This window comes from Cervus canadensis, chromosome 5 (assembly GCF_019320065.1).
Source record: "Cervus canadensis isolate Bull #8, Minnesota chromosome 5, ASM1932006v1, whole genome shotgun sequence".
Classification (NCBI taxonomy): domain Eukaryota; kingdom Metazoa; phylum Chordata; class Mammalia; order Artiodactyla; family Cervidae; genus Cervus; species Cervus canadensis.
The window spans coordinates 98133693-98411074 of NC_057390.1; the positions used below are offsets into that span (position 1 = coordinate 98133693).

General features: G+C 57.8%; 9 protein-coding genes across 26 annotated transcripts; 5 read left to right on the top strand and 4 right to left on the bottom strand.

The window, feature by feature from the left end:
- Nucleotides 1-6346: 6346 nt before the first annotated feature.
- On the top strand, nucleotides 6347-10054 carry LOC122442697 (odorant-binding protein 2b-like). 2 transcript variants are annotated; one of them, XM_043470544.1, is made up of 7 exons: nucleotides 6347-6900; nucleotides 7329-7462; nucleotides 7757-7827; nucleotides 8381-8491; nucleotides 9113-9214; nucleotides 9490-9516; nucleotides 9858-10054. In XM_043470544.1, exons 1-6 carry the CDS (start codon nucleotides 6667-6669, stop codon nucleotides 9513-9515), a joined length of 678 nt encoding a protein of 225 aa, XP_043326479.1. In that variant the 5' UTR covers nucleotides 6347-6666; the 3' UTR covers nucleotide 9516; nucleotides 9858-10054. The 2 variants fall into 2 exon arrangements, with proteins under 2 accessions (XP_043326479.1, XP_043326478.1); XM_043470543.1 differs by having other exon boundaries at nucleotides 6367-6900; nucleotides 9853-10054.
- A 22949-nt stretch (nucleotides 10055-33003) lies between these two features.
- On the top strand, nucleotides 33004-49062 carry LOC122442533 (beta-lactoglobulin-1/B-like). Its single transcript, XM_043470385.1, is given in 8 exon segments — nucleotides 33004-33099; nucleotides 33598-33737; nucleotides 34278-34351; nucleotides 36004-36069; nucleotides 36072-36116; nucleotides 36913-37011; nucleotides 38107-38324; nucleotides 48835-49062. Coding segments are annotated over 8 exon segments (966 nt in total).
- LOC122442311 (beta-lactoglobulin) lies at nucleotides 49056-53877 on the top strand. Its single transcript, XM_043469980.1, has 7 exons — nucleotides 49056-49314; nucleotides 50005-50144; nucleotides 50996-51069; nucleotides 52173-52283; nucleotides 52949-53053; nucleotides 53270-53311; nucleotides 53696-53877. Exons 1-6 carry the CDS (start codon nucleotides 49219-49221, stop codon nucleotides 53284-53286), a joined length of 543 nt encoding a protein of 180 aa, XP_043325915.1. The 5' UTR covers nucleotides 49056-49218; the 3' UTR covers nucleotides 53287-53311; nucleotides 53696-53877.
- Nucleotides 53878-64629: 10752 nt separating this feature from the next.
- On the bottom strand, nucleotides 64630-74908 carry GLT6D1 (glycosyltransferase 6 domain containing 1). Its single transcript, XM_043470545.1, has 5 exons — nucleotides 74815-74908; nucleotides 73193-73272; nucleotides 66996-67043; nucleotides 66155-66292; nucleotides 64630-65486 (listed from the first exon to the last, which is right to left on the bottom strand). Exons 2-5 carry the CDS (start codon nucleotides 73264-73266, stop codon nucleotides 64817-64819), a joined length of 930 nt encoding a protein of 309 aa, XP_043326480.1. The 5' UTR covers nucleotides 73267-73272; nucleotides 74815-74908; the 3' UTR covers nucleotides 64630-64816.
- A 1913-nt stretch (nucleotides 74909-76821) lies between these two features.
- On the top strand, nucleotides 76822-80028 carry LCN9 (lipocalin 9). The gene is made up of 7 exons (XM_043470546.1): nucleotides 76822-77053; nucleotides 77282-77418; nucleotides 77685-77758; nucleotides 78007-78117; nucleotides 78309-78410; nucleotides 78552-78593; nucleotides 78827-80028. The coding sequence occupies exons 1-6, from the start codon at nucleotides 76958-76960 to the stop codon at nucleotides 78569-78571; spliced, it is 540 nt and encodes a 179-aa protein (XP_043326481.1). The 5' UTR covers nucleotides 76822-76957; the 3' UTR covers nucleotides 78572-78593; nucleotides 78827-80028.
- Nucleotides 80029-90629: 10601 nt separating this feature from the next.
- On the bottom strand, nucleotides 90630-94989 carry SOHLH1 (spermatogenesis and oogenesis specific basic helix-loop-helix 1). Of its 3 annotated transcripts, none has more exons than XM_043469994.1 (8): nucleotides 94835-94989; nucleotides 94351-94488; nucleotides 93785-93932; nucleotides 93197-93297; nucleotides 93013-93110; nucleotides 92135-92321; nucleotides 91592-91662; nucleotides 90630-90997 (listed from the first exon to the last, which is right to left on the bottom strand). In XM_043469994.1, exons 1-8 carry the CDS (start codon nucleotides 94891-94893, stop codon nucleotides 90777-90779), a joined length of 1023 nt encoding a protein of 340 aa, XP_043325929.1. In that variant the 5' UTR covers nucleotides 94894-94989; the 3' UTR covers nucleotides 90630-90776. The 3 variants fall into 3 exon arrangements, with proteins under 3 accessions (XP_043325929.1, XP_043325928.1, XP_043325930.1); XM_043469993.1 differs by having other exon boundaries at nucleotides 93197-93315; XM_043469995.1 differs by lacking the exon at nucleotides 93785-93932 and having other exon boundaries at nucleotides 93197-93315; nucleotides 94835-94974.
- A 3496-nt stretch (nucleotides 94990-98485) lies between these two features.
- KCNT1 (potassium sodium-activated channel subfamily T member 1) lies at nucleotides 98486-166830 on the top strand. Of its 12 annotated transcripts, XR_006269632.1 has the most exons (33): nucleotides 98488-98672; nucleotides 109538-109696; nucleotides 136366-136445; nucleotides 137000-137099; nucleotides 140671-140727; nucleotides 142063-142111; nucleotides 142204-142263; nucleotides 142478-142552; nucleotides 142620-142703; nucleotides 143314-143408; nucleotides 144407-144587; nucleotides 147128-147292; nucleotides 147794-147930; nucleotides 148842-148905; nucleotides 149013-149121; nucleotides 149496-149604; nucleotides 150376-150525; nucleotides 150800-151038; nucleotides 151282-151516; nucleotides 152693-152798; nucleotides 154532-154704; nucleotides 155085-155156; nucleotides 155265-155399; nucleotides 155506-155617; nucleotides 159022-159123; nucleotides 159493-159576; nucleotides 159811-159936; nucleotides 160171-160191; nucleotides 160910-161234; nucleotides 162584-162646; nucleotides 165653-165737; nucleotides 165871-166260; nucleotides 166355-166830. XR_006269632.1 is itself a non-coding variant. In XM_043469982.1 (32 exons), the coding sequence occupies exons 1-32, from the start codon at nucleotides 98563-98565 to the stop codon at nucleotides 165989-165991; spliced, it is 3783 nt and encodes a 1260-aa protein (XP_043325917.1). In that variant the 5' UTR covers nucleotides 98488-98562; the 3' UTR covers nucleotides 165992-166830. The 12 variants fall into 12 exon arrangements, 11 of the variants coding, with proteins under 11 accessions (XP_043325927.1, XP_043325917.1, XP_043325918.1 ...); XM_043469982.1 differs by having other exon boundaries at nucleotides 165871-166830; XM_043469983.1 differs by having other exon boundaries at nucleotides 151288-151516; nucleotides 165871-166830.
- A 12499-nt stretch (nucleotides 166831-179329) lies between these two features.
- On the bottom strand, nucleotides 179330-221395 carry CAMSAP1 (calmodulin regulated spectrin associated protein 1). Of its 4 annotated transcripts, none has more exons than XM_043469998.1 (19): nucleotides 221198-221395; nucleotides 220871-221030; nucleotides 206027-206289; nucleotides 205119-205280; nucleotides 201458-201538; nucleotides 200542-200574; nucleotides 198252-198393; nucleotides 192843-192982; nucleotides 192656-192752; nucleotides 191855-192011; nucleotides 191349-191440; nucleotides 190409-190493; nucleotides 187491-189840; nucleotides 186446-186582; nucleotides 186130-186338; nucleotides 185811-185913; nucleotides 184329-184444; nucleotides 183777-183895; nucleotides 179330-181214 (listed from the first exon to the last, which is right to left on the bottom strand). In XM_043469998.1, exons 2-19 carry the CDS (start codon nucleotides 221028-221030, stop codon nucleotides 180912-180914), a joined length of 4749 nt encoding a protein of 1582 aa, XP_043325933.1. In that variant the 5' UTR covers nucleotides 221198-221395; the 3' UTR covers nucleotides 179330-180911. The 4 variants fall into 4 exon arrangements, with proteins under 4 accessions (XP_043325933.1, XP_043325932.1, XP_043325934.1 ...); XM_043469997.1 differs by having other exon boundaries at nucleotides 184329-184447; XM_043469999.1 differs by lacking the exon at nucleotides 200542-200574 and having other exon boundaries at nucleotides 184329-184447.
- A 22196-nt stretch (nucleotides 221396-243591) lies between these two features.
- Nucleotides 243592-263105, bottom strand: UBAC1 (UBA domain containing 1). Its single transcript, XM_043470001.1, has 10 exons — nucleotides 262751-263105; nucleotides 258465-258585; nucleotides 257626-257699; nucleotides 254306-254413; nucleotides 253247-253349; nucleotides 252859-252967; nucleotides 251910-252120; nucleotides 248818-248904; nucleotides 248110-248248; nucleotides 243592-244136 (listed from the first exon to the last, which is right to left on the bottom strand). Exons 1-10 carry the CDS (start codon nucleotides 262886-262888, stop codon nucleotides 244021-244023), a joined length of 1206 nt encoding a protein of 401 aa, XP_043325936.1. The 5' UTR covers nucleotides 262889-263105; the 3' UTR covers nucleotides 243592-244020.
- Nucleotides 263106-277382: the final 14277 nt, after the last annotated feature.

Consider the following 277382-nt stretch of genomic DNA (forward strand, 5'->3'; position numbering starts at 1 on the left):
CTAAGCATCTTAGCACAGCACAACACATATGTGTATGTGTAACTGATACACCTTGCTGAGCAGTAGAAACTGACGCAATATTATAAATCAACTATACTCTAAAAAATTAAAAAACACTAAGCACTTTCTAGAACAACCATATGCTCCATATCCTATGTCAGCAGGAAAATGCAAATTAAAGCAACAATAAGATACCACTACACCACTACTGGGGAAGCACAGGTGGCTTAGTGGTAAAGAATCAGCCTACCAATGCAGGAACCACAGGAGACTTGGGTTCAATCCCTGGGTTGGGAAGATCCCCTGGAGGAGGGCATGGCACCCCACTCCAGCATTCTTGCCTGGGAAACCCCATGGACAGAGGAGCCTGGCGGCTACAGTCCACGGGGTCGCAAAGACTTGGACACAACTTAACATCTGAACAACAGCAACGCCCCTATTGGGATGGACAAAATCGGGAACACAGACATCACAGACTCCGGCGAGGATGTGGACCAACAGGAACTCTCACCACTGCTGGTGGGAACGCAATGTGGTGCAGCCACTTTGGAAGATGGTTTGGTGGTTTCTTGCAAAAGCTGACAAATTCATACCACGGTGTGATCCAGCAGTTGTACTCCTTGGTATTTATCCAAAGGAACTGAAAACTTATGTCCCCGGAAAAACCAGCACACGGATGTTTATAGAAGCTTTATTCAAAATTGCCAACACTTGGAAGCAGCCAAGATGTCCTTCAGTAGGTGGATGGATTGTTAAATTGTGGTCCATCCAGACAATGGGATATTATTCAACATTAAGCTGCGGTACAAACAGACAAGGAGGATTGTTCAACACTGGAAAGAAATGAGCCATGAAGCTATGAAGAATCTTAAATGCATATGACTAAGTGACACAAACCTCTCTGAAAGGGTACACACTGTTTGATTCCATCGATATGACATTCTGGAAAAGGTAAAATCAGGGAGATGGTAAAATGATTAGTGATTGCCAAAGACTGGTAGGAGCAGGAGCTGGGAGGATGTTGAGGGTGTTGAAAATAGGCTGCATGATACCTTAGTGATGGATATACACTGTACGTTTGTCCAAACATCTGTCCAAACATCAAGAGTGAACCTGAAGGCAAGCTATAGACTTCAGGTGATTATGACATGTTAATGTAGGCTTCAGTTCAGTTCAGTCACTCAGTCGTGTTCAACTCTTTTTGACCCCATGGACCGCAGCACGCCAGGCTTCCCTGTCTATCACCAACTCAAGGAGTTTACCCAAACTCATGTCCATCCAGTCGGTGATGCAATCCAGCCATCTCATCCTCTGTCGTCCCCTTCTCCTCCTGCCCCTAGTCCCACCCAGCATCAGGGTCTTTTCCAATGAATCAACTCTTCACATGAGGTGGCCAAAGTACTGGAGTTTCAGCTTCAGCATCAGTCCTTCCAATGAACACCCAGGACTGATCTCGACTGATCTCCTTTAGGATGGACTGGTTGGATCTCCTTGCAGTCCAAGGGACTCTCAAGAGTCTTCTCCAACACCACACTTCAATGTAGGCTTATCAGTCATGAAATATTACCACTCTGAGTAAATACTGAGGACGGGGGATACTGAGGACAGGGGGCTATATCTATGTGGGGTAGAGTGTCTATGAGAAAGCTCTGTACCTTCCCCGCGATTTTGCTGTTAATCTAAAACTGCATTATAAAAAAAAACTCTTCCATTTTTAAAAGTGTACAATTTGGTGGATTTTAATACCTTCCCAAGGTTGTGTAACCATCAACATGATCTCACTTCAGAAATCTTTTCTAATTATTGTGCTTAGTCACCCAGTCATGTCTAACTCTCTGCGACCCTTTGGATGGTAGCCCGCCAGACTCCTCCGTCCATGGGATTTTTCAGGCAAGAATACTGGAGAGGATTGCCATTTCCTTCTCCAGGGGATCTTCCCGATTCAGGGATCAAACCCCTATCTCCTGCATCTCTTGCATTGCGGGCGGGTTCTTTACCCGCTGAGCCATCAGAGAAGCTGAGAAATGCAAGTCAAAACGACAGTAAGATTTCAGCTCATACCGATCAGAGTATAGACTGGCCTTCAGTGAGATCCTCTGCAGGCTTCTGGACTCTTCCTCTGCACGGCTTTCTCTGCTCCAGCGCTTTGTCATCTCCCTCTAGACGTCTCAGATGCCCCAGACCCTGGTCTGTGCTGTGCTCCGCCTCCATCCCCTCCCCCGGCTGCAGTGTTGGATCTCCCTTCTGACTCAGAGCTGCAGGGACAATGGCACACCTCACTTGTTTCCCTCCCGGGGATCGCAGCCTTGCATTGCCTGTGGGCCAACATCTAAAAACAGACTCTCACACATTTGACCGGTCTTCTATTCATTCACGGTGGGTGTGTAAGCGCACACCCTGTGAGTCCCTGATGGCTGGGTGGGTAGACCTCAGTGCGTTTCCCTTCTGGCCTGGATTACAAGCAGCATCTTTCTGACTGATTTCTCTGCCTTTATGCCTGTGTTCTCTGCCAGCCCCCTTCACAAATTCTACCCTCAAGGTGGCAATTGGAGTGACCCTTTGAATCGAAAAGTCACTCTCTGACTTTGTAAAATGTCTCCGTAGGATCTCTGCTCCTCAGAGTAAATGATAAGGTCCGAGTGGTGGCCGGCACACCCGACGCCATCAGGCCAAGCCCTTCCCCGCTCCGACTCACACGTCATCCAGGTGTCGTTTGCTCCAGCCCTCTGCCCTCCTGTGTGTCTCTGACACATGCCCAATCCTCTCCCACTGAACACGGGCCCTGGGTGATCTTTCCACCTGGAAGCGTCTCCACCTGATGATTTCATGGCTCGCTTCCTCCAATATCTTTATTCTGTGTGCAAAGGTCACTCTGCTGTCTCGGACCTGCCACTTAAAGTATAAACTACCCTCTTGTCCCCACACTTCCAGCTCCACTTGTTCCCCTTAGCGCTTATCACCGCTTAAAATAATATATAATTATATGAATCAGCCTTCAATCAGGATACAGAAGCCATACAATAGACTGAGAAGAGATGGTCTGTAGAATGAACAATTAACTATAAAGAACCATGAAGCGTAGCCTGGATGGGAGCAGAGTTTGGGGGACATTGGATGCTTGTATAGGTATGGCTGAGTCCCTCCACAGTTCACCTGAAAATCTCACAACATTGTTAATTTGCTATACCCCGATACAAAACGCTTTTGGTGTTAAATAAAGTAAATAAATAAAAAAGAACCATGAAGCATAGCCCGGCATTGAAGTAGACTAGCTAAAGAAGAACCAAATCTTGGGGAGCCCTCTCCACAGGGCTGGGGTCCGACCTTGTGGGAGAAGGGAGCATGCAACCCAAAGGATGGAGAAGTTGCTGGGTTGCCCTGGACCAGAGCTGGCTCACGGTCTGGGCGGAGGCCAGCAGGCAGGGAAATGCAGGCTGAGACCAGCAAGCAGGAGGGCCCTCTCCCCTCCCAGGGGATAGGCTGGAGCGCCTAAAGGACTCACTGGGAGCCCACTGGTGGGGGTGCCACTGAATACAGGGGGGGCATTCCCCCGTATTCAGTGTGGTGAGTGGCTGTGGGCATCCCCTCCAGATGCCACCGTTAGCCGTAGAGCAGGAGAAAGAAAAAGGATCAGATGGAAGCACCCTGGAACCAGGAAGGAAGCCCCTTCATCCTCAGCCTCCTACCAACAGAGCTTATTAACTCAGGGCAGAAACAAAGGAGGAATGCCCACTGGCCCAGCCCCGTCACTGCAGAGCCCGCAGTGGGGGACAGTAGGCTGATGCTGGGTGACAGAGGCAGTCCACTCCCAGCTGGCACTGGAGTCAGTTAGCTATCCTAATCATTTTACTCTTTTCTGCATTTTCACTTCCAACTGCTTTACATTTGAAGTAGGTTTTGGAAAACAGCATGTAGCTGTATCATGACTTTTACTCCACCCTGGTAATCTCTGTCTTTTACTTTGCATATTTAGTCCACATATATTTTAACAGAACATTTAATGGTAGAGCTTGTGTCAGTTTCCTAGAGTTTCTGTAACAAAGTGCCACAAACTCTGCAGCATAAACAGAGAAATTCCATTCTCTCACAGTTCTAGAAGCCAGATATCTGAGGTCAGGTGAAACGGGGAGGTGAAAGTGAAAGTGAAACTCGCTCGGTTGTATCCGACTCTTTGCAACTCCATAGACTTTATGTCCATGGAGTTCTCCAGGCTGGAATACTGGAGTGGTTAGCCTTTCCCTTCTCCAGAAGATCTTCCCAACCCAGGGATCGAACCCAGGTCTCCCGAATTGCAGATGGATTCTTTACCGGCTGAGCCACCAGGGAAGCCCAGGAATACTGGAGTGGGTAGCCCGTCCTTTTTCCAGCGGATCTTCCCGTCCTAGAAATTGAACCGGGGTCTCCTGTATTGCAGGCGGATTCTTTATCAGCTGAGCTATGAGGGGAGCCCAGATGGGGAGGTAGAAAACGCAAGAAAGGGAGTTTTGATGAGAGGGTCCTCACTGTGGGCACCTGGGACTCAGCCTTCCTGAGGACCTCTGAGAAATGGGTGGGATCGCGCCAGATTGTCCCACTGGGAAGCGAGGAGCCCAGGGTATGCAGCCTGAGTTCCACTCCATGCGGACTGCACGTCATTCACCTGCACGTCGGCTATGACCCATGTGTATCGGGGAGGCCCAGAGGGAGGGGTGCGGGCAGTGGAGGCGGGAAGCCAGGGTCCGGTCTGCGTGCAGGAGCCATGCACTCCGGCTGCAGGGTGGCCATCAGCTCCGTCCCACAGTCCACCGCACGCCCTGCTCCGACATGCTCAGGTTTCCCATTACATCCACTCTGGTCAGTTCTGGAACCGAAGCTTCGGGGCGGCGCTGACCACAGTCCCTGAGACGCTGTCAAGAGGTGGTGAGCGGAGCCGGCCGCGGCCCCTCGGCCAGCCTCCTCTCCCACCCCCGCGCACGCCCCTCCAGGATCCAGGAAGAACACAGCTGGACCCCTGGGCAGGGTTCTGCCGCCGGGGCATAGGGCCGTGGTGGAGGACCGGAGGGCCTGGAGGGCTTGGATCGCACCCCGCAGAGGGCGGGGGCAGGCACCCCGTTCTCCCTGGGAGACCTGCCTGTGTCCAGAGTTTTCCTCAAGGCCTGAATGAAGTCTCACCGTCATAAACGCTCAGATCAGGGACTCCCAGGTTATAACCCAGATCCAGGTTCTCTGGGGAACGTCCAGGAGAACAGGGAACAGGCCCTTAGTAAGGACCCCGCCCTTTCCCGCTCCCAGGGAGGGTGGGCTTCCTGCTCAGCAGTTCCTTCCCAGATACGGTAATTATAGGTCCTGCCAGCACCTTCAGTGCGGCCCCCGGGGTTTATGGAGAGGCCCATTATTATTATTGAGCTGGTACTTGGGGAGGACCATCTACAGCCGTGTCCAACCTCGGGCCAATAAGGCACAAAGACACCATTGTGTGTCCCCAGCACCTGCGTGCGGGGCCCTGCGTCAGCGTGGGTCTCAGAGAGGGTGACTCAGACCCAGGACCCACACGGTCAGGGAGCAGGGAGGCCAGGATCTTGTTAGGGGGCAGCCGGTGCTGAGGCTAACAGAGCCAGGTGCAGGGAGGCTCAGCTTGGGCCTCTGAGCACCAGCCCGAGTGTGGTCAGTCTGTGCCTCACTCAGCCAGTTTATCCAAATGGAATCGGCTACGAGGCCTGTCCTGGGGGGACACGGGGGTCAAAGCTGAAGGGAGAGGGGAAGTTCCGGGGTGGTTGGGGTTCTGGAAGAATGAAAGAAGTCAGGGAATGTGGGTCCCACTCCAGGCAGGAGGAGGCAAGGCAGAGCCCAGGTTTGCTGAGCCTCCTACGTGCCCAGGGGCCGGCACTCATGGGTCCTCCCAAGGCTCACGGGACCCAGAGCCACAGAAGTGTGGGTTCCCCTCGGAGAGGGATCCTCTGAGGCCCCAGAGACCCAGTCACTAGTTTATTCTTTTAGCCACAAACACCCAGTGACCGCCCACCATGTGGCCGGAGCCCCTGCTCTGGGGAGCTGCAGCTGCAGCAGGGCAGACGGGCGGTGAACCCACATGCGCAGAAACGGGCGGCCCCACTGGGAGGACACCACGAGTCTGCCTGGAAACCCAGCCCCGCCTCGGGGTCCAGAGTGAGGGGCTGGGAGGCCGGGTTCCTCCTCCGGGGCCCCTGGGGGACACTCTCTGAAGAGGAGATATCCAGACAGACCCCAGGTCATAAGCCAGTGCCCCCAGCCCCACGAGGACCCGGGGTTTGCTTCCCGGGCCTGGGATCAGCCACGGCAGGGGTGCCAGGCGGGTGAGAATTCGCCTCTGGGGGCCCTGGGACTCCGCCAATCACACCCCGCTCATCCCTTCTGAAACTCAGTCCCTTTGGCGGGCTCCCAGAGAACTCGCCTAAGATCCCAGCCCAGGGCTCTGGGAGGGGCGCGGTGGAGGAGGGGAGGAAGCCTTGACCTTCCGTCTGGGTTCAGGGCAGAGACATGCACGGCCCCCTCACCCCCACCCCCAGCTGCCTCTGTCCTCCGGGCGGCTGTCTGTGAGCCAGCACTCTCGGGAGGCGGACCCGGGACAGCACTGCATGTCCTTTGCTCTGAGGCATCTGACAGCCGCTCCTCAGACTCCAGCGCTGAGCACACACCCCCCCGCCCCCCATGAGGACTGGGCCGCAGTGCTGGGTGGGCGGGGTGGGGTCCATGCCAGGAGCTCCGGGTATAAACAGCCGCCACGTATGGAGCCGGCACAACCTCCCTCGGACCCCTGGACCCGCCGGCAGCTGGGAGCCCAAAGCCCCGGAGATGAAGGCCCTGTTCCTGCCCATCGCCCTCAGCCTGCTCGCCGCCCTGCGGGCCCAGGACCCCCCATCCTGCCCTCTGGAGCCCCAGCAGGTGAGCCTGGTGGAGGGGAAGGCAGTGATCCGTGGGGGCCGCGTGACCAGGCCCGTCTCAGGAGGTGGGCTCTGGCCCTGGGCTCCCCGCAGGAAGGGGTCGGGGAGCAGGGGCCTCTCTGTTCGACTCTCAGTCAGGCCCCTGCTCAGCCCAGGGCTGCCGGGGGAGCAGCTCCAGCTCAGGGCCCAGGGAAGCGACTCCTGGGACCCCCGACGGCTGGCTGCGCCCTCTGCAGAGAAGACGTGTTGGGTGTGGAACCTGCTCCCCAAAGACGATGGGCATCCTGCCTCTGTCTAGCACCGGGAGCCCTGTACACCGGGCTCTTCTGGCCGACGCCCGGGGTGCAGATGTGCTGGAGCCCAGCCTGCCCTGGGGGAGGCGGGTGGTGGGTGCCCCCTGCTGGGGGCTCACGGCCCCGCCTTGCTCAGATTGCAGGGACTTGGTATGTGAAGGCCGTGGTGAACGACAAGAACATGCCTAAAGAGATTAGGCTCAGGAAGGCATCCCCTTTGACCTTGACGGCCCTGGGCAGCGGGGACCTGGAAGTCAGGTTCACCTTCATGTGCGTGCTGCCACCCCCCACATCCCCCCACCATCGTCCTGCTGTCCCCTCCCCTCCCCCTAAATGGGCCGAGGGTGGCCTGGGGCCAGCCCCTCAGGACACCTCTTCCCACCCCAGGTCAGGGTGCTTGCTAAGATGCACACCCCCTGGACCTCGAGGGGAAAGAGTCCTGGGTGGTGGGGGTTGACGGTGCCATCTGGGGGACGCTGGGCGAGAGGCCCACGTGCCAGGCGAGCTCGGGTGGGCCCAGGCGTGGTTGCGGAGCGTGGCTCCCTTGCTCCTTGTGTGTCCCAGGAAGGAGGACCAGTGCCATGAGAAGATAAAAAGGATGCAGCCGACTGGGGAGCCCGGCAAATACAGCTCCAGTAAGTCCCTGTCCAGCCAAGCCACACAAGCAGGGCCCCGGCCTCACCCTCCCCGTGGGCGGCCTCACTGCCCGGGGTCCCCGCCCTGTCCCCACTCAGAGAGTCTCACCCCTCCCTTCCCAGGGGTCTTGTCCTGACACCAGACACCAGACGGGACAGGTCTGTCCACAAGAGGATGAAGGAACCGCCCCCGCTTCCTCCGGGTGGTCCTGGCTGTCCACCCCATGGGGAAGCAGGGTTCGGGATGGGGAAGCAGGCGGGGAAGCTGCTGGAGCCTGCAGGGTCCGGCCCAGCCTCCAAGCCCTCCATCCTCTCTGACTCCACACCTCTGGTTGAGACTTTCCTAGGAGGCGGCTCCTCCCCAGGGTTAGGGCCTTGGTTGGGACAGCAGCATGTCCTGGACACAGGCCCATGGGGTCCCTGGATGAGGGGGAGCTGAGTACGGCTAGGGTGTCGAGAAGTCCGAATGTTCCAGAATGTTCCTTATTGTGGTCTCCAGTATGTTCTCTAGGAACTGAGACAGTCAAGACGCGTTTTCTCTGTCCATCCACAGATGGCGGCAAGAAGTACATGTCCATCCTGGAACTGCCCGTCGAGGGCCACTACATCCTTTTCTGCCAAGGCCAGATCCAGGGGAAATCGGTCAGCGCGGGGAAGCTCATAGGTGAGGCTCCGCCCTCCTGCCCTCGGATCCCCGTGCCCTGAGCCGCCCCATGGCCTCTGCCTCCAGAAGCCAGAGGACCCGCGTCAGCCACTCCTGGTTCCACAATACAGACCACGTGGTCCGTGTGCGCCCAGCACAGTTTACGGCCCAGGAAGCCAGTCCAGGCTTCTTCTGGGACTTGACCACCCCCAAGGGGTCACTGCACATGCAGAGTCCTGCTTCCTGGGGTCTTGGACCAGGGCTTGGTCAGTGTGGGGGAGGCAGGAGGCGCTGATGGAGGAATTCTAGGGGCAGGGACACTCACGGGGGGTGAAGTGCAGGAGTCTCTGGTCAGAGGGTTCCTCTGGGAGGGAAGCCCTTCCAGGTCAGGGGCCTGACCCTCCAGGGAGCTCTGGGATCCGGCCCAAGTCCCCCCAGAGACTCCAGGGACTTGGGTGTCCCCTGGGGTCTCCCACGCTCCTTCCCCAGGACCTGTTGGCTGGGAGGGGCCCGTCTCCTCCGCACCTGCTCGGCGCCCACCCCAGATGGACCCCTCCTACCCTGCGCCCTCCCCGGGTGCTGGGAAGTACCCTGCTCCCAGGTGTTTCCCAAGGCATGACTCACCGGGCACCTGGCCTGCAGGTAGAAATCCCGACGTGAGCCCAGAGGCCCTGGAGGCCTTTAAGATATTCGCACAGCGCAAGGGCTTTTCCCCGGAGGACATCTTCACACCTGAGCAGACGGGTGAGGGGCCAGCCCGCGTCAGCCCTGGGTCCTCTCTGCGTCCTCTTCACATCCCGGGTCCCTCCCTCCATCCTCTCCTGCCCCTCTCCGGCCCCCGGCCACTCCTGCCCCTCCCCAGCCCCTCGGTGGGGAGACGTCAGCACTGTGACGGGTCACAGGGAGCCCGGGAGTCCCGCTCTGGGTCTCCGTGACCCATGTCCCGGCTCGGGCGGTGAGGGGTCTGGGCCACTGTGCGGGGCGTCTTCTTACTCGTGGGCTTGTCTTGGTCTCTACAGAAAGCTGCGAGCCTGCAAGTGACTAGGGTGAGTGGTCCTTGAAGCAGTCAAGGGTCCTGGTTCAGTGGGGCGTCAGGGTCCACCGGGCTCCCCAGGGCAGGCAGGGGGGACCCTGTGTGGCCAGGAGGGTCTCTGCTCTGGGGGCCCCCCTGGCCGGCCCCACCCTGCAGGGTCTGTTCCTGGGCTTCACTCCGCACGTCAGGCGCCCTCTGCACCCAGGGCTCACTGTTGTGTAACTCGGGACGTCTGTGCCCGCCCAGCTGTGCCCCCAGGAAGGTGCATTCCGCCCCCCACGCTGCAGCCCTGGGGGCAGGGAGAGCCCCGTCTGCCCCCTTCCTTCATGACCTCTCCCCTCCTCTCCAGGGCAGGGGGCACCGAGGCTCCACGGCAGGACCCGCCATCCTGCAGGATGTGGGGGTAGCCCCTGGGACCTGGGCCTCCCCACGCCCATGCTCCCCATTCCCTTCTCTCCCAGTCCTCCCTCCCCACCCCCCTGCTCCCTGCCCCACTTTCTCCCTCAGCCCTCTCTCCCCTCTTCTGGCTTCAAATAAAAAGCTTCAGCGTCCCCAGTGGCTCGGCCTGTCTGTGGGGCCCCTCGGGGGTGAGGGGGGAGGACGAGGAGGTGGAAGCTTTGCAGGAAGGATCAGAGGACCAGATCGTGTCCTGGGTCCCCGTGGTGTGTGTCTCTGTCTGATGGGCCTGGGGGTCCGGGGACAGGTGGGTGCTGGCAGTTCTGCCCGAGGTCCTGGGGGGGGTCTCTGCAGGTCTGATGCCCACGAGCACAGGTTTGGGTGGTTGTGTGGCTAGGGGAGGAGGCTGATGCCCACAAGTGGAGAATTGGGTGGTCCTGTGGTTGGGGGAGGGTGTGAGGGTGGCGGGGTCAACCCCAGGTCCAGGTGGGGACACATGTGCAGGTGGGGATTGCCTGGCCCCCTGGACCCTCACAGGCTGGAGGCTGAGGTGGGAGTGAGGGGGGCCACTAGGACAGGGACGGCCTGACACTGGGCCCCGGACCCGGACCACTCTGCTGGTTCCCCCCCACCACCCCGCCCAGGCCTGGCTGCACACAGGCGCTGCCCCTGGGGAGGGGACCGTGTCAGCAGTGACCTACTGGCTTCTTCTGACGCCCACCTGCCATCTCCCCAGATCCCCCTGGGGCCTGGCATCATGCCGCCTGACAGCCCGCTGATGGTGACCATGGTTTCCTTTCTCGTGGTGGGAGGAGGATCCCAGCCCAGCCTCTCTGGAGACTGGGGACAAGGGGTCCCTCCACACAGGGTCGGTGCGACTCCCCAGTGGGGGCGGCCAGCTCTCCCGGGCCCTCCTGGACACAGCAGGTCCCGCACGGAGATACCAGGTTCCGGGCACTCATTGTGTTCCTTCCTCACAAGGAGACACTGGGCAGGGATCCCCCCGCTGTGTGAGCCTCTCACCAGTGTGGGGGCTCCCGGGGCCCAGATCATCGCAGGCCCTGGTGGCATATGTCCACTTCCTGTCATGACAACTCTCCTGGTCCCACTGTCCCTGCAATGGTGCAAGACCATCATGCTAGGAGCCTGACCGGGGGTCACGGTGAAGGCTGCCTGGTCCTTCGGCTCCTGTCTTGGGATCTGGGCCCGGCACCATCTGTCAACTTGGTGCTGACCTGTCCCTAAGCGATGGGTCCCCTCTGATCTGGTTGTCCCCTGGGAGGCAGAGAAGCGGCTGGGGGCTGGCAGGGCGAGGGCTGAGTCCTGATATTCACGGGTAAGACTCGCGGTGGGGGTGCGAGGACCTGCCCGGTGACGGCCCTCCTCAGACCTGCCCAGAAGGCCTCCCTCCACCTCATCGGAAGAAACCTGGGCCGAGCTGGGGAGCCCTGCGTCCAGCTCCGGCTTCTATGGAGACTGTTTTCAGGGTCCGTCTTCCTGGGGAGAGGCCACAGGGCCCACACGGAGACGCTCTCCTCTGTCTGGGAACCAAGCCCAGCTCTGCCCCAGCGCCGTCCACTCCTCAACCACCCTGGGCCTGCCTGGAGGGGTCCAGCTTTGCCCTGTCCCGGGGGCTGCAGGGAAGAAGGTCAGGGCAAAATGAGCTGGGGGCAGCAGGATCTGAACAGAACCCTGTAAGCGCACGTCCCGCGGGAGGGGCCAGGAGGGCCTCAGGCGGCTGTCTCCCGGGGCTGTGTCCCGCATCAGCCACTGGGCTCATCCCCAGCTGGACCTGGCACTGGTGTGGAGGCTGAGGAGTGGCACCAAAATAAAACCAGCCCCATGGGCTGGACTGACCCTCACAGTCCCCCGGCCACTGCCCTTCCCCACTGAGGCCCCCCCGGGGGTGGGGAGACCCAGCCCTTCCTTCCCACCCACACGCCTCGTGCGGCGGCCAGCCTGCGTCCACTCCCGGCCACCTACACAGCCGCACTTCATCCGTGCGAGGAGCAACCCGACCTGCATGTCTAGTTCAAAGGTGTAGGGGAGAATCCTCTGGATCTCGCTGCTCTCCTCCATGGAAACCGGGGTCAGCGTCCATGGCACGTCCAAGGCCCCGCCGTCCACTCAGCAGGCGGAGAAGACCCACACCCAGGGGGCTGGCCCCGCGGGGTTTGCCCACCTCCACCCTCTCTTCTTCTTGGGTCAGCCCATAGGTAGGGGGCTGCCCAGGCCACTGTGGCTGGCGAAGAGCACGGGTCATGGCACCTCTGCTCCCCGTCAAGCTCAGACACTCCAGGTGGCCCCTCCCCTGCTTCTGGGAGGCACAGCCTCCCCGCCTCGCCCCCTCCACCACCTCATTCCAGAACACTTTCATCACCCTGAAAATGCTCCTCACCCTGTGAGCAATCACCCCTTCCTCCTCCCACCCCCCGAATCCTGGAAACCAGCCCTGGAGATACCTGGATGTCCCCCATGGAGATACGCTCTCTCTCCATGCACTTGCCTCCTCTGTATGTTTCTTATCAGAGAAGTCATATCATACGTGGCTGCCGGGGTCCAGCCCCAGCAGGATCCAGGGGAACCCTCGGGATGAACGGCGTCGGCGAGAGAGACACGTAGGACCGGCCTTGATAGGGCCAAGTCTGCGAGGGAGAGAGAGAGAGAGAGAAAGAAAGAGACCAGACCAGGAATGTGCGGCAGAGTCTGGCAGTTGCTTTATTTTTCACCGTAGCCTTTATACCCTAAGTTGGTACATTTCCAAGGGGCAGATAAGCACACAGACTTAGGTTAACATTATATCAGCTTGTCCTTCACGAAACCAGGTGTGCTCTGTGTATTTTTGTTTATGAGAGTCTTTTCCCATAGATTGTACATTATCTTCTGGCCTTGAGCTTAGCAGAAAACAGAAAAGTGGCAGTCTCATGATACAGCAAGTTGTAACATAATAGAAATACAATCCTGTTAACATAAAAATCAGTCTTTTTGCAGAAATTCTCAGCTAAATTTATCTAAAAAGTTTAACACACAAAGATTCTGCGGCTCTGGTGAGGCAGCCCCTGTTTAGCACTCTTGGTTAAAATTAACAATTATCTTATTGTTTTTACACTAGGGCTAAACTCTTATTTTACTATATCTTTAACTATATTAACAATAGTTTCCACTGCACAACCTCAGCACATTAACATCAATCAAACGTTGATCTAATAACCACTTTTAAAACAATACTTTTTGTATTTTCTAATAGGGCTTCCTCACCCCCCAAAGGGCTCTGTGCCTATTAGGGCCTTTTTAATGGTTAATCTCTAGGTATAATATCTTTCGGCTTTCAGGCCTGTTGACAATTTATGGTTTGCACCTGGTGCAACTTTAAGCAACTTCAGTAGCCGCCCCTGTCTTTTTTGTGGTTAATCTATTTTCTTTCTATTAGGTGTCATCTCCAAGGGAACTAGATAGGATTACATTTTTTACAGAACAGAAATGCAAAGGATTGCAAAAACAGCAGATATGGCACAAAACAGGCTCTTAGTCCAAAAGTTAATTACCTGCAAGAAGTCGCCAGTTTATCTCTATCTAAACTATTTTCTATTAGGCACATTTGTGGCTATTTTATTTGTGGAGCTTTTCTCACCCCGCGAAGGGGCCTATGCTTAATAGTTTCTTTTGTTAGCGTACTGTACTTAGGATGTTTAGAACAATCATGAGCATTTTGTGCAATGAGAGCACACATTTATCAAACAAGCCAGAATGCCAGGAAAAGGGTCTGAACTGAAGCATTTCCTTCATCCCTGGCCCCTTCATAGGGTACCAGCGTCCAGGAGATTTATTAATTAGGGTTTTAAGTTGGTCTTCATTCAGTGAAAGAGGAGCAGGAGAGCTCTCGGCAGGCAACACAAGAATCTGCAACAGGGCAAATAAGAACAACAGCAGAAAAGGGGGGAGGATACAGGGTAGGGTAGAGGCCGAGGCCAACCTGGAGGGTCCCTTATCCTAGACGGCCTTGCCTGTCAGGTATTTTCCTCGTCACCTCGTCATGGATGGGGTCCCGGACGGCCTTGCCTGCCCGGTATTTTCTTCATGACCTCGTCACGGGCGGGACCTCCCATATGGCTCCCGACACGTGGCCTCTCGTGCGCCTCTTTCACCCAGCGTGAAGTTTCAGGCTCATCCGTGTGGCAGGTGTGGCAGGACCACACTCCTTTTATGGACGATGTTACACTGCTGTGGCTGGACCACGTATGGCTATCCATTCTTCAGGGTGGGTTGCTCTCATCTTTTGGCTGCAGGGAATAAAGCTGGAGAACAGGCTTGGTCATGGACCCGAGTCCCAGTCTGCACTTCTTTTGGGTCAGGTAAGCCAGGTAAGCGCTGTAGGCTCTCAGCACACCCTCCTGGGGTTTCCTATTCCCCTTCACAAGCGTGATGTCTCTCGGTCCTTCTGTCTGATGACCCAGCCCGAGGACACGGGGGGCACTGGTTCTGCCACAGACTTCTGGGTACAGAAGCCACAGTGGTTATTTATTTATATATATATATTTTTAACAACTAAACAACACCTTCCCAGGTGGCGCTGGGGGTAAAGAACCCGCCTGCCAATGCAGGAGATGCAGGAGACGCGGGTTCAACCCCTGGGTTGGGAAGACCCCCTGGAGGAGGGCATGGCAACCCACTCCAGTATTCTTGCCTGGAGAATCCCCATGGACGGAGGAGCCTGGCGAGGTACAGTTCGTGGGGTCACAAAGAGTCAGACGCGACTGAGGCGACTTAGCACAAACAACAGCAACGCTCATCATTTATTTGGCTCTGATGGGTCTTAGTTGCAGCATGTGGGATCTAGTTCTGTGACCAGGGATTGAACCCAGGCCCCCTGCATTGGGAGGGCAGAGTCTTAGCCACTGGACCACAGTCAGGATTTGTAACTACAAATACTGGACAGACTCTAGCTGATTTAAACAGAAAAATAGTTCAGTGAGATTCACGGGAATCTGGACATCCTGACTGGGTCCATGCACATGAACCAGGGGGCAGTGGTCAGCCAGGGACACCCCCATCCCCGCTTTAGGAAGAGCCTGGTCCGCTGGCCATGCTGGGCCTTCAGACCCTGGGCTGTGCCCACGGGCATCACTGATTCCAGACCTGTACTTCGTTATCTTGACGATAGCTTCGTTTCAGACGCCTGGCCTCCAAGCTGTGCCAGGACACTTTTCTGTTACTTAAACCATCAACACTGTGTGATAGGCACACACTCACTGACACACAGACACACTCACACAGGCCACTGTCGTGCCCACAGGCGAGCTTCTCATCTCAGGCTGAATTACCCCCTCTGAAAGCCTGCCTGGAGCTCCAGCCTTCAGTCCTGCGAGGCCTGGACCAGCTCCTCCCAGAGACCACCCCCGACAGCCTGTCCTGAGTCCTGGCCCTCGTGAGTGGCCAGCTGACACCCTCCTGAAGGAGCTGACGTGCTCCCACTCACACTATCTGCCCGCAGACCGGCGCGGCTCTCTCTGTCCACACCGGGTCCTCCTGGGGCTCCAGGCAGAGCCCGTCTGCTCTCCTTCCGCCTCTAGAGCCGCTGGCCCCACGGCCCGCGGCCCCTCCATCCTCCTTCAGGCCCCACAGCATCCCATGGAGCCCCCGCGTTGGGTCCTCTGACAGCCCCACCCCCACGTCCTCCCTGCCCGGCCCCTCCCGCCCCCTCCCCATATCAGGGGTGATGACACGGGCCCCAGGATCACCAGGATCGTCTCCGTCTCACACTGAGTTGGCTGGCCCCTCCCGCTCCCTCCCCATATCAGGGATGATGACACGGGCCCCAGGATCACCAGGATCATCTCCGTCTCACGCTGAGCTGACCAGCCCCTCCCGCCCTCTCCCCATATCAGGGGTGATGACACTGCCCCCAGGATCACCAGGATTGTCTCCGTTTCACGTCCTCCCTGTCCAGCCCCTCCCGCCCCCCTCCCCATATCAGGGGTGATGACTCTGCCCCCTGGGATCACCAGGATCGTCTCCGTCTCATGCTGACCTGACCGGCCCCCTGGTCCAACTGCACCTTCAGGTCTTTGCCCCGAGCCTCACCTGGTCCTCGACTGGCCGGGAAGGGCACGCAGGCGGCGCTGCCAGGACCAGCAAGAGGGACGGTTCCGGGGCCTCTCGGGAGCAGGGCCCACGCCAGGCTGACTGCACGGAGCAGACGTTCCTTCCTGCCACCGAACAGTGAGGAGGGGGCCACTGCGTGTGAGGAGCCACAGTGGGGGGGGACTCACAGAAGGGCCGAGCCCCTCTGGAGCAGCGGGGGGACCTCCCAGGAGGGGGGCCGTGGCCTCGTGACCTCAGGGTGACGCGCCCCCAGCAGAGGGCTGCACGGCCAGGGGGAGGGGTCACAGAAAGTTCTGGGGTCTGGGGGGGATGGGACCCCCACCACTGGAGTCAGACTGTGCAGTGTGGGATCGGTCTGGAGACTTCCCCCACCTGCGCACGGGCAGACACACTCACTCACACTCACTCACAGACACACTCACACTCACACACACTCACACAGACACACTCACACACACACTCACTCACAGACACACACTCACACACGCACTCACACACACACGCACATGGACAGACGTACGCACACATGTGCACATGCACAGGAGACACACGGACACACACAGACACACATGCACACAAACTCACACACACTCAGACACGCACATCACACGGATGCACATGCAGTACACATATACACACACTCTTGTGCAGACAAGACACCATATGCACACGTGTACATCCGTACACACAGACAGGCACGCATGCACGGACACATGTGTGCACAGGCAAACCCAGATGCACACACGTCACACACACACATGCACAATCACCTGCACAGGGGCCATTTGCACGTGGGTGGAAAGTTCTGGGCGCAGAAAGGCAGAGGAATGGGGGCTGGGGAAGCGAGACCTCTGAGTTTCTGTCGGTGGAGTCGCCCCAGCACCTCAGAGCTGGAACCAGGGAGGAGCGGCCGCGATGGGGGAGGAGGTGGATTTGGGAGGAGGGCAGATGGCTCGGGCTGCGTGGGGAGCAGAGAAGGTCCCAGAGGGTCAGCAAGGCCTCTTGGGTCCTCACTGGGGTACTGACCAGAGCCCAGGAAGATCGATTCAGGCTGCGGGGGGTAAGGGGACTGCAGCAGGCCTGGTGGGCTGCCTGGAGGAGGTGCTCAGAGCTGACCTGAGGCTGCACCTGGGGCTCAGAAGGTCTGGGGATATTGGGACATCAGCTCCAAGGCGGGAGCTGGAGCCTGGACGGGGACTGGCTCTCCAGGGTCCTCAAGGGACCAGGGTGGGTCCAGGCTTCCCAGAACTGGTACAGTGAAGGCCGCGGGGCGGGAGTGGGGGGGCACAAGGAAGCCACTGCCTCATCTCCTGTCTCTGAACCCAGAGGCACCGCTTCCCGTTCTGACAACATTCTCCTCTCAGACAAGGCTTCTCCGGACTTGTCCGACCCGAGAGTCGTGGGAGTCAATGACACACGATTGAGAACTTCCATTCACGGGATCCAAAGAAAACGATGCCTCCCCACCCACCCCGCTGGACTGAGGGGTCTCTGTGAAGGCGAGGGGGCGGGGCCTGCCAGTCCGGGGGTAAATGGGTGACCCGGAGGCCAGGCGCCTCCGGAACGGACATGGGGACCCCGGCTGGGCAGCTGCTCCTCCTGACGGCCGGGCTGGGTCTGCTCTCCATGCTGGGGGCCCAGGGGTCCCCGCTGATCCCCACCAGCATTCAGGAGGTGAGGGGCTCTGAGAGAGTGGGGTGGGGGGACGAATGTGGCCCAGGTCAGGCGCCTGCGCTGGGCCAGGGTCCCAGTCCTGTGGCTCCCACCCCGGGAGGACTTGGCCACAGTCCCCTGTTTGTGTCTTTGGGGACGTCACCAGGCAAAGGAGAGGGCTTCCTCCAGGGCCTGAGGCAGCGGGGCTCAGTGAGGCCTCAGACAGATGGTTCCTGATGCGGGGTCTTGCCCAGCCCCCGGACCTGTTTCCTTCTCAGGCTGTGGTTCCCAGAAACTTCTCTCTGTTCATCCGAGAGGACTCTAGTCTGACCGTCCACTTTGCAGTGAGAGGATAGTGTGTGAAGGTCTTTGTGGAAACCATGCATTTGTGCCAATAACTTGTGACTCTTAAAAGCTCAGTTATGATTCACGGTGAGACTCAGGGCCCTGTGAATACCCTCCATGCCAGGGTCCTGTCACCGGGGTTGGGGAATCCGTTGCAGCCTCCTCATCTTTGCTGCCCTCACCCCATCCCTGGTGCCTCTGGGCATCCAGGCAGCTGGTCCAGTGCCCCCACGCCCCCTAGTGACCAATCAGGCACTCGCATCCCCTCCTGACCAGGGGCATCCGTCCCCCCACTGCCCACTGCGCCCCCCCCCGTGCCTCTGCTCTCCGGGAGCATCCCGTGTGGGTGCCCCGCCAGGCCCGCAGGCAAACGCCCACGGGGCCGCATCTGCTTGTGCAGCTGCCTGTGTTGGAGGAGCGCTTAGTGCCGGGGCCCACAGGACGTCATCGAGCGCCGCCCGCTCCGGCCGGGGGAGCCACCCTGTCCTCCTGCCGGCAACGCCGCCCGCAGCAGCGGTGGACGCACCCGTTTCTAACCGACGGGCAGGGGATCAGTGACACCGTGATCTTTCCCCTGGAAACCCCAGGGCCCCTCACCCCCCGACCCCAGTTCCCACAGGACAGATCTTGTGTCATTCCACTCACATGGGGCCCCGTGGAGACTGGACTAGACGGCGGGGCCAGGGACTGGCACGGGGGTGAGTGTCTCATGGGGACTGAGGGTCAGTTTGGGAAGATGAGAAAGTTCTGGAGACACAGTGGTAGCCGCTGCCCAGCAATGGGAACCTGTTGATACCCCTGAGCTGTGTACTGAAGCATGGTTAGGATGGCAACATTTATGTTACTTATGTTTTCCCATAAAAAATTTTTTAATATTCCATTGATAATTGCTCTCGAGAAAACTGACATTCTTACACCGGGTTTCCTTACGTAAAGTCTTAGGCTCTATCTTCCTTTCAAGTTGCCGCACACATGCTCAGTCGCGCCTAACTCTTTACGACCGCATGGACTGTAGCCCAGCAGGCTCCTCTGTCCGTGGAATTTTCCATGACTGGAGTGAGATGCCGTTTCCTACTCCAGGGAATCTCCCCAACCCAGGGATCAAACCCATGTCTCTTGTGTCTCCTGCCTTGGCAAGCAGGTTCTTTACTCCTAGCGCCACCTGGGAAGCCAAGGGTGGCTCTCTGTGACCCTGGGAAGTCAAGTTGCTTGGGGTTCCCTGAAAGTTTTGAAAGCTTTCCTAGAAAAGTCCCTGCACTTGTCTGTTAGGCATGACAAGTGTTCTATTATTTTGTTCATATTTCAAATGACTCTTTACCTGCTTTAGAACTTATAACTGCTTGTTGTTTATGTATGAAGAGACTGTTTCCTAAGCTACTTCTGTTTGTGTTCTTTCTTTACTCTAGAAATGTATTTATTTTTTCTCAACAACTCAGTGTTTGTCTTCTTATGAGTCACTGAGTGTCTATCATGCATAGTTGACCCCTAGCTGATTTTCTTGGGCTTTCTAGATACACAAGCACATCACGTGTCTGTGGCGGTCGGTTTACTTTCCTCTTCCCAGTTTTTATACTTCTGTTTTTCCCGCTTATCTAATTGCATTAACAAATAGGCTGGTATGATGTTAGGTAGTAATGGTTTCCATGATATACTCTTGATGTTCCTGAAATTCAGAAAATATGTCTGTATAGGTCAGCAAATGCACATGAAAGAAAACTCTATGACTATTTCATTAGATGCTGAAAAGCATTTGATAAAAAACGCCACACAATAAAAAAAAAAAAAAAAAAAAACGCCACACAACCAGAGTACCAAACCCTCCCGGCAAACTGCAAACAGAACGTCTCCTCAACCTCACGAAGTCTGTTTCTCAGAAACCTGAGTTCACACCACACTCAACTCTGAAACAGTAGATGTGTTCCCACAATTTGGCAATGAGTCTAGAATACCCATTTCATCCCTGTGGGTGCCATCTTGCTAGTGATTGCTGCCAATGCAATAAGACAAGAAAAAAAGATTTATAGAGACTAGATCAGGTGAACACAAAGGGGTAACTACCACTTCTGTGATTTTCTACACAGAGACAAAAAGTCAGCTGGGAATCACTGGACCTAGTGCAAAGTATTACCCAGATGGTGGTTGTCAATGGAAAGATATTGCTGCCTTGTCACTAAACAAGAATGTTGCAGCCATTGAGCCATCACATTACAGCTGCTGAAGGGTGAGCGCTGAGGGAACTCAGGACGGAGGCAGGATGCCCCCCATCTAGCAGTCAGCCACCCTCCCATGGGGCACCCCGAGGAGACTCAGGATGAAAAGCCCAGGACAGGGGCCCCAGATAGCTAAGGTACACATCAAAGGAATGATTTCAGTGAGCCCAGACTTTGCATCTTCCCATACATAAAAATGCACTAAATTCCTTAACTTGATATATCTGGTTTCACTTAATTTACAGTAATTGTTTGATGTTCCCACTATCTGGTATTCATTGCAAAAACTCCTAAATATCCCTTCTTGCTTCTTTGGAATATTTTCTCAGGGTTATCTGAGATGTTGTGTCCTGGGACTAAGTCCTCAGTTTTGCCTGTGAAATAAAATGTAACTCAGCCTCTTAGTTGTGCTTTTGTTTTTGTTTTTGTTTTTTTTAGTTGACATAGTATAGGGGGTTTCTTTTCCAAAATGCCAAAATCCAGCTGGATATTTGACAGAAGAATGATGTGAAGTCTACATTAGCAGAAGTAGCAAAGCACCAAGGAGTAAGCCTTAGGGCAAACGTGCAAGACTATGCACATTCTTCACCGCTCTGAAGAAATCTGTACAACCTGAGCTGCAGGACCCTGGCTGTCACCACAGCAACACCGGTCCCCAAATGAATATATAAGTATACCCCAAACACAGTAAAAGTCCATGGTTTCTTAATGAAAAGTAATAAGGCATTTTAATATTTGTATGGAAGGATAAATGCATAAGAATGACCAATCTCTTCTAATAAAGGGAACAGTGAGGGAAACTTGACCAACTAGGTACCAACCCGATGCAGATCTGGTGATGGCAGGTGACGCTACTGGGCATGCTGGGCACGGAGGAGTCCAGGGACAGACTGGTGTGCAGGTGGGGGTTTGCTCTGTGATTATGTTGATAAATTAAGTCAGAGAGGGAAATGTTTTTCAGTGAACACACACACACACACACACACACATACACTGGCACACACAACAAAACACCAGTATTTAGAAGGCATGCATCTGAAATACACATAAATCACTCTGCCTGGACAGGCTAGCTTGCTGTGGGGAACCGTCCTCAGATCTCAGAGGCTCATGACAACACGGGTTACACTTCTCAATTATAAGATGGAGAAAAAGCAGGAAAACATGGTCTCCTGGTTAGGACACAGTGGGTCATGATGGGCTAGTGCTCACAGGACAAATGGGGTACAAGACCGAGGAATATCTGGGGAGACAGGAGAGTTCACAGAGGCTTTGGGTGGTGGGAAGGGGCACTGCACAAGAGGATCATGGATGGATGGGACCCAGGCCCTGGTGAGGACACAAACACGTTAAAAATAAGAATAAATTTGCATTTCTGGTTGAAAATAAGGGAGGAGATTTCCCTCCCCTCCCTGATCTTTGGGCATTTATCCCCATCTGTCTCTGGGGGCAGTGGGCATCTCGTTCCAACCTGAAAACCATCTCCCATCCTTGATGTGAGACGCTCAATCGTCCTCCATGAAGCCAGTTTGCTAACACGGTCATTCCCAGGTGAATTGTGATGGGAGCTGTCTGGCCCTCTTGCAGGGGACTTGTACCAGGGTGCTTCCCATGGGGGTGAGAGGACGTGGCTGCAGGGATGCGCTCTGCAGCCGTGGTTTGGCCAGAAGCGGGAACAGTGTGGGAGCTTGGAAAACACAAGGTAAGAAGTTTCTGGGCCCTGTGACTGCAGCCTCTCAGCCAATACTTCCCAGAGGTCACACATGGATGATTCAAGGGTTTTTCACTTTGCAAAAACCATGGAAACTCTCAGGCATGCAGGGAGAGGATGGTGGGATGAGCCCTTTGGACCCAGCACTCAACTTCAACAGTGACCAGCACCCCACAACCCTTCCCAAGGTGTCAGACCCAGCAAACCCTCCCTATCCGATAGTTACAGGAAAACACATCTCTCTATGTGGCATCTTAAAAAATGATGCAAATGAACTTATCGAAAAAACAGAAACAGAGTCACACACTTTGAATACAAACTACGGTTACCAAAGAGGAAAAGGGGGAGATAAATTAGGAGTTTGGGGTTAACATATACATGCTATCATAGATAACATAGGTAGACAACAAGGACCTACTGCATAGCACAGGGAAATATATACACTCAATATTCTGTGACAACCTATATGGGAAAAGAATTTGAAAAAGAATGACTATACGTATAACTGGATCACTTTGCTATACACCTGAAACTAACACATGTTGTAAATCAAATAAAAGTGAAAGGGTTAGTCACTCAGTTGTGTCTGACTCTTTGCGATCCCATGGACTGTAGCCCACCAGGCTCCTCTGTCCATGGAATTCTCCAGGGAAGAATACTGGAGTGGGTAGCCATCCCTTTCTCCAGGGGATCTTCCCCACCCAGGGAACCAACCCAGGTCTCCTGCATTGGCAGGTGGATTCTTTACCACCAGGGAAGTCCCCCCAAAACTATATTTCAACTATACTCCAATAAAATAAAAAATTAAATTAGGAAAAGTATAAGATGCATCTTTCCTGGATGTCACCCCAAGCAGAGCTGTGTGCCATGATCACACTTAGCTGACAGTCCCAACAATTTCTTTCCATTCTGATGATTTCTTTTTATTCTTACATTAAACCCATGAGATAAATGGTTTTATTATCCCCAACTGTTATATACATGAGAAAATCAAGATGCAGAAATATATATATATATAATCTTGAGGACTTTCCTGCTGGCCCAGTGGCTAAGACTCTCCCTTCTAATGCAGAAGACAGGGGTTCAATCCCTTGTCAGGGAACTAGATTCCATATGCCATATATTTTAAATTATAATAACAATTTTTTAAAATTTTTAAGCAAAAAGGAAATATGTATATAATAGTCTCAAGATCACAGAGATGCTAAGTGATGTAGCTATGAAGTTGACATGAGGCTGCGTGACAGTTCTTCATAACCTCTCTCCAGTCCACATTCTTGCCTTGCACTCAAATGTGTCAGGCCAGTCCCTGCCCCATGGATCTGGGTGGACCCCGGGGGAAAACCATCCTTGAGGGATTCTCCAGGTGATTCTGCGGAGCCCTAAGGGGCAAGAACCACTCCCTAAATAATGGGGACGGCCAAGATGGACTCACGTTTGTTTCAAAGAAAAGAAGAATTGGGTCACATTTGCACTGGAGACTTCCCTCTGGCAGCTGAACGTGCGACAGGGAAGGGCAGGGTGTTTCAGTCATCTTGCCCATAAACACTTATTTGTGGGTCTAGAATGAGGGAAATGCTATGGGACGCATAACAGAAAAGGTAGGTTTAAGAGATTATTTTGGGGGTGAAGATGTCAAGACCGTGTGGACACAACACACTGACCTCAGGTTTTCCTGCTGCCAAACAGACAGAGCTCTGGGACACAGAGGTGATGGGATTGGGGGAGAGGACCCAGTCCAGGCTGTCGTGTCCAGCAGGCTGACCCCGGAAGTGCTCCTGGCACTGGTGACCAGCTTGGACCCACAGCCCAGACAACCCCGCCCCCCATCTGGGGCCTAACAGGAACCGTCCAGCTCCGGGACACAAGGGGCCTTCCTGCTTGGCCTCAGAGGGAAGAAGGCCTCCTATTGTCCTGGTCAAGGAAGCTGCCTGAGGGCCCGAGGATGGGCCAGGGGGGGATTCGGGGAACCGCGTGGTGGGGGCCCGGCCCGGGGCTGACTGGCCGGCCCTCCTCCTGTATAAGGCCCCGAGCCCGCTGTCTCAGGCCTCCACTCCCTGCAGAGCTCAGAAGCGCCACCCCAGCTGCAGCCATGAAGCGCCCCTGCTCGCCCTGCGCCTGGCCTGGCATGTGGCACCCAGACCCTCGTCATCACCCAGACCATGAAGGGCCTGAGGCTGAGGGTGACCAGGGGGCAGGGGGCGGCGAGGTGCAGGGGAGCTGGGCCGCAGAGGCCTGAAGGCACAGCCATGGAAGACATGGTGTTAGGAAACCCTCTTCAGGGCGCACACGGCTTGTTCCCCAAGGCCCAGACGGTCCTAAGCGAGGCTCATGATGTGGACTTTAAATCCACCTGGGTTAACAGAGAAGCGTTACTGCAGGGGCAGGAAATTCTACAGCTCAGCGTCCTCTAGAGAGCAGAGGGTCATCCTATGTCCCCGCCCCCTCTTCATTAGACCCAGCCTGGCCTGGCGGGGTGGGACAGAGAGCCCACTGTTGGGTGGGACCTCCTTTCTGCCCCCTCCAGCCCAGGTGGCAGGGACGTGGCACTCCGAGGCCGTGGCAGCCAGCGACATCTCCCTCCTGGACGCTGAGGGCACGCCTGCGCCCCCGAGAGTGTACATGGACGAGCTGAGGCCCATCCCGAGGGACTGGAGACCCTGGAGATCCCTGGAGATCTTGGAGATCCTGGAGATCCCTGGAGATCCTCCTGCAGAAACAATGGGTACCCCCCCACAGTAGATCAGCCCCTCCCCGGACTGTGGGCCTGCAAGGGCAGGGCTCCTGGCTGGACCCAGTTCCATTGTGGGCAGGACCAGGGCTCCAGGGAGCTCACAGCACCCCGTGCCCTTGGAGCCCTTCCCAGGGCTTCAGGCCTTACAAGACGGCCCTGGGGTCGGTGCGGAGAGATGCTCATGTGAAGGCCGCTGCTGGGCAGCTGCTGGCCTGGGTCCTCAGGGCCTGGGCAGTTCCAAGCAGGAGTCCCAAATGGGCTGAGGGATTGTAGTGAGTGAGGGCAGCTCAAGTTCAAGCGTCACCATGTGAGGCTGGCATCGCAGGGCAGGGAGGAGGGCAGGCGTCAGCAGGAAGTGCTCTGCGGGGAAGACGAGAGCCGCAACGCTCAATATCAACTGACCACGCCTAGCCCATGAGCTGCTCAGAGTTCAGACCAGGGAGAGGCCGGGCCGCCTGACTCTGACCCGCCAGCAGCGCTTTGTCTGGGTGGGGGGCACTGCCTGGACATGGGGGCTCCCGGGCCTGGACACGAGCCTTTCATACGCGGTTCCCTCCAGCCTCACCCTGGAGCTGGTGCAGCATGAACTCCTCCAAGACCATTCTCGTGGGTCGGTTCTGGCTCACAAAGACCGGGCCTGCCCCTGCTCACACATCTCTCTGAGCCCCAGGGCCCTTTGCTGGCGATACAGGGACCAGGGCATCGCCTGAGAGAGCACACACAGCATCTTCTCGTTCTACTGAATTTTCCATGACCGCTTGCAACATGTGGGGCTTTCTGGTGAAATATTAAAAAAAAAAAAAAGAAAAGGTGGAGACTAAGTGTCCAGGGTCAGAGCCTCTTGTCTGCTTGTGGACAACTGTCTTAAAACAGAAACAAAAGGATGCAAGAGAAATTGCTGGTGGCTCTTCCCCTGAAACGGTCTTGTTTCTCACACTTAGACTCACTGTGGGCCATCCTGACCCTCTTCCGAGTCCAGTCACTCCCCGTGGCCTGCGTCCTCGGTCTCTACCCTCTCAGCTCCTCCTTCCCACATGCAAACCCCTCTCCCGCCTTCCTTCAGCTCTTTCCGCCCTGACCCCGAGTGCTCAGCGTGTTGCTCTGCTGTCCAGAGCCCAGGGTCCAGCCCCAGCTCCTCGCGTGCCATCTGCAGCATCTGCCTCTGCCCTGCCCCCCTGGCCGCCTGCCCCCCTGGCCTCTCCCGGTCAGCAGGGGCTTCGGCGTTGCATGACTTCACCTCTCCTTTCCCGCTGCCTCTGGTGCTGCCCCCTGGTGGCTGCGGGATGAAGGATCCAGTCTCCTGCAGGGTACCGCCGGCAGCATGGCTGTCACCTTCAACAAGGATGAAAACAAAACAAAAAACACAGAAGAGAAACTCAACAAGTCCAGGCACCTGTGTCCCAGGTGTGGGGGTGGGATGAGGCGTGGAGGGCTTAGCTCACCTGCCAGAAACACCTGGGAGACACACACGTCAAACATTACCAGGAACCATCAGTGGCCACAGATGGAGGGGAAGTTATTTAAAAGAATGGTAAGGGACTGATTATGTTGTTCAACGGTAACCTAATGTGCTTAAAGCACAGATGGGTGATTTTCAAGGCAAATATAACCTGATGCAAAGAGATGACTCTTTTGAAAAGACCCTGATGCTGGGAAAGATTGAGGGCAGGATGAGAAAAGGGTGACAGAGGATGAGATGGTTGGATGCACTCATTGACTCAATGGACATGAGTTTGAGCAAACTCTGGGAGATGGTGGAGGACAGGGAAGCCTGGAGTGCTGTGGCCATGGGGTCATCAACAACAGCAACAATAAGTGCTCCAGACAAGAGCAACTAGAGGAAAAGGAGACAAGTCCCTCATCAAGACAGACGGAGCTCCCACCCCAGCACCCCACCCCAGCACCCCCACCCCAGCACCCAGAAGGCAGCTTTCTGGGAATCCCTGCTCCTTTAGGGAGTAAGCAGCTCCTGGGATGGGGGGGGCAGAGGCAGAGCTTCACATTCTCCTACAGCCCTGGGAAAAGGTCTCCATCCAAGCCTGATGAGAAGGCATGGTGAAGGAAGCTGTAACTCTAATAGTTAGTGCTTGCATAGCACGGAGGAGAGTTCTGTGTGCCCTGCACACAACTGGTCATGTCACCTACCTCATTTGCTCGCTGAGATCCAACAGTGGGCTCTGCCTGGGTCGGCAGCTGACCCGACGTCCGTGTACCGCCCACCCCGCCTCCTGCTTTTATGGTCAAGGCATTCTGTGCATCTGCACAAAACCCTAAATGCCTAGCTGTTAACAGAAGTGGGGTCTGACTGCTCACCACTTCAAAGCCAGTAAAGAGGCCAAGGTGGTGGAAAGGAAGACTTGCTTTACTTTGGAGGCTGGCAACCAGGGGAGCGGGGATCAGGGCAGGGGAGGGCAGACTCGTGCCCTAAAGCTGACTCCACCCCCACCCCCACCCCCCCGACGACCAGAGGGCTAGAGCTTTTATAGCTGGAAGGAGGGGGCTACATGCAGAAACAGCAGTCAGCTCTGACAGTCACCTTGAAATTGCTCATGCGTTGATCTCACCAGCGTCATCTTGCTTGTTTTAACTATAATTAACCTTCAATTCCAGGGTCAGTTGGTTCCCATTTCCTCGAGGCCAGTTCTTGGAATTGGGGCAGTTTATGCTGTGATTCATGGGGTCGCAAAGAGTCGGACAGCGACTGAACTGAACTGGACTGATGTCAAGTCTGGTTATCATGTAGTTACTGCTTCCACCTGGTGGAGTTTTCAGTATCTACAAGACAGCTCCCAGGATATGGCTCAGAATATCATCTACAGCCCTTGAAGAGGAACCAAAGGTCCTTGACTTTGCTTAATGACTGAACTATTATTATTTTATCCTGATGAAACATTCTTGGCTGAAGTTTTCTACAGACAAAAGGCAGGTGGAGGAGATGGCAGGGAGGACCATAGGTTCTGCTCCGTTTCATAGTTGTCACTAGAATCCAACAGCCCAGCGAGCCTCTGGGCTAACATCGGGCCCAGAAGACGTCTCCAATAATAAAGATCAAGAGCAACAATGATTTCTGTGTACACGATGAGGCCTGTTAAAAGCTCTTTCCTTCAGTTCTCTAGAGGGATATGGAGCGATTTCCAGGATCACTGTTCATGAAGAAAAGGGAAAGCAGAAGGTCAAGTGCCCTGCGTGCTGACTTTCTTGGGAGAGAGAACAGAAGAACACACAGGTGTGTTTGGAGAGAGAAGTTCTCCAGGAATGCCTGGACACTACCGAACCTGGGTCCTGGCGGGGAAGAAGTGGGTGGAGAGGTAGGGAGAGAACTGAGCCTTTTGTGAGTGAACTTTTCATGTGACTCAACTTTTGAATCAGTTAATGGCTTAAGACCAGGGGCTTCCCTGGTGGTTCAGATGGTAAAGAATCCGCCTGCAATGCAGGAGACGAAGGTTCAATCCCTGGGTCGGGAAGATCCCCTGGAGGAGGAAATGGCAACCCACTCCAGTATTCTGGCCTGGAGAATCCCATGGACAGAGGAGCCAGGCGGGCTACAGTCCAGGGGGTCACAAAGAGTCGGACACAACTGAGCGACTAACGCTTTCACTTTCAGGGACTTCCCTGGTGGTCCAGTGGTTAAAACTCCATGCTTCCAAGGCAGGGGATGTGGATTTATTCATTGGTCAGGGAACTAAGATCCCACATGTTGTGCAGCAAAAATAAAATAATAAAATAAAATGTGAGACTACAATAGAAAATAGAAGGCAGCAAGCCACAGGGTCGCAAAGAGCTGGATACGACTGAAACGTCTTAGCACGCACACACATCACACTGTTTTAGTTAACTTTAACATCTGTTCAGGTAGTTCATGCTAATTAGTCTTCTTTTATCAGAATGTTACTGGTTATCCTTATTCATATCGTCAAATATACTTTAGACTCAAATGGTCTGGTAAGAAATATGGTTGATAGTTTGATGTAATTACATTTACAGCTTGGCTTAGGGAGAACTGAAATCTTTTTGGAATGCTTTATCCACAGTTATATCTTTCCTTTGCTATGTTTTTTGTTGAGTTCTCAAGAGTGTAAATATTCTTCACTTTGAGTTTTCATAATAATTATTAAATTTATTATAGGGCTTTCCAAGTGGCCCAGTGGTAAAGAAGCTGCTTGCCAGTACAAGAGGTACAAGAGATGTGGGTTCAATCCCTGGATCGAGATTTCCGGGAGTAGGAAATGGCAACCCACTCCAATATTCTTGCCTGGAGAATCCCATGGAAAGGGGATCCTGGCGGGCTACAGTCCACGGGCCACAAAGAGGTGGACATGACTGAGCAAATGAGAACACACACATTAGATTTTGAGGGGACACATGTATACCTGTGGCTGATTCTTGTTGATATATGGCAAAAACCATCACAATATTGTAAAGCAATTATCCTCTAATTAAAACTAATATAATACATAATAAATAAATAATAAATTTATTATTAAAATAATTTTGAAGTGATCAATCTTGATAGTATCGATATGATTTTACAATTTTTCTCATAATCTATTCATATTGCTATGATGATTTTTATCAGTAGATTTACAAATATGAAAACTTCTTACCATCCTAAAATGAATCTCTGTGTATCACCCTTTAAAAGTGTTGCTTTGTTCTGTTTGATAATACTTTAGTTAGTATTTTTAGATACTAAAAAAGAGACATCTGTAAATTTCTTGTTAGGTTTTGAAAGTCTTACCTTCATAAAAATGATGAAAACTTCCCCTAATTTTCTAGCATTCTAACTAACTGCTCCTTAAAGTTGTGCTAAATTTTCCCTGTAAAACTGTCCAGAACTGGTGGGTTTTTTTTGGGGGGGGGAATAACTCTTTAATAACTTATTTTCTAGATTTTCTAGAAAATTCTTCCATTAGCATAGCTTTTTCACTGTCAGGTAGAGTAATTTGCATTTTTCTAGAAAATTGCCTGCTTCATGGACGTTTTCATTATTTCCCCATGGAGTTAAGCAAACCTTTTCTTTCTAATGGTTTTCCAGTTTCTTCCCCTTTGGCGGTTACTTTCACAATGGCATTTATTATTTTACGTGTTTTTCTCCTCTTTTAAGATTGCTGCCTAAAGGTACATCTGTTTCAAGCGTAGTTCTGAAGAATCACTGCTTGGTCAGGCACCGCACACTTCCGTCTGGTTTACCTGTTTGTTTCCGGCTCTGCTGGGCCTCCGTTGCTGCACAATGGCTTTCTCTAGCAGTGGGGTGTGGGGGCTACTCTTGGTTGCGGTGTGTGGGCTCTCGGCTCGTGGGGTTCAGTAGTTGTGGCCCACAGGCTTAGCTACCCCTTGACCCGTGGACTCTTCCCAGACCAGGGATGGAGCCCGTGTCCCCTGCACTGGCAGGCGGATGCTTAACCACTGGACCACCAGGGAAGTCCTCATCCTTCGATTTTCTAATCCCGTAGTTCCTGCTTTTACATGCGCCTCTCCTTCCTTACTGTCTGTTGTGTTTACCCCCTAATTTTTCAGCAGTATGGCTAATTAATTCCTTTTCATTCTTCTTGTCTATTAAGATTATTTTTAGGACAACAGGTTCTCCTGGGAGCACTGCTTTAAAGGGGTCCCTCAGGTTCTGATGGGCTGGGCTCTCCTTTTGATTTTCTCATATTCTTCCATTTTCTCTTTAACTTAAGAGTTGCGCTGCAATCTTCATCTTCTTGTAGTAAAAGGAATAGCCTGACTCGTGAAGGAGGAGGCTCTGATTTTGTTCACCCTAAAACATGAGTTGCAGGAGCAGAAAACGTCCCTTTGCCAGGCTCATCGTGTGTATTGAGTCCATCTGGTGGGGTAGGGAGGCTGGGGGACCATAGAGCGTGTCTTCAGGACTCCAAGTCCCACTTTTTGACTCTGTGTGTGAATATACACTGGCACCACCTCAAAGCCGTAACCACCGCCCGCAGCCCGGGGAGCTGGGGCTCTCTCTCCTGCTTCCCTCCGTTGACTAGGAGACTCAGCTGCCACTCTGCCTTCACTCGAGGCTTTTGGCAAGTTCCAGATGGAGCCAAAAATCGAGCCAGAGAGACACAAGGCCCCATTGTGAGGAATGGCCTGGGGATCTGCAGAATCTGGCAGGCCTGGGGCCCACCCTGGGCTCAGGAGGATGGCCCCGCTCCAGGCCTTGGGGGGCCCTGAAGGAGGAAGCGATGCCGTGCCCCGGAGCCAGCTTCTGGTTGAGCTGGCTCAAGGCCAATCTTGCCACTAACGATGGTGTATCCAGGTCAGGTCCTTGGCCCTGTGCGTCTCATTCTTGCCACTGGTGTGGGAGGCAAGAGTGAAAATGGACATGAAAGCACCTTGAAAGGCAGAGGGATCATGAGAAAGAGAAGCCAAATGGCCCGTCCGATATGAGTTAAGCAAGCCATCCACACACCCATACATCTATCCATCCCCCTACCTCCTGTCCAATCATCCACTCACACTATCCCTCCCTCCCTCCACCCATCCATCTACAAACTCATCCATCCACTAATCCATCCATCCATCTACACACCCATCCAACCATGCATCCTCCAATCACTCATCTCTCCCTCTATCCCTCTGTCTATCCACCTATCCCTCCATCAGTCCCGCTATCCGTCCATCCATCCACCCACGCATCCACTCATCCTCCATTCATTCATCCATACATCCAACCATCCAACCATCCCTCTGTCAGTCCATCTATCCATCCATCCACCCACCCACGCATCCACTCATCCCCCATTCATTCATCCATCCACCCATCCCCCCACTCATCCATTCATCCATCCAGACTGTAAGAACGTGTGTGTTGCTTTAACCCACCACCAGGAAGCTCCCAGGGCTGCAGGAGCAGACTGCCTTAGACCAGTGCCTCAGACAGCACACTCTGCCTCTTGGTCCGGGAGTTGGGAGTCTGATGACCACGTGTGGGCCGTGCAGGACCCTCGGAGGCTCTGGTGGAGAATCTGTGCCTGGCCTCTCAGCTCCTGGAGGCACCTGTAGGGCGGAGGCCCCTGGTCTGTTTCCACCCTCACGCCCCCGTCTCTTGCGTTTGGACTGTGGTCCCAAAGGCCCCTCCTCGCATGACTCCATGGAGCCCAGGTGTGGGGGTTCAGGGGGGCAGCTTTCAGCCTCAGCGAGCTGCTCACTGCCCACCAGGCTCCCAGGGCCTGGAGGGAGCTCCACCTGGGGACTTGGACTCCTGGGTCCTCAACCCCTTCCCCTGCACTTCTGCAGGTCTGCCCCACGCTCCCTTCTGTGCCCATGGAGCCCAGCCTGTTTGCATCCCCTGGGTGCCAGCCCCCTTCAGTCACTTCTCCTGCCCCCACATGTCCCCCAGGGCTGCTCCCCTGCATAAATCTTCTGGCAGCCTCGCCTGCCTCAGTCTCTACTTCTCGTCTCTGGGACATGCTCTCATTTTAGGGGCAGTGGACCCCCGCTCTAGTGCTTCCCGTAGCAGGCCCCTCTTCCCGAAGAGGGGGCTCGAGACTCTGCAAGGTGCCACCATTGCGGAAGAGATGGAAGCAGGCCTAGGTTCCAGATGGGCTGGGCATGGGGGTGCAGGAGGCGGCTGCCCACGCTGGGGTCACTTAGAGCCAGCCTGAGAGGGTGGCACCGGAAGGGGGCAAGGTTCCAGTGCGGGGGTTTGGCCAGAGCCATCTGGGCACCCTGTGTGTTCTGACCACGGGAGCTGGTGCTGCCCCCTGGATGTGCTCCTGGACCACTCAAACCCTGACTGAGATGTTGGCCTTTCCCATGGATGGTGACAATGGGAGCAAGACGGTGTGTGTGGGGGGGTCACTCGGGCCACCCAGTCACGGAGCGCATGCGGCCCAGGCGCGCTCATGCAGGTAGCTGGGCAAACCAGGTACACACACACGGGGACGCTCACGCAGGGGACCCATCAGGAGTGCGGTGATGCGAGCCCTTTGTGCGGGCAGACGCCCACCCCTGGCCATGTCCCTGGGTCCTGGCGTGCACGGGGCTCTCTGGTCGCCGGCTGACCCACGGACCCGCCCTTCTGGACACCCAGTCCTCAGCGCTGGCTCTCACTTGCCCGTCACAGTCCAAGAACCTGACCCAGGAAGTGTTTCTGATGCTGGCAGCCAGCCTGGACCTGAAGCCCAGACCCTCCCCAATTAGGGCCCATCAGGAACCATCAGGACCCAGGACACGGGGGGCCTTCCTGCTCGGCCTCGGACAGAAGGCAGTGACATCGGTCCAGAGGGAGGGCCTTGTGCTGTCCTGGAAGATAGTGCCCTTGTGGCCCCAAGGATGAGTCATGGGTGATTTGGGGAACGGGGAGGTGGGGGTTGGGGGGGCCCGACCCTGGCTGCAGCCATGAGGTGCCTCCTGCTCGCCCTGGGCCTGGCCCTCGCCTGTGGTGTCCAGGCTGCCCACATCCCCCAGACAGCGGAGGGTCTGGACGTTAGAAAGGTATGGGGTCTGGGGTGGAGTGTGGGCTCCGGGGGCTGGGGTCCCGGGCTGAGAGGGGGCAGGAAAGCCTGGACCGCAGGAGTCTAACGCGGGACGAGAGCAGGCGACCCCCTGGGGGCACCGCCTGGTCCCGCAGACTTTGGAGGGACTTGTCTCCAGACACCTCGTCCCCAGACTCTCCCGTTTCCCCCTCCGTCCCAGAGCAGACTTGTCCTCAGAGGGTCCACACCCTGAATGGGGGCTGACTTAGGACAGTGAGGGGCCGGGGGGCAGGCAGAGACAAGGGTTGTTGCAAATATTCAAGGACCTGCCCCCTCCCACCCACATGTCCGTGCACAGTAGGTGGTGCCCAAGTGCACCCGGAACCCGCGTGTATCACACTTCCTGAGAGCCCTGGCCGTGTAGGAGACAGCCTGACCTGGCCAGGGTGGGACAGAGGGCCCACTGTGGGGCTGGCCCCCTCCCGCTCCCGGGGTACAGCGCAAGGTCCCTCCCCAGGTGGCTGGGACGTGGCACGTGGTGGCCATGGCGGCCAGCGACGTGTCCCTTCTGGACGCCGAGAGTGGCCTGCTGAGTGTGTACGTGGAGGAGCTGAAACCCACCCCCCAGGGTGACCTGGAGGTCCTGCTGCAGAAACGGTGGGTGTTCCCCACCACCAATGTGTAACTGCTCATCCCCAGGGCTGGGGTGTAGGGGGGACCAGGGCCCCAGGGATGGGGAATGGGGCTCAGAGGTCCCTGTCCCCTCGGAGCCCGGCCCAGAGCCGTGGGGCAAAAAGGCCATCACACAGAGCGGCCCTGGGGTCGGTGTGGGGAGAGGCCCGTGTGCAGGATGCTGGGCATCGGGGCCTGGGGGTTGCTGCCAGGAGTCCTGTCTGCCCCAGAGAGAGGGAGCTGGAGACTTGAGGAATTCTGAGCCGTCGTGAACCCCTCATCCTTGGAAGCGCTGTGTCCAAGCCCCACGTGGACGGGGTTAGTGATGCCCTGTGCCCTTGGCCTCCGGCCACTGGCCTGCTGAGTGCCGACCATCTCTGCCTGTCCCTCTGGGTCGCCTGCTGGGGTCCATGGAGGGCCAGCCGAGGCGCCCGCCTGCCCCGTGGACACTTCCCGGAGCCCAGCCCCTGTCTCGCTGCAGGGCTCATGAATGACCCCTTCCCCCGCAACCACCTGGCTTTTCAGGGAAAACCACGAGTGTGTGGAGAAGACCCTCATGGCCCAGAAGACCGAGGACCCTGCTGTCTTCACGGTTGACTGTGAGTGCCCCCAACCCGGGCCCCGTGTGCCCCCGGGGCAGCCCCAGCCCACACAGGGCCCCGCCCGATGCCCTGAGATGCTCACCATCCTGGCAGCAGGAGTCACCTTGAGTCTGCGGCCTAGAGCTGCACGCCAGCCCTGCCTCCTGCCCGCCTCAGAGGTCATTCTTGGGGTGACAAGGCCTGAGGCCCCCACGCCCTCCCGCCCTGTGGAGGGCAGGGGGCAGGCGTCCTGTGCACCGTGGGGGTGGGTTGGATGGGTTAGGTGGGCAGACACGTGGCCACCTCCCTGTTCACTGACTGGCCTGTGGCTCCTTAAAAATCTCCAAAACAAACCAGACCTGTGGGCAGGGGCACTGTGCATTTGCTTCTCTGATCTGGAACCTGCTTCTGGAACATTCCAGGCCTCACCCTCTGACCCCAGCCCTGGCAGCCTCCCTGGGACACACCCCTGGGCCCCCAGATCCAGCCCACCCCCTGCCCCTGCCCAGGGCCCAGCTACCCTCTCTCCAATCCACAGGGCCTCTCACCTCTGCTATTTGTCACAGTCTCTTTTCCGTATATATTTAACTTCATTTATTTATTTATTTTTGGATGCGCCGGGTCTTCCTTGTTGCATGGGCTTTTCTCTAGTTGCGGTGCAGAGGCTTTTCTTGTTGTAGAGCATGGGCTCTAAGGCACACGGCTTTAGTCTTTGCAGAGCGCGGGCTCTAGGGCACACGGCCTCGGTTGTTGCAGCATGTGGGCTGGTAGTCGTGGCTCTTGGGCTCTAGAGAGCAGCTTAATAGTTGTAGAGCCGGCTTAGTTGCTCCGCAGCCTGTGGGATCTTCATGGACCAGGGAGCGAACCCGTGTCTCCTGCGTTGGCAGGTGGATTCTTTGCCACTGAGCCACCAGGGAAGACCCCCCCATCCTCTTTCTGAAAGGCAGTGGGTGTGGCGGAGACCCCCTGCTCCTCACCTGCAGAACCTCGGGTCTGCCTGGGAAGGTGGCTGGACTCACCATCTTCCTGCTTCCAATCAAGCCGGGATGAGGACTCCAAGGATTCAGGGTCTCCCCACGCTCCCCCAGGTCCCCCCCACCTCTGAAAGACAGAGCCATCACCACCCTTCCTCTGGAAATACTCCCCCTTCTGTCTTCCACTCTTTGCAGTCCATGTATCACCCCAGACTCAAGTTCCATTCTGAATTATTTGTTGATTGCTCACAGACCTAGGCACCTATGCCCAGGGAGGGGGCCCACCTGGGATTTAGTGCCTGCGGGTGTGAACGAACGGATGGACTGACTGAATGGACGCCACTTGCAGGACACGGGAAGCGGAGTCTGCCCAAGCGAGCGGTAGGCACACAGCGGCTTTGCCGTAGCCTCAGCGTGTCAGAGCTGTCTCCATCTTGGCCCGAGTGCGGGAGGGGCCGGTCTCAGCTGGATGATGCTGTCGGAAGTGTCCTGGCTGGGGGCCCATCAGACTAGTGCTGCCAGCAGTGGGCTTTCTGCACCCGATAGAGAGGGCACCCCTGGGCGTCCGGAGAGGGTACTGCCTGTCCAGTGGCCGCCATGGGAAACAGCGCTCCCAGGCGATGCTCTGGGCCCCCCGACGGCTGTGGCGGAGGGGGTCAGCAGAGATTTCAGGCTCCGTTCCGGCCCCTTTTCTAGGTCACGGGGAAAGGAAGATTTCCGTGCTGGACACAGACTACAGCAGCTACATGATCTTCTGCATGGAGGGCCCACACCCACCAACGAGGGCAGCGTGATGTGCCAGTGTCTGGGTACGTGGGGACCTTGCAGCGCGTGTCCGGAAGGGCTGCGCCTCACCGAGACGTGACCCTTGGTGGAGCTGGGAATAAGGGGAATAAGGAGCACTCAAGATCCCCGACCTTCATGGCCTGGCAGCAGGAAGGGGAGGGGTCTTCCTCGCTGGCCCCCCCAGGACACGGGAGCCAAGGTCCCAGCCTCGGCCCCAGACCCTGGTGGTCAGATGTAGCTGACACGCAGGGGGCGGAGTGCTTGGGACAAGGTCTGGGACGGGTGAGCGGGCCGAGGCAGAAGGCTCAGTGGTCTCTCCCCAGGAGGAGGGGCTTTGCCTCCCAGTGGGCAGAACTGGCTAATATTAATCCAGCAGTCCTCTAGGAGGAGATTTTTAACTTCAGAACACTTTCAGATATGAAAGCAACTTTAAAGGGCAACCTTCTGACCGAAGTGAATACAGTGGCGAGGCTGCCCTTGCTCCCAAGGGGGCCGTGGTCACCGGGCAGTCGAGGCTCCTGGTCCTAAGTCAGCCCACTAGGGGTCGGGGGGAGACCAGGCTAGTGGGGCGGGGAGAGCCTTTCCTCCCGTGATGGTACAGACACCGCTGTACCGCCCCGGGGAGGAAGCGGAGAGGGACGGGGCTGAGGGGGCCGGGCAGGGGTCCGAGCCTTGCAGACCACCCTGGGAGGCGGGGCAGGACCAAGCTCCTCGAGCTTGTGATGCCTCCTTCCCGGGCTCACGCCCGGGTGGAGCCCTCGGGGTCTCTGGGCTCTCAGGGCTGGGGCTGCCTCGGGGCCTGACGCCCTGCCCCCACAGCCAGGACCCCAGAGGTGGACGACGAGGTCATGGAGAAATTCGACGGGGCCCTGGCCTCGCTGCATATACAGATGGTCCTGGACCTGCGCCAGGGGGCGGGTGAGCTCGGCCGCCCGTCTTCCCTCCCTAGGCCTCCCGGGAGGAGGGGATGGGGTGCAGCACCCCGTGGGGGGCCCCCTCTCCACCCGCTCCCCAGCTCCCTCTTCCCGGGGCGTCCAGTCCCTTCCTGACCCCCCCACGACTCCCCCTCCCCCACAGAGCAGTGCCACGTCTAGCTGAGCCCCTGCCGGCACCTCTGGGGTAAGCTGCCCACCCTGCCCCACGTCCTGGGCACGCACATGAGGTAGGGGGTCTTGGTGGGGCCTGGGATCCCCCATCAGGCCCTGGGGTCCCCCCTTGGGAATGGCTGGAAGCTGGGGTCCCTCCTGGTGACTGCAGAGCCAGCTGGCCATGTGCCCACTCTTGTGGGGTGACTCGTGTCCTGACCTCACTCACACACTGACCTCCTCCAGCTCCTTCTGGGCCGAGCTAAGGGCCAAGGTGGGGGCGCAGGAAGTGGGCACCTAGGGGGGTCCTTCTCCTGAGGAGGGGCCATCCTGCGCCCCCAGCCATGGAGAGGCTGGCAAAGGTCTGGCAGGTGCCCCAGGAATCACAGCGGAGCCCCATGTCCATTTTAGGGCCCGGGAGCCTTGGCCCCTCTGGGGACAGATGACGTCACCCCCGCCTCCCCCATCGGGGGACCAGGAGGGACTGGGACTGCGGTCACCCCTCCCGGGACCCAGGCCTCTCCAGGCCCCTCCTGGGGCCTCCTGCTCGGGGCTGCTCCTCCTTCAGCAATAAAGGCGTAAACCTCTGCACTCCCTCCTGAGTCTTTCCTGGACGATGGGCAGGGGGCGGAGGCTGGGGATGGCTCAGAGGGTGACGGCAGGGCCGCCGGGAAGGGTGGTGTCTGCCCCCCGCCGCAGCCTCCTCCGTGCCAGGGGCTGTCAGACGCAACCTCCCTTTACTGTTCACCCACCTCCGCCCTTGCAGGGCTGTGGAAACCTTATTTGCTGGTAGGGCTGGAAATCATACATTTTCATTTACGTTTCTTAACAAAATAGATTCCTTGGCCCCTCCTGCCCTCCCCGGAGGTGGGGGTGTCGGAGCTCCAGGGTGGAGGGGCCGCGGCCTGCTCTGCGGGCACATCCACAGGGAGAGCATCAGAGGCAGGACCACTGCCCCCGCCCTCTGAGAGCTCAGGGCCCCCTCCCCACGGGAGCCACGGCCAGGCTGATCCTCACCCACCAAGAGAGAAACGGGAGCAAGAAGCGTTCGGCCGTTTTGGCGTCCTAAGCCCCTGCACGGTGCTGACGACGCTTCTTTATCTCTGCAAGAGGCAGGAGGACGGGGCTGGTGGGACATCTAGCCACGTAACCCCCAGCCCTGACGCCCGCTCAGGGCTGGACTGGGCTCTAGGCCATTCGGCTCCACACCCTGGCTCTCAGCTGACACCAAACCCCTCCAGAGGGAAAGCTCCCGGGTGAAAATGATGAAGAGCAGGCGGGCCAAGACCTGGGCCCCGGGCGGTGGGAAGGACGGGAGCTCATTTCTCTGACTGCCCAGGGCAGAGGTCATCCTGGCCAAGTGCTGGAGGGGGCTGCAGGCCAGTCTGCTCAATGTCCTGCCATCACTGCCCCTTGTCTGTCCCCTACCTGTAAAGTGGGGTGCACAGAAGGGGCGACCCCGAGGGGCCTGGGTGAGGATGGAGGGAGAAATCAACCATCCTGCTCCCGGAGCAGCGTCCACACAGGAAGTGCTCCCTGACCACCAGCGGCCAGCGTGGTTGCCCCTCCACTCCTGTCCTGCTACCCAACCTTCTCCACCATCACCACCACCCAGCGGGGCCTCCGTCTCCCCAGACATCTGGGCCAGCCCAAGATGGTGTGACGTCTCCCCAGTGGGTACCTCCCGTCGGCAACACAGTAGTCCCAGTGACCATCAACCGCCGAATGGATAAAGAAGCTGTGGTCCGCACACTGCTGTATTTAAAACGCATAACCAACAAGGACCTACTGTAGCACAGGGAACCCCACTCATGTTACGTGGCAGCCTGGATGGGAGGGGAGTGTGGGGGAGAACGGATACTTGTGTATGTGCGGCTGATTCCCTTCGCTGTTCGCCTGAGACTATCACAACGCTGTTAATCGGCTATCCCCCAATACAAAATAAAAAGCTTTGTTTAAATAGAAGATGTGGTACATACATACAACGGGATGTTATTCAGCCATAAAAAATAATGAATTAATGCCACTTACAGCAACATGGATAGACCTAGAGATGATCATACTAAGTGAAGTCAGACAGCAAAAGACAAATATCATATGATATCACTTATTTGTGGAATCTAAAAAATACTGTACAAATGAACTTATTTACAAGATAGGAGTAGAGTCACAGATGTTAAAAAACAAACATAGTTAGCAGGGGGAGAGGGAAGGGATAAATTGGGAGATTGGGATTGACATACACATGCTACTATATATAAAATAGTTAACTAATAAGACATATTGTGCAGGACAGGGAACGCTACTCAATACAATTGCCTTATGGGAAAAGAATATTAAAAAGAGTGGATATATGCACGTGTATAGCTGATTCACTTTGCTGTACCGCAGAAACTAACCCAACAGTGTAAATCAACTAAAAATTACTGAAAACAACAAGAAAAACATAGTCGGTTGAAAGCAAGCAGAGCCCACTCTGGCAGAGTTTAATAGGAAACTTACCCAAAAGACCACGGGTGGCCAGACTCTCAATCTGGACAAGATGGTGTGAGCCCATCTGTCCCTGGTATTCCTCAGGGTAGTATCAGTGTTAGTCGCCCAGTCATGTCCAACTCTTGGCCACCCCCCAGGCTCCTCTGTCCATGGGGTCCTTCAGACAAGCATGCTGGAGTGGGTTGCCCTTCCCTTCTCCAGGGGATCTTCCCAGCCCAGGGTTCGAACCTGGGTCTCCCATGTTGCAGGCAGAGTGTTGACTGTCTGAGCCACCGGGGAAGCCCTCATCTCTCCCTGCTTCTCCCTAAATGCGTGTACACCCAACAGCAGAGCTTCAAATAGCAAGAAGCAAAGCCGATGGGCTGAGAGGAGAGAGAACAGACCCACGATTCGAAGTGGGGCTGACATCCCAGCCCCTTCGGGCAAGTGACCGAGGGGACAGAGTAAAACCAAATAATCAGTGATGATCTGCACCGTGCAACCAACCAGCAGGGCTTGACTGGCTCACACAGAACACTCCACCCAACACAGGACACGCTTCTGCCCCTCGCCGTGGACCGGTCACCAAGATAGCCCGTGCTCCAGACCCCACAGGTGAAGGCTGCCCCGGGACCCCACTTCAGATGCCAGTCGGAGCTGTTACCGGCACTCCGGGCTGAAGGGGAAGGTTCCAGTGACCCCCTCCTCGGGTTTGATGAATCTGCTAGAGCAGCTCACGGAGCTCTGAGAAACATTTTACTGACTTGGTCACGGGTGATTGATAAAGATTATACCTAAGGAAGAGCCGGGTGGGAGAGATGTGTGGGGCAAGGAAACGGAAGGGTTAGGAAACATCCGTGCCGGGGTACCACTCTCCCCGAGTCCCCACATATTCACCAGCCTTGTGAATGCAAGACACCTTGACAACCTTGACAGCACACCTTGTCCTCTGGAGTTTTAATATTTGTGTGTGCGAAAGTGCTCACTTGTGTCCGACTCTTTGCGACCCCAAGGACTGTAGCACACCAGGCTCCTCTGTCCATGGGATTCTCCAGGCAAGAACACTGGAGTGGGTTGCCACGCCCTTCTCCAGGGGATCTTCCCAAACCAAGGATCAAACCCGCATCTCTTGCATCTCCTACATTGGTAGGCAGATTCTTTAGCACTGAGCCACCTGGGAAGCTAAAGAAAATGAGGCCAGGACACAAATAGCAAATTATTCAAAACCAGCAACAGAGAAAAAATTCAGGGGAGAAAAAGGAACAAAGTTAAGGATGGCAGCACTTTTAAGAATGATTTTTGCTGGAAATTTTGGTTTTATACATTCCATGAGGTTAAAGAAAGTCCCTTCTATTTCCATTTAAATAAAAGGTTTTGTTTTGGCTGGCTTGTAACCAAAAATTGCTGTTAAACTCTAACAAACATGTTTTCTGCTTTGAGATAACCAAATCATTTTTCTTTAACGTACTGAGGTCGCAAATTGCATTAATACGTTTTATGAGATCAGATGATCCTTGCATTGCTGGGGAAAACAGTTAGTCACGATGGATTGTTATCCAGTGCTGATTTGATTTTCTACTCAAGCCCTGGGGTACATTTTCCACTTATATTCCAGGCAAGCTTTCTTATGCTGTTCTGTCTTTTCTTTTTAAACACCAGCTGATCAAACTCAAATGAGATGTATTTATCTTCCAAGTGACAGAGCTCAAGTCAAACATATTAGAAATAATATCATATGGATGTCAATTTAAAGAAGTGCTATATTCTTTATTACCAGCCTCTGGTTCTTTCCACAGAAGGAATTACTGCAGGAGCTATTAAACTAAAGACACCTCCACTGCTATATAAACGTTCCATGGTTATTAAAATAATTATACTTTTAATAATTGCATTATTCAGTTCAGTTCAGTTCAGTTGCTCAGTCATATCCGACTCTTTGTGACCCCATGGACTGCAGCATGCCAGGCCTCTCTGTCCATCACCAACTCCCAGAGTTTACCCTAGCTCATGTCCATTGAGTCGGACGGTGATGCCATCCAACCATCTCATCCTCTGTCATCCCCTTCTCCTCCTGCCTTCAATCTTTCCGAGCATCAGGGTCTTTTCAAATGAGTCTCTTCACATCAGGTGGCGAAAGTATTGGAGTTTCAGCTTCAACATCAGTCCTTCCAATGAATATTCAGGACTGATCTCCTTTAGGATGAACTGGTTGGATCTCCTTGCAGTCCAAGGGACTCTCAAGAGTCTTCTCCAACACTACAGTTCAAAAGCATCAATTCTTCTGTGCTCAGCTTTCTTTATAGTACAACTCTCACATCCATACATGACTACTGGAAAAACCATAGCCTTGATGAGACGGACCTTTGTTGACAAAGTAATATCTCTGCTTTTTATTTATTTATTTATGTCTCTGTTTTTTAATATGCTGTCTAGGTTGGTCATAACTTTGTTTCCAAGGAGTAAGAGTCTTTTAATTTCATGGCTGCAATCACCATTTGCAGTGATTTTGGAGCACTCAAGACTTTCCATGAAGTGGGTGTATTTGTAAATTCTGGTCACACAGAGTTGATTCACAACCACATTTCTTGCTCTGTGGCACCAATTTTTTCCCCAAGTCTCTCTTCTGAGCTCCGTGTTATCTGTTGCTGAATTTTCCAAGGAGAAGGCGGAGAATCTGGTTTCAGAATGTGCGTTTCCCTCAAACAGACACCGAACAGACCTTGCATTAGGACTGTCTCATCTGAAATACCCGTCCTGCTGTTGGCCGTGTTTCTGGGGTTAGAGCTATAGACCCCGCAGGGCAGACTCAAGGGTTTTGGCCCTGGGTGCACCTTTGTTCCCTGTAGGGGTAGAAAAGTCAGAGAAATATATTTTGTAGTCTTTAAAAAAGAATCTTTATTATTAGTGTTACTAAACCAAACTTGGATCCTCTCACCCACACTCAGTAAAGCCAGTCTCCTGACGCCAGGGTCATGGTGAAGAAAAGGGCAGCGTTTCCAAGCAAGGGGTCCTAGCCGCTAGTGCTCAGAAGACCTGAACTCCCCAAAGGCTTTCAGAGAAGGGTTTTTCAAAGGCAGGAGTGGGCTACAGGTATCTGATCAGCTTTTGGACGTTCTTCTTATCAGTTAATGCGGAGGTCATCGGGAGTCACCATGGTCAACCTTCTAGTTCCACCTGATCTGGGTCCCCCTGGCCTGTGGGCGGCATACAGTTACCTTCTTCCACCTGGTGGTGGGGGGTCTCAGTATCTGCAGAAAAACTCACAGGACTTGGCTCAGGATATTCTCCATGGCCCTTGTTTAGTTGCTAAGTCGTGTCTGACTCTTCTGTGACCCCGTGGACTGTAGCCCACCAGGCTCCTCTGTCCATGGGATTCTCTAGGCAAGAATACTGGAGTGGGTTGCCATAGCCCTTGAGGAGGAATTAAATATCCTGGACTTTGCTTAATGGCTAAACTATTACTTTATTTTCTTGTTTGACTATTTTCCTTTCTTCTGTATTTTCTCACTTCTCGGATTAAATGTACTCTTTGGAAGTGCGGGAAAGCTTAGAAGGCTGAAGCTTTTTTACAGACAAGAGGCAGGCATGTTTTACAGACATGGGGGTGGGGGGGAAGCCTGTTTTGGGGAGGCCCCATAGGGTCTTGCTCAGTTTCATTAGGACATTGGCAGGGTGCGGGGGCGGGGTGGACTCCTACCTGCCCCAGGACATCATTGACCATATTTTTCCTGATTTATTTGAACTACAGTCCTGTAAACAAACCTTCATCAAAACTCAATCACGCTCCCTCCTAACTCACCCACTCATGTGTCTATTCCTTCCACAAACACGGACCCTGCTGGGAGATGAATGAGCTCACACCCCTGACCTGGAGCAACTCTATCTCATCTCTCTTTTTTTGTGTGTTTTCTCTCAGCAGCTCCACCGTGCTTTTAAGAAATTAGGAGATGAAGAAGGAGTGATGACTAAGTCGCTCGGTCTAGTCTCAACTCGTTAGATCCAATCCAAACCACGTGTGTTGAGGCACGTATGTTTTGGTGACCTTCAGGAGGCTGTTGTGAGGATTAGCACAGTTGCCCAGGAAACAGTCACTGTTTTGGATGCTTCCATTAAGCAAGGCTCAGAACCGAGTCATCTGTAAGCACTCAGGTTTTGCAGTCCGGGTACCACACCTGTCTCATCTGTGCCCTCTTAGCCACTTCTTCTGCCACACTCAGGACCAGGATCTCACCTGCCCCTTAGATGCTTAGGCTTCAGCATGCGCAGAACTGCCTGGGGCTTTGTCATCAACAAGGATCCTGAGCCCCAACACTTGTGAGCTGAATCTCAGTCTTGGTGTGGGCCTGGTCACGGCTCGTTAGCTCCAAACTCCCCTCATACACACTGCTGCCGGAAGTCAGATCTAGAGAGACAAGGGCTGTTGCTGCTGCTGCTGCTAAGTCGCTTCAGTCCTGTCCGACTCTGTGCGACCCCATAGACGGCAGCCCACCAGGCTCCCCCGTCCCTGGGATTCTCCAGGCAAGAACCCTGGAGTGGGTTGCCATGTCCTTCAATGACCTCTTAATTCGTGATTGTGCTTTTAATAGTTCATCTAATGTGTATCTTAAATATCTTTACCAAGATAATCTTCTCAAAAATCTCCAACAGCTCCTTATTGTCTAGTGAATTAAGTAAAATGATTATCTGACTTTTTGGGCTTTCCAAAAATGTAAACCTAGTTAAAATTTTAATTTGTTCACTCCTAACCTACACAAAACGTATACAGAGTTATTTCATGTTTCTTAAATACGCATTATCCTTTTTGCCTCTAGCTTTGTTCATTCTGTTCCCTCTCCTTAAAATTCTTGTCAGTGCTGCAAGTCTATCTCAAATGTTTCCTCTTCCTTAAAAGGAGTATACTGCCTACATTTTCTTCTAGAAGTTTTAGTTTCAGGTTTTACATTTAAGTCTTTAATCCATTTTGAGTTTGTTTTTGTATGTAGTGTTATAAAGTAGTCTGGTTGGATTCTTTTGCATGCAGCTGAAGAGTTTTCCCGGCACCATTTATTGAAGAGACTGTCTTTTCCTTGTTGTGTATTCTTGCCCTCTTTGTGGTAGATTAATCAACCATTGTAATTGAGTTCATTTTTGGACTCTTTTCTGTTCCATTGATCTCTGTGTCTGTTTTCATGTCAGTACCATACTGTTTTGAGGACAGTAGCTTTGAGCTATAGTCTGAAATCATAGAGCCTGATACCTCCGGCTGTGTTCTTCTTTCTCAAGATTATGTTTGGCTGTTTGGATCTTTAGTATCTCCACATAATTCTTAGAATTATTTGTTCTAGTTCTGTGAAAAATGCTGCTGGTATTTTGATAAGGATTGCATTGAATCTGTAAAGCTACAGATATAGCCATTGGGCAGTATAGCCCCTTTAACAATATTAACTCTTCCAAACTGTGAGCATGATATATTTTCCCCTCTATATCATCTTCAATTTCTTCTATCAGTTTCTTTCATTGCACTTTTCTGAGTACAGGTCTTATACCTCCTTGGTTAGTCATTCCTCATTATTTTATTCCTTCTGATACAATTGTGAATGAGATAATTTTCTTAGTTTCTCTTTCTGATAGCTCATTGTTAGTGTATAGAAAAGCAACAGATTTCTGTGTATTAGTTTTGTATCCTGTCACTTTAGTGAATTCACTTGTTAGCTTTTTGGTGACATCTTAAGGAATTTCTTAAGAAAATGGCATGGTATGGCATGACAAGATGTCACATCATCTGCAAACAGTGATGGTTTTACTTCTTCCTTTCCAATCTGGATATCTTTTATTTCTTTCTGTCTGAGTACTGTGGCTAGGATTTCCAATACTATATTGAATAAAAGTGGCAAGAGTGGACATCCTTGTCTATTTTTCTGATCTTAGAGGAAATGCTTTCAGTTTTTCACCATTATTTATGATGTTTACTGTGGGCTTGTCATATGTGGCCTTTATTATATGGAGGTTTATTCCCTCTATACCCACTTTGTTGAGAGTTTTTATCATAAAAGTATGTTGAATTTTGTCAAAAGATTTTTCTGCATCTATTGAGATGTTTTTATTCTTCAATTCATTAATGATTTTTATTCTTCAATTTGTTAATGACTTCTATTCTTCAACTTGTTAATGTGGTATATCACATTGATTGATTTGCAGATACCTTTGTATCCCTGGGATAAATCTCACTTGATCATGAGCTTTCAATGTATTTTTGCATTCACTTCACTAATATTCTGTTGGGTATTTTTGCATCTATATTCATCAATGATATTGACCTAAAATTTTCTTTTATTTTGTAAAGTTTTTGTCTGGTTTTTGTATCAGGGTGATGCTGGCCTCTTAGAGAGAGTTTAGAAGCATTTCCTCCTCTTTGATTTTTTGGAATAGTTTGAGTAGGATAGGTATTAACTCTTCTTTAAGTATTTGGGGACTTCCCTGGTGAGCCAGTGGTTGAGAATCCGCCTTCCAATGCAGGGCACATGGGTTTGATCCCTGGTTGGGGAACTATTAATAACATCCCACGTGCTGCAGGGCAACAAGCCCCCAAGCTGCAACCACTGCAGCGCCCACGGGCCACACCCAGGGAAAGCCCGCACACAGCGTGAAGACCCAGCACAACCAAAACACGAAGTCTGGTAGGACACAGCTGTGAAGCCATCTGGTCCTGGACTTCCGCTTGTGGGAATTTTTCAAAAATTGTTGATTCAAAAAAAAAAAGAAATGGTCGATTCAATTTCATTACTGGTAACTGGTCTGTTCATGTTTTCTATTTCTTCCTGGCTCAGTCTTGGGAGATTGTACATGTCTAGGAATGTGTCCGTTTCTTCCAGGTTGTCCATTTTATTGGACATGCGTGGGGGCACATAGCGCCGACCAGTGAGACTCATACCGGCTTCCTGGGGCCAGGGTTGGACCCCCAAACAGCACGGCATCCTGGCCTGTGTGAAAGCCCGCTGACCCTGCCCAGCCCCACAATTTCACTCTGAGAGAAGTGATTTCTGGCTTCTGCAGTTACAGGCCCAGGACCTGACCTGCTCCTGAAGAGCAGGGGCTTTGGTGGGAGGGGGAGATGCTGAGAGCCGACGGGGGTCCAGGTCTCCTCCCAGGCCCCCCTCTCTGGGGCAGCTCCTGGAGAAGATTGTCCCCGTCTCCCTCCCATGTGTTCAGTGCCAGCTGCCCCGGGCCAGAGGTGCTTTATTTCCGTCTCTCTCTCTCTGGATGGTATTCTATGGAAGCTGAAGTTTCCTGGAAGTTATGAATAGCTTCGCCCTGAAGGGCACAGTTTGCAGTCACGGTTCACAGGAACTTGGGAGGCCCTGCAGCTCAGACGTCCCGAGGTTGGTGGCACCCTGATTTCCTAAGCTCGCTGGGAAACGGGGCGCTTGTTTCTCCCTGGCTGACCTCCCTCCGCCCTGCATCACCCAGTTCTGAGAGCAGAGCGGTGCTGGAGGGCACGGCCTCGCATCTGACCCCTGGGTCCAAACCACCCGTGCTGATGTTTGGGGGGCCACCTATGGGGAAGGGCTCCTCACTGCAGGGGTGCCCCCTGTCCCATCTGAGATCAGAGGTCCCAGTCCAGGCGTCGAAGGGCTGAGCTCCCTCCAGAGGCTCCAGGGAGGGATCCTTGCCCCCCCCGCCCCCCATCTCCCCCCCGCCGCCTCCAGCTCCTGGTGCCGCATTCTTGAGCCCTGTCTCATAGAAGCCTCACTCCAGTCTCTGCCTCTGTGTTCACACGCCTTCTCCCAGTGTCCCCTCCGTGTCCCCGTTTTCTCTCACAAGCACACCGGACATTAGATTAGCCCCCGTTCCAGCCTCACCTGAACGGCTCACATCTGTAAAGACCTAGATTCCAGACAAGATTCCATCCTGAGGTTCCCGGTGGACGTGAGTTATGGGGCCACACCCTTCAACCCCATCACAGCTTGCGGTTCGTCACAAAACACGGAACCTGGGGTTTATTGTAAAACCCCGGTTCATCATGAAACACTGAGCTTCGAGGCTTGTTGCAAGAATTAAAGGTGCTAATACAGGTCAGGGCAAGGACTGGAGCTGTCCAGGCCTCCTCTTTCCATCACAGCACCCCCGCCCCTGGAGAGGGAGGTCTGGGGGCGGCCGGGGGTCTGCTCCTGTGGGTGGGCTCTTTCCTGGTACAGTCACCAACAGTCTCTCCTCTGGGAAGGAAACCAGAGGCCAGATAGCAAGCTAGAGCTAATCTAGGAGACCCCTGGGCCTCCACCCAAGATGCTGACCAGGCCAGTGGGCCCCCTGGAAAGGCCCTATAGTCCAGGGGGGAAACAGGGGCTGACCAGCCAGGCCCCCACTATCAGGAGACACCCCAACCTTGCTCCCGTTCCCCTACCCCAATACGCCCGCCGCACCCCTGAGATGAGCAGTTTAGTCACTTAGAATGTCGATTGATGGATTTTGCACCCCTTTGCTAGAGGCACAGGGCACCCACAGCCCGCCGGGTACCGATGCCCATGTGGACTCAGCCAGGAGGACTGTCCTGCGCCCTCCCTGCTCGGGCCCCCTCTGTACTCAGCCACTCACCCAGCACCGACATTCCCATCGCTCAGCTCGCTGTAGCCTGAGGGTGTGGAGGGAAGTGCCCTGGGAGATTTAAAATGTGGGAGGTGGGAGGTTGGGTCCTGTAGGCCTTCCCACCCCACTGCCTGCATGGAGCCCCAGTGCCGCTTGGCCTGGCCCCACCCCAGGGGTCAGGTCACTTTCCCGTCCTGGGGGTTATCACGACTGTTGTCACTGTCGTTGCCGTTTTTGCTACCCTAAATGGGCAGCAGGTGCTTGCAGAACCCTCAATACTGACCAGGTTCCCCCTCGGAGCTCTACCTGAACCCCGAGTCACCCTTGCCCCAGCCTGCAGAGGGTGGGGTGACTGCAGAGATCCCGTCACCCAAGGCTACGGTCACATGGTTTGGAGGAGCTGGTGGAACCAGGCGGGACCACAGCCTGCCGGGAAGCCTTGCCCAGCAGAGTGGGGTGAGCAGAGCAGGGGTCGACGGGGAGCTGCCAGGAAGAGCTGCCCGCAGGACAGGGGAGAGGGGAACAGGTGACGCGGGCAGACGGCCACTCCCTGGCCATGTCCCTGGGTTCTGGCAGGGGTGGGGCTCTCTGGCCACTGGCTGACCCACGGCCCACCCTCTAGGACACGGCCGTCCCCAGTGCTGGCTCTGACCTGTCCTTGTCTAAGAGGCTGACCCCGGAAGTGTTCCTGGTGCTGGCAGCCAGCCTGGACCCAGAGCCCAGACACCCCCCTGCACCGCCCCCCGCCTTCTGGGGCCTACCAGGAACCGTCCAGGCCCAGAGGGGGCCTTCCTGCTTGGCCCCGGATGGAAGAAGGCCTTCTATTGTTCTCGTAGCGGAAGCCCCCTGAGGGCCCGAGGATGAGCCAAGGGGGATTCTGGGAACCGCGTGGCTGGGGGCCCGGCCCGGGCTGGTTGGCCGGCCCTCCTCCTGTATAAGGCCCCGAGCCCGCTGTCTCAGCCCTCCACTCCCTGCAGAGCTCAGAAGCGCGACCCCAGCTGCAGCCATGAAGTGCCTCCTGCTCGCCCTGGGCCTGGCCCTCGCCTGTGGCGCCCAGGCCATCATCGTCACCCAGACCATGAAGGACCTGGACATCCAGAAGGTTCGAGGGTGGCTGGGTGGGTGGTGAGTTGCAGGGCGGGCAGGGGAGCTGGGCCTCAGAGACCAAGGGAGGACAGAGCAGGCTGTGACGTCTGGGGTTCACATCAGCCAGCTAGAGCCACCTGACAAATCCCCCGCCAGGGCGGCTTCAGTGAGGCGTTTACTGTCTCGCATTCTGGAGGCTGGAAGCCTGAGATCCAGGCGTCGGCCGGATTGGCTTCTCCTGAGGCCGCTCTCCGGGGAGCAGACAGCCGTCTTCTCCCTGTGTCCTCTGTGCGCCCTGATTTCCTCTTACTGTGAGGTCACCAGGCCTGCTGGATCCGGGCCCGCCTGCACAGCCTCGTGTGACCTTGGTCATCTTTTTAAAGGCCGTGTCTCCAGAGTCATGTGTTGAGGTTCTGGGGGTTAACGGGACACAGTTCAGCCCCTAAAAGGGTCGCTCTGCCCCTCAAATTTTCCCCACCTCCAGCCATGTCTCCCCAAGATCCAAACGTTGCCACACGTGCAGGGGCTCATCTGGGTCCCTCTCTGAGCTCAGAGTGACTCTGGGGAGAGCATTCCTCAGGGTGCAGAGTTGGGGAGGTTGTCTCAGGGCTGCTCAGGCTGGGGTGGGACAGAGGGCCCACTGTGGGGCTGGGGGGCCTGGGGGCCTCTTCCTGCCCCTGGAGTGCAGCTCAAGGTCCCTCCCTAGGTGGCGGGGACCTGGTACTCCTTGGCCATGGCGGCCAGCGACATCTCCCTGCTGGACGCCCAGAGTGCCCCCCTGAGAGTGTACGTGGAGGAGCTGAAGCCCACCCCCAAGGGCGACCTGGAGATTCTGCTGCAGAAATGGTGGGCGTCCCCCCCAGGCATGGAACCCCCACTCCCCAGGACTGTGGGCCCTCCCGGGGGTGGCGTGCAGGCAGGACCAGGGCCCCAGGGCTGGGGAAGGGGGCTCGGAGTTTCCTGGAACCCCTGGAGTCCACCCAAGGCTGCCCACCCAGGGCTCTTTTTTTTTTAAGCTTTTATTAATTTGATGCTTCAGAACCTCATCAAACAAATGAACATAAAACATCATTTTCGTTAACTTGGAAGGGGAGATAAAATCCACTGAAGTGGAAATGCATAGGAAACATACATACAGTAGGGCAGGTATTCTGAATTTCCTCTTAGGTTGAGGATTACAAATGCACTTGAGCAACAGAGAGGCATTCTCATCCTTTCTAGTCTGAACACCTCAGTATCTAAAATGAACAAGATGTCATGGAAACAAAGCAGCGTGCGGAGAGGCCCATGTGAAGGCCGCTGGGCGGCTGCAGGCCTGGGTCCTCGGGGCCCAGGCAGTTCCCATTACCAGCCCTGTCCACCCTCAGACGGCGGTCAGAGTGCAGGAGAGAGCTGGATGGGTGTGGGGGGCAGAGATGGGGGCCTGAACCCCAGGACTGCCTTTTAGGGGTGCCTGTGGTCAAGGCACTCCCCGACCTTTTCTCCCTGGCTCCATCTGACTTCTCCTGGCTCATCCACCCAGTCACCTGTGGCCCAAGAAGTGACAGTGGGTGTAGCCAAGGCTGGTTGGCCAGCCGGCCCCTATGCCCACGCCACCCCGCTCCAGCCCCTCCTGGGGCCGGCTTCTGCCCCTGGCCCTCAGTTCATCCTGATGAAAATGGTCCATGCCCAAGTCTCAGAAAGCAGCTGTCTTTCAGGGAGAATGGCGAGTGTGCTCAGAAGAAGATCATTGCAGAAAAAACCGAGATCCCTGCAGTGTTCAAGATCGACGGTGAGTGTCGGGTCCCTGGGGGACGCCTACCACCTCCCGGGGGCTATGGGCAGGTGCAGGGGGCTGGCGTCGGGCCCCGGGATGCTAAGGGGCTGGTGGTGATGAAGACACTGCCGGGACACCCGCTTCACTGGCCTCCCCGCCGCCTGCCCGGGGCCTTGGGGCAGGTGGCTGTGGGCAGGTCCCAGCTAGGCAGGTCTGACTCCCCAGGGTGACACCCGAGCTCTCTTTGCGGTGCTCGGGGCCCTCAGGCTGAGCTCAGAGGCACCTGTGCCCTCCCAGGGGGAACCGAGAGCCACTGCCCTCTCCAGGGGTCCAGGTGCCCCGTGGCCCCCAGCCCACCCCACGGGCTCCTTCATCTCCTGGAGAAGAACTCTGTCCGCCCTCGCTCGTTCACTTGTTCCTCCTAAATCAGAGATGAGAAAGCTTCGAGGGGGGTCGGGGCTCCATCAGGGCCTGCCCTTCCACCGGGCAGCCTGGGCCACGTCTGCCCTTGGCCCCTCAGGGCTCACTCTGACCGGAGGCCCACACGCTGACTGATGCCAGGGTGCCCGGTCCATGGTCTCCAGTGCCATCCGGCTGCACTGGGTTTGGACGCTGTTCCTGCCCCCAAGCTGCCCAGAGACCGCAGGGCAGCTGGGGCCACCTGCTGGCCTCCATCAGGGCGAGCCCCAGCTCCCCCCGCTCAGGGCTGCCCCCCCACAATGCCCCCGTCCTTAGGACGCACCCCTCCTCCCTCGCTGGGCGGTGTCCAGCCCCACCCGAGATCAGGGGGAAACCCTATTTCTTGAGCACTCCGGTCCCTGGGGGAGGGGGGCCTCAGACTGAGTGGTGAGTGTTCCCAAGTCCAGGAGGAGGTGGACGGTCCCTGGCGGATCCAGAGTTGACAGCGGGGGCTTCCCGGGCCCCATGCGCCTGGCAGTGGCGGCAGGGAAGGGGCCGCACCATTTCAGGGGTAGAGGATGCCAGAGGCACTCCCCACCCTGTCCTCGCCGGGTGGTGACCCCAGCGGAGCCCTGCTGGTTGTGGAGGCGGGGCTGGGGGCTGACCAGCAACCCCTCTCCTGCTGGAACTCACTTCCCTCCCGTCCTGGTCTCTTCCAGCCTTGAACGAGAACAAAGTCCTTGTGCTGGACACTGACTACAAAAAGTATCTGCTCTTCTGCATGGATAACAGTGCTGAGCCCGAGCAAAGCCTGGCCTGCCAGTGCCTGGGTGGGTGCCGACTGTGCCCGCCCGGGGAGACCAGCTGTGTGGTCCTCGCTGCAACGGGGGGCGGGTGGGAGCGGGGAGCTCGATCCCCAGGAGGAGGAGGGGGGTTCCCAAGTCCCGTCAGGAGGGAGTGGCCACTTACCGGGACCTGGTCTCCTTGGGCCTGTGGGTGACTGGGGACGGGGGACAGACACACGGGCTGGGAGACAGGTGGGCTGCGGGGCTGTGACCGGTGCGACCATCTCGATGGAGCCAGCGGTCGCTATGAATCTAACAGCCTTTGTTACCGGGGAGTTTCAATTATTTCACCGAATAAGAACTCAGGCACAAAGCCATCTTTCAACTATCACGTCCTGAAAACAAATGGCAGGTGACATTTTCCATGCCGTAGCAGTGCCACGGGGCGCTTTCAGGGCCCCTGTGCCGGGCGGGCTTGGGCACTGGGGAATGGAGGCTCCTGGCCTGTCAGCCAACCCGGGGGAGGAGGGGACCCAGACAGCCAGAGGTGGGGGGCGGGCTTTCCCCCTGTGACCCTGCAGACCCACTGCACTGCCCTGGGAGGAAGAGGGGGGACTGGCCAAGGGGGAAGGGCAGGTGCCCTGGAGAGCAAAGGCAGACCTGCAGACCACCCTGGGGAGCAGGGGCTGACCCCCGTCCCGGCCCCACAGTCAGGACCCCGGAGGTGGACAACGAGGCCATGGAGAAATTCGACAAAGCCCTCAAGGCCCTGCCCATGCACATCCGGCTCTCCTTCAACCCGACCCAGCTGGAGGGTGAGCACCCAGGCCCCGCCCTGCACCCGGGGGCAGGAGGCCACCCAGCCCAGGACGACCTCCTCCCATGGTGACCCCCAGCTCCCCAGGCCTCCCGGGAGGATGGAGAGGGTGTGCAGGGCCCTGAGATGGGCCCCTCTCCACCCCATGCCAGGGCCCTCTTCCCGGGGCGTCCAGTCCCTTCCTGACCCCTCCTCGACTCTCCCTCCCCTACAGAGCAGTGCCACGTCTAGCTGAGCCCCTGCCGGCCCCTCTGGGGTAAGCTGCCCGCCCTGCCCATGTCCTGGGCACGCACATGGGGTAGGGGGCCTTGGTGGGGCCTGGGATCCCCCATTAGGCCCTGGGGTTGCCCAGTGGGAATGGCTGGAAGCTGGGGTCCCTCCTGGCGACTGCAGAGCCGGCTGGCCGCATGCCCACTCTTGTGGGGTGACCTGTGTCCTGGCCACACTCACACACTGACCTCCTCCAACTTCTGGGCAGAGCTAAGGGCCAAGGTGGAGGTCCAGGAAGTGGACACCTCAGGGGGAGGCTGGGGGGTCCTTCTCCCAAGAAGTGGCCATCCTGCACCCCCAGCCGTGGAGAGGCTGGCAAGGGTCTGGCAGGTGCCCCAGGAATCACAGGGGAGCCCCATGTCCATTTCAGGGCCTGGGAGCCTTGGCCCCTCTGGGGACAGACGACGTCACCCCCGCCTCTCCCATCAGGGGGACCAGGAGGGACTGGGACCGCGGTCAGCCCTCCCGGGACCCAGGCCCGTCCAGGCCCCTCCTGGGGCCTCCTGCTCGGGGCCACTCCTCCTTCAGCAATAAAGGCGTAAACCTGTGCTCTCCCTCATGAGTCCTTCCTGGACGACGGGCAGGGGGCGGAGGCCGGGGACGGGGTGGGGAGTGGTCTGGCTCAGAGGGTGACGGCAGGGCTGGGAGCCAGGGCATCTGCATCACAGCCTTGTGACATCCGGGGGCCCACACACATCACTTTGAAACTTTCAGGAACCAGGTAGGGACTCGGCAGAGACACCTGCCAGTTAGCTTGGAGTGTTCAGCCAACACCCAAACTCCACAAAGGACAGGAAGCAGAAAATGGCTGTCTCTTAGTCTAATAAATATTAATACGAAAACTCAAGTTGCTCATGGATCAAATTCTGCCCTTTTACAAATCCAGCTGCTACTGTCGTCAAACTTCATGTACCCAAAACTCACTGGTCTTTTCCGTGCTAAAATGAAATAGAGAGATTTCCCCAGGATAGAGGAGCTGAACAAAGGAAGTCACGGTTAGAAGGAAACTTGTTCTGCACACACACATCTGAGCATCACAAATGGAAAAGAGGTATATAGCAACAGACGCGGGGATTTTTTAAATGATAAGAATAATTTACACATAACATAGTATGCACTCATATTTATATATATACGTGAATGCTCACTCAGTCGTATCCGACTCTGGGACCTGTGGACTGTAGCCCTCCAGGCTCCTTCTGTCCCCAGAGTTCTCCAGGCAAGAATACTGGAGTGGTGGACCATTTCCTCCTCCAGGGAATCCTCCCGACCCAGGGATCGAACCTGCGTCTCCTGCATTGGCAGGCGGTTTCTTTACCACTGAGCTGCTAGAGAAGCCTGTGTTACTGTCTGTGTCCCACTTAATTACCAAAGCTGCTCCAAGAAAAACCCCCTATGCCTCTGAGCTTCCCGGCCTGCAGGGGGTGGTGGGGGGAGACTGTGACCGGGGAACACTCCTTCCGCTTCAGAACTCCAGGGCCTCGTGACCCATACTCCTGCAGACAGCCCAGTAGTACTGCTTTTCATGGCTCACTATCTTAAAAAAAACTGAAGTCTATTTTGTGACTTCACTGCTGTAACTTCTGAACACCCAGAGCGATGGACGGCCTCCTCCCCAGGCCTCAGGTGCTTCGGGGCGCCGGCCTTCACCCACGAGTCCCCAGACACATGGGGGTGGCCCCGCCTCCAGGGAGCTCATAGTCTTCCCATCGTCCTGATCAAAGAGAGAGAGATCAATGACTTCTTAGGAGCAGCAGACACCTGCAGGACACAGGTTCACCAGACCAAGCTGATCCTTTTGAAGCTAAAGACACACGGCTCTCAAAGGTTTTCTCACTTTGAATCTGGGTTTAACGCCTATTTGCCCCTTGAGAGGGAAGGCACTCATGCATGTCCCCAGGACAGCCGCTCGGTGGCATTCGAGACCACTTAGTCTTATCTGACCTCACCCTGGGATTAATTGGTCCAAACTGTACAAAAACCTTGGTGGGAAATTTCATCCCAGAGGCTCAACCATCCTGCTTTTACTACCCTGATCTTTTTTTCTTTTATGTGTATATATATATTTTTTCATTTTTTGGCTGTGCTGGCTCTTCGCTGCAGTTCAGAGCACAGGCTTTCTCTCTAGTTGCAGTTTGAGACCTTCTCTCGCACAGTCTCTAGAATGCATGGGCTCAGTAGCTGCGTCGGGCAGGCTTAGACGCCCCTTGGCATGTGGGGTCTTTGTTTCCTGACCAGGGATCAAACCCGCCTCCCCTAGACTGGAAGGCAGATTCTTAACCACTGGACCACCAGGGAAGTCCCCTACCTGCCTGCATCTTAACCTAGAAAACTGCAAACGCAGGAAGATTCAGAGCCTCTATAACTGTTACAGGTGAATCTGGTTAGCATCCTCTGCCAGTCACCTGCAGTGGGGCAAGCCCGCTCTCCACGATGTGCCAGCCCCACGTTAACCAGATGCGTCGACTATAATCCTTTCTGACTTAGGCTCTGATGCCTTAGCCTCGTGACTGTCCTGGGTCTGCTAAGCCTGGGCAAGCCCAGTGACCGCCACATGAGAGCCATGTGGGTGGGGCACCCAGCTCAGAACCTCACGGGTGTCTCTGACTTGTATGAGCAGGGACAGACTGAGGAGGGAGGAGGGGCAAGGAGAAAGGAAGGGAGGGGTCTGGGGAGCACCCCTGCTCATCCACGCCTGGATGAAAGCCCCTATTCCCCCCACTTTCCAGATCTAGCTGTTTCCGGCCCGGGGCCCCTCCCTATGCCCTTCAGAGAGGCCGTTCTTTAGCGATGTATTCGCTGTTTCAGCAGAGTTCTTTACATTTTCAGCTTGTGCATCTTTTTCAGAAAGGATTTAAGTCTTGGGTGCTGCTTCCTATTAAAGAGGCCAGCAGATCATGAGCAAGGCTGAGCTGGATCTTCGGCTGTACTCACAGGGGCAGGCCCATAGAACGCACCTGACCGCAAGAGGAGGCCGAGGAGGGCGGGGGAGAGATGCCGGGGAAAACAGGCACCAGCAGGGGCCCCCAGGGCAGCGGCGGGGGCGAGGTATCTTTGCCCTTCTGGTCTGGCGGATGGATGGACAGATGCCCCAGAAGGCAGGCCGGGAGGGAACAGCTGGGCCCCAAGGGTGAGCAGACCCGCCTCCCACGGCTCCCAGGACAGAGCAGCAGGGTGAAACGGCCCCGACAGCCTCAGTGCCAGGCCGAACAACACCCCTAAACATAAGGCAGGTAGCAAAGTGGCTGCCATCCCTGGGGAGTGATTCTGGAACTTTCCGGGAGTCCAGCTGGGACAGCTGGGTGGGCAGCAAGTGGCAGCTGGAGGACGGACACAGAGAAAGGACCCCGGGAGCCCAGCCTCTCCCCTCTGCAGCCGCGTGGTCAGGGCCCTGCGGAGAGGGCCCCTCCTGCTGCCGACCCTCAGTCTGAGCCTGGCTGGGCCTGGCTGGACCCGGAAGACTCTAGAAGTGCCTGGGCAGTCAGGCTTTGACTCCCAAACGGTGACCACAAGGCGCAGCCCTGGGCCAAGGGCATGGGTGCTTGTGCCAAGCTGAGGCAGCGCTCAGGGTCGGCAGGAGAGGGCCGGACAGGAAGAGCCGCGGGCGAGGATGGGGCGTCTGTCCCCCGAGACCGGAGCCAGGGTCTCTGCACTCCTGTGCTGCCAGACGAGCTACAGCTGCTGGGACCAGCAATCAGGCAGTGGGGAGAGGGGACCCAGGGCCTGGCTGAGCACCGGCCGGATCACTGCTGGGACCCCAAGAGGGGCCAGCCCTGGGGGTGAGGAGGGGTCACTCCTGCCCCATCTGACCCCACCTGCCCCGCCCCCTCACTGCTGATCTGAGGTCGGTTTCAGGACGCCCCTCTCCCTCCCTGGACCCGGCCATCGTGTGTGGAGCCCTCAGTGGACACTGCCTGGACAGGAGGTGCTGAAGGCAGTCGGGGAGAGGGTGGTCAGGAGGTGGATGCTCCCCCTGCCCAAGCCTGTGGGCCCCCTGACCACCCAGGCAGCATTCGGCCCTCAGACTGGACCCCAAGAGCCAAGACCGGGGGTTCCGGGAGCCACGTGGTCAAGGAGCCTCACCCACCCTGTGCCCGCACCCCTGCAGGTGGGAGGTCGCTGTCTGACCAACCAGCTGGCCGCCAGCCACACACACCTGGTCTCCCCAGCTGACCCCCAAGACTCGCTCTCGCTCTCCACGCCATCTGGACCCGAGATGAGGACGCAGAGCTTATCTTGCCCTGGACATGAGCATGTTCCCTGAAGCTCTCGGGGCCTCCCAAGGGACAGGCCGGTGGTCAGAACCAGAGGGACACGTGGTTCAAAGTCGAAGGCCGAACTTCAGAACCTCGGAAGCTTTTTGAGGAGGGGCCGGCGGGAAACGCACACACAGCCCCCTCCTGCGGGGCGGCCCACAACCCCCACCCCTGCCCTGTGTCCCTGTGGCCGGGGAACCCAGTGGGGGGCTGTGCTTCCACCCCCGGCGGGTCAGTCAGGGAGACTGATCGCAGGGGCCAGGATCTGTGCTGACCGCAAGGATGTACCATAGCCTGGACGGTCACGGCCAGACACCATGCGGCGGCCCTGCAGTCCGCGAGTCTGTTGGCACACAGCCCCTCCCCCCGTGAGAAACTGAAGCTCCCTGGGTGGGGGGCACAGAGCGGGCAGCCTAAGGTCAGCTCAAAGCCCAGGTGGCTGGGCACAGCCAGGCCCCAGCCCCCACCCCGAGGCCTGGAACTGCCAGCCAAGGACGGAGTGGGGGCCAAAGCCCCTCCTGCCCCATGCCGGCACCCCGTGGGCCAGCCCCCTTCTCTGGCTGGGAGACCTCCAAAGCCCGGGGGTCCGAGAACCTGGGGGATGGAGGAACCCCAGAACCTAGCACGTCACCGGGCCGGGAGGGTGGCCCCAGGTAAGGTCTCCTGTCTTTCCCAGAGGAGAAGGGGTGAGCAAAGGACTGAAGGTCACCGTCCACCCCACGGGGCCCCGAGGCCAGCCCCAAGGCCCCGGTGAGTAGCCCACCCCTCCAGCCTGGGTCCTGCATGGGGGCAGGGTGGGGAGCAGGGGCCGCCATGCCCTCGGCTGGCCCTGGGGGCAGAAAGAGATGTCCTCCTGGTCCACGGGGCAGGGCCAGAGGAGCGAGCCGGCTGGGCACCTGCTGAGGGTCCCTGCAGTCCAGGGAGGTGGCCCTGGGCTCCTGCACTCCGTCAGCCCCCCTCTACGGCAGCCTCATCAACGTCCGCGGCCAGGACATGGCAGGACCACCAGCCTGGGGGTGCTCCTGGGTAGGTGCCGGCTGCCCCGGGTGGGGCTGAAGGACAGCATCTTGCAGCCCGCTGCCCTGCTCAGGACAGAGCAGCACGCACGTGGACGCCGCGGAGTCACGTCGGGCTTAGAAGGTGGAAGCGCCTCGGAGGGAAGACCGGGCCCTGGGGATGGAGCGGGGTGTGGGCTGTGCTGAGCAGGGGGCTGGGCTGAGCTGGGCAGGGGGCTGAGCTGTGCTGGGCAGGGGGCCAGGCTGTGTTGAAGACTGGCCAGGTGGGGGGGACCCTCTGGGGTCCTCCCCAGAGGGGCCCAGGCCTGACGTAACCTTCCAAGGAGGCCTGATGTACTCCGGGGTGGCTTGGAGGGGCCAGCCCTGACAGACCCTATGCCGGCCATGCAGAGAGAAGTCCTGCTTTAGAGGCGACGCTCAGGCAAGGGGACAGGGCCGCGGCCACGGCAGCAACCGCAGGGCCTGACAGGGAGCTGGGAGGAGGACTCTCATCTGAGAAAAGTCCCTGGTTCTCCACTTCCAAGCCCTGGCCCCTCCGAATTCAGCCAGAAGAATGCCCAGGACCCCCAGTGGCCAGGGTGGTATCTTGAGTACATCTCCAGGTTCCAGCTGCAGGAAGCCCCCACCTTAACCTGGACGGTGAGTGCTGCCCTCGCCACCTCCACTCCGCCCCCAAGAGCAGGGAGAAGAAGAGGGGATCCCCTCCCTCTGGCAATAACCACCGCAGGCCCAGAGCAGCTGGAAACATGGCCTGCCTCTGCTGGGCACCGATACGGATCTCTCCTCTGCCAGACCTCACGAAGCCCCTGCAACATGGTGGGTGGGCGGATATCCATGTCCATCCTGCAAGTTTGGACTCCAAGGCTCAGAGAGGTTCAGAAATAAGGCCAAGGTCGGACAGCATGGAGGAGGCAGTGGAAGACAGCCTCACCCTTGCACCCCTCCCCTGCACATCATTTAGTCGATCAACAAGCAGGAGGGCCAGGCCCTGCTCTGGGAGTTCAGGATGCAGGTAGAGCAAGATAGACATTCCTCGGCCCTTGTGTGGGTTACCCGGGGCCACTGAGGCCAGTCTCTTAATTTATTGGAGACAAGGCTTCAGGGAAGGGAAGACTCCAGAGCAGGGGCACTCGGCCAGGGAGGCTGCCTGGAGGAGGGAGCGTGGAGGCGCAGATGGGAAGGGGAAGGAGAGCCAAGGAGTAGGTGGGGTCGTGGAGTCTTGTGGGTCATCTCGGGGCAGGGGGCCATGGCCGGAAGTGGAGCTGGACAGCAGAAGACGAGATGGTCGCGGTGGTTCCGTGCCCTGTGCTTGACTGACGGGTGGTCCTCAGAACGAACGGACGGAGGCCGTAGAGTCTGACCTCGTTCTTGACCCTCCACAGCCCCGTGCTCCCCACAGGAAGCCTAGCTTGGCCCCCACACTCCAGGTCTTCCTGCCAGGCCCCTCCTGCCCACTGTCCTCGCCCCCCTCACCCACACCCGGCTGGCCCAGGGGCTTTCTGAACCCCTCTGCCCCCCCAGGAAGCCCCCCTCGACCCCGAGCTCACCCTCCCTTGCTGTGGGCCACCAGGTCCTGCCAACCAACAGCTCAGAGGCCGCAGCCTCTCCCAGCCTGGCCCACAAGCTTGAAAACACTCTGGGTGTTGGGAGGGGTGGCAGGTGGCCCCCGAGTCCCCACTGAAGCGGACACAGCATTGCTGTCCGGCGGACGGAGCCACCGTGCGGTCCTTCAGGGACGGTGACCCTGGGCGGGGCGGGGCTGGCACTGGCCGTCAGGCCTACACTTCCTTCAGTCTCCGGACTGCAGGAGCACGCGCCCCCGTCCCTGCCCAGCCCAGAGGGGTGCTGAGTGACCGCAGTGCCAGCCCTGGCTCCCAGAAGAGTCAGGTGAACCCAGTCCCGTGCATCTGCCGGAGAAGGGAGCCGAGACCGCCTCGCCCTCCCCTCTCCAAGTACCTGGACAGAACACCCCCTCCTCACCCCAGGGGAGCCAGTGGCCACCTGCCGGCAAGGCCGGCTCCTAGGAAACCGGGTCAGGGCCTCAGTACTAACTGCCTGGAAATGCCAGAGGCAGGTGTGACCAGAACCAGCCTCAGAAACACCCTTAGCAACAGCAAGGCCTCCCGGGAGGCCACACCGCTGGAGGGCGGCTCCCGCCACGGTCACTGCGCTAAGACGGCACCGTGGCAGGAGCTACGCCGGCCGCCTGTGTGGACCCTACCCGCCGTTCATGCAGGGGTGGGGCGGAGAACAGGTGCTCAGAGCGCGGTAGCTTTCTTACGGACCAGCAACCCGCTAAGAAAAGGACAGGCGGCACGTTAAAATCATGTTAAAATCGTTCTCATGCTGGGACATTGAGAAAAATGACCTGAATAAATACAAGCATGATATTCTTGCAAAGTCTTAGGTGTCATAAATATTTAATAAGTTTAAGCTAACCTATACAGTTCAATTTAATCAATATTTCAGCGGGATATTTCCCTCAAATTGCATACCTGAATCTAAAAGCCACATGAAGAAATAAACATTTTGAAATATTTTAGAGAGAAGACTAATGCAAGTTGGTCTACCATTCTTCCACAATGACTGAAAATGCGTGGCTTCAGCTGGGAGACAGGAAGAAGACTCAGTAAAACCGGATATAAAGTCAATAAATGAACGCAAGTCAGTACAGTAACTTAATATGTGATACAAATGGCCCATCTTGAAATGTATTATTTGTTCAACACGTGTGTGTGCGTGTGTGTGTGTGTGTGTGTGTGTGTGTGTACGCACACTTCACTCAGTCACTCAGTGGTGTCTGACTCTGCCGCCCCGTGGACTGCTGCAGCCCGCCAGGCTCCTCTGGGATTTTCCAGGCAAAACTACTGGAGCACGTTGCCGTTTCCTGCTCCGGGAGATCTTCCTGACCTAGGGATCCAACCCTTGGCTCCCGCTTCTCCTGCACTGGCAGGCAGACTCCATGCAACAAGAAGTGTGGGAGAAACGACCAGGACATTTTGAGGGACAAAAATAGCACTATATATCTAACTCTGCACATTATCTTAAATTTCCTGGTTAATTCTTAATGAAATCTTGAAAGTTCTATAATATCTATAACTAAAGGATGAGATACCTACCCTCTGGATAGAAAGTGAGTGAAGTCGCTCAGTCGTGTCCGACTCTTTGCGACCCCATGGACTGTAGCCTACCAGGCTCCTCCCTCCATGAGATTCTCCAGGCAAGAGCACTGGAGTGGGTTGCTATTTCCTTCTCCAAATATCAATATAATTATGAAAACAAACTTTGGGATTGCAAAAGCACTATTGACAAAGTGAAACAGGAGTGGCAACTTGAAACGAGTCTTTTCAGCGCGTTTGACAAAGGGTTTACGTCACATAACAAACTCACTGAGAGAGAAGGAACGCCATGTCAGAAAGCGAGCCAAAGACAGAAATCGGCCATCTGTACACGCGTGACTCAAATGACTGATGTGTGCTAAGTCGCCTCGGTCGTGTCTGACTCTTTGAGACCCCATGGTTTCCAGCCCACCAGGCTCCTCTGTCCACAGGATTCTCCAGGTAAGCATACTGGAGTGGGTTGCCATTTCCTCCTCCAGGTCAAATGGCTCATAACTATAGTTTAAAATAAGGTTTGACAGTGGTCCCTAGTGGTCCAGTGGCTAAGGCACCAAGCTTCTTTCAGGGGGCTTGGGTTCAATCCCTGGTTGGGGAAATGAGACCCCAACATGCCTTGTGGTATGACAAAAAAAAATTTTTTTTTAATTTTTAAAATAAAGTGTCTATAGCTTAAAAACTTAAAAAAAAAAAAGGATTTGACGTCCCAAGCCATCCAAGAAAAAGATTCTCTGTTTGCTTATCAAATTAGCAAAATTTTTTAAAAATTTAACTCAGCACCCACCATGTGGGGAAGCATACTTTTGCTAGGGGGATGGAAATGCAAAATGTCATTCAGGGGTGACCTGTTTGCATGAGTCCTTTAAACAAGGTTGTTCTTGGACCTGGAAATTCTAGGCATTGAAAATCTTTCATTACCAGGGAATTTACAGTGCTTTCATATTGATCCCACAATATCTTTCAAGGTAGAAGTTTAGAACCCTTCTCAGTAAGTCCCCTAGCCTTCTCCATAAATTGTCAGGGGGAAGAAAAGTTAGTTTTTGTCTGTCTGTTGGTTTCAGTGCAGTAGCTAAATCACACCCTCCCCTCTCTAGGTATGACCTAGGAGAAGTGATAGTGATCTTTGTGCGGTAGGGCTTGTGGCTAATGGAATATCATACTCTGTTTTGAAATAATTTTATAGATTTCTTAAATAAAATCAAGAGGTGCTCTGTGATATAAGAAAGGATGAATCACTGAAAACAGCACCGTGGTTTAGCCAAAGGTGACAACTGAGAGAGAAAAAGTAGAAGGAGCTTGTTGTCGTTGTTGTTGTTGAGTTGCTAAGTCGTGTCTGAGTCTTTGCGAACCGTGGACGGTAGCCTGCCAGGCTCCTCTGTCCGTGGGATTCTCCAGGCAAGAACACAGAGTGGGTTACCATGCTCTCCTTCAGGGGGTCTTCCCCACCCAGGGATCGAACTTGCGTCTCCTGCACCGGCAGGACTCTTCACCACTGCACCACCAGGGAAGCCCTATAGGATGAGCTGCACCTTGACCAGTGTGTTCTTTAGGGAAACCGTCCTGGTGAGAGGCATCCCGGGATGGGTGGTGGACATGACACGATCGCAGACAGGGCTTCTCACTCCAGGGCGGAACATCATCGAGTCTGTTCCTCACGCCACCTACCTTTCCATGGCCTCTGGCTTCCACTCCAGGAAGTGAGTGTCAATCTTATGGTTTTAGTGCACTGTATTACTTTGCCACAGACCAGGGTCTTAAAGAACAGAAGAGCCCTTCTCCCAGCTCGAGGGCCGGACGTCCGCGGTGGAGGGGGCCTCTCTCCTGGGCGTGTCCTCGCTTCACCTTCCCTCTGTCCTGGGCGCGTCAGGGCCCCAGTCCCCTCTCCGGTAGGGTCACTGGTCCTGCTGGACGAGGACCCTCCCTGGTGACCTCATTTTGCCTCGGTCATCTCTGTAAAGGCCTTTTCTCCGTATCGGTCATGGTCTGAGGTCCTGGGGACTAGGACTCCACGTAAGAACTGGGGGGAGGACAATACTGGCCTTCACATTTACATGGCCTGCTTCCTCTCCCAGGAAAGAGGGTTCATTAAGAAGAATGCCTGTGGGGACTCCCCTGGCCATCTGGAGGTCCAGACTCCGCACTTCCCGTGCAGAAGATACAAGTTCAATCCCTGGTCGGGGGCCTAAAATCCCACGTGCCTCGCAGTGCAGCCAAGAGGAGGAGGAGGAGGAAGACGGCTGCCTCCTTATGACATGGGATTCTCCGGGCCTCACACTCACTGCCAAGACCAAACCTCGGCTAGCCACGGCAGCCCCCTCCCCGCCACCCGTGGGGGCTGCTTTCCCATCCTGAGCCTCACGGCGCTCCGAGCTGCCCGCGTCAAGCCCTTTCGGACGTGCAAAGGGAGCACCGCGGAGTCGCATCTGCCCTCTGCCCTGCAGCTGCCCAAGGACTCGGGCCAGCGGGACCCTCCCTGCACCTGGCTGACATCTGCCTCCACCTCTGCGCTCGGCCCCTGTCTTCTCAGAAATGAATAAAATGCCGAGAGATTTCAGAAATGAACTTGACACTTCTCTGTGTAAACAATAAAAGAAAGACATGTATTTGGTAGGAAGTCTCTAGTTCACACACGTCCAGTCACAAGCTGGACAGGGTGAGACGGTTCCAGGTGTTTAAACACAGCAATGTGCCTCCCCAGCCTGAGAAGCACCCCCCACCCACGGACTTGGGAGCCATGAATGTTTCATTTTCTCCTCCACACGTCATCCTTTGCCCTTCTGTGTCCATGCATATATATATATATATATGTTTTTTTTTTTCTGAACTAGAGTTTTTCTCCATTAAAAAAAATTTCATTTTGTGCCTCCAATTATGTCCGGGTTATCTACAACATATAGATATTAACATCACCATGTGTTAAACATTCAATAAGCACCCTTTTATTCTTTATCCTGCAGTGGCCAAATTGGATGGCTCACAATTGCAGGGAGAAAAATGCCTTGTGGGTGAGTATAACCATCTGTGTCTCTCAAACCTGGGACATACGAAGACATCCCACCTTCCAGGGGGAACCATTGCTGGCGGGGCCTGTGGTCCCAGGGAGTCAATGTCTCCTTTTGGACTGCTGGGCCACCTTGACGTACTGCACCTGGGGCGGCGGGTAGAAGTCGGCGTCCCAGTTGTACTCTGGGGATAAGAGCTTGGCAGGCTTCCGGAGGAAGAAGTATTTGTTGAGGTGTTTTTCGTAGGTGCTGTTCAACCTGAGTCTGAGGTCGTGGATGATGCCGTTCAGGTACTCCTCCACGAGGTTCAGGACCTCCAGGGGCGTGCCCCCCACGAATGCACCATCATAGTAGAAATCTCCCTGGCCAAACGGGATGCAAGCTGCCGACTTGGGCCTCCTCTCGTAGGGGAAACTTGCACGGTTCTTGAAGTACCACCAGGCGTGGAGCTGAGCCACCGACTCGCCCAGGACCTCCACGCCCACGTTCTTCTGGAAGATCTGGGTGACGGTCATGCTGAAGAGGAAGTCGACCTCGCCCTGGATGTCCCAGATGATGTGCTTGGCCAAGCTCTTCATGCGCACAAGGTCGGCGTTGGCCCACCAGCTGTCCTCGGTGACGATGAACACTTTGAACTGTCGGAGGGGCCCCCACCTGATCTGGGGCAGCCTGACTAAGGTGTCCACCATGAGGTAGAAGATCACTCTGTAGCTGGTCAGGAAGTACTTATTCGCCGAGCGCAAGAACAGCTCCAGGTACTGGTCTGCAAGCCTGCGAAACACACAGCGCAGAGGAGGACGCTCGCCTCCCTAAACGTTTTCGGACGGGCATCACCAAACACTATCCATGTGGGAGGCGTCGAGTCGACGCTGCAGCATTCCCAGAGAGGAGGGCAGGAGGTCAGGTCTGCATTTCAGCTGCAGTGGTTATGGAAGGGGGAGGTAGTGGGCTGGGGAGTCTGAGAAAAGCCTCTGAAATTTTGGAACGACTGTTGGAAAAAGAGAGTGTGAGAGCTAACTGGATATTAGTGGAAAGACAGCCAAGTGGTATTAATGACCCAGCTAAGGGAGCAGAAGGACTTCACAGGGGGCTCCCGTGGTAAAGAATCTGCCTGCGATGCAGGAGACTCAGGTTCGATCCCTAGTCAGGAAGATTTCCTGGAGAAGGAAATGGCAACCCACTCCAGTATTCTTGCCTGGGAAATCCCATGGACAGAGGAGCCGGGCGGGCTACAGTCCACGGGGTTGCAAAGAGTAAGGAGGGACTTGGCAACTGAACAAGAACAAGGAAGGAGAGAAAAACCACGTCCTGTTTTGCACAGGCGGTCCACAGACAGTGGTTACAGAGGTCGATGCGTGGCCCTTGGGAGGTGGGAGGTCTACGGATAGTGGCGTGCATTTTTCCAAAACAAAGGACGGCATGGGCTTGGCGATCCCTACCTGCCAGTAGCAAAGACGGCCAAGCCCGTTGTGAGATTCTGCTTTCTGTAGTGTTTTTCCAGCGCCTCTCTGCTGAAAGTGCCTTCCCAGAGGATGGGAGCAAGCCAGCTCGTGGTGGTGATCACATCGGGGCGTTTTCTGTTGAACAAAAGAGAAACCAGTGGAACAGCAGCAAGCAGAGTGATAACAGGTAAGGCTTATAGAGTCCCTTTCTGCGTGCCGGACACTGTGGGTCCTGTGGTCTGGGCCGTGAGCATGTCATGGAAAAAATTTTTTTCAATTTTTAAAGAGGCATAATGTAAACAAAAATTTAAATATCTGTCTTGTTTGACTTAATGATTCTGTTTTGGGAATTTACCCCACAGATGAACTCACAAGACAATGTCAGAATGTATATTAACATGTACAAAGTTAGTCACTGGAGCGTTCCTGGCAAGAGCCACAAGCTAAACAATCTAAAACCAGAAGGGAATTGGCTAATTGATGATGACAGGTAATCAGGAAGCAAGACACCCAGAACCACAACAGGGGACAGGGCTCTTCCCCGAGAGCTGAGGCCAAAATCAGGAGAAGCTGTTCATAGAATTTTCAATAAATCAGGAAGCTTCCAACAAGTGGAGCGGGTCAGCATGAGCTCCAGCGACTGGGAACCTCCCAGGATGGCAGTGATTTGGTGACTGGGGAAAAAGAAAAAACCTAATCACTGCAGATTGGATTCCTGTGTGTCTGTGTACATGTGTGCAAGTGTGTGTGCCTGTGCCGTGCATGTGTGCATGGGTGTGTGTGTGTGTGTGTGTGTGTGTGTGTGTGTGTGTTCACATGCAGACATTTTCATCCTTACCTGGGGTCAAACCAGTCTGAGAGCTGAAGTTCTTCTTCTTGATTTTTCCTGGATGCGAAGGGAAAACCAAGTTATTATGAGTCAAGCGTTCATTCAACACGTATCTGCGGAGCCCTTGAAGTGTGGCAGGTGCTGTTAGGCGCTGGTCCAACAGCAGTGGACCCACAGCCCTGGCCCCCACCCACCGGGCACCTGGGGCAGAGGGATGGCTCTAAAGAAGCCCCAGGGGTCGGTGCCAAGGGGAGCCACAGAGCTTGGAGTGTAGTGCTGAACGCGGCACGTCCAGCCCAGGTTTGGGACCAGGGACAGCCACCTGGGGAGGAGACATCTTCCTAGGTTTGGAAGGGAGAGATGTGCGGGGGAAGGAGATGACGGCCAGGGAGGAAGGCAAGGAAGAGCGTGTGGTTGGGGAAAGGATTGAGGAAAGCTAGCAGCAGGCTAGAGCTGTGTCCAGACAAAAGGCAGCCCCTCCCCTGCTGTCTACTGGAGGCGCCCCACCCCACCGTCTCAGGTCTGCTGCCCAGTGAAGCAAGTGGTGCAGGGCCACCATCCGACATCCTGCCTCTTCCTTGATCAACACCAGGGTCCTTGAACTTACACATGTGATACACACCAGCTAAAGCACTGACACGGGGCAAAAAAGAAAAGTTGCAAGTGTCCAACTCTTGCGACCCCATGGACTACAGCACGCCAGGCTTCCCTGTCCCATCACCAACTCCCAAAGCTTGCTCAAATTCATGTTCATTGAGTTGGTGATGCCATCTAATCATCTCATCTTCTGTCGTCCCCTTCTCCCCCTGTCTTTAATCTTTCCCAGTATCAGGGTCTTTTCCAATGAGTCAGCTCTTCGCATCAGGTGGCCAAAGTATTAGAGCTTCAGCTTCAGCATCAGTCCTTCCAGTGAATATTCAGGGTTGATTTCCTTTAGAATGGACTGGTTGGATCTCCTTGCAGTCCAAGGGACTCTCAAGAGTCTTCTCCAGCACCACAGTTGGAAGATATAAATTCTTCGACGTGAGCACCAAAAAATTGATGCTTTTGAAACACACGGCACACACAAGCTAGTCGACACGTAGATGTGCATGTGTTCAAAACACTTCAGAGCCAATGAGCAGAGAAATCAATAGCAGTTGATAGCAGTTGCCTCCAAGAAGGTCCATGTTTGGCTTCCTCTTCCTCCTGGTTCTTCCATCATAGGAACATCCTGGCTCCTGCCCACTCTGCCCTCCAGTCTGTAGAATCTTCACACAATGAAGATTCTTGCTGGCAGACAAGCCTTTTCCCAACGAGGGTCTGCCTGGCAACTGCAGGACCCCCATTCACTGTGAGCTTAAGAGAAGAAGCACATGTTTTCGTGTAACTGTGTCCCACGTACCGTGTGGGGAAATCACAGCTAAAAATGATTCACTATTAAAAATTTGAATGCAACTGAGCATTCTGTGTTATTTGCTAAATTTGTCAGCCCCCCAGTAAATGATTGATCCTTCAGATCAACGGGAAAAATCATTTATGTTTTGAATTTGAACACAGACCTATTGTGAAATTTAAATGACAAAACTTTTAAGAATTCAGATCCATCTATGTGCTCTTTTTAGCCATATGATGACCGCGCACCTACTACATGCCAGGCATCATTTTACAGTTGTGGGAACGTGACAAAATTCACACTGTGGACAGGTGTGCATTCCTTTCTGCACAGAAGGGCCCATCACTATGGCTCCAAAGGAATGGTCTCAACACCCAGTCCTCTCCTGGAGGTAAAATGCCACTGAAAGACGGACAAGGCGTGATACCAAAGCACTGGGGTTAATTTTTTCTGCCTTGATTTTACATTATTCATTTATTTTTCTCTATTTCCCCTTCTTTTATTCATTTTCATGTTGGAGTAGAATTGATTAGCAATGTGTGTTAGTTTCAGGCACACAGCAAAGTGATTCAATTAGACACATACTTGTATCTATTCTTTTTCAAATTCTTCTCCATTCTGGATTATTACAGAATATTGAGCAGAGTTCCCTGCACTCTACAGTAGGCCTTTGTTGGTTGCAGATTTTGTATATAGCACTGTGTCCATGTCAGTCCCAGTCTCCCAATCCATCTCTCCTTCCCGACCCTTTCTCCCTGGTAACCATAAATTTGTTTTCTAAGTCTGAGAATCTGTTTCTGTTTTGCAAGTAAGTTCATTTGTATTTTTATTTTTTAGATTCACCATACAAGTGACATCACATGATATTTGTCATTTTATATCTGACTTACTTCACTCAGTATGATAATCCCCAGGTCCATCCAATTGCTGAAAATGACATTATTTTGTTTTCTTTTTCACAGCTGAGTAATATTCCTTTGGAGAAGGAAATGGCAGACCACTCCATTTTCCTGCCTGAAAAATCCCACGGACAGAGGAGCCTTGCAGGCTGCAGTCCAAGGTGTTGCAGAGAGTCAGACAAGACGGAACAACTAAACACTCTCTAATTCCTTTGTATACATGCACCATACCTTCTTGATCCATTCATCTGTTGATGGACATTGAGTCCCCTCCTTTTAAAATGAACTTTATTTTTAGAGCAATTTCATAGCAAACATTGTGGAGATGGTCCCTGGGCGCCCCTGCACCCGGCCCCCGCAACATCGATAGCTTGGATTTGTACCGGGTGTCCGTTGCTGCTGGTGAAGCCAGGGGGACCCCATTATGAACTCAACTCCTTGCTTCCATCAGATTTCCTCAGCTTGTCCCCAGAGCCCTTCTTCTGTCCCCAGGATCCTCTCCAGGACCCACCTGATGCACGTCTGCCTGGGGTCCTCCTGGCTGCGTTTCTCAGACCACAGCGCACCCTGTCCCGCCTCAGGGACCTCGACCACCCAGCCGAGGTCGTGTTTTCAGGCTCCTCCGCTGTCAAGTGACTCACTCCCCTGTCAGGTGCCTTCCCTGGGGGCTCAGCTGGTAACGCATCTGCCCGCAATGTGGGAGACCCAGGTTCGATCCCTGGGTTGGGAAGATCCTGTGGAGAAGGAAATGGCAACCCACTCCAGTCCTCTTGCCTAGAAAATTCCATGGGCGGAGGAGCCCGGTCCATGGGCTTGCAAAGAGTTGGACACGACTGAGCGACTTCACTTAAAATCCATACTGTAATCTCTGTAGGCAAGCGCTATGGCAGCCCACGAATTCCGCCTCCTGGAGGTCAATGTCTCCATCTATTACTCGGGATTCTTATGAACGGTATTGTCTCTCCCGTCATCTATGTACTTGTTGATTTATTTTTATCAGTATGCACTCAGGAAGATCTGCTTTGTGCTTTGGGATGTAACCCAATACAACTTCCTTTTCTTGCTCAGATTCCTCCAGCTTTATCCACCGGAAGCTCTTTCACTGGCTCCTGTGTTCCTCTGCTCCAGGCTCATCCTGTACACGTTCTGTCCCCGGGCCTAGAAACAGCCACATCTCCAAGGGAGCTTGGCCTGGCGTTCTGCTTTGTTTCCTAGAATCACATTAGAAACCAAGGCCCGGGGCTGGGTGTGCTGGCTGCTCCCGCGGGCTCCTTGCTTCTAGGTCCTCGCAGCTGGGCAAGCAGGGAAGGCACGTGTGTGGTTGTACCAGCTGGCACAGAGGCATGTATCTGGAAATACTTCCCCAGGTAACTCTCCCCTGCTCCACGAAGCTACCCGTGAGTAGCTTGACCAGCTTTAATGCGTCACCTCAGGGATCACCTAACTGTCCCCCGATTACCCAGGCGCTGTCACTCACCACCCACTCACTCAACTCTTCCGTCCCCGGACGCACGCACGCTGGCATCAGAGCTGCTGTCCTGCCCTCCTCTGGGGAAATGATGTTATCCACTAGAGACAGTCCCCTGCGTGGCTGGTCTTCCCCTTACGTTTACAGACTCTGAAGAGCTGAGCCGACTCATTGGGAAAGATCCTGATGCTGGGAAAGATTGAAGGCAGGAGGAGGAGACGACAGAGGATGAGGTGGTTGGATGGCATCACCGACTCAATGGACATGAATTTAAGCAGATTCCAGGAGTTGGTGAGGGACAGGGAAGCCTGGCGTGCTGCAGTCCATGGGGTCGCAAAGAGTCAGACACACCTGAGCAACTGAGCAACAACAAATTGCAGACTCCACTGGTTTCCCAGGCGACTTCTCTCGGCACCTTCCTCAGCCCTCGGGGAGCTTGCTTCTGGCGTGTTTGGTACAGTTCGATGATCCGGGTCACATACAGCAATACTTCCTGGGATTCCCTCAACTTCCTAAATGAGGTTGAATTTGTCTAGGTTAAGATTCACTCTTTGTGCTAGAAAATTCTTCAGGGTTTGGAAAAGGTATAGTGCACAGGTCCACCATAAGCAGTTCCACTGCCCCCACATCTTCGGCGCTTGTCCACCCACTGCTCCCCAAACCCCCAGACCCCTTTACTGTCTCTGCAGTTTCGCCTTTTCCAGAATTCCATGTGGTTGGAATCATACAGTAGGTAGTCTTTTCAGACTGGCTTCTGGCTTCTTTCCCTTACCAATGTGTACTGACATTTCCTCTGTATCTTTTCCTGGCTTGATAGCTTGTTTCTTTTTATCGTTGAATCACATTCATTTATCTGAATGCACCGCAGTTTATTTACCCATTCATCTACTGTAGGACATCTTGAGCACTTCCAGATTTTAGAGATTGTGAATAAAGCTGCTATGAAACCTTATGTGGGCTGTTTGTGAACATACGCTTTCAAATTACTTGGATTAATGATACTTAAGAACACCAAAGCTGGATCACCGGAAAGACCATATTTAGCTTTGTAAGACGCCATCACACTGTCTTCAACGTGGCTATACCACACAGCTGTGTGGTGCCTGGTTGTTGTCTTAATTTACAATTGAAAGTGAAAGTTGTTCCGTTGTGTCCAACTCTGTGTGACCCCATGGACTAAACAGTCCACGGAATTCTCCAGGCCAGAATACTGGAGTGGGTAGCCGTTCCCTTCTCCAGGGTATCTTCCCAACCCAAGGATCGAACTCAGGTCTCCCACATTGCAGGCAGCTTCTTTACCAGCTGAGCCACTGGGGAAGCCCAAGAATACTGGAGTGGGTAGCCTATCCCTTCTCCAGGGGAGCTGCCCGACCCAGGAATCGAACCAGGGTCTCCTGCATTGCAGGAGGATTCTTCACCAGGTGAGCTGCCAGGGAAGCCCAATTATCTAATGACAAATGATGTCCAGCATCTTTTTAGATGCCTGCTTGCTATCTTTATGTCTTCTTGGGTGAGATGTCTGTCCAGATTTTGCCCATTTTAATGAAGTTTTTCTTTTCCTTGTTGCTGAGTTTTAAGAGTTCTTTGCATATTTTGGATACAAGCCTTTTTGTCAGATCTGCATTTTGCAAAGGTTTTGTTTTTAAAGACATTGTCTCTCATGATAAGACTGCTTTTCAAATGGCATCTGGGAAGTTTGCACTGCTCATGAAGGAGCCCACGAGGCATGGGCACAGAGGAAGGAAGAATTCGCATTTTTATCCATGAGAAAGTGCGCTGGGCCCAGATGCATCCGTGGCCCACACAGGCTGCCAGGGCAGGTCACTGCTGTCTTGTTTATGTCAGAACAAGACAGAACTTTGGGACCATTTATAGTTTGTCTGAAATAGCAACTCGGTGCTATGACTTCATTTTAGTTTTTCTTGGTGACCTTAATCATGTGAAATAGGCTATGCCAGGGACTTCCTTGGTGGTCCAGTGGCTAAGACACTGCAGTTCCAGTTCAGGGGGCCTGGGTTTGATCCCAGGTCAGGGAACTAGATCCCACTTGCCACAACTAAGGGTTTGCATGTCGCAACTAAAGATCCCGCATGCCACAGTGAAGATCGAAGATCCTGAGTGCTGCAACTAAGACCCAGTGTGACCAAATAAATAAATAGTTTCTAAAGTTATCCCCGACACTCTGTTCCATTTGCTCTGCCTTCTCCCCCTGGGACCTTCTCCCCCTATTACCATGGCTCCTTGAGCACATAGGACAGAACCTGGGGCCCAGATAGGGCTTGATCACTACGTGTTGAATGTTTAAAAATGAAACAATGAAAGTATACTTTGCTTGGTCCCACAGAGAGGGGAGGTAACAGCTGATTCATTTCAAAAGTGTTATTAACAGCTTTGAACAAAACTCGGGAGGTTTCGAGCTCTGCCAAGCACTGCAGGTGTCGATTCACTGAGATTTTCTATTTACCTGGAATAATGATCAAACAACAGGAACAATGAAAGACCCAGAATCAACAGCAGCATTTTCCTTTTACGGTCCATTGTCTCCTAGAGGAGAAGGAGAGAGAAGTCAGTTTTAAACAGAGTTGAAACCTTCTGCCGCCTCCCGATGGCAGACTCATGGACTCATTCAGACACACTGGGGTACCAACCTAGGCATCTGGTCCCAGGATGCTCAGCCCTGGGGAGAGAGCGGGGAAACGGGGACATCCCTGCTCCAGTAGGGTCTCCTGGGGGTGCTGGCCACTCCTTTGGGGACTGAGTGCTGTGTCAGATACCCCTGGGCCTTATCAATGTCCACCTTGGCTTCATAAAAGATGTGTGACGGAGTCTCCACTGGAAAGCAGTAACAGCAAAGTGAGGTTGTGGCGAGGATGCAGTCTGCCCCCAAAGTCGACCTCTCCCTCCTTCTGCCCCAGAGATAGTAAGATGCACCATTTGCCCCAAGACTACAGCAGGCTAAGAACACGTGAGCCTTCAGGCAGACGTTGGAGCGGGGATTACAACCTGAACGAGAGGCGCCAGGTGCTAACATGGAATCTTTGGCTCTAGCCGGGGTTTATGTCACGTGTTCTACGCGGGGTCACTGTGCGCATGTCTGCAGGGCTATGCGCTATGCACTGAGCAGAATGGAGACGCTGATATTTCATTGCCAGCACCCGGTTAGCCAGCATGCAGCCTTAGCTTGCACGGACCAGGAGAGGGGCCACGTGTGGCTGTCAAGCACGTGAAATGTGTCTGGTCTGACTTGAGATGTGCTCAGTTCAGTTCAATCACTCTGTCATGTCCTACTCTTTGCGACCCCATGAACCGCAGCACGCCAGGCCCCCCTGTCCATTACCAACTCCCGGAGTCCACCCAAACCCATGTCCATCGAGTCGGTGATGCCATCCAACCATCTCATCCTCTGTTGTCCCCTTTTCCTCCTGCCCTCAATCTTTCCCAGCATCAGGATCTTTTCAAATGAGTCAGCTCTTTGCATCAGGTGTCCAAAGTATTGGAGTTTCAACTTCAGCATCAGTCCTTCTAATGAACACCCAGGACTGATCTCCTTTAGGATGGACTGGTTGGATCTCCTTGCAGTCCAAGGAACTCTCAAGAGTCTTCTCCAACACCACAGTTCAAAAGCATCCATTCTTCTGCGCTCAGCTTTCTTTATAGTCCAACTCTCACATCCATACATGACCACTGGAAAAACCATAGCCTTGACTAGACGGACCTTTGTTGAGATGTGCTACGAGCGCACAAAAGAGACTAGGCTTTAAAGACAAAGGAAAGAACTTTATCTCACCAGGAAATTCATAACGATTACACGGGTTTACTGAGCTAAGCACAAATGTATGACAAAACGTACTCTATCTATTTCTTTTGATCTCCTACTTTGAAAACCAGCCAAGGCTGGTCACGTTGTAGCCCAGCTGGACAGCGGCCAGGCTTCCACTGCCCCACAATGTGGCACTGCCTCTCCCACCCCCACCCCCGTGAACCCAAGCGTATTAGCCACGCTACATGGGCAGGGTACCACGGGGGGGCTCTCCAGCACAGCGTCTCAGCGACAACACTCCCGAGGCAGGTGCCAAGGCAGCTCACCAGGTTGGATGCTCTTCAAGCGTCTCTCTTTAGGTCTCTCTTTGTAGAGTCCCAGGCTAGACACCGAGGTAGGCTCGAGGGGTGTTGAGCCTTCCGTGGGCGGTGATGTCAGCACCCCCTTTGATGATGTAAGCCCCAGAAAGTCGGGGTCACAATGATGCCTCTGCCGCCTGGGGCTCCTCAGGGTTGCCGGACGACAGGACTTTGTCCTGTTTGAAAAACTGAAGGGTATTTTTTTTTAATATATTTATTTAGTTCCGTCAGGTCTTACTTGTGGCATGCTGGATCTTCGTTGCATGGTGCGAAATCTTTCACTGCGGTGCGTCATACGGGCTCAGGAGTTGAGGGGCACAAGCTTAGTTGCTCCAGGGCAGGTGGGATCTTAGTTTCCCAGCCAGGGATCAAACCCACCTCTCCTGCCTCGCAAGGCAGATTCTGAACCATGGGACCAACCGGGGAGTTTCTTATTTTACATTCTCTTTTGCATCTCACTTCCTCTGTCATCCCTCCCTGCTTCCTAGAGCCTGACTTTTCAGGGAGGAGTTTTAAGTAGTTTTTTCATGACTGTGTTAGAGAAGAGTGGCCCTCTCCTCCCTCATCTCCAGGCTGTGGACTCCCCTGGGGAGAGCAAACCCTTTGCTCCTCAGCATATTTTTTAAGTACACCTTTCTGATTATAGAAATAACACACTTCAGGTTATAAGATCTGTCAGATGCGTTAAAGCCTCTGGGGTGTGGGATGGGGCCGTGTGTGCACACACACGTGAGTGTGCATGTGTATGCTTTGACACATGTGCATGTGTGCGTGTAGGTACTTGCGTGTCCATGTCTGTCATCGTTCCTGGAGCCGAACGTCCATGGCCGCGTCTCGATGGGAAGGTGACCCCGGCAGGCACGGGGGCAAGGGTGGTGGAGACAGGCCGTGGACGCTCCTCTCCCAGGCTCAAGAATCCAGCCCCTTCCAGCAGCCCTGGAGGGCCCTTCAAGCAGGCATCACCCTAGACAGAGTCACGGGGCCCCTGCACTGAAGCATCAAGCCCCCCGCTTGTCCCGTGGGGTCATAGATGCCCTGACCCCAGGAGGCATGTCAGAACCGTGTTGTGGTCACAGCCGTCCTCGGTGACAGAGCTTGTGACCTTCCAACCAGATCCTGGGGGCTGTCGGTATGCAGAGAGCACTTCTGTGAAGCAGTGCCTCCCTCCCGGCCTCCAGGAATCTGGCTCGTGGACCAGCTCTGTCCCTGCCGTCCCCTGTCCTCATGAGGATGGGGAGCAGCTGCCGGAGGCTGGAAGTCCGGCCAGGGCAGGTCAGGCAAGCCCAGAAAACAGGAATGAGTCACAGGTGGCTGATGCAGTAACTCCGCTGAGCAGGAAGGTTTCCATGTAGGGATTGGGCTCGGCGTGTCCAGAGAGGCAGGTAAGGCCAGTGACTGCAGGGTTAGGAAGTGGGCCAAGGGGGGCTGGTGAGACCCCTGCTTGTCATTTGCTGTTTGTCTAGTGTTAGCACGCCCCCTTGGAGCACGGCCCTCCTGAGAATCGGTGCTTCACTCTAATCCTAGAGCCTGGACATAGGAGGTGTTCAATTAAAAAAAAAAATTATATCAACCCATAAACTGTGTCTGTTCTCTAAAATAGGACTTAGCGTCTGATGCCCCAGTTGGTCCAGCTCAGCCTGCACCCTGACCACCAGCCCACCTTGTGCCTGGATGTACCAGGGCAGTGAGGACCTGTCCATCGAAGCTTAGGACCCTGACCTGCACACGTGGTTGCCAGGACCCCTCAGAGCTCTGAAATTAGAGCGCCCAGGCCAGGCTGGGCTGGAAGGGGTGCCGTCCTCTGCCACTTGCATCCAATGGCTCAGAGAGGCCCCAGCGCCACCCACCTCTGTGGCCGGCGGGGCTTTAGGCCAAGACACCAGCCTGTCCCCACTTCCCTTTGCGACTTCAGACCCAGCTGGGCCCCCATCTGGGCGGCAGTCAGAGCCAGCCGTCGCCTGCGGAGGACCGGGGAGGCTTTTGGCAGAGCTCCCAGTAAGCGGAGGCCCGTGTGGAGGACGCAGAAGAGCTGGAGCCGGAAACCACAGCGCAGGGAGGGGGATAAAGGCGGCGGGCAGCAGGCAGGCTGGGCGCCCACCCACTGGAGGGCATGGCGCTGCTCCTGCTGAGCCTGGGGCTGGGCCTGGTCTGCTCCCAGGATTTCAACCCCCAGCGCATCGTGCAGACGAACTATGACATTTCCAAGGTGGGGCTGCAGTCCGGGCCCTCCCCGGGGGTCTGGATGCAGGGTGCCTGCACCTGGGGACCCCCGCCTGTGACAGGCTGCTGTCCCTCAGGGTCTGCCTCTCTCCCCCAGCTGTGACGGCAGAGAGGGCTGGCTGGGTGGGAGCCGCATGCCCAGGGCCTGGCCCCGGGAGGGAGCAGGCACCCAGAAGTGAGGACGCCCGCACCCACCGCGGCCTCTGCCCTCCAGGTCTCTGGGACCTGGTACTCCATCTCCATGGCCGCAGACAACAGGCAGCGGATAGAGGAAGGCGGAGACCTGAGGATCTTCATAAAGAGCATCCGGGTCGTCGAGGACGGTGGGCTCAAGCTCAGTTTCCACTTCATGTGAGTGATGTCCCCATCCTCGGGCACTGGGGAGCACGGAGGCCCCGCCCACCCCGCCCCCACCCATGTGGATGGGAGTCTGGCCCAGCTGGGGGCGGGGGGGGCCTGTATGTGGGGCAGGGGGCCACCAGGTGGGGGGCAGCAGAGTGCTGAGGCTGGGGCAGGGGTTCAGGGGACGTGGTGATGGGGCGGGGAGGAGTGGGGGGGGCGCTGGTCACATGCAGTCGGGTGAGGTCGCGCTGTGAGCATCACCCGCTGGGCTCCAGGTTGCATGCAGAGTGCACGGACGTGGCCGTGGTCTGCAGCAAAACCGGCAAGAGCGGGGAATACACCATCAACTGTGAGTGGACCCTTGTCTGACAGCCCCACTCCCGGTGAGCCCCAATATAGGGGTTTATGGGACCCCCTGACAGCCGACCCCAAAGCGAGAGGGGTGGGCCTGGCCTGTAGAGGGCGGCGGGAGGGCCAGCCAGGGGCGGGCGCGTGGGGAGCTCTAGAGCATCAGGGGTCCCCGCCGGCCCCTGCACCCCCGAGAGTCTGTGCCGCGGGCCCCAGGGGCTGCAGGCTCTGAGCAGAGCTTCTGCGCAGACCTGGGAGAGAACAGCCTGCGGATCCTGGAGGCCGACTACCAGCGTTACGTCATCTTGCACATGCGGAACTTCAGGAATGGGACGGCCACGCAAGTGCTGGCGCTCTACGGTACCGCGTCCCCGGGGCCCCTCATCCCTGCCCGCGGCCCCTTCCCCGGGGAGGTGCGGGTCTGGCCACTCCCTGAGGTGCCCGCAGCCCGTGGCATCGGGGGGTGGATGCCAACTCATCCAGGTGCCCCACCCTGCCACTCCTTCCCCTCGCCTCCCCTCCCCACATGGCCCAAACTGTTCTGTCCACAGGACGGTTCCCAGAGCTGAAATACAGCTTCCTGGATAGATTCAACAAAGCCTGCAAATCACACGGACTTGGCCCAGAAAAGATCATCCCCTTCAGCAACCAGAGTAGGCGTCACTGCCTTCCATGCCAGCATCCCGGGCCAGCGAGGCACTGAAGGGGATGGGGGGTGGGGACGGGGGCCCAGGGCCTGGGGTGGGGCGGGGACCCCAGGCAGTCCCTGTCTGAGAACCTGACTGTCTTCCCAGATCCCTGTTACACGAGGTAGAGGCGCCCATCCAGGCCTTCTGGTACGTGAGCTCGGCTGGGGGCTGGCCGGGTGGCAGAAGAAGCAAGAGGGACGGTGGGGGCCCCCTCTCCAAGCCCATCCCTCACCCTGCATGCGGGGCTCATCCTGCCCCCAAAACAGCGAGCCTCCTGGGGTGGTGGAGGCTTGGCAAACATGCCTGCCTCCGGGTCTGGGGTGGCTGTAATGTCCGACCGCAAACCGGGCCCCAGAGAGCAGCAGTTCATCTTCTTGCAGCTCTGGAGCCCAGAGTCTGAGATCCACGCGTGAACAGGCTGAGCTCCGTCTGGAGGCTCCAAGGGAGGGTCCCTCCTGCCTCTCCCAGCTCCCCCGGCCCGTGGCCGCGTCACGCAGTCCCAGCTCCTGGTCGCACTGCTCCTCCTCTGGGTCCGCGTCTCTCTCCTTCGGTTTCTTTTGAGGACATGTTGTTGGAGTGAGGACCACCGGCCTTCTCCAAGACAACCTCATCTCAAGATCCTCACCCTCATTCCCTCTGCAGAGAGCTCTTCCCTAAACGAGATCCCGTTCCCAGGTTCTGGACGCTGAGATCTGCGGGCAGACGTACTGTTGTCGGGGGGGGGGGGGGGGGGGGGCGGTGCGGGAACTGTCCACCACACACAGGCTCCTTCTCCAGCTGACCTCCCCTCTCAGGAAACGGCCTGGCCTCTGTAAGCTCACCCCCTCCTCCTGCAGGGACTGACCCACCAGAGCGTCTCTTCTGAGAAGCAGGAGCCTGCAGGCCCCTCTGATGGGGGTCTGTGAAGTTTGGGGGGAGGGGTCCCCAAGGTCATCAACCAGGCCATGCGCCTCTCCACTCCCTTCCTTCTGATACCAGTGACCTCTGCCTTCACCCCAACTCTTGGTGAGTTCACTGGGAGTTCCTGAGCAGCCCACAGTTGCTTCATGGGTTAAAAGCTGACTGTCCACTGGGCATCCACCCGAGAGACGTGAGATCATGTCCACACCACGACCTCTGGGCAGCTCTGCCCAGCGTCCCCCAACTGTGACAGCCCGGGGCTCCCTGCAGGCCAGCAGCCGAACAAAGTGTGGTCGAGCCTCACACCAGACACCGCACAGATGATGGGGCTCCAGGGAGTCAGGCTGAGTGAAAGCAGCCAACCTCCAAGGCTCGGTCTCCCAGTGACAAAACCGCAGCCATCTCAGGGGGCAGCGGCGGGAGGGGCCCTGGAGGAGGGCAGGGCTCTCAGGGGCCGGAGGCTCTGGGCAGCGGCGGACACGGGTGCCTGGCAGGAAGGACAGAGAATATGCAACGGTGGGAGGTACCCACTGCAGCATGGGTGAGGGCAGCATGCTGCCCCATGGCCCTGCAGGAAGTCGGCATCAGGAGAGCGGACGAGGGGGACCGGGAGCTCTCTGCATTCATTCTCACACCTGCCTGTGAATCCCCAGTGCTCGCAAAATAAAAGGTTAAAAAGAGAGAGTTGGTCCTTCCTTCCCAGAAAAAGTTACTAGGCTCCTCCCCTCCCCAGGGCCTGGGGTGCTTCCCACCAGCCCTGGGCTCAGGGGGGCCCAGCCCCCGCCACCCCCCAGGCCCCTGTCCCCACCCCAGGGTTCCCTCGGCCTCCCCAGACTGCCCTCTGAATAGGGACCAGACTACCCCCGTGTGCTTGTTCAACACCTACCCACCTGCAGGGCAGCTCAAGGGAGAGCTGCAAGGCCGGGTGGGGGGGCACCCCCCAGGGTGAGGAGGAGTCGGCCCCATCCCTCCCTTTGCAGCAGTGCACAGCCTGAAACCCTCCCCAGAGCCTGCTGCCCAGGAAACCTCCCAGATGGGGGCCAGGGCTGCGTGGAGAACCAGGAAACGCACCCCGCCCAGCACCAGTGTCTGTTCATAGTCGCTGAGTCAGCTGCCCTGGGAACGGGCCCCAGGCGGTGGGAATGGAAAGCTTTGGCCCCAGGCGGTGGGAATGGAAAGCTTTGAGTCCCTTCTTAAGGAGCCAAATGCAGGGACAGGGAGACTCATCTGGATGGCCTGGAGGCCGGGGCAGCCCACACTCTCAGGAGCCCAGCCTTCAGCTCCCTATCTGGAGCCCCACTCCAGCCTGCTGGGCCATGGCAGGGGACATGTAGGAAGCTGCCCACGCGGCGGGGGCCTGCTGGTGTGGAGAGCTGGTGTCCGGGGAGAACTGGGGCTGCTCAGAAGGACGCTGGGATGGTGGCTCACGACTCCGGACCTCAGGGAAGCAGCACCTGCTCCAGAAGGAGGCTCAGAGGGGAGCTGGGTCCAGAGCAGGGTGTCCCCAAGCTGCTGGCTGTCTGAGCCGGGCTCTGGAGCTCTGTGTGGGACTGGGGCTGCCCACCGCCCAACCAAACCCAGAGACCCCCAGGTGGAAGGAAACAGGTGCAGTGGGCAGGGACGTTGGGGCCCACGGCCCACGGTCAGAGCACAGGGGTGTATATCCGGAGGAAACTCTAACTTGAAAAGATACACGCAGCCCAATGGTCACTGCCTCACTATTTACGGTAGCCAACACACGGAGGCAATCTAAGTGTCCATCCACAGATGAGTGGATAAACAAGATGTACACACATATAGTGGAATATTTATTTAGCCATTAAAAAGAACGACATAATGTCATTTGCAGCAAGATGGATGGACCTAGAGATCATCATACTAAGTGAAGTAAGAAAAAGATAAATATCAGATGATATCTCTTATGGAATCTAAAAAAATAAATGAAGTTATTTACAAAAAAGAAACAGACTCACAGGCATAGAAAAGAAACTTGTGTTAACCGAAGTGGGAAGCAGAGTACAGAATTGAGCAGTTTGGGATTAAAACATACACTCAGTGATACATGCTGCTGCTCAGAGGCTAAGTCGTGTCCAGTTCTTTGTGACTCCATGGTCTGTAGTCCGCCAGTCTCCTGTGTCCATGGGGAATTCTGGGCAAGAACACTGGATTGGGTTGCCATTTCCTTCTCCAACAACTGTATATTAGAGACATGGGTTTGATCCCTGGGTTGGGAAGATTCCCCTGGAGGAGGGCAAGGCAATCCACTCCAGTATTCTTGCCTGGAGAATCTCATGGACAGAGGAGTCTGGTGGGCTACAGTCCATGAGGTCAGAAAGAGTCAGACACGACTGAAGCGACTTAGCTGCATATATTAGACAGATAATAACTAGGACCTACGGTATAGCACAGGAAACTATATTCAATATCTTATAATAACCTACAATAAAAAAACTGAAAACATAAATATATAACTGGATCATGTTGCTGTCCGCCTCAAACACTCTAAATACACTATACTGCAATTTTTTAAAAACTAAGTAAGCTGCTTGAGGACGGTTCAGTTCAGTTACTCAGTCGTGTCTGACTCTTTGAGACCCCATGAACTGCATCACATCAGGCCTCTCTGTCCATCACCAACTCCCAGAGCTTACTCAAACTCATGTCCATGGTATCAGTGATGCCATCCAGCCATCTCATCCTCTGCCATCCCCTTGAACAGTAAGAAGCAGCTTGAGGACAGTAGGTAGAAAAGACATCCGGTTGCCCCAGAGTGTCAGTGGGGTCTTAAACAGGAATGTTCTTCTCAGCATCTATATTCGTTCTACCTGTTATGATTTTGAAAGATTTTGTTTTCAGGAGAGGACACTGGGAGCCCTGACAACCCCCCACCCTGCCCCACGTGGCCCCACCTGAAGGTGCCCGTCGCCAAGGGGGCTGGGCCAGAGTCAAGCACCCAGAGCGTTGGAGGGGATGCTGATGGCAGTTTTGGAGGCTGGGTCTGGCAGGGGCAGGGGGCATTGACATCCTGAGCTTCCTGGACTTGTGAGCAGGGGTCCCCGGGACCCACGCCCACTGAGCTGCGTGAATCACTCCTGGACGGGACTCTCCAGTGCAGGTGTGGGAAGACTCCAGGGCAGGGGCAGCCTCGGGGGCCTATGGAGTGCGGCGGGTCAGACCACAGGGCCAGCCGGGGGAGGGCAGGAAGGAAGGACGGCTGAGCCCTCCCGCCCAGCCGGGCAAGAGGCATCCAGGCATGCGGCTCTTTCATCCCCGAACCCCCACACCTTTCCTCTCCGGAAGGGAGCAGCCTTCTCTCTTGGCCTCGGCAGGCAGAGGGCTGGAGGAAGGACCCTCCGGTGGGCCTTGTCCCGACACGGAGCCGGCCCGATGGAGCCTCCTGGCAGGGCAGGAGCGGGACAGGAGAGCCGGGCCCTGCTTGGGCGGGTCTAAGGGCACAGAAGGTGCCACAAAGCCCTGTGTAGGGGGAGAGACCAGGAAATAGAGGCCAGCAGCCCCGGGGTCACGCCTGAGCTCCGGACACCTCCCTGGAGACACGGCTGCTAGAAAGAGGGCTGAGGTGGAAAGGCCTGGGTTTGATCCCTGGTCAGGGATCTAGACGCCCCATGCCACAACCAAGAGTTCACATGCCCATAACTGAAGATTCCACATGCTGCATCTAAGAGCCAGCACAGCCAAACAGATAGATCTGTTTTTAAAAGATGAAGAGCATGTCAGCAACCACAATCAGGATCCAAAGGCCTGATAGGCACTGAACTGGAGTTTTGTGGGGAGCAGGGAGTGACCCAGGCCAACACATGCACACCCCAAACAACCAGAACATTTTAAGAAATAACGGGGGAAAAAAACCCAAACTTGATAAAAAATAATGTTTGGATTCGAGACACTCGACAAACTCCAAGCAATGCAAACCACTGTCAGGCCCGCTGAAACTCAAACTCACGGAGGAAACCCTGGCTTTGCTTCTCCTCCAAAATGACGGAGGACGGAGGATGAGAGACTCTCCCTGGAAAGTACCCACAGGGTAAACAGACCTCGAGCCCGAGTTCTAACCCAGGAAGCGTCCTCCAAGGAACGGGGCCCCATGATGGAGGCAGTCGGTTCTGGCCCCTGCCCCAGGGCCACAAGCTGGAATCCAGGAGTGAGGCTCCAGAGGCCTCTCTGAAGGCCTTGCTACCAACCAACCCAGTTTAAAAACGGGCAGCAAGTGGGAACAGACACTTCACAATAGGAGGCAGATGAATGGCCAACGAGCCCGCGCAAAGGTACCTACCATCATTAGTCACCAGAGAGGTTAATCCAAGCCAAGGTGTCCTCCAACGTCACACCCACTGCAACAGCTAAAATTAAGGGCTGACTCACCCAGTCTCGGCAAGGATGCAAAATGAGCATTCTGGAGTGTCGTCGGTGGGGATACCAAATGGTACAGCCACTCTGGGAAAAGTTTTCATAGTTTTTAATAGAAGCACACTTGCTCGGGATCCAGAGATTCTACTCTTTAAATATTTAATTAACTATCTATTCATTCCTTTAGTATTATTTGTTTAGCATGCAGTACTAAATATTCAGTATTGGGTCCCCAAATAAATGGAACTGTAAGTCACTAAAGGACTTCCCTTGGACTGCAAGGAGATCCAACCAGTCCATCCTAAAGGAGATCAGTCCTGGGTGTTCACTGGAAGGACTGATGCTGAAGCTGAAGCTCCAATACTTTGGCCACCTCATGCAAAGAGTTGACTATTTGGAAAAGACCCTGATGCTGGGAGGGATTGGGGGCAGGAGGAGAAGGGGACGACAGAGGATGAGATGGTTGGATGGCATCACCGACTTAATGGACATGAGTTTGAGCGAACTCCGGGAGTTGGTGATGGACAGGGAAGCCTGGTGTGCTGCGATTCATGGGGTCACAAAGACTCGGACACGACTGAGCAACTGAACTGAACTGAAAGGACTTCCAAATTGAGGGCAGGAGGAGAAGGCAGTGACAGAGGATGAGGTGGTTGGATGGCATCACTGACTCAATGGACATTAATTTGAGCAAACTGTGGAAGATGGTGAAGGACAGGGAAGCCTGGCGTGCTGCAGTCCATCGGGCTGCAAAGAGCTGGACATGACTGAATGACTGAACAACCACCACAACAGAGGACTTCTACGGGCAAGAGTCAAAAGCCACAAGGAACCCAAATGTCCACTGACAGCAGGATGATCTGAGGAACAGCACAGAAGAGGTCTGCCCAGCAGTGAGGAAGGGCCGACCACAGCTCCGTGTGATGAAGGGTAACGTGGGTGCACGCATGAACGCCATCCACACTGGAAAGGAAGACGTAAAACTACCTGTTTGCAGGTAACGTAATCTTATAAGTAGGAAAGCCTTAAAGATCCTACCAAAAAAAGTGTTAGCACTAAGAAAAGAATTCAGCAAACTTGCAGGACACAAAGTCAGCACATAAAAATCCACTGTTTCTGTACACTGACAATAAACAAAATCTGCAAAGGAAATTGTGAAGACAATTCCATTTACAATAGCATCAAGAAGAATGAAATACCTAGAAATAAACTTAACCAAGGAGACAAAGACTAGGACACTGAGAACCACTGCTGAAAGAAATTAAAGATGCAAATAGATGGAAACACATTCTAGGTTTGTCGACTGGAAGACTTAACATGGTGAAGATGTCAGTACCACCCAAGCCAGCAGCAGTTCATTGCAATCCCTATTAAAATCCTAGTTTCTTTTTTTTCAGAAATAGAAAAACCCATTTTAAACCTCATATGGCTCCGAGGAAATAGAAAAGCCCTCTTAAAAATTCTTATGGGATCTCCAGGGATGCCAAGTAGCCAAAACCACCTTGGAAAGCAGGGCAGAGTGGAAGACTCACACACCCTGATTTCAAAACCTACTACAAAGTTACAGTAATCAAAACAGTGTGGTACTGGCATAAAGACAGATTACAGAACAATGCAGCACAACAGGGGGATCAGAATTAAACCTTCACTTTTATGGTCAGATGATTCTTGACCAGGGTGCCAAGACCACTCAACAGGGAAAGAACAGTCATTTCAATAAATAGTGTTGGGAAAACTGGATCTCCACACACAAGAGGATAAAGGTGGACCCTTAACCTTACGTACATACAAAAGTTAACTCAAAATGGCTCAAATATAAGAGCTAAGCTGTAAAACTCTTACCATCTCAACCACTTGTAACTGGACGGCCCAGAGGCATCAAGCACTTTCGCGCTGTTGTACACTGCGTGCTAACCCGTAAGGGAGAGCTTCCTAACTCGGTCACGCCAGGATTTCTTGAATATGATACCAAAAGCACAGATAATAGGAAAAAACTGAACTATGTTAAATTAAAAAGGCAACACAGAACAGGAGACAATTTTCGCAAATTCTGTATCTGATAAGAGACTAATATCCAGCACACACAAAGATCTTTTACAACTCAATAACAGCAACAGCAAAATTTAAAAATGGGCAAAGGACTTGAATAGACATTTTCCCCAAGAAGACATACAAATGGCCAATAAGTACTTAAAAAGAGGGTCAAGATAAATAATTATTATGGAAATTGAAATCAAAACTACAACGCGCTATCACCTCATACCCTCTAGGACGGCTATTAAAAAAACAAACACAAGCGTTGATGACAACGTGGAGAAAACTAGGACCCGCAGTCATCAGTGGGGATGAAAAACAGTGCAGCCACTGCAGGACGCAGTGTGGCAGTTTCACAAAAATTAAACAGTTTTTGTTTGATCCTGTTATTACATATCTGAGTACACACCCAAAATAATGGAAAGCAGGAACCCAAAAACATATTTGCACACCCAGGTTCATAGCAGCACTAGTCACGACAACCAAAAGGTTGAAACAACTCAGATGTCCATAGACAGACAAACAGGTGAACCAATGTTGCATATAACAATATTCGTTCATAAAATATTCACAATGGAATATCATTCAGACATAAAAAGTGAGAAATTCTGACACAGGCTTCTTTACCGTCTGAGCCACCAGGGCCTGTAAGAGGTCCCTCAGTTCAGTTCAGTCGCTCAGTTGTGTCCGACTCTCTGCAACCCCATGGACTGCCGCATGCCAGGCTTCCCTGTCCATCACCAACTCCCCGAGTTCACCTAAACTCATGTCCATTGAGTCAGTAATGCTATCCAACCACCTCATCCTGTGTCATCCTCTTCTCCTCCTGCCTTTAATCTTTCCCAGCATCAGGGTCATTTCAAATGAGTCAGTTCTTCTCATCAGGTGGCCAAAGTATTGGAGTTTCAGCTTCAGCATCAGTCCTTCCAATGAACATTCAGGACTGACTTTCTTTCGGATGGACTGACTGGAATTCCTTGCAGGCCAAGAGGTCCCTAGAAGAGTCAAATCCATAGAGACAAAGTGTAGATGGTGGGGCCCAGCGGCTGGGGGAAGAGAGAAGAGACAGGTTTTTGTGGGGACAGAGGGTCAGTCTGGGGAGATGAGAAAGTTCTGGAGACAGATGTGGTGATGGTTATACAATGATGTGAGTGTGCTTGATAGCCTAGAACTGCAACTTTCATTGTAAAGCAATTATCCTCCAATTTAAAAATACATATACATATGTAAAAAGTGGTTGAGACAATAAACTGTACGTTAGGTATGTCATATCATAATAAAAATTAATTTAAAAATAATGTGGATGAATCTCACAAACATTCCACACAGAATAACTAGACACAAAAAGATATGCCCTGTGATACTGCTTTTGTGAATTTCAAATACATCTAAAATGAAAGTATGAGACTCCACCACGTGTGAGAGCGATTTCAACAGCCGCGCTGGGGACCCCAGGAAGCCGTATGCATGTTGGTGGCAGGTGTCTCTATGCAGAAGCCAGCTCTTCACGTGCTGGTCTGAGGTCCACCGGGTCAGTGGCTCGGCCACCTGCAGGGCTGCCACGCTCACACACACACCACTGGAGGAGAGAGCAAGGTCCGAGCCAACCAAAGGCTTCTTTCTGGGAGGACGTGAGCAACGCGGGCTGACCAGCCCCTCAGGAAACCACCCACTAGAGGGGGAGCCACCTGTAGATACAAGACCAGCCTCACGCACGGGCCGGGGGTGAGAGTGGGCAGCCTGGGGTCAGCAGGAAGGGCCAGATGAGATGCACGTGGGACACCTGAGTCTCCATCCTGCCAACCTGCAAGGTGGAGGGCTGAGGGAGCCCCAGCGATGGACCTGAGGGGCGCCGGGCTGGGGGGCCTGCAGGGTCACTTGGACAAACACCCGTGGAAGGCCCGCGGCCAGCCCCCGGACAGGCTGGCCTCCTTCTGACCACCTACCCCGGTGCAGCTCCCGCGCTGCTGCAGAGCTGGCTGTGCTGTTAAACAGCTACCCACGGGCTGGCATTTTCAGGGCTGCCCTGGCTTCTGCGGGGTCTGCGGCAGCTGAGCAAGTTGGGCACTCTTGACATGAATGCTCGCAGGTGGCTGAGGTCACCTTGGCCCCAGGACAAAGGTGAAGCTGTCTGCCATGTAGGCAAGGACACAGGGCTGCCGGGGCCTCAGACAGGTCTGTTTCAGGAGGCGGCCCCTCCAGCCCCTGGAAGAGCTTTTGTTCCTGCAGAAAATTCGCATCTCGGGAAGCTCGAGCCAAGGGGCCTGCCCAGGGCCCTGGGCGATGTGACTGTTGTGGAGCTCCTGGCTAAGGAGGGACCTCTTCTGGGGGCGGGGGTGGGGGTGCTCTCACCATGGGGCCCCCATGCAGGAGGCCGCCAAGTACAGACCCGGGCGATCGGGTGTAAAACCCCAGGCCCAGAAGTCAGCCGTGCCCTAAGTCTGATGCTGTGACATGGAGCCGTCAGGAAATGACGTCTGGAAGCATGGTGGCCTCATCAGGAGACCCGCCTGGACTGGAAACAGGAGCAGAGGCGGCCAGCTGAGCCCTGGCCACCTGCTGAGAGCACCCTGGGGCCTGGGGAGGACAGGGAGGGCAGTGCCGCAGGAGGGAACCGGGACCCGACCCACCGCCAGCACTCCGGGCGCGACCTTGCGTGACCCGCCAAGCCTCGCCCCACGTCTGGGAAAACAAGCAGGGATGCGGTGAGCCCAGCACACGGCACGCCCGCCCCTCCACGGATGCCAGCCTGCTGGCTCGGGCCCCCCTCACGGGACTGCACTCCGTAGGCCCGAGCGGGCTCAGCCCCGACGCCCCACACGTGGACCATGACTCGGGCTCCCAGGACAGTCATTGACCGCTCCCAGCTTCCCCCATCAGAGACCTCTTTAAGCCTCCCTCACGCACGCTGGTCCCCACCTAAGAGCGCGCCCCAACAGGAGGGCTGCTGGGCTCCCCATGTTCGCTGGAGCGTGAGTTTGAGGGGTCCCTCCTCACGGATGGGTGTGTCCTTGCCAAGAGGAGGTCACAGCCTGGTGGTGGGCGAGGGACCCTGGGACTACAGCCCCCTCCCCAACAGTGGAGCCTTCCAGCCTCTGGAGGGGCAGCAGAACCCGCCCCCTCCTAGCTCTGCGGGGAGGCCCCAGGCAGGCCAGGCTCCAGGGCAGGACCAGAGACAGCCTGAGTGGCACCAGGCACCTCGACCACGACATCAGTGAGTACGGATCCGCAGCGGCCACCAAGTTCAACGAGCAGGGTGGGCAGCACAGAGGGGCGGGGGAGGCTAGCCAGGCTCAGGGGAGGGTAGACCAAGGGTGCTGGCCAGCGGCTGGTCAGCTCCTAGGACAGCCAGCTGCCTGCCACCGAGGCCTGGCCACACTGGCCCGAGCTGAGGGGTGGGTGGACCTGGGAGATGGTGCAGCCCCAGGGTGCCGGGGTCCTGCTGGGCCTGGCAGAACCTGCTGTGTCCTGGGGCCAGGCAAGCAGGAGCCCCTGGTGTGGCGGGACAGAGAGCAAGTCACCTTGAGAGGTGGGGGGGAGGGGGTTGTGCTGAGGCCTCCCCAACTCCCAGAATTAGCCAGGAATCACTGGCATGCTGGTTTTCTAAACTCACTCCCGGACACACAATTACAGCCAACAAGAGCTGTGATTTGGTTCAGCGACGGCCAGAGGAACGGAGGAGGCAGAAAGTGAGCCGTTTCATGGACCCCAGCTCCTCGGGTGCTGCAGTCTTGACCAGGCCAGGTGATGGCCGGGGTTCTCCCCGGGGCTTTCTTGCCACTCCCCCCAGGCAGCTGCAGCGAGGGAGGCCAGGCCCCAGCCACCAGCCCGGGGTGGGGTGAGAGCTTGTCTTAAGTGCTCAATGCAGCAGCTGTGTGTGTGCGGCCCCAGGGCCCACAGAACGGGCCCCGGAGCCCGGGGCGGGCGAAGGTCTGACGGCTGCCCTTCCTGCCACGCTCCTCCCATAACAGCGCGGGCACCGCTGTCAAGCCTGACCCAGGACCATTCCTGGCACCCGGTCCACTGGAGCCCCCTGCCCCCAGCCCTGGGATCGAGGCAGCACAGGTGAGCCCTGCCTGCCACCTGGGGCGGGTCCTACCCCTCACCTTCTAAGCATCTAAGTAGGACTTCTAAGCGTCAGGGTGGCTCTACCTGTCCCCCTGGGGCCTCAGTCAGGCTTCTGAAAGAGCTGAGCCCCCGCCCCCCTCCTGGGGTGCTAGGTTAAGGCTGCCCAAGGCTCAGATGGGGTTCCTCGAGACGGGCCCAGAACCCCATGTCTCTGGAAAGGGACACGCTGGGGCCAGGGAGGAGTGAGCCCCTGACCAGCCTGACTCAGAGGCTGGCAACACCTTCACGGTGGCCGAGAGGGAGTGGGATTTGTACAGGGTCACCCCGCCATACTAGGGGCCAGGGGGGTCAGACCACTCCTCCCAGGAACCCAGCGCTGCCCAGATCCTGGGGCGGACGGGAACAGCCAGGAGTCCAGACATTAAAGCCAGGCAGCCTCTGCCCCGGGCCCCCAACAGGCCCTGTGAGGGGACCACCGAGGCCCCCACCTCGAAGACAAAGGTCCATCCTGCCCTGGCACCTCCTGGCCCGGAGAGAGGCCTCCCCAGCAGACGTCTCTGGAGCTCCTGGGACCAGCATCACAGGGGCAGGGAGTCCCACACCTACCTCTCAGGGAGCAGGCCCAGGACACAGGAGTCTTAGTCCACAGGCTCCCTGCCCCGCTGCCAGCCCCAGGGCCGTGTTATTTAGAGATCCCACAGGCCGGGAACCTCACAGAAACAAAACCCAGGCAGGCGCCTGCGCCATGAACGGAAGTGGTGCCATCTGCCCAGTGAATCGCGGTAATTGCACAAAAGCCACACGAGCTTTGCTTCCTCCAGGAAAATCGCTCTCCTCTTTAATACTCAGCCTCCGCTCCCCGCGGCCCCAGCAGCCTTTGCTGGAATTAGACCACAGCTGCAGCCCAAACCCAGAATAAAACACCCAAGTGTGTGGCACGCGCTGCCGAAAAGGCCCCCGGTCTCAGCAGGCGAAGAAGTCAGGAAAGATGCTGTCCACCTCGTCCCGCAGGACCGGGCTAGGGCAGCTCCCATCAGAGCCCCACGGCCCCAGGGGCCCGTCCAGGGGCTCCTCCTGGGGGCCAGACTCGGGGTCTCCCAGGAAGCCCGGCTCGAGCCTGTCCAGCGGGCTGCTCCTGGCGGCCACCCGGGAAGGGGCGCCGCTGCCTCTGCCCTCCAGGGAGCCTGGAAGCAGATGGGACGTTGTCAGCAGAGCAGACAGGGACCCCAGGACCCAGGGCGGGCAGGGCAGGGTCAGCGTACAGATGACGACCCCCCTCCCTCACGCCCATCTATCCCACCCCACCAGGAAGCCCCCTGCTCATCTTGAGAAGGGCCCCTGACCAGGTGGGCTCCTGCGGCCCCGACCCCCGGAAGCGCCAGAACTAGGGAGGTGCGCGCCCCCTTCAGGCCCGATTCTGCACACGCTCGACTCACCCCGCATCCATGTGCCTCTGTGGGCACAAGTTCTCAGGGGAAAGCTCCGAAGCCGACTCGCAGCCACCGACACCCAGCACTTGCACACTCTCACCCACAGATACCCACCCGTCGACAAGCACGCACCTCACCTGCCAATCCCCCCCGCCCCCCGCAGTGGTCCCCAAAAACACGGGCAGAGAAGGGAGTGAGAACTCAGACACAGACACTGGAACTCTGGCATCACTCAGCAAGCTGGAGCCCATCTCCCCACAGTCCCAGCCGCCTGTCCCCAGCCCTGCCTGAGGACCAACCCAGGCCCCAGGTCGGGGAAGGCGGCCCAGGCCAAGCGTCCCCACTCACCCAGCCACCAGTCGGGACCAGGGGTCAGCAGAAAGGACGCACCATCTGCCACATCACATCCTGACACAGACCTGGACGGGACGAGAAGCCCCACCCCGATCACCCCAGGTGGAGCCTGGGCCTTGCACCTCGAGAGAAGGGCGTGGGCCCCGAGAGGCAGCTTACTGACGGGCTGCTCCGTCCTGCCGGACACTGAGCCCGCCCTCTCACCCACCCAGCCTAGCCCAGCCTAGCCCAGCCCAGCCCGCTGCCAGTTCCTCTCCAGCCCCCCGAGAGCTCTCGGCCCACGCCCCAGCTGGTGGAGCTCAGAAAACACAAACTCATTTACCATCAGCCAAAACAGACGACAATTAGGGAGACAGGAGTGTTTCCCGACACACACACACACACACACCACAAAGCCACATGGCAGAGTCTGGCCATCCGGGCAGACAACGAGGACGGGATGGGCAGAGACTTCCTGGGCAGTGGGGTCCGGGGCTGGGGGGCTGGGGGGCTGGGAGGAGGCCTTGGCAGCTTGTGTACACGCGGCCGGGCACCCACCTGGAGTCCAGCGTCAGGGCCTTGTCGGCCCCCTGAGCGGGGGGCCCAGCCTGGCCCTGGCAGCTCCGGGGCTCCTCACTCACCAGCGGGGAGGGGGGCTGCTGCGAGCGGACCGGCCACAGAGGGGACGGCCTCAGGACCTTGGGGGGTCTCGGGCCTGGGGACCGGGGGACGAGGCCGGGTGACTCTACAAGGGAAGCAAGGAGTGGGTCAGGGAGAGTGAACCGCCCCCCCCCCCCCCGAAGACCACCGCCCCTGCCCACTGCATCCTGCAAGGGGAACGCGTGAGGCTCGGGAACAAGAAGCCACAGGCAACCAGGAGACGTTAAGAGTCCAGAGGTGAAGCACCCGACACCTGGGGCCAGGCAGGCCGCCTGCAGGATGTGGCCGCTCAGCCTCTGATCCAACAGGTGGGCTCAGACCCTCACGCCCCACCGCCTTCTCTATCTCCAGGCTCCCATCCACCCTGCCATGTGACCCCTCCACCCCCATGCCCCTCGTGCAGCTCTGGACTTTCCCCGGAGGCATAGCTCTGCTTGGAGAAGGAAACGGCAACCCACTCCAGTGTTCTCGCCTGGAGAATCCTACGGACAAAGGAGCCTGGAGGGCTACAGTCCAGGGGGTCACGAGAGTCGGACACGACTCAGCGGCTAAACCACCACCAGCTCTCCTGCCGGCCCTGCCGACAGCAGGATCCCTCCCCACCTAGGTGGGCACACACAGCCTCACTTCCCACGGCGCTCAGGGACCAGCAATCACGGTCCGGGGAGCCACCCACAGCCGGGCGTCCAGCATGAGGGGGACACGGTCATCGTGGCAGCCTCGTGGGCCTGGCTGGGGACGGCACGCGGGGAGGATGGGGACCCACTCATGCTCACCAGGCGGGGCCAGCGGCCTGTCCAGCACGTCGGCCACCCCCGACAGGGCCTCATCTTCATCCACACCCGTGGCCGCGCAGCTCGGGGGGGTCTGATGCCTGCACAGTGTGCAAAGACAAAAGGAGAGCCTCTGAGTGGTCCACACACACACCCTCACGGCCCCAGGCCCCACGGGGACACTGACATCACACTGGATGTTCCCGCGCCGGCGTCCGGGGCACCTGCTGGGGCCTGACTCGCCAGGGCCAGCTGCAGGACATCCGTCTGCCACGCGAGCCACGGCTCCTTGGAGGAAGCGAGAAGCTGAAGCGGAGACAAACAGGAGAAACGCCACCGAGACAGTCAACCGGAAAACCCACACGAAAGGCAGGCTGTGGTCGGTCCCTGGCCACCCCGCCTGGGGTCTCAGAGATCCACCCTGAGCGCAGACCCCCGTCCTCCGGACTGGGAGGAGAGAGGCTGAAGTTGGTGCCCCACCCTGGAGCGGCGGTGGGGGGTGGGGGGTGGACTTTTACCGATGCCAGCTTTGGCACCATGGGCAAGGGATCTAAGTGGAGACTGCAGCTCATCCCCAGGGCTCCCAGAGGAGGTGTGATACGCAAATGGAGGACTGTCTACTAAAAACAGCAGAGCTGGGTGTGCGGGGCGGGGACACAGGGAAGCCAGGCTGCCCGGTGGTCGGAGCTGCCGGGGGACAGAGGGGGACTGGGAGCAGGGAGATACCCATGGCTCCTCCCCAGAGGGCTGGCCCGGCGGTCACAGGACGACTCACAGCCTGCTGCTCCCAGCCAGGCACCAGGGTGCCTGCTAGCTGGAGGAACTGCACTGCCATCTCCAGGACCGAGGCCATGTCCTCCCGCCGGCCATCAAACCGGGGCAGCAGAGCCCGCAAGCGCTCACAGCTCAAGGAGATCCGCCTCCTGCCCGCAGAGAAGGGACCCCCAACTGTAGGGCTGTCTGGCTTGGCCAGGAGAAGAGACAGCAGCCCCAGGAAGCCGTGAGCCCTTCAGGACTCGGGTCAGAGCACTGCACTGGCCCCGGGGAGCCTGGACCCCAGCTGCAGGCTTAGCAGGGCATCTGCCATGGGCCACCACCACTGCCTGGAGCAGGGACCGCTCCCAGATGGACAGCCTCGAGCTGTTCCGGACTTCACGTCAAGGAAAGGGCTGCATTGGTGGCCCCTGGGAACCCTCCCCCAGCATGTGGGCTATATTTATCTTGAAAACACGATACAGCGTCCCCTTACCAAACAGCTGTCTGAAACGAGGCGGTGGGCGCAGGCCTGCCCTCCTCCTCGGACCCCCGCCCCCACCGCACGGTCCCCACGACGGGCCCCACCTGCGCTCCCTCTCGCTGAGCACGTTTCGTGGCAGGTGGGAGCCAGAACCCTCCACCACTGGAGGCCCCTTGGTCTGGCCCGAACCCTGGCTGGGGTGGTCCTCGCAGCAGAACTGGGTGCTCGATGGGAAAGGGCCACTGCCACGAGAAAAAGACAGGAGCGCGGGGCTGTGACCCCAGAAAACGCCCCTAGTGCCCAGAGGCGGTGATAAATGTCGTAGAGGGGGTGGGCGCAGGACAGGGGCCTGGAACACGGCCCAGTAGGTCCTGCCTCTTGGCACCCCTCCCTCTTCCCCTCCCAACCCCCAAGGACCAGCGGGTCGGGGTGGGCCCCAAGCGGACCCTGCTGGGTGGGGCTCGGACTCCGTCTCATTTGAATTAGAAAAAAGAGTCGGCCCGGACCACCGCTCGCACCCCACCCCGAGCATCCCTGGGCAAGGGCGTCTCAGCTGACCCCCTCCAGCAACCGCTCCCCAATTCTCACCTGCATCCCCGGGAAACTCGCGGAACCCCAGCGCGGGGCTCACGAGCCCCGGACGCCATGAGCACGCGCGCAGCTACGGAAGAGAAGCGCAAGGTCCCGGACCTTGCCACGTGCGCCCCGCCCCACGCACGCGTCCTCCCAGCCCCGCCCCCTCACGTGCGTTCTACGCGCCCCCACGTGCTTCCCGCCCGGAAGGAGCCTGCCCCGCCCCCACACGCGTGCTCTGTGCCCGCCCCCCTCGCCCCCCAGCTGCCCCGCTTCTGCGCCCATTCCTGCGGTGAGGTCCGTCTGTTGGAGAAATTGCCAGAAAGGCGCACCTGGGTTGGTGCCCAAGGTGGACAGTCGTCCCCCACCGCTTCCGGCCGGGCAGCCCAGCTTCCCACTGGAGCTGGGGTCTCCTCGTACCCGCCCTCCGCGGGCACCCAGAGGTGCCAGTCCTGAGCTGGGGCGCTCCCCTGAAGGATCCAACAACTGAGGGTGGGGCGGCGGGGGGGGGGCAAGAACAGGGTGGGGGGGGCCGGACGGGGGTCCATCATGGTCAGGACCGAACTGGGCAAAGCTCCCCAGAGAAGGAGCCCAGGTGGGTTCCTGGGCTGGCACGTGGGCCTGGTGGGCAGGGAGGACCTGCCCCTGTGGCAGGAAGCGTTGGTCTTATGTGAGAGCGCAGGAGGGAACTACAGGACCGGCGGGATTAGAGGAAGATTTTAGGATCCTTGTGGGCCCCCCTGGGGCAGGGTTGAGAGGCTGGGGGAGCTACATGCAACAGGAGCCGGGAGGCTGGTCAGCAGAGATCTCCAGGACTTCGGCTGGTTAAGGATGGGCAGAGAGCTTTCACCTGCCTCTGAGGGCCTGCAGGTCCAAGGTTCACATGCCCCTACCCCAAGTCTCATCCGTGTCCAGGGGGGTTCCGCCTAAGCCAGTGCCGCCACTGACCTAGGAGCCGGGGGCATCCCCACTCCTCCCAGGCGTGCCTCTGATTCCACCCACCTTCTCTGTGCCCTCCCTAGCTTCCGGCTTACTGGAAGGCTGGCTGGCCTTCCTGCCCCTTCCACCCAGCCCTGCCCTCCTCCATCTGCCTCCACCTGCCCTCCGGCCCTCCTGCCCTGACAGGGGCCTTGGCTCCTGCTCTTCACCCCCCAGCTCAGACCTCGCTGCAGGGAGCCGCCGTCTCCAGCAGGTTGGTGCGGGCAAACCTCCCTTTGCCCACTCCTGACACTCAAGTGTGAGTGACTGGGTTTCTAGGCCTGTGCTTCTCCCGCTGGATCTCCGGGGGCCGGCCCAGTGCTGGGCGTACAGCCCACCGAGTCTGGTGGAGCAATGATGGAAGAAAGGAGGGAGGTAGGGGAAAGTGGAGATGCCGCCTCTTTCAAGGAAGTGGGCTTGTGACGGGAGAAGAGGGTACTACGTCCTTATTTCAGTTGGGAGGATGTCAGACCTCATGCTGAAGGGGGCTGCTGGGGGTGTGCGGGGCCATTCCTGTGGGAGGTCATGGGCTGGGGGAGACCTCATCTCCCAGGAGGGGAAGCAGAAGGGAGCTGGGGCAGGTGTCCCTGCGGTGGGTGGAGTCCACCCCAGGTGCTCCTCCTGGGACAGGGCCAGGGGCCAGAGCAGAGCCTCTGTCCCAGGAAAGCGAGAAACCTGTCTGCAACTGAGGAGGGGCTGGGGGCTGCAGGAGGGCGTCCTCGGGCGGGACTTTGGACAGTGGGGCCTGGGATTAAGGGGGCGCTGGGCAGGGGACCGAAGTCACAGCCGAGGGCGATGCTAAGAGGGTGGATGGACCTGAGAGCAGGGAGACCCGGGCCCGGGAGCCAGGCCAGCTCTCCCGACAGAAGAAGGGGCTCGGGGGCCCCTGCTGCCTGGTCACGCTCAGCCCACAGCCCGGCTTCTGGGCTGAACCCAAGAAAGGCTGGGGACAGTCGGTTCTGCTAGCACCTAGGGCCTGGCGTTCACGGGATGTGTGAGGAGAAGCCAGGCTCCGTGCCCTGGGAGGGTTCCCGGTGCCCAAGGGAGGGCGGTGCTGGAGTAGACCCCACAGAGAACGTTGGCTGCGAGTGTGCAGGGGCCCATGGAGGGGGAGGTTGGGGCAGGTGGGCTGCCTGCTCCCGGCTGGGGAGGGATGGACGGGCCGGTGTTCTGGGGCTTGGCTCCTCCGTGGCAGAGAGAAGCCCTGTTTTGTTTTCCTTGACGATGTCAGGAATGTTACCAGGCTTGTCTGTTTCCCATCAGTGACACAGCAGGCCAGTCATCTCATTGACCAACCAGCAGGGCCCCTCCAAGGGGTCTGTAAGAGGGACACACTGGCTGGAGTCCTACTGAGGGGGGCGGGGCAGGGGGGTGGGACCACTCAGGAGGGAGCAGGGGAAGGCCCCAGGGTGCAAGACTGCTGGTGAGCCGCTTGGGGGTGCACGCTGCCCTCCGGAGAACTTTGGGGCGATCCATGCCTTCACCGAGTGCTCCCTCTGGGAAAAGCACGGTGTTGAGCTTGCCGTCTCCCGGGAGTAAACAGAGATGAGACCTCAGGAGCGACGCAGGCGTCAGGACCACAGAGTACCCGCATGCGCCCTCCCAATCAGCGGGCCCAGCTCTGCCCTGGCAGCCCCTGCCCTGACTGCACCAGGGTGGGGGCGGGTTGGTGCCCGGGGCCTTGAGAAGAGCTGCCCGGGTGGTGCTGGCTCAGTGGCCCTGCCCCATCTGATGCCCCAGCCCCTCACCCTTTTTTCAGAGACTGCTCTCTTGCCCCTCTGTCTGTTTTTCTGTCTCTGCTTCTCTGCTGTCGGGACAGACAGTGAGGGGGAGGCGGGGTTCTACCTGCAGGACTCTGCGTGAGGGCGGGGGGTGTGGGGGGGAGCCCTGAGCCAGGATGTCCGTGTTAGCCTGTGGCGGGTGTCACCAGTCAATCCCTCTGCTTCCTGGGCACCTTCCCTTGGGTCGTGGGGCTGGGGCTCATGGCAGAGGCCCCGATGGGGTGGTGGGGGGGGTCACTCACTCCCGCCTCCAGCGCTCTGACCTCACTTCCCTCTTCAGGCCCAGGGGCCTCGCAGGGGTGAGGCCGATGCGGATGGACACACGGGGTCTGTGTGCTGGTGTCCGCCGGCGCGACCTGTGCCGTGGGGCAGGGGGGCGGAGGGGCGGGTCAGACGCTGACTGGCCGCCCCTCCTGCCCCAGAGGCGGGCAGGGTCAGCCACGCAGGCGCCCTCACCCATGAAGCGTGCAGAGGCCCCCAGCCCCCTCGGAGCGCCTCCCACTGTGTAACCCTGCCCCCGGGGGGGTGGTGGTCTTTGGGTTTGTGGGTTTTTTTTTAGCTTTTTTTTTACCCATTTATTTTTATTTGTTGGAGGCTAATTACTTTACAATATTGTAGTGGTTTTTGCCGTACATTGACATGAGTCAGCCATGGATTTACATGTTTTTTTTTTTTTTTTTAACTTTTGAAGAGCCTGTGCCCAGGGTCTCAGGATTACGCGGGACCTCGGAGGCTGGTCTGCATGTGGGACGCGGAGGGACCAACGCCCCCTCCCTCGCGCGGTTCCCGGCGTGGCCGGCAGGGGGCGCGCCCGCACCGGCGTCGAAACCTTCCCTGGAACAGGATTTTTTTTTTTTTTTCCCACCCCCACCGAAATCAGAGAAGTGTTTCAGGGCACAGCGCGGGGAGGGGGGTGGAGGGGAAGAAGTCTCCTGTCGCTCCCGCTGTGTCCCTTGCCTCCCAGTCGCAGCCGCCGCCAGCCCAATGCCGCTTCCCGACGGGGTGCACAGTCCCGGGGATGTCTGCAGGGCGGTGCGCGGCGGGGGCCACACCAACCGGACCTTCGTGTTCGACGACGGCCAGTGCGCCCCCAGGTATGGTCTGCCGGGCCCCCCCACCCCCCATGCGGAGGGACCCCGGATGGGGTTCGTGCCACCCTCCCAGCACCCCTCATCCACAAAATCTCCACATCCCTAGGTCGCCTGCCCCCCACCCCCATCCTTCCCCCCCCACCCCCGCCACCACCGTGAGCCCAGGTCCCCACTGAGCCTGGGGCGCGTGGGGGAGAGGGCTGCCCCTCGGCGCCGGGTGGCAGCACGCTGGGCACTTAAACGCAGATCGCCAGCAGGTACCCAGGCTGCTGTTTGCCTCTGCACCCTTGGTGGAAGGGGCCACGGCGTGGCCAGGCTTACATACATCTCCCAGGCACCAGGAGGCACAGACCTTGCAGGCAGGAAGCTGGGGTGCCCTCTGTGCCGGCCTCCCAGCCCCCTCTCTGGTCGGGCCTGGGGGAGGAGCGTGTGGGCCGGCCTGGCTGGGCCCAGCGAGGCTCAGGAGGAGTGGGTTCCCCCTGTTTCCAGGGGCAGCCCTGTGGGGGCTGCAGGCGGGCTGTCAGGCGAAGGGCAAGGGTGCTGGGGTCTAGGCCCGTGGTGCTCGCCGGCCGGTCGCTCCTCTGTTTGTCCACGTGTGTGAGGAGAGGGTGGACTAGCAGGGCCTTCCGGGTGGCCGGGAGGTGACCTTCCCAGTGCCGTGTACACGGTGCCACGTGGCCCCCGGTAACCAGCACCGAGGACGCAGCGCTGGTGGGGGCCCTGCAGGGCAGAGCAGTGACCATCCCAAGGGGGTTTGCCCCGGGGCCCTGTCCTGGGACCCTCCCCCGACCCCACCAGCCCCCGGAGGGTCAGCACACACACATACTCCTCACCCTCGGCCAGGCGCCAGACTCCAGGTCAACCACAGCCACTGCCCAGCGTGACCCTCCCCAGCTCAGCAGCACCCCGGCCTCTGGGTCCCACTCGGTCAGCTGTCCTAAGGCCAGAAGAGGGGTGGACACCTGGTTCAAGGCCAAGCACTGTGGCCATTTCCTAGAGGACTCAGTTTCCCCGCTTGTCAAGTAAGGAATGGAGTGGATGACCTTCAAGGGAGGGCCGTGTGTGCTGAGTGACCAGGGTCGGGAGGGGAGGCTTCCGGCCGCATGTCCAGGGTCAGGGTGGCCCCTCAACAGGGACGGCACCAGCCTGGCACCTGTGGGGTCCTGGGGGCATAGCTTGGGGCGAGTGCTCTGAGATCAGGCCACCTGGTGGTGTCCTTGGGAACTGAAATCAACCGCATGAAGTAGGCACAGTCTGGACCTCCCTTGGGTCGCTCTGAGGGTCAACCAGGTAACATCCATCAGGTTCAGAGTAAGTGACCCCGAGACGGGGTCTTGCAGCATCACAGTCTGACTGCCCCTCTGCCCGTCTCCCTGCTTGGAAGGGTGTCACCCGTCTTCCTGGCGATCCGTGTCCCGGTTCTCCCACTGTGCTGGACGGCCTGCTCCAGACGAGGCGGGGGCTCTGTATCCTGAGGTCCAGGCTGGGTGGACTCAGTCCCCCGGACGCCTCCATCTCCCCCCGGACAGTGCCCTCCCCCTGGCCGGAGCTGGCCTCTGTCCCTGCAGGATTCCCAGTCGTGCCGCAGGCGTCGGGTGGCTGCCAGGGCCGAGGGGCACGTCAGGCGGGCCGGGTTGGGGGAAACCTGGCTGGGCTGCGGTGGGGCCGCTGAGGCCAAGGCCAGCAGCTCAGGGAGATGGGCTTCAGCTCTGAGAAAGGTGGGGGAGGATGCAGGCGGGGAGTGGGGGGCGTTCTGCCCCTGTCTGGCCTCCAGCCCTGCCTGGTCCCCGGGCTGCCCCCAGGCTGTGAAGCCTGGCATGGTGCGGGGGCCCCCAGGCTGTGAAGCCTGGCATGGTGCGGGGGGGAAGGCCCCAGGAGGACTCCAGGCCGCAGGAGTCTTGGCCCTGGTGCCTGGTTCCCTGTCTGCCCCGGGGCCTCCCCTCTGTGCCCGGGGGTCCGCTGTCCCGGCCGTCCCCCGTGGTCACTGGGTACTGTCCTTCCGGCCCTGCTGTGTCCCCAGGCCCTGCCGCCTCTGCCCTGCAGGTGGGCGAGGGCGTGGCTGGGGCGTCCGCAGCTGCCCCCGAGCTGGCCGGTGCCCACCTCCTGCCCAGCGGCCCTAGGGTGCTGCTTGTGTCTGGCTGCTGGTCTGTGTGTCTCCCGTGCCCTTACGCCAGCTCTGCCCGCCGTCCACTTGGGTGTCCCAGCCTGCCTGAGAGCATGACTAAGCCCGCGTTACCCTGGCATGGCAGGCGTCAAGCCTTACTAGCACAACTTCCCCTCTCTGGGAGGGTTTTCTGACTGACCCCCCGCCCCTGCGCCCAGGGCCAGCGTGGGACCCTCTGGGCCCTGATGCAGAGGACATAGATCCAGGGCTGGCATCCCGCCAGGGTCCATGTCTGGCTGGAGGTCCAGGCCAGCCCTCCAGGCCCATATTAGGGAGCCGTGCCTGCCGGACAGCAGGAAGTGGCCGAGATTCCGTGGGAAAAGGTTCACAAGGCCTGAGGTCCAACCCAGCCCTGTCCAGCCAGAGAGCCGGCTTCCTGGTGTAGGGGCTGGAGGGAACTCGGGGGTCTGCCTTTGGCCAGGAGTGGTTACGGCCGCAGCTCAGGAGGGCACAGGTGAGTGAGAAGGGGATGGGGGGGGAACCAGCACAGGACTCGGCTTGTGTCCAGGTGTGGGTCTGAGGGTGTCCTCACGCCTGGCTCTGACCACTGTCCATGTGAGCGTCGCGGCCCGTCTGAAAGTGAAAGTCAGTCGTGTCTGACTCTCTGCGACCCCAGGGACTATTCACTCCATGGAATTCTCCAGGCCAGAATACTGGAGTAGGTAGCCTTTCCCTTCTCCAGGGCATCCTCCCAACCCAGGAATTGAACCCAGGTCTCCCGCATTGCAGGCGGATTCTTTACCAACTGAGCTGCCAGTGAGGCCTGTCTGAGAATCTGACAAGCCTCCAGTTACCCTGCGCAGCGGGAGTCCAGCCTTGTTAGCACAGTTTGCCCTCTTCTCAGAGGGTTTCGTGACTGAACTGTGACCTCTCCCCTGAGGTTTCTTGTTCGATCTCCAAGGCAGCGCGTAGGCCGGCCATTCCCGGGTGCGTGGAGTCTCTGGGTGGAGCCTGCAGACAGTGCGGCCCAGGAGAAGCACCTGATGACACGGGTGCTCTTAAAGGAGTCGTGAGAACTCTCCCAGGCTGTCTGCTCGGATGGGCCATCCACGTGTGCCAGAACCTCTTCCTCCTGCGGGGCCCGGGGGTGGGGAGGTCTGGCCCGTAGCTGGGGCCCGTACCAGGTGCCAGCAAGTTCAGACGAGATAGAAGGCCCGCTCTGGGCTGCGGTGCCTGGAAAGGCCTGTCCCAGGAGGTCTGCTCTGTGCTTTGGACTTCCCATGGAGGGGCATGTTCCGGGGTGTCTCCTGCAGTCTCCCTGGCTGTGGTCAGCTTGTCCTTCGTGGGCCAGTGAGGCCCGGAAGCCACCCTGTGTTGCCAGCCTTGCGGGCCTGGATGCTGCCCGCACGTTGACAATGATGTGACCAGAAACCCCCCTCTTGCCTCCGCCCCGGGACAGGCCCTGCCTGGGCCTTCAGCCGCCTTCACAGAGACCCAGATTCTGGGCCAGAGGCCACTGCTGGACGCCTCTTGACAGGTGTCTGATCTTGGGAAGAGCACAGAGTCTCAAACCAGAGGAAGAGGCCCTGGGTGCCAGGTGAACGCAGAATTTAACCCCATCTGGCAGACACGGGAGACCCCAGGGTGTGGGGAGGGGGAGCCCTGACATGTTGGCAGGTTGGAGGAGGAGGGCAAGGAAGCCAGCAGGGATCAGATTCTCAGGGACCTGGAGCTCTAAGGAAAGGCCCTGCGGGTATGAGGTGTTCCGTGTGGGCAGGGTATCCCACCTGGGCCCAGCCCCCAGACGAGGCCTGGGCGCCCCTGCAGGCCGTTCCAGCCGTGGGGCCTGGGGCTCAGCAGGAACACAGTGCTGCCTCCTGCAGCCATGGGAACGGGGCACACAGGGCAGCTTTCCACCTCCAGGTGGACCCCCGCCGCTCAGCCCAGGCCTGTGTGTGGTCCACCCGGCATCCCCCCCCACCAGCAGCCACCCTACGTCCAGCCAGGGGATGGGCAGCCAGGCGGTGAGTGCTGGGCCTGCGGCCTGGATGTGCACACACTGCCTGGCACCAAGGGGCCTGGGCACGCTGCGACCACTCGGGGTACTTGCAACAGGGCCCTCCCCAGAGGCAGGCCCCAGTCCAGGTGGGCGGCCGGGCAGGGTGGGCGCTGCAGTCCTCGTGGCTTCTGCTCCCCCGTGTCCTGGGGGTGGGCCCGAGGCTTGGGGAAGGCCGGGGAGGGGGGAGGTGATGGACACGGCCGATGCCCCATGTCCACAGGGATGCCAGACCCCTCCTCCTGTCCCCTGGGCTTGCTTGGCGCGTGGGAGAAGCTGCTAGGAGGAGTCTCTTTGGTGCCTCTGGAGCTTGAACTCGGCTCAACAATGCGTACTGAGCTTTCACTTCAGATTCTGATGCCCCTCGGAGGGGGTGGTGAGCGGCCATCCTCAGCGTTGACTCGAAGCCCCCTCCCCTAGTGAGAGGGTGGATATTTCCCGGAGACCGCCCCCCTCCCCCCACAACCACCCCTGGCTGCTGGGCAGCTGGAGCAGCTCTGGCTTTTTAATTACAGGACAGAGGAAGCACTTAGCTTTTCTGTCGTGGTCAGCAGAGAGTGGCGGCGGCTTTCTGCTTCCCTGGGCACCGAGCCCGGCGCTCGACTGCCCTCCACCCCCGGTGGTGCTGCAGTGTCAGGACTCGCCTGGGTGCTGGGCAGTGTGAACATGTGCGGCTACACGCACCTGTGTGTGTGCGCGCGTGCACATTGTGTGTTCACCTGCACATCTGCGTGCACACACCCGCCATCTGTCTGTCGGTCGTGGCTCTCCAGTGTTGAAGGATGCAGCTTAGAAGAAGGACCACATCCTTGAGCCAAAGGGGCATCCGTCAGTCACACTGTGGGTTGACTTGAGCACTCCAAGCCGTCTGGACTCCTGCCTGGAGGAGCCTGGGCGGGAGGGCTGGACATTGTCCCAGGAGGTCGTACACCTCCTCCCCAGAGACCCACCCGGGACTGCGGCTCCAGCCCTGTGACGTGTGGGGAAATCAGGTGGTCCCTAGCTCTTCTCATGTCCGATAACTTGAGTCTCCTGGTGCAGCACCAAGGATGAGGTGCAGGCCTGACCCCCGCCCTCCCCAGCTCCCTGGAACCGTCACCATGTGGTAGGGGACAGCCTGCTCACCTGGTGTGAGCCAGGCCTGCAGAGACAGACCTGTCTCCCTGGGGTTCTCAGAGCGGATTGTGTTATTTTTCCTAAATGGGATCGTTTGAAAGCTTTGTTCTTCGCTTGTAGAGGCATGTCCACTCAGGTCACTGGGACCTGTGCATTCGCAGGGCTATATATCCTCCGTCGAGGACATCCAGGCCGTCCAGGGTGTCATCGTGAGGCGGGGGCGGGGGTCTGTGCCCAGTGACCCCTGTGTAGGTGAAAGGTCCCGGGTGGAGGCTCAGAGTTGGAGAGTCCCCTCCGCCCTGTTAGGGTACTCGCTGATCTGTTTCCTAATAACCAGGAAGGCAGGAAGCCCGTCACGCCTGTAGAGCTTGGCTTCTGTGTCTCTCCTCTGAGTGGCCACCTCTCTGTCCTTTGCCTACTCTTGCCTGTCTGTCTTTCCTGGGTGACTTCCGGGCATCCACGCACTGACCTGATTTCTCTCGCTGCTCTTCCCTGTCATCATTGTTTCTTTAGACAAAAGTGTTTTATTCCCACGTGGAAGCATTTCTATGTCTGTTCTTCTAAACAATAGGTCTTCTCCACCACAGACATCTTTGCTCTGTGTCCTCTTCCGGTCTCCTCCTTAGTTTGGGGCTGAAAAATGGGTTTTTTTCTTTTAGCTGATGGCTGGCCGGATGGCATCACCACTGAGGGTTTCTAGGCTCCGAGGCTGGGCCCACCTGGATAGCGGAGTTCCTTCTCTGTGTCTCCGTTTCCCCATCAGCAAAATGAGGGGACGCTGACCCCACCACCCAGGACTCCGTGAGCATCCCACGAGTGGCCCTCGTTCCAACACCAGCCCCGAGTTTCCGCTTCCCTCCTGGGATCGCCTGCCTGCTCTGTGTTCTCCCTCGTGCCAAGCCCGAGCCGGTCCCTCTGCTGTGGCTATAAATTAGCCCTGACAGCTGGCAAGGCCCGTGCCTTCTCTGTTTTTTTCTCACACCCGTCCTGGCCAGTCTCGCATATTTATTCTTCAGTGTAAATCTTGGAAACGGTTTGTCAGACTCAAAGTGGCTGTGTGCTGATTGACTTTTCCCCCTCTTCTGGGGAAGGGAGTGTCGAGGGCTGGGAGCAGGACCTCCGCCCGCCGTTAGCTGGTGCTGGGGAGTGGTGGGCAGTGTCTCTGAGCGACCCTGTAGGCCCAGGGAGAATGGGGCAGGAACTCCCTCTCGTGATGCTGCGGCCGCCTTGTTGCTCCTGGCCCCGCTTCACACATTCGACGCGCTCTGGTTTGGCGGCCTCATTAGAAGCTCTCGTTTGTTCTGATAGGTTTCACTTGACTCTTGGGGTTTTGAGGCAAGTGGGGGTGCTGCTGACAACAGAAAGAGCCCCCGTCGTCTTCCTCTCACGCCTCCTTTCGTCTCGGCGGGAGCCCAGGAGGCCGTTGCAGTGGGCAGACTTGTGTTCCCCCTGGAGCGGGAATGCCCCCAGGATTCCACTATTGGTTTTGCTAATCAAATTAAGAACATTTCCCTCCGTATTTAATTTTACTAATGGATTTGGGGTCTTAACAGATCCTTTTTCTGTATTTGCTCATAAGATCATATACGTTTTCTCCTTTAATTCCTTGGTGTTGTGAAGTACATCACACTCGGGTAAATCCTCCTGCATGCTGGTGGTATGGTGTTGTAATTCTCTCCTGGATTCCACTTACTAACAGTCTACTTAGGATTTTAGCACAGAGAGCCTCCAGGGAGGTCTCCTCATGTGTATCAATACCCTGGTGGTGTCTGCACCTGACTCTGGTGATGGGATTAGGTCCACTTAGGAAAATGAACAAAGTCACTCCTGTTTCTGTGCTTTGGCACGGTTTGACTGAGGAGGCACACTTATGCGACTACCAGGGCCTGGTGCCTTTGGCGGGAGGAGTTTTTTGACCACTTTACCCTCCTCAGTCATGCTTAACTCGTTGACCACCCGCGGCGGTGGCAGATTTGGGGGGGAGGGGCTGCAGATTTGGGAGGGGAGAGAAGTGGAAGTCCTGCCCCTCCGAGAGATGCCCCTTGGCCACCTGTAGGCAGCGTGTGCGTGCCAAGCCACTTCAGTTGTGGCTGACTCTTTGTGACCTCATGGACTATAGCCCTCCAGGCTCCTCTGTGCATGGGATTCTCCAGGCAAGAACACTGGAGTGGGTTCCCACACTGTCCTCCAGGGGGTCTTCCCAGCCCGGGGATCAAGCCCGCATCTCCTGTATCTCCTGCATTGGCGGGCGGGTTCTTTACCACCAGCGTCACCTGGAAAGCCCTGGTGGTAAACAGCAGGGCCCTGCCTCAGGTGCTCCTGGCCTCCCCACCCCCACCTCCTGGGCCTCTTCCTAGGCTGTGTGGGTCCAGATGTCCTCAGCTCCTAGCGGAGGGACGGGGAGTCCTGGCCGCGGGCGGGATTCTGAGGACTCCGTGCTAGACAGTGCGGTCACAGTGCCCGGCAGGCGGCTTGTGTGCATTGCTGTGGCCCGGGCTGTCTGTCCCCTGGGGCCAGAGGCTCAGGGTGCCTGAGCTCATGTGCCCCAAACGGGGAGGTGACTTCCTGCTCTGTGTGTGCTGGGAGTGGGCTTCCTATCGCCTTGGCCTCCCTGGTCAGCATCCCAAAAGGCCCCCGAAGGGGCCTCCAGCTGAACTGGAGAGATGGGGACGGGGAGCTGGCCGTCCCAGAAACCCGATGCTTGGGGTCAGGGCCTTTGCCCCCCAGAACTTGGCCAATCTGGCTCGCCAGCCCCAAATTAAAAACTGACATGGATTCCACACACTGATCACCTCAAACTTGCTGTCTCATTCCATCTCAACAATCACCTCGTAAAGGTGGAAGGCTTCAGAATATTCGTTTACAAAAGAAGAAACTGAGGCTCAGAGGGGTCAGGTGACTTCCCTGGGGCCACCCAACATGGACTATTGGGGCAGGACTGAGGCCTGCTCAGTCATCAGGCCCCTGGGCAGCTTCCTGGGCCTGGCGGGTTCACATTGAGGGACCTTGAGAGTCCCCCAAAGCCTTGCATGGGAGAGGGCATGCTCTGCCTTGGCTCCAGGGGGAGGCAGTGAGTCCCACGATGAAGTTCCATGTCTTGTCCTGAGGGCAGTCAAGGGCCGGGGAGATGGACACCTCCTTTATGCCATGGAAGCCCTGCGTTCTTCTGTGCAGCCGTCAGACAGAAAAGATACTGGGCATGGTTTGAGGATCCTGGACTTCCTCCCCGGGTCCTTGGTCCCTCGGGTCACTCTGCGAGGAAGAGAGGGGAAGGGAGACGAGGAGGCACAGGTGGCCTGCTCTTGCTCCACCTGGACCATCCCAGCTGTGCAGGGGGCAGGCATGGGCGGGGATAGGACCCCAAATCCCACATGCCTGGAAGCTCTCAGTGACTCGAGCCTTCAGGCCCAGAGAGAGGCCTTGATCAGGCCCCTGGACACAGGGAGCAGCTGCCCGGCCACGTCCCTCTTACAAGGGGCACTGTTCCAGGAGCCCTGGGGCCTGGCTCTTGGCCAGCACAACAATCACTCGGGTTCTTGTGGGCTTTCGGCTCCTCTGGGCCTGCGGGGCATCTGCTCCAGGCTACATGGGGGGGCGGGGACCTGGCCTTCTGACTCCTGGCACAATTTCCCCCTGCCTTCCACCTCGCCGTGTTCTCCTGAAGCAGAGACCCCGCTGTGTCCAGGCCTCGAGGCCGGGACACGAGAGAAAACCCAGAACAGGTCAAAGTGGAGAAGGGGTCAGAGGCAGCCATGCCCGGGGAGCTCTGGGGTTCTGCCATCGAAAGAGGCGGTTGGCCAGAGAGGGGCAAAAGCAAGGAAACACAACCCCAACCTCCCGCCACATGGCTTCCCCGCCTGCCTGCGCCCCTCTACGGCCCCACCAGCTTGTGACTAAGGAAAAGCATGCAGCCACGCTGATTCGATTAGGAAAATGTTGTTTTACAAACACTGCCAGATCCTCGGGGTTGACCCCGTGACCCCGGAGAACAGCACATGGGCATGTTGGGCCCACAAGGCCACTCGCAGCCTGGGCCCGGGACGGTCCTCGAGCAGCTCCCTACGCCGTGGGATGAGGGGCTGACACCTGCCTGCCGCCTGTCCGGGGGTCGGGAGGAGTGGGCTAGGCGCTCAGTGGGGGCCCGGCGAATGTGCCTGCCCTTCCTGGCTTGAGGAGGGAGAGGAGCGGACCAGAGTGCCCGCCGCCCAGCACGTGGGCCTCGTGCTCCAGGTGAGTGGCCTGTCCTCCCGGCCTCTCCCGCAGCCTGTCCATGCGTTTTCAGTTTGGGAATGAGTGTGGTCGGCGGAGCCCTGCACCTCCCTCCATCTCCCCCCACCCCTTTCCCTCCAGCTGGTCTGCTGTCGCTGGAGTGCCTCTGAAGGCCCCAGGAGGCCCATTCATGGGTCCACCACCAAAGGGTCCCAGCTGATATACTGCCCACCACCCCCCTCCACCCGTCCCCGGGGTCTTGGCTCTTAGAAGAGCCGGGTGAGGGCTCAGCCCAAGCGGTGGAGGCTGCAGGGAGAGAATTTCACCTCCCCACCGCGGGCCGAGGGCACCACCGAGGGCTGGCCTGGGGCTGGGCTCACCTGCTGGGAGGTCAGGTGGCCGCCGGAGGTTTGGGAGCCGGGGGTCTGCCCGAGCCTCCCACCTGCACTGGTGGCTGCACCTCCCCTGCCCGCCTGCGCCGTGGAGGTAAGGCTCCCCAGGGCGTTCAGTTAATGATATGACCACTGGGTGGTGACGGGGCGCGGGGGCTGGCGAGCAAGCCTCTGCGTGGGAGGCAGAGCGATCCTGATGAGGCTGTCCCCCCAGGAGGCTGGGAACCAGGAACCTTGGTGCTTGAGGGTGACCGCAGCCAAAACTCACCTGGATGCGGGGTGGGGACGGGAAAGGGGCAGGTGCCCCAGGAGACAAACGTTTGGGCCCCAGAAGACTGCAGACCACCAAGGGCCCTCCCAGTTTACCTGGTCTGACCCCATTTCTCTGCTCTACTCTGCCAGGAGGGGACAGGGGCCTCTGGCCCCAGAGTCCTGGTGATACTGGGCAAAGGGCAGCTGGGGACCCAGAGGGATTCTGCCATCCTCACTGCCACCCCCTCCCGGGTTTTGATCCCACCTGAGCTGCTTGGCCCCACGGAGGCTGCAGACAAGGGCCTCTTCTTAAGCCTCTTTGTCACCGCCCCCACCCGAGCCCAGCAGCCTGAGGGTCTGGAAGTGGGGGTCTTTGACGGGGAGATGAGTGTTCGGGACCCTGAGGAAGGCCGGGCAGGCAGTCTGTGTGGGGGTTGCTGGGAGAGCTTCCGTGGCCCTGGTGGGGGTTCAGGGGTGGGGTGAGTGCCCGCCCCTGATGTGGGCAGTGGCAAACCTCCCCCACACCCTGGAGGTGCTTTGCAGTGGGCTTCGCAGCCCTGCAGGGGCGAGGGGTGCAGTGGCCGGCTGTGCTGCGCGGCCAGGCGCGTGGGGGGTGGGGGGCGCTGCGCGGGCAGGGCGGGCCGGGGTAGGCGGGGGCAGTGCCGGCCAGGAGGGCCGGGGGCGCTGGGCGCGGGCGGGCGCGGGCGCGGGCTGAGGGGGCGCTGGCGTGTGCCCGCAGGCAGCCCGGCGCCGGGGACGGCGGCCGCGCGGACGGCGCGCGCCTGGACACCGCCGGCCTCAAGATGAGCGACCTGGACTCGGAGGTGCTGCCCTTGCCGCCGCGGTACCGCTTCCGGGACCTGCTGCTGGGCGACCAGCCCTTCCAGAACGACGACAGGTAGGGAGGGCGGGGGGTGGGGTCCGCGGGCGGAGCTGTCCGCGGTGCTGAAGGCCGCCGGTGCGCTCGCGACCCGCGCCCTTCAACTTTCCCGGGCTTCCGGGGACCGGAGAAGTTTGGGTTAGGTGGGTGGGGGAGGTGGGAAGCATCTTCCCGGGAGGGTCCTGGAGGGTGGGACGGGATGCTCTGTGCTGGGCAGTCGCCCCAGAGACCGATTCTCAGGCTGCCCTCCCCGGGTCTGCGCACAGGCCCCCAGCCTCGCTAGCAGCTCTGCTGACTTTGGGCACAAGCCAGGGCCGGAACCACTCCGTGTTGAAGCCCCGCGGGCTGGCTGAGGACTGGCGTCCTGCAGACGCTGGCTCTGGTCATTTATTATTAATCAGGGGATGTGTCCTTCAAGCTCATGGGGTGGTCACTTACCAAGGTTGACAACATACCCTAGCCTCAGATTCTCCTGGGGTGGGGGCGGGGGGGTAGCTAAAAGCAAAATAAACTTGAGTCTTTCGGCAAAGGACCAGCAAAATGAGCCCTTGGAAATAATTCATGTGCTGAGGGGGCTGGCAGGAAGCTGGGAGAAATGTTGCTTTTCTCTGCCTTTTCCCCAAATAGCTGTCTCAGTAAACACCCAGCACTTTAGCTCTGTCAGCCTCAAGGGAGGTGCTTCTGTGCCTGCAGGGACTCACACTGGAGCCTGAGGGACTTTGGACGGAACCACTTCTCTGGTAGTGTGTTGGGGGCGGTGGCCTGGTATCTGCAGGTCTCCTTCCCCACCCAGCCCTGAACTGGGCTTGTGAATCTGCAGTGTTCCCCCAGCTGTGCAGTGATTCAAGTTAGCACACAAAGTCCATGAGGTTGAAAATTGTCGGGACAAAGATGGGGCTTTCGGAATAATCCACTGCTGAAACTGCAGCTGGGAGAGAAATCAGGCTTGTGAATGAGGCCAGGACGTAAGGGCTGTGCATGAGACTTGTGGAAAATGAGTTTGAAATCTGCTCTGCCTGCTGGCAACAGAACATCCTTCCAGACCTCAGATGGCATTCGCTTGCATTCCCTGGGTAGAATTGGGAGGAGAGCTGGAACCCAAGGACTTCACCCACTTAGACCAATGGATTCGAGCCCAGCAGAGGGGCTTCTTAAGGCCATGTAGTTTTGTCTTGTCAGACTGAGTGCAGACCTGATAGGTAAATCCACCAGAGAACAGACGCCCAGGTAAAGAGTTCACTTAGCTCCCTGCGTGGGCAGAGGCGGAGGAGGGCAGGGCTGGGGGGCTTCCCTAAGCTGAACGCGAGCTCAGCGCCTTCCTGAGTCAGCACCAGCCCCTCCCTGCCTGCTCCACTGGGACTGTTATTTCTCTAAAACAGCAGCCCCGGAGGTTCTTTCCACGTCAGGCAGGAAACAGCATCCATCTCCTGAGTGGGCCTGGGGCCTCCGAATGCTCCAGAAATGCCAGTGACTGCAGCTGACGTCATTGCAGTGACGCATCCCTCAGATTTCAGGAGTGGATGGCAGGTCCTCGCCTTCAGCCGAGGGTGGCTTGTGTCTGCCTGGAGGAAACTGTCCCCATCCCCCGGGACCTGGGTGGCTGGCACTGAAACCCCCACAGTGTTCTGGACCCTACGCCTTGGGTTTTGTTTTGTTTTTTATCGTGATAAAATACACAAAACCTAAAATATAGAGTGAAGTTTGGTAACTTAACATCATCACCACTGTGTACTTCCGGAGCGTTCCATCACCCCAGGGGGAAACCTGGTCCCCGTGAGCAGTCCCACCCCCTGACTCCTGGCAAAACCCCAGTCTCCGTTCTCCTTGGCCTTGTGTTCAGGGTGAAAGCCTCCTGTGTGCTGGGCCCAAGGACTTCCTGCTTGTGTGCATGTGGTGTTTGGAGACCCGGTGTGTATGCACGTATATACACACGTGCGTGTGTGTGTGTATGTGAGTTCTGCAGAGGGAGGACCCCCGTGGTCCCCGGGTGGGCATGGAGACCTTGCACTGGTGTCTGCAGGACTGGCTGGCCTTGGGGGGGGTGGGTGTCACCGAAAAGAGGGGGAGCGTGGCCTCTGCCAGGCTGTTGGGGGAAGGGCCCCTTGCCCACCCCACAGAGGAGCACTGGGCCTGGGTGCAGTTGGCTGGCCTTTGGAACAGCCCGGGGGCCCACAGGCGCAGCAGGGGCTGCTGCTTTGCACAAGGTGATTCTGCCCCTGTTCCCCGTGGGGGCTGGAGGGGGCATGGTGCTGTCCTCACCGCATACCACCTTGAGGGGCAGGGGCGTGAGTCAGTGGGGGGCCTGGAAGGGGCCAGTCCTCTGAGCAGGCAGCTCAGGGAGACCCCCCAGAGCAGCTTCTCTCTCTCAAACCTTTGCCCAAAGGTGGCTACGGGTCTTGCCTCTCATGAACCCCTCGCGGTCACAGGTCTCATGGGGGCAGGCAGTGCCGGAAACCAGCTTGGGGTTCCTGGGGGGGTCCTGGGATCACCTGAGCCCCCCATCTGGAAGACCACGTATGTGGAGACCCCTCCCCTCCCTCAGCTCCCTCAGCCGCCCAGTCTGGAAGACCACATGTGCGGAGACCCCTCCCCTCCCTCAGTTCCCTCTCCTCCTCAGTGCCCGTGGCCCCCACCCCATCACTGGTCCCAGAGTGGAGGACCTGACCTGCACACACCCTGCAGGTGTGTGGAGAGGCGGTGAGGTGTGTCCTGGGCGGGAGAAGGGAGCAGACCCTGGGTCTGAGAGGCTGGAGGCCAAGAAGGCCAGCCTGTCTGTCCAGCCGGGCCAGGTGCACTCAGCGGGTGTTGGGGGGCTCAGGCGGGCATCCATGTGCCCCAGGAACAGCCCCCCGGGGCACGGGGTGGGCCTGGGACAGGCTCCTGGGGCTTCAGGAGGAGGGTGAAGGCTGCAGGTGAATCAGCACTGCTGGGGGGTGAGCTGTGCCCTCTCTCTGCACCACGGGGTGGGGGCGCAGGGCAGGGCGCAGCGGGGCTCAGTGCAGGGCTCCCTGCCCCCCCAGGCGTGCACCTGGGTCCCTGCTGCCCGGCTCCTCTCCAGGCCCTGCTCACTCGCCCTGGGGCGGCCTCTGCGGGCTGAATGGGGGCGCTGCTGCCCGACTCCTGGCAGGCTGTGAGTGGGCGGGCAGGGCTGTGGGCTTCCTGTTCTCCAGGGGAATAAAGCCACAGCCGTGAGTCACCAGGGCCTCACAAGCTGCGGCCTTGGCAGGGAGGAGGGGCTCGGCCCACGTGGGTGCAGGAGGCCGCATCCCCGTGGCCCCCCCGCCTCTCCTGGTGGGGAGGGGCAACCAAGGAGGCGAGCAGAGCCAGGACTGGTGCGCCTTCTGGGGGCAGCTAGGTTCCCAGGGGACCCTCCTCACAGCCTCTAAGCCAGATCTCGGGGCTCCTAGGGAGCAGGGCTCTGGGCAGAAGGACACCTGGACCCTCCAAGGCCTGGGGCTTGGGGCTCCCTGCCCTGTCCCGGGACAGCTCACTGCGCCTTCATCCCAGGAGCCACGGGGCAGCTCCAGGGGGCCCCTCCCCACCTGCAGCAGCCCCTCCAGAGCACCTGGGGCACCTGGTCCTGGGGGACGGACTCGGGGGTCTGAGGGCCTGCTGCTCGGCTCAGGGCCTGCAGGCCTGGCCAGGTGGTGAGCCTTCCCAGCCCTCCCAGCCCCACCCCTGTCCCTCCTCCTCAAGGGCTAAGGACAGCCTGGCCCGGAAGGGGCAGCAGGGAGCAGACTGGAAAAGCGCCTTTCAGACGGGGTCACTGTCCGTGTTCCTCCCCGTCCTGGTCTGTAGCGTGGACGCACGGCATCAGCGCCCTCCCCCAGCTCCGGGAGATGCCCTGTGGGGGGCAGGGGCCCCTCTATGCCCTGCAGTGCAGGAAACAGGGCTGTCACACCGCAGGCTCATCTCCAACAAGCGGCAGGATCCGCAAAGGGCTGGGGTGGGCATAACCGCAGCTGAGCAGGGGCGGCCGGTGGGCACGTGGTCTGCGTGCCATCACCAGCTGCCTGTCCAGCCGGGATCCGGCCTGGCCTGCAGGGACCCGTCACCACCGCGGGAGGTTCTGTCGGGGTCCACGTTCCCCTTGCTCCCAGACATCTAGTGGGGGGTGGCTGGGGGGGATGTGCACCTCTCCCGGGGCGGGTGCCGGCCTCCTGCAGGGAGGTGAGGAGGCCGGGCCTCAAGGGGTCAGAGCACTGCCCGGAAGGGCCTGTCCCATTTCCCTAAGCTCCCCCGACAACAGCCTGATCGTCCCTGTGAGGTTGAGCAACACTCTGCTGTTTCACACAACTAGCCGGGGCACGCTAGAGACAGGCCCGCCCTGCGGGGAGCCTGGGGGACACCTGAGGACAGACCCCCGCCCCACCCTGAAGGGGCCCTCGTGGGCAGCCGTGGCCCCCAGGCTGGCTGCAGGGAGGGGCAGGCGGGGCTCAGAGTTGGGGTCTCTGCGGGAGGTGCGCCCCCTCCGCGCCTCCCCCTCAGCTGAGCAGAAGTGGACCCGCAGCCCCGGGCTCCGGGGGGGCTGAGGGGCAAAGCCAGGCCCCTCCGGGGGAGGGAAGGCCTGCCAGGCCTCCATGTGCTAAGTTGCTTCAGCCGTGTCTGACTCTCTGCGACCCCATGAACTGTAGCCCGCCAGGCTCCTCTGCCCATGGGATTCTCCAGGCAAGAGTACTGGAGTGGGTGGCCATTTCCTTCTCCAGGGCATCTTCCCAACCCAGAAATCAAATCCGCATCTCTTAACGTCTCCTACATTGGCAGGTGGGTTCTTTACCACTAGCGCCACCTGGGAAGCCCCATGCAGGGGAGTCAAGGTGGGGACGGGGGTCTCAAGGAGCAGCCCGCCCTTCGAGCCCTCACCTGCAGTTGCTAAAACAGCAGTCTCCAACGGGGCTGCAGGCTGAACCAGGCCTGACCGGGGTGGGGGTGGGGGAGCTTTAGAAGCAGCCTTAGGTGCTGAAGTGCGGGGCGGGCACCTTCGCCTGCACCATTTGGCTCTGCCTGGGTCTGCCCCCCGCCCCGTGTCCTGGTCACGGCCACGTGTGTCCTGTCCGCCACTCCCACCTCCCATCGGCCCTCCCCCATCAGCCCTCCCCTATCCTGCCTGCTTCCCCGCTCCGAATCAGCCCCAGCCTGCAGATAGGAACAGCCTGCCCCCCCACAGCTTTCCTTGGGAGGGAGCTTTCCCAGGTGCTCTGCTTCTCCAGGATGCCCCAGCCCCACCTGGGCTCTCTGAGACCCCCCAGGACAGTTAGCCGGGAGTCTGGGCTGGGCCGGCCGTAGGCTCCCCAAAGCCACACAGCTAGTTTCTGCACCGGCAGCTTTGGGAGGGGTTGGGGCACCGCCATCTGTCCTTCAGGGGTGCTCTGGGGACCATGGGATAGCCCCTGCCTTGAGGGCCTGGACAGGACCCCACCGGACCCCAGGTTCCTCAGGAGAGATGCAAGGGCTGGGCTTTGACAGGGGATTCAGTGAAGCCAAGGGCTGCCTGCCCCAGGCTCTCCCCTCGCCCCATATCCCACAAGGTCCACCTGGGGTCCCGGGGATCCTGGAGCCTGGAAGACCCCTAAGAGCCTTCCAGGCGGGCCTGTGTCACAGCCGGAGCCTTTCTGGGTGGGGCATTCCCCGGGGGTGGGTGCCTAGGGCAGTCCAAGGATTCGGGAACAGGCCCTGTGTTTAGGACACCAGATGGTGGACTCTGCCCAGGAGGCCAGGAGTGCGAGGCCCAGAAAGTCACAGCTGGGCACACAGCCGCCCACCAGCCCAGCGCCTGGAGCTAATTCAACTTGGTGTCCCGAGAGAGCACCCAGGTCCAGAGAGGAGGTGTGGCCCCCACCCCAGTGGCTCCCGGGAGAGGGTGGAGGTGGGGGTGGCCTGGGGGCAGCACGATCGAGGGGGTGCGGGGCTTAAGTCGCTCAGTTGTATCCGACTCTTTGTGACCCCATGGACTGCAGCCCGCCAGGCTCCTCTGTCCATGGGGATTCTCCAGGCGAGAATATTGGAGTGGGTTGCCATTCCCTTCTCCAGGGGATCTTCCAAACCCAGACTCGGGTCTCCTGAGTTGCAGGTGGATTCTTTACCCTCTGAGCCATCGGGGAAGCCCTTTCAGAGGGGAAGGACAGCATTCCCCGCTGGCTCCTGCAGGGCCCAGGACCTTCCCGAGGACCCACTTGTAGGCGTCTCACTGCTAGGGAGGAGGTGGGGGCCACGGGGGACGATGTTGACCTCTGAGCGTCCCGTGACCTGCCCGTGCAGCCTCTGGCCCCTGGGGTGGAGAACTGGAGGGGTCACGGAGAGGAAGGGGAGGAGGGAGTCATGGCTGGGCCTGACCCGGGTGAGGACCAGGGCCTGCGGCCCACAGTCCCCCTGGGCCCGAGCCTTGCACCAGGAGGGTGCTGTCACCACGCAGGGTGACCACCCACGTGCTGGCCAGGCTGAAGCAGGCTGGCTTTGGAGCAGCCACCCAGCTGCCCAGGGCCCCAGGGCTCTCCCTGCTCGGGGCTGAGCTCGGGCTCCTGGGGTTAAACTCCCCGAGCCCTCCTTCCGCTCAGCTGTGATCAGGATGGAGTGAAGTGGGATCCCAGCCCCACCCTGGCCTTGCCCTGCCCTCGCCAGGGCCTCATGTTCATCACAGACCCAAAGGCCTCAGAGGACACAGCTGGCCTGGGAAATGGCTGTGACCCAGGCTGGTGGGGACAGGCAGGTTGGGGGTCCCCTGGCACCTTCAGCTCCATGCGCAACAGGACTGGCGGTGCTAGTGGAGACACGTCCAGAACCCCAGGGTGTAGATCTAAAACCAAAACCCCCACCTCCCCACCACAGCCCCTCCCCAGCCCAGAGCAGCCCCCTGGGCGTTAAGGCCCAAGGCCTGACCCGCTCCCTGCCTAAGTTGGTCACCCCTGGGGCGCTGCTCCAGCTCCCGGGACAGCTGCCACCCTCATGGCAGCCTCTCCAACAGGCCCCAACACTCCCAACTTCCCCCCACGCCCAGGCCTGAAATGCCTGTGCCCACTCAGGTCTTTCCCACCCAAGGCCAAGGGTCCTTCAACCGTTAATGGAACACTGGCGAGGGCGCTGGGCTCATGGACACTGGGAGCTCACCCTGGATGCCACCAGGCTGCTCCCTCGATGTCCCTGTCTCTCTGGGACTCACTTTTCCTCTGCGTGATTAGATCAAGGACAGGCCCGGGTGGTGCCGGGTCCTGACTGAGCCTGTGTGCTGTGTCCCGAGGCAGTATCCTGATTTTTCCAGCGTTTTCTGGGTCCGGGGCTCATTTGCTTGCATCTCCCCCACTCCACCGGGGGACTAGGGCCAGGTCTGATTCTGTGCCCCATGGTCATCTGGGGTCCGCGCCAGGGATCAGGGTCCTCGGAGGTGGACAGGGAGGCGGCCGGAGCTCCCAGGGGCGGGGCACGCTTCCCTCCTACCCCGAGTCCCTCCCTGTAGGTGGGGGTGGGGAGCTTGGGTCACCCCCAGACCTGGGAGGCCAGGAGTGGGCAGGATGGGCAGTGAGGAGATGGAGGAGAAAGGAACACGGGAGGATGACGGGGAACACACATACATGTGAGCAGCAGTGTGATCATCTCACCCAGCCATGGGTGCTGAGGGCATTCAGCAGGGCTCCTGGACCCGAGTCTCCACTTGTAAAACGGGCATGCTCTCGGTGATCTGGGATTAGGAGAACATCAATGAAGGTGTCAGCAGTTCTGCAGTGAGGTGGGGCCCGGCCTCCCCTTGCCCACGCCCCGGGGACCCTGGGGAAGAGAGACTCTTGAGATGACAAATCAGGTGTCCCCAGGAGCCTTGTCCACATCCCACCCTCTGGCCTTGCACATCCCAGAGCATCTCTTTGCCTCTAATCCTGCATCCTGGGGACTTGTGTGCATGGCTCAAAATTAAATTCCTGCCAATTAGTGCAAAGCAGGACACAGATGCCCAGCGAGAGGACAGCCAGCATCCTCCAGGGACCAGCGGACGGTTACTGCTCACAGTTCTGCAGCTGGAAGCCTGAGATCATATGCCAACCTGGGGAGGTGGTGGGGGGGGTGTCCTGATGGGGCCTCTTCCTGATGTTCAGGTACCTTCCTGCCCATCCTCATGAGAGACAGAGAGTGAGCAAGTTCTCTCATGAGGGCACTAACCCCATCTTGGGGCCCCACCCTCAGGACCTCATCTATTAATAACTCTCATCACCTCTGAATGCCATCACTCTGGGGGTTGGGGCTTCAGTGTGAGTTTGTGGGGGGGACACACACATTCCATCCACAGCAGGGTTGGGGAACAGAGTGGACACTATGAAAGAGATGGCCAGTACCCTTTCTGGGGGTTAAGCTATGCCTCGATCTCAAATTCCTTGAGCCCTTGGGCATCTGAGGATCCATGGAGGGAAAGCCTGCCTCTCTCACCTCCCCAACACCCACGGGGTGCAGGCCCCTGGTGAGTGGAGGCTGATCCTGCAGGTAGAAGGCCAGCTCAAAGTCTCTAGCTGAGAGGAGGAATCTCAGGAGAGGGCCTACAGTGCTCTGAACGGTGTCCCCCAAGTTCATGTCCACTGGCACCTGGGAATGTGGCCTTATTTGGAAGTAGCATCTTTGTGGCTGTAATTAAGGTAAAGATCTTGAGATGGGGTGGTCTCAGATTTAGGGTGGGCCCTACATCCACTGACTGGAGTCCTTATAAGAAGAGACACACACAGGAGAAGCTACGCGAGAGTGGAGCAGAGGCAGGTGATGGCCACAAGCCAGAGCCACCCGGGGCCTCCAGGAACTAGAGGAGGCAGGAAGCGCCTCCCCTGGAGCCTCTGCAGGGAGCATGGCCCTGTGACAGCTGGATTTCAGCCCAGTGATGCTGACTTTGGACCTCTGGGCTCCAGGACGGTGTGAGAACAAATTTCTGTGTTGAGTCTCTCATTCGTGGTCCCTGGTTCCAGCTGCCCCAGGACACACACACACCAGGAAATCTCAGTCATTTGGGGGACAGTGAACGTCAGAGAGAAGTCACCTCATTTTTCTCGAGGACAGCTCACCACCTGCTGAGCAGTCTGGGGAAGCCTTTCCCACCCCCCCGCCCCGCCAGCCCAGTGGCCAGGCCAGTCCCCAGGCCACTGTCAGGAAGGGAGACTCCTTTGGGAAGCACAGATCTCATGTGGCATTTATGGGGCATCTCCCGAGACCAGGGCTTACCTGGTGGCTAAGACAGTAAAGAATCTGCCTGCAATGCAGGAGACGCAGGTTCAATCCCCGGGTTGGGAAGATACTCTGGAGAAGGGAATGGCCACCCATTCCAGTATTCTTGCCTGGAGAATCCCGTGGACAGAGGAACCTGGTAGGTTACAGTCCATGGGGTCACAAAGAGTCAGATACGCCTGAACGACCAACACTTCACTTTAACTTCGGAGACTCATGTCTGGGCTGGAGAGGGGGCAGCAGGAGAGGGCTGAGAAGTCAGGGACCCCCAGGTGGTACCCGTGGGTTGATCAGAGGGCTGTGGGGAGGGGAGAAGGCTCCCAGCTCTGAATCTGCAGCCACGGCAGAGTCCAGGGAGGGGGCAGCACATACCTGGCTTGGGGAGGACACTGCCCTCGTGGCCCCAACCTGACCTTCACAGCTGGTTTGCTTCATCCAGGAATATTGTGTTGCATCTGGTTATTAGGGTTTTTGCTAACTCCTTTTAATCCAGACTGGCTCCTACCAGGTATGCCCGCCCAGGTCCCCAGCCCTAATCCCCAAGCCCCTGAGGATGGTGAGATGTCGCCTTATTTGGAAGTAGGATCTTTGCAAATAATTCCATGAGCAGGAGGCCATTAGGGTGGGCCCTAATCCAACATGATTAGTGTCTTTTTTGTTTATTTGGCTGAGCTGGGTCTTAGTTGTGGCACACAGGATCTGTCTTCCTTGCAGCACATGGGGTATTTAGTTGCAGCATGTGGGGTCTAATTCCCTGACCAGGGATCGAACCCAGGGCCCCTGCATTGGGAGTTCAGAGTCTTAGCCACTGGACCACCAGGGAAGGTCCCACTGATGTCCTTTTTAAAAAGGTAAATTTGGAGACAGACCTGGAAAGAACCTCCCTCGTGGCCTCAGAAGAAGCAGGCCCTGCTGACCCCTTGATCTCGGCCTCCAGAACTGGGAGAGAACGAATTTCTGTTGTTCACGCCATCCAGACTGTGCCACTCAGCCCTAGGAAGCTCATGTTGCAGTTCTGTTGCTCACTGACTCTTTGTGACCCCATGGACTGCAGTGCACCAGGCTTCCCTGTCCTTCACTGTGTCCCAGAGTTTGCTCAAATTCATGTCCATTGAGTTGGTGATACCATCCAACCATCTCATCCTCTGCCACCCCCTTCTCCATTTCCTTCAATCTTTCCCAGCATCAGGGTCTCTTCCAATGAGTCAGCTCTTCACATCAGGTGGCCAGAGTATTGGAGCTTCACCATTAGTCCTTCCAATGAATATTCAGGGTTGATTTCCTTTAGGATGGACTGGTTTGATATTCTTGCAGTCCAAGGGACTCTCAAGAGTCTCCTCCAGTACCACAATTTGAAAGCATCAATTCTTTGGCCCTCAGCCTTCTGTATGGTCCAACTCACACATCCATACATGACTTCTGGAAAAACCATAGCTTTCACTATACAGACCTTTGTCAGCAAAGTGATGTCTCTGCTTTTTAATATACTGTTTATGTTTGTCATAGCTTTCCTTCCAAGGAGCAAGCGTCTTTTAATTTTATGGCTGCAGTCACTGTCCATAGTGATTTTGGAGCCCAAAAAAATAAAATCTGTGACTGCTTTTACTTTTACTCCATCTATTTGCCATGAAGTGATGGGACTGGATGCCATGATCTTATTTTTTTGAATGCTGAGTTTTAAGCCAGCCTTTTCCCTCTCCTTTTTCACCCTCATCAAGACGCTCTTTAGTTCCTCTTCACTTTCTGCCATTAGAGTGGTATCATCTGCATATCTGAGGTTGTTGGTATTTATCCCGGAAGCTCATACCCGTAGCAATTTTGCATTATAAGTAAGGTTACTGATCAGTTGGCTGAAGTAATGAACAGGAGGGTGGGCCCTTTCTAAGCACAGTGGGACTTTGAAAGCAGGGTGTTTTCTCTGGCTAGAAGTGGAAGAAAAGTTTTGAGGCACAGGGTTATGGACCCATGATTGCCAGCTTTAAAGATGGAGGGGCCAAGGGATGAGGGCAGCCTTTAGGAGCTAAGCCACCAACAGACAACAGGAAAAGGGAAACTCAGTCCTACAACCACCAGGAAATTAATGCCACCAACTGGATGAGCCTGGAGGTGGATTTTCCCCAGGACTCCAGGTGAAAGTCCAGCCTTGGTGATGCTGATTTCAGGCACATGGAACCCTAAGCAGGACACCAAGCTAAGCCATGCCCAGCCTTCTAATAGATGGCGAGAGAGAATAAATGTGTTGCTTTAAGCTGCGAAGTCAGTGGTGATTAGTCACACAGCACAGGTGGCCGATACGCCAGGCCTCTCGTCCTGCAGAAGGTTCTGCTGTCTGTGTGTCTGGCTGCCTCTTGGTGGGTTGTTCAGCGTGTTGCTCCACCCCCAGTATTTCTCATAAACCGGATGTTGGTTCTGAAGGCCTGGTGGGTGGAACTCGGATGTTTTAGGCAAAAGGTTTTAAGTCCCACTGTGGTCCTGACATTGCCGTGTCCTGGTTGTCCCTCCGTTAGAGATGGCCAGATGGACACTCTGGCTAGTGACGACAGCCCAGCCCTTGCACTGGGCAGTTAGGCACAGTGACCCGTCACCGTGTGGCCAGGCGTTCCCCCTCTACATTGCAGCTGAGGAGGGGCAGCCCCCCGGGACAGCCTCCCTGAGTCCCACGTTCCATGGAGGCGTGGCCAAGCTCCTTTCCCGTTCTGCTCCACCCTCCTTGAGTATAAGCCACATGCTTCTTTAACTGGTGGTTTTCCCGCATCAATGGGAGCTGGTTGTAAGCCCTGAAACACAATTCCTGCTGGAAAAAAGCAGGAAAACACGCTCAGTCCTTTCCCTTTAATTACTAGTTTTCAAAGTGTATTATAGCAGCTTCACAGGATGACAACTGAGGGTGTTTTTTCTGGATTCCTGCTCCTGGATGTGACCTTTGAGTTTCTTAAGTGACAAGAAGGGCTTTGCAGATATGCTGAAGTTAAGGATCTTAAAAAAAAAAAAGTACTTACCTTAGAAGAAAGAGGTTAACATTTTAAAATGATTACTTATGTGTTTTATTTACTTTTGGCTGCACTGGGTCTTGGTTGCTGCACACGGGCTTTCTCGAGTTCAGCGGGCGGGGGCTTCTCATTCCGGTGGCCTCTCGCTGCAAAGCACGGGCTTTCGAGCACAGGCTCAGTACTTGGGATGCACGGGCTTAGTTGCTCCACGGCGTGTGGAATCTCCCTGGACCAGGGATTGAACCCGTGTCCCCTGCATTGGCAGTTGGAATCCCAACCCCTGGACTCCAAACCTGTGGAAGTCCAAAGTTAAGAATCTTGAGATGAGCTGGTAATCCTGGGTCACCTGGGGGACCCCATGGGGTCACAGGGCTTTTCAGAAGAGGGAGGTGGAAGGCCAGAGTCAAAGAGGGAGACGGAAGGATGAGGCAGGGGCCAGAGCCACGTGAGGACGGGGCCCCGGACAGGGGATGCAGGGGGCCTCTAGAAGCTGGAAAAGACACAGAAGCATCTCCCCAGAGTCTTCAGAGGGGACCGGCCTGCCCACATGTAGACTTTAGGACCCAGAATTCCAGAACTGTTGAAGACGATAAGTTTTAAGCCACTGTATTTGTAGTCCTTGTTACAGAAACGAGGGGACCCGTACACCGAGTGCTCATCTTCCTCCCTTCTGGTTTGGAGGGGTTTTCTGGTTTGGTTTTGGTTTTCTGACTGTGAGGCGTGCGGGATCCTAGCTCCTCAACCAGGGATCAAACCCACACCCTTGGCATTGGAAAGTGAAGTCTTCACCACTGGACTGCCAGGGGAGTCCCATCTTCGTCCCGTCTAATAGTCAGTTGTCCCTTCTTGGGCTGGTGGGAGCCCATCCAACTGGATTTTGTGCTTCTTTTTTTTCACAATTTTTAAAAAATTGTGTAAAACACACGTGCTTCACAACAGGAGAAGCCGTCACAATGAAAAGCCTGTGCACTCCAACTAGAGAGTACAGAGAAAGCCTGTGCACATCGACGAAGACCCAGCAAGCCATAAATAAATAAAAAATACGCATGATATAAAATTCACCACCTTAATCATTTTTGAGTGTACAGTTCTGTAACAGTATATTCTTTTAAAATTTTTTTAATTAAAGTATAGTTGATTTAGGGATTCCCCTGGTGACTCAGCAGTAAAGAATCCACCTGCCAATGGAGGAGACACGGGTTCGATCCCTGGGTAGGGAAGATCCTCCTAGAGGAGGAAATGGCAGCCCACTCCAGTACTCTTGCCTGGAGAATCCCATGGACAGAGGAGCCTGACGGGCTACAGTCCATGGGGTCATGGACACGACTGATCCCGCACAGACTTTGGGCGCACATGCATTTACAATTGTTATATAGTCTTCTTGCAGGGATCCCTGGATCATTGTGCAGTGTCCCTTCTCTGCCTCTCATTCCAGTCTTTGTTTTTAAATACACTAAGCCTATGCTTAATGGGCAGCCACTTTAATCTTCCCAAACTGAAACGCATCCCCACTAAACTCACTCCCCACTCCCTCCCCCAGCCCCTGAAGCCAGGGTGCCCTTCCCTTCCCCTGATTTGCTCTGTCTCTCTTATTGCCTGGAGAATTCTTTGCTCATCCTTTAAGCCCAGTAGATTAGAGGGATCGATTGCTGGGTGCGGTGCACCGGTACCTTATTTTTCTGGAATTCCGTGTGCAGTCCTTTCATCATTCTATTTCTCAATATTTCCTAAATTTGTTTTAAATACTTCAAACAGGCTGGGGCCCCTACTGGGGCATGAGCAGTTCTTCGGGTGTGCGTCTCCCATAGCTCTCAGCTCCTGGACCCTCTGCTCCGCGTGGGCCTCTGTACCAGGGGGCCATCCCTCTCTCAGTAACTCCACCGTGAGCCATTTCCCTTCTGATTTGGGTTCACCAGGTGGCGCTAGTGGTAAAGAACCCGCCTGCCAGTGCAGATGTTAGGAGACTTGGGTTAGATCCCTGGGCTGGGAAGATCCCCTAGAGAAGGCAATGGCAAACCCACTCCAGTATTCTTACCTGGAGAATCCCACGGACAGACGGCCCTGCCAGACTACAGTCCATGGGGTTGCAGAGTCGGACACGACCGAAGCGACTTGGCACGCCCCGGGGATCCTTACATGGGGTGAGGGTAGGCGTGTGTCCAGGACGTGGGCCGGAGGGGATGGTTTAGATGCCCCTCAACCCCTGTTTGGTGGTGCTGAGGACAGAGGCATTGCTCCTGACACCCTGTTTTTGCTCTGGGCTCTTCAGATGTGTCCGTTGGGTTTTTGGTCTTTCTGTATCTTTTTGTCCATAATTTGCCCCACCTGAGCATGCACGCGGTTGTTTTCAGTCTCTTTTAGTCTCTTTGTGTTTTGTTTCTGAAGGAGAGGTGTGTCGAGGTGCAAGCACTGCAGCAAAGGCTCCCAGGTCCCAGCCTGGCTCACGCGGACACACAGGCGGAGAGGCCTCGGCGGGGCCCGAGAGGGTGCTGCCCCTGCCTGCAGTCCCACTGGCCCTGTTTTCCGGGCACTGCGGTGCCTCGCTCCCCAGCAGGCCGGAGGTGTTTCAGGCCCTCCCTGTTTGCAGTCGCTCCCATGTCACCCCCCCCCGCAGGAGGGGCAAGGGGTGGCTGACATCAGTTTATCCCCCACCCGCCTCCTGGGTTGGCAGGGGAGGTTCGGGACAAGGGGACGGGACAGGACGTGGAGGGTGGTCGAGTGTTGCTGAGACCACCCAGTGGCTTCATCCTGACTCGGCACTGTCTCGCGAGAGGCCAGGCCAGGAGCTGGGTGTACGGAGGCCCACCTCCCTCTCACAGACCTTCTGTCCGCGCCGGGCCCTGGTGGCTTGCTGGGCCACAGAGGGGTGAAGCAATAGAGGCCGGCCAGCTGGCCAAGTCGGAGCCTCTGGACCAGACGGGAGGGCCTGGAGCCCAGGGGGCAACCTGCGCAGCTGTCCTCTGAGTGCCCTGCACCCAGCTGGGCTCCAGGCAGCCAGCCCACAGCCTGGGTCCTCCCAGCACCAACACCTGGGCAGGTCACCTCTACCCACCCCGCCCCCTAGTCCGGGGCCTCCCTCGTCTGCAAAAATGGAAGGAATTGGGCAGAAAAGCCACATAATGTGGCAACAGGGAGCAGAGGCTCGGTCAGCTGGGAGGCCTCTCCCTGCCTTCCTGTCTGGGCTCCGGCGGAAGCCACTTCCTCCCTCAGCGCCTCGGTTTCCCCCCTTTGCAAACGGACAGAAATCTGCACACTTCCTCAAGCTGTCTATTCCCGTGAGACAGTCCCAGCTCACCGGGCTGGGGGGGGGGGGTCGGGCGCGGACCGGGCTCCGGGACCCTGAGCTGCCTCCTCCACGTCGGGGATCTCATGTCCCGCGCCGAATGGAGTCTCGAGTACGGGTACAGGTGAAGGAGGACCCCATGGACTCCCTGGATGCTTTGGGGGAGGAGGTGGGGGGCAGGGGCCGCCCCTGAGCGCCTGCGGGAGGGAGGACAGACAGCGGTGTCCCCCCACCCCCGAACGTGCGGCTGGGCCCACCCGACCTGGGCGGCCGGGGTGGGAGTTAGGAGGTGCGCGTAGCTCCGGGTCCCCAGGACCCACAGGCCGCCTGGGGTCCCCGCCTCCAGCAGCCCCCACCTGCGGAGGTGACCGGCCAAGAGCCATCAGCTGCCACCGCGCTACTATTCCTCCCCTCCCCCCGGCACCGTGCGGGCTAGCGTGACTATTACTACTCCTTCCGTGGGAAGGCAGACCCCTCGCATCCCGGGGCGCCGAGACCCCCCGCTCCCACGTGGGGCGCCCTCTGCGCTCCGGGAATGGGGAAGGGGCCGAGCCTGGGCACCCCCCTGGTCGCGGCGGGAGGGAGCCCGGCCGCCCCCCAGAATCCCAGCACCCCCCCCCCTCGGCCGTTCCACTGCGGCGGCGGCGCGGGGAGCGCGGGGCGGCGCGCGGAGATGGTAGCGCCCGCTCCGCCCCCGCCTCCCGCCGCCGCCGCCGCCGCCGCCGCGCGCTCCGGCAGGATGGCGCGGGCCAAGCTGCCGCGCTCGCCGTCCGAGGGCAAGGCGGGCCCGGGGGGCGCCCCGGCCGGCGCCTCGGCCCCCGAGGAGCCGCACGGGCTCAGCCCGCTGCTGCCGGCCCGCGGCGGGGGCTCCGTGGGCAGCGACGTGGGCCAGAGGTAGGGCGGGGGCGCGGGGCGCCGCCGGGAGGGGCTTTGCTCTCTGCGCTCGCATCCCGCACGGGCTCCGCTCCGCTACACCTGCCGCGTTGCCTGCAGCCCCTGAGGGGGGAGGGACGGCCGGGGTCTCCCCTGGGGACCCCCTCCCAAGCGCCCCGCCCGCTGTGTCTCCCGTCCGCCTGTGGGACCCCTGCTCCCTCCTACTCCGAGAGGCTGAGCACAGTGGGCCTGCAGGTGAGATCGGAGGGGAGAAAGGAGGTGGGGACCTGGTGACCCCTGCCCAAGCCCTGTCCCGCTGGAGGCTACATTCATGTTGGTCCCCAGCAGCCACTTGGGGTGAGGCAGGGCCAGCGTCTGTGTCCCGCTCCAGAGGGAAGCAGTGTGAGGCCCAGGGCGGCCGCATAGCAGAAGGGAGCTGGGGCACAGGCTGGGGGCTCAGGCTTCTTGGGGCTGGTGTCTAGAGCCCATGGGAGTAAAGGTGTAGGAGGCTGGTTCTCCGGGCCGGGCAGGGTCCTGCTGACCCCTCCGGCCGCTCCTTGAGCATGACACCCCCATTTCACTGATGAGGACACTGAGGCTCAGTCTGCAGCACTAACTCTTAGCCAGCATCTTCCCTGTGCCAGGAGCCCTTCTAGATGCTGCGGGGGAAACTGAGATGAATCAGACCCCCCCTAATGTGGGCACACGTCGTGGGCACAAAAACCTGTGCGGGCTGGGCTGGGACAAGGAGAGGGAATGCTTCCTGGGGCACTGGCCCTGCAGGCGGAGCACCGGGAGATGGGCAGGGGCTTCCGGGCAGAGGAGACAGCCAAGGCCAAAGCCTGGGGGGCTGGGGTGTGGTGCCATGTCAGGGTTGGGGTGAGGCGTTGGCAGAGACTCAGCCTGGCAGATGGCAGACCACGGGTGTCTGGGGAGCCTCCCTGCCCCTCCCCACTGACCACAGGCCCTCTGGGCCCTCCGCACTCTCCCACCCCATCTCCTGCTCCTTGACATGCCCCTAGGGGGCAGCTGCCCCGTGGTCATTCCCATTTGCCTGAGGAGACTGCTAAGGCAGGAGACTAAGTGCTCTAACGGGCACTCCTGGTGGCTTACCCCGTTAATGGGCAGCCCCTGGGCAGGAGGGAGGTGAGTGCCGGCTAAGGCCCTGGAGGCCAGATTCCTGTCTTCTCCATTCCCTTCCTTGAGGCTGTGGGGGGCAGTGAGTCCAGAGGCTCTGGTTACCGGCAGCCTGGCCCCTGCAAATGATTGGCTTCCTGCTGTCCCTGTTCCTGCAGGGACACAGGGATGGCAGGTCCTGTCCAAACTGCATCTGAACCCGCAGTGCAGCATGGGAGCCGTGGTGGCAGGGACACCTCCTCCAGGAAGCCCTCCCCCCACTCCTGCCCTTCGTGTGAGCAGCCTGGCTTGGTCCCCAAGCTGCCCCTGAGGGGCAGGGTCCTCAGAGCAGCCTCACAGCCAGCCCAGCAGCACCAGGAACTCCGCAAGTGCTAGGTGCACGCTGTGGAGTTTGCTCCGGACGGGAGCAGTGGGGAGCCATGGCAGGTTCCGGAGCAGATGAGGACTTGCCGGGTTTCAATTCTGGCAAGACCAGAGCAGGCAGTTGGGTGCCCTCTGCCGGAGGAGCCCGTGGCTGTAGCTCCTGCCCCAACCTGCGTGCACTGTCTGGAGCCAGCCAGGCCTCGGTCCTCCCCAGGGAAGCCCAGAGCCTCCCGGAGGCCTCACCACTGCTGGGGAGGTGGCATGGCAGAGGCAGGGGTCTCCACTGCCCCCAGGGGGCTGAGCCACAGGGAGGGGTCTGCTCCCAACGCCCTGCCTGGACCACCCCCTACCACCTGCCCCTGCCACCCTGCCGTCCTTCTCCTGGACGAGGTGGAGGGGGGAACACAGGCAAGGGGAGGAGTGGGCAGCAGAGGCCAGGATGAGCTCTGAGCTCCCACTGGAGGCTGCTTGCAGAGGTCAAGAGAGCACCAGGGCAGAAAGAGGGGAAGAGGGTCCAGGGAGGGGAAGGCAGGGGGGGCACAGGAGGACCTGGGCAAGGAGTGAGGGGCCGCCAGCCGGGGAGGCCTGTGAGCGGGACCTTGGGGCCGTCTGCGCCTCCCCCAGGGTAGTTTCAGGGGCAGGGCTGGCCAACCCAGGACCCTCACCAGGAGGGGCAGCCAAGGAAGGCGCCCGCTCAGAGCCGGGCAGAAGGAAGGGTTGGAGACAAAGGCGAAACTCTCGCCCAGGGGCTCTGCGTGAAGGCAGGGAGGAGGGGCGGGGTCTTGGGGCGTGGGGTGGAGTCAGGGGTGGAGTCAGGCAGAGCCCGCGCAGGTGGTGCAGGGCTTGGGCGGGATCAGAATCAGCCCGAGACCCGGGCGGCAGCTGCAGCCAGTGGCCGCTGGGGGCAGCCGTACAGCTGGGGTCCCCAGAGCTCAGGACGGCCCCTCTGAGCCTGGCTCCCACCAAGGACAGGCCTGGAGGCTCCGGGCACACCTCTGCGTGCGGGGCCCTGGGGGCTTCTGTGGACGGTGGGGGCCGCGGCAGGCAGAGGGAGCGAGGGCTGCAGCAAACAGCGGCTTGGCCAGCCCACGGCCGACTCTGCACTTTGCTCTGGGGGCCGAGCCTGCCCGCCCCTTGTGCTCCGAGCTTGGTTCCACCCTGCTCTCCTGCTGTCCTCGCCTGTGGCCGGCCTCCCGCTCGCCCGGCAGAGTCTCCCTGCCCCCTGGCCTGGGATTTTTCCCAGGAGTCCTCACACGGGGGCCCCCTCCTCCCCTGCAGATCCACATCTTCATGTGTCCCCCACTGCCCCGGCCAGAAACCCAGCTTCTCTCCCGTCCCCGCTCCCTGACCTGCTCCCAGCGAGCTCCTGGTCTGCTCTGACCTGACGCTGGGACAGGCTGTGGCCCTGCCAGGCTCCCGCCCCCCCGGGGGTGCAGCTGTCGCCCGACTCAGCACTCGGGCAGCGCCTGGGCCAGAGGGGATCTGAGCCAGATAAACATGCAGAACCTGCCAGAAGCTCCCAGAGACCCCAGACCCAGTGAAGCCCAGGCACCCCTGCTCCCTGCGGGCCCAGCCAGCACCCTGCCCACCCGCGGGGCACCCGGAGCTGTAGGCTGAGGCCCCACCCAGGGGCAAAGCAGGCTAAGCAGGCTGGCCCCCTCCTCCCTGCCTGTGGCCTTGGGAAGGCAGCAGTCCTCTCTGAACCTCGGTTTCCTCTTCTGGAAGATGTTCGCTTTAAGGATTGAAGGAGAGGCCCCATGAAGCTGGAGACGCTGGGCCAGACGGGAGGGACTCCAGCAAACAGCAGACCCTCTGTGTCCCGCCCCCCCCCCCCCAGTCCCTGATGCCCCCACCAGCTTCTCCCTCCCAGTCTCCAGGTAGTGCCAGCCACGCCCACCCTGGTGTCCTCTGGCTGTAGCCAGTCTGGAAGAACCCTCGGCCAAGGCGGCCTCAAGGGCAGCAGGTGTGTGTTGCTGGCCCAGGAGACAGGGTGCCCCTGGGGGTTCCTAAGAAGCATCAGACTGCCTTGTCACCAGGAAGCCGAGGGGGCAGGGCAGTGAGGTGGCACCAGGGCCTGTAGAGGGCAGGGGCATCGAGGAGAGGTGGGCAGGCTTGACGACAAGGAGCCCGCCTGTTCTGTCCAGCGGGTGGCCCCTGTGTGGGGGGCGCCCCTCACTGCCATCAGCTTCCTGGGTGTCGGGGGGGCTGACCTGCTCCTTCCTGGACCCTGGGGTCACACAGGGCCTGGGGCAGTCTCAGTGCAGAGCAGGGCGGTGGGCGCTCCCAAACCTGCTGTCCAGCCGCTCGCTTGGCTGCAGGCAGAGGCCCGTCCTGCGTGCCGTCCCCTGGGAGGGTCACCCCATCCCGCCGGGGTGGGGGCGGGGTGCATGTGCCGGCACTGCCGTGGGCGCCGTGCTGCTTCTGGGGCGTCCAGGGGACCAGGCCCCGCCAGGGAGTGTGCGCATGGGCGCGCCCCTGCTCCCCTCGGCCCCTGCCCGAGTTCTCCCTCTGTGTCCGGGAGCCCAGGCTCCCCCATCTGTCCATCCGTCCGCTGTCCACGTTGATGTGTCCGCTCCATTCCGCCCCCAGGCTTCACATGGAAGAGTTCAGCCTGGACTCCTCTCTGTCTCAGTAAGTGCTTGGTTCACAGGTGTCCTCCTGGCCCCAAGCAGACCCTGGGGGAAGGGGCTCGGGCCATGACTGCCCAGGGGGAGGGTCCGTCGCGCCCAGCACCTGCAGCCAGGCCAGAGTGGGGCACGGCCAGGGCTGCTGGACCTTGAGTGGGGCTGAGGCTGGAGGCAGAATGGGGCATGGCTCTCTGGGAAGGAGCCTGTGAGTGGGAAATGGGGTGTCCGGAGCCAGATACCCCACGGCCCCACGGTGGTGACGACAGCCCTTAGGAAGGGATGGGGGCCCCTCTGTGGTACTGGTGTGGGGACAGGCAGGCAGGTGACCGCTGGGGACCCAGGCTTCAGCCCACTGCGGCCACCTGTGCAGATCCAGGACCCCAGGCGCCTGGCCCAGCTGCCCCACCGTGAGCCCCTCCAGGCCTTTCCTGGCTTCAGTCAGGGCTGCGGAGGGCATTTTGAGGTCAGGGGACCCAAGCCCCTCAGCACCCCTGCCAGGCGCATTCCTGGGAAGGAGCCCCTCACCTGCTCATGCCCACGGTGTCCAGATTGGCCACCACGTGGGGCCTGATTATTCTTTCATTAATTAACACCTTGGCAGCGGCCACCAGCACTCACTTGGGGCTTCTACACGCTGCCTCCTGCAGCCCGAGGCTCGGGCATCGTTACCCGGGCCAGCTCTGGGCCTCCGTCCCCCAGCCACGGTGCAGCGGGTAACCAGAGAGGGGGACGGGTCCCAGGCCGTTGGTGAGGTTGGGGGGAATGGACAGTTGCAGCCACCCAAGGGGCTGAGGCTGTGGTCCTCTGCCCCAGAGCTGCGTGGTCACCAGCAGATCAAATGTCCCTGGGCCCTCAGAGGCCCAAGGAGGCTCACCAGGGCCCTGACCCAGCCAAGGTGCCAGGCCAGTACCAGGGAGGCCGAGGACAGCGCTGTCTGTTGCTTTGAGAGGTCTCTGCCCACCCTGCCCGGCAGCTTGGAGCCCTCGATTTCCTTGGCATCCCAGACCCCGGGAGGGGTGATTGGCAGAGAGGAGGCCTGTGGCCGCAGGCTGGCCGGTGCAGTGGGGGGCGGGGGGGCTACAGCAGAGTGCCGTGACCGCCCCCCAATGCCCCCACCGGCGGATCTGCAACGGGGCTGGGTGTGGTGGGGGCAGAGCGGTCCCAGTGCCACCGTCAGCCCAAGGGCCCCGCCCCCAAACCGGAGCGGCCCGACTCCTTGCTGGTCCAGCCCAGGACCTGGAGCAGAGCAGGCCACGTGTCTGTCCTGCCCAGGCCCCTGGGCGGGTCACAGGCTCTGCTCAGTCTCAGAATAGCCGGCCTCCGAGTTGGCGCTTGGGCCCAGGCTCTGCTCTTCTGTCTTGCCAGTGGGCTCCTCAGCCTCCTGCCTGGAGCTCCCAGGCACCTGCTGGACAGCCACCAGCCCGCAGCAGGCCCCCAGGAAGGAGGCCGCCGGACCTCGGCCCCATGTGAGTGCGCGGCTGTCACAGCCAGCGGGTGGGCCTGCCTGCGGCCGTCTGCCTGGTGTCTGGCCACCCTCCCACCGGGGCCGGCCTCCTGGCCCTGCGTTTGCAGCTTCCCGGCACAGGCCATCTGTGCCGGAACCGCCTGCCAGGAATCCCTGGAAGGCCGCTCCCCAGTCCGCTGGTCAGCCCACTGGTCAGCCCGCCGGTCAACGGGGGGTGGGGGCTGCAGCGTCCTCCACCTGCCGCGCCTGACAGGTCCCATCCGGGTGTGGGGTGGGGTGGGTGGGGTTTGAGCCACTTTGCTGGCACAAGGGGGCCCCCTCCGGTCCATCCAGTGTGGACAAGACACTGCCCACCAGCCGTGGGCCTGGGCCTGGGCCACTCGAATGCAAGCTGCGTGGGGATAGGCCAGAGCTGACTGCTGGCACCCGAAACTCGGGAGCCCCGGCCTCCGGGGGGAGCCCAGAGCCCCATTTCTTTCAACCTGCTGGGTGACGTGAGCCAGCACCCAGCCTGGGTGGGCCTCCATTTCCATGCGTGTAGGCACAAGGCTGGCAGGAGCCCCCTGAGAGGCCCGGTGAGGGGCTGGGGGCATGGCTCTTGAGCTGCCCAGGCTGAGTCCCTGTCCTCACAGTCAGAGAGCTGCTCACTCTGAGCAGGACAGACAGACCAGGGCTGAGGGCTGTCCCGGGATGGGGTGTGGGTTTGGCCTGAGCAGTCCTGGGGCTCATGGCCTAACCCCAGGGTCCTTCTGAGGCCGGGGTCCCGGAGGCCTCAGGGCCCTAGGCCTGCCCAGGGCTTGACACCTTCCCGCACCCTGGGCTAAGCATCCATGACCCTTCCGCTGTGCCCAGCCCTCCCTGCCGGCCGCCCGCTGAAGGAATGAGTGGCTGAGCAGGAGCGGGCGTGTAGGGGGCGGATGCTGCATCTGCCCCTGCCCAGGACTCGCGAGCTTGTTAGCAGGGCCATCGCCGTGTGAGCTCTTGGTGGTGTCCCGGCTCCTGGCCCCCGCCCAGCCCTCCCCTGCTCCTGAGAGCAGCGTCCCACGGGCTTGGCAGCCAGCTCCACCACGGGGCCACCAAGGGGCCTCGAGCCACAGCTGGTGGGCATCCACCATGTGCCACCCTCAGCCACACACGTGGGCTCACAGCACGGGGCCATCTTCTCTGGGTGACGTGAGTGATGGGTGTCAGCCAGAGTCGGACTCAGCAAAACCAGCCCTGATCGCTGGCACCACCGAGTGAGGGTAGGAGGGCAGGGCCAAGGGCAGGGGTCCTCTCTCACTTAATCCTCTGAAAACCAAGGCTTAACTGGATTTGGGGGCTTCCCTGGTGGCTCAGATGGTAAAGAATCCGCCTGCAATGCAGGAGACCTGGGTTCAATCCTTGGGTGGGGAAGATCCCCTGGAGGAGAGCATGGCAACCCACTCCAGTATTCTTGCCTAGAGAATCCCATGGACAGAGGAGCCTGGCGGGCTACAGTCCATGGGGTCACAAAGAGTCAGACACGACTGAGCGACTCCGCACAGCACAGCCAGACTTTACAGGGGAGAACCCGAGGTACAGAGGTACAGTTTTGATTTCTCCATGGTTGCAGCAGCCCTGCCAGGCACCCTCAGGATGCCCAGGGCAGGCGGATCCTGTCACTGTCTGTTCCCCAGGTGAGGTGGCTGAGGCTCAGACGGGTGGGGCCAGGCAGGTGAGGAGCAGGGCTCTGTCTGTCGGGCCAGACAGTCCAGGCCCCCCGGTGGCCATTTCCTTCAGGAGCCTTGCTGAGCCAGGAGCACGCCCTCCACTGAGTTACACCCACCACCTTAAACTTCGGGTTACAGGGAAAGCTTGCAACCTGAATTCTGTGGTGGGAGAAGTGGGCAGCCACAGCTCGTGGAGGCAGCGGACTTCCCTGGCAGTCCGGTGGTGAAGATGCCATGCTTCTAGTGCAGGGGACACAGGTTTGATCCCTGCTCAGGGGAGATTCCCCCATGCCACACGGTGCAGCCAAAAAAAAAAAAAACCCAAACATCGAAAAACCAAAAAGTGGAGGCGGCTCTGTGGATTTCCCCAGCACCCAGGCTCAACCTCCCAGGCCAGGCCTGTCTGGGTGTCCATAGTTGCCCGGGCGAGGGGGCTGACAGGTGATGTGGATTTTTTTGTCCACATCAGTTACTAGGAGCAGTTACTAGTCCACTAGTTACTGGGAGGAACTGGTCTCAGGCCAGCCATCCTGACCCCTGGGTCTGGGGAGGGGTGCCCAAGTGGAGGGCACGAGGGGTGGGGACCCCTCCTTGAGGCTTCGCTGTGCAGGCAGGAGGGTGAGGGGGCATGTGGTCCCTCGGAACACGTGGGCACCGCTCAGGGGCGTGTGCCCCTGACCTGGCCACGGCCCAGCTCAGGTTATCTGAGCCCCTCCTTCACAGGGAAGGCATTTGACCAGCTCCCCCTAGGGGCCCTCGGGAGCTCCACTGACCTGGCCCCAGGCAGCACCTACAGAGGGGGCTGGGGTTCAGGTCTAGTGGGGTACACTGGGGTGCAGTGGGGTATGCAGAGATGTAGTGGAGTGGAGTGTTCAGTGGGGTATGCAGAGGTGCAGTGCAGAGTGCTGGGGTGCACGGGGTGTACTAGGGTGTCGTGTACAGTGGAGTGTGCTGGGGTGTAGTCTGCACTGGGGTACACAGGATACAGTGGTGTGCTCAGGGGTATACTGGGGTACTCGGAGCCGTGCGGGCTTCCCCGGTGGCTCAGATGGTGAAGACTCTGCCGGCAGTGCAGGAGACCCAGGTTGGATCCCCGGGTCAGGACGATCCCCTGGAGGAGGGCATGGCAACCCACTCCAGTGTTCTTGCCTGGAGAATCCCTCGGACAGAGGAGCCTGGCGGGCTACCGTCCACGGGGTTGGACAGAGTCGGACACTCTGAGTGACTCACGTTCATGAGGAGTACGCTGGGCTGTGATGTACGATGCGTGTGCTTGGGTACAGCGGACAGGGGGGTACACAGAGGTGGGCTGGGCGCAGAGGAGTGTGCCGGGGTGGGGTGATCATCGGGCGCACTGGGGTACGGGCCCACCCCCCCTCACAGAGGGCTCGCAGAGATGTGCCGGGGTGTACAGCCTGCAGGGGGTGCTCTGGGCTTGGACCCTGCTCTGCGGGAGGCCTGTCCTGCTGCCCCGCTGACCACACTGCATCCAGACCTGAGGGTGGGGAGGCCCACGCCGCCGTCGCTCCCCCTGGGCCCTTCTTGAGCCCTGTGACCAGGGGCGGCCGCTGTGGTCAGGCTGGGGCCCCCCAGCCTGCGAAGGTCAGGAAGGTGATGGCTCTGCCCACGGCACCTCCCTTGGGTCCACCACCCGGGCGGGTGCAGACGGCTGCTGCCCGCATGTCAGGTCTGTTTCACGTGCTTTGGGTCGAACAGGCTTTGGGGAGCGACGAATATTTTAAACACTTCTCGAAGATGATGGGGTCGCCAGCCCCTGGCAGAGCAGTGTCACGAAACTTTCAAGGTGACAGAGGCATTAGTTTCTGCATTGATCCGAGCTGGAGCCTGGTCAGAGGGGGAGGATGTTCAGAGCCCCCACTCTGAATGGGGGTGGGGGTGGGGAGCAGGGGCTGGGGCCAGCGTGCGCCTCACCTCTGCCTGTGGACCACTGTCCTGCATCCCAGCGGCTCAACTGCCACCTCCTCCACGCAGCCCTCCAGGATACCTTGGGCAGCACAACTCTGCCTCCAGGGTGCTGGGTCTCCCTGCCTCCTCTCTCTGTGTGTGTCATGACTGACACAGAGCCGTGGGTGAGCTGCTGCCTCACCTGGACGGCCTTGTCCCGCCTCCACAACATCCCCCAGGGTGGCGGGGCTCGCCTGCACCTGACATCTGGGTATCTCAGGCCAGGCCCTTCCGGCCCAAAGCCTCGCCCCAAATCCCAGGCTGCCGGTGCCTCTGTCTGGTCAGGGGGCGGGGAATGGCGATGATGCCCGCGGGCCGCTCTGGGGTCCTGAGACCAGCCTCCGTTGCAGCTGAGGCAGCCTGGAATAGAGGCTGTAGGGGGGCCAGCAGGTGCCAGCCCAGAGCAAGTCGGTCCCAGCCCCAGACCCACTTCCGGGAGGAAGGCAATGCTAGACCCTTTCTGCGCAAGAACCTGGCAGCAGGGCAGTGGCCATCCTGCCTGCGGTCAACGCCGGAGTTCTCGCTGCGGTGGAACATGACGCCCCGGCTGGCCACAGCGGGCCTGCGCCTAAGGTGGGGGCAGCAACCCGTCCTCCCAGGCCCCACTTCACCCTGGGTGACCAGATGGCCGTTCCCCATCTGCCTCCCCACTCAACAGGCTCCTCCTGCCAGTCCATGCAGTCTGGTCCCTGGAGGCTGGGCGCCCACCCAAGGGCTCAGGGTATCTGAGGATTGTCCAGGACAATGGCCGCGGCTGGAGGGGCCCCACTGCCAGCCCTGACCATCCCACGGGCTGCAGCGGGCCTCCGGGCACAGCCACCAGGGGTCCCCAGAAAAGCACCCGGCCATCAGCTTCTGGAACATCCTGTACAAAGCATATGGTGTGTTTTGAGCCAAGGGCCGGCCACTCAGGCCACCTGTGGTCCTGGCGGCCACCATGATGGCCCAGGCTGAGGGCCGTGAGTGTGTGCATCTGCGGGGCCTGGAGGGCCCCGGGCGCTGGGAGGGAGGCAGCCGGCCAGCAGGTCAGCTGGGGGCACGTGGGGATGTGGGGCTTTGGGCTGGAGCCCCCTGGCCCCAAGCCCACGCCTTCCTGCCCCCCAGGGTCCAGGTGGAGTTCTACGTCAACGAGAACACCTTCAAGGAGAGGCTTAAGCTGTTCTTCATCAAAAACCAAAGATCCAGTGAGTGGGGTCTGTGGGGGGGCAGAGCAGAGGGGCTGTGTTGGAGTGGACGGGGCAATGGGCGTGTTCCCTGTCTCAGCTCCTTGCCACCTTCCAGGGTGGGAGATGCCGGGACCCTGGAGGGGTGCGCCCCTCCTGGAGGCAGGGCCGGCCTCGGCTCAGCCCCCCAGCCCACACGGCTCCCTGGCACCACCGTGGGGCCCCCCCCTTTGGTCTGTGGGCTCCCTCCACCTGCCTTCCCAGCAGGAGCCTGGCCACCTGGGATGCAGGATGGGGTGCAGAGGTGGTGCCTATGGATTCTGGTCCCTCGATCTGTAGCTTGCTCCCCCAACCCCCAGGCCCACCCCCAGGGCCAGCAGCTCAGGGACACTCTGCACCTCATCCATGAGGTGGGAGGGCACGGAGCCTCTCGGAGGCCGGCCTGGCAGAGCCCCCCCAGCACAGAGCCACTGGTCAGTGTTGGCCGGGACAGCCAGGTACAGCGGCCCAGGAGCAGAGTCCCAGCCGCTCCGGGAGCCCTGACCGCTGCCTCCCCCACCTGCCCCCACCCACAGGCCTGAGGATCCGGCTGTTCAACTTCTCCCTGAAGCTGCTGACCTGCCTGCTCTACATTGTCCGCGTCCTGTTGGACGACCCAGCCCTGGGGATCGGATGGTGGGTGACCCGCGGGCCGGGGGCTGGGCCTTCCTGTTGCCGTGACAGAGGCTGATGGGGTTTGCACGGGGGTCTGTGTGTGGGACACGCCCCCCAGGGCCGTGGCCAGGACACAGCCCTCAGGCTGGCGCTGACACTGGGTGTCCTTGTCATGGACGGCGGCTGCACTTGGAGCTGCACCCAGACGGAGCTCTCCCAGAGGGTCTGGGATGCCCCCTCCCTGCCCACCCAGTGGCGCCCGGGGGTCTCGGTGAGGGGCTCTGGCTCCTCCAGCTCCTCCTGGGTGGGTGGGGTTGGCAGGCCTCAGTGGGGAGAGGAGGTGAGCCCCTTTCTCTGGGCTCCCCCGGTTCCCCCTGCCCCTCCTGGCCCTGGGGCCTCTCTGTTTACATGGAACACCTGCCGCGGGGCTTCCCAGTGGGGCCATGGGCACAGTGCCCGCGCCTCCCGATGCCCGAGAGCCCACAGCTGGACGAGGTGCTTCCCACCGTGTGTTGTCCAGAGGGCCCCGTGCTCCTGCTCGTGCTGCTGGTGGGGAGCAGTCTTCTGCCCTGGAAGCTGGTGGGGCTGGCTCTCTGTGCCCATGTCTGGCACATCTCAGGGACGCCTGGCGTGATCCCTTCTCAGCACCACGTTGGTCCTGGTGGACACTGAGCTGGGGGCACTCAGGGCTGGGCTCGTCTGCAACTGGGTCTGCATCTGCCCTGGGAGCCTCTCTTGACTCCCTCATACCCAGATCGGGGTTTCAGAAGGTTCTGGAATGGTCCTCTCTCCTGTTTCTCCTTTCTCTCGGGGCTGCCTCGGCTTCCTCTCCAGCTCTCTAGCTGAGGTTTTCACTTCTGCTCCCACGTTTTGTTATTTCCAAGAACTCTTCATCTTCATGCGTCAGCCCCGCTGTAGGTGTCCTGCATTTCTGGGGTTTGTCTGAAACACTTTCCTTTCTTATATGTTCCTCTTCTGCTCGGTCTCTGGGCTTGCGGGCAGGGGACTTCCTCAAATGTCCCGCCACTCTGCCCCCGTCACCGTGGGACGCCGAGAGAGAGGTCCCGTAGCCCGGCCACCCTGCCTCTGGTTATAATCTGCAGGACTAGCACAGCGGCCAGGCCCCTGCCACCTTCCCAGTGGTGGGCATCCCGGGGGCTTGGGGAAGCTCCTCCTCAGGAGTGACTGAGGGAACGTGCTTCTTAGAGGCGGCACACGGGACGGGAGCGCGGCTTTCTCTCCGTGTCGCACGCATGCTGTCCAGCCTCCGGGAGGCCCTCAGGGCTCCAGGTCCATCTCTGGCCGCGCACATCCCTTCCCCTGCCGGCAGCCCAGGTGGAGCCCCCAGCCCCGTCCTGGGCTCCCCGCTGGGGTTCGCCTACCCGGCTGGCCCCTCCCCCGCCCCTCCCCAGAGGCCCCGCCCCCTCAGAGACCCTCCTCCTCAGTTCAGTTCAGTTCAGTCACTCAGACTCTACGACCCCATGGACTGCAGCACGCCAGGCCTCCCTGTCCATCACCAACTTCCAGAGTCCACCCAAACCCATGTCCCTTGAGTCAGTGATGCCCTCCAACCATCTCGTCCTCCATCGTCCCCTTCTCCTCCTGCCCTCAATCTTTCCCAGCATCGGGGTCTTTTCCAATGAGTCAGTTCTTCACATCAGGTGGCCAAAAGTATTGAAGCTTCAGCTTCAGCATCAGTCCTTGCAATGAACACCTAGGACTGATCTCTTTTAAGATGGACTGGTTGGATCTCCTTGCAGTCCAAGAGACTCTCAAGAGTCTTCTCCAACACCAGTTAAATAGCATCAATTCTTTGGCGCTCAGCTTTCTTTATAGTCCAACTCTCACATCCATACATGAGTCCTGGAAAAATCATAGCTTTGACCAGATGGACCTTCGTTGGCACAATAATGTCTCTGCTTTTAAACATACTATCTAGTTTGGTCATAACTTTTCTTCCAAGGAGCAAGCATCTTTTCATTTCATGGCTGCAGTCACCATCTGCAGTGATTTTGGATCCCCCCAAAATAAAGTCTGTCACTGTTTCCACTGTTTCCCCATCTATTTGCCATGAAGTGATGGGACTGGATGCCATGATCTTAGTTTTCTGAATGGTGAGTTTTAAGCCAACTTTTTTGCTCTCCTCTTTCATTAATAGACTCTTCAGTTCTTCACTTTCTGCTGTAAGGATGGTGTCATCTGCATATCTGAAGTTATTGATGTTTTTCCCAGCGATCTTGATTCCAGCTTGTTCTTCTTACAGCCCAGCGTTTCTCGTGATGTACTCTTCATATAAGTTAAATAAGCAGGGTGACAATATACAGCCTTGACGTACTCCTTTTCCTATTTGGAACCAGTCTGTTTTTCCATGTCCAGTTCTAACTGTTTCTTCCTGACCTGCATACAGGTTTCTCAAGAGGCAGCTCAGGTGGTCAGGTATTCCCATCTTTTTAAGAATTTTCCAGAGTCTGTTGTGATCCACGCAGTCAAAGGCTTTGGCATAGTCAATAAAGCAGAAGTAGATGTTTTTCTGGAACTCTCTTGCTTTTTCGATGATCCATTGGATGTTGGCAACTTGATCTCTGGTTCCTCTGCCTTTTCTAAATCCAGCTTGAACATCTGGAAGTTCACAGTTCACGTACTGTTGAAGCCTGGCTTGGATAATTTTGAGCATTACTTAGCTAGTGTGTGAGATGAGTGCAATTGTGTGGTAGTTTGAGCATTCTTTGGGATTGCCTTTATTTGGGATTGGAATGAAAACTGACCTTTTCCAGTCCCGTGGCCACTGCTGAGTTTTCCAAATTTGCTGGCATGTTGAGTGCAGCACTTTCACAGCATCATCTTTCAGGATTTGAAATAGCTCAGCTGGAATTCCATCACCTCCACTAGCTTTGTTCGTAGTGATGCTTTCTAAGGCCCTCTCGACTTCACATTCCAGGATGTCTGACTCTAGGTGAGCGATCACACCATCGTGATTATCTGGGTCATGAAGATCTTTTTTGTGCAGTTCTTCTGTGTATTCTTGCCACCTCTCCTTAATATCTTGTGCTTCTGTTAGGTCCCTACCATTTCTGTCCTTTATTGAGCCCATCTTTGCATGAAATTTTCCCTTGATATCTCTAATTTTCTTGAAGAGATCTCTAATCTTTCCCATTCTATTGTGTTCCTCTATATCTTTGCATTGATCGCTGAGGAAGGCTTTCTTATCTCTCCTTGTTATTCTTTGGAACTCTGTGTTCAAATGGCTATATCTTTCCTTTTTTCCTTTGCCTTTCTTATCTCTTCTTAGCTATTTATGAGGCCTCCTCAGACAACCATTTTGCCTTTTTGCATTTCTTTTCCTTGGGGATGGTCTTGATCCCTGCCCTCCTCCTCAGAGACCCTCCTCCCCAGAGACCTTCCCTACAGCCTCTGTGGGTTGGAAACAGGCTTAGTGTTAGAATTCAGATGCCCATCTGAGATGTGGGGCCTGGCCCTGGGTTGGGGAGAGTGCTCCCCACACGCCCTGAGCCCATGTCAACCCTGGAAGGGTCTGGTCCCTTCAGGGGCGATGCCGGGAGGGGCTGCAGCGGCCAGCTCTGTCTCTCCACAGCTGGGGCTGCCCGAAGCAGAATTACACCTTCAATGAGTCATCCTCCGAGATCAACTGGTGAGTGTGCCTCCCAGCTCCCGCTCAGAGGTCCGGGGCAGGGCGGGGTGGCCAGAGGGTGACGCTGCCCAAGCCCCCGGGACAGATGCCCAGTCACAGCCAGAGAGCCTCCTGGGATCCCCAGGACCTGGCCGAGCAGTAAGAACACTGGGGCGGCCCCGCGGGGTACAGCCCCTGAGCCCCTGGGAGCAACCTAAGGCTGACAGCGGGTGTCACCAGGAGCCGGCTTGGCCCAGTGCCCTTCTGTGATGCCCTCCAGCCCCAGGGGCCCTGGGTGAGAGGAGACAGACAGGAAGGACCTGCCAGAGGGTCAGCCGCAGCCTCTGCGATCCATGAGCCTTTGGCCAAAGAGAGCAGGTGCCACGGTCAGGCAGTAAGAGGTGCCCCCAGAGTGGTGGGGGCACCTGGGCCGGAGGTTAGGACGAGCTCCAGGGCCTTGGCCACCTCCCTGATGGAGGCATCTCCCTTCCAGCCTCCCCACATCCACAGCCCCCTCTCGGCCTTACTCCCTCACCCACGGCCCTCCCCTGGCACCCCGGCCCAGCCTTGCGGGTCAGTCCTGGCGCTCCACAGCAGCAGGATGGGTCTGCCAAGCCCTGGCCACTCTTCCCAGCCGGGTCACCTGTCCCTGGGAAGCAAGAGGGTCAGGATCGCAGGGACACGTAGGGACACGCCAGCCCTCCCTTCACACCGGGCCCTGGAAGCCCTTCCTTTCTGGCCCAGTAGGGGCAGGGCAGCTTCTGAGCCCAGCCCGACTCCCGCCCAAAGGAAGGCCTGGGGCTTTCAGTCTGTCCCTTGGTGGAGAAAGTCACTACCCGAGACCCAGCTGCAGCAGGAGCCCCCGAGGCTCAGGCCTTGGCCGTCTGTGCCTGGGGAGGGTGGGCAGGGTCAGTGCGTAGCTCAGCCATCTGGCCCCTCCTGCTGGTCTCACCGCAACCATTGTCCAGAGGCTGCGTCTGGGCAGGGACGCCCCCTCTCCCATGTCACTCCCCTCAAGGGTGCCATGTGGGTTATAGTCGAGGAAGGACCTGAGGTCAGGAAACCCGAGAGCATGGATGACCAGCACAGCCCCCGTGCAGGGCACAGGAACCTGGACGAGAAGCAGTGGCCACCTGGGGCCGCCAGGCCTGTCCCCAGAGCAGCCTGCTCAGGCCCTGGTCTCACAGGCCCCTCCCCGAGGCCTCCTTCCTGGAGGAACCGCCCCTCCCCTCTTGCTCTCAGCCCCTCGAGGGCAAGGCTGCGGCCCACTGTCCAGCTCAAGGAGCAGCCTGGGATCGGCGGAGGCCCGGACGGCTGGGGACTCCCAGCCTGGGGCTCACCTCCCTCTTTCCCCAGGGCCCCCATCCTGTGGGTGGAGAGGAAGGTGGCTCTGTGGGCCGTTCAGGTGAGTGGGGCGTGGCGGGGGGGGGGCGCGGCTCCGGTGGGCCCTGCTGCCCCCTGGCCCTGCTCAGAGGCTCTGTTCCCTCCCTACCCCAGGTCATCGTGGCCATCATCAGCTTCCTGGAAACCATGCTTCTCATTTACCTCAGCTACAAAGTGAGTGCCCCCAGGTCTGGCCCTGCCCCGGAGCCCCCCTCCACTGACACCCTCCGCCGGCCCCCTCCCCCAGCCCCTTGCACCCCTTCCTCCAGCCCCCAGTCTCACCCCCCGACCTCCCACTGGCTCAGTTTGTCTCTATCCTCAGCCCCCACCCCACCCCAGTGCCCCCTCCCTGCCATCCGCTCTGAAGCCCACCCCCTTGGCTCCCCAGGGCAACATCTGGGAGCAGATCTTCCGCGTGTCCTTCATCCTGGAGATGATCAACACGCTGCCCTTCATCATCACGGTGGGTGAGCCGCCGGCCGAGGCGGGGGCCGCCGAGACCCCCGCCCCCTGACCCGTCTCCTCCGCAGATATTCTGGCCGCCTCTGCGGAACCTGTTCATCCCCGTGTTTCTGAACTGCTGGCTGGCCAAGCATGCCCTGGAGAACATGATTGTAAGCCCCCACCCCCTGCCCCCCGCCCCCACCACTGCCTCACCTCTGTGAGGTTCCCCAGGACCCCGGGGCACCGCTTGCCACACCCTGGTCCTGGGGGGAGCTGGCCTGCTCCCTTGATGCCCAGGAGGCCGGGTGAGCAGCAGACACACGTGTCTGTCACCACAAGATGCCCTCACACCTCGTTCCTGACCGGCTGGAGCCCCATCCCTGATGCCCCAGGGACAGTCACCCTGGCCTGTCCCTGATCCCGGAATCATGGCTGGGGGAGGAAGAGGGTGAACATATACGAGAGTGGGTGGGCCCTGAGACCCAGGGTCACGGGCAGCCCCTGTGCTGAGCAAGGGCCATTTCCTCCCAGGGAGCCCACCGCCACACACCTACCAGCCCAGGCCTTGTCTCACCACCCCCCCAAACCCAGCTGCAAAGGGCGGGGTCGGGGCTGAGGTCACGGCCTCTGGCCTATACATGGCGGGGAGCGAGAGAGCTGAGGCCGGATGGAGCCCTTCCCCTTCTTGCTCACCTGTGTCCCGGACCTCTGGCGGACCTGCGGCGGGAAGGGCCCTGGGCTCCGTCCTGCCCAGGCTGAGCGCCGCATCCCGCCCCGCAGAACGACTTCCACCGCGCCATCCTGCGCTCGCAGTCGGCCATGTTCAACCAGGTCCTCATCCTCTTCTGCACTCTGCTGTGCCTGGTCTTCACGGGGTGAGTCCCTGCGGGCGGCCGCCCGCCCTTCCCGGGCAGGGCCGGGCCCTCGCATCCAAGAGGCCGGGCAGGCCTCAGGGTGGTGGGAGGCAGCCCGACCGGGACGGAGGGCCAGGAGGCAGCTCGGAGCCCACGTTCCAGACCAGAGCTGCCCAAGTCCAGCTCCTCCGGGGTCCAGGACGCGGCGTCGGGAGGGGCACCGGCTCTCGGCCGGGTGGGGACCCTGGGCTCAAGGCCTAGCTGAGAATAAGGTCTGGGAGCCGCCGGAGTGAGAGGTGGGGGGCCTGGAGGGGAGACCCCGTCCCCCTGCATGCCTGCCCCAGGCCAGGACAGGGCAGGCCCCAAGGCCATTTGCCTCCTACCCTCCCTCCCCGCCGCCAAAAAAAACCACACAGACCTGAGTGGAGCAGGCTGGGGTGTCTGCAGGGTGGGAAGCTCCAGGGTGATTCAGCCCGCCCCCTCCCCGCAGCCAGCGTGTCCGCTGGGGAGGGTGCCTGTGTGCTGCCTCGTGTGTGCACTGTGGGCCCCCAGGCCCTGCCAGCAGCGCCTCCCTGCTTGGGGATAGGACGTGGGGCCACGGGAGTGGCAAGGAGGCCGGTCCAGCTCTGTGCAGGGCAGGGGGCTGCGTGTGCCCCATGCGTCTGACCCCAGGGTGAGGATGAGGCTCTGAGTGGGCGGCGGGTGGGGCTCACAGGCTGGGTGGCCACATCTGCCCCCTCGGGCCTCAAGCTCACACTGAGCCCGCGCAGGGCTGTGTCCACGCTCACGGCCAGTTTTCCAAGGGACTCAAAGGAGCCTCGGGACCAGAAAGGAAGGTCGTGTAGGAGGAACGTGCTGGGTGTGCCAGCTCTGTCGGCCGGGGTCGGGAAGCGCCCGGCTGGACTCAGGCCCAGGCTGGGGGCTGTGTGGGTGATGAAGGACAGGAGCCGCAGGCAGGCAGAGCCTCACTCCGGGAGCCGGGTGGCTGAGGCCCCACCGCCGCCCCTCCCCGGCTCTAGGACCTGCGGCATCCAGCATCTGGAGCGTGCGGGTGACAACCTGTCCCTCCTGACGTCCTTCTACTTCTGCATCGTCACCTTCTCCACCGTGGGCTATGGGGACGTGACGCCCAAGATCTGGCCGTCCCAGCTGCTGGTGGTCATCATGATCTGCGTGGCCTTGGTGGTGCTCCCGCTACAGGTGAGCTCTGCCCGGGAGCAGAGCCAATGGGGGCGGGGGATATGGCTTCCTCGGGGCGGGGGGGTCTGTAATCAGGGAGGCTGCTGCGTCAGGACAGGGCGGGCGGGGAGTGGCGCTCTCAGACGGCTCCCCAGGACCTTTGCCGAGTGTGGAGAGGGAGGGGTGCCAGGGTCTCCCGCAGGCTGGGAATCAGGAGTCCTCAGCCGGTGCAGCAGCAGCTGCGAGGACCACATGGTACACAGCTGCTTCCTCTCTCCTGTCACCTGTCACCAAGGCCGATGTGCCAGCTGAGCACCATGGGGGCAGTGCGGGACTCCACCTGTGTTTGGATAAAAGGTAGAGGCCCAGAGGGGAGGCCAGGCAGCTGTAGGCACTGCCCCCTGCAGCCTTTAAGAGGGCAGGAAAAGGTCCAGGGAAGGATCTGGACAGACTGTGGGGAGCCAGACCTCATGGTGGACACTTGGGGTTTGGAGGGATGGGGGCGGGGGAGGCACCTAACTGTGGCTATAATGGGGCCCAGTCCACCCAGGGAGTCCTCTGCTGACCTTGAGCTCAACTCCTCACCCCCATTCCCACCCCCACTCTATAGCTCAGAACCCCAGCCCCAGCTGACACCCTCTCTTCCCCACTTCCCCCAGTCCAGGAAAGCCAGTGTCACCCTCTATCAGTGATGAAAAGGATGGTCCCAGTTACCATTCGGCATTCTTCTTTTTTTTTTTTTTTTATTTACTATTTCTTTATTTGGCTGCACCGGGTCTTAGTTACAACACGTGGGTTCTTCAATCTTCATTGTGACATGCAGGATCTTTAGTTGTAGCATGTGGGATCTAGTTCCCTGACCAGGGATCAAACTCAGGCCCCACTGTGCTGGGAGCTTGGAGTCTTAGCCACTGGATTGCCAGGGAAGCCCCTGTCCTTCATTCTCCCTTAAACCATGTGGGTTCACCAGTTAGTGTCCTTAGAGATGATGACAGTGAAAACGGCCACCGGTAAATGTCCCTCCCAGAGTAACAATGACAACAGCTGACAGCATCCGCCCCACTCGGGGCTGAGTTGTCATGTGGTGCTTCCTGTGGCTGTTGGAGGGTGGGGGCTTGAACCAGAGGAATCCACTCTCTTACGGGCTTCTCCAGTGGCTCAGTGGTCAAGAATCCCCCTGCAATGCAGGAGACCCCAGTTAAATTCCTGGGTTGGAAAGATCCTGGGTTGGGAGAAGGGAAAGTCTACCTACTCCAGTATTCTGGCCTGGAGAATTCCATGGATTGTATAGTCCGTGGGGTCACAAAGAGTCGGATGCGACTGAGCAACTTTCACTTCACTAATTCTGTTTGATCTCATCTTAATGCATTACATCTGCAAAGACTCTATTTCCACATAAGGTCACATTCGGAGGTTCTGGGTGGACAGGATTTCAGGGGTCATTGTTGGATCCTCTACAAGTAGGCCTTTGCTCCTCACTGCAGCCCTGGGAGGCAGGCACTGTCGGGCCGTTTTGCAGATGAGCTGTGCACCTGTGACACGTGGGGCTGGAACCCACGTGTCTGCCGTCAGAGCCCCGACTCTGCATAGGTTTCAGGGATCACCCTGGGGTCTCTGGCCCCTCCCAGCAGGACCCAGTTCTGTGCTTCAAGGCCACAGGGTCTTGTTAGTAGAACTTAATAGGTACTCAATAAATTCAGTGAGATGATCTCAACCTAGATATAGTACATTGACCAGAGCAGGTGAGCATGAGTGGGGGTGGCTGCTGGCACTGATTTCAAATCATGTGGGAAAAATAAATGACCTCAGTGCTTGGGATGAAAACAGTCAGAGACTTTCATGGGACCTGGCTGTCACCTACAGACATGGAATCAGACTGCAGAGGGAGGCCCTGGGCGGATCAGCACCGCGGACAGCTCCGCGGGGCCCTGGCATCTCCCTCACTCACCCTGCCCACCTTTATGTCTCTGTCATTGTCCTATTTTTAAAAAGGGCTGCCAACACCCAAAGCTCATTGTCAGGAGGTTTGGGTCAGGGTAGATGCAGGCTGCTGCCTCGAATCACCCACAACCTTGACTTGGGCTCAGAACCACGGTACTCAAAGTGTTCCTTTCACATGGGGAGTCTGGGTCCCTAATTCTGTGGCTGAGAATTCCCTAAGACGCATCCAAGTTTCTCCAAATGTGTCTCAGGTGTGGACAGAGACCCAAAGGTCATGTAGTTACCTGGATGTCCAGAGTACATGCTTTAGCATCCACTAACGGTCAATTGGCCATCTGAGGCCGGGAGCTCGACCTGCCGCAAATCTGCTACCCCACACACGAGCCAGACCGTCCACTGTGCTCCCACCTGGCCCCTTGGGTTACCTGTGCCACAAACATCCAAGGCCTTCCGAGACATGGTCGGGACGGGGCTCCATCCTTGCCCTGCCTCCTCTGGCCTGCTCTGGTCTCCACCCTTCGTGCCCAGCGCGGGCTGGTTATCAGCCTTCTTGCCCTGCTCTGTGCTGTCGCAGTTCCTGGAGCCCCAGGTCACCTGGCGCTCACACGCTTTACCTGCAGTTTGAGGAACTCGTCTACCTGTGGATGGAGCGGCAGAAGTCGGGGGGCAACTACAGCCGCCACCGGGCCCAGACGGAGAAGCATGTGATCCTGTGCGTGAGCTCCCTCAAGATCGACCTGCTCATGGACTTTCTGAACGAGTTCTACGCGCATCCACGGTTGCAGGTGAGGCCCCGCCCGTGACCCCGCCCCACTGCAGCTGAGGCTCCGCCTCTGGTCCCACCCTGCTGCAGGTGAGGCCCCGCCCACAGTCCCACCCACAGCTGTGCTGAGGCCCCGCCCACGGTCCCACCCACAGTGTGCTGAGGCCCCGCCCATGGTCTCACCCACAGCTGCGCTGAGGGCCCCGCCCACGGTCCCACCCACGGCTGCGCTGAGGCCCCGCCCATGGTCCCACCCACAGCTGCGCTGAGGCCCCGCCCACAGCCCCATCCGGACCCAGAACCCCCTGAGCTCTCTGGGCCTCTGTTTTCCTGCCTATGGGGTGGAGTCTGGATGGTCTCCCACATTGTAGGGGGTGGATCTATGGCGTCCTGCCTTTCCTTCCTGCCGTCACAGAGAAGGCTGGGGGTCCCGAGAGGCTATGCGGAGGTGAAAACAGTAGGAAGGCAGGATGGGCAGGGCGCCGGCGAGCTTGCCAGGGGGCTGACGGTGCCCTACCTGCAGGACTATTACGTCGTCATCCTGTGCCCCACGGAGATGGACATCCAGGTTCGCAGGGTCCTGCAGATCCCCCTGTGGTCCCAGCGGGTCATCTACCTCCAGGGCTCCGCACTCAAGGATCAGGACCTCATGCGGGCCAAGTGAGAGCACGGCTGAGGGGAGGGTGCGGTCCTGCGCCGGCCAGCCTAAGCGGCGGCCCTAAGCACTACGCCAGCCGGGAGGGGCCATCAGCCGGGCAGCAGCTCCAGCTTTGTGCCTGCTGCTTGCCCAGGCCAGCCGGGCCCCTCACTGACCCCCGCACAGCCTTCTGGGCAAGCCCACCAGCTCCTCTCCCACCTGCCTGGTGTTTGTCTGGGGGCGAGGTGGGGGTTGCTACAGCTGTGCCTCGGGTGGGAAGCTGAGGCTGTGGGTGGATATTCTTCTCAAGATGCGGTGACAGGGTGACTTGAGGTAAGGAGACTGAGTTGTGAACAGAACTTTCCAGGATCTGCTGCAGCACATTCTGAGACACCCGGGAGGGGCCCCCCCACCCCCGGAGGGGCCCCCGCCATTTGTCACCATTTTATTATGGAGCCTGATGTAACCTTCGTGGTGAAACGGTGAAATGTGGGTTGTATGGAGGCCAAGGCAGCAGGAGCCCGGGTAGCCAGGGCCCCCATCCACCCATCTCCTGAGGCCAGGAATCAAGGGCCCGACAGGGACTAGTAGGGGTTGCAGGGTGATGGGGTGGGAGGCACCAGGCCTCCCTGCCCTGGGGCAAGTGGACTATTTCTCAGGCGGCCTTTCTGCAGCCAGGGGCTGGGGGCGGGGCATGAGGGGAGCAGACCTGGCCATCCCCAGATCTCAGGCAGCCTGTCCCAGGAGGGGACAGGACAGCAGGTGGGGTCCAGCATCTCTGCCACCAAGTGCACCCCCTTCCATGCCCCAGCCCCACTCTGGGTGTGTGGGGGCCCATCCTCAGCCCATCCTGGGCTAGTCAGAGTGAGACGGGGTCCTGATGGCCCAGACAGGGACAGCCGGTCCTATGGTGCTCAGACCTGGTGCTTTGCAGGATGGACAACGGGGAGGCCTGCTTTATTCTCAGCAGCCGGAACGAGGTGGACCGCACCGCGGCGGTGAGTGCCCCCGGCCACCAGTCCCCCACCTGCCCGCCAGCTAGAGGGCAGAGCCCCTCCCCCAGCCTCTGGCTGCCCTCAGCAGTGACCGTGGCCTCCCTGCTCAGGACCACCAGACCATCCTGCGCGCCTGGGCCGTGAAGGACTTCGCCCCGAACTGCCCCCTCTACGTCCAGATCCTCAAACCTGAGAACAAGTTTCATGTCAAGTTTGCAGGTATGTTTGGTCAGGAGAGGGGCGCCCATGTGCTCCAAGGGGAGCGTGCTGGGGCTGGGGGTGGGGTTGAGGCAGAGCCCATGCAGATGCTGCAGCTGGGAGCCTGGGGGGTCAGTGAGGGCAGGAGCCAAGGGCAGGGGAGGGGCAGGAACACCATCTGATGAGCACCTCTAAGGTGAGCAAATCTATGCTGGACACCTGGGGGCCAAAAGGTGTGGCCAGCTCCCTTCCCCCACCCCATCTCTGGAGAAGAGCCAGGAGAGTTAACAGGCTCGGGAAGGTGGGGCTGGAGGGAGCCTTCTAGGGAGGCAAGGGGACGCCTACTGTGGCGGACAGTGAGAGCCGCGCAGTGACCCTGACCCTCCTGCCCGCAGAGCACGTGGTCTGCGAGGAGGAGTGCAAGTACGCCATGCTGGCCCTCAACTGCATCTGCCCGGCCACCTCCACCCTCATCACCCTGCTGGTGCACACGTCCCGCGGCCAGTGAGTTCTGCCCCGGGTCCACCACGTGGCATGCAGTGTGCTGCCCGGGAGAGGAGCAGACACTGGGGGCAAGGGACGTGTTGAGGAGCCTGTGATGGGAGGGGGTGAGAAGCCCGAGATGGGAGCGGGTGGTGACCTGGGAGGACCCAGCTGGGAAACAGTAGGTCCCTTGTCACTTGAGGAGTGGGAGCTGGGGGCGGCCTTGGGGCTGCAGGGAATCACAGGCAGGGCCCTCCATGGAGCAGAGGGCCTAGTCGGGGGTGGGGCTCAGGAGAGCCACCGGGTCTAGAAACAGCAATAGTGGCGGGGGTGGGGGGTGGTTGGGGGGACACGCTTGGCCTGTGGGAGAAGGCGCGTTGGTGTTTGGCACCTGAGCTGGGGTCCCAGGTAGAGCAGGAGGTGAAGGGCTGCCCTGGGACAGAGGAGGGGGTGTCATCTTCTCTCTAGCAGGACACCCCAACAGGTGGCCTTGGCTCCTTGTGGGGTCTGGGTGGCCCTCGGGGAGGGACCAAGCAGATGTCGGAGGACCCACAGCCCACAGAGGCCGGTCTTGACTCTGAAACCTTTTGACGCCCCCTAAAAGCCGGACCATTATGTTCACAGCTCTTTAAAACTGGCCGAGGGACCCATCTGGCCACACCCGGGTCTAGTCTCCCACAGACGGGGAAGGGCGGGGTCAGGGGTCACGTTGGCTTCCACCCACCCTGGAAGCCTGGAAGCGGCCAGGCCAGGCGGGGCAACGGTGGGGGTGACGTCCTGCCCACACCCCAGGGAAGGCCAGGACTCTCCAGAGCAGTGGCAGCGCATGTACGGACGCTGCTCGGGCAACGAGGTCTACCACGTGCGCATGGGGGACAGCAAGTTCTTCCGCGAGTACGAGGGCAAGAGCTTCACCTACGCCGCCTTCCACGCGCACAAGAAGTACGGCCCCTTGCACCCTGTCCAAGCCCGGGAGGGAGGGGGCGCTGGGCGGGGCTCGGAAACGGAAGTGGGCGGGGCCTCGTCCGCCGTCTGGTGGGTGGGCGGGGCCTCGGGGCCGGACGCCACGCCCACTCAGCGTGAGACCTGCGTCCAGCACCTCTCTCTGAGGCGACCCTGGGTGGGTCTTCGGGTCGAGGGGGAAGAGGTCCCGACCCCTACGAGGAGCCCGAGAGGGGCAGCTCTGGCCTCCACCCCCATCCGTCCGTCCACCCAGGTACGGCGTGTGCCTCATGGGCTTGAAACGCGAGGACAACAAGAGCATCCTGCTGAACCCGGGCCCGCGGCACATCCTGGCGGCCTCCGACACCTGCTTCTACATCAACATCACCAAGGAGGAGAACTCGGCCTTCATCTTCAAGCAGGAGGAAAAGCAGAAGAGGAAGGGCTTCGCGGGGCAGGGGCTGTACGAGGGCTCATCCCGCCTGCCCGTGCACAGCATCATCGCCTCCATGGGTGAGGCCGGGCGCCCGCTCCCGGCTGGGCAAGCCGGCAGGGGCCCCACCCGGAGCCCCCGGTCCTCAGGCCTTCACTAACCCTGGGCAAGCCCCCTCTCTTTGGGCCTCAGTTTGCACATCGGTCCGGCAGGGCCATCCCTGCCTTCCTGTGGGGACATCACTGTCAGCACTGGGAGGGAACCCCCACCCCCAGGACAGTCCCGGGAGGGGCTGCCAGCCAAGTCCAGCCACTCTGTTCCAGGGACAGTGGCCATGGACCTCCAGAACACGGAGTGCCGGCCTGCACAGAGCGGCGGGGGCGGTGGGGGCAGCAAGCTGGCGCTCCCCACGGAGAACGGCTCGGGCAGCCGGAGGCCCAGCATTGCGCCCGTGCTGGAGGTGGCCGACAGCTCGACCCTGCTGCCTTGCGACCTGCTGAGTGACCAGTCAGAGGATGAGATGACGCCTTCGGATGAAGAGGGGCTGTCCGTGGTGGAGTGAGTGTCTCGGGGTGGGGGAAGGACAGACACTTTCCTCAGGAGAGGAGGAGGTACAGCATGTGAGTGCCTGGTGCCCAGGAAGAAGTGGCCAGCCAGCACTGGTCCTGGATCCACGCTCTGAACCAGGCTTCCAAACAGCTTCCGCAGAGCCCTTGCTTGGCAAGTGGAATCTGGGGACCCAGCTCCTGGGCAGGAAGGCTGTGCTGTATCCCCCTCACCCCTCATCCTCCTCAACCTCGCACTCTGGGCGGGCAGCCAGGCCTCAGTACCACGGCCTACTTGAATGAGGTGGCTGCTCTCTGAGCACGGTCTGCGGAGCCCTGGGTGAGGTGCCGTCCAGGCCTGGAGACTGCTGGCCCATACTGAACTGTCACGCTGCCCTGGGTTTGAGTCCAGATCTTCCTCTAGGATTATGAGACTCCCACCCCAGGGCCACGGCCAGTCACAGGCCTGCACGGCCCGTCCCTCCCAGCTGGCTGTCAGCGTGCTGTGGCCACTCTCTGCTCCTGCCTTGACCCTGGGGTGGAGTCAATGCACTTTAAAGACGGGCTGCTGGGGGACTGGCTCCAAGATGAAGGGGGCTCTGCAGGGCTCCTGCACACTTGGAGCAGGCGGCAGACTGGCCTCTGACGCTGCCTCCCTTAAGCCAACTGGGGGCCGAGCAGAAGGCCAGCCCCCCTCCAGGTAGCCTGGCTGCCTACCACCCTACATGTCCGCACTGGGCACTGAGGGGACAGCCAGAAGGTGGGGGGCAGCCTGTGGGGCAACCAGCCCAGCCTGGCCGCCAGTAGAACAGGGGCCGAGGGCCAGCATCTGCCCCGGCGTCGGGGTACTGGGAACACCAGGGTAGGAGCACCCCTTAAGGCTCTTCCGTGGCTCCCAGGCCTGTGTGAGCTCTTGTGTGTGTGTGTGTGTGTGTGTGTGTGTGTGTAAGTGTGTGTGCATTGCATGGAATCTCCTCCGATCTCCAGGGAACATACACAGGTCCCGATCACAGCCCCCCTTCCTGCCTAGGGATTGAATATAGGGGTCCTGGGGCTTCCTGGGCGGGAGGAGTGGTGGGGAGGCTCTGAGTGCCCCAGCCCAGTCTGGTCTGCGATGCCTGGCGCCCCCGTGTGGCCACCCAGGGTGCTGGGCACGTGTCTGAGGCTCCTGCCTCTCCCACCCCTCCAGGTATGTGAAGGGCTACCCCCCCAACTCACCCTACATCGGCAGCTCCCCCACCCTGTGCCACCTCCTGCCCGTGAAAGCCCCCTTCTGCTGCCTGCGGCTGGACAAGGTAGGTCACAGCAGAGATGGGGAGGCAGCAGGGACCCTGAGGACATCCTGACTCAAGTCGCACTCCCCCGTGTCCATTTCTGTTGGGGAGGGGGGGCGTGTTCCCTCCCTCCTGCATCCGCATGCGTGTCTGAGGCGAGGGTGTGCCTCTCCTGACCACAGTCCACTTACCAGGACCAGGATGTGTGTGTCAGACCCTCAGCCCACAGTCCAGCTGCCCTTCTGGCCGGAGACAGTCCTGACCCACCTCTGAGTGCCCGTCATGCCTGCCTCCCTCCATCTCAAGGCTCCTTGCCCCTGGGACCTCCCCAGGATCTCTCCCGTATTTGGGGAGCGCAGTCATCGATCTGGTGGAGCATCCCTGAAGCGGGGCAACTCAGCCTTTGCACGGGGTGGGGGCTGGTCCCCCCAGAGGGGCCACATCCTCCAGGAGGCCTCGCTGCGATGCTGCCTTAGAGCACGTGGCTCGGGTCCACACCTGGTCTCCCTGGAGGAAATACAGCTTCACCTTTGCAGTCAGGACATCACTGAGGGGAGACACGTGGGGACCAGGTACATAAGCTGCTCGTCACCGACCCCCTGATGCGTTTCCTCTGCAGTTGATGGATCGCAGGTTCTAGTTCCTTCTATGTTTGTGTGCACTTTTCCCCGTGAGGAGGTTCTTCCTCTTTCTTAGCCATTGTGTACATCAGTGTGGACTCACTGTTTCACTCAGAGAGTAAACCCGCTGTGCATTGCTGCAACGTCGGGTTTCTGTGCGGATCCTGCTGGTTTTAACACTCAGATGTTCCTGGTTTTACTGATGAGGCCTCCAGGTCTTTCCGACATGTCTCCTGGTCTGTGAAGATGTCTGTGCTTCTGAACTAGTGGTGCCCCCCCATTCTTGTTCCTATTCCAGTCCTGGAACTGGCTGCTGCTCCAAGAAACCTGATTCCTGCTAGTGGAAACCACATTTAGAAACAAGATGGGGATTTGGGGGTGCTCACTGCTGCCCTGCATCTGGGCCTCTCCGCAGAGAGCTAGAAAGTGGGCACACACATGACAAAATGTGTGCGCACACATAAAATGTGTATACACCACTCAACAACGTATACACATATGACAAAACATGTACACATGCACACACAACAGAATGCACGCGCATGACAAAACATGTACACACAAACATGTATACATATGCACACACTACAGAACATTTATACACATGGCAGAACATGTGCACACAAAATGTGTACACACATGCACACACTATGGAATGTGTATACACATGACAAAATGTATGTATATACACAACATGTATACACATGCACATACTACAAAATGTGTACACGTGACAAAACATGCACACACAAAATGTGTATACACACACATGAGAGAATGTGTATACATACAAGATGTGTGTACACACGAGAGAATATTATATGCATAAGAAATGTGCACACACATACAAAATGTGTACACACATGCACATGCTACAGAATGTGTACACACAAGACAAAATGTGCACAAACACAAATGTGTCCACCCAGACCCATCTGTGTCTGCATCTGCTAAGGCCACAAGTTCACACAGACACCTCCCTTCCCACGCCCGCAGGGCCCCAGCTCACGCTCTGCGGGGTCTGGTGGGTGGCTGGCCTGTGGCCCCAGTGATACCAGGTACCATTTGCCCTCAGGCTTCCCTAGAGCACCCTCCCTCCCCTCCATGGTTGATTCCAGCGTTCTCCCCATCCAGGGCTGCAAGCACAACAGCTACGAAGACGCCAAGGCCTACGGCTTCAAGAACAAGCTGATCATCGTCTCGGCGGAGACGGCGGGCAATGGGCTGTACAATTTCATCGTGCCACTGCGCGCCTACTACCGGCCCCGCCGGGAGCTCAACCCCATTGTGCTGCTGCTGGACAACAAGTGAGGGGCAGAGGGCAGGGCATGGGTGCCCTCAGCTTCGGCGGGGAGGGGGGCGCGGCCCCGCCGCCCCTTCCCACACTCTGGTGCCGCTCCATCATCCTCCCCATGACCATGAACCTCCCCCAGGGCGCACCCCGAGCACCTCTACCCGCAGAGGCCTGCCAGACCCAGACCACAGGGTCTAGTCTCAGCTGTCCTGCCTCCCGGGGCCTTGGCTTCCCCTCGGGGGCAATAAAGAGCAGCCCTGTTGGCCTCTAAAGGCCCCCCGGTTCAAGCCGTCGTGGTCCTGGGGCCCCTGCTCTGCCCAGGTCAGAGCTGGTGTGGAGATGGGGCTGGGGGTAGAGCCTGGTGGACGCCTGCAGGACCTGCTGTGCCCACAGGCCCGACCACCACTTCCTGGAGGCCATCTGCTGCTTTCCCATGGTCTACTACATGGAGGGCTCCGTGGACAAGTAAGGCGCCTCTTGGCAGGAGGACCTCTGCTCCCCGCTCCTCTCCTCCCTGGGCGGGCACCCAGGGCCGAGCAGGGGGCGGCCGCACCCAAGGGCGTCTCCCCGCAGCCTGGACAGCCTGCTGCAGTGCGGCATCATCTACGCGGACAACCTGGTGGTGGTGGACAAGGAGAGCACCATGAGCGCCGAGGAGGACTACATGGCCGACGCCAAGACCATCGTCAACGTGCAGACCATGTTCCGGTGAGACTCGGGGGCCGCCCTGAACTCCCCCCAGGCCGGTGTCCAGGGGCCCCGCCCCGAGCCCCCTCCCCACGTCCATGACCAGGCCCACCCCCCTCCCCCGCAGGCTCTTCCCCAGTCTCAGCATCACCACCGAGCTCACCCACCCGTCCAACATGCGCTTCATGCAGTTTCGCGCCAAGGACAGCTACTCTCTAGCTCTCTCCAAACTGGAGAAGGTGAGTGGCCCCTCGTGAACCACCCGTTCCCCACCTGCCCCTGCGTGAACTGCCCCTTCTGACTTTGCCCAGCTGAGGGCCTGCACCAGGCCTGGAGGGCGTGGGTGCCTGCCCTCCTCCGGCGGGGTGCTAGCCCCAGGGTGAGGCTCTCGAGCGTGCAGCCCACAGACTTTAGGGTCCTCGGCCAGGAGGGGAGATCGTCCTCCTAAGGCAAGGTCCAGTCTGGCCTTGTGCGTGGCCGAGGCTGCTCGTTATACCAGAAATTACTCACCCGGGGGACACCAGCCCTGACAGCACACCCACATCTGAGCCGTGTCCGTTCTATCAACCACCGGCGGGACGTGTTCATCCCACAGATGAGGGCATGGGATCAGAGAGGGGAGCCTTTGCCTCGGGTCACACAGAGGCTCAGAGGCAGAGCTGGAACCAGCTTTCTGCTCGGCTCCATGAAGGGGATCAGCAGGGTCAGATGTGGGGCCCGGGGGACATGGGGACCCGCCATGGTCTGGTGGTGCCACCCTGGCATGTTGTGGACCCCAGGCCCTCCCCAGCCCCCTGTCTGGGTCAGTGTAGCACTGCCCTCCACTGAGAGGCAAGGCCGCGCGCAGGTGGCCCCGGGTGAGACCAGGAAGCAGGTGGGCCGCTACCGAGGAGATCCGGCCAATGAAGTCGGGGGCAGTGACCATTCCCTGCGAGCCTGGACTGAAGTCCTTGTCGGGGGGCAGCTTGCATCTGCATGGCTGACCCCATACCAGGCCAGGCCTGGCCCCAAAAGCAGACGGGCAGTGTGGGAGCTCCACCTGCCCAGAACCCAGGTGGACGACGGAAGTGCATTTTGCCAGGAGGCCCGTGGTGGCCCCGGAGCACCTTGGTCGGTAGCCAGAGGCCTCAGTCAGCAGCCGGGGAGCTTGGGCCATCCTGCCCCTGGAGGAGGCTTGGCCTGCACCCCACATGACAGCCCATTGGAGCCCACTCAGAACCACTTCCTAGCAGCCCGTGAGTTGATCCTCCGTCTGCTCAAAGCTGGGACTGTGGGTGTCAGAAGCGGCCCCAGCCGGGACTGTGTCCAGGTGCTCCGGCCAGTCTGACCCAGTTCAGGCAGGACGACCAGCACAGAACTGGGGTCAAGGCTGACACCCTAGCACTGGTCCTCACTTGCCACCAGTTCCCCACAGGCCTTGCACTCCCACCTGTTCAGCAAGTGGTCCTGAAGTAGGTCCGTCAGCAGACACTGCCCTTCCACGGCAGACACCACAAATTCACCCCCTACTCCTGCCTTCTGTGGCAGGCATCACCAGTCGACCACACCTTCCACCTTCCCCTGCAGCATCACCTCCAGGGGCAGGGGCAGGGGCGGCCCACTCCCCACCTCGTCCTGTGGTTTTGTGATGGGGAGAGAAGTCAGCAAGTGAGCACGTGTGGCCTCGGGAGGCTGCAGCCCAGGGTTGAAGGCCGTGCCGATGGACACGCTGGGCAGGGCCAGGCGTGTGCAGTGCCTGGGGGCTGAGGACAGAGGGGCACAGGGCCACGCGATCCACCCCCTCTGGAGAGATGGTCGGAGCCAGTGCCCCCCCCTCACCTATGCACACAGCAGATTCCACAGAGGACGGGGTGGGAATGTGGCATCACGCTGTATGCACGATCCGGATGAGGCAAGTGCTGTTTCGTGAGCGGAAGCTGCAGGAACATCAGAAACGCTTCTGGCATTCAGATCAACATGCTTCCCCAAGATCGAAGTGGCGCTAGGGTGGGGGGGATTCGGGAAGGCATGGAGGGCAGCGGCTGCATCTCCCTGGAGGTTCTCAGGAAGGTCTCCTAGAGGCTGGGTCACTGCCCACCCCACTGCCCACCCTGTCCCCAAACTCAGGTTCCTGGTGGCATCATCGTTTCAATAGCCTCAGCACCTGTGACGGTGACGTCAGCCAGGGCCCAGCCTGCCCGTTCAGTCCTGCCCCTGCTCCCTGCAGCCACATGGTTCTCAGAAGGGCTCATCATATGTGTTCCCATGTCTCGCTGTGACCTGTGACCTCGGAGCTTGGGCTACAGCCTCCGGTCCCTCTGTGGCCACTACAGAACAGATGCATGAAGCCACCGAAACATCAAGCCTTCTTTTGTCCACAGTCTCCCTGGACCCCCTCTCGGTCTTTTCTTCTCAAACCATTCACTGTTCTGAGTGAAGGGAAACTGACAGCTTTAACGATCTTGGGAATCTTCCCGTTTGTCCTCATAGCGTGCAGCGGGAGCGTGCAGCCTGGAGACAGCAGGCCACGCGGGTCAGATTCCAGGGCTTGTCCAGGATTCATTCTTTCCGGGACAGCAAAATGCTGCTCAGAACTGACCCACTGTTTCCCTCTTGGACACCCACGTGCCAGCACGCCCTCAGGCTCCCTGCTGGTGGGGAGGGACTGAGGTGAGGCCTGCTGCCCCAGTGTTTGCCCCGCCGGCCGCCAGCCGAGTTTGCATGAGGAAGCTGCCACAGCAGGAAGCAGCCCCAAGAGAAGGCCCCGGGAGGGCTCCTGCATCCCACCTTCTGTCTGTGTGGAGCGTGTTCTGGTCCAGAGGGAAGGACGACTTCCTGGGCTCAGAGCCACCCCTCAGCTGTAGGCCGACCTCATGCAGTGGAGACACGTGCCCAAAAAGTCCGCGTCCCAGCACCAGCACGGAGTGGGGAACACGATTCTGTGAAGGATGCTGAGGTGGAGGAGGCCCTAGTTCACCCTGGGGCCCCACACCATCACCAGGGTCCTTGCAAGAGGGAGGCCAGAGGTCAGCCTGCTAGCCCTGGAGGTGAAGGAAGGGACCAGGGCTGTGGCTGGCTTCTAGAAAATGGGAAAGGCGCAGGAAAGGAGTCTCCTGGGGGGCGGAGGGTGGTCACCGGCGGGAGCCCTGCGACACCTGACTCTAGCCCCACATATCCGACTGGACTTGTGAAGTCTGATACCATGAGAGAGGAATCATGCGGTTCTGAGCTGCGGGTCTAAGGAATCCACGTGGGGCCTCGCGACGCCGTGCTCACAGGGGAGGCAGGAGCTGTGATATACACATCGCTGCTCACACGCACGCCTTGCTGTCCTCACCACCTCACTCACAGCACACAAGCTCCAGGACAAGTTGCTACGAGTGTCAAGGGCCCAGGGTGGCAGTTGCCAGGCATTAACCCCAGCACGGGCCCCTGGCTCTCGCCAGCAGAGCCCTGAGTCCTTACTCCTGGCTCTGGCCCCTGTGTCTGGGGGACACGTAGCTGGGTGCTTAACCTCTGTGTGGGGGCATCTGCTGGCCCGTGTTCATACACTCACCCCACACGTGTGCACACACACACCCCCCGTGCACGCGTGCCCTGGGCTGCCTGTCCTGTGCAGCTGTGGCCACAGGCACCAGCCTGTCTGAGCTCCCCTGTCTTGCAGAGGGAGCGTGAGAATGGCTCCAACCTGGCCTTCATGTTCCGCCTGCCCTTCGCCGCCGGCCGCGTCTTCAGCATCAGCATGCTGGACACACTGCTGTATCAGGTCAGCCTGGGGCCTGGCCGACGGCCGGTCCTGAGCAACGTCCACCCTGGGTCCCCAGGAGACCAGTGGGACTGAGTGGCTCTGGGCCTCGTCCCTGCCTGGGAGCCACAGGGGTTCACCCCTGAGTGTCACCATCCTTCACTCCCAGGAGGGTGCTGGCCTAAGGTCACTCCTGGCAGCCTTTGGGTTTCTGATCCCTTCTGACCTAAGGCGCGTGACCAGGCGAGCTACCACGGCCAGGAAAGGCCGCCCGGCTGTGTCTGCTGGCACGCTGCTCAGGGGACACTGTGGGTGCCCAGCGGGCATGTCCCGCCTCGGGGGTGTGGAGCTGTCCACAACGCCGGCCTCACTGCGGCCCCTCTCCTCCAGTCCTTCGTGAAGGACTACATGATCCCCATCACCAGGCTGCTACTGGGCTTGGACACCACGCCGGGCTCCGGCTACCTCTGTGCGGTAAGTGCCTGGGCGGGAGGGGCTTAGGGAGCGGGCCAGGCGGACAGGAGGGGCCGGAGGGGCGGGTTGAGTGGGCGGGGCCTCGGGGGGGCGGGGCTTGTGGCCGGGCCGCAGTGGACTGGGTCGGGGGCGGGGCCTGTGGCCGAGGGCGGGGCCGGGCCGGCGCGCCCTGCAGGGGAGTCGAGCGCCGGCTCTGCGGCCCGAGGCCCGCCCAGCCCAGGCTCTGCGTTTCAGATGAAGATCTCGGAGGACGACCTGTGGATCCGCACCTACGGCCGCCTCTTCCAGAAGCTGTGCTCCTCCAGCGCCGAGATCCCCATCGGCATCTACAGGACCCAGTGCCACGTCTTCTCCACCGAGGTGCGGGGCAGGGGACCTGGGGATCCGGGCCCTTTTGGGGTCAGGTTCACAGGCGCCCATGTGGTTCCTTGGGGGGCTTTGGGGGAGGGGAGAGCACCGAGGGGCCCCCGTGCCGCCGCCGGGACCGCGGACAGCGGCCTGCCCACGAGTTGTGAGCCCACCGGGGCTCAGGCAGCCTCCGGGGTCAGGGCAGGAGCCCCACAGGTACCCAGGCGGCTCTGGTTTCCTTTGCAGCCCCCCGACCTCAGGGCCCAGGTGAGTGGTCCCTTCAAGCCCGCGGGAGTGCCCGAGCCCAGCCTGGGTCTGGGGTAGGGGGCGGTGTGGGCAGGAAGCAAGTCCCCAGGTGGCGCCGGCCAAGGTGCAGCTCAGAGAGAACTCCTAGCATCACCCTCCTCTCCCATGCAGATGGGGAAACTGAGGCCGGGGTGGGAAGCCCAGGCTCCCCCTACCCCCAGGCCGTCTGCCCCTCAGGGCACGGCCCCCATCCTGGCAGATACTCCTTCTCTGGCAGATACTCCTTCCTCTCCCCATCCGTCCCCGCTTCCACCCCACCCAGGCCCCCACATCACCCACCAAGCCTTGCAAGGCCCTGCGCGTCCCAGCCCACCATCGGGCTGCCCCTGCTCTCTCCTGCCCCCGAGGTGAGGAAACTGAGTCTCCTAGAAGGGGTGTTCCCCCCCCTCCACCCCACTGTGGCAAAGTCAGAACACGCAGCCCCAGAGAGGTGGAGGGAGGCCCACCTCTCACCAGCAAGTCAGGGACAGGCCTGAGCCAGGCTTTGGGGAATGGAAGGAATTTCCACCTGGGAGAGGAACGGCCTGGGGTCCCCCTGGAACTGTGACTGTCCTCCCCATTGCCCCAGCTGCTCCGTGGGTCCCCCTGGTCCTCTGCCCAGCACCCCTCCTCCTTCCCTTGCCCCCCCAGTCCCCAGACCCCCTTCCCCTCCCAGGCCTCACTCCTCCTCCCCGGCCAGTCCCAGGTCTCGGTGAGCGTGGAGGACTGTGAGGACACTCGGGAGGCGAAGGGGCCCTGGGGCGCGCGGGTGGGCACGGGCAGTGGCAGCGCCCACGGCCGGCACACGGCAGGCGGCGACCCAGCCGAGCACCCACTCCTGCGGCGCAAGAGCCTCCCATGGGCGCGGAGGCTGAGCCGCAAGGGCTCCCGGCACACCGGGAAGGCGGCAGCCGAGTGGATCAGTCAACAGCGGCTCAGCCTGTACCGGCGCTCGGAGCGGCAGGAGCTGTCAGAGCTGGTCAAGAACCGCATGAAGCACCTGGGGCTGCCCACCAGCGGCTACGGTAAGGTGCAGGGCGTCTGCTCTCCTGGCCCATGGTGGGGAGGGGGGCTCCCCTAGATCCAGCGCCAAGCCCTGTAAGGAAGGGTTCATTCATCCCCTGCTCTGGGGCCTCAGTTTCCACGTCTGTAGAAAAAAGATGCCTACTGCCTGAGCCAGGAGGCAGCCGTCCTGGAGGTGGCGGCTGTGGGTGGGGACAGCCTGGCCGGGCTCCCTGAAAGCCAAAGGCACCGGCCTCAGCTGGGGGGGCGGATTGGCCACCTCCGGCCGGTCCTGCCAGGATCAGGAATGCAGGACCCCATCACGTTCCCCTGAGGATAGGAACAAGGGTGTGGTGGGGACACCCCAGAGCCCTGGCCACCCCTCCCGAGACCCTCCCTGCAGCTGGAGCTCGCGCCAGGCAGGGGCGGTCAGGTCAGGGGGCCCAGCACCAGGACACTCCACGACTGCTCCTGGGGCAAGGCCACCCCATTCCCGCGACTTCAGGGTGACACTGCCAGGGTGTTTGTTGTCGGCAGATTTTCTCCGTAGCTTGATTCGGGGAAAAGTTTGTGACCCTGACGGTGAACAGGGCTGGGGTCCCCGGCTGGGCCAGAGGAGACTAGCCTGCCTGTCCCTCGCTCCAGAGATGCTGCCTCTGTTGATGGGGCTGAAAGGGGCCCAACCCCCCCGCCCCTCCCACTGTAGCCTGGCCTCACCCCGGGCTGGGTGGAGGCTCGACCTCTGCTAGGCTCCATCTCTGGGGGACTCTGCCCCCAAACCCACCCCAGGCCTGGCTATAGTTTTCTGGGCACCCACTCCCCCCACCCCACCACCTGCTGCTCGCCTCCTGGCTCAGGGGCCCTCAAGCCCCTCCAAGTGGGACCAAGTGGCTTTGGGCTTCACCCAGAGCTGCCCAAGGGTCTCTCGGTCTGGCTGTACGCTGGGCCCAAGGAGATCGCCACCCGGGAGAGGCGCCCAGCCCCTCCCGGCCACGCCCCTGCCGCACGGTGCATCTGCACCCTGCCCTCTCCCCAGGCGGGTGCTGTCACCCCCGTCCCGGGTGTGTGCTGGGTGCTCACGCTCCCAGTGGGGGTCCCGTTTCACGGCCCCATGTCACACCCTCATGTCACACCCTGGCACGCGGACACTCCAGTCCGGCTTTGCTCCGGGGCTCCCCTGGGCCTCCCCACCCCGCCGCCCCCACCAGAGCTTGGCAGCCAAAGAGCCGACTTCTCTTCTGGGACAGACGGGCTGCCTGCAGCCTGTGTGCACCTCCCGCCCCCCGCTATGCCGGCTGCCTCCTCCACGCTGCTTGCTGACCTCAATCTCTCTCTCTGTTTCTGTCTGTCCCTCTCCCTGTGTGTTCCGTAGAGGATGTAGCAAATTTAACAGCCAGTGATGTCATGAATCGGGTAAACCTGGGATATTTGCAAGGTAATTCTGCTCCGGTGGCCGGAGTCTGGCATAGGGGGCGTGCCAACCCTTCCCGACGGTCCACCCGGTGGCCGCCCACCCCAGCCAGACAGGCAGACAGGGCGAGACACGAGAGAGGGTCCCTGCAGGCATGGCCCCACGAGCTCCCAGGCCGCCCCACTGCAGGGACCCTAACTTTCTCCCCACCGACTGCTGACTTCAGGATGGCGCCCTGCACCCCAGCCCTTCTGCCCACTTTGTTGTCTGAGATAAGCCCTGCCCTGGACACGTAGGCAGCCATTGGCCAGCCCCTGGGAGCCCACCCAGCTCTCTAGAAACACTGGGATGGAGCACCCCAGGCCAGGGTACCCACGCCCCTGGCGTGGTGGAGCACAGTGAGACCTGAGCTGGTGCCTGGGGCCTTGGGGTCTGCCACACCCTGAGCCTTCAAGGGCCACCCAAGTCAGGTGGACGGTTGACCTCCACTTCCCAGCTGGGGCTTCACGAGGGGGGCCTCTTCAGTTGAGAAAGTCTGACTATATCACATTCTCATCCAGGCACTCAGGTGCTGCTTGAGCCCCTGTATCTTCCAAGAAGACACCCCGCAGGCCCCAGACCCGCCCCAAGACCCCAGCAGAGGTCAGAGCAGAGTCCAGGCCCCAGACCTCACTGCCGGGACCCCTTCTTTACCTGGGGGCTCCCCAGGCTCAGAGCTGTGCAGGCCTCCTGAGCCCAGGTGGGTGTTAGCTCAGGTGGGCCGGTTTCTGAGGACGGCCGGTGCAGACAAGACCCAGGATTGAGAAGCTCTGGGGTGCACCGCGGGGGAGCTGCAGGGCGGCCCAGGAGGCAGAGCCCTGACCACACCCCCCCCGCCCCGGGTCCCTGCGTTTTTCCTCACTTGCACCCACGACCGCGTTCACAGCAGCCCCCCGACTAGGCCAGCGGAGTCTGAGCCTGGGGCTGCCATGAGCAGGAGGGCTGCATCGTCACCTCCCTGGGCCGGCTGCACCCCTACTTCTCGCCAAGGCTCGCGGGCAGGGGGGCCGCACCCACAGGGTCCCTGGGTGGTGTTTACGGAGCCCCTCCCCCTGGTGTGTGGACGTCGAGAGGTGCCTGGGCCAGGACCTAAAACCAGAGGAGAGGCTGGTCCCAGGGGCTGCAGGGTGGTCCCCAGGGGGACCCCCCCACAAGGCGCCCCCCCAGGTGCGGGCAGATGGGGAGGAGACGCCCCCAGCCGTGACATGTAGACACAGCCCCTTCCGCACGGTCACCCCTGGGGGGACGGGTCCAGCTGCCCCCAGTTCACAGTTCTCGGGCAGGGGCTCCAGAGGAGTGGTGTGGACCCCCAGGGGCTGGCGAGAGTCCGGTCTGCGGGTCCAGGGAGGAGCCCCCATGGAGGCTGAATGCCAGGTGCGGAGGCAGGGGGGCTCTGCCCTTGGTCATGGGCCAGGCCCTCCCCAGGCGTGGTGAGGCCGCCTCGTCTGGGAAGTCGGGGTCAGGGCCTCGTGGGTCACCCAGTCCCCGGGCGCTACAGCCGGACCCCATGTGCCTTCCCCCGCCACCTCTCAGCCCGGTGCCCCCAGAAGCACAAAGCTGGGCCCGGCTTGGGCTGGGAACGCCCATAGCCTGCCTACCCCAGGCAGAGGCAGGGCCCAGGTCAGGTGGGGAGGGTCCAGTGAGGCAGGGGCCATGCCCACCCTCTGCAGCCCCGCCCCTGGGTGAGATGGACGGGTAGCCCCATCCCATGCCAGCCTGTTTTCCTTGTTCTTGGTGGCTGTGCTCAGGGGTGCAGGGTCCCCCAAATCCTCCTGCTCCCGCCCGCACCTCCGCTGCCCCAGCTCCGCTCTTTGCTGCCCTCCCTGGACATGCGCCGCCTCCGTGAGCCAAGCCTGCCGGTGACCCCGCGCGGTGGGAGGGGCGGGGGTCAGGCCATCCCCTTCCAGGCAGGTACACCAGCCTGGACCAGGTGATGTCTGTAAGCCCCGCCCCCCGTTCTGCCTGCACCCACCCCCACCCGCAGCTGTCCTCTGAAGCATGCCGTGGGGGTCGCGAATCCAGAGTCAGATTTGGCCCTGAACTCGCCAGTTCAGAGAAGTGAACCGCTGCCCCACCTTCCCTGAGTACCTGACCCCGTGGCCAGGGAGCCCTCCCCGGACAGGAGGGGCCGGTGCAGAGAGAAGGAGGTGGGAGGAGCCGGGGCAGAGGTCGCCCAGGGCCCTACCCACCCCCTCACAGGGCCGTCCCCCACAGTGCCCAGTCCTCCTGGGTCAGGAGGTGCCTTTAGGCATCCCCAGATGTGTAAACCGAGGCCACCAGCTGCCCACCTCCTGCCACTCACAGAGCACAGGGCCACTGCCGAACAGCGGCCAACCCGACCCCACAGCTGGCCAGAGAGACATCTGTGCAGTGACCGGGGTTTCTCTAGAACCGGTTCACACCCCTGCGGGTCACATCCCGGGGCCGCCCCCAGTCCAGACACGGGGCTGGCTGTACCCATGGTGGGCAGCGGCCGGGCCCTGTGTGTGCCCGAGGGGACCTCCGGTAGGGTGAGCCAGTTGGACTCTGGGCTGATGCTGCGGGACAGGTTTTGGGAAACGGAGGGCAAGTCCAGGGTTGACAGTTGAGGAGGGGATTGGGTGTGGCCTGTATGGGGCAGGGGTGCTGGCGGGGAGGGGTGAGTGAGCCTGGGCTGGGTGTGTGTGCTGGTGTATGCACACGTGGAGATGGGTGGGTGTGCACAGGTGTGCTCCAGTCAGGGTCACCACCTCCTAAGATGCTGGTGACTCAGCTGAATAAGCTATGGGGACGGGCAGGGGTGGTGGCTGCTCCCTGCCCGTGCTGTGCTGGGCTGAGGCCCACGTGGGTCAGGGAGGACCGGCCAGGCTGGGTTCCCCAAGACGGGGCTCAGGCGGGATGGCCAGGAGGATTCTGCAGCTAACCAGAGCTGCCAGCTCTTCGGGGCCCGGCGGAGCAGAGGTGGGCAGGGGCTGAGGGGTGACCACCCGCCGGGCCCTGTCTCCTCCGCAGACGAGATGAATGACCACCAGAACACCCTCTCCTATGTGCTCATCAACCCCCCGCCCGACACGCGGCTGGAGCCCAACGACATCGTGTAAGTACCGCGTCCCCAGGCAAGCGTAGAAACCTGCCCTTTGCCACGTGGATGGGCACCGCACACCCGCGCGGGTGTCCAGCCTGGCTTCCTGGGCAGAGCATGATGCCAGGGCCCTCCGCCCTTCCCATAGATATCTCATCCGCTCTGACCCCCTGGCCCACGTGGCCAGCAGTTCCCAGAGCCGGAAGAGCAGCTGCAGCAACAAGCTGGCCTCCTGCAACCCTGAGACGCGGGACGAGACACAGCTCTGATCGCCTTGCGGAGTCCACAAGCCCGTGATGCATGAGTGCAGGGCCGTGCCTGGCGCCCGACCCCAAGAAGCTCCCAGGACTGGGCCAGAGGGAGCGGACCTTAGCTGGGTGAGGGCTGGGGCTGCCCTGGGCACTGCTGGACGCTGGCAGGAAGCCTTTTTAACCTGTTTTTACGAATCTATACAACCCTGATCCTTTGCACAAACGCACCGCAACTCGTGACCGGATCTGGCCACAGCGGAGGGACAGGAGCCGGGCTGGACCGCAGGGTGAGGCTGGGGCGCATCGGGCAGGGGCCAGGGCCGGGGCTCGCACCATGACAGGAGGGGGACGCTGCAGCCCGAACTCGCCATGTTTCCACAGCCGTGGACCAGTCTTGCCCGTGGCTGTCAGCCAAGCCACGGGGTGGAGGACCACCCTTCTCGCCTGGGTCCCCTGTGCCCTCATTTGAGAAGGAAATGGAAAACAAGAGGGTCTTCAGCTTAGCCAAGCCCCTGGTCGCAGCAGGACGGGCTCTGGAGAAGCGTCAGCGCGGGGCCCTGCCACGCACTGGGGATCCCGCGGCCCGTGACTTTGTGGAAGAGACTCGGACGACTGCCTTTTCCTCTATTTTTATGCTGAACTTTTGCGGCCGCACCATCTGACACCCTTTTAAACGAGAAATCTGAAGCACAACGCAGCCGCTGGGCTGCTGGCCCACGTCTCCAGGACGGGGACTTCTCCTTATCAAGGGAGGGACTCTGGGCCTCACCTCGGTTCCTTTGTGACTGTTGCTGACAGGTTTGCACGCTCAGTGCTGGAAACTTCCATTAAATGGATGCATTCTGCAGACAGGAGGTCCCCTCGTGAGGCATTCTCTCCGTGATTGCATGCTCTGGGCCTGGGTCTGCCCCAGCTGCCCAAGGGTTAGGAACAACCCCAGGGACCCCACAGGAGAGCCCCCAACCCAAGGAAATGCGGCTGGCCCGGGTCCTCCCCAAAAGCAGGAAGCAAGTCATCTGGGGTCAGGGGTTCCAGGAGGGCTCCCTGGAGCCCAGCGGAGCCCCGGGACAGGTCTGTGCGCCTCCCCAGAACAAAGACACCCCTGTTGGTTCTCAGCTGGGGGCTCTTGCTCCTACAGAGTACCCCCAAGTCTGGCAGGGGAAGGACCAGCCCAGCCCCCAGGGTGGGTGTGGCTCCAGGCCACTCAGCGGCTGGAGTGGCCTGCCCCCTGGGAGGGACATGACTCAGGGCGGCCTCCCCTTCCCAGGTCAAGGCCGCACGTCCAGCTCACCCCCCACTGGCTGCCCGGGACCCTCCCACCCAGAGAGGGTCTCCACGCCCAGGGTGGGGGGAGCTTCTGGGACAGTGCGGGCTGTGGGGGGTCAGGAAAGGTGTCTGGTTGAGGTGGGGAAACTCGGGGGGCCCTCAATGGGGTGATAGGCCGTTGACGTGGGCTTGGGTGCCCTTTGGGCCACAGGGCCCGTCCCAGCAGGGTGTCAGTAGCTCCCAGGGTCCTGCCAGTGACTCCCCTTCCGCACCTGCCACCTCTCCTGGCACCCACATGCCAGCTCCCCGAGGGGCTGCAGGAGTGGAGACCGAGGGGCTCTTCTTGGCCGCTAGAGTGGGGTTTCCATCCCGGTGGGGTTGCAGCCCCTCAAACCCCCCACTGGGAAGACGGCATCCGACTGGGATCCCTGGAGGTGTCTGCTGGAGTGTGGGTGCACAGGACGGGTGGTGAGGAATGGGGTCTTCTCTGGGCCAGACGCACTCACACCCGGACACACTCACACCCAGATGCACTCACACCCAGACACACTCACACTCACCCCAGACGCACTCACACCCACACTCACACTCACCCAGACGCACTCACACCCACACGCTGTCACACCCACACTCACACTCAGACACACTCACACCCAGACACACTCACACCCACACTCACACCCAGACGCACTCACACCCAGATGCTGTCACACCCAGACACACTCTCACACCCAGACACACTCACACTCAGACACACTCACACCCACACTCACACCCAGATGCACTCACACCCACACTCACACCCAGACACACACTCACCCAGACGCACTCACACCCAGACACACACCCAGACACACTCACACCCAGATGCACTCACACACCCACTCACACCCAGACACATTCTCACACTCACACCCAGACATGCACTCACACCCAGACACAGTCACACCCAGACGCACTCACACCCAGACACACTCACACTCACCCAGACGCACTCACACCCAGACGCTGTCACACCCAGACACACTCACACTCAGACACACTCACACCCAGACACACTCACACTCACCCAGATACACTCACACCCACACTCACACCCAGACGCACTCACACCCAGACGCACTCACACCCAGACGCTGTCACACCCAGACACACTCTCACACCCAGACACACTCACACTCAGACACACTCACACCCACACTCACACCCAGATGCACTCACACCCACACTCACACCCAGACACACACTCACCCAGATACACTCACACCCACACTCACACTCACACCCAGATGCTGTCACACCCAGACACACTCTCACACCTGGACACAGTCACACTCAGACACACTCACACTCACCCAGATACACTCACACCCACACTCACACCCAGACGCACTCACACCCAGACACCACTCACACCGGACACACTCAGAACACTCACACCCAGACACACACCAGACGACACTCACACCCAGGGACACACTCTCACAACCCACCACTCACACTCACACACCACAGACACACTCACAGCTCACCCCAGATGCACTCACCACTCAGACGCACTCACACCCACGAGCCACTCATACTCACCCAGATGCCACTCGACACCCAGATGCACCACACGCCACACACCGATGCACTCACACCGAGATGCACTCACACTCACAGAACACACACGCCAATGATACACCCAGACACACTCACTCAGATATGCAGTCACACCCACACACCCAGTACACACTCACACCCAGATGCACTCCAGCACAACCCCAGACGGCACTCACACCCAGACTACGCACTCACACCAACACACTCACACCAGATGCACACACCCAGACGACACACTCACCCAGACGCACATCACACCCAGACACACACCCACACACACTCACACCCAGATGCACTCACACACCCACACTCACACCCAGACGCATTCTCACACTCCACCCAGATGCACTCACAACCCACACTCACACCCAAGACATGCACTCACACCAGACACACTCACACCAGATTGCACTCCACCCAACACACTCACACCCAGATGCACTCACACACCCACACTCACACCCAGACATGCACTCACACCCACACACACTCACACCCAGATGCACTCACACACCCACACTCACACCCAGACATGCACTCACACCCAGACACACTCACACCCAGATGCACTCACACCCACACACTCACACCCAGATGCACTCACACTCAGACACACTGACACCCAGATACTGTCACACCCAAACACACCCACACTCACACCCAGATGCACTCACACCCAGAGACACTCACACCCAGACTCACTGACACCCAGATGCTGTCACACCCAGACACATTCACACCCAGACACACGCTCACCCAGATGCACTCACACCCAGACGCATTCTCACACCCAGATACTCTCTCACACCCGGACACACTCACACTCAGGCACACTTTCACCCAGATGCACTCACACCCAGACACACTCTCACACCCATCGCCACATGCAGAGGCTTCAGCAAAGGCCTGAGACTGGATCCAGAAGACATTTCTCAATGTTTTGACAGGGTTTCAGCCATATAAAATGAGAGAGACACCTCTGATTTTTTGTTTAATTCCTGTAGAAAGCTGGTCACGACAACGGCACCAGCGGCAAGCGGGCTTTTGTGGCTCATGACGTGACGTGGCCTGGGAACGCCGGCCCAGAGGTGCCCATCTGCCTCCCCCCAGAGCTGAGCATTTATGGATGGTCGTGGAGCAGATGTGAACAGACTCAGGGCAACCACCCAGAATCTCAGAGAGAAGTGCGTTCGGGAGCTGGGAGACGAAAGGAGATGGAATAATCTCAAGCGCTTATTAAAAGCAGAGCGGGCAGAAAAAGGGACAAGGTGTGCACAGCACAGTCAGGAGCAGGGCAGAGGCCACCCCACCCCCAGCACCCCAGCCCCCCGGCCAGCAGACAGCCCCTTGGAGGCCCAGCCTCAGGAGGACGCCGGCCCATCCACCGTGGACACGGGCTCAGTCGCCAGGCAGGAGTCCACACGACCGCAAAGCAGGCACCCCCACAACATTTGCACCTTGTCTTCACCCCAGTCCAGACCAACGGTCTCAAAGGTGCCTTTTCCCTCTGGGGGCTCAAGTTCAGGTCAGGACCCTTGGCCGCTGAGCCCCCTGATGGGTGGGCGTCTCAGGAATTGTAGCATTTTCTTGTGAGATTGGAGAGCTACAGCTTCCTGTGGGCCGGGCAGGACTGTGTCCCCGATGCCAGACAGGTGTGCTGGCTGGGTTGGGTGCACACAGGCATGCAGACCAGGACTTTAGCCCACCACCCTACTGCCAGCCTCACCCCCCTGGGGCTTGAGGGGCTTGGCTGGGGCCTCCAGGGGAGGAGTTCCCCAGGGCAGCAGCTGACCAGGGCCACGTTCGGGCCCGGTGAAGTCAGTGGAAGCTTGAGTGCCAAGCAGGGTGGTCTCGGAGGACTCAGGGATGCCCAGAAAAAGCAGGTAAAAGTCTTTACCCAGGCCTGCTCCACTCCATCCCCCCAGGTTCTAGGTGACCATGTGGGTTCACAGTGGACCTCCATTCCAGCCCTGGGCTCCTCCAGAAAGACCACCCAGCCCCTAAAGATCCCTTCTCTGGCTGGGACCCCCGTTACCTCCAGGGTCTCTCTAGGGCTCTGTGGGGGAGAACAGCTTACCCAGGGCACCTTCCTGCTGCCCCGACTGTCCCAGGGACCCAGGCCACAGCCCCTGGGACACCAGGCAGGGACTGCAGACTCGCTCTCAGCATCCATAGCCCCTCTCCAGCCCAGCTCGGAGCCCAGGGCTTCAGCTCAGCAGCCCCAGGAGTCTGGATGAAGGGGTCACAGGGAGCCCATTGGCCCCCTCGGTGCTGAGGCAAACCCTGTGGCTGGTTCCCAGCTATCCTGCTGCACAGGTGGGTTGGGGGGTCTTCCCGGGGGAACCCTCCCCCCAGGGCCTCCCCCAAGAGCTGGTGCTGAGCCTGGGTCCTCAGTGAGAGGGGCTGAGGTGGACAGGGAGCCAAAGAAGTCTAGAACCTCTGCTCATCACAGCTCCATCAAGAGAGTGCAGAAGTGCTGGAGGCATAAGATAACTAATATACAGAATATATCTTTTAAGGGAAAAGAAGCAGAACACTTGAACATACATTTCACAAAAGAAAAATAAGATGACCAACAAAGACATGGAAATATGCTGCATTCATCTCTAACCAGGAAAACAGCAATTAAAAACACCAAGAGAAGGGGTTATATTCAAAATACCAAGAGTAACAGTAAAAAAAAAAAAAAAAAGCCACTGAGTTCCCTGGTGGCCTAGCGTTAGGATTCCGGGCGCTCATTGTTGTTGTTGTTGTTCAGTCGCTAAGTCATGTCCTCTTTGCGACCCCATGGACGGCAGCACGCCAGGCTTCCCTGTCCTTCACCGTCTCCAGGAGTCTGCTCAAACTCATGTCCATTGAGTCGGTGATGCCATCCAACCATCCTGTCATCCCCTTCTCTTGTCTTCAATCTTTCCCAGCATCAGGGTCTTTTCCAGTGAGTCAGCCCTTCACATCAGGTAGCCAAAGTATTGGAGCTTCAGCATCAGTCCTTCCAATGAATATTCAGGGTTGATTTCCTTTAGGATGGACTGGTTTGATCTCCTTGCAGTCCAGGGGACTCTCAAGAGTCTTCTCCAGCACAATTCGAAAGCATCAATTCTTCAGCGCTCAGCCTTCTTTATGGTCCAACTCTCACATCCATACATGACTACTGGAAAAACCATAGCTTTGACTAGATGGACCTTTGTCAGGAAAAGTGATGTCTCTGCTTTTTGATACACTGTCTAGGTTTGTCCCTGATAGCTTAGTTGGTAGAGAATCCACCTGCAATGGAGACCCCGGTTCAATTCCTGGGTCAGGAAGATCCCCTGGAGAAGGGATAGGCTATCCACCCGTGTTTTTAGGCGCTTCCCTTGTGGCTCAGCTGGTAAAGAATCCGCCTGTAATGTGGGATACCTGGGTTCGATCCCTGGGTTGGGAAGATTTCCTGGAGAAGGAAAGGCTACTCCAGTATTCTGGCCTGAAGAAGTCCATGGACAGTCCATGGGGTCACAAAGAGCCAGACACGACTGAGTGGCTTTCACTTTCACTTTTATTTTCACTAGGTTTGTCACAGCTTTTCTTCCAAGGAACAGTCATGTTTTAATTTCATGGCTGCAGTCACTGTGTGGTGATTTTGGAGCCCAACAAAATAAAATGTCACTGCTTCCACTTTTCCCCCTTCAGCTTGCCATGAAATGATGGGACTGGATGCCATGATTAAGATCAACATTTTTCGAATGTTGAGTTTGAAGCCAGCTTTTCACTCTCCTCTTTCAACCTCATCAAGAGGCTCTTTAGTTCCTCTTCACTTTCTGTCATTGCCATGGCCCAAGTTCAGTTCCCGGTTGGGGAACTGAGATCCCGCAAGCCATATGGCATGGCAAAAAGAAAAAAAAAAAAGAGCCACGACTTGGCAAATATGCTCTGCATATAAAGAAATAATCCTGTCTCTGCTTAGTCGCTCAGTCATGTCCAACTCTTTGAGACCCCATGGACTGTAGCCCCCCAGGCTCCTCTGTCCATGGGATTCTCCAGGTGAGAATACTGGAGTGAGTAGCCATTCGCTTCTCCAGGGGATCTTCCCAACCCAGGGTTCAAACCCAGGTGTCCCGCATTGCAGGCGGACTCTTTACCATCTGAGCCACCAGCAAAGCCCTGTCTAGATTATTTTTAAAGTTTCTATGCATCAGTAAGAAAGAAAGCCTCCCAGTTAAAGCAGCCCAATTGAAAGTGGGCAAAGGAAACCCCAGGAATTTCCCAGAAAGGAAGTGTAAGTGTGCTGTCGACCTCTAACATGCTCACCCTCCTCCACATCACGGGATGCCAAGTGACACAGGACAGCCACGGGGTTCTGGGTGAGCCCACCGCGTGCCCACCGAGGGCCCTCCCAGGACTGGAGGTGCCGACCTGAGCTGGAAGCAGGAGCAGACCCCCCCCACCTCCATCTGCTCTGAGACCCCAAGGACTCAGGGGCTCAGTCCCATGGGAAGGGCTCCCTGCCACACCCGCCGGCGGGCCTCCCACCCCTGCGAAGGGAGCTGCAGTCTACATGGGGGCCCGTGGCCCTGCTCACCCGCTGGGACCTCGGAGTCCCTCCGAGCCCAGAAGACAGGGCGACAGCAGGCACCGTGTTCAGGGCTCCCTGTCCTGGGCCCCCAGCGCCCAGCCCTGAATCAGCGGGTGAGACCCCCTAGAAAGGCTCCTGGGGACTCTGCATGTGGTGGCGGGCCATCTCACCCCTGGAGACTGCACCTGCAGCTGTCACACCTCTGGGGACACTCTAAGTGACCAACTCCCCGTGACCGCCCTTGCCCGATGCACCTGCTGGTCTGGCAACGCTCTGGCCTGCATGCTGTTGGTGCCAACACTCGCCACCTGTTCTCAGCTTTTCTAGGACCTTCATCTCTCTGCTAATAAAGACCTTTAGGGCATGTATTTTCCTGTCTTTAATCCTGATGCCTTATTATGACAACTCAGATGTCCAGGAGAACCTTGGCTGCTGAGTGCAGCCTCCGGCGACCTGGGCTCCACGCTGACCTAACGGGGGACACTTCCAGCACTTCCCTGTTAAGGTGGGCTCTGCTGCAAATCTCTGCTGCGTGTTATCAGAGTATGAGAATTCTAACTGCAGCACTTTTCATCCTGAATAATACACACCGAGTGTTACCAACCTGTTACTACGCCTGGTTTTCCTCTTCGGCTGTCCGTGTAAATTACACCAAGTTCTCTCCTGTTGATTGTTTACTCCCGTTTAGATGCTGCTGAGCATGATGTCTTCATCCGGGTTCCCTTGACTTTTTTATCCCAGTGTTCGTACACATTATGCTCGGTGGCAGGAACTGGACCGTCATTTTCTGTTCCTGGGCCTCTGGCCAGGTTTTGATGCAGAGAAATCTAGTTTTATTCATCAGTCTATCGGGTCTCCTTACACGGACCCCACCCCGAGCCTCCTCCCCCGGACACACCTGAGCCTCTCTGAGATCAGGGTGTCTCCCCGACAATGACATGACAGTCTACACGTCAGGGCTTCTCTTGGCGGCACAAAACAGCGGTGTGTCTTAAACTTCAGGACGCCTGAGACCAGCGAGATGGGTCCTTCTAGTCACTGGTCTAAAGGCTCCAGGACAGGGCGCCCAGGGGACGCCCGGCACACACTCTCCCGCAGCAGCTGAGTTGCCCTAAGCTCCGAGGCCAGTGACGCCTATCGCTGGAAACTTGTGAAACCCGCCCCGGGGGGACTGCCCTGCCGGCACACCAACCACCCCCTGGATGAGGCATCTCAGCACCCACAAGCTGAACATCAGGCTGTTGTGAAGAAAGACACGAAAATAAAGATGTACTTTCCACCCAGCAAACAGCCGCTTTGCCCTTCCATCATCTCATGCTTCAGCTGACCAACTCCTACTAATAAAACTGGACCAAATACCAATAACAAATACCAATGCAATGTAGAAGCAGAACCTCTAGGGATGACTGTGGTGGCAAGTGCTGAGAACCACTCATTTTAAAATGAGAATAAACAGTCAAACTTTGTCAAAGTTCTGTGCATGCGATTCGTTACTTTTCTGTAGGTATGTTCTACTTCAATTTAAAAAAAAAGTACCAGAACAGTACTGTACACAATGAAAATTTAACACCTGGAATAAAAAAAGGCAAATGACAAATCATTTCTTACAAAATAAGAGACTAGAGAGATTTATCAGTTCAATTGGAGACAAATGGTTGAAAAAAAACACTTTAAATTCAAGTCCTGGGACTTCCCTGGTGGTTCAGTGGTTAGGACTCCACACTTCCCCTGCAGGGGAGTTTGATACCTGGTCGGAAAACTGGGATCCCACATACCACACAGCCAAAGCGAAACAAAATATATGAATTTTAAAAAGCAATGTATGAAAAAACAAAAAAGGAAGGTATGGCTGGTTCATGTTGATGTCTGGCAGAAATCATCAGTTCAGTTCAGTTCAGTAGCTCAGTCATGTCCGACTCTTTGCGAGCCCATGAACCGCAGCATGCCATGCCTCCCTGTCCATCACCAACTCCCGGAGTCCACCCAAACCCATGTCCATCGAGTTGGTGATGCCATCCAACCACCTCATCCTCTGTCATCCCCTTCTCCTCCTACCTTCAATCTTTCTTTGAAGATTCAGGGTCTTTTCAAATGAGTCAGCTCTTTGCATCAGGTGGCCAAAGTATTGGAGTTTCAGCTTCAACCTCAGCCCTTCCAATGAACACCCAGGACTGATCTCCTTTAGGATGGACTGGTTGGATCTCTTTGTTGTCCAAGGGACTCTCAAGAGTCTCCTCCAACACCAAGAGGAGGTGTTGAACTTTTGAACACCAAAAGCAGCAATTCTTTGGCGCTCAGCTTTCTTTATAGTCCAACTCTCACATCCATACATGATTACTGGAAAAACCATAGCCTTGACTAGACAGACCTTTGTTGACAAAGTAATGTCTCTACTTTTTAATATGCTGTCTAGGTTGGTCATAACTTTCCTTCCAAAGAGTAAGCGTCTTTTAATTTCATGGCTGCAATCACCATCTGCAGTGATTTTGGAGCCCAGAAAAATAAAGTCAGCCACTGTTTCCCCATCTATTTGCCATGAAGTGATGGGACTGGATGCCATGATCTTAGTTTTCTGATTCTTGAGCTTTAAGCCAACAGTCAAGATTTTTAAGCCAAGAGCAATGCAAAGAAATAGAGGAAAACAATAGAATGGGAAAGACTAGAGATTGCTTCAAGAAAATTAGAGATACCAAGGGAACATTTCATACAAACAGGGGCTCAATAAAGGACAGAAATGGTAGGGACCTAACAGAAACAGAAAATATTAAGAAGAGGTGGCAAGAATACACAGAAGAACTGTACAAAAAAGATCTTCATGACCCAGATAATCACGATGGTGTGATCACTCACCTAGAGCCAGACATCCTGGAATGTGAAGTCAAGTGGGCCTTAGGAAGAATCACTATGAACAAAGCTAGTGGAGGTGATGGAATTCCTGTTGAGCTATTTCAAATCCTGAAAGATGATGCTGTGAAAGTGCTGCACTCAATATGCCAGCATATTTGGAAAACTCAGCAGTGGCCACAGGACTGGGAAAGGTCAGTTTTCATTCCAATCCCAAAGAAAGGCAATCCCAAAGAATGCTCAAACTACCACACAATTGCACTCATCCCACACGCTAGTAAAGTAATGCTTAAAATTCTCCAAGCCAGGCTTCAGCAATATGTGAACCGTGAACTTCCAGATGTTCAAGCTGGTTTTAGAAAAGGCAGAGGAACCAGAGATCAAATTGCCAACATCCACTGGATCATGGAAAAAGCAAGAAAGTTCCATCAAAACATCTATTTCTGTTTTATTGACTACACCAAAGCCTTTGCCTGTGTGGTTCACAATAAACTGTGGAAAATTCTTAGAGATGGGAATACCAGACCACCTGACCTGCCTCTTGAGAAACCTGTATGCCGGTCAGGAAGCAAAAGTTAGAACTGGACATGGAACATCATACTGGTTGCAAATAGGAAAAGGAGTACGTCAAGGCTGTATATTGTACCCTGCTTATTTAACTTATATGCAGAGTACATCATGAGAAATGCTGGGAGGAAGCACAAGCTGGAATCAAGATTGTAAAGGAAATTATCCTGTAATTAAAAATAAAAATTAAAAACTAAAGAAATGAATTGTCAGCTGAAAGAAAAAATGCACAAAGAAGGAAAAAAGTTGAGAATTACGGGGGAAAAAAAAATCAAAGCCCCAGTGTTTCAGCCTGCCTGGCACTGCTGCTGACACCTCCCGGACACTCACAAGCTTCCACAACAGGCCCCCAACCGGGACGAGCAAAGAACAGGCATCGTCTTGGGGCATGCGAGTCCCCTTCTCAAAGCTTGGTCCCTGGAGTGGCATGCTTGTCAATTTAACCAGTCACATCACAGAACACTTCAAGCCGTAAGCGTGGAACGTGTGTTCAGATAGATGCCCGACAGTACGTCTCAGCACCCCAAACCCAGGCAGCATGCTCAGGCTGAAACCCGTTCCCACGCAGCCTGGCCAAGCGCAGCTGAGACCCGCAGTGAAGGTACTTGGAGTTCCCGCTCACCAGAAGAAAACACAGGCCCAGACACGAGCTTCCAAGTGTGTTAGCTTCCGACCTTTGTAACCACCAGTCTAGGCTTCACTTTCATGGGAAAGTTGGGTTTTATGCTGTTGCTATTTCTCGGTATCAGGAGCAACCCCAAACTCTCATGGCCAAGAAGGGCTCCCCTGAAACCACCTCTCACAAGTTACATCTTGGTGTGAGGACGTGGAGATCAGACTGTACAGTTTACTACACTTTATCATTCATTCCTGCCAAAATGGCTTTTCCTAGGTATTTAGGAAGTACCTGGGAAAACGGTGACTTGCGCTTTCTAAAGAAGAGAGAACACCACAGACCTGTCTGCTCGCTGAGGACAGGATGGGGGAGGGAGCCAGGAGCCAAGCTTCTTCCCGGGGCAAGTTCTGGCTGAGACCTCACAGCCCAAGACCTCAGTGGGATCCACAGCTCGGGCCTTGGCACGGAGACCCCGAATGAGAGAACGTGCAACATGACTCTGCTGGCATGGCCAGGCCCGTGGGGCGCATCCTGGGACAGTCCCGACCTGGCGGGATGCCACCGTGAGGTGCTCTGCCCCCCACCCGCACTGACGGATGTGGCCGTGACCCTGACGCGGAGGAGAGCCCATCTGCCCCTCCGCCAGAAACTAAGGCCACGAACTGGGAGAGGAGCTGCTTCGAGGCCGCCCACGCCCGCTTCTCAGACGCCAACCTGCCTTTCACAAGTAGGTCGGCATCAATTACCGAAGGTTATCCGAGTTCATTTGAGATTTTATTTCAGGTAACTTTTTCCCTGCCAAGTAACACCTCCAGTTTTAAGAAACAGACATACAACCTAGGGACGTCCCTGGCGGGCCAGGGGTTGGGACTCTGCTTCCACTGCAGGGGGCATGAATTCAATCCCTGGTCTGGGAACTAGGATCCCTCAAGCTGTGCAGCCAAAAATAACAAAAGACAACACGAAAAAAAGAAACCGTGCAACCTAGACGTAAATTTGGAATTATGCTGCTTTTCCATGTGCCAGAGCAGAGAACAGAGTTTGGACCCAAACAGCCCAATAAGACATGGATCTGCAGTGACGCGCAGTCGAAGGACACATGGGAGACAGCCTTCGTCTGGCGTGTGCAAGCGTGTGTACAGATAAATTAACGCCTCTGCATGTGTATTTGTAAAGTAAGTGGCTCACTCACCCGTTTCACCTGGGCTGCGGGGATCCCAGGTCACAGCCAAGGACTCACATGCTAACCTCCTCACCTGGGTGGCGGGTCAGAACTCTGCAGGGCAAGGAAGGGATGCCCGGCCCTCCGCAGTAAGAACAAGACGAACGTGCAGCTGCCCCGGAGGGCGGAACGTCTACAGGGCGCGTGCAGCCCAGTTCTAGGGGGAGAAGCGACAACTTCACCACCACAGCCAAGAGAGACCAAAATCCCAGCCGTGGGAACACGTCTGACCCTTGCTGCGACGTGCAGAGGGCCTGAGGGGCACGTCCGGCCCCACGTCCCGAGCGCCGGCCAGGCTGAGCACCCAGGGGCCGTGGTTCCGCGGGTCCTCGCTGAGCTCAGCGGAGGGCACCCAGCATGGGAACAACCCCCACGACACCCCACAGCCAACTGACCGTGTTGGGAGACCGTTTGCCCAGAGGTTCGGCAGGCGTGCGACATCCAGCCAGGGGGCTGGAAGCACCTCTCAGTCTTCCCTGAAAACCTTCCACCTCCTCTGACTCCAGCAGGAGGACCACTGTGAACGTGCTCAGAACATCACGGGGTTCTGGCCTCGTCAAGGAAGAGACTGGAAGGGCGTCTTCTCTTGATAAAAGGAGGGGAGTTAGCCAGAAACCACTCGGTGGGGACACTGACCCACAGAACCAGCCACGACAACCTCACACAAACGTGGTCATAAAAAGCAAATTAGTTAATTACTTTATTACATTTTAGTGCTTTCTTAAAATAAATATAATAATATAATTATCAAACATACAGTGAGAAATAAAGCACACGTGTGAACAGCATGTAACAGGAAGTTCACTCAGGACTTTAATACTCAGCACTGGGGAAACCGCACAGGCCTACCTATTTACAGACGGCCCAGCCAGGCAGGCCGAGGCCGCCGCGTCCCCTCCGTCCTCATGGACACGGTCACTCCCCTCTTCATCGGAAATCACCAGTTTACGTGTCTTAACTTTTTCTCTCTGTCGAGCTTTAGTTTTTTTTTTTCCTTTCTGCAGTTTTGAGATAGATTCAAGTAACACTCCCAAGAAAAAAAAAAATATGTGCAAAACTAAGTAAGTGACTCCAGAATGTCCCGGCGGTCAGGCCAGTGGGTCAGTCGCACAGACAGCGCGTGTGCAGGCCGGGCTGGGAGGTCTGGTCCCGAGAAGCACCGGGGGCTGGCAGGACCCCCAGGCCCACCGCCAGGGCGGGGCGGGGGGGGACCGGAGCGTCCCGCAGACTTGTGGTTCCCGGACAGCTGCCAACAACCACTTTGTGTTTGAGTAGGCGACGTGACCAAACGCCCCGACACGGAGAACCGCAAGCTCCCCGGCGGGCCCGAAGCTCTTCCGGAAGCCAGGATCGGGATGGGACGAGTGAGGACGTGATAAAAACACTAGAAAGAACTGTCAGCTTAAGTGCATCATCACCTTTTTAAGAGAAACATGCTCAGAGTAAAAAATATTCTACTTTACCAAAAAATCTGTCTTTATTAAAGTGAACAATCATGAGCGCGCTACCCCCAACGTACCAGGCGAGGGCTGTGTTGGCTCGGCTCACCTGCCTCCAGCCGGCGGACGCCAGCAGAGTACCGTGTGCGTCCCTCGTGACTGCGTGGCGGGAGAACCCTCCGCACTTGTAAACGTTATTCTAGCAGAAGACAGACTGCAGATTTCAGTGCTTTTAGTGAACTGCTATTTTCAGTAAACTTTTTCTGAGCAGCAAGAAACAAGAATTTTTTTTTCTTTCAGAAATCTTAGAATTGGATATAAACGTTGGCAGTAGACACAATCAATAAATATTATACAATTTCTCAATGAAAACAACTCCCCAGCATGAACTCCTTTCCTACAGACATTCAAACACCCTGACCCGAGACCAAGGCTCAGTCCTGTGATCCCGTGAGATCACAGCCAGCCAGCAAGAGTAGGGGGTCAGGTCATGTGCAAAAAGGGGTGAGGTGGGAGGCGAGGAAGCAAAGATCACTTTAATTTACACTGAAGGAGAACTTCAAGTAAAAGGACCCCGCTGCCGGCAGCTCTGGGACACGCCCTGGCCAGGAGCCTCCGTGCAGCGGGGACCGGGGCGACCACTGGGACTGAAGGGGCCGGCCCCGGGCTCCACCCGCCGTCCCGGTGCCAGGAGCTCAGGGAGGGGTTTTCTCTTGTCGTCTAGAAGCCTCTTTGAAAAAGGTCTGTGATTCTGCACACTTCGTACCCAAAAGGAAAAAAGTAATAAATATCGACCCGGCCGGCGCATCCGCAGACTCCGCCGCGCCAGGTCATTTGCGAGTCTGCGTCTTCTTTGGCGCCGAGGGCCGCTTGGGCTGCCACAGGTGGTTGTGGATGGTGAGCGCGTCCACGCTGACTGACATGGTCTTGGCCGGGATGAGGCTGAACTGCTTCCGGTCCGAGCTGTACTTGTATAGCTTGTCAATCATCTTCTTGGCGATGCTCTTGGGGCCGGTGCCCGTCAGTTTGCAGATCTCCTCGGTGTCGGGGTAGTAGCAGTAGAGAGCCCGGAACTGGCAGCCGGCATCCCGGAACAGAATGATGTAGTGGTTGGCGTCACACTTCTCCAGCTCCTGCGGGCGGGGCAGACACGGAGCATGAGCCCCCCGCAGTCGGACCACGTGCCCACTGCCCGCTAACCCGCCACCCTGGGGGCAAGCTCTCTAGGAAACATGACGACACGGGGGTGGGAGGATCTGTTCTGTGGGGCGTCGTCCACCACCGCCTGCCCAGGTTTTATGGAGTCTAAGTCTCCAGGGAAAACATCCCATGGCAAGATGCTCGATACCACGAGCCCCCGGGGAAAGGCAGACGGAAACCACGGCGGGGCAGCACCGCACACCCGCCAGGCTAGACGTGCTGGAGTGGGTGTGAGGGAACCGGCCCTGTTCCCCACTGCCAGAGGGGAGGGCAGCCATGCAAACGAGTCAGCAGGTGTTCAGGAGCTGGAACACCGAGTTACCACGTGACTCAGCAGCTCTTTTCTCAGGGATGTGATCCAGAGAAATTAAAACACGCATCCAGGTAAAGCTTGTGCACAGACGTTTCCAGCAGCATTATTCACAATAATCAGAGGCTAAAACCGCCCAGACATCCCTCAGCAGACGGACGGACAAGCCCCGGTCTGCATGGAAAGGGGACGCTCTTCAGGAGTAGAAAGGACTGAAGCATCACAGTCGCTACCCCTCGGATGGACTTGATGACATCCTGCCAGTGAGAGACGCCACCCAAGGTCCACCTCGGGATGAGCCCCTACATGTGACGCCACCAGGGGAGGGGCGTGGGGAGCGGCCCCGGTCCAGGGTCCCTCTGGGGGGCGGTGCTGGTGTTGGACTGGTGCTGACTGCAGCCCTGGGGAGGCAGTCTTGACGGCCGCTACGGGGGCTTCATGCTGAGAGAAGCGTCCCTCGCCAAGGCCGCCACAGAAAGGTCCAGGAGCAGGGGTGACGGCCGCTCCTTGTTACAGCGTCTGCCGTACCGGGCTCTCAACCTTAGAACGGCATTACTGCAGAAACATGCTGCCCGGCGCCCCTCACACTCGAGAATGCTCAGCTTCCTACCCTGCAGCTCTCTGAGCCTGGTCCGGGTGCTGCCACCCTCCGAGAGTCTCCGCTTACTGGGAGGACGCCTCCCCATCCCTCTCAGACCTTATCTGGGCCCCCCGCTGCCCTGCTCACTGGAGCTGTCCAGCGGCCACAGGACCCGCGGTCCGTGACAGACTGCACGTGCAGGCGGGGGAAGCCAGGAGCTAAGAAGATCCATGTAACGTAAAACAGTGCCCCTCCTCACTCTATTTTTGTTTTTAGAAAACTTTTTTCACAAACAGATGCTATTCTTCTCAGTATCTAACGGGCTTCCTATTATTTTAAATAAATTCACATATTTATAAAATTCAGAGTAAAAGACAAAATCCCAAAGTGCAAGTTTCATACTGATTTCAACGATGTAAAAGCTGTGTCTAAACACAAGCCCAACTGGAGGCAGAGCAGTCTCCAGGTCCTCCTGCTGCGCCCCCAGCCTCACGTGGTCTGTCCCAGGCTGGCAGCCCATGCGGCCACTCCCCGCAGAGGCCCTACGACCCTACAGCCTCTGAGGTAGCGACCCCATGACCTCTGACCCTGAGCTCCCTGGCTCCAGCCCAAACTGGGGGATCAGTCCCACCTGGAGCCTGGGGAGCCCCCAAACCTGCATGGCACCCCTCCCGACTCCAGGCCTCTGCTCAATGACCCCATCCAGGGAGACCCTGCTGGCGGACCAGCCTGCCACAGCCGCCCTGGGCCCCATGCTGTCCCCTCCACTCTTTCCAGACCATTCATCACCGTATGACTTACAGCCCCAGTGAGAATCAGTCCAACTGCTTTTGTGGACAGACTTCTGGGGGCCAGGCCGCCCTCCGGCCGGCCTGTGGCTATCTGCACACTGTGACGTCAGAGCCGAGCTGGCAGCACGTCCCGTGGGTGCCCACTACGGGGCCACCTCGGACCAGCCGACAGCTGAGGAGCTGGTGACCCGGGGTGGAAAGGAGCCCTGCCCCAACAGGGCCCCCAGCCGGAGCCTCCGTGAGGCTACAGGCACGCACCCAGTCCTAACCTGAACCCTCCGTCCAGACCGTCCACATGCTGAGGCCACACACCATGAAGAGTGACTGAGGCCTGTGGCCCTGGCGAGGAAGCGGCAACAGGACACAGACGCCAGGGCTTCGCCCCAAACTTCCATTTCTCCAGCAGCCCCAGTGCAGAGCCGGGGCTCCCTCCTGTCTCCACCCCGACACTGTCTGTGACGCTCGAAGACCCCCCCAATTCAGCACCATGCCAAGTCTGCTGGCTTCCCTGTAAGAAGCCCCAGCCGCCTCCCGTTCCCTATCAGGGCACCTGCCCCAGGCCCCCGCCCGACCCCAGTGCGGCCTCTGTCCTGCTGGTCTGAGTTCTGCTCTTTCGTGGAGCCGTGCTGAAACTGAGGGCCAGGGCATGCCGGGAGGCGTGAGCAGACAGGACTGTGTGCCCCACACCTGATCACACGCGTGTGAGACAGCGGCCTCTTCTGTCAGCCACAGGATTCTCCCCTCTAGGGAAAACCTTCATTCATAAATACCCTTCCTCTACATGAAAACTTAGGTGTGAAACTTTGATACTTGCCTCCAATATTGAATTTTTGTGAGGTTCATTCACTTTTCCTGCTAGACAGCAATGGGATATAGCGTTGTGAATAATTGGCTTGTTGGATTTGCTGCTGGGCTCCTTAAACAGCTTGGGACCTACGAGAAGCAGGCCAAAATGTGCAGAGTGAGTATTTGTGACACGCGCGCACACACACACGCACGCGTGACAGGCAACTATCTTATTAAACCAAGCAGCAGGCAGGCTGAATTAGGAGTGTTCATAACTTTCTGAAAACACAGAGTTAACAGTCAGTTCAAATCTATGAGAGAACTCTAAGTTAAAGATTCTGAATAAACTAAGGAAAAGTTTAAAGTAAGTGATAACTTACTCCATTCCTAATTTCGGTTTCTCTGATACACAAAAAACACAAAGGCTGGAATTTAACTTTCTTTTAAAAGCCCATGGTTCCTACGTGCCCAGGACACACAGTGAGCCATGAAGGGGTGCAGGGCAAAGGCGCGCCCCCCACACCGGGCCGTCCCCGCAGGATGCGGCCGGGCACCGTGCCCCCGAGCGCGAGGCTGTCACCTGTGTACTCAGCCACGGAGGCGAGCGAGGACGCGGCCGACGCTGTCTCCCAGTCTCTGTCGGTGCTCCGGCTGGGGTTGCGGCTCAGCACGGGCAAGGCTTCCAGGGACTCGACTCTGCTGGGGAGGGGGACGGGGCAGGGATGGGAGGGTGGCAGGCACACCGCCTCTCGCCTGCGACGGGCACCGGCTGGTGGAACCCCAGCCCGAAATGGGCCAGGCTGCACCACCAGCACAGGATGGGCTGGCGGCCGCAGTGGGGAGCACGGCCGGTCTGCCCAGGAGAACACAGCAACAGGACACAAAGAACCCACCCCCGAGGCACCTGGGCAGGGGAGGGCCACCCTCAGGCGGCGCCGGGGAGCAGGGCATCACGCCGCCCCGCTGCTGTGAGAGCCTGGTGAGCAGGGCCCGGACATCAGTGCTGCTGCCAGCAAGGGATGGACCTGGGGGAGGAAGGGCCTGGCGGGCTGAGTCCACGTCCCAGGGGATCTCAGGCCTCTCCGCTCCCTGGCGGCCTCAGCCACAGCCCTCAGGCCACCTCCACCGAGCAGGACACACTCGTGCAAGGAAGCAGGTGTGGGCAAAACCTGAATCCAGCCCTGGTAACTGACCGCCTGAGCAAAGTTCTAACCGGAGGCCAGGGTCCCTGGGAGGTGTCGAGATGCCCCCGGAGGTGTGGCAAGGCAGGACAGCTGCAGACCTGCCTGCCAGGAGGCCAGTGTGGAGGCAGCGTGGACAGAGATCCGCGGGGGCTGCTGAGGCCTGTGGGCGGTCAGAGCCATCGACAGGCTCCCCAGCACCACCTCCTCCTGATTCACTCCTTAATCCCAAAGGGAAACACCAGTGCCCGCAGGAATAACACCTTAACCCACGTCAAGGCGACACACACGACAGGCTGCCCTGAAAAGCACACAAGCCCCTCTCCGGGGCGCTCCTGCCAAAAACACACTGACTGGCCCAGATCGGGGGAACCCTGCTGAGGGGCGGGCAGCAAAGCACCTGGCCCGTTCTGGGCAGAGCATCCAGCCCCGGGAAGACACAGGAGGGCGAGGGCCCATCCCGGGGGAGTGGGCACATGGACTCAGCAAGACCGCGTCCCGCACTGGCCGGGGCTCACGGAAGGACACTGGTGACCAGCCATGGTGAGCGTGGGCTGCGGACCCAACGGCAGTGCGGATCTGTGACAGTGGTGGTGAGAGGCAACACCCCTGCTCAGAGGACACGCGCTCTCAAGGGTTTAAGGATAAAGAGGGTACCGTCAACCCACTCTTAGAAGGTCAGAAACGAACACGCGTCCAGGGCTGGGAAAACACGGGGACACAGAAAGACAAACACAGGACCGTCTCAGCAGCGGGTGAGCCTGGGCGGCAGGGATTAGCGCCTGTGACGGCACTGCCACGGCTCTGAGCTGCCCCAGGGCCAGCCGGACGGCCCGCCGCCCACACCACACAGCAACCCCCGTGGCACCCCGCCTGCTCACCGCTGTGAAGGCGTGCCCCCCGAATGCACGCTCTCAGGCTCTGTGGTCACTGCAGAGGCCAAGGACAGGCTGGAGCCCGACTGGGCCCGGCTCAGGTTATCAGCTGCCAGAGAGAAGACGAGACGCGCTTCCGTGAGACACGTGTCCCCCACACCAGCCGTCTGTGCGGGGGTGGGAAGGGCCGGCCCGCCACCTCTCAGCACCTGGGGACGCCAGCGCTCAGCCCCAACTTCGGAGAACGGAAGTGGGAGCTGACAGCCGGAGGGGCGGCGGGGAGCGGAGGGGGCAGGGCCCGCACGCCACCCCCAGCCCTTCTTACGGGGAGAGGCGCTCTTAGGACCCGGGTCGCTGCCCGGCTCCTCCCGGTGGACAGACTTGGGCCGCGGCTTCCTGGGCCTGGCCTTGGGCTTGCCCAGGCCCTGCTCCTCCAGGATCTGCTGCTGCTTCCGCCGCAGGTACTCCTGCTTGATCAGCTCCCGCCGCGCCTTCTCCTCCTCCTTGCGGATTCGGTCTTCCTCTGCTTTACGCCTGCGGGAAGGACCGGCCGGGGCATCCTGCTCACGCCAGCGCCCAGCATTGGGAGCGGGGGTCGGGGTTCGTGACAGACCCGGCGGGCAGACATCTCGGTCACCTACCGCGCCTCGTCTCTCTTGAGCTCAACCTCTGCCTCCAGCTGCTGCCTCCGCACGCGGGCCTCCTCGGCCTTGCGCTGCTGCTTCAGGAGGAAGGCCGCCCGCTTCTTGGCGAGCTCATCATCCGCCTTCTGCTCGTCCTGCAAAGCAGACGTCACCTATAAGCAGCCAGACGGACCCTCGCGGGACCCCCGGCACAGTCACGCCCCGGCCCCGCCCTGAACCTACAGACGGTACGCCTGCAGTCACCTATGAGCAGCTGGGACCGACCCTCAGGGGACCCCCGGCACCGTCAACCCTGGCCCCGCGCTTAACGCACTGAGAACAGGAAATGTACAGTCCAGACGCTCCCTTACTCTTTTTAAGTGAAGAAGGAGCACACCTTTAGACACGTTAAAATACAACCGGGAAACAAGCCGTGCCGTTCAAAAAGCATTCAGTGTACCAACACAGACTGTTTGCCTGAAAAACCACACACACGTTTCCACAACAGGAGCTAAAGTGTGTTTACAACTGAAGCGCACGAACGCCAAGCAGGGGCCGGCATCTCCTGACAGGACGGCCCTCACCACTCCGTGGGTGTCAGCCGCCCCCGGGGGCCAGGACAGAAGGAGATGCTCTCAAGACAGAGAGAAGTCTCACAGCTCACTGCCCTCTCCTCCTGAAGAAAAAGCTCCAAACTGTTTCCTGAAGCTTCACCTGCCCAGACTGCAATAGGGAGAAGCCAACCTCAGCCCAAAGGCCAAATACCACCTGCTCTGCGGAGCCTTCGAACTAAGAGCGCTTTTCCTTCTTACATGGTTCGAAAACCATCATGAGAAAAACACCTCGAGACACATGAAAACCACACACAATTCCTGTTTCGGGGCCTGAGAAGCAGCTCTGCTGGCGCATGGCCAGCTGCTCTGGGAGCGCTGGGCAGCCAGGAGGCCGCACGCGTTCCACGCCCCCCCCCCCCCAACAACTGTAGCCTCTGCAGCAGCAGCTCCGCAAGACCAGGTGGGTGATGGCCCGCCCACTGCGGGGCGTGGCTACTGCCAACCTTTACCTTGAAGAAGAAGCCGACCCCAGGCTTCTGGTCCCCCTCGCTGCCGAGGTCCACAGAGCTGTCCTGGCCTTCCGTCTCCCCGTCCTCGTCGGGGGCCTTCAGGTCGGAGAGGTCCACCTCAATGAGGCTGGCCTTGCTGCGCGGGGGCTCATCCAGCGGCACGTTCTCCTTCCCGGGCACGGTCAGGGTGGTGAGCGCCGCCTCCTTTGCGCTGCCTTCCAGGCCCTCCCTGAAGCCCCCCTGCTCGGAAAGGATGTTGGTGTCTCGGGAGGACGACAGGGCGAGCATCCGCTGGTTGCTCTCGTCGTGCAGTCGGTAGCTGTCGAAGACACACTTCTCCGCAGCCTCGCTCCCGGGCTCACCGAGTCCGTCCCAGCCCGGCTCGGGGGGTGTCCGGGGCGGGAAGGACCGCAGGTGTGGGGTGGTCTCGAGGCCAGGGGTGGGAGTCTTGCTCCGGGAGGAACCCTGCTGCCGCTCCTTCGGCACCTTCAGCTCAGCCGGTCTCCCCGACCGGGCGTTCCGGCCCTGACCGAGGCGAGGGGGCTTGCGGTGACCGGTCAGGGCCGTCGGAGAGGGCGGCTCGCCAAAGTGGATAGCTGCCTTGGCCTTGGGGTCCTGGGAGCCGTTGCGGGACCCGGGTGAGGGCACGGTGGGAGACTTGAGCAGCAGCTGCTCCTGCTGCTGGGAGATCCTGAGGATGGCCTGCTGCAGCGTGCTGATGGTCTCGTTCAGCTTCTCGATGGACAGGTCGCAGTCGCCCACGTCCACGCTCTCAGTGTCCTCCAGGAGCACCGCCGACAGCGCTTTGCCACGCTCTAGCTCGGGGAGGCCGGTGGGGTCCCGGGCTTTATGTGGCTGGACGAGGGCCAGGCCCTCCCCGTCCACGTCCGGAGACCCCAGCAGTGCTCCCCGGCCCTCCTCCTTGCCGAGGAAGTCATCCCCGTTGTGCTGGGCATGCTCCCCTGCGAGGGGCCCCGCTTTCAGCGGCTGCGGGGCGGTGTCGGCCCGGCCCTTCTTGACCACATGCAGGAACGCCGCCTTGCCCAGCTGCAGCCGCTGTCGCGCCGACAGCGCCTCCACCTTCTTCTTCTGCGCCTCGATGGCCCTGCGCTTCTCCTCCAGCTGCATGTGCAGCTGCACCAGCTCGGAGGCCAGCAGGCTGGCGCGGTCCGCCCCCGGCCGGCTCGGGCTCTGCTCCCGCCTCTGTTTCCACGTGGTCAGCGGGGCCGGGCAGCTCTCCGAGGCGTCGGGCGTGGTCTTCTGGGAGCTGCTCGTGCTCGACTTGGTCTCACAGCTGTTGAGCCGCTGGAGCTTCCTCTCAGCAAAGCTGGTCATCTTCACGCTACCGCTGGCCATGGACACGCTGCTGATCTGGGAGACAGTGCTCAGGCACGGGCTGGAGCGGCCGCTGGTGTCATCCTTGTCCTCATGCTCCTTCACCTTCAGGTCCTCCTGCAGCTTCGCGGACTCCTCCTCCCCGCCGTACCCGGCCCTCACCGCGGGGTGGTCCTCGCCGGCAAAGTCCTGCTCGGCCTCGTCCAGGTCTGCAACGTCCGAGTCAGAGTCCTGCCGCAAGACAGCCCAGGTGTCTGGGCCGAGGGCGCCGGGGCTCCGTGCGCAGCTCATGTAGAGCCTGCCCTCCGCGTCCTTGTCGGCTCTGCCTACGTGAAGGAAGAAGCCGTCGGTGGACTGTCCCTGAGACGACGGGTCAAAACCGCTGCCAGCCAGAGGCCCGCCATGCGTGTCCCCCGCCACCTGGGGCCCCACCTCAGCGGGCACTGCGTCAAAGCCTGCAGAAATCTCTGAACAGGCGATGGGGGTGAAAGTCCTGTTCAAGTCCCGAGCGACATGACTGCTGGGCACCTTCTTCCGCCCCAGAGGCTGGTGGCCATCACCAGACCTCCTGGACGTGAAGGCCCGGGGCCGCCCCTCTCCACATTCGTCCTCCTTGGTGACCACCTGCTTCTCCTTGGCTGGCCTGAGCACAGCCGGCATCAACGGCTCCAGGAAGAAGCTGTCGGGCTTACTTTCGAAGGTGTCCGCTAGCCTCTGGGGAGACCTGGCACTGGCCATTAGGCCAGGGTCACCGCCCTGGCGAGCCATGTCCGTCCTCACGATGGCCAGGAGCTCCTCGTCTTCGTCTTCGATGTCAACGTTGCTCAGGAGGCTCCTCCCGTCGGTCCTGAGGGCTGCAGGCTGGGGCTGGTTTTGTGGTGTCAGGTGAATGACGCTGGAGGCCAGGCTGTCCTTGCTGATGGAGCGGGCCAGGCTGACGCTATCACCACCGCCGGGGTCCATGTCACAGCTCGCGGTGTGGTGGAGGGCGAAGGGCGCTGGCTGAGACGCAGGCCTGCAACGTGGGGAGAGAGGCCATCGGACATGTCTCAGCTCTGCGAGAGGCTCGTGAGTGACGAGAACACGAGTCACGAGAGAATCCTACTTTTACACACAGGACGCGGAAACAACTCTCTCCTGGGCAGAGGAAAACCAGGGGTCTTTCAGCTCAGCAACCCTCAGACACTCTGGCCCAGCCCACTATAACCATGCTGAGCATCCCAACAAGCTCTCACAGATTCGTCAATACGAGTCCATAGGTATCACCCCAGGAATCTGTGCTGAGACGTTTTGAAAATGATTAAAAATGCCAGTAAGAAATTCATTACATGAGCTGTGGCCATGTTTTCTAAAGCAAGCCAGGGCAGAGTGTAAGGAGCGGCCTCAGTTGCGTCCCTGGCTGGATTCTCAGATCTGACCGAGTCAAGCTGCTGTGACCCCACAATGCCCAGGGCCTCTGAACGGGGGAAGCAGCAGCATCGCTACAGACATATTCTGAGGTCCCTGGACCACACCTGGGGCACCGTTCTGTTAGACTAACCAACATTTCCCACAGAAACGTGTTTGAAACATGGACAGGTCACCTGTTCTTTTTCTCTGTCCATGCTATGGCTGCTCCTCGGGGCTGACTGTCGGCTCGGGTTAAGGAGTTAGATCGGTGTCGCTGGTCTGTGGTTTGGAGAAAACAGTGATGAGCTCAGTTTTAAGTAACCAGTTTTATATCACTTGAAATTCCTTCATTATAATAACCACTTTTCAAGGAAATGCATTATAACTCAGCACACCAAAACTGCTTAGGAAAGCAAATAATCCCAATACAATTTTCCACAGTTTCAATAATAGGTAATGTATAACTCAGTCTGGGTCACGAAATCATGACAATGTCAATTACATGGCAATATCAATAAATAATGGGCTTCCCTGGTGGCTCAGCTGGGAAAGAATCTGCCTGCAATACAGGAGACCCCAGTTCAATTCCTGGGTTGGGAAGATCTGCTGGAGAAGAGATAGGCTACCCACTCCAGTATTCTTGGGCTTCCCTGGTGGCTCAGCTGGTAAAGAATCCAACTGCAATGCGGGAGATCTGGGTTTGATCCCTGGGTTGGGAAGATCCCCTGGAGAAGGGAACGGTTACCCACTCCAGTATTCTGCCTGGAGAATTCCATAGACTATACATAGCCCATGGGGTCGCAAAGAGTTGGACAAGACTAAGTGATTTTCACTTTCACTTTATCAATAAATGATGTCAATGTCAGTTAAAAGAACCAGTGAATGTCAAAGTGTAAGTTTCTGACACGATGTGATGCCATGCTTTATGTAATTCGTTAGCTTTAATATGGTCACTGTAAAGACTATAAATTGTAAGGTACACCAATAAAAAGCAACCAGCATTCTGCCAGTCTTAACCAACAGCACTACATCATGCTGAATCAGCTTACTTTGAAACCATGGTTTAATGACCCCCATGGGGAGGGATGGGGGCGGCAGGGGTGGGGCGGCAGGGGCGGGGCCGGCGCTTCTTACCTGGGGGATCCTCTCCCTGCACCGTCTTCTGCTGCTTCTGTCTCAGCGGCAGTAAAGGGTGTGATGGGCTAAAAGCAGAGGCTCCCTTCCCCCTAAACAGAGCGGATGGGAGAGAAAAATCACCAGCTGCCGATCTTCAAGTTCGAAAACAGACCAGCATGAATTCACACCGAGCTGCAAAAGATTCACCGACTCCCTGGGAAAATTAATCACTGTAAAAATGAACCCCAAAAGTACCAAAAACATCAAGAAGTCAAACTTGGATAAATATCTGGACTGCAGCTCGGAGACACACTGACCTCTGGTCATGGCCTGTAAGACAAGAGGCTTCAAGTTTCCACAGCAAATTCAAGTTCGCTCTGCAGCTACCCTGCTCACCTGGGCGGGGCGCAGCACCCACAGAGCAGGTCCTCACTACTGACTCCCTGCAGCTTCCCATCGCCCTGAGAAAGGTGACCCCAGTGGGAACAGCAGATGGGCAGGAGTGGGCGGCGCGGCGGACTTACAGGGCCTCGGGCTCCCCAAGCTGCAGGTGGTGCGGCGGGGCGGGGGGCTGCGGGTCGGCCGGGCTCGCCGCCGCGGGGCCGCCCAGGAAGCTGCGCTTGGTGGCGTTGGAGATGGGAACTGGGGGCCGGCTGCTTTTGGGGTGCGACACTGATTTAGCTGCAGAAACAATTTTATAGGAATAGTCTTATTATTTACCGCTATTTACAACACTAGCGAGAAGAATGTTTTTTAAAAAAAGTCCATTTTTATAAGTACTAAAAACAAAACTTTTACATGAAACCAGACTTCTCAAAAAAAAAAAAAACAAAACCCAAAAAACTGGTTTCAAGGTCATTATGCATATTCTGTAATGAATAAAACAAATATTTTACCAAAATAAGTACTAAAGTCAAAAGACCCAAGCCAGACTAGGCCAGCAAGCACTGGCGTGGGAGGGCGCACGGACCCCTAACACGCAGCCTCCTCCCTGGGCCCGTGGACAGAGCCAATCAGCGGCCAAACCCTCAGAAGGCAGCTGGTCAGCTGGGCTCAGCCTGTGACTGAGCGCCTCAGTGGTCACTGCAGCTCAAGCCCCCATGGGCTCAGGGTGGAGGTCAGGCCCAGCCTGAAATTGCTCCCAGAACACTGGTCCAACAATGACAGTCCTGGTGGCCAGACCTCGACTTTGGAAGCAGACTGCTCAGTCTATTAAGCTCCCTGGTACTCCCTAGAGAAAGCCCTGATTAGACCCCACTGCTGCATAAAGGCAGGAGCCGGTAAGCACACCTCAGCACTCTTATTTACGGAAGTTTGCCACTCACCATCCTTCAGTTCCTGAACATCCCTGGGCTGAACAAAATCTGGTTTGACGTTCTCAAACCACCAGAATAGCTCAGCAATAAACACCATAACATTTGGCTACAAGAAAAAACAAAAGAAATCAAGGACACAGTAAGTAGCTTATTTCCACATGGTTTTAAAAACGTGCTTTTGATAACTGATTATTACCTTCAACACTAAAGGCGCATACAGCATGTCTTCTAGGGTGAGATAAAAGCATTTGTTAAGATATTCATTGGAGAATTCTCTCAGAAGCCGAATGTTATACAAACTGTCAGCCATCGACGTCACCTCCTTCAAGCATATATCTAACAGATAAAAAGGAAACTACAATTTATTATAAAGATATGCTGTTTTATGATGTGCATGCACACAGATCTGTGTGCATATGTAGACACAATTTTCAATTGAAAAAAATTTTAAATGAAGATAGAGGTGACATTTAAAAATGTAAAAAGCATTATTAAACATCACAAGTGGTTATAAAAGTAATGCTAAATATAGAAAGAAAACACCTAGAAAAAGATAGGAAAAATCTCCAGGACCGGAATTTAACTGTTAATATCTAAAAAGTATACAGAAATGACTTGAACTCTTAACACAGGGTTTCCAGCATGAACTGTGACAATGACCTTTCAGTTTATAAAGACCTGTGCACATTTGACCAAGCTTCTCCCCCAAGTCCTTCCAGTGACACTATCTCCATGGGTGGGAGAGGGGAGCACAAAACAGGAAACGTCAGGCTTGTCCCTCGGAGATGTACGGGACACTGCTAATCACAGAAGCCAGGAGCCCCGCGGAGCACGGTCTCCCTCTGCTGGCTGGCTGCACCCGGAGCAGCATTTCATGCTGTTCTGCAGGATGCCAGACCCTCAGCCAGAAAATTCCAGCACGGACACCCACGCTGGGCCACTGAACAGGCCCCTGAGGGACGTGGGCCCACCCTCGGGAGCAACCAGAACACCCAGATACCACCCAAGGCTAAACTAGAGGTGGCGGTACTGATGACTTTAGTCGGCCTGTAAGCAAATACACAAACAGGATTGAGAAACTCACTTTAAAATAACTTTACTCCTAAGAAGTCATTTCCAAAGATGCAGTAAAATCTCATGCACAGATGGAATTTATGTTCGAACTCTGTCCTACGTGGTGATGCCCTAGCACTGTGAATTCTCAAGAGGAAACTTTCATTAAGTTGAGTAGCGTGCACAATTATATTGCTAAGAAATGTTCCTTTTACTCTAAAATTCAGGTTGTGAAACATTACAGATATAAATATCAGACTCCCAGCTACCCTCCACCAAGTGAATAAATGCTAACGTTGTCCCTTCTCTTATTCAGATCTTACTTTCTCTCGGTAAGCACCCAGTGCTGACCCACCTTTCCCCGAGGCAGCACCCTCTAAGCCCTGGGACCTGTCGCGTGCAGCGTCTGCGTCACGTGAGGCCTGCCCCGTGAATCATGGACACGGCGCACTGCGGCCTGGCTGACTGCAGACAGACAGCAGTCACGACGACAAGCCATGCCTAGCAGGCAGCAGCCTGTTACTTCCCCCAGACCCAGAATCATGTCTCAGAAGTTCTATGCTGATGTGAGCAGATTTTGTCATTCAATAGCTGTACTTGTTGTTCAGCCACTAAGTCCTGTCCAGCTCTTTTCAACCCCATGGACTGTAGCCCGCCAGGCTCCTCTGTTCTCCACCGCCTCCTGAAGTTTGTGCAAACTCATGTCCAGTAAGTCGGTGATGCCATCTAACCATCTCATCCTCTACCACCGCCTTCTTCTTTTGTCTTCAATCTTTCCTAGTATCAGGGTCTTTTCCCACAATGGTATTCCCATCTCTTTAAGAAGTTTCTACAATTTCCCAATGGCTATACAGGATTCAGGGTTTCCCTGGTGGCTCAGCTGGTAAAGAGTCCACCTGCAACACGGGAGACCTGGGTTCGATCCCTGGGTTGGGAAGATCCCCTGGAGAAGGGAAAGGCTACCCACTCCAGTATTCTGGCCTGGAGAATTCCACGGACTGTGTATAGTTCGTGGGGTCGCAAAGAGTCGGACACGAGAGAGCAACCTTCACATTCACTTAGGATTCCACAATTTCCGCTATTATGAAAAACCAAAACTTGCATGCTTTCTTCACCGGGAACCCTTCCAGAAGGGGTCACAAGCTACGCTGCTCACACCTGGCCCTGGCCTGTCCACACCCCAGCCTGCCCGCGGCTTCTGGCCCCTCCCTGCACTGGGCCGTGTGCTCGCCTGGACCACCTCTTCTTCAGAAAGCCTGCTCTTACTTCCCCTCGGGTTCTTCAAATCCTACTGATTTGTCAGAATTCTTTGTGTATGCTAGTTAAAAAACAACAGTGTGGCAACCCCTTGTCAATTTATATTTATTTCAAACATTTTTTGGGGGGCATATTTTAATCACTCAGTTTTATGATGTTCCTCTGTCACCACAGTAAATTTTACACAGTTAAATGTAGGAATCTTTTCTATTACTTGTAATATTCTGTAATTTAAATAATCCATCCCAGTACCAATGTCATAACAACATTTTCCTATTTTTTTCCCCCAAGTTTTTCAATTTTGCTTTTCTACCCTTGTGTCTCCCGTCCAAGGCATGGTGTCTGGCACATGTGGGGTGGGGTCTGACTGCATTCACCGGTGCCTCACAGGGGGCGCGTCCCCAGTCTGTGCTGGCCGTCCCCCCACCCGACAGGCTGTGGGCCACACCAGGCGCCAGCTTCCCACAGAGCATCGGCCTGCGCCCCTCTGCCCAGCTCCCCGTGCTCAGCTGAGGCAAAGGGAAACAGAGAAGTCTGGGACAATCAAAGCGACAGAACACTGAATGGGTCAGTGTGCCAAATGAAGCAAGAATCCACGAAGCCCTCCCGACACAGGAGACCGGCCCCCAGCACTGCAACGCCGGCTCGCCAGAAATTCCCAACCGACGACCGCGCTGGGGTTAAAAGCGTGACCAGGAGACCGATGTCCATGCAGCCCAGTCAGCCGTCAGTCGTAAAGCAAAGAGCAGCGGCGTCAAAGGAGAAAGGCCGGCACCCAGGGACGGTGGTGTGTCCCGGACACAGCACCCCAGGCAGCACGGCTGGCGACCCCGGGCCCCGACTCCCACTGGGAGGGAAGGCCAGACCCCTCCTCTCACACCCTGCCCCTGGTGCTTGGGGCGTCGGTTCCGGGGGCTCCCCGGGCTCTCGCTCGGCCTCCCACACCAGGGGGCACGTCCCCCAGGGCGGAACCTGCAGCTCAGCCTGGCTCCTCCTCGCGCTCGGATGATTCCTGACCAGCAGAGACAGAAGGCTACTACTCTTCATTCTCCTTCCTTCAGCTGTTTTGGGTTTATTTCTCTATTATTATCAAATGCACTGAGATCACCCTGGCATACTGACTTTTAAACTCCTTGCTCTGCAGGACATGCGCTGAGGCGACAGCTCAGTCGCTCAGTTGTGTCCGACTCTGTGACCCCACGGACCGCAGCATGCCAGGCCTCCCTGTCCATCACCAGCTCCCAGAGTTCACTCAGACTCATGTCCATCGAGTCACTGATGCCATCCAACCACCTCATCCTCTGTCGTCCCCTTCTCGTCCTGCCCTTGATCTTTCCCAGCATCAGAGTCTTTTCCAACGAGTCGGCTCTTCACATCAGGTGGCCAAAGGACTGGAGCTGAGGCACCAAGTCTCCCTTTAAGCCATCGGAGCCGCGGCCCGTGCATTCAGGCACGCATGTCACTCATTTATTCCACAAACACCTACCAAACACCAGTTTGTCCCAGACACCCTCGGGGTGCGTTAGTGAGCTGAACGGATAAAGACACCTGCCCTTGGTGAGCCCCCACTAGGAAATCCTGCTGTGACTCCAAGTTAGATCATGAAATGTTTTAGAGTAAGTTCTTTGGTTTCCACACATTCAAGATTTCCAGTCTGGAGAAAGACACTGCACGTTTCTGATTTCCCGTTTTACCGTGTTGTGACAAAATCTGTCGTGGTTTCTCCCGTGGCCTTAATCAAGCCCATCCTTGTAAACGCCTTATTCCATTCTCATCTAAGAGGGCAGGTTCCCTGGTGCCCTGGGCCGGGCCTGCGCCCGTGTGCCCGAGTCCCCTCCAGCCTTCCTGGCCCCATCTGTGTCATCAGTCGGTCTTACAAGTTAGGTCACAAGCGTGCCTCCGGTCATCTCACCCTGTGTCGCTTTTAAAACCCCACTCTTAAGTTCTGCTACAGACGCAGTGAGCCTCGACTCTCTCCTCCTACGGGCTTGATTCATCCGCACCACAGACTCTCTGTTCCTAGTACCTCTTTGTGTCTCCAGAGCCCAGTGGAGAGGTGAGAAGCAGGCTGGACAAAACCAAAGTCAGAACTACTGAACCAGTGAGGCAGAACTACGAGGCAGCCGCAGGAGGTGCCGAGGGTCAGGGAAACCCCCGCGCACACGAGCGTGCCACTCCCGTCTCTCCCCCGAAGTCTTCACGGTGGACACTGTGTGCTCCATCAGATGTCCATCTGCACAAGTCTGTCTGCTGTGCCCGCCAGCCTGCAGCCTTCCTGCGGGGGCAGGGGCGGGGGTCCGGCGGTGGCCACACTCCCACACTGCAGCACTCAAGTGAGACCCACAGTCTCCTGAGTCCTGACTCCATCTCACGTAAACTCACCGCACACCTGCCTCCTCCCCACCCAGGATGCAGCCTGGCGGCCCACTTCCCCCTGAAAGAGCCCCCTCAGTCCCGGGCCTGGGCATCCGACGGGCCTCCTGGTTTTGTCCCGCTGGCAGGGGGTGCCCCCGAGTCCTCCCAGGGCGCTGGTCACAGCTCCCATGGCAGGCGGCCTAGGCCACACAAGCACAGAGGCCTATAGGCCCAGGGCAATCAGGTGCCAATTCCGAGATTTTCACTAAAGACGGATATCCCTCCCAGAACCTGAGACTCCCCCTCTCTTTCAAAGTCACCTGTGTGTTTTAGAAACTACCAAGCCCAGCACGTCTGCACCTGGATCGGGGCGGGACCACGGTCAGCCCTTTGCCAGCCACAAGCCTGGCAGACACGCCCTGTGCAGCCAGCGGTCAGGGCATCTGTGGAACTCATGCCCCCGCCCCACCCCACATCAGAGAGGAGGGCTCAAGGCAAACCCACATCAGCATCCCGTTCCTGCCGGCGCCGCTCAGGGTACCACTTACGCTGCTCCCCACGGCCCGGTGACACCGCCGACAGCAGGCCTGCAGGTGTCCCCCCCGCCGGTGTGTCCACAAGCTGGATTCTGCACTTGTTTTCCCAAACCACATTCAGGACACTTTACCTCGACTGGAGTGGGGCTGATCGGCTCTTAGCCGTCCCGAGACGTCAGTCCGGTCACTGATAGGGAACACGCTACCATATATGTCCCACCCCCCGCCAACCAGGTACAACACAGGCCAAGCCCAGGCATGCTGTTGCCAGATCTACACGTCCATGCGCTGCCCCAGCGGGCGTCAAGGACTCAGGGTTACCCCCGCCTGCTTCATCGTCTACACCGGCGATCTGCACGCCCTCCAGCCCCCCAGGTCCCTCGAGAGGCACAGGCCACACTCACCGTCCAGCTTCATCTGCTCTGGGCAGTAGTAGTGGACCACGGCCAGGAGCGCCGCCCCATGGCTGCCGTCCCGCATCAGGTCCTCCAGCAGCGGGAAGTGGGGCGGCTGCCGTGCAGACAGGTGCTCTCGGCGGTAGCGCACCTGCGGGAGAGAGAGGACCCGGTCACCGCGCGGCGCCGGCGCTCAGCCAGCATCCACGGCAGCTGGCCGGACCACGGCCAGAACAACAGCAGCCACGCGGGAAAGCCTCGCGGCCTGGGTTACACCCTCTGCCTGGAACATGCGTCCAGACCCAGGGAACTGCGCTTCCTGGTCACAGCGGGCGACCGCGGTGAGCTGCTCAGGACACCAGGGCCGTCTCACTCTGAGGGCCAGGCACCCCGGGGAAGGAGGCAAGACACATGTCTACGTTGCCAGGGGCTGCACACGGTCCACGGATGAGAAACAAGTTATGTGGTGAACGCCCTACGCCGGGAAGACCCGCGTTACTGGTCTTTCTCAGAACCAGCAGCACACACCTCGGCATTATGAAAAACACAAGGCAGCATTCACACGGAGTTTGGGAAACTTCCAAAACCAGCTTGGACAAAAAGTCGTCTGATCCATTCTCCAGCCCCTCAAGTAAGTGCACGGGCACACGGGGAATCTGAAGGCACGTGAAGTGCTATAAAAAAAGGCATTTCTTCCAAGGTTTCTGTGCCGCTGTTTATGGACAGGAAACAAGTGCTCAGTGCGGAGCCTCCCCCGCCCGCAGGGGCCGCCCTGTACCTGGGCCTCGCTCAGAGCATGGACACACAGGCCGCCGGGTGACCACGTCCTGCGGTGCAGGTAAGCCTGGCATTTTTGCGGCCACGCTTTCCCCAGGGTAGGAGAGCACAGTGCCGGCTCGAGGAACAAGGCCCGTGCTGACTTCCGGGAGCCACATGGGAGAGTCAACAACCCAAAGGAAACGCCCCCGGCAGCAACCCCGGAGTGCCAGCACCGGGCGGTCAGCGGCGGCGAGTGCCCAGATCACGCCCCACCTGGGCCCGTGCGATGCGCACCACTCCCACCAGTCTCCACGGGGACTTTTAACTTGTTTCTCGGCCTGGTGCAGGCTCCCACCCAGGGCCAGGCCCAGGGGCTCCCGCGTGCAGCCCGAGGCATGCGCCCGACCAGCCTCACGCGCACGCACACACACACAGACACACAGCACACGGCACAGCACAGCATGCAGGAAAGCGGATGGTTTCTCGCCGAGGACGGATGGTGCGCGTCTGCGTTGGGGAAAGCGCTGACCCCTCGGGCCCGGGAGCCGGCACCGCCCCTCGAGGGGGTCCACTGCCCTTCGAGGGGGCCCTACTCCCAGCCCCGGGCCCACTCGCTCAGGCAGCCGAGGGGACCGACCCCCTGGGAGGAGACCCCGAGGGCTCTGCTCCCGGCCACATCTCCCAGTGAGGCCCTCGTCTGACACCCTCCTTCTGGAGGACCTCCACGCCTGACTGTCCTCACTACGCCTCGGACCTGCTTTCACAGGTCGCTCTCTGGCCTTTGATTTTCAGCAAGTTAAGAGATAAGTAAACACTCGAAAAAAAAAAATTGGCCTTTCCCCTCTTTGTGATGATTACATTTCAAAGAAGCAAAATCATCCATCAGCCACAAAGTGGACTCTGTCACTGTTCATGCAGATCCCACTGACAGTTTATATCTATCGTATCTCCTTTATAGTCGAATCCTAAGGACCATTGATCCAAACAATTAAACTAAAGGGACAGGCAAAAATAAGGAAGCTTCAAAAAGATTGGTTCTGCAGAACTTCATTTCAAAGGGCACCACTTGGAGCACCAAGTATTTGTCCGTGGGAAACGGTGTAACAAACTGGGTCCATTTCCAGAACAGTCACTGGTGGGCCACGTCACCAGGAAGAACAAATCCAAGGGTCACTCGGCAAATCATGCCACGGGCCGTTCCTGCTAGAATCTATAAGAAAGGGAATGGGTCCTGTCGCTGACCCTGAAGTTCATCAGAGAAAGCTGATGAACTACCTCTTCAAAGGAGAAACACGAAGCTGTCTGTTAAGTTTACCTAAGAAAGTGGGCACACCGCGCTCTGGGTGGTGGCTACCGAAGGCCTCCCTGGAGCGGAGAGGGCCCGTCACGGCCCACCCTGCCCAGAGCCGGGCCAGCCCTGCCCGCAGGAAGTGTAACAGACCACCAGGGAGGACACTCAAACAGAGACACAGTCACGAGCGATTTGAAATGGAAGCAAGTGATGGCAGCGGACGGCCGTCTGCGCGCAGGGTCCACTTACGGGCACTAACTTCCAGTACCACTTGGAGGGAGACTGCTCAGGAGGCGAGGGAAGGAAGGCAGGAGAGGAGTCAGCAGGCAGGTCCGCTGAGGACGGACGAGACACACTCCACACGCCACGTTCACACGGGAGGTGCGCCGCCTCCGAGAGGCGAGCTGTGTCCAGCGCACGTGGCCCGGGACGCCCTGCACTAGCAGGGGACCCAGGGGACCACAGGCACCCCCGCGACACTAGCCTCTGGGGGCGAGCGGGCCAGGCCCCCCAGAGGACAGGCGCCAAGCCCGCTCAGAGAGGGCCTCGGCAAGCCACCTGCGCCTGTCTGAGAGGGGGCTCACGGCAGCCTGGCTGGGGTAAGGGACCCGCAGACAGCATCCCCGGGGCCCAGGAGGGAGCGAGCGGAGGCTCCCTCGACCCACAGCCCCGGGACCGCAGGCTCGGCCAGCCACGGTGTGCACACGCGGAGGAACGTGGACTCAGTCACACACGCACGTGGCCCCCCCATCCCCCAAAACAGGGACAAACAGGATGGAGGTGTATTGCTTCACTGGACACAGGACCTTTACCCTCCTGAACACACTGCACGCATGGCCCACGAGGGCCCCGAGAGGACTTCTGGCTGCCAGGAACGTCCCCTCCGTGCTGACTCCCCTCGGGTAACCCTGTACCCTCGGTGACCCTTACGCCCTCCCTCCGCTCCCCCACCTCCCAAGTTCAAGTTCAATACTAGGCCACCCCTGCCTGGAAGAAAGGGCAGTGGGCTGCCGAGCCCCCGCCGCCAGGGCAGGGCCCCAGGGCACCCACTGCCTGCCTGGCGAGTGAAACGGAAGAACAAGCAGGGAGCCCACACGGACACGATTCTCTACAGTCGGGAGCTACAGCAACAGAGCATCCCAGAGAAGTGAAATCTACCCTTTACCTTTTGATGAGCTGGACTTTCCAGTAACTGCTGTTTCAACTTAACTTCTTTCTCTGTTATCTCTCTCATTTTAAGATTTACCTAAAGCGGAAGAAATCAAATGCATTAGGAAGGCAACTGAGACTTGATTTCCAACACTGGGGTGTATGTCCCTCCTTCATGACCCAGACCCCACCTCGCCTGTGTGAACTCTCTCAGATGCAGGTAACACAGATGCCATGACCTGACTCTGACCCCGTGACCCTTGACACAGAGGAGGAGGAAGGGCCTGGCGCCCCCTGGTGCCCGTGCGCTGCTCCCCGCCTCATTGCAGAGCACCCTGGGGGCTCAGGCAGCACAAGGTCACGGCCACCATCACCAAACACCGCTGACAACACGGCCTGGCTGAGACCCACCCGGACACCCGACAGGGGCCCGCACATTCCCTGACCACCATGATACCACCAGCAACTATCAGACACTGGAAGCACTTACTACAGCTGCTCAGAAATAAAAATACCTTTTTCTGGAATTATTAACTCAAAGTTAAGATCAAAACTGCAAATTACAAAATAATACCATGGAGAAAAACACTTAACAAGGCACGTGGTCAAAGCTACAATCAGATGAAATGCCACAGAACTGACTGTCTCTTTGTTAAACAAGAACACAGATACGTGAACTCATGCAAATCAAATCAAGGACAGGGAAAAAACTCTTTTTAAATACTTATTTATTTGCCTGCATCAGGGGTCTTAGTTACGTCATGTGGGATCTTTCATTAGGGCACACGGATTCGCCAGCTGTGGCATGCGGACTTTCAGAGTCACCACGCACGGACTTGTGGAGTCACGTGGCACACAGACTCAGCAGTTGCTGAGATGAAATGCAAACCCAGACATCTCCAGCATTGGGTTAAATGCAGTTCATCTAAAACTCCAATTGCTTAGAAGAGATCCGTAAGAAACCCACTTTAAACAGAAAGACAAGGAGAAATTAAACATAACAAGAAGGGGGATCCCTGGAGGTCCAGTGGTGAAGAATCTGCTTGCCAATGCAGAGGACATGGGCTCAATCTCTGGTAAGGGAAGATTCCAAGTGCCAAGGGGCAACTAGGCCCTCAAGTCACAACTACTGAAGCCCGGGGACCCTAGAGCCCATGGTCTGCAACAGGAGAAGCCCCCGCTCGCCTCAACTAGGGAAAGCCCACGCGTAGCAGTGAAGACCCAGCGCAACCAAAAACAAATAAATAATTAAAAAATAAAATATGAGGAAGGGAAGAGATGCGCTGGTCGCGAGAAGGCTGGAGGCAAGGACCGTCACCTGTGACAAAGGGACACTTTGCGACCACAAAAGAACAGAAAAATCCTAAGTGCACAAATGTAACAACATGTGATAAACACATAAAGCAAGGACGGACACGACCAAAAGGCAAAACAGAGTCATGCCTGGAGATTCCAACTCTCTCCTCCGGTCACTGCCTGATGGGGCATGAAGCCCCCGAAGATGCACCCCACCCACAGCAACCTGAACTGACACGTGCGGCGCGCTGAGCGGACAGCAGAGAGCCCGGGGAACACCTGGCAAGACCACACAGTGGACACAGAACAAGCCTCAATAAGCCTCGAAGGACTGCAGTCACACAGCGTGGTCTCGACCACACTGGAACGAGAAACCAATGCTCTGAAAAATACCCAGAACCACCCCACCAAACATGGGAACTAAACTACAAGCTTCCAGACAACCCACTGATGGAACAAGGATCCACCAGTGAAACAAAATATCTTAAAGAGAAGGAAGAAGACCACAGCATGTAATAAAAATGTGCACCGTGCAGCTAAAGTACTACTTAAAGAGGACTTATTAACTTTAAATGTTTATATTATAATGAACAATGGTGTAAAAGAACTAATCTTCTACTTTATCTAGAAAGGAGAGAAAATTAAATTCAAAATAAACAAAAATAATAAAAGAAGAGATGTTACATAGAAAATAACTGGAGAAATCAATAAAAATCAAAAGCAGATTTTTTAGAACATTAATAAAATTGATAAACTAGACCAACAAAGGGAAGAAAAAAAGACAGACATTACTAAGAGCGGGAAACAAGAGGGGACATTACTATGGATCATACATACACGAAAGGACAACAAAGAAATATGAACGTGATGATAAAGTCAAAATTTAAAGAATATTGACAAATTCCTTGAAAGTCACAAGTTGCCAAAACTGACACGAAATTAACAGAAATCCTAAATACCTTATATGTACACTGAAGAAGTTAAATTCATAATTTAAAAATCTTCCCACTAAGAAAACTCCAAGCCCAGATGGGTTCAGCAGTGAATCCATCAAAGACTTCATGACAAAATAATACTAATCATACAAAAATTGTTTCACAAGATAAAGGAGGGAATACTTCCCAACTCATGTTTTTGACACCGGCCATTATTCTGATGCTGAAACAATAAAAACACAAGAAAATACACCGAAGAAAGTGCTAGATCCCTAGATCTTTATACACATAAAACACTCTCGAAACTCATTAAGACAAACCACCTCATTAAACCTGGGCCAACTATCTGAAAGGACACCTAACAAAATACACAGAAACACCTTTAGTCGTTAGGGAAATGCCAACTAACACTGTAAGATGACACAGCCACTCACGGCTGAACAGAAAGACTGACACCACCACGGACGGGCAGAGCGTAGACACCAGGACCCTCGTCCCGCACCCTGGCCAGGCCCCACTCTGCCTCCAGATTCCCGTGGGGCGCTTCCCACCTGCACCCCCACACGAAGCCGGCGGGTGCGTAAGGGCAGTTGCTTCTGCCGCGAGACGATCTCACAGGCACTGGCCAGGCACCGAGTCCCGACCACGCCCAGAGGTCCACAGTGAGCCTGAGGAGAGCTCCCACCTCACCGGGCATCCCTCACCCCCGAGGCCCGGCCCTTCACGGGGGAGGAACCAGGAGCAGGCTGACCGTCTCAGCAGACGTCCTGGCAGAACGTCATCCCCGAGACACGCAGGCCCTGCCAGGCTCTGCCCTGCTCCTTGGCTGGCCCCGGATAAAGCCCTTACACGCAGAGGACGCGTGTGCGAGCTGTGCAGTGAGGAATGCACGAGCTCCCGCGTGGAGCACAGCCCCGCGAGGGCTGCCCGGCTCCGGCCCCTCTGCTCTCTGAGCACAGAGCCCCGCACGCAGCACCTCTCTGCAGGGAGGGGCTTAATAACTCCAGGCTCCAAGGGAACCATCATCACACCCCACGGAGAAAGAACATTCTTCACATGGACCATACAGATGGTCACACTGCGAGCTTCTAAATGACAAAGGAGAAAACAGCATTCAAGAAGATACCCTTTTCTCTTAATCAAAACGCCTTCTAAAACTGAGATCTCCATGAATGCACACTGGGTGCCTGACATAAAAACAAGAATTTATGAAGCAGGACCAACACGCGACGTGGCCCCTTCGCAGCCCCCTCATCCTTCCGTCTGTACACGCAGGAGGAGCCCGTCTGTCTGAACCACAGCGGACAGTCTCCTGGGCCTCCGGCTGGGCCGCATTTCAGTGGGACACACAGGAAGGTGACGCTCTCGGGGAGAAGGGACCTGCACCCACAGGGCACCCCTGGAGCTTTAGGCCTCGCCCGCCTCCGGCAGGGCCCCCACACTCACCTTGTTGACCCAGAAGACCATGGCATCCTCAAGGTCGTATGGGAGCTCTTTGGAGGCGCTGAAGGTGGAGAAGCGCTTGACGCTGGCCACCACCTTCTCGATGCTGATCATCTCCACGGTGTAGGCCATCATGAGGGCGTCCACCATCGCCATGTGGGCGCTCTGGGGGCAGAGGCAGCAGTCGGTCACCCTCCCCTGCCCCGCAGCCCAGGGTCAAGTGGAGATCCTCCCCACACCCACACGGGAGCCCTCCTCGGGGTCACCTCAGCTTGGCCCCTCATCCTCCCCTCCGAGGACCCCATGAGAGCTCAGCCGTGGAAGAAGGCATGAGACAGGCCCGAGGCTGCGTGACTACTGCCGGCCCCAGGCATTCGGGGTCTGCACGCTGAACTCAGGCCTTGAAGCCCTTTCTTCCCGGAACCAGGAACATCCTCCCAACCCAAAACACACCCAGCCAGGCCAAAAAACAGAGGATGCAGAATGCCCAAGAATGGCCTAAGCTAAAGCCACATGGGAAGCGCCAGGAGGTGGGTTTGACCTGGAGCAGCCTGGCCTGGAAACGCCAGGCTGGTGAACGGCTGCGGAGAAGGATGGGGAGGGGGACGCTCAGGGGAGGAGAGGGGCGTCTATTTCTTTATTTTGGCACGAAAATTCTTAGAAGATACATGTGAAACACTCTCAGAGCGGGCTCAGCAACTCCATGTCGCCACCTCTAAAGGCAACTCGGTTTACCGCGGTCGGGGTGGGGCAGCGCTGCCCCAGGGACAGGCCGGGGGAAGCAGCCCCCACCCCGTTCCAGCCCAGCCACCTCCCGCCGAAAGAAGGTGGTCTCAGGCCTGAAGTTTCGGGGCAACTCCACTGCGCTTCAGGGGCACAGCGGCCGCCCCCCCACGGCCCAAGCCACTCACCATCTTGATGGGCGCATGGCTGAGGTCAGGCTCCGTCACAGGGGTGTCGTCACTCTCCATCACGTAAATCCCTTTCCGGGACAGAGCCTGGATGACGGACTGGTGCCCCTGCAGGGCGGCCACCTGGTCCCCCTTGAGGATGAGGCTGCACACACGGCAGTAGAGCTCGCTGGACAGCAGGAGCTTGATGACCGGAGGCTTGATGTGCTCCTGCTCATACTGGTCGATGTAGAAGGGGTCCCTGAGGTCCTCGGGGATGTCATCTGCAGCGACACGAGACCCCGCACGTGGGCGTTACCCCCAAATGCAGCCGCACCAGCCACTCGCAGCCACTTCAAGCCTCCTGGAGCTGCTGGTGGGACGGCGGCCTGAGGATGCCGAGCTGGGGACACAGGTGTGGGGACGGCCGTCTGCAGGGACCTCAGCCTTCATTCACCAGGAATGTCGGGAGCCAGGGCAGACCTGGGTCTGCCCCACCACAGCGATCCAGGCTCAGGACTCCGGAGTGGCCGCGGGAAAGGCCACAGAGAATGAGAAGGTTTGGACAAGCCCGTAGTTAACACAAGGCCACACTCAACGCAGGAGGAGGATCAGAGCTCAAGGCCTCGTGCAAGCAGGACCACGTGTGGGCCGAAAGCAGGACCTGAGCACGGTGGCCTGGCCTTGACCGGGCGCACCTCTCACGGACCACCTCTCACCTTGCCTCGAGTGCAAATCACAGACACTATGAAGGCTGATCTCCCAGGGTCGGGAGGATTAAACCACAACACGCGCGTAAGTCACGGCGCTGAGAGCAGAGCCTGGAGCTCCACAAAATTCACACAAGTATCAGTTATCAACCTTATTATCAACCAGGCTAAAAAGACGGTCAAGGAAGTGCCTTCCTGGTGCTGTGCGCCACGCTCTGCCTGTCCCGTCAACCAAGGCTGCCCCGCTCGCCTGGGGTAGGGCAGTGAAGACCTGGAGCACGCGGGGGCCGAGACCCCCAGGAGGTGCCCACCCAGGCGGAGGAAAACACAGGCTACGGGCCCCCATGACGCAGCAGGACAGAGAGCTTTGAAACACACCTCGGAGTCCAGCCCCGCCCCAGACCAAGCAGATCGGAATGCCCAGCCAGCATTTGTTCCGCTAAGAATCGCTACATCAGAGACTCCGGAGGTGGCTGACAGTCTCCACTGAGAACTCACTCACTTCTTCACGCTGGTCGTGGCAACAAGCACTCAGAGGTCTTCTCATTCCGGACCCCCGTGCGCCCCACCCTTTGCTGGAGACATCGGACGGACGGGAGAGAAAGAAAGCGGGGGCAGCGCCCAGTGCCCCTCCCCGCCCCACCAAGCGAGGCCCAGGGACAGAACCAGCTCCCTGCCTGCAGGCGCAGGCAGCTCAGGAGCGAGGCCCTGTCCTGTCGGCCGAGCGGAAGCCAGCAGGAGCGGAGAACCCAGGACAGGAGGGAGCCTCAAAGGGGACCCTCGTTCACGGATGAGCCCCCTCCCGCGCCAAGTGCGAGCAGGACAGACCCGGAGAACCGAACTGACCTCGGAACCCACGGCCTAGAGACAGCAAACAGACGTCTGTCCTGGAACCTAATGGGGTTTACTGCAACCCCCAGAAACACCAACATCCTCCAGAGGATTTTAGCGGGACCCAGAAAACAGCCTCACACTATTCAAACTGTCCAGGACCCAATCCATATTTACTCAACATAAAAAGACAGGAAAATGTGACTGATTCTCAGGGGGAAAGAGACACCAACTCTGAGATGACCCAGATGAGAGAATCACCAAAGACTTCAAAGCATCTATGATAACAAGGCTCCATGAAGCCCTCCTGAAACAAATGGAAAGAACAGAAGTTACTAACAGAGAAATAAAACTTATTAAAAAAAAAAAAAAAAACACCTTCAGGATTTCCCTGGTGGTCTGTGGTTAAGAATCCACCTGCCAGCGCAGGGGATGAGAGCGGGATCCCTGGCCCAGGACGACAGCACAGGCTGTGGGCCCACTGCACCGTGTGTCACAAGCGCAAAGCCCACGCGCTCGGGCCCACACCGCAACCGAGAGGAGCCCGCACTCGCCGCAAGGAGAGAAAGCCGGAGCACAGCGACAGAGAGCGGCAGAGCCCTGAGCAAAGGTGCAGGCACATTTAAAAAGCTTTAAAAAGACCTTCAGAACTGCAAAAGCTAGTTATCAACAGGACGTTCAATGACAGATTCAAAAGATGAACAAAGCAGAAGCACACTCACAGATACGGCGACCAGCGGGAGGGTGGGGGGCGGGCAGCATAAAGGTGGGGGAGCGGGTTACAAACAAAAAAACACTGGATACAAAGCAGGCTCAAGGACACCCTGTGCAACGCAGGGCATGTGGCAGTGTTCTGTGATAACTATAAATGGAAAGTAACCTTTAAAAATTATATAAAGTAAAAATTAAATTAAATTTAAAAATACAGACAAAACAGAGAAAACAATCAGTGAACCTGAAGACAGATCCACAGAAATAATCCATCTGCAGAGCAGAGAGAACGACGACGGACTGAAAAGCAGAGACCCAGTGACCGCTCCAACCGAGGGGAGCCTGGGGCAGGAAAGACATTTGAATAAATGGTGAACGGAACCTCCCCACGTCTGGTAAGACACCAATTTATGGGCTCAGGAAGCCCAGCAAACCCAAACAGAACCAACTTGAAGAAAACCAGGCCCACACACTTCCTAATCAAACTGCTGAAAGCCAAAGAAGTAACAGGCCCAGGGGACCCCTGACTGGAGGCATCAGCCAGACCTCCGATGGCTACACTTAAGGAAAGGAAACAGGACAGAATTAAGAATTCTGGCAGAAAAATGGAAATTATTTTTAGAGAGAGAGAGAAAAGAACTTGGCAGATTAGGAAAAGAACCAAGAAGAAATTCCAGAACAGAAATACACAGTGACTGAACGGACACCCTGGACGGCTGAACAGCACCTCATACGCAGAGGAGAGAAAGAACCGCGGAGAAGGCGAGTGAGAAGCACTGCCGGCGCCCAGAAGAGAGGGGAGAGAAGAAAGGGCAGAGACAGGACTTCAGCAGCAGTGGGCGAGAGTTTCCCAACACCTGTAAAATCCATGCCTCCCCCAGCAGGATTTAAACAAAGCAGCAGCAATCTACAGACCAAAGAACTTCCCTGTAATACCGGTAAAATCCCAAGACGGAGGAGAATCTTGTAAAGCGACCAGAAGGGGCCCTCTGGCAGGGACAAGACGGCATGGACCAGCCTCTCCCTGCTGCTCTCCGCTGGGCACAACCAAAAACCCTGCAGACAACCCCCAGGAGAACCCACAGAGAGCTGGGAAGGTGGACAACGACCCCAGACTGGACGGGCACAGCAACAGCGAGACTTACCACCTCCCACCCAGCAAAGGCGGCCCAGGCCTGGGGCTTCCCGACCCCCGGCCTGGAAACAAGGCGAGTCAAGCAGGCTCGTTCCTGCGGCACAGGGGAGGCAGGCGAGTCCCACCTACTGGCCAGGCCATCCTGGCAGAACCAGCAAGGGGTAGGAAGGGAGCCCCACGGACAGGCAGCCCAAACACCCACCTCCACCAGGCACCCAACCTGGAAGCGCCTCTCCCTCCCCACCAGGCCGGAGACACCCCCTCGTCAGCCTGCACAAGGGGAGCCCAGCGGTGGGCCCCCACGACGACAAGCAGCCGGGGACACACTCTCAGAGGTGTGGGGTAGCCTGCCGCAACACGCACCCGGCTTGGACACTCCTCGCCCTCGGGGAGAGAACCCCACCTTGCCCAGAGGCACCAGGCAGTCAGCCCCAGGCGCCGCCCTCCGCCTCCGAGAGCAGCAGCAGCAGGGCCCGTGGGAACCCCAGGCGCACCGCAGAGGCTCTGGAGATACACTGGCCCTGGGACCACAGTCCAGGCGGTCGGCCGGGACCTGCACGCTGAGCCTGAGCGGGCAGACTGCCCACCCTGATAAAAGAAGAGCCAGTGGCACCGAGAGTCCCTAACAGCCCAAATGACCAGGAAGCGTCAAAGATCGCCTATCACACCCAGAACCAAGAAAATCAAGACTCCAGTGAGAAAGGAGAGCCCGCTGACACCAGACCAAGGTGGGTCTGATGCTGGGGCTGTCCGACCGGGGACTGTACAGCCGTCGGAGAAACGGGGCCGCGAGCGGCCACAAGCCCTCCTGAGACAAAGGGAACTGAAAAACATGCAACACAGGGGCTATAAAAAGAACCAGACAATGAACCGAAAAACAGAGTCACAAAATTTTAAAACTCACTAAACAGTCTCAGGCTTCCCTGGTGGCTCAGACGTTAAAGAATCTGCCTGCAATGCGGGAGACCTGGTTCCATCCCTGGGTCAGGATCGACCTGGAGGAGGGCATGGCAACCCACTCCAGTGTTCTTGCCTGGAGAATCCCCACGGACAGAGGAGCCTGGCAGGCTGCAGGCCATGGGGTCACAGAGAGCCAGACACGACTGGGTGACTAAGAATAGCACAAACAGCCTCAATAGTTTAACTGGAGATAACAGAGCATGGGGTCACACAGAAAATACACAGAAAGAAACAAAATGAGTAGTCTCAGGGACCTGTGGAAGAATAACAAGAGATCCAGTATTTGCATCTCTGGAGTCTCAGAAAAGAACGTGAGCAGGGCTAAAACAGTATGTAAGGAAACAATAGCTGAAAACTTCCCAAATATGGCAAACAATATAAACTCACGGATTTCAAGAAACTGAATGAACTCCAAATAGAATAAACCCAAAGATATCCACACCAAGACACTGCATAATCGAACTTATGAAAACTCAAGACAAAATATTCTGGAGCAACTGGAAAGAAAGAGGATACAACTCAATGGGCAGTGTTTCTCCGCCGAGCCATGGAGGCGGGAGAAGTAGCACACCTCACACATGCTTGAGGAAAGGAACATCCGTATCTGGCAAGACTATCCCTAAGGAACTGAAGGAGAAATAAAGACACTCTCAGGCAAAAGGAAATTTGGGGGCAGAGAAAATGTCTCTAGCAAACCTTAAAAGATTGGCTAAAGGAAATTCTCCAAATAGAAAGAAAATGATTTTAAAAAAAAAGAACCTTGGAGAACCAGGAAGAAAAAATAATGTAAAGAAACAGGTAATATGAGTAAATACAATAGACTACCCTTCTCCTCATGAGTTTTCTAAATTACATCCGATGAGACAAAATCACACCTTTAGGTACTCAAGACAATGATAACTTTTAAATACTTTTAAAAGTGGGGAGAACAAAGGAACCTAAATGGAAAAAAGGTTTCCACGCCTCATTCAAAATGGTAAAATAATACCTGTCAACTGTTGGAAGTCACATATGCATACTGTAATACCCAGAGAAACCACTAAGACAGCTATACAGATACACCCCAAAATGACAAGACAGAATATATCAGGACGGAATCCTAGAAAATAGTCAAGTAACCCACCAGTTCAGTTCAGTTCAGTCGCTCAGTCGTATCCGACTCTTTGCGACCCCATGAATTGCAGCACGCCAGGCCTCCCTGTCCATCACCAACTCCCAGAGTTTACTCAAACTCATGCCCATCGAGTCGGTGACACCATCTAGCTATCTCATCCTCTGTCGTCCCCTTCTCCTCCTGCCCCCAATCCCTCCTAGCACCAGGGTCTTTTCCAGTGAGTCAACTCTTCGCATCAGGTGGCCAAAGTATTGGAGTTTCAGCTTCAGCATCAGTCCTTCCAATGAACACCCAAGGACTGATCTCCTTTAGGATGGACTGGTTGGATCTCCTTGCAGTCCAAGGGGCTCTCAAGAGTCTTCTTCAACACCACAGTTCAAAAGCATCAATTTTTCGGTGCTCAGCTTTCTTCACAGTCCAACTCTCACATCCATACATGACCACTGGAAGAACCATAGCCTTGAGTAACCCATAAGAAGGTCCAAAAAACAAAACCAACACACAAACAAAACCAGGAACACCAGAAAACAAATAAATAATAAAATCTCAGACTTAAGAGGCAACATAGCAACAATTACACTGAAAGTAAATATTCTAAGCACGTTGAAGGACAGAGATTGGCAGAGTGAATTAAAAAATAGGTACAACTATATGTCATTTACAAGAAAATTACTTCGAATTCAACAATGTAAGTAGGTTGAAAGTAAAGTGATAGAAAAGGCTGTATCAGGCAAATATTGTTTAAAAAAAAACAGGAAGAGCTATATTAACATCTGATAAAGTATTAAATAGAAAGAAAATTACTAAAGTGGAACATTATGTATGCCAAGTTGCTTCAGTCATGTCTGACTCTTTGTGACCCTCTGGACTGTAGCCCACCAGGCTCTTCTGTCCATGGGATTCTCCAGGCAAGAATACTGGAGTGGGCTGCCATTTCCTTCTCCAGGGGATCTTGCTGACCCAGGGACTGAGCTCAGGTCTCCTGCATCGTAGGCGGATTCTTTAATAACGACTGAGTCACCAGGGGAGCCCCCTGAGCCTGTTATGTAAAGTGGGACATCACGTAACAGTAAAGGGTCAATCCACCAAGAAGACTTTACAACCCTAAATGTGGATCCACCAAGCTACAGAGCCTAAGAACTCATTTAAAAAAAGCACGACAGAGGTGTCAACCACAGTTAGAGACTACAAGCATAGTCAGGGACGTACTTCAACATCCCCTACCCAGAACTGACAGAACTGTCAGACATAAAACCAGCAGAGAAAGAGATCTGAACACCACAAACAACAGGCAGAATCTAACTGACCTGTAGATTCTGCAGAACACGCCATCCAACAACAGAAAACATTCCTTCAAACGCTCACAGAACATTCACCAAAACAGACTTTCAGTTCAGTTCAGTCGCTCGGTCACAGCCGACTCTTTGCGACCCCACGGACTGCAGCACGCCAGGCTTCCCTGGTCATCATCAGCTCCTGGAGCTTATTTAAACTCATGTCCATCGAGTCGGTGATGCCATCCCACCATCTCATCCTCTGTCGTCCCCTTCTCCTCCCGCCTTCAATCTCTCCCAGGATCAGGGTCTTTTCCAATGAGTCAGTTCTTCGCATCAGGTGGACAAAGTATTGGAGCTTCAGCATCCATCCTCCCAATGAACATTCAGGACTGACTTTCTTTAGGATGGACTGGCTGGATCTCCTTGCAGCCCAAGGGACTCTCAAGAATCTTCTCCAACACCACAGTTCAAAAGCATCAATTCTTTGGCCTGGGCCATAAAACAAATCTTAACAAGTTTAAAAGAATGGCAATCACAGAATATGCTATCTCAGTACACAGAATCAGACTAGAAATAGTAACAAAAACACAGAACAGGAAAATTTCAACAACTGGAAATCACACTTCTAAAGAATTCATGAATCAAATAGGCAGTATCAAAGGAAATAAAGAGAAATACATAGAACTGAATGAAAACATAGCATATCAACATATGTGGGATGCACCTAAGGCAATACTGTGTGGAAAATTCAAAGCACTAAATGCTTACGCTAGCAAAGTGGACAGATCTCAAATCAGTAGTCTGGGTCCTTACCTCAAGAAATTAGGAAAAAAAAAAATAGGGCAAAATAAATCTCAAGCAAGCAGTGAGGAAGGGAGGTAGATATGGCAATAAAAGGGAAACAGTAACAGAAGAGGTCCTTGTGGGAACACAATGTTCAACATCTAATTACACAACCTCACTATCCCAGCTGTGACATTTTATTATGCTTTTGCAAGAAGTTACCACTGGGGAAATCTGGTAAAGGGTGACCAGGACCTCTCTGTATGATCTCTTACAACTACAAGTTAGTATACACTTTTCTCAAGATAAAACTTTATTTAAAAAAAAAAATTCGCCAAAGATCGGAAAAGGCATCTCCACAGAAAAAAGATTCAACTGACCAATAAGCACACTTAAAAAAAAAAGACAACTCATCATCATGAGTCAGCAGGGAAATGCACACCTAAAGCGCAGTGAGGAGTCACAGCCCATCCAGCAGAAAGGCTCGCGGCGCCACGTGCTGGCTACAGAGCAACTCTTAACTCTCACGCCACGCTTCGCTGGCAGGAATGGAAGATGACACAGTCACTGCGGAACGCAACTGAGCGGCTACACACACTTACACGACCCAGGGACTCCACGCCCAGGTGTCCACCAAGACAAACGGGGACGCATGCCCCCACACACTCGCACACTCATGAACGTTTCACAGCAGCTTTGTCCGTGGTGTCCATCAACAAGTGACTGAATAAGCAAAATGTGGGGAGCCAAACAATGAAGACGAGCAGCAGCACTGAGCCAGAAGGTCTCCATCGCGGACGAGTCTCTAGAACGTTATGAGAGTAGAGGAAGGTGGACGAAGAACGCCTGCGGTGACCCGAGGCACACGAAACGAGATTCAGGGACGGCTGGGAAAGCACTGACTGCGGGGGCTCACGGGAACCCCGGAGGTGACGAGAATGGCTTGCCTTGCGTGTGGCCCTGTGCGTGGGGTGAATACATTCATTTAAACTCATCAGACTATATACTCTCACAAACGGGTGCATTTCACTGGATGTGAAATTGGTTTTCTCAAAGGTCCAAGATACGATTCTTCACTGTATACTCAACCGGAACCCAGCCCACAGAGATTTCTCTAAAATACCAAGGTTTGATATGCATCTCTTTCCTCCTAAGAAAGCTTCAATGGTTCCCTGACTCACATACAAGAACAAAAAACCACTATGGGCTATTTCAGGCATTCCAAGCTCTGGCCCTAGGCGGTCTCTCCAGCCCACACTCATCTTACAGGTGCTAAGCTCATACTCCAGCCCAACCAGAACCCCAGCCTGTCCCTCAGCCCGGGAGAGGCGGCATTGCCCCCTGCCCCATCCTGGCTCATATCCTGGTTCTCACCCACCGGAGCCACACACTCAGCTTCACTTTCTGAATGGAACATTCCAGATTCCCTCAGGGGAGCTGCTCGCCCTCCCTTCCGGCTTCTGCCACGGCACCTCTCAGGCACTAGTCTCCTGGCCTCACATTACAGGTATGTGTGTGCGAGGCCCGTGGCTGGCACTCCGTGAGCCGTGAGAAGCATGCCAAGGACCCACAGGTCACAACATAAGGCTCAGCTGAACTGATTCAAGTTTAATTTTGCCTGAGTCTGAAGTACCTGGAGGACAGCGACTGAGGGATACTTAAGTGAACCAGTTAGCATGAACAGTCAGAGAGGGCAAGGTGAGGGCACAGGAGAGAAATCAGAAAGAGAAATAAACTCAAAGATCATCTCTATGTGATGACAAAGCCATGAAGGCAGGGAGGTTCTAGGCAGTGAAGACTATAAACACCCCTGAAGGGTCCTGCACACTCCCGCGGCCGCCCAGCTGACCCTGCCTATTGTCTGCCCACTTCCCGCCCCCACCTCATCACCCAGCCGGTCTCAGGGACTCCGCCCTCTCAGTATCTGTTGACTCAACCTACCTAATTCCCACTGCAGACAAACTGGCCAAGACCTTGGTACTTCAAGTCAAAGCGACATCAGCTCTGCTATGGGCTTTACGTATGTGTCCCCCAAAACTCGTGTAACGAAACCTGACCGCCGCAAGGTGAGGTGTTAGGAGACGGGGCTTTGGGAGGCAATTAAGTCATGAGGGTGGAGCCCCACGAGTGGGGTGTGAGCCCATCCAGCGAGGCTCCCTCACCCCTCTACCACGAGGGCACAGCGAGAAGACGGTGTCTATGAACCAGGAGGCAGGCTCCCACCAGACACCCAGTCTACCGGCACCTTGATTAGGAACTTCCACCCTCCCGAATTGTGAGAAAAAATTGTTCTTAAGCCACCTGGTCTATGTCTTGTTACAGCAGCCTGAGCGGCCTAAGACAGGGCTCCCGGACATTGCACTGGTACCGCCCCCACCCGCTCCAACCCGTCAGAAGAATCTTGCCAGGCTAGCTCTCAACCCATCACCCCTACGCAAAGACCTTCCCTGGCACCCATCAGGAAAGAAATCCCTAGCCAGCTGGGAACCCCACGAACAGTCTGGCCCACACTGTTTTCCACACTAATCACCTACTATTTCGGTCCACAAATCCTCTGTCACAATAAGGTTAATCGACTCAGGCCTACGAACACTTCCTCCTCTGCACAGAACCTGCCTGATGCCCTCCCCTCTACTCCTGGGGCGGGGGAGCTACCCAAATATCCGCCGTCCTTCAAAGCCCACCTCCCCACGAAGCCCCCCCACAGGGACCACGGCGCCCAGCAGCCCAGGCACTCGGGCCCCGTGGGAACATGTGACAATTCCATCTTCTGCCTTGAGACGGGTCCTGAACTAAGGACATGCTGCCATTTTTCATCATGCATTACTTCATTTTCCTTTGTATATGTCAACAGTTCATGTGAATTTTCAGCAAATAAGGAAAGAACATCACATAACTCCTCCCCTTGTACTTCCTACACTGCAAAACACAACTGTGCCCGTGATAGCTATGAGATTGTTACTGATTAAATGAACACGATACTGGCTCCATCCTGGTCACCTTTACATTAGATGAAAAATGGCGGCCATCTGAATTTTTCAATGTAGGAAGTAAAAAAGGAGACTGGTACATACAACAGTGATACAGCCACCAGAAAAGCAGCTTGGACTCCTGTCAGCAATTAGGAGGATAAATGGAATACAAAGACAATACCAGGGCTCTTTATAAGAACACTTACACAAACTTAACAGCCTAAAGCACAACAGTGGCCAACACTTTTGAATTCAAAAGATGGGGACAGTCTGAACTTAAAGACAGATTTACATTCTTTGGTTAGTATTTAATTTATGGCATCAGGATAGGAAAGAGAACATGTACAAAGAGTTGTATCTTTAGAAATAAAAATTCAGCCACGTAGAGCCCCCAGGACAGAAGTCTTCCTATCCCACCTGTTTCTAAGGCGTTTCCAACTCTTTAAGCAACCTGACAAACACGTGAGCACAGACTCTGTCCTGCGGACACGGCACTGAATGGGACAACCATAACCACTCTGACCTCAGACATGGGCAGTTCTCAGCACGCCCAGGCCACACTGTCAGCCAGCGACCTGCCCCCCTAGTACTCAGCACCCACTGAGTAGACGAACCCAGGCTGCCTTGTCACCTCCCATCTCAGCAGCACCCAAATCCCATGCTAAAAACAAAAGACTATGAAAATACAAAACCTAGGGAGGGAGCCTCAGGAGGAAGGGATATATGTGCACCTACAGCTGATTCATGTTGTTGGGCAGCAGAAACAAACAACACTGGAAAATAATCATCCTCTGATTTTCTAAATACATTTAAAAAATATTTCTGAAAAACTCAAAAACCAATCATCTGAACAAATCATCATATCAAAAAAACTTGTCAACAACAAAAAACCTGCCGACATGCTCATGAATGAGGGCCAGCCCCGGGACAGGCACAGCAGCCACTTCATCCGCAGCTCTGGGGCCTGGAGGAGTGCTGACCACGTGCTCCCTCTCAGCCAGATGTGGGACAACAAGGGAACGCGGTGGCCCCCGGAGCACACAGGGAGGGGCTCGGCTCCTAACATCAAGCACTGAGCTGGCCTTGGGCGCGACTCAACCAGCGGCCCGGTTCCAAAGACCCTGCTCAAGGCTGCCCCGGTCTCCCATCCCACAGCGTGGTTTCCAAGTCAGCAGTCAACGAAGAGACTGTGCTGAGGGACCGGAGTGTCAGCCCCTCGCCAGCTGCGGACTCTGGAGAGCCTGGCGGCCCCTCCAATCCCCCCGGCTGCCAACAGAAAGGGAAGAGGTACCCTGGCGGCCTCTAGGTCCGGGCCGCCTGCTTCAGGGCAGCTCTGCTCATAGCGAGCTGCAACTTGGTTTCCAGGGCTCCTCGGTCACACAGCAACACACCTGCAAGGAGCCGAGCGCTCTCCGTGGGTTACTTTCTCAACACCGTCCTCAGGTGCTAACAGACGCTGTTACTCCCCCACTGTCCCTGAGACTCAGGCCTGAATACCTTTAAGGTTCCTAAGGTCATGGCCCGAAATCAAAAGCCAGGAATGCAGTAGTTCCAGTCCCGCACCCTGTACTGTAAAATAAACGTCTAGTCACCCCTTTAAACTTGACCAACTAAGACTTTCACCCAAAAGGACATCACAAAAACATCCCAGCTAAGCAGGTTCTACTCTAATGACTTTTAAGTGAATAACTTTCAACATGTCCAATACGTTTTTTCTGAAGAAATCATTAAGACACTGTCAATGAAACAAGAGTTACACCCCCAAAAAAGAGGAGAAGAATCTAAAAATAAAAGCACAAGCCGGCCCACAGCTCTCAGCTGCGGCACAGATGAGGAAAACTGGAGGAAGCCTTTCTGCACAACCATACGCCACCTCCAGGCCCAGCCAGGGTGAGCTCGCCTGAGCCTCCCCACTTACTACCAATGGCAGACGCTGGGCCCCAGGGAGACCTGAGTCCCAAAAGGCAGGCACGAAACAAGGTGGCCTCAGAGCACATCACCCTGGAGAGTTCACATGCTTCCAGTTCCCATGCAAACAGTGTAGCTACTCAATGAACAATTGTGTAACAAGCAAAGATGTAAGTCACTTTCACCATCATCCCCCTCAAAAGCTGACTGACAAGTAAAGCATGCAGACTGACACCATCACTTCTAATTAACTGAAAACCAAGCTAGAGAGGCGCATAGAGGCGTCCAGAAGATCAAACAAAGAACAGGCCCTTGGACGAAGAAGAGAGTTTGGGGGGAAAGATCTATACGGTCCTCTACCAAAATCCCCACCTCACACTGTCTCCTGAAAGACAAGACCCCACGCTGAGTCACGGGGAACCTCCCACCAGGCTGTGACCCCCCAGGGCAAGGTACAGACCTGAAAAGCATCCTCATTCTGCAAAAATGAACGGAAAGCACACCTCCCGAAATCTAGTGTTTGATGAATGCACCGAGGCAGCGGACGGGCAACATGCAGCCCAGCCTCAGAACCTCAGATGGCCTCCAGTCTCCTTCAGCCCCGGCTCACGCTCTGCTCTATAAATACACACCCCCAGTCATCTCAAAATTTTAGAACCAGTTTTCATATCGGCTCTCGAATTAATTACCTGCAGCGTCAACGAGTAATAAATGGTGATTTGGTCCTGGAAATAAAACTAGACTAATCCAATCCTGACAGTGAGAGAGATGCATATTTATTGCCAGAGAGCTGACAAATCCCACGCTGGATGCCAAAGCTAAATGCAACAGGATAAAAATGCATTCACTAAGCTTAAGAAATTGGAGAGCAAACAACGAGAGGGCTTTTTAGAAGCATTCGTGTCTGTACAGCATTCAGTCCCAAAACCTTAGCCACCTCCACATGCAAAAATCTTAAAAATACACACAGGAGTGACGCTGCACACGCGCCCCAAGAGCCATGCCGGAGAACGCGCTGTGCCAAAGCACAGGAGAACTGGAGGCCGGCCAGCCGGTACCCGGCAACGGGTAACAGGCTTCCTGTGAAATACTACACAGCACTGGAAAAGCAAGGAGGCGGACACGGGAGGACGCGAGGAGGAATCCAAGAACCTGATGAGGATAAAGCGGTCGCTGTGACAGGTGCAAAAACACGCAGAACTAAACCAGAAGAGTTCAGTGATGTAAAAATACGTGGTACACATAAAAAAAGGCAAGCCAACAGTCAACCCAAGACAAGAGGCAGGTGTAAGGGGAGGCCACGGACTGGGGACACACTGCCCCGCAAAGTTCAACAGCCACGTCCTTTTCCTTAAGCTGACCGCTGGACACCTGAGTAGCCGCTCTAGGACGACTCAATCTTTACCCCGTACTCTAAAACTTCACACAGGCTTTTTTTCCCCCCTGGCTGCTCCAAAGCATGCAAGATCTTAGTTCCCCAACCAGGAACTGAACTTGTGCTGCCTACATTACAAGTACAGGGTCTTAACCACTGGACTGCCAGAGAAGTCCCCAAAACTTCATACATGCTTTTTACCAATTCCGTATTTTCCCCAAATTCACCGTTTCCCCATCCTACTACACAGAAACAAAATAAAACTTGGTGGAAGTATAAAAAAAAAAAACTGTAACACTGAAAACTACAAAATAAGGGGTGGGGGTGGGGGGGGGAGGAGAGAAGCTCTGTAGATATAAACCAACTTAAAACGAGGCCCTGCCTTTAATCCCCAGGATTTGCAGGGTGTGTCTGTGCTCCTGACCGACTCCATCCACAGCACAGGCCACTCCAACCGGTGAGATCCTGTCACCGGGAACCGCCCCGTTCAGCAAGTTTTCAAAACCGGTCAACCAGACGTTTTTTTTTTTTTCTTTCTTTTTTTGAAAAGAGTCTCTCTCCTTTTCTCACTCCACAAACAAGAACCGTTCCCCAGAACAAAGGCAATTTTCAAACAAATGCTTCAAATGAAAAGAAAGATGACACAGAACTCCCTCTCGATTTTGCACCTGAAACAAAGCACCTGAAATTAATCAAAGAAAGCCCTCGGAGCCAAGCAATAATCAGGAGAATCACTCGGGCCTGTAAAACCGCGAGAGCTGGAAGAATAGGAGCGTCTTAAATCCACTAAGCATATTTAAGGCCTAACCAGTAACAAGGTTACCGAATTAACCAAAGGGAGCAACTGGAATGAAGCCCGATCCATCCGAAAGGAATGCTCGTTAGGGGATCCCACACCGGGGATTCGGACAGAGGGCAGGGGTTACAAGGGTTTCGGCCCGGGACTCCCGCCCGCACAGAACAGCGTTCGGCCGCGGGGTGCAGGGGCGCGCCGACCATCGCCGCACCTGCGGGACCGGCGCCCCCCAACCCCGCGCGCGGGGACACCGCACAAAGGCCGGCCCGGCCCCTCCCCCGCGCCCGGCCCACCTCGGCCGTAGGCCTTGGCGCAGATCCACTGCAGGTTGGCGGCGATCTTGGCCCGCGCCGGGTCGTAGCGGTCCAGCGGCACGATGTCCACGGCGCCGTCGGGCGCGGCCTCCATCCTCCTCCAGCCCTCCCCGGCCGGGCAGCCGCCCGCGTCCACCATCTGCACACAAAAGGGCCGCTGCAGCGCGGGCCGCGCCGGGCCGCGCGGGACAAAGGCGCCGCGCCCCTCGCCGCGCCCGGGACCCGCGTGGGGCCGCCGGTCACCGGCCGCCCGCGCGCCCCGCGCCCCCCGGCTCGCCGCCCCGGCCCGCGCCCCCGCCGCCTCACCTCAGAGCCGCCGCCGTCGCCGCCGCCGCGGGTGCTGCTGCTGCATGCTGCGCGGCCGAGCCGGGGCCCGCGGGGCCGGGGCGGAGAGCGGGGGGCGCGGGCCGAGGCCTCGGGCCGGGGCTGGGGGCGCGTGCGCGGACCCGGGGGCGGCGGTGGCGGCGGCTGAGGAGGCGGCCCACCGGCGGGAGCGCGCGCACACCGCACACACACACACCCCGCCGAGGCCGGCGCAGGCGCAGTGGGCGCGGCCGCCGGCCCGCGCGCTCCCCGCCCCTTTGCGCAGGCGCAGCCGACGGTTGCCGGCGCTCGCCCCGCCCCTTCGCGCAGGCGCAGTGGGTGCCGCCCCCAGGCCCCGCCCTTTCTCGCGGGCGCGGGCGCGGGGTCGCGCACCTGGGGCGCGCTAGCGGACAGGCCCCGGCGGGTCCCTCAGCATCTCTTTGTCTGGGCTGCGACTCCCCTTTCCCCAGCGCTGGGTCGTCCGGACCGCTGGACCCCAGCCGCCGCCCCACGGGCGGAGCTCCTGTGAAGGCCAACGGCGACCTGGGGAAGCGCTCGGCGCCTGCGGCCCCGCGCCCGAGAGCAGCCCCGCGGTTCCCCCCCCCCACATTCTGGGATCGCAGCACTGGGAGCCGCCTTCCCCCCATAGCGGACCTCGATACCCAGAGAACCACCCCCCAGTCAAGTAACCCGAAGAGCCTAAGGGCGCCTCCTACCTCAGGGTGCTGGGAGCCCGGGGACCCCAAGCCGAGAGAGCCGCCTCTGGAATACACGCCCCCCACCCCACCCCGCGGCCCTGGCAGCCAGGGAAACCCCCTCCCTCTGCAGCTCCTGGAGCCTGCTGGGACCATCCGTGCCTTGGAGCGCCCCGCGTGGGCACTAGCCATGGAATCCAGAGCCCGGTCCGGGGAAGGTGGGCGTCCGGACACCTGAGACAAACTGCACGGTCCTCACCCACGAGTATAGCCTTGGGGATGGGCCTCAGGCACGTCTTCCAAAAGGGGCTGGCTCCGTCCGGTCGAAGTCACCACCAAAGGGCCTGTGTTGGGCTAATAACATGGCCAGACTCTGTGTGAGTGATGCTCACCTGAGGACCTCCCCGCCTAACACTTCAGAAAGCCCTAAGAAAGAGCTGCTGGTTTCTCTGCCAGACACCAGCCTTCCAGAGCCCAAGGCCTGGAGAACAGCAGAAAAGAGACAGTTTCCTATGAGTAAGGGGCCCCAGGAGGAAGGTGACCACGGCTCCCAGCCTCCACTTCACCCAGCGTCCTAAGCCAGAGAAGACCCAGGTTGTCAAGTGACTCAGGCTCCAGGGCCGAGCCACAAACAGTCCTGTGCGGGCAGAAGCCGCACTCTGGCTCACAGCAGGGGGCAAAACACACTTTCCTGCCGCTCTCAGCCCCCAGGGAGCTGAAAGAATGTGCCTGCATGTATAGGACGGAGGAGGTGAAAGGGTAGACGGATCTGGGGGTGGGCAGGCGAGGGAAGCTGCAAGGGGGCATTTGAGCAAAGACCTGCAGGAACTGAAGGGCAAGCAGGAGCGTATCCAGGCAGCTGGGATCTGGGCAGGGGGACAGCAGGTGCAGAGAGCCTGAGACGGGAGTGCCAGGTATGAAAGAAAAGGGGAGGTTTGAACCCAGGATCCAGGGACACTGGTAGGAAAGAGGTGTGGGGGAGGGGTGGTGCAGATCCTGCACAGGAAGAACCTTGACCCGGTTCTCTGGGATGGGAAGCCAAGCGTGCTCAGTCGTGTCCCACTCTGCAACCCCATAGACTGTAGCCCGCCAGGCTCCTCTGTGCATAGGCTTCTCCAGGCAAGAAGACTGGAGTGGATTGCCATGCACTCCTCCAGGGGATCTTCTTGACCCAGGGCTTGACCGTCTCTTAGGTTTCCTGCATTGGTAGCCATGTACTTTACCACTAGGGCCACCTGGGGAGTCCATGGAAGGACTTTGAACATGGGGAGGAAGGATGTAACTGACCCCTTAGAGGGGTTGTTCTGGTTGCTGGGTGAAGAGTAGGTGGGAGGAAGGACAAGGAAGGAAGCAGGGAGACCATCTCCTGATGGCCGGGATGTGAGTTCCTAGAAAGAGCAGGGATAGAGGGTGACTCTGGGGATTTTCATTGACCTTGACTTTGTTTCCTGCAACATTATTAGTTATAACGGCCTTTTGGAGGATTCATTAGGATTTTCTATACATGAGGTTCTGGACCTCTGGGAATAGAGTTAGTTGTACTTCTTCCTTTTCAGTCTGGATGCCTTTTAGTTCTTCTCACCTAATTCCCAGGCCAGAACCTCCCAACACAACATCAAATAGAAGTAGCAGAGCAGGGACTTCCCTGGTGGTCCAGTGGTTAAGACTCCACTCTGCCAACGTAAGGAGCTTGGGTTCAATCCCTGGTCAGGAACTATGATCCTAAATGCCACATGGTGTAGCCCCCAAAATAAAATTTTTAAAAAGTAGCAGAGCAGGTATCTTTGACTTGTTCTGCTCTTAGGAGAGAAGCATCCAGTCTTTGACCGCAGGGTATGTATGACGTTAACTGGGCTAGGGTGGGGGCAGTTGCATTTTTCAGGTTGAGAAAGTTCCCTTCTATTCCTGTTTTGTTGGGTGTTTTTATCATGAAAGGTTGTTGGATTTCAGCAAATGCTTGGTGTGTATGTGACTATGGAGATGATCATGTGTGATATTTTTACTCATTCTGTTAATGTAGTACATTACATTAATGACTTGAATACTGAAGCAGCCTCAAATCCCTCTTGGTCAAAGTTTTTTTCAAGTTTAGCAAATCATTTTGTGGAGTTTTATTGAGATAAATGACATGAGATTGAGTAAGTTTTAGGTGTGCGATGTGATAATGTGCTCTGTGTTTAGGTATATACTGTGAGATGATGACCACAATAAGGTTGCCTAACACACCCATCAGGTCACCTAGTTACGTGTGTGTGTGTGGTGAGAACATGTACGATTTGCTCTCCTAGCAACTTGCAGGTATGCAATACAGTATTGTTAACTAGTCAGCGTGCTGTACGTTACACACCCCAGATGTATTCATCTTGTAACTATGTGTTTCTATATTTTGATCAAAATCTCCCCATTTCCCCCACTCCCTAGCCTCTGCCAACCACCAATACACTCTTTGTTTCTATGAGTTTGATTTTTTTAGATTCCACATATAAGTGAGATCATACAGTACTTGTCCGCTGTCTGGCTTACTTTTCTTTAGCATGATACCCTCAGTGTAAGTTCATGTTGTCATAAATGGCAGGATTTCCTCATTTTTATGATGATATTCATACACTTCATTATATACTACATTTCCTCTATTCACCCATACTTAGGTTGTTTTTTGTCTTAGATATTTTGAATGCTGCTGCAGTGAACTTGAAGGGGGCATATAGCTGTTTGAGATAGTGATTTCATGTCCTTCAGATTATTGCCCAGAAGTGAGATTGCTGGATCATGTCGCTAAGTCGTGTCCGACTCTTTGCATCCTCACGGACTGCAGCACGCCAGGCTCTTCTGTCCTTCACTGTCTCCTGCAGTTTGCTCAAATTCATGTCCATAGAGTCAGTGATGCTATTCCAACCATCTCATCCTCTGATGCTGAAGCTGAAGCTCCAATACTCTGTCCATCTGATACAAAGAGCTGACTCATTAGGAAAGACCCTGATGCTGGGAAAGATTGACAACAACAGGAGAAGGAGGCGGCAGAGGATGAGTCCCTTGTTTCTGATCTTAAAAAGAGGGACTTCCCTGGCAGTCCAGTGGTTACGACTCTGCTTGTCCCCTGTTGGCGGAAGGGTGCAGGTGCTATCCCTGGTTGGGAAACAGATCCCACATGCTGAGCCATCAAAACAAAATAAAAAATTTCTTTAAAAAAAAAAAAAACAGGAAAGCTCTCAGCCTTTCACCACTATGATGTTACCTGCAATTGTCATATATGCCCTGTGTTATGCTGACTTAAATTCCTTCTATACCAAATTTGTGGAGACTTTAACATAAAAGTATGTTTAATTTTGTCAAATGCTTTTTTTTTGCATGTGTGGAGATACTCATGTAATTCTACCCTTTACTATTAATGTGTTTTTATCACATTTCTCGATTTACATATTTTGAACCATCCTTCATCCCAGGGATGAATCCCACTTGATTATGGTGTATGATCCTTTAATGTGCTATTGTTCGTCCCCTGTTGAGAATCTCTATATCCATATTCTTCATGTATAAGTCTATAGTTTCCTTTTCTTGCAGTGCCCTTATTCAGCTTTGTTATCAAGATAATAAGGCTGGTCTTGTGAAATGAGCATGAGAGAATTCACCCCTCTAAAAATTTTTGGAGGAATTTGAAAAGCATTGGCACTGATTCTTCTTTAAAGGTTTGGCAGAAGTCACCAGTGAAGCCATCTGGGGACTGGGCCTTCCTTGCTGGGAGAGTTTTTAAATCTTGTTTGTTTGTTTATCGGCTCTGCTGGCTCTCTGCTGCTGCACAGGCTCTCTCCAGTTGCAGCCAGTGGGGCCCCTCTCCCGTGGGTGGTGTGCCGGCTTCTCACTGCGCGGTGGCTTCTCTCGTCGTGGACCTCGAGCTCTAGAGCCCTCAGGCTCCGTGGTTGTGGCGTGCAGGCTTAGTTGCCCTGAGGTATGTGGGATCCCCCTGGACCAGGGATCGAACCCACATCCCCGGCATTGACAGGCAGATTCTTTTAACCTCTGGACCACCAGGGAAGTCCTGTTGGGAAACTGGATGACTCAATCTCTTTAGTCCTTATTGGTCTAGTTACATTTTCTCTTTCTTCATGATTCAGTCTTGGCATGCTGTAGGTTTCTGGGAACTTACTCCTTTAGCTCCAGGCTCTGCAGCCTGTGGGAGCGTGTTTATAGCAGTCTCTTAGGAGCCTCTGTATTTCTGTGGTATCTGTTGTAATGTCTCTTCTTTCACTTACGCCTTTGTTGATTTGAGTCCTCTCTTTTTCTTGGTTAGTCTAGCACAAGTCTTGTCAGTTTTACTTTCAAAAAAACTGGTTCCTAGCTTCATTGGTTTTTTTCCTGTTGTTTTCCTTTCTGCTCTAATCAGTGACCTACCAGCTCAGAGCTTGAGGACGCAGGGCCGCACCTGGTCCTTCAGAGTCCGCCCAGAAAGAAAGGTGGAAACTGCCTCCAGCACCGGCTGCCTCGGGCTAACAGCCCTGACCTACCTCCTCCCAAACTCTGCTCCTGAGGCTCCTTCCCCCACCAGCCCAGCTGACCCAAAGGCCCTCCCACACCCTCAGAAACAGAAGTGACCGCCCTTGGGGGCGATGCCTGCTCGCTTCTGTTTCTTTGCTGCTTTTTCCCCAAGGCTCTCACAAGCCCCAGGCTCCCCTCGTTTTTCCTTATTCACACTGACTCTCTTGGTGTGCCCCTCCAAGTCACCCCCGTGCACGCTCCGAGTGAAATGTCAGCTTTATTCAGGGACACACAGAGTAGGAAAGAAAGGGACAGTCTGGTTATCCAGAAGTAGGACCGAAGACACAATGGCCAGGTGATGCAGTGACCCCTTTTATGCTGAGTCCCTGAAAACTGTCTGAAGAAAAGGCAGATTTAACCTTTTTATTGACTTGGCAGCTGCCTCTTCTTTACCGAAATAAAATAATGACGTCTCTATTTTTAGTCTCTATTCCATGAACTCTAATGGATTTTGGTTAGATTCCCACAATGTCAACAGGGAAGAGGTCTCGTGGAATCAAGTGCCATGTGGAGCATGTAGGATCCTGACGGCCGCCTGCTGGCTTCACACATGTCACAGGGCTTCTGTAGCCCCCAAAGAACAGGCAGGCCAGCCCTGCCCAAGTAAGCCTAGATGTTAGCTGGAAGCTGACTGCTGGCTGGAAGTGCCAACACACAGAGAAGGCAGCCATGGATGTCCCGGGGTGGCCTCTGCTCACCACTGATCCACAGGACCATGGCCAGAGTTGCTTGTTTAAGGCACGGATATAGAAGCACACGTATGACTCTACCATGATTTTAAAACGTTTAAATAGTCACGTTTGAAGACAACTGATTTCCATTTCCATCTCACAGTATGTGCTGGAAGGGGTTATCTGAGAAGGGGCCCATGGGCTCCCTCCGATTAGCCACTGGGTACTTGGTACAGAAAAGGTTAGTGGCAGGTCACCTGCAGCTGGCGGGGGACGGGGAGCCTGGAGAGGCACCCCAGCCTCAGAGCCCTACAGACCACACGCCATGCACATACCTGCTCAGAGCAGCTGTGTTCCCAGTAGCCAAAGGGAGGAAACAGCTTAGATGCCCCCCAACGGGTGGGTGTGGGTAAACGCAGTACATCCACACAATGGAATATCACTCAGCCATAAAAGGCTCTGACAGACATTGCAATGCAGATGAACCTCGAAAACGTGATGCCGAGTGAGAGAAGCCAGACCCGAGAGGCCACAGAGTGTGCGATTCTGGAACCGAGAGGACCCTGTGGGGCTCCCGGGCGCAGGAGCTCTTCCGAGTCCCCGTCTCTTGTTGGCAGGGAATAAGCTTCTGCCTCCAGAACCTTCCCTGAGCTCCAAAGGGCAGGTTCAAACGGTTGCTGATCAAAGAAGGGAGGGAATGCAGACAAGGGGGAGCAGACAGAACCGTGCAGCCTCCGGGCAGGGTCCTGGGACCCACACGGCAGTATCCTTCAGCTCTACTGCAGAAAACCTCAGTAGTTAGGCCGTGTTAACTACCTGATGAAGCCTTCCTCGTTCCAGAGAGAAGGTCATGAGTCGATAACCACAGAAGCTCCTCATGACATCACCTGAGGCCAGACTCGAGGAATGTAGGCCCTGCACACCCTGATCAATATCAGCAACCCCTCCCCTCGAGCCATTGCCATAAAACCCCAAGTTGGGGGACAGTGTCGAGGGGCATGAGCCCGCTGTGGCCCCCTTTGCCTGGCAAAGCAGTGAAGTTCTTTTCTGCTTCGCCCCAAACTCTGTCTCTGAGATTCAACTTGGCACCGGTGCTCGGAGGCCAAGCTTTCAGCATCAGTTCCGTTGATGTGAAATGTCCGGATCAGGCAAACCCAGAGACACAGTGCAGCATGCTGGATGGGCTGGATGGGCAGGGGGAAGTGACAGTGAATGGGTACGGGTGTGTTTTTGGGGTGATGAGAATGTACTGGGGGACTATGGGCTTCCCTGGTAGCTCAGACAGTAAAGAATCTGCCTGCAGTGAGGGAGACCCGGGTTCTATCCCTGGGTTGGGAAGATCACCTGAGAGGAAAGAGCAATCCACTCCAGTGTTCTTGTCTGGAGAATTCCATGGACAGAGAAGCTTGGCGGGCTACAGTCCAGGGGGTCGCAAAGCGTCAGACACGACTGAGCGACTTTCACTAAGAATGTGCTGGAAGTGGTGATGGTCACACAGCTGTGTGATGAACTAAAAACCACTGTACTGTACACTTTGAAAGAGTGACTTTTATGATGCAGGAATCAGAACGCAGTAGAGGACTTCCCTGGTGGTTCAGTGGCCAAGAATCTGCCTGGCAATACAGGCGATACAAGGGTACGATCCCTGGTCTGGGAAGATCCCACAGGTTGCGGTGCAACTAAGGCTGTGTGCCACAACTGCCGAGCCTGCGCTTTGCAACAAGAAGCCAGCGCAGTGAGAAGCCCACACTCCAGAGCAGGAGCGTAGCCCCGGCTTGCCGCAACCAGAGAAAAGCCTGGGCGTAACGAAGACCCAGCACAGCCACAAATAAACAAACCTCAAAAAATTGAAAAGCAAAAGCGCATCATAGGAGCGAGTTCTCACTTGTCTTCACTGTATCGTGCTTGAGGCCAAAGGTACAGTTTCCTGTTTCCTGGCTCCTCCCCCCACTCACAGGGTGGACCAACACGTTCCTTCCCAGGTACCGGGACTTTCTTCGTGGAGACAGAAATGTCTCTTCCTGTTGCTGCTTCACTGTGTGTTTACTCGGTGGGGCAGCTCGGGGGCCGTGCTTGCGAGTGGGGGCAGGTCTGTCCCTCTTGACAATCCGGGTGAAAGCCCCAGGCCATCCGTCGGCGTGGTGCACGTATGCGTGCCACACGCCACTTGCTGAGTGTAAGCCTTACTTCCATTGAAAAGGAAAAGAGGAAGGGGATTTTAAACATCCTTCATTGCTAAAGAAATTATCTTCTTGGCACAAACCTAAAACGTGAAACAGAAAACGAGAACGTTAACAGCACCTAGAGCCCAGCAGGTCTGCGGGGCAGCCGGAACCCCGGAGCCCGCGTGAAGGGCGGCGATGGACTTGGCTCAGGAGCCCACGGCCTTGTGCTCAGGAGGCCGGTTCCAAAGTGGCAGAATCTGGACTTCAGAGCAGCTGCCGAGGGTATCCTATCTCATCAGGCATCTTTAACTCACTGGAAAACGATTTTGACAGAAAAGGGGAAAATCCTCTGTTCCTGGGACAGAAGGACCAACAGCCGCTCCCCCAAGAGTCCTTGAGGCAGGGACCACGAAAGTGCCCTGTCCTATAGTCTGAATGTCCTTACGGTGCAGTGAAATCTGATTGACAGGAAGGAAGACTAAAGATCAAGTCACGTGTCCCGCTGCAGGCGGTCCTCAGGCTGGGTGGGCACCATCACAGGGGCGGCCAGGGCCGTTGGCGGCCCCTCCGGCCATCTGTGGGTGAATGTCATGATGTAATTGAACCACATTCACACTCTGATCACGAGGTGTGGTGACAGGTTCGAGGAGGTCCGGCTGCTGTGGGCAGCAAACATCGGGACTTTCTCAGTGGGATGGGGGGGCCTCCCAGGGGAAGCCCCCTTCAGTTAGCCCGTGTGACAGATGCCACCCGTGCCAGGGCCCTTTTGATGGAGACACCTGGCCCCCGACATCCCTGCCTGGACCAGATGGCTCCGAGGGCGGTACTGGGGGCGTGGACAGGTGCTCAGGGCTTCCTAAGCCCCATGAAGGCTGACACACAGCCCACATCACACAGACAGTGTCCTTAGCAGAGAGCGCCTATGCCAGGATGTGGCCTCTCCACCACCCCTCCCAGCAGCGATCCAGGGAGGGGAGACCGGGCATCAACCGGGAAGGGGGGGCCAAAGCTGGGGGACAGAGGTGCCCCCCGATCTCCCGGACCAGGATGTCAAGGACAGGGTAGCTTAGAGGTGGCTTTCTCCTTCCACCTCCATCAATCCCCAAACAACACCCCCCGCCGCCACCCCCCCCTCCCCGCCCCGCCGCTAATGAAAATGAGACAGATTCAGCAACCCTGCTCCTGGCTATTTACCCAAAAGAGCTGGAAACTCCTGTCCACACAAAACCCGCACATGGATGTTTATAGCAGCTTTATTCTTAATTGATAAGACTTGGGAGCAACCAAGATGCCCTTCAGGAGGTAAATGAATAAACTGATCCACCCAGACGGTGGACTATTATTCAGCACTGGAAAGAAATGAGGTATCAAGTCATGAAAAGACATGGAGGAAACTGAAATGCACACGGGTCAGTGGGAGGAGCCAATCTGGAAAGACTACTCTTTCCGACTACGTGACATTCTGGAAAACTGTGGAGACAGTAAAAAACTGGCGGTTGCCAGCAGGAGGGAGGGAGGTGTGAACAGGTGGAGCACACAGGATGTGTAGGGCAGTGAAACTACTCCGAGTGATGTGATTTTTTTAACCGTATTTATTTACTTGCAGCTGCACTGGGTCTTCTTTGCTGCGCCTGGGCTTGCTTTCTGGTTGTGGCGAGCGGGGACTACTCTCTGGTTTCCGTGAGCGGACTTCTCATTGCGGTGGCCTCTCGTTGCACTCTAGGCACATGGGCTTCAGTAGTTGTTAGCTCACAGGCTAGCAAATGGGCTCTAGAGCACAGGCTCAATAGTTGTGGCACTTGGACTTGGCTGCAGCTTGGCATGTGGGATCTTCCTAAATCAGGGATTGAACCCTTGTCCCCTGCATTGGTAGGCAGATTCTTAACCACTGACCCACCAGGGAAGTCCCTCTGTGTGATATTACAAAAGTGCATTGCACTGCGTGCCTGCTCAGTCGTGTCTGACTCTTTTCAAACCATGGACTGCAGCCCGCCAGGCTCCTCTGTCCGTGGAATTTCCCAGGCAAGAATACTGGAGTGGGTTGCCATTTCCTCTTCCAGGGAATCTTCCCGATCCAGAGATTGAACCTGTGTCTCCCACATCTCCTGAAGTGCAGGGAGGTTCTTTACCGCTGAGCCACCGGGGGAAGCCTGGGATCAGTTCAGTTCAGTTCAGTCACTTAGTCGTGTCCGACTCTTTGCGACCCCATGAACCGCAGCACGCCAGGCCTCCCTGTCCATCACCAACCCCTGGAGTCCACCCAAACCCATGTCCATCAAGTCAATGATGCCATCCAACCATCTCATCCTCTGTTGTCCCCTTCTCCTGCCCCCAATCCCTCCCAGCATCAGGGTCTTTTCCAATGAGTCAGCTCTTCGCATCAGGTGGCCAAAGTATTGGAGTTTCAGCTTCAACATCAGTCCTTCCAGTGAACACCCAGGACTGATCTTCTTTAAGATGGACTGGTTGGATATCCTTGCAGTCCAAGGGACTCTCAAGAGTCTTCTCCAACACCACAGTTCAAAAGCATCAATTCTTCGGCACTCAGCTTTCTTTTATAGTCCAACTCTCACATCCATACATGACCACTGGAAAAACCATAGCCTTGACTAGATGGACTTTTGTTGGCAAAGTAATGTCTCTGCTTTTTAATATGCTGTCTAGGTTGGTCATAACCTTTAACTTCCAAGAGTAAGCGTCTTTTAATTTCTATGCTGTCCTTGGTTGTCATAACTTTACTTCCAAGGAGTAAGCGTCTTTTAATTTCATGGCTGCAATCACTATCTGCAGTGATTTTGGAGTCCAAAAAAATAAAGTCAGCCACTGTTTCACTGTTTCCCCATCTATTCCCATGAAGTGATGGGACCAGATGCCATGATCTTAGTTTTCTGAATGTTGAGCTTTAAGCCAACTTTTTCACTCTCCTCTTTCACTTTCACAAGAGGTTCTTTAGTTCCTCTTCACTTTCTGCCATAAGGGTGGTGTCATCTGCATATCTGAGGTTATTGATATTTCTCCCAGCAATCTTGATTCCAGCTTGTGCTTCCTCCAGCCCAGCATTTCTCATGATGTGCTCTGCATATAAGTTAAATAAGCAGGGTAACAATATATGTCCTTGATGTACTCCTTTTCCTATTTGGAACCAGTCTGTTGTTCCATGTCCAGTTTAACTGTTGCTTCCTGACCTGCATAGAGGTTTCTCAAGAGGCAGGTCAGGTGGTCTGGTATTCCCATCTCTTTGTATTTGTCAAAACCCCTCGAATGTGCACCACCGAGAGTGAACCCTAACAGAACGGTGGGATTTAGTTAATGACAGGGCTTCAGCTGGAACACACGCACTGCACCATGCTGAGATGTTACACGGGGACACTGGTTGAGGGGGGTGGGTCGTGAGACACTGTATTTCCCCTCAATATTCTCTGAACCTGAAACCACCTTCCCAGGTGGCTCAGCGGTAAAGAATCTGCCTGCAAAACAGGAGACATGGCTTCAATTCCTGGGCCGGGAAGATCCCCTGGAGAGGGGAATGGTAACTCACTCCAGTATTCTTTCCTGGAGAATCCCATGGACAGAGGAGCCTGGCGGGCTACAGTCTGTGGGGTCACAAAGAGCTGGACACGACTGAAATGACTTAGCACACAAGAACAATGCCACTAAAAAATAACATCTATTAAAGAAAAGAACGAAGCAAGACCAGGGCCCAGCCATGCAGCCGCAGCTTCAAGACCAGCCCCCCAGCCCAGCCCAGCTTCTGGGCTCCCCTGCTCATGAGAGAACCCCTCAAGGCTGGAGGGGGCCCCAAGGCCAGCCCTGCCAAGCTCTCTACCCACCCACGCCGTGCCAGGCACTCGGTCCTGTCCACCCTTCTGCTGGCCTGGAGTTTGCTGCTCCCTGCCAGGAGACACTTGCATGCACCCCACCTCCCCAGCTGACGGCCGTGGCCCCCGTAGGCCACCTGCCCCGGGGCTTCACAGCCGGACCTTCCATTTAGCCCCCGTGAGAACCTCTGGGCAGGCCTGGCAGGATAGCCTGCTTGCCATGGCTAGGGGGCAGCTGGGCACAAACCACCACTGCAGGGGGGAGCCCCCTAGGAGAGGGGGCACAGACCCAGCATGGGGGGGCCGCGATGAGGTCCCATCCACGTAATAACTGGACCTGAGGATCCCACAGCTAGTCAACCTCTGGGAGAGTCCTGGGGACACTCGAGTGACAACCATGGCTGACCAGGACCTGGCCACCCAGCAAACACCACACACCCCAGCACTCAGCCTAAGACGCCCGGCCTCCCGACCCTCCCTTCATAGACACTCCCCCAGGGAGAAGTGCTAATTCGATTTAAGCTAGATTAATTAAAAGTTAATCTCCCCCTTGCAAGAGAGGCAGGGAGAGCCTGTTGGGGAGGGTTGGGCTGAGAAGGACCGCAAACCACTGCCACATGCCGGCGCCCCCCCTCCCCTGCTCCTTGTCCTCCAGGACTCCTCTTGGGGTTAGCCTGTCCACCCTGACTCTGCCCTTTGCTTTCCCCTTGTCCACCTCCTGGGGACAGGTGAGCCCAGGACACACCCCAGGCTCCACATGGTGCCCTGGCTCCTCTGAGACCACCAGAGCTGCCCCCAGCCTGCCCATCCTCACGCTGCCCAGACCCTCCCATCTGGCACCACCACCAGGCTGCGGGCAATCGGGCTGTGATGCGCACAGATGCTGCTTCCTCACTGGTCAGCAGATCATGGGCCACGGAGCCCGTGCATCGGCCCCAGGTGCCAACCCTCGTGGCAGGACTGGGAAGGGGCAGTGGGGGTGCCTTGGAATGGATTGAGTCTCCGTCACCCCCAAGCCCAATGATGGGGTCCGTATCTCCGGTCTGGTCTGGGCCAGCACTCCCTGCGACCCTGGCCTCTGAGCACACCCTCTCCCCACCACCCCGAGTCCTTCACACTCTGCTGCCCCGCAATCCCAAAAGACAGGCAGAACGGCTTGCCACGTGTCCTGTGGGGTCATCTGAACTTCTTAACTCGCTGAGCTGTTAATTTTATTTATTCATTTATTTTTGGGTGCGCTGGGTCTTCACTGCTGCACGGGCTTCTCTCTAGTCGCAAGGCTGAGCTTCTTACTGGAGTGGCTTCTCTTGGTGCAGGGCACGGGCTCTCGGGCACTCGGCTTCAGTAGCGGGGGCTCTGGGCTCAGGACTTGCGGCTCCCGGCTCCGGAGCACAGCCTCAGTACTTGTGGTGCAGGGCTTTGTTGCCCTGCGGCATGCGTGATCTTCCCGGATCAGGGATCGAGCTCAGTCTCCTGCATCGGCTGGCGGATTCCTTACCCCTGAGCCACCAAGGAAGCCCTGAGGTGAGCTTTTCAAAATAACTGCGTTAGTCCATTGGCGATGCAACACCTTTGTCACAGAGCACCCCTTCCCCCAACTAGGCCAAGTGAGAGACGTGGGTCCCAAACGCCTGGCTGGCTTAGGAACCCTGGGTCACGTCACATACTGCAGGTGCCCCCAGGGACAGAGGGCCGGTCACCCTGAGCCCACTCTCCCGAGTGGACCCTGCACACTGGGTTCCCCTACAGCCTCTGGACAGGGTCCCAGGAGCTGAGGTGGGGTCCCCGGTGTAGGGGTGGGCTGCAGCACTCCAGAAGCCCCTTCTGGTTCAGGCCATTTTTCTGCCCACGACGAATGCCCCTCAGTCTTGCTACTTCCACATCTAAACGTGCAGAGACAAAACCACAACACCCCAGCTTGATGGCATTAAAACATCACTCTTAGAAATGTATCAGGGCTTCCCAGGTGACGCTAGTGGTAAAGAATCCACCTGCCAAAGCAGGAGACATAAGAGACCCAGGTTCGATCCCTGGATGGGGAAGATTCCCCTGAGGAGGGCTTGCCAACCCACTCCAGTATTCTTGCCAGGGGAATCCCAGGGACAGAGGGGCCTGGTGGGCTGCCGTTCACGGAGTCACAGAGTCAGACACACCTGGGGCAACCTAGCACGCAGCACACAGAATGTCCCACCAGCTAGAAAGTAGTCTTCCACGAGGAGACATGCAGACTGGGCTTAATAAACCATTTTGATCGTAACAGCACCACAAGCCCGGGTGGGAAGTTTGAAAACCACAGACAAACGTGAAGGAAGAGTGAACACCTCACGTGAGACCCAGGAGCCCCCAACAGGGCGGGTGCGTTCTTTCCAGATTTTCTTTTTCTAAAAATTATTTATTATTTTGGCTGCTTTCGGTCTTGGTTGCAGCATGTTGGATCTTTCGGGGTGGCGTTTGCAGACCCTAGTTGTGGTGTCTGGGCTTCAGTAGTTTCCGCACATGGCCTTAGTTGCTCTGCGGCATGTTGGATCTCAGTCTCCCAACTAGGGATCCAACCCGCGTCCTCTGCGTTGTAAGGTGGATTCTTAACCACTGGGCCACCCGGGAAGTCCCTTTCCAGACTTCCTGCTTGCCGTTTCCCACCGCGGATCAGACAGGCAGCCTGGGGTTTGGCCTCCACCCGGTGGGCGTGTCCTGTGTCTTTCCAGGGACAGCGCCTGCTCCTGGCCATCTGGACGCCCTTGCTGCTCCCCGAGCCTCTGCTCCGGACACAGCCGCTGCCCGCCGCCTCCAAGGAGAGGCTCCTGGACGCTGTACCCACGGCCCCTCCCCGGGCTCAGCTCTGGGTGTTCTCCTCCTTGTCACTGTTTCATGAACTTCCTGGGAAATAGAATCTATTAGTTTGGTGAAATTGATTAGATGATAAAAGAGGTAAAAAAAAAAAAAAGATACAGGTGGGATGGGCTTAAAAATCATAAAAGCTGTAATTGGAAAGAAAGTTGGATGCAGTCTAGGATTTTTTTTCCCTCTCTTTTTTAAAGTGGGGGTGGAATTCACAGAATATAAATTAACCGCTTTTAGGCGCACGGTTCAGTGGCACTTGACTCACTCGTGGTTCTGCGTGGCCACCTCCATCTGGTGTCAGCACGGCCACATTGCGCCCCAAGAAGACCCCTTCCCAGCCCCCGAGTCTGCTGACTTTGAGCCCATGTTCTGCCCATTCTGGACGGTTCATGTGCGTGGACTTGTGTGCTATGTGCAATTTGTGCCTGGGTCTTCCGTCTGGCCTCCAGCCCACCTGGAGAGACCGTGGTCCTGGGGAACCACGCAACCCCACACTTGGCAGCTGCGGGCCCCCTACGCCCCAGACGGCCAGTGGTCACAGTCGAGGCCAGGCAGGGCCAGCACAGAACACTGGGGGGTGGACATCACTGCTCAAACCTGCTCCCCTCTCCTCCCACCAGGCGCGCAGGGTGAGGACGGGCAGAGGTAGCCCAGCGACCTCGGGCATGAGCACCGAGACTTTGGAGACGCATCTTGAAATAATCCTGCCGAGAGCAGCCCGACTCCTCAGCTCCGGGCACACAGCTGGCGCCGCAGTCCTCCTGAGACCGCAAGCAAACCAGCCCGTGGGACAGGACGCAGCTGAAGAACAGGGAGGGGCTCTCAAAGGGGCCCTGGGAGGCAGCGATGAGCGCGTGCTGCCTGGAGGAGGTGAGGTTTCTGCAGGCTTGCACACGTCAAACACACAAATTTACCCTGGTCATGTAGCCCCCCAGAGCTGTGCTCTGAAGGCCGGCGGAGATGGCGGGAAGACGGGCAGGAGGAGAGGCAGAGTGAGCCAGGTGCCTGGGCCCCGGAGAGTCAGTGTCTGCTGTCAGCAAAGACAGGAGGGGCTGCTGGTGGGGACTGGGGTCCCACAGCCCTTTCCTGGGGTCTTGGGGCTGAGGGGGGTGCTCTCTGGGAAGAAGATGCTGCCGAGAAGAGCTGCCCCCACGGCCTCTGCCCACGTCCCGCCCACCGCGTTCATGGCAGGAAGGCCCAGCTTGGGGAGAAGGTGGAGCCTGGCTTTGAGCAGCCCAGGGCAGGAGGATCCAGCTCCCCAGCCTCACCTGGCAGCGAGGAGTTGGGGGAACGCTCCTGCCCTGTGATTACAGTGGGTCCCCTGTGGGGAGGCTGCTGCGTGACCCAGAAATCCATGCCCACCCCAGAACCTGCGGAAACCTCATCTGGAAAAGGTCTCTTTGCAGATGTGACTCAAGGGTCTCCAGACGAGATCCCCAGGCCTCGGAAGGGGGCTGAAAACTAGGAGCCCTGGGTGTGGCTCAGCTGAGGTCCCTGAGGGGCTGGGTCTACGCAGAGACGTGTGGGCAGGACGCCAACCCAGGTGGGCACTGCGGGTGTCAGCGCCTATCTGCGGGCATCAAGGCGGGCCCCGGGATCTAGGGCCTCGCTTTGGCGTCAGCGACAGAAGCCCCCCACGGCCCACCACCACGTAAGGGCCTCTAACAGGCTTCTGTGCTCTTAGGAAGAAGTCAGCCTAACATCTCACGGGTGGCGGCATCTTTGCCCTGCCCTCCACCTCGCCCAGCCCCCATGTTTCACTGCGCCGTCTGGGCGCCCTCGGGCCCTGCCCACACCTGCTGGCCCGGGGGAAGGCAGCTGCCCCTTCCTGCGCTGGAAGCAGGGCTCAGCCCCACCCCCACCCCACGACTGCTGGCCGGGCCTCTGGGCCAGTCCCCAGGGCAGGCGGCACCAGTCCTGGCGAGGGTGCGGGAGGGCGGCTCCGGGGCCCAGCGTGGCATGCGGGTGGGGGGCAGCCGCACGCCGGGGGGCTTGCAGAACCAGCCCTTCCGTGGCGAGTCCCGGGCACAAGGCGGGGCCTCTACCTTCCCTGGAAGCAGCCACTTCCGTCCCTTGGGCCGACTCGAGGCGCTGAGGTGGCTGTCACGTGCGGGGCTTGGGCACTGCCAGGAGCAGCTCAGGAGGGTCAGAGCTGGGCAGCGGGAGGGAGAGCAGCTCCCCTTCTTCACAGGAGGCGGGACTGGCTTCCAGGAAGGAAGCCCGTGGCCCCTCTCCCCGAGGATGGCTTCGGGGGTCCAGGTGGGCCAGCTTGCCGGGAAGGCCTGCAGGGCCCATGCTCACCCAGATCTGCCCCCAGCAGCACCCCCAGGGACCCTGCCCACATCCTGGCCTCCCGCGGCGGAGGATGCAGTTCAGCCTTGGGCCCGAGGTTCTACCAGAAAGACCAGCGGGCGTGTGCTGGGCCGCAGTGACCGCCCCTCAGTGTGCGGGGCCCCGGGGTCAGGACAGGCAGGGCCTGCTCCAGAGCCCGGAGTCCTGGCGGGAGGAGCAGCCGGTGCGCAGACGCTCGGGCCGGGATCACCAGGGCGTTGTGGGGTACTCCGGCCGTCACCCTCAGTGACCCCGTGGCTCCTGCACGCGGCCTGGGCATTCTCACAGCCCGGCTGCCACCGCCACCACGGGGCAGGGAGCTCCTTACAGGGTCCTCAGGGCAGGAGCGAGTCCTGGTGAGAGCGTGGCCCCCCACGGCCTCGGGCCCGGCGGCCACCTCACTGACTCCACGGCTCACAGAGGAGCCGCAGGTGGGTGTCAGAGACCCCGCTCCACAGAGGTGGGGGACCCGCTCCGAGGCACCTCACGGGTATTTCAGAGATCCTGAAACAGGAACCCCACGGGGCTCTTCTCTGGAAGGAAAGCAACTCCATCTTGGCCTGTCTGGGGGTCATCGATGCCCAGCTTCCTGTCCACTCTCCGGGGGCTTTGCCTGCTCAGCCTGCCCAGCCTCAGTCCCCAGCTTCCAGCGATACCATGTCCCCGGCCAGGGCCCGGCCCCGTGAGTGACCTTGGCAGAGCAGAGCCGGCCCTGCCCCTACCCGGGGTCCCGAGCCGCTCAGAGGCCCCGCGTCACCAGAGAGGCAGCACGGGGGAGCCTGGAGGTTGTGTGCACACCTCCCTCTCAGCCCTGATGCTCCTGCCGGACGGCACACACATGCATGTGTGCGCAGGGCCTGGGTGAGGCCACTCTGGAGCTCACGTCGGTCACAGTGAGAGGAAAGGCCTTCTGGGGAGACAGAGCCAGGCTCTGGGCAGGTCAGGCCGGGGAACGCAGTGCTGGTCTTGTCAGATGTCATCGTCGGAAAGGGGGTGCCCGGGCCGGGCGGGTCAGCCTGCAGCAGGAGGGGCTGAGCACACAGCCTCCTGCCTGGAAGCCTGTTCCTCTTGACTTCGAGACTGGCCCCAGGCTCGACTTGCCAATGTGACAAAGCAGTCATCTGCAGCGAGGATGAAGGAGCAGAGGTCATGGAGGTGATATCACATGTCACCCAGCCAGTAGAGCTGCGGTCCCAGGGCTACGGCGCCCCTCTGCCCGCCCTCACCGGCGGCCCAGGGGCACGTGGTTCAAACCTGGGCGTGCCTGCTTGCCTGTGCTTGGTCAGACATGGGCTGCGGCCAGGGCACGTGGCCTGGGCTGTGATGCCCAGAGTCCCTGGGCGAAGCAGGAAGGTGCTGGATCCCAGTTCTCAGAGGGAGAGCATGGGTGGGAGCGCTGAGTACCAGCGCCGTCCCGCCTCCCTCCAGGTGCCATCACGGAAAGCGTCTTTGCAGCTGCCACACCCAACCCAACCTGGCCCCTGAAGCCAGGAAAGCCTAGGGTGGGCAGGGTGCCCTGGGCAACCCACACCCTGGAAGGCGCCCTTTGAATAGTGTGGAGGCCTGGACAGCTCAGGATCACCTAAGGGGGTCCGCTTGAAAACATGGTTTCTTTGAAGCCTGCAGCCTTCCAGACACCAATGCCGGGCTTACATCCTTCCCCAGCCCAGGCCTGCCCCCTCCGTACACCCACAGGGAGTCAGAGCAGAAGGGGCAGCCTGTCAGGGGTCCCGGGTGTGGAGGGGAGGCGGAGCACCCAGCACGGGGCAGCGAGGGCACAGGGCCTGGGAGCAAAGGCCACAGCTGGGCCTGAGGAAGCCCACCCTCCACACCCACCCAGCCAGACTGTAACCCGGCAACAGGCAGACTCCAGGCTCCCCGAGCCTTCCGACGACCCCCACGTGCTGCCGGGCCAGCTGTCCCATCAGTTTCCTGAGTGCCACCAGGGCCAGCTGGTCCTAGAACGGGGACGGCAAACACTGCCCCCCACCTGCTGAGAGTGAGCCCGCCCCTTCTGCCCCTGCTGCAGTGCCAGAGGACAGGCCCGGTATGGGGGGTGAGGACTTTCTCTTTGGACGGTTGAGGCCGGGCTCTGGACTGGTCAGTCTTTGGAGAGCGGAAGCCCTCGGCCTCATTAAAACCCTGGCAGGTGAAAACCTGGCGCTACAGACTGGCCTGGGGAAAGGGCGAGCGTCGGGGGAGAGGCGCTGTGGGCGTGGCCCAGATGGGGGTGTGGCCGGTGGGTGTGTCCCGGGCGTGGTCTTGAGGGCGTGGCCGAATCCAGCCCCGGGGAGGACCAGCCAAACTGGGAGCCGCGTATGCACTCTCTCCCGAGGAAGAGCAGGCACGCTGGGCCTCCCAAGTCCCCAGATCTCGGTGGGAGTCCTCACTCGCTCAACAAGCCCAGGGGCACGAACGTCGCAGGGACAGAGGCAGGCAGCGCCAGCCGGGGCCTTCAGGGCTTCGGTACGGGGAGCTATCCCCGCAAGAACGCTTTCCAGGGACTCGCCTGTCCAGAGCCCGGTCGTTTCCCTGACTCGACCCTCCGAAGAGAAAGTCCTCCTCCAGCCCAGAGCCCGAGAGGCGCGGGACCCAGGTCCTGGAGCAGCAGGTGGCCTGTGAGCAGCCCCGCACCGGGAGAAGGAGGGGCTCAGAGGCTGAGCAGGGGAGGTTCTCCGCCAGCCTCCTTGCCGTCTCCCCACTCCTCACACCGAGCTCCCAACGTTGGAAACTTTCTCCACGTTGGCCGCGTGGCGGTAGTATGGGTGGTGCGAGCTCTAAGCTCTAAGGAACCCTCGCTAATAACCATTAAGATTCATGACCTGGAAAAACAGCCTCCACCCGACGTCCTCGATTCCTTCTGCCAGTTCCCATGGAGCTGTCAAAGCCGCCTCCACCGGGCAAAGCTGGGCAGTGCGGGGATGAACGGAAGGGACTCCTGGGGAAGCCCCCCTGTCAGGCAAGCAGGACATTGAAGGTGAAGCCCCTCCCCTCCCTATTCCTGCTTCTTCTCATGCTGGATCCTCCGCACACCTGGCCCTGCCCTGGGGTGTCCAAACCCTGAGCAGCGGCTCGTCCAGTGACTGAAGGGGCTCCTTGCTCTGTGTTGCTTTCCTTGGGCCGCCAGACATCCTGCAGCTAAGGCTTCACATGGCATCATATGCGCCTAGAAACTAACTCAGCTTCAAATTCAGTATTGTTCATGTGGACAGAAACAATCACTAAACAACCTGTAACAGGAATAGTAAGGGGTTTTATTTGAGCCACACTGAGGACCACAGCCTGGGAGATTCGAGAAGCGCTTGAATTGTGTTCCCCAGACTGCAAAATAGGGGCAGCTTGTAAAAGAAAACCCCGCAAATTTATATCAGTTGTTCGTCAGGAATTAGGGTCGGAGCTGGCAAGAAGGAAGGGTGCTGGGGTGGGTTGTTGTTGCTCAGTCGTGTCTGACTCTTTGCAACCCCATGGACTGCAGCACACCAGGCCTCTCTGTCCATCACCAACTCCTGGAGTTTACTCAAACTCATGTCCATTGACTTGGTGATGCCATCCAATCATCTCGTCCTCTGTCGTCCCCTTCTCCTCCTGCCCACAATCTTTCCCAGCATCAGGGTCTTTTCCAGTGAGGGTCGGTGTCCGAAATTTAGTTACCAGCAGAGACTTTGAGACCATAAGGCTGCAGATGGCAGAGGCTAGCAGATACCGTTTTGAGGTCAGCCGGTGATGACCTTGAGTCTGATGCAGTTCAGAAAATTCAAGTTCTCAGTGAAGCAGGAACTGTCTGAAACCACATCTACAATGGCTCCAGGCTCCTTCCTGGAAGCCTGAACCACAGTGACTCCGTGTGATGGTTAAACGCATTCTGTTCAATGGTTAAAGCAGCTACACGTGTCTGACTCATGTCCATTGAGTCAGTGATGCTATCTAACCATCTCATCTTCTGTCACCCCTTTTTCCTGCCCTCAATTTTTTTCCAGCATCAAGGTCTTTTCCAGTGAGTCATCTCTTCACATATGGTGGCCAAAGTATTGGAGCTTCAGCTTCAGCATCGGTCCTTCCAATGAATAGTCAGAGTTGATTTCCCTTAGCATTGACTGGTTTGATTTCCTTGCAGTCTAAGGGACTCTCAAGTCTTCTCCAGCACAATTTGAAAGCATCAATTCTTTGGCACTCAGCCTTCTTTACGGTCCAACTCTCACATCCGTACCTGACTACTGGAAAAACCATAGCTTTGACTATATGGACCTTTGTTGGTAAAGTGATGTCTCTGCTTTTTAATACATTGTCTAGGTTTGTCATAACTTTCCTTCCAAGGAGCAAGCGTTTTTTAATTTCATGGCTGCAGTCACTGTCTGTAGTGGTTTTGTTATAGGGGGAGCATAAGTCCAAGGGGTGCAAAGCCCTGCCGCCCACCCAGCCATGACTCCCATCCAGCCTGGCTCAGTCTGGTGGTGAGTGGACTCGGCCACCCAGGGCAGTGCCCCACCTGCCACGCCAGGCGCCTTGGACCACAGGCCCCACTGCCGCGGCCTCCCCTTCGGCATCCGCCACACTGCCAGGTGCCACTTGAGACCCATGTGGGGTCATGGGAAGAAAAAGTTCTCCAGGAACCACAGTGAGGGGCATCAGACCGCAGGGCCGTGGGCCGGCTCATCTTGGACCTCCCCACACAGGTGAGTGCAGTGGGCCTGGGGCAGCCACAGCCAGGGCCCCCATGGAGGACACTTCACAGGAACAAGAGCCAGGGTGGGCCATCAGTGCCCAGGAGACGCCTAGCTGCCAAGGTCCCCGCCCTCCCGACCCGGAACAGCAACGTGGGAATCGTGTCTGAGGAGGGCTGGCTGTCCAGGGGGATCCAAGGGACAGGATTTCTTCAACCAAAGCACACGGGCTGGCGGCTCCGGCAGTGCACGGGGTCTGAAAATGGGCCCTGATCCCTGCACGCATCTCTTATTAAGGGGCCCTTTGAACACCTGCCAGGAAAGAAGGCGCCCTGTGGCGTGAGGCCCACTCGCACCCTCACACGTCCACACTGCGTGCACCAGGCCAGCCCCCAGACAGCGTGGCTGGTCAGTTTCTCATTGGAAAACAGAGTGTTCACATACTTTAAAAAAGCAGCCAGGGACGGGCAAAGCAAATCAACTCTGGCGCTCAGCTCCCACCTGAGAGACAAGGACACGCAGTCCCTCAACCCCAAGAAAAACGAGATCCAGCCAAGGAAGTGTGCAGGTAGCCTGGCTGAGCGCCCTCGGGGAAGCAGTGGGTGCGGTCTCCGCGGGAACAAGAGCATCGCCAGGACACTTGCCCCTCCTCCCTGGCTGAAACCAGACCCAGACACAGAGCTGGAAAAGGGGAATTTATTTATTAAAGAGAAGTCATCTGTGAATTCTTCTACTCAAGTTAGTACCTTCGACGATAACACTTTGGATTGAAACATGCCTTGTTTCAAATAACAAGTGGACTCTACAAGCAGTGCCTACGGTCAATTCAAGTAGCGGTTCAAGAGCCCAGGGGGACATTCGAGGGAGGCGACCCCTTCCCAGGGTGATGGCCTTGTCTGTAAACACTGTCGGAGGCTGGAGGCGTGACCGAGCACGCTGCTGCCCAAGGTTTTTCAGCAGGAAGATCCCAGCAGGAGTCCAAGGGCAGGGTCCCCTCCAGCCCACCTGCTCCCCTCCCCCAGCCCAGGGGCACCCTGGGGTCTGCAGGCTCTCCCCACCCCCTGGGCTGGGAAGAAGAGGCCCTCCGGGCCTGGCGGCTGGAGTGCGCAGCCTACGCGCGGTTCAGGGTCTGGAAGATTCTGGAGATCTGCAGCATGACCGGGCCCGTCTCTGGGTCGTTCATCCACTGGGTGCTGTTCAGCGGGTTCTCGAGCATGTCTTCAAATGCTGTGGGGAGACGCAGAGCTGCTGGGGGACCGCGCCCCACATGCCCAACATGCGGTGGTGGGAGCTCTCCTCCCGGCAGCTTCCAGGTGAGCGGGAACCAGGAACGCCCCCAGACCCCCGCCCCGCGCATCTCATCTGCTGACACGGAAGGCGGAAGGCGGCGTGGTCACTGTGGGTGGGGCGGGCCGACACGCCCACGTCCCCTGGTGCAGGGACTCTGGAAAGCAACGTGGCAACAGCTACTAGGAATCTTAAGATAGTGACAGCCCGTGACTCAGTGACTCCACTTCCAGGCCCACCCTGACAGAAAAGACTATGTAAGGATGATGGTGCCAGCTTAATAATACCTAACTGGAAAAATCAAACTGCTCAATCTTCAGGAAATGACTTAAAAAAAAACAAAACAAAAACAGCGCATTAAAAATGAGTTCTCTGAAATGAAAACGTTGAATTTTTAAACGCTTTTATAAAGCAACCCCTCACCAAACAAAGGTGCCTCTTAGCAAAAAAGCTCTCCAGCCCAGACACATGATGGCCAACTCGGTGGAGAGCAACCAACCGCAGGGTGGACAGTTGCCCTAGGATCTGGGAAGGACGGCTTTATGCCAGACCTCCTCATGTCAGCCAACGTCAAACCGTGTCCGTGAAAGGGGCTCACAGCTGCACAGGGTCATGGGGGCCCAAGCCCTGGGCTCAGTGGGAAAGTCTGACCTTGTTATGTTTACAACCTGATGACCCTCCCAGCCCTAAAGAGAATCACCAGGCCCCCCTAACTGAAATTTCAGAAAGAGAACCTGGAAAGATGACTCGGCATCCAGGAGAACAAAACATAAAGTGGGTTTCGTGAGGTGAGGAAGCCCACGCCCCCGTTCCTCCCAGCAAGCGGCAAAATCAACTCCAAAAGGAGGACAGAGCTGCACAGAAAAATGGAAAAAGCCCTAAATATGAAAACCACAGAGGGAAAGATTAATCTGAGGAATGACTTTCTCCCGCACATCTCGTGCGTTATTAGAGATGAGAAGTGCGGCAGGCGACCAAGGAGGTCCCTGACGTGCAAAGAGCGGTTGACAGAGCTCTAAGAGCAACACGGCAGCTGAAACAGAGTGACGGACGTGCAGAGGCCAGGAGAAAAGTGTCCACAGGGCCAGACAGAGCCGCTGGGCCCCCGCCTGGGGCGGCGGGTGGAGGGGTGCATCTCACCCGAAAGCCCCGTCAGTTGCCAAGATGTCACCAAGAGCTTACATGTCCACATTTGTGGACTTGCTTGTTTGCCTTCCAGCTGCCTGTCCTTAGGCAGTCGGAGCTGCACCCAAAGAAGCGGGTCCAGACACAGTTTATTGCAGGTGGAAGATCAAAAGCAACAAAATGGGACACTGTTTATTTTTTTATGAGAAAAAATGTTTTACTGATCTACAAAAGCAAGGTGATTGAAATTTATTTTTAGAATTTTTGTCTTCTTTCTTAATTCAGGATGTTTCCATTGTTTTATGGAATATTAGAGCTAAAAGTTCCTAGAGAAGGAAACGGCAACCCACTCCAGTATTCCTGCCTGGGAACTCCCACGGACAGAGGAGCCTGGCGGGCTATAGAGTCCATGGGGTCGCAAGAGTCAGACATGACTTAGAGACTAAACAACAACAAAAAAAGAGCTAAAACGTACTTCAGAGGTGATGTCTGAAGTGCTTCACTTTAGAAAGTCATGCGCAAAGGCTGCATGGCTGGTTCAGAGGCAGATGGTTCTATGATCACAAACAGGGGACTGTATTAGTGCGGTAGTTGTTTCGTTTTAGTCTCTGTCATATTATTAACATAAATTAACAAACTTAATGTATTTGTTAAATGATATGACACATCCATAGAAGGAAATACCTGAACTGCTACAATCTCATTTTTAAAAGAGGAAATGCATCAAATGTGATGAGAAATGATGCACCAGAAAGCTGCCCTGTGGTGAGGCTGCGTCTGCTCCAGACCTCACCAGACACCAGAGGGAAACCTACCAGCTGCAGGGGGTGGGTGGTGACTTCTGCTTCCTCAAGCTTCCCCGTGTTTTCCAAATGTTCTATAGTGCATATTTTACTTCATCTAAAGAGATAAAGGTCATTAAAAATCCTACCAGAAATGCCTTGAGGGAAGTGCGTAGCTGCAGGGGCGACCTCACCATGGGACGCTCTCTCCTGCAGGACCCTGGGGTCTGACGGGGAGGAGGACCCTGGACCAGTGGACCCTGGTCCACTGCGCGTCCCGTCCAGGTCACCGGCCCAGGGCCTGTAGACCGGGTGGCAGCCACTGTGGGTGGTTTGTTTTAGAAATACAAGAAACACTCGATACAGCGGATATAAAACCACACAATAATCTCGATAGCGAAGTCATCCAGGAAGCTGACCTCCCACTCACAATTGAAAAATCTTAGCATCTAACTAGAGAGAAAAGGGGAACTTACTTAATCTGACCAACTATGTCTTCAAAAATCTAAAAAAAAAAAGCTTAGAGCAAATCAGCAAATCACACACTCGATGGTCAAGCACTGCAAGCAAGGCTTTTAGGAAAGGGTTTGGACAGACCCTGGCGGCACAGGGGACCCTCCTGAGGTCTCTGGGGAGGAGGGCCGGAAGATGCTTCCAGTGTGGAGAGGACTGGCACAAACAGTGTAAATAAACTCACCACACAACACATCACTTACGTCCGGAATTGGGCACAAAGAGAAAAACTCCCTGCTTTATGCCACTCACTCTTCCAGGTAGATCACAGACTTTAAAACAAGAAAATTTAAAACTACTAAAACAAGAAACAGGTGCAGGTCTTCCCAAGCTTGGAATGCTTAAAGATGCATGTCATAAATGAAACAGAGATGTTCCGCTGTGTTAAGATACGGGACGTCTGTTCATCACAGTGATCAACAGAGAAGGCAGAAACTGACAGGGGATCCTGGAGATTTAAATACGTGAGAAAGGATCAGTGTGCGGCAGGCACAAAGAAGGTTCTGAGCGGTAAGACGGCAATCCAGTAGTGGAAAGAGCCAGAAAAGAGGGGCGGTGGGGGTCCTAGGAGGGGCTGAAACTTCTGGAAGAGGCTGTCCTTCAGAGACTGGGGAGACGGCCAAGCATGTAAAAGCCCTGTGCCCGCCTGGGCAGCTGCTCCCAGCAGCTGGCAGCGGGGGCCCTAAGCTGCTGTGGGCGGGGCTCCCTTTCCGACTGGCAGGCTCAACATGCCCACGCCCAGGGCCCTGCCGCCCGGCCCGAGGCACGGAGCCCCGGGGGAACCCTCCCCCGAGGACCAGGCACAGGAGTGCCCCGAGCAGCTCCACCGGCCGGAAGCCGCGGGCGTTGGGCAGCCGCACGGCAGGCTCGGCCGTGGCCCTGGCCTGCAGTGCCGCACCGCGCGGCCCTCCAGGGAGTCAGTCCCGGGGGTCGGCCCAGAACACAGAGGGGCGACTGAGTGGTCTGAGGACACAGACGCCCCCACCGACGTCACTGAGGAAGCCCCTGCTCGGGGTTGGGGAGGGTCAACCGCAGAGGGGCTGGGGGGCACCCAGCGACTCTAGGGGGCCTGGGTTGCGCTATGTTTTTTAAAAAGAGTTTTTTCAAACTGAACGGCAGGAATATGGTTATTAATTTTACCATCACTCTTTAAAGTAGCACAGATCATATACGCTCTTGTGTATCATATCACATCTCACAGGCAAAACAAGCGCCAAGGCAACCCTTCACAGACTAAGAGCCACAGCCAGCCAAGCCTCCCCTGGGCGCGGCCCCGACCTGCCGGGTGCTGTCTACACTCTCCCGACCGGATCACCTGCTGGAGCTGGTTTCCAGAGCTGGAACGGAGTCACTGCACAGGAGGCTGTCACACCCGGGCAGGCCCTGGCCTCTGGGCCCCGCAGCGACCCGGCCCCAGCCACCAGACCCCTGCAGGGGCGGCTGCGGTATCGCCCAGGGACATGTGTGTGGCGGGCGGGGAGCGAGGCACGTACCTAGTAAGGTTTTCGGGTTGGTCAGGCCCAGCTGCACCACGGGGTTGTCCAGGATGGCCTGAAACAGGGGGCTCTCGGGGTCGATGCCTTTGTCCAGCTCCTCGGGAGAGGGCCTGCGGTCGCCGAGCAGCCATTCGCACTGCGAACACCAGCGGGGCAGGGTCAGCGCCTACGGTCCCCCGCCGACCTCGACGCCACGGCGGGGGCTCCAGGGCTGCCCCGACGGCCAGGGGCCCTGGCAGCAGGGCCAGCCCAGCCCGGCTGTCCCAGCAGACGCGGGCGCCGCAGCTCAGGGCACGGCTGCGACTCTGCAGCCCAAGTGCACACCAGCACCCTGTCACGGGAAGCGGCCGGGGCGTGACCTCGTCCAGGAGCGGCTGAAGCCCAGGCCCACCTTGCCTTCCTGGGCCGCGTGGGCCGGGCTGAGCCTGCTCCCCAAGGGGCCCACCGTTACCCCAGCCCCTCCCTGGGCTCTCCGTCAGCAGTGGGCACGTGTCCACAGGGTGTCAGTGTAACACGATACACGAGCGTCACACTCACCCCGCAGAACACGTACCTTTCTCTAAGAGGCAAAGCCCAGATTTTCTCAGTACTTTAAACTCTGTACACGGTTTGAGCCACCGACCCCACTGTTGCTTAGAAGCAAAGGAGCCGCCCTCGCGGGAAGGTGCCCACACCCGGGGTGCCCAGGCCGCAGGCGGCACTCACGGCGGCATTCTGCTGGTTGTTGTTCACTCTGAGGGCGTCGATCACTTCCTTCTCGTCAAAGCCCATCTCCATCAGGGAAATGACAGCCTGCAGGGGAGGCCACAGGCTCAGCGCCGCGCTCGCGGGCTGGGTGGCGTCCTGGCAGGGGGTATCTTTAAAGAAACACCACCACGGGGCTTCTCTGGGGGATCCGGTGGTTAAGAATCCGCCTTGCAGTACAGGGGACGCCAGTTCGATCCCTGGTCTGGGAAGATCCCACATGCTCTGGGGCAACTAAGCCCATGTGCCACCCACAATTATCGAGCCTGCAGCGTCCTGGGGCCTGGGAGCTGCAGCTGCTGAAGCCCACGTGCCCCAGAGCCGGCGCTCCACGACAAGACGCCACGGCAGTGAGTGCCCGGGCACCAAGGCCGGAGCGGCCCCTGCGCTCCGCAACTAGAGAAGGCCCATGCGCAGCAACGAAGACCCAGCGCGACCAAAGATAAATGCATCCTAAAAAATAAACTGAAAAAAAAAAACCACCAGGTTTTCTATTTCAAGACTGTTTCCCTATGGCTTCACCGAGACACTTGCTGGCTTTCTGAACAACAGAGGCGGAACTGGAGGCTCTCTCCTGGAGGCTCGCTGTCCCACCCAGGTCCTGCCACGTGTCCCCCCACGACTGCCAAGACTGGGCCTGTCCCCACCACCTCGCACGGCCCCCTCCAGAAGGGCTGGCCAAGCGGGAGGAGCAGGTAGGAGAAGGCACGTCGGCCGTTCCCATTCGAGTGGAGACGAAAACGTCACTGATTTCTGAAACCGGAAGAGATTTTCTTCACACTTTATCTTTGAAAAAAAAAAAACAACCTTGAAATTAATCCTAAATGATTATTTAACAAGATTGAAGCTGTAAGTTAAACATATGTTGGTTTCTGGAGGAAACAGTGACCCAGTGCTCTGTGTCTGGGGGTGGTGGTACATTTTTAGAACAAAAATCACGTAACACTTCCTTCCCTTTATCCTTGACTTCTAGCGCGTAACCTCTGACACACCTTAACACTACCACAGGGAGGCAGAGGCTTCATCAAAGTTGCAAGGGTTTCTCCTAACTCTCGGGAGGTCAGACCCTGCCCTTGAAGCCCCCGACTTCCCCCCAGGTGTCAGCTGGCTTCACGCCACTGGCCCCCCGTCTGCGTGTGGACACTCGCGCGGCCCTGGCACGCTCTGGCTTCATGGACCTCACCCCATTCACCCTGCAGTCCATCTGGACGGCTTCAAAGAGAACTCGACCGAGGCAGCAGGCGCCTGCGAGGACGATCGGGAGCAGGGTTTACCTGGAGCCGGACTGTGCACAGTGAGCGTCCAGGTCAGTCCCTTCTGCCCAGGGCCCCCTCCCCCTGCTCCCCTGGGCCATTCCCCACCTCCGGCCCGTCAGTGCATGCCGCGGGCACAGCCCCCCGCGGTGCTTGATGTCCACGTCACATAAATCACCTGGAGTCCACTCTGAAGCCCAAGGGCAGGAGGGCCTTTTCCACGAAGTGTCAACATAAACCGCCCTCTCTCCTCCCTTCTGTCTCGGCCCCAGGACTGCTGGGGGGATTCCAGATGCTCCCCATGCCCTTCTTCCCAGCCCTCCAGGGAGGCCCCCGTGTGGCCGCGCTGAGAGGCCCCCGCACCCCAGGCTCTGCACAGTTACTGCCCTGTCCGTGGCCAGGGTCGGGGAGCGGAGGCAGCTGAAGGTCTGTCTCGGGTCCAAGCCTTGCTCTCCAACCTGCTCTCCCCAGGATCCGAGCTAACGTCTCATCCTTACCGGACCCTCCCCGACTGGTTCAGGATCACAGACCCCGGCCCTTCAAGCCTCAACACCCTTGTGGGAAAAGGAGTGACTTAAGATGGTTAAGAAGGACAACCTAGAGAAGGAAAGGCCTTTAAGGTGGTGACCAAGGCCGTGAGCGACCGTGAGGGCCTCACGGGGCCCCACGGGCCCCCCCGGGAAGGCGTGCAGCCCAACAGCAGAGCACGGGGCCCACCCAGGGAGAGGCTGCCCTTCCCGAATAGGGTCCAGGGCCAACCGACTGGACTCCTGAGAAACCAAGACGAAGAGACACACATCCTTCAGGACCGACAAACGCTGGACTAAAGTAACCCAGGTGCTTCTGCACGTGGAGCTCAACTCAAGGGAAAATCCCACAGGAACAGAAACATCGCGACAACAGCCTGGCCTTCAGAGGGTGCACCGGGGGCCTGGCTCAGCGTCACGCACAGGACGCAGGCCTGGGGGCCATGCCGGGGGGAAGCTGGAGCTGGACCCCAGGACCCTGAGCAGGGCCTGCATCCCCACAGAGAGGGGCAGTGGAAGACATCCACCCCGGCCTCGTGGGGACACTCGCACGGCCCACGAGCCCTGCTGATGAACACGAGAGCCAGCCCCTGTCCGAGGCCCCGCTCAACCCCGCAGACGCAGGCTCTGAATCGGCTGCAGAGGGCACCCCACGGACATAAGCCCACGGGTGAGGCATCAGGCCCCAAGACACTGGGGCCACAAGCAGAATCAGGAGGATATGAAGAATCGGAGTCCTAATGCCTGGCGCTGACAGAGCTATGATCTGAAAGTAAACAGAACACACTCACGGTATCAAAGACATCCAGAAAGATTCAGTTAAAATTAAACCTAATGAAAAAAGAAAACAGTGAAAAAGAACGTGGAAACGTAAAAGTATCAAATACAAGGTGACGGTGAAGAGGTGGCCGTAAAGATGGACGCTCAGGTCAGCGGGCCGAGTACAGCCAGAGGCCTTAGGACCCAGGCCCTTGAATCCCCCCGATGCTGCACTGACCCGCCTGACCAGCCTCCTGCTCACAAGGCGGCCCATGCGGCTGGTGGGTGCCCCTTCGGTCTCTGGACAGGGCCCCCGCCTGACCCCACGGCTCGAGGACACTTATAAACTTCAAACTGGAGACTCCAGACTCAAGTCTGTCCAGAGCCCTCCCAGCCTCGCTCCCTGCAGGGCCAGTGGCCTGGCCTGGGGGCCACGGCTTCCCCTGCAGGACTCGCCTCGGGAGGACCAGCCCTCCACCTGTCAGACCCCCCGCCACTGCCCGTCAACACGCACCCGGGCGTCCGGACGGAACTCCCTTTTCCTCCGGATCTTCTTGAAGATCTCCGTCAGCTCGTCTCTGGCCTCTTCCTCCTCACTGGTCCCGGCAGCAGGGGTGGCCTCGGCGCCTGCCTCTCCCTGCGAGGCTGGGCCTGGGAGCGGTGTGTCAATGGTGGGGTCATCCGCGTGCTCGATGAGCCACTCCATGGCCTGGGGCACCGACATGCTGCAAGGTAAGACAGTCTCTGAGCACCAACGTGCTCCCAGGTAAGACGGCCCCCGAGCACCGACGTGCTCCCACGTAAGACGGCCCCTGAGCAGCACTTCAGGCCAGGGACCCGAGCCGTTGCGTCCCAGGGAACCGGGCCTTTGCGTCCCCGAGAAAAGCCTCTCCAACTTCGCGGCTTCCCCAGCGCAAGCTGCCGAGTCCTGTACAAGGATCTAATGCAGCGTGGCTGAAGCCCCGGCCCTGCCCTAACCTGCCACGAGGCACGGCCAGAACAGACGCCCACGTGCAGAAAGCCACAGGAGCCAAGCCCAGGAGGTGCCCGCAAGAGCTGGGATCCAAAGCAAAAAAGAACACAACCCGCCGACCACCCCTCGGTTACAGATGATTTATTTCAGATCTGAACATGCCGAAGGGCAAGTAATTAGTAACAGGAAACTGCAGGAGACTCCCAGGACACCACCACCCACATGCCAGGGTCCTCCTCGGCCCCGCCGGGCAAGGCTGTGATCCGAGTTCCCGGAAGACGACAGCCACAGGTGAAATCCACGGCCACCATCACGTGCCACACTCCCAGTAAGCGGGTCCACCGCACACCGCCCTCTAAGACCTGGAGGCGGCCAGTGCTGTGACTCCGGAACACGCGCCCAGGTCCTCTACCGACACTCACACTGGAGGCAACTCGGCCACGGGGCCCGGGGCGGAAAGGTGTTGCCCGCAGCAGGGGCCCAGACGTACTGGTTCAGCCGCAGGGCCTTGGCCGCCCTGGTCTCCGGGAAGCCCATCTCCGTGAGCTGCCGCAGGGCCGCCTCATCCACACGCTCGTCCTCGTCCTCATCCAGCATGGCTGTGGGCCAGACACGGCTCCGTGAGGGCTCGGGCCGCGCCCGGCCGCACGAGGGGTGCTTCCCCGAGCCCCCCGCAGGCCCAGCACCCCGCCTGAGCACCAGACACTCGTGGCTAACCTCTTACACCTCAGAAAACCTGAGACAGATCCGTCAGCTCTCACCATGTAGACACGGTCGACGGTGTGAGAGGTCCACCAAGCACCCATCTACTGACCCTTCCGTGGGCAGCGTGAACAATGACGGCCGAGGGTGGGCCTCCGCCTGGGGCCCGCTCTTACCGTTTGCCTTCTTAAATAATTCCACGGCATCCGGGTTCAGCGCCAGCAACTTCTGAGCTACCTCGATGAGAGACACCAGGATTCTCCGGAGCTCCGTCTGGAACTGTGGTGAAAGCACAAGATGCTCAACGAAGCTGCCTGGGTCTGAAACAACAGCCCCTGTCCTGAAACCCCGAGTCTATGAGCCAAAGCACGTCCAGATAACCGAGAAGAGAAACAGGGCTCTCAGCAGGGCGGGCAGGAGAGGCTTCCTCGCTTAGCTCCAGCCCAGAGGAGGCGTCTGGCCTGTTGGCCACTAAGCGAGCTGAAAGCATAGGCTTCACTGAACGAAACAGGCGGATTCTACAGGTTCCACTGATGTGTGCCTCTAGCTTTCACTGCAACCAGTTCTTCTCAATGGGGGGGGGGGGGGGCTGCTGGGAATGTCATCAGAAACCCCTCTCCCAATTGCCTGTCTCCCTGACAGTGAGGCTCGGCCACCATGAGAGACACACGTGCTGGCCAACGAGAGATAGATGTGCCCGGGTTCCGATGCCCTGGCCAACACAGAGCTCTCTGGAGGAGACCCTCAGAGGCGTGTTCCTGAACTGACCAGCTCGTGGCAGAGCCCGCAGACTGACCCACAGTGTCTTGCCCAGCGGGCGCAGAGTCCTGGCCCAGCTCTGGCTCGGGAGCACTGGAAATGCTCTGCTTTAGCTCAGAACCTTCCGATCCAAAATAAGCAAAAGTCTGATTTGTGTCTAAAAGGTTTTGCCAAACTCGGGACAAAACTCACATTCCCCCATAGTATCGAATCCTATTGGCCCTGCCTTTCAATGTCTTTTTAAACCTTTTATCTAGAGTTAGTGAAAGTGAAAGTGAAGTCGCTCAGTCGTGTCCGACTCTTTGCAACCCCATGGACTGTAGCCCACCAGGCTCCTCCATCCATGGAAGTTTATTTGCCCACAAAAAAGCTCCAATACAGAGCACAGAGCTCCTGCGCCCCCTACGCCCCGCTTCCCAAGCGCTCTCGGGAGGTTTCCTCGGCCCCCCGTGGCCACAGCCCCCGCGGGCACTCACATCCCTCGCGCTGGTCTGCACCACGGCCCGATCCATGTTGTGGGAGGGCAGGCTGGCGGTGGCTCGGAAGATAGCGTCTCTGTCCGGGGCTTTCTGCTCTTGTTTCTTCTAACACAGGAGAGGAATCAGAAGATCAGACGTGACTGTGAGAGCGGCCAGAGGCAAGACTGGTCTCTGAACAGCCAGCTCTAACCAGGGAGCGCGCGAGTCCTGGGAGCGGAGCCACACGCCCCTGACGAGCAGGGAGGCTTCTGGACGGCTCTGTGCGCGGCCTCAGGGACAGAACGCTTTCAGTTGTGGCCTGCTGGCCCCGAGGCATGGCGGCACAGGGCTGGGGAGACAGACATGGCCTCCCGTGGCCAAAGAATGACCGTCACATGGGGGCGATGGCTGGGCGGGCGGGCAGACCACAGAGGGACCATGAAGAATCCCTGGACGCAGCCCGAGAAGCCCCGAGCCGAGGAGCCCAGCAGGAGAGGCACCACGCTGACCCCGGACAGCAGGTTCAGCCCCACTCCACTTGGCTCCTGGGATGTTGGGCAGAAGAAGGTCGGTGAGGGCGGGGGGCACCACCCACCAGAGTGGCCAGTGAGCTCACAGCGCCTCTGACAGGGACATGAAGAAAGTCTGCTACAAGCACGACAGAGACAGAAGTGGGGAAAGAGGGTAAGGAGAGACACACGCAGGGAAGAGAAGGAAGGGCCTGGAAAGCAGAGAGCGAGGCTGCACGGCGCTCAGAGGCAGGAGTGCAGAGGACGCTGTGCCAGTCATCGCAGAACAAGCATCTGATTGGAAACTGTAAACACCTCTCAGAAAGCAGGTCCCACAACCACGGGAGTCCCAGAAAGAGAAAATGAGGGGGGAGGTATCAACAAGTACCCAGAGAACTTCCAGAATCTCCAGGGTCAACGTGCGAGGAGTCCAGAAGGGGCAGAGACCAGGCACAGAGGAAGGAGAGCAGGGCTGCCCGGCTCCCACCGCCACCCTGGGGACACCCTGGGGACCGGGGGGAAGGCCCCATCGAGCACGCGCGCTCCCTCAGCAGCCACTGATGGCTGCACACAGGGCCTCCAGGCCCCGCCTCTCAGAGATGCTGGCGAGAGTCTGGCCCCACCCCACCCAGGAGAACAAGACGTTTGACTCTAGCAGGCACAAGGGCACGAAGGCCCCAAGACCCTGCTCCTGCACTCCCGGCTGCCTGACCCAGGGCCTGTGAGTGGGCAGGCTGCACCTGGGGCCAGGTCACGTCACGGGGCACACTGTCCGGAGGACAGGGCCCTGGGGGCGGGGGGGGCGACCTAATCAGGCGAGTCCGTAAACAGGACGGGCGGGGCTCACCAGGTCATTGAGATTAAAGCAAGAGGGATCCGACGCACGAGCTCCCCGCTGGCTGCTCTGAAGACTTGGGGACTGCAGGCCTGGAAGGAGGTGGCCTCTGGGAGTGGAGGGCGGTCCTGGCTCACGGCCAGCAGGAAAATGGGACCCCAGCTCTTCAAAGGGCCGGAACAGGATTCTGCCAAACACCCGAAAAAGCCAGAAGCAGAGGCTCCCAAGAGGAAGGCAGACCTGATTTCAACTCCTAAGCACAGGGCCAGCTGGGCCTGCCTGGCACAGACCCGGCAACCTGTGTGCTAATGGGGCTGTTCCGCGCCAGCAGGCCCGCGCAGACACGGGAGACGCAGCAGGAGCCGCATAGAGGGAGGTGGGCAGCCCCGTGCGGCCCGGCTGACGCAGATGGACAGGCCGGAGGAGCTGAGGGCTAGCTCCCGGAGCGGGCGCCAGCAAATGGCCTCACACTTGTGACCCCGGTTTCAGACAGGTATATCAGTTTGGGTGCAGAATCTAAAAAAATGAGTGGTAAGCCTACACAGAGAACAAACAAAACAAGGAAGCAATCACTGGCTCCAGGAAAAACGAAACTGTACGCAAAAAAAGGAGGGCTCACCTTTAGCAAACTCTGCTCAGGGCAGAGAGCGACACTGATGCAAGAATAACAACAGGGACTCCGAATGTCTGACCAAGATCCAGAGGAGCCGGGGGCGGGGGCGCGGGGGAGGAGCCCAGGTCATCGAGGAGCAACCAACAGAGTCTAAAGTTGAGGATCCAAGAAATACCAACCCGGGGTGCCGCTCAGGACCCAGGAGGAGAATCACTGAAGACAGGGTCAAAGGATGCGGAGCGCCCGCCTCTCGAGCGCGTGAGTCAGGAGGGAGAAGCGCCTGCTGACTTATGGCGGCACCTGGGGCATCGCTGACTTCCCAAACGCACGGACGGCTTTGACTTTAAAGACGGGTTACTCACAAAAACTGGCATGACCGTTTTTACAATACTCCATCTGACAGACACACACAGGGAAACGGTGAGGGTCACTGCCTGGCAAGTCGCGCAGAGCTGTGGGGGTGAGGGAGCCTGCCGTCGACACAGTCACCGAGGTTCAGGGAGTTGCCAGCGACCAAAACAGTAACCTGAGAGCCGGATCCGCCCCGCGGTTCTGGGAAGCAGGCCTGACTCCGGGGCCCAGTGAGCCGGGCGAGCGGCCTGCCCACACCCGGGCAGGTGTGGCTGCAGATAAGCAGAGCCTCCTCCCGCGGCTGTCATCCAGGAGGCCCCGAAAGAGGCCGGCCCGCCACAGGCCCAGGGCCCAGCCCAGAGAGGCTGGCCTGCCTGCTCTGCGGTGAACGCTCTCCTGAGCATTTAGAAGCATTAAGTAGGACACTCTACCCCCCGCGCTAAGCAAAGGCTGGCGCTCGCCCCCGGCATGGCAGGCAGCCGGCCTGTGGATAGAACACACCTCCCAGAGCCTCCGGGACCAGGCTTTCTGAAGAGCGAGGCTCTGGGGTGGCCACAACACGTGGAGCATGGGCACAGTTCTCCCGGGGCGCCCGCACCGGGAAGGGGGGTCTCAGCCGAGTGCCAGCTCCAAGGCTGCAGCAGCCGGTCCCGCAAGGGTCAGATGGGACAGGCGGCCCCGGCCTCGCCGGGAACCGATTCCACGCAGGCTGGCGCCCTGCTCTGCTCCTGCCCTCCGTGTGTTGTGGGTGGTCTTTAGCGACTTCCTGGCCTTCTTCGGTCAGGAAATAAGAGGAGGGACAGGAGCTCGAGATTAAACCCGACCCGGAGAACAGGCAGCACACTCCTCTCCATGGCCTGAAAGCGGAGCTGGCCACTGGACCCACCACGAGGCGAGGCGTCAGTCAGCAGGCTGCCTGGCCGTGACGAAAGCCCGTGACCACGGGACCAGCAGGACCCACAGCCAGCCTCAGAAGTCTCTTTCGAGTCTCCCCCAACAGAGATCTCCAGTTCCAAACTCTGAAACTCACCTTTTCTTCTGCGGAGACTTCAGCCATCTTGGGGAGGGGGGCCGGAGCACGCTTTCTGATCAAGAGTATGACATCTGGGGGAACAGCGCGGCGAGCTGGTTACCACCTCACACCCAGGATGCGGCACGGAGCGCACCAGGGAGACCCCAGGGCCGAGAAGCAGGGCTTCCCTCTGGGGACCTCCTCCACGAGGGTCCACAGAAGCCCACTCTTCCCTCGGCCCGAGGCTGCCCCTGCTCCCCTACAGGCGCCGGCCCGGCAAGACGCTGGCTGGGGGACCAGAGGGGACCGGTGTGCTTATTTTAACGGCTCTGTTTTGAAGTCTGGGAGGTCGGAGCATCTGGCCTTAACCCTCAATGCTAAGGCACCCGGGGTGTGGTCAGCGCCTGGCTAACTGTGCCCGTGACAGCCAGACATCAAACAATATTCTAGTCCTTCCAAAACAGGCTACGTAAGGGAATCTCACAAATAAAATCGTGCTTTGAATGACATAGAAAGCCCAACTTTTCTCCGCAAGCGCCTCCACGCAGGAGATTCTGAGTGACTCGATGGACGTGCATGTTAAGCGCGTCTTCCAAGACATCTAGAGCAACCCACTGCTGTGCTTTCCCATCCCCTAAGTAAAGCCCACAGCAGCTCTGGGGACCCTGGCTCTGTGTGGAAACAGCATGAGGAACCGAGTTCATGTCTGGCTTCTCCAGAAGGCTGCTGCTCTTAGATTCCAGGGCACACACTTGGTTTCAACAAAGGAGAACGAAACCCTGCGGCTGCTGGGTCTCCCTGCTCAGCCCGCTCGGGATGGGGGCCACGCTGAGGGTGCCGTCCCCTTGCCCCCTTACCCTCGTCCTGGACATGCTCCTCCAGGAGGGTCTTGGCGTCACTCAGCACCCTCTCAGACGCAGCGTGTATTAATTTGTGATGGGTCACACTCTTGGGGTCTTCTAAGCTCCCAGGCGCACACTAGGAAACAGAGAAAACCATAGAACGATGTCAAGATAGAAGATAAATCGATCATAATACTGATAATACAGGACCTGACACCCCGAGCCATGCCAAGAACTTACTGGTTTTCTTACTAAGAGTTAAAGCCAAGATGAAACCAGAGAACCCTGGCAACGGTGGAGACGCCATAGCCCCTAGTCCCCGAGGGCACTGACCTGGCCACTGGGCTCCCAAGTGCTCCTCAACAGGCTCATGGCTCGGACACAGAACGCCCTGCTGGCCATGAGTGGCTACCCGAATTGCCTCCTTAATCTGGAAAGATCTGGAGAGTGATTTAAAGATGCAAATAGCAGGTCTGCTGTCTCCCAAAAACCTAAAGGTTGAAGTGTGATCTGGGGCGTGGTCAGCGCCCGGCTTGCTGTGGAGGCCGGTAAACATTCCAGCATTTCCCAAGCAGGATACCTCCTTGTGGGAATCTTGCTCCCCACCGTCCACCAGGGTAGTCGGCGGAGCCCAGTGACACGGCTGAGAGAAGCTGGTCCCTGGGGAGCAGGCCATGAGGGCCTGACCCCGTAAACACCCACAAGACCCCGAGGAGGCAGGACGGCCTCGGCCCAGTCCCCAGCCCTCCAGGCGATGGCCACAGGGGCCCCAAGGCGAGCCGCACATGTGGCTGGCAGGGCTCGCCTGGCAGCCGGAAGGGGGTCACCTGGCACGTGGTTGTGTTACTGATCGGCAGCCCAGAAACCCCAGCACACACAATGGGGAGGGGCAGACGTGCTGAAGTCAAGGCTGCCCCAACACGGGGGCTGTGCCGGCCCCAGGGACCTCATGATCCTTCTCAGCTCAGAGGGGCCACCTTTCCACCCTCCTCTGCCATCAGACACCCCAGACACGTAACTGCTCACCCCGAGGGAGAAGCCAAGCCTGCCCTCCACCTCTCAAGACTGGGGTTTGAAGAGCAACTAGAGTTTTCAGCAATCAAACAAGAAAGAGGGGTCATGACGGCTTCAGGGCTACCGATGCACACAAGCCGGGGTGGGGGGCTGGCAGGGACAAAGGTGGAAACCGGCCAATAGTAAGACACGCTCTGACCGTGTATGACAGAGACACCCCTCCCTGGAATCTCACGATGGCTCTACTCCCAGAAACTGGGTGTGCTTCTTCTAATTCTAAAATCTGCAGGCTAGCTGGTGTGCCAAGTTCAGGATGCAGTCTATGAAACACAATTTTCCAAAACAATCCGCATACTGCCTCCTGAAAAAAACTACCCTGCAGCCTGTCAGCAGGCGCCAGGAGCAGAACACAAGCGTGAGTCATCCACACTGTGCCTGCTTATTCCGTTCTTTCCTTTGTTCTCAGCAGAGGCACTGGAGCAAGCTGGGCCCTGGCAGTGGAAAAGCCGGCCCAGAGCCCAGGGCTGGGGCAGGGGCTGGACCCCAGAGAGCCCGCTTCCTCCCGGAGGACTGGAGATGGCCTTTTCTTCCTCTTGACATGTGTCATGTGAAGACGCGCCTTGGTGTGATCTAAGAAGTGCTACCAGCCCTGCCAGCAGGCTACGTGCCGGCAAGCTTACCACACAGAAAACACCCACCACGTCACAGGGGGCCACTTTCTTAAAATCGTGACCCTCTGGTTACACGAGATAATTTACTTTGCCCCGTGATCTAAGCTTGGGCTAGAGACCACCACAGTGGTCCCAATCGATATAAAACCAAGAAGGAAAAGGCCACAGTGGCAATCCATTTCTGTAAGAGTTATGATAATAAACCCAAACAAAGCCGCTTTATTCATTTAAAATGCATATGCATAATAAAAAGTATTAAAAAAACAGTAAAACTCCCAGGGGTCCTGTGGAGGTAGGAAACCCACAGTGCCCACTCCGGGCGGAGAAGCAAGAGGTGGGGAAAGAGAACCCCAGCTCAGGCATGCAGGGGTGGGGAGCCAGGCAGGAGGAGCTGGAGCGGAGCGGTGACACCATGATCTAAGCTCGGTGCACGGGTTTCCGGGGTGACGGTCAAGCACACAACTTGAGAACCCTGTTTCCCAACTGGAAATGCCGCCTGACGGGCTCACAAGGCCGCGAACTCCGCCCCCAGGATGGCACGGGCACAGAGGTGTGAGGGCTTCCTGACAGCTCAGCTCTGAGTCCCAAAATGTATGCCGGGTTTTTGGTTGTGGAAGTCCCCTGCTGCTCGCCCGCCACTCGCCTCCACCCGGAATAAAATCTGCAGGGTGGAATAAGATCTCTGTTCAAAGCAGGATAATGCCTGAAAACATCCCAAATGATACGCCTCAGTACCGACTGGAATAAAAATATAGGCAACATGATGTGAATAGTTAGCCTAACGAAACTGGCTCCCTCATTAACCCCAGGTGCTCCTGAAATCCTCAGCAAGCCTCCGTGAATCTAGTTCTCGCTTCGTTTTCTCTCCAGAACATAACGTTTTGATGGTTATGCCAATACTTCCCATTGGTGAGTTAAACTAAGTGCCACACTGATGTACGGGCTGACGTCCCCCAGCCTGACTCAACAGGTGACAGGCCACCCCCGCTGCGCAGCTCTCTTGACTGACAGTCTGGTTCCATTTACAGGCAGGCCTTGTTTGGTTGTGCCCTGGCTTTATTCTGCTTCCCGGATACTGGGCTTTTCACAAACTGAAGGTCTGTGGCAAACGTGTGTCCAGCAAGTCCACTGGTACCATTTTTCCGGTGGCATTATTTTTTAATTACGGTATAGACATTGTCTTTTCCAGATATAATGCCACTGCACCCTTAACAGACTATTGTGTAAACACAACTTTTATGCCGGGAAACAAAAAATTCGGGCGATAGCTTTGTGGTGACAGTTGCTTTGTTGTGGTGCTCTGGAACGGAACCCACAGTATCTCAGTCGTGTATCTGTATGCCATTAACCCACATGTTTGTTCTGGGCCATTAAGAGTCTAGCCCTGGGTGTGTGAAGACAATCCAGCCCTCAAGGGGCTCCTATGCTGACTGGGTGGACACAGCATCTCAGAGAGGTTTGCACTGGGCAAGCAGCAAGCCTCGCTCCAATGGTCTGGACACTCGGGGGGCTCCCAGCCTTCCTGCTGAGTGCTGTCGTGGTGGTTTTTAGATAATGAAATCACCCGTCACTGCATCAGAAGGAGAAACGGCCAAAACATAGCTGCCCAAGTGTGTGAGCCCAAAGCCCCCTCCTCCGTGACGTGAGACCAAGACATTATTCACATCCAAGGTTTTCCAGAAGGGGACTCTGGCAACCAGAATGCTCTCTGGCCTGCTTGCGACAACTCCACAGAACCATACTCCCAAAAGGACCCGACAGCATTTGGCAGGAGCCACTAGAACAATAGCTGGAAGTCTGTCCTTGGAGACCACATTAAAACAGCCAGGGCTAGACTCCTGGTGGGCCCAGAACAGAGGCATGAGTCAATGGCATACAGGCACACTTTTCACGTGAAACGCGCACTAAGAGGCTGTGGCCTCCTTTGTCCTAAATTCTGACATGGAGAAACTAGACCGTGAAAAGGATAGAGTTTCCTGAGGCAGCCTGAGTCACACGGACAGATGTCTTGGCCTCCCTTACAGAGTCAAGAAGCTTAAAGAGACAAAGACTAGCACTCTGAGGAACCTACATGGGGTGCTTCACGTGAACAAACTTTAAAAAATGGCCCTCTCCCCGACCTGCCCACGTAAGCCACGTAAAGGCCGAGGATAGCAAGGGGTGCATGAATCAGTTCGGCCAAGCCACACTATTTTAAGTGATTCCAGCCAAGGTGAGGGGGTGCGGGGGTCGCACCAGTGGTCAGAGCCAGGCGCCGGCCCCCATGCCAGCTCCAGGAAACGGCTCCAAGCAGCCGGCTCTGCAAGGTCAGGGGAAGGCGCTTCTCCCGGCGGGTCTCTCTCTACCTTCTTGGGCACTAACTCCCAGCTCCGGGAACCTCGCCGCGACAGCAAGCGCGGATGGACAGCAAGCGCTGGAACCGCAGGAGGCCCCGTTCCGGTGGCGACTTGGCCTCTCCCAGGCCGCGTCCCCGACGCGCCCCGGCCTCCCGGGCTGTCTTGGGGGGAGTTAGACCAGAAGGTAGAGGATAAAGCGCCCGGTCCGGAGCCCCAGCGTCCAGCGGGCGTCGGGGGCGGCGGGAGAAAGGGGGAGGCCTGGAGCCGCGGCCGGCCTTACGTGCTTGAGGCAGCGCTCCTTGAGCTTCTCCACCGAGGTGCCCTCGGTCGCCTCCTCCAACCACTCGGCGCCGTCGGAGGCGCAGACGTGCAGCCGCAGCACCTTGCCCGCAAAGATCTTCTCCTCCTGCACGAACATCTCGCCGCCGCCGCCTTCGCCAGGGCCTGGGATCTGCGCCCGCCGCCCGGGCCCTGAAGGTCACCGGGGCGGGCGGACCGGGGGCGGGGCCAGGCCGCCCGCGCGCTCCCTCGCTGGCCGCCGCCGCCCCGCCCCCGGCTCTCCCGTCGGCAGGCCGCCCGCCACTCGCCCCACCGCCCGCCTGCCCGAGCAGTCGCCCTAGCCCCGCCGTCGAGCCACCGGGGGCGCGCTGTCGCCGCCGCGCCGGAAGTGTGTCACAGGACGTGACCCGGAGCACGCCGGGAGATGTGGTTCTCCTGCGGCTGTCTCGCCGTCGCCGTCGCCGCCGCGCCGGAAGTGCGTCACTGGCCGCGCCCCGAGCGCTCCGGGAGTTGTAGTTCTCTGGGCCACTTCCTTTGTCCCGCACCTGCCTGCGCTGTGCTGTCGGGGGCCGCCGGCCACGCGGGAGCCGTGCATTTGTGAGTCCGTTTTGAGATGGGTCTCAGTGTAAAATGCACACTGAATCTTAAAGAGTTGGCAGGAAAAGAGCACGAAAAATACCTCAACAATGTTTATATATTGACAGTGAGTCGGTGAAAGTCGCTCAGTTGTGTCCGACTCCTTGCAACCCCATGGACTATAGGGTCCATGGAATTCTCCAGGCCAGAATACTGGAGTGGGCAGCCGTTCCCTTCTCCAGGGGATCTTCCCAATCCAGGGATCGAACCCAGGTCTCCCGAATTGCAGTCGAATTCTTTACCAGCTGAGCCACAAGGAAAGCCGTATATATTGACAACGTGTTGGAATAATAGAATGGATTATGTGAAATATGTTGGCACTGTTTCTTTTTACTTTTTGAAGCTATGGCTGCTAGATTTTAGGTTGTCTATGTGGCTGCTGTCGTGTTTCTTTAGTACCGCATTGCACTAAAGCAGAGTCTCACTGTGTGTGGTTCCTAGACCAGCAGCACCTGGGAGCTTGTTAGAAGTGCAGTTTCTCCTGCCCTACTCCTGTGTCCCCGTCAGGGACTCTGGGGTGGGGCCCAGCACTCAGGCTGCAGAGCCATAGAGGTGCCCTCAGACGGGCACGTGAGCGCCACAGGGAAGAAACATGACCAGTGGACTCAGTACACTCATTTCCATGGGGGTGACAGATATCAATATGCACTCTGCATTTCGGGCTAGACCTGGACCAGGTGACTAAACTGCACACTCCCATCTCATCCATTCAAGGACCTTTGCTGAGCAGAGATGAATCCAACACCATCCCTATTCTCAGAGGCTGGTGATCTAAATGGGGAGGTGATCCCGGCATCTCTCCCGTTTTATACACAGGTTGTTTTCCCCTGTGACCGTTCTGCTCGTGTGTGAATTCCTTTTATTCAGTTTAGCATTTACCGATCGCCTCCATGAGCCCGACCCTCTGCTACTCATGGGAAACATGGTCACAATTAAGGCTTGAGACCAGGCTATCACCCTGGGAATGGGCTTTCTCATGCAGGAGGTGCAAGTGTCATCTATTGTGCAAACACGGTCTCCCAAGACAGGAGACAGTGGGGGGGGGGAGGTGGGGGCCAGCAGGGCTTGGGGGTAGCCCCAGGGGAGCTTATGGGACACAGCGGCATCGGCATCGGAGGGCTGCGGAGGTGAAGTGGAGGACACCAGGGTGGGCTGCCCGGGGAAGCATGCTGGAAGGGAAGGGGATGGTGGGGAGGGGCTGGGGCGGCACATGGAGCCAGGTCAGAAGAAGCCCCCTGAAGCATCTGGTCTTTGTCATGAGGCCCTGGGGAGCTGTGGTGCAGATGCTAGTGACTGAATGGCAGGAGGACAGACAAGGCCTGGAGGCAAGAGAAAGTCAAAAGCTCCCACATGCTGGCTGGCAGAGGAGGGCCTGGGGGCTCTGAACCGGGGCAAGGAAGACAGAGGCAGGAGGAGGTGAGGTGAGCCTTTGATCGAGGGGGGCGGTGAGGTGGGTGGGTGGGTGGGGGTCAGCTGTGAGCGAGAACAGAATGAAGAATGACAGGATCGCTTCCAATTGGGTGACGGGGTGCATGGCCAAGGGCTCCCCTGGGGGTTCAGTCGTTAAAGAGCCAACCTGCCGATGCAGGGGACGTAAGAGACGTGGGTTTGACCCCTGGGCCGGGACGATGCCCTGGAGGAGGAAAATGGCTATGTATTCCAGTATTCTTGCCTGGAACATCCCATAGACAGAGGAGCCTGGCAGGCTACAGTCCACGCGGTCTCAAAAAGTTGGACATGACAGCAACTGAGCGGCGGCAGGGCCCGGCTGCACCCCCAGCTGGAGGGGGCCAGGCAGGGGCGGAGCTCAGCCCTGCCTGCGGGCCCAGAGGTGCGGGGGGCCCCAGGCGGAGGTGTCCGGGACTGGAGTCAAGGACAGCTGTCAACGTGGGGGCAGGGGCTGAGACTGTGGTGCTGCCCGCCCCCCACCCTGTCCCCACTTTACACAGAGGAGTCCACAGAGAAAACTGGAGGAAAAGGGTCCCACAGAGTTCTGAGTGTAGCCCCATGGAGTCCAGAGCGGGGATTTCCAGGAGAAAAATGAAAACCCATGGGGGAACCAGAGCTGCCACTCATGGACTCGGAGAGACTGGGGGGAGGTATAGCTGTGACTCCGGGGGGCGATGGGGCGCCTCGGCAACAGGGTGTCCCAGCCCTCGCTGGAACAGCGGCCTCCGCGACTCCAAAGTCATCCTTTTGGGTTTTTTGCCACAAGGGGCCGGGGAGCCCTCGCTGTGACAGTAAAGAATGGTCTGGATCCAAAAGTGGCTCCTGGTGCCTGTGTCAGCCAAATCAGCCAGGCTCGCGTGCCCAGCCTCCTCCATACACTGAATCTCCCCCAACCCTGCTGCCTGTGCAAACCCAGACCCCTCCGCAGAATCCAGGACCTCCTCCTTCAGGAAGACCACCCTGGCTGCGCCTCCTCGGATCAGCACTTGGCACGCTGAGTCGCCCACCCCTCCAGTGACCCTATCGCCAGAGCAGACCCCTGCAGCCTGGACCTCTTTAATGACGGATTGGCAAAATATTGCCGAGGAGCCTGGATATAAGTCAGTGGTCTCCCGTTGGCGGCAGCTCCTGCTTAGAGCAGAGGCCAATCAGGGATGATTCCCCAATCCCGGGTGCCGCTGTGGGCCTGGGGCAAGGCTGCACTCACCAACTGGGCAGTGATGGCTGATGTCCTAGGATTCCTGGGGTGTCCTCGGTGGGGACCTCCTTTTCCAAGCCTCTGTCTCCTCCAGTACATGGGGTCCAGGCTTCCGTGCAGACAGAGAGAGGGCCCCCTTCAAGGGAGGACCAGCTGCCCTGCTTTGGGGAGCGGTCAGCAGATGCTGGACCTTCAGCCTCTCCTGCAGTCTCAGCTGCAGGGAGCAGCCTTGTGAGGTCACGGTCCTCCCGGGTGGCTGGGCTAAATGGGGTGTGAAGACCAACACGTTTCCAGTGACGGGGAGGACCTGGCCTGGAGCTGGCCCAACCACATGGCCTCCCCGCCCAACCAACAGGTGCTGCTCCCTAAAGCACACTGTGCCCCTGAGATCAGCCTTGCTTTCCAAGACCCCGCCTAGCCCGCCCACCTGGCTGCCCAGTCCCTGCTGTGCGCTGGGTGCTCCTTTTGAGGCTAGGGGGTGCAGCCGGAATAAGACAGAGACAGTGCCTACACTGTCACCCCTCCTGGGCGGCTCTCAAGATCACTGTCGCTCTCAGGAAAAAGTCAGGCCGGGTGGTCTGAGCAGGTCCGGCCCAGCTGGGAGTCAGTGGGCACCAAGGGTTTCCCTGCAAAGGACAGAGCCAGCCTGGCTGCCAGGCCCGATTTGAGCTGGCAGGGCCCAGCCCGCTGCCCCAGCCCAGCCCTGGCTTCCACCCCGGCACTGACAGTCCCCAGGAGTGGCCTGAGCTGCCCTGGGTGGTGGCAGCCAAGCAGATGACCATCCCTCCCTGGTCTTCCTGCCCCTGCCAACTCCCTCCTGGACTCAGCCCCGGGGTCCCGAGCAGGTGTGGCTGGGCCACAAAGGCTGAAGAGGGTCTCCTGGCAAGGAAGTCTCCTTGTCTGGCCAAGAGGGGAGTCCACCCGGAACTTCCTCTCCCTGGGGGCCGCCCACCCTTCAGTTCAGTTCAGTTGCTTAGTCGTGTCCAACTCTTTGCAATCCCATGGAGACTGCAGCACGCCAGGCCTCCCTGTCCATCACCAACTCCCGGAGTTTACTCAAATTCACGTCCATCAAGTCGGTGATGCCATCCAACCATCTCATCCTCTGTCATCCCCTTCTCCTCCCGCCTTCAATCTTTCCCAGCATCGGGGTTGCTAAAGAATCCGCCCACCCTTGCAAGGCTCCAAACCTGCGGACTGGGCTGCCTGGCAGTACTTCCACGTAGCCGCTAGAGGGCGGGGGTGAACCGTGGTCCTGTGGGCAGGTGGACAGTGGGTTCCTGGGGAGGCAGGGGATCCCCCTAAGGCCCCTGAAGAGGGCCTGAGGAGGTGAACTTTCCCCACCCTGGGGTCGCTTATAGGAACCGGCTGTAAAAGATGACCAAGAGCTCTCCAGGTGGCAGGAGGGAGGGGGCGGTGGTGGTGGGGACCTTGAGGCGCTCCAACAAGTGGAGGCAGCCCCCCGCACCCATGGCTGCAGGGGTCCCAGTCTGAAAAGCACAGCTCTGGCCCACCCCCCACTGTGGTGGGAGACCCCAGGCTCAGAGAGAGGAGGGCCCCGAGTGGCCCGCTGCAAAGGCCACCACCAGCTCACTGCCTCTGCCCCGACCCCGAGTGCATGACTGTTCTCGGGCGTCTTGGCAGCGGGGGCAGGGGAGCCCGACGCAGCAGCAGGAGCCCCGGAGCCACGTGCGCGAGCCCAGGTGCCAGCCGGGCTCCCTCGGGGCCGCTCCGGGCCTCTCTCCAGCTTCTGGCGTCGCCAGAAATCCTCGGGCTTCCTTGGCTGGAGACGCGTCCCTCCGGACACTGCTGCAGCCTGCCCCCGTGCCCTCATCATCGCCCCCTCTTCCCTTTGTGTCTCTGTGTCTCTCCTCTGCTTGGAGGACTCAGGGCCTAAACCCAGGACTGAGGGGTTCAACCTATGTCCTGGGTGATCCTTCGCTGATGATGTTTGCAAAGACCTGATTTCCAGACAAAGTCATTCTGTGCTTCCAGGCAGATGTGACTTTGGGGTGGACCCTACTCAACCCCCAGCCGTGAAGTCATGGGTTATTACCGCTGGGGAGCGAGTCCTGAGCCTGGAGCTGCCCCTGCCTGCTTCCCCGGCCTTGGCTCCAGGGGGAGGGACGTTCTGCGTCTCCACCAGCTGGGGTAGGATCGGGCCGCATCCACCCTCCAGGAGCTGAGGCCTCGGCAGCCTGGGAAACGCGAGTGCTCCCGAGGTTAATTAATTAGTACATTAAAAATGCGCCTGTTAAGGGCCCCCGCAAACAGGAAAGGATTAATCACCGATTTCCTCGGAGTGACAAGTGCATTTCCCTAAATTCCTCGGCTGCCGACTTAACCGAACTGTCTTCTCCCGGCCCGCTGCCTTTCCCCATGAAGTCACCGCTCATGAATATTCTGGTGTCGCAATTTGCTTTCTAAAAGGACAGACTTATTATTTCATCTTTAAGTTTACTGTCATGAATAGTAATTTTCCAGGCCCTAAAGTAATGAAATGGGGGTGACGGTCCTGGTCAGCCAGACAGTTCCCGGGAGCTGGTCCCTGCCCCACAGGGGCTGTGGGGGGCAGGGGGGGCGTGGCGGGGGGTACCAGGCTTCCCTGCCAGAGGCTCCATCGCCGAAGGTGTGAGCGTGCGGCGCCTTCCGCCCCTTCTGCTCGGCACCTCGCAGTTTCCCGGCAGGTCCCCGCTTCCGCTCCTGAGTCTCTGCAGTCGCTCCATGTACTGCAGCCGCATCGCCATCTGAGGGCCAGGTGGGGGGTGGGAAGCTCAGCTGTGGAGTCGGGCACGTGCCAGGTCAGACGCTGATGCTGTGTGCTCTCAGGCGAGTTACCTAACCTCTCTGGGCCTCAACTGCCCCATCTGTGAAATGAGAGTCTTGAGCTGGGATTTGGTCCCAGGCTAAGGCCAGAGCCAGCGTTCCCCCGTCCCTCTCTACAACCTCCGGTCTGGAGGGAGCAGGCCTGAAGCCTGGAGCTTCTGTCTGCCTGGAGCAGAGACGGGCCACAGTGCCGCTGGCAGCTTCCCCCGGAGCATCCTCCCAGGGCGATCTCCATCGCTTGATGTAATTACAGGCCGTTCCAAGTGCCCAATAAACCATAGCAATTCACTAAGTACATGGTTAAGTGGAAAATCAGATGTCCTGACTACCTTCGGTGATTGCGCGTGTGGAAGGAGTGTCTCTTCAGAGAAGGGCGGGTGCCCTCTCCTTGGACCCAGCCTCTTGCAGACACGTGTCACTGCTCCGTCAGCAGCCCCCCTCCCCCCGACCTGTCACCAGACAGACCCTAGAGGCCCCCATCACGGCCGCCCCTGCAGATTGAGAGCCATCTCCTCCAGGCTGGCCACCCTGGCTGCCGGTGGTGCATACTCAACTCAGGTCCTCTGGGGTCAGAGTTCATGTCTCCAGTGTCCCCATATTTTGCTTCCACCCCTCCCCGCAGAGGCCTGGTCGTCTTATTTTCTGTACCCCAGCCCCCAAAGCAGTGCTCCTAGGAGAGCAGATAGTTGTCAATTTTCTCTTTGCTTTGAATGAGTGAACGTGAAAGTGAAGTTGCTCAGTCGTGTCCAACTCTCTGCAACCCCGTGGACTGCAGCCCGCCAGGCTCCTCTGTCCGTGGGATTCTCTAGGCAAGAATATTGGAGTGGGTAGCCATTCCCTTCTCCAGGGGATCTTTCCGACCCAGGGGTGGAACTTGGGTCGGAAAGTAACCTGGGTCTCCTGTGTTGAAGGCAGATTCTTTACTGTCTGAGCCACCTGGGAAGCTGAATGAATGATGTCACATTGGAGGGTTCACCCCGACAGAGGTCAATACTGTGGTTACTGTGGCCCACTAAGAGAACGCCTATCTCGCAGAGAACTGCCACGATCGCCGTTCAGAAGAGTGACACGGATGACGAGTAATGAAGTGGGATTTGGGACGCCCCTGGTGGTCCCGTGGCTAAGACTCGACGCTCCCAATGAGGGGACCTGGATTCAATCCCTGGTCAGGGAAGCAGATCCCACATGCCACAACTAACAGCTTGCATGCCTCAACTAAAACCTGATGCAGCCAAATAAATAAATATTTTTTTTTTAAAAAGGAGTGGGATTTGACTTCCAGAGGGACCCACGGTGCCCTCTGCTGCGGGTGGAGCCCCTAAGGGACTCAGATGGTGGTCCCCACACAGGAAGCTCACTTCGCTCTGGGCCAGCACCAGCAGGTTGGTGGGCAGCTATGCACACACACGGCCTCAGTGACCCGCCGTGAACACTACTGCATCATGGCCAGAGGAGCTGTGCTGTAGCCGGCCGTCTTTAACCATCCCCAGGAGTCTTGTCACAGAGAATCCGAGTGGCCAGTCCCCCCGACCCCCACCCCCACCCCCGGCTCAGTTTCTGGAAGGCTGTGCGCTTTATGCGGAAATAGCATTTGGAGGACTTGCGGCTGATTTTTCACATAGATATCATCAGCCCTGCGGGGAAGGACTGCCCTCAGTTGGCAGAGCTGGCTCACACATGTAGTTCCCAGGGCACTAAGGGCCAATCGCACACCTCCTGCCCCCTTGTGACAAGAGCAACGAGCTCCCCGGAGGGCCTGGGGACCACTGCCTGCCTCTTCCACTCCCCCACCCCTGCACTGAGAATGTTGGTGTAAGGAGGTCTCAGGCCAGGCACACACAAAAGAAACTAGTGCTTCCCTCCTCCCTGCCCTGCCCTCGGCATGGATGGGCACCCTGGTTCCAGGAAGACCCGCTGGCCATGGGTGGAATCAGGAGCCTCCCCAAGGTCACTGGGGTCAGGGCTGGGCAGGTGGAAGCCTGCCCCGGGGCCCTCTTCCAATGCTGCTTTCCCCATAAGGAGTCGGAGCAGCCTTCCCCGGGGAGCCCTGTGGGACCAGAGTTGCAAGGTCCTGGGGCGCCTCATCAAGCATCTGCCTGTTTCCAGAACGAGGAGCAGGCTGTCTTCAGAAAGGGCCCAGCCTCCCTCCTAGACCCGTCCGGCCGGTCCTTCCCGGAGTCCAGGTGCGGTGCCTCTCTCTGAGGTGCTGAAACACCCCCGTGGCCCCAGGCCACCCTCCTGGGGCCGCCGTTGCCCTTAGACCGCAAGCTGCCTGTCTCACCATCACTCCCGGGACACACCGGTCCCTCAATTCACACTCTCCACCCTCCTCATCTTCTTTTCATTTATTTTTTAAATTGTGGCAAAAACCACATAACATAAAATTTACCGCTTTAACCAGTTTTTAAGAGCAACAGTTAAGTGGCATTAAGTACATTCACCATGCACCTCCAGGACTTTCTCAGTTTCCCAAACAGAAACTCTGTCCTCATTAAACCCTCACTCCCCTCCCTCCCCAGCCCCTGCCCCCCTCCCCATCTACTCTCTGCCTCTGTGGATCTGACTCATTTAGGGCCTCCCACGAGTGGAATCACACAGTGTTCATCCTCCGGTCTTGGGCTCATTTCACTGAGCGTAATGTCCTCAAGGTTCACCCATGTCATGGCCTTCATCGGGACTTCCTTCTTAAGGCTGAATAATTGCCTTTGTGTGCATGGACCATATTTCGTGTAACCATTCCTCCATCAGCTGACACTTGGGGTGTTTCCACTTTTGGCTACTGTGAATAACAGTGCTCTGGAGGTCAGTGTGCAAATACCTCTCCAATCCTAGCTTTTGAGTCTCTTGGTACATGCCCAGAAGTGGGATTTCTGTATGGCAAATCTTTGTGCGATTTTTCCAGGACCTCCCATGCTGCGTGCTGCTGCACCATTTCCATCCCCACCAGCAGGGCGCAAGGACTCCAGCTTCTCCACGTCTTCACCAGCCTTGCTGATTTCTGTTTGTTTGACAGAAACCATGCCAACGGGCACATCCTCGCCTTCTTCCCCGCCTGGTGTCATCTTGTGTTCTTGAAGCGGGAGCTGCTCAGAGACGGGCTGGATGACGGTGAAGTGAAAGTAAAAGTTGCTCAGTCGTGTCCGACTCTTTGCGCCCCCATGGACGATACAGTCCATGGAATTCTCCAGGCCAGAACACAGGAGTGAGTAGCTGTTCCCTTCTCCAGGGGATCTTCCCAGCCCAGGGATCGAACCCAGGTCTCTTGCGTTGCAGGGGGATTCTTTACCAGCTGAGCCACTGGGGAAGCGAGAGCACCGTGTTAGAGCCAAACAGATGTGGATCTAAGTCTTCTCATTGACAGCAACCAGTTTGAGATCCGAGATGGCGGTCAGGGTAGAATAAGAGATAGCCTGTACGGAGCCCAGCGCAGCACGGATGTGCAGGTGTGGCAGCTCCTCTGCTGTGGGCACCGCTCGGGGCAGGACGGTGTGTCCTGGGAAGGTGTTAACACAGGGTGCTCACACAGGTGGCCAGGAGTCGGGAGCCGGGGGGCGGCCAGGCCAGCAGAGGCCAGCGGTGCTCACAGCTCCACCAGCTGCGCGCCTCCTCTGAGAACAGACTCGGGGGCCCAGGGGCCGGTCCCTCCGTGTGAGCCGGGCTCCTGGGGGCGGCAGGCAGGAGCCCTGGGAGTCGGAGCGCACGTGGACGTGGCCGCTGCCCTGGGGGTGGCCTCCCTTCCCTCACCTGGCATCCGCCCCCCACGAGGCGATGATCTAACACTTCCCATCCCTGAGCTAATGGCCTCTGAAGAGCTGACGCTCGGGCGTCCCCGCTGCAGGAAGCGCTCGGCACCGTTTCTGGGAACACGAGACATTTCAGCGACTTCCTTGCTGAATATTTCATGATTTACATTAATGGCTTTCTGGTGTTTTTCATAACAAAACTGTCCACATGATGATGGGTTAAAATGCGGTTTTTCCGGCCACTCTGTCTCTGGACGCCCTCTGAGTGCCGGACCTACTCTGACCCCCTTCTGCCTGACTCTTCTCCCCGAGGGCTCCGTGAGCTCCACGTGTCCTAAACTCCAGGCTCCCCTCCCCCAGGACAGACGTCACCCACCTGTTCACGGTCCTGCGGGCCTCAGACACGGAAACAGAGGCATGTGAGGTGACTGTGGGGGGCGTGGGGGGAGCGGGGGCAGCCCCATCTGCCAATTGCACAATGGTCTGGGGCCTGGGGTCTGCGGCCGGAGGGGCGTGTACAGGCCCTGGTCCAGGCGTCCAGTCTCTGAGGCCACAACTCCTGCAAGGTCACATCTTACCCGAGGGCTGCCTGGCTGTCCCCAGGAAGACGTTTTTAAAAAATTAACTGAACTCCAGACTTTATCAGATTTCCTTAGTTTTTCCCTAAGGCCCTTTCCTGTCCCAGGACCCACGCGGCAGTCGGCCTGCACGTCTGCTGGGGCTCCGCTGAGCTGTGGTAGCTTCTCAGGCTGCCCGGCTTCTGATGACCTTGCCTCTTGGCAAGACGACTAGCCAGGGATCTCACAGATGACCACTCTGCTGGGGTTTGTCTGGTGTTTTGAGTGGACGGGAATGATGGGCTTGGGGGTGACCTCAGAGGCGAGGTGCCCTTCTCACACCATTCACATCATCAAACCAGGGGCGCAGGCCATCACGCTGACCTGTCCACTGCCGACGGCGACCCTGGTCCCTGACTGAGGCTCGGTCCGTTTCCCCTCAGCCATCCCTCCTTCCCTCCCTCTGCGTGATTAATCATCTGGAAGGAAGTCTGTGCACGGCCCACTCCTGGGGGGCTGTCCTGCCCCCGGGGTGTCTGAACGTCTTTCCTGGGTGTCTGCACTGGAGGGCTGCCCCTTGCTGCTGTCCCGCCGTTTCTCCATGGCCGTGCGCTCGTGTGGACACTGGTTTCGTAATTTGGGACACGCGCTGCCTCACCTTCAGGACCTTCTGCTTTCCTGCCCCAGCATTGCCCGCTCCCCGCCCAGGTGGGGCTTTCAGGGCTGAGGTGTCCCTTTAACATAGTCCACCGGTGTGGGTGATTTTTCCTCTCCCCCGGGAATTTTTAAAATATCTTTGCAAAGGTTTTTCAATTGTGGTAAAATACACATAATGAAGGGCCTTCCAAGTGGTGCTGGGGGTAAAGAACCCACCTGCCAATGCAGGGGACGAAAGAGACGTGGTTTGACCCCTGGGTGGGGGCAGATCCCCTGGAGGAGGGCGTGGCAACCCACTCCTGCCTGGAGAATCCCATGGGCAGAGGAGCCTGGTGGGCCACAGTCCACGGGGTCCCAAAGAGTCAGACACAACTTAGCACACACGGATGCACACACAAGATTTACCATGTTCACCACGTTTAGCGTCCAGTTCTCTGGCATGAAGCGCACTCACGTCGTTGTGCAGCCATCACCACGTCCATCCCCAGGACGCTGTCCCCTCCCCAGGCTGACCGCCTGTCCCACTGGTCACTACTCCCCTCCCATCCTCCAGCCCCGGGCCCCCGCCTTCTACTTTCTGTCTCTATGGGTTTGGCTCCTCTAGGGCCCTCGTACAAGTGGATCTGCAGGGTCTGTCCTGCTGTGTTGGGCTCACTTCACCGAGCACAACGTCCTCCGGGTTCGTCCGTGCTGTCTGGCGTCAGGACGCCCTTCCTTTTAATGCAGGTGCTCTTGCCCGCACCTTCACTGGCTGATACAGAAGCGGTCACCCCCCAGGACGGCCCCCTACCCTTGGGCGAGTCCCAGATGCAGGAAGAAGGGGCTGTCTGGACCCTCTGACCCCCTCCCAGGAGAACCTTGACTGACCTGCTTCCGCACACAGCTGTCCTCAGCTCAGCACAGGTGTCACCGGAGGGACTGGGCAATGGGATGGGGGCCCCGAGGAGAGTCCTGAATCCTCACTGAGGGCTGGGGGGCGGTGGCAGGTACAGGTGGGCAGGGCCTCCTGGCCAGGCCCCAGCGCTCAGGCTCCAGGGGCCCCCACTTCGGCCTGGGCACCGTCCTCCGCAGGTGCAGCCTGCAGCCCCCAGCCACCGTTCCCCCTTCAAGCCTCAGAATCTCCAAACCTCTCCTGTCAAGTCCCACGGACCAGAGCTGCCGAGCGCCCCCCAGAGGTGCCCTGCAGATACACCGCCAGCAGGGTTTGAACTAAACAGAATCCATTTCATTTCAGGAATGAATGGCCTCTTCCTAAGAGGTCTCCCCGCAGGGGCTCACCCTCTCAGAGCTGCCCTGGGTCTCCCGCAGCCTCCACCACTGAGTCCTCAGAGACCCCAGCCCGGCCACATACCCCTGGGGAGAAGCGGAGGCTGGGAGGTCTAGCCTGAGGGCAGCTGAGAAGGGCCAGCACTCTGTGGTCATAGGGGCTTGACTCCCCTGCATATTCGAGGGCGACCCTCCAGAGGTGCCCCCTCTGCACAGGGCTCACTGGTCACCCAGGCACCCGGACGGGAGGTGGCACGGCCAGGCCCCCCTGGGTGATGCCTGTCTCTACCCGGACCGGTCCACCCAGCCGCCCGTCTGGGGTGGGGGTGGGGGCGGGGTCCCACGAGAAGAAGGACGCCCTTGCACGTTATCAAGAGCAGAACATCTCACGAAGGAAAATCAGAATCTAGAGCAGGCCCAGGGCACCAGCCCTGGCTCTCCTGCAGCAGAGCATTTGGGGTGACCCGGCACCCTGGCTGGCTGGGGCTTGACGTGAGGCCCTTCCCACATGTGGGGATCCCTCTGGGATGCAGGGTGCCAGAAGGGGGCCAGTCTGTTCAGGACTAGGGCCCCCCACGTCCAGGTGGGGCGGGTGAGCTGGAAGCTCGGGGGTCGGGGGCAGAGTGTCGTGACCTGGGTCCCATCCGTCCTGCCACGCACGTGGTCACAGTCCTGCCCTCGGGGGGGCCAGGCCCACTGAGAGGCGGGTGCAGAGAGCAGTGGCTCCTTACAGTTAATTGGCTCCCCTCTTACCCTACTTGCCACCCCCTTCCCCCAGCAAGACCAGAACTTCCCGGGAGCAGGTGGGATTCTCACCAGCCCCGCCTCCAACGGGGGACTCTGCCGTGGGGGCCGCCCAGCCCCTCGGGACTGTTCGGAGAAGCCTGTGGCCTCCCCGTCTTCTTTCTCCTCCCCCAGCCTGGAATCACTGGCCTCTGGCCGGCCGCGGAGAACACACGGGCTGCATTCAGAGCAGCCCGCGAGGAGGAGGTGGTGGGAACGCGGCGTTCCCTTGGTGCCCCGCCAGGCTGCCCGGCCGCCCTCCCTCCCCTCCCCCAGGGGGGCACTTCCAGCAGCAGCTGCGGGCGCTTGGGCACCGCCCGCAGCCCAGGCCCTGAGCACGCCCGGTCGGCCAGTAAGCCCAAGAGGTGGTGGAGGTGGGTGCCCCTTGCCCTGGATGGTGGGGTGCCAAGAGCCTGCTGAGGCACCCGGGCTGGACTGGGTGGTGTTCCCGGTCACCTCTCCTTCCTCAGGGTTGGCCAGGCTCGGGTCTCAGGCCTGACCCGGGTTTGGCGCTGGTTCTCTCCTCTTCTGCACGTCACAGGTTCTCATGGGGACCCTGGACATTCGCCTGTCCAGCACTGGGCACCCACGTGTAGCCATCCCCAGGCTGTGCTGGGTAAGCCTCTCGGGGCTGTTCCGGGCAGCACGGGGGCCCACTGGCAGCTGCGGGCGGCACAGCCCACATCCTGGGGTCTCCCTATTACCCCTCGTGGCGCTGCCCCCGATCTTCTTGCTACCACCCTCCCCCTGCCCCCTCATCCCCCTGCAAGCTTGCTCCTTCCCCGGCCCTGGCTCCTGCTGGACACAGGGCCTTCTCCACAGCGCCTCCTCTGTGAAGCCTCCTCAGACTGCTCCTCCAGCATCACCTGGCCAAGGTGGACCTGGGGCGAGGGGGGTCCTTCCAGGGCCTGGAGGGCAAGGATCCCTCCCAGAGGCTCGCCCCCACCTCCGCTCACCAGGATCCCCAGCAGCCCTGCTGGAACAGAAAGTGGGTGTGGGGTATGTTTGCCTGGGGCCACCAGACCTTGATTGGCAGGATGGGAACTTGATCCAAGCCTTACTGGGGCGTTGACTGTGGGGTCAGTCAGGCTGACCTTCATAGGGAGGACTCAGGGGCCAGAGACTGGAGACCCCCTGGCTGGAGCCAGCCCAGGGGCCCAGAGAAGTGAGGGACCACCAGACCTTGGTCATTCCCGGATGGACTGGCAGGCTGGCAGGCTGGGTGGGGGTGGCTGGACAGGAAGGGCCAGGTGTTGGGGAGAGCGGCCGTGTCTGCATCAGCCCGCGAGCTCCGGGCATGGTCACGGAGTTAGGGTTACGGTCGGGGTTAAGGTTCTCGTCACTGTCTCCACACGAGCCCATGTGCCCGTTCCCACGCTGGCCATCGGTGGGCCGCCTGGCGATGTTCCCAGGGCCACCTGAACACTCTCTTTGAGCCTGGGAAGCTCCTGGACTCCCCTCCAAGGCCCCAGCCCAGGTGCCACCCCTCACAGATACCCCTGAGCTGGGACAGGCCTA

Excerpts from the sequence above, each read along its gene's own strand:
- LOC122442697 (XM_043470544.1), top strand. The coding sequence starts at position 6,667 with ATGAGGACTGGGCCGCAGTGCTGGGTGGGCGGGGTGGGGTCCATGCCA. Across the intron at positions 6,901-7,328 it reads GCCCTCTGGAGCCCCAGCAG|ATTGCAGGGACTTGGTATGT; the intron begins GTGAGCCTGGTG and ends CGCCTTGCTCAG. Across the intron at positions 8,492-9,112 it reads CAGCGCGGGGAAGCTCATAG|GTAGAAATCCCGACGTGAGC; the intron begins GTGAGGCTCCGC and ends CCTGGCCTGCAG.
- LOC122442311 (XM_043469980.1), top strand. The coding sequence starts at position 49,219 with ATGAAGTGCCTCCTGCTCGCCCTGGGCCTGGCCCTCGCCTGTGGCGCC. Across the intron at positions 49,315-50,004 it reads AGGACCTGGACATCCAGAAG|GTGGCGGGGACCTGGTACTC; the intron begins GTTCGAGGGTGG and ends GTCCCTCCCTAG. Across the intron at positions 50,145-50,995 it reads GAGATTCTGCTGCAGAAATG|GGAGAATGGCGAGTGTGCTC; the intron begins GTGGGCGTCCCC and ends GCTGTCTTTCAG.
- GLT6D1 (XM_043470545.1), bottom strand. The coding sequence starts at position 73,266 with ATGGACCGTAAAAGGAAAATGCTGCTGTTGATTCTGGGTCTTTCATTG. Across the intron at positions 67,044-73,192 it reads TTGTTTGATCATTATTCCAG|GAAAAATCAAGAAGAAGAAC; the intron begins GTAAATAGAAAA and ends CTTCGCATCCAG. Across the intron at positions 66,293-66,995 it reads TCAGACTGGTTTGACCCCAG|AAAACGCCCCGATGTGATCA; the intron begins GTAAGGATGAAA and ends TTTGTTCAACAG.
- LCN9 (XM_043470546.1), top strand. The coding sequence starts at position 76,958 with ATGGCGCTGCTCCTGCTGAGCCTGGGGCTGGGCCTGGTCTGCTCCCAG. Across the intron at positions 77,419-77,684 it reads AAGCTCAGTTTCCACTTCAT|GTTGCATGCAGAGTGCACGG; the intron begins GTGAGTGATGTC and ends GCTGGGCTCCAG. Across the intron at positions 78,118-78,308 it reads GCAAGTGCTGGCGCTCTACG|GACGGTTCCCAGAGCTGAAA; the intron begins GTACCGCGTCCC and ends TTCTGTCCACAG.
- SOHLH1 (XM_043469993.1), bottom strand. The coding sequence starts at position 94,893 with ATGGCGTCCGGGGCTCGTGAGCCCCGCGCTGGGGTTCCGCGAGTTTCC. Across the intron at positions 93,933-94,350 it reads CTCAGCGAGAGGGAGCGCAG|GAGGCGGATCTCCTTGAGCT; the intron begins GTGGGGCCCGTC and ends CTCTGCGGGCAG. Across the intron at positions 91,663-92,134 it reads GCCCTGACGCTGGACTCCAG|GTCTGTGTCAGGATGTGATG; the intron begins GTGGGTGCCCGG and ends CGTCCCGTCCAG.
- KCNT1 (XM_043469982.1), top strand. The coding sequence starts at position 98,563 with ATGCCGCTTCCCGACGGGGTGCACAGTCCCGGGGATGTCTGCAGGGCG. Across the intron at positions 144,588-147,127 it reads TGGTGGTGCTCCCGCTACAG|TTTGAGGAACTCGTCTACCT; the intron begins GTGAGCTCTGCC and ends CTTTACCTGCAG. Across the intron at positions 161,235-162,583 it reads GCTGCCCACCAGCGGCTACG|AGGATGTAGCAAATTTAACA; the intron begins GTAAGGTGCAGG and ends TGTGTTCCGTAG.
- CAMSAP1 (XM_043469997.1), bottom strand. The coding sequence starts at position 221,030 with ATGGTGGACGCGGGCGGCTGCCCGGCCGGGGAGGGCTGGAGGAGGATG. Across the intron at positions 198,394-200,541 it reads GGTACTGGAAGTTAGTGCCC|GTGCGCTACCGCCGAGAGCA; the intron begins GTAAGTGGACCC and ends TCTCTCCCGCAG. Across the intron at positions 184,448-185,810 it reads GGGGGCACGCCTTCACAGCG|CAGAGTCGAGTCCCTGGAAG; the intron begins GTGAGCAGGCGG and ends CCCCCTCCCCAG.
- UBAC1 (XM_043470001.1), bottom strand. The coding sequence starts at position 262,888 with ATGTTCGTGCAGGAGGAGAAGATCTTTGCGGGCAAGGTGCTGCGGCTG. Across the intron at positions 254,414-257,625 it reads AAGTCTCCGCAGAAGAAAAG|AAGAAACAAGAGCAGAAAGC; the intron begins GTGAGTTTCAGA and ends CTCCTGTGTTAG. Across the intron at positions 244,137-248,109 it reads CAACCCGAAAACCTTACTAG|CATTTGAAGACATGCTCGAG; the intron begins GTACGTGCCTCG and ends GTCTCCCCACAG.